Source organism: Callorhinus ursinus, unplaced genomic scaffold, assembly GCF_003265705.2.
Source record: "Callorhinus ursinus isolate GAN/ISIS: 27379988/994484 unplaced genomic scaffold, GSC_fseal_2.0 scaffold49, whole genome shotgun sequence".
In the NCBI taxonomy this organism is placed as follows: Eukaryota; Metazoa; Chordata; class Mammalia; order Carnivora; family Otariidae; genus Callorhinus; species Callorhinus ursinus.
The window spans coordinates 5,440,908-5,703,295 of record NW_027397111.1 but is presented as its reverse complement, the minus strand read 5'-3'; the positions used below and the strand labels follow the sequence as shown (position 1 = coordinate 5,703,295).

At 40.8% G+C, this 262,388-nt stretch overlaps 3 protein-coding genes, 1 long non-coding RNA gene and 1 pseudogene across 6 annotated transcripts; 3 read left to right on the top strand and 2 right to left on the bottom strand.

Moving 5' to 3' along the window:
- Positions 1-9,156: 9,156 nt before the first annotated feature.
- On the top strand, positions 9,157-10,993 carry LOC112806121 (WW domain-binding protein 2 pseudogene; annotated as a pseudogene).
- A 22,603-nt stretch (positions 10,994-33,596) lies between these two features.
- Positions 33,597-34,768, top strand: LOC112806128 (glyceraldehyde-3-phosphate dehydrogenase-like). Its single transcript, XM_025848420.2, has one exon. The coding sequence runs from the start codon at positions 33,612-33,614 to the stop codon at positions 34,611-34,613; it is 1,002 nt and encodes a 333-aa protein (XP_025704205.1). The 5' UTR covers positions 33,597-33,611; the 3' UTR covers positions 34,614-34,768.
- A 9,594-nt stretch (positions 34,769-44,362) lies between these two features.
- On the bottom strand, positions 44,363-65,644 carry LOC141370881 (uncharacterized). The gene is made up of 4 exons (XR_012375356.1): positions 65,450-65,644; positions 62,213-62,250; positions 58,704-58,809; positions 44,363-46,705 (listed from the first exon to the last, which is right to left on the bottom strand). It is a non-coding gene; the product is annotated as an uncharacterized lncRNA (long non-coding RNA).
- Positions 65,645-90,411: 24,767 nt separating this feature from the next.
- On the top strand, positions 90,412-200,309 carry USP47 (ubiquitin specific peptidase 47). Of its 2 annotated transcripts, XM_073882912.1 has the most exons (29): positions 90,412-90,695; positions 127,620-127,679; positions 133,238-133,441; positions 137,650-137,763; positions 139,441-139,579; positions 144,670-144,766; positions 146,331-146,476; positions 147,446-147,525; positions 149,817-149,966; positions 166,692-166,787; positions 166,863-167,015; positions 169,425-169,592; positions 171,502-171,633; positions 172,280-172,356; positions 172,900-172,955; positions 175,046-175,158; positions 176,322-176,426; positions 178,905-179,112; positions 181,013-181,128; positions 183,143-183,262; positions 185,050-185,827; positions 190,316-190,491; positions 190,858-190,938; positions 192,685-192,800; positions 193,163-193,281; positions 195,319-195,449; positions 197,059-197,106; positions 197,200-197,330; positions 198,145-200,309. In XM_073882912.1, exons 1-29 carry the CDS (start codon positions 90,657-90,659, stop codon positions 198,317-198,319), a joined length of 4,128 nt encoding a protein of 1,375 aa, XP_073739013.1. In that variant the 5' UTR covers positions 90,412-90,656; the 3' UTR covers positions 198,320-200,309. The 2 variants fall into 2 exon arrangements, with proteins under 2 accessions (XP_073739013.1, XP_025749861.2); XM_025894076.2 differs by lacking the exon at positions 127,620-127,679 and having other exon boundaries at positions 90,413-90,695.
- A 3,418-nt stretch (positions 200,310-203,727) lies between these two features.
- On the bottom strand, positions 203,728-247,785 carry DKK3 (dickkopf WNT signaling pathway inhibitor 3). 2 transcript variants are annotated; one of them, XM_073882911.1, is made up of 8 exons: positions 247,569-247,785; positions 246,458-246,702; positions 238,530-238,664; positions 235,644-235,727; positions 208,711-208,803; positions 207,356-207,500; positions 206,217-206,373; positions 203,728-205,314 (listed from the first exon to the last, which is right to left on the bottom strand). In XM_073882911.1, exons 1-8 carry the CDS (start codon positions 247,621-247,623, stop codon positions 205,095-205,097), a joined length of 1,134 nt encoding a protein of 377 aa, XP_073739012.1. In that variant the 5' UTR covers positions 247,624-247,785; the 3' UTR covers positions 203,728-205,094. The 2 variants fall into 2 exon arrangements, with proteins under 2 accessions (XP_073739012.1, XP_025750169.1); XM_025894384.2 differs by lacking the exon at positions 247,569-247,785 and adding an exon at positions 247,217-247,346.
- Between the last annotated feature and the right edge of the window lie 14,603 nt (positions 247,786-262,388).

Here is a 262,388-nt window from a genome sequence, read left to right as displayed (position 1 = left end):
AAGGAAGGAAGGAAGGAAGGAAGGAAGGAAGGAAGGAAGGAAGGAAGGAAGGAAGGAAGGAAGGAAGAAAGAAAGAAAGAAAGAAAGAAAGAAAGAAAGAAAGAAAGAAAGAAAGAAAGAAAGAAAGAAAAGAAAGAAAAGAAAGAAAAATATGAAGGGCAGAGGAAGGTCCCAGAGGGTGTATGTGGAAGGTCACTTGAGAAGGACAGAATCCCACAAGACAGTTGTAGTTTACATATCAAGTAGATGGTGTGGAATTAGCTTCACCTTTGTAGAATTTTCCAATGCCAGCACCATAAGAGCGGAGAGACCACTCCATTATCAGCTGGGGTCAACTTAAACATGAGCATCGACAGAAACGTGTCTCTGCTCAGCAGAAGCTGGGATCCCAGCTGCAAGGGTTTGCAGTAAGGACAGGAAGCAGCCCATGCCCACACTGCTTGCTCAGCATCTCCCGGCTACCTCCCCCCCGCAACCTTACCAACGTCCACACCCCAACAGCGACAGCAATCCTGGCCTCTGTCTCTTAACCCCTCCCAGTGCCTTTCTTTCCCCTTGCCTCCATGTCACCTGCTTCCTTTTCTCTACAAGTCCTTATTTCCAAGCCTCTTTCCTCTCCATCTTCATAAATGATCCAGGAGAGGCACTTCTAGCAGCACCTCTTTCATGCGCGTAATTAAAGTAGCCCTCTCTGAGATAAGCCTCCTCCCTAAATCATTTGTCAGATAAGGAAACTGAGGGAAGAGGGGACAGAGCACCCACTGAGGGAAGAGGGGACAGAGCACCCACTCCTTCTCCTGTGGCATTTCCCCTTCAGACACCAAGCAACATGTGTGTTGGGCGTGACTATTGGCTCTGCCCCAGTGACAGGCTCAGCATGCTCCCTGACTTCCTGGGAGACACTGCTCTCCCAAACTTCTTAAGATAGCTTATACAACCTGAGGAATAGGAAGGATGGAATAAAGCCAAATTCTAGTTCAGCTTCCAGCTCACAATACCCTCCAACCAGCATTAAGTTAGGCAGCTTGATACGGTGAAATAGCCCGGGCTTTTAGATATCCAGACTTGAGTCTGTGTTCTGACTCTGCCATTTTTTAGCTGTGTGGCTTTGGACAAGTTACTTAACAAGTTTTTTAGCTGTGTGGCTTTGGACAAGTTACTAAAAACTCTGCCATTTTTTAGCTGTGTGGCTTTGGACAAGTTACTTAACTTTGGACAAGTTACTTAATCCCTTCTCCCAACCCCCAAAAGCTTGATTGCCTCAAGGTTAAAAGATAAAATTTTTTTAAAGAAAGGAGACATTTAAAAAAAAAAAAAATCTGGTTTTCCCAGTTGCACTAACAGTTAAAAGACAGAAGGTGCACAAAAGGACCAGTTCTTCAGCTTTTCTGAAGAAAATCAGACTAACTCTGCAGGCCAATGTAGACACGAGATTACTAGTTTGCAAGACTCTCGGCCCTGCACACAACCCCGTGCTCTGCCCATGGCTCCAAGTCTCACTTGCTTGTTCTGAGAAACACCCAAGCAAGCCAAAGCGATGCCACCTTTTTCCCTGATCTTGCATTCTTCTGTTTATAGGGCCAAAAGAAAGCCAAGAAGTCCAACCCCCACTCTGAGTGTTCAGACAGGGTAGCCTCCTGAGATCTCCTCTATTAACGAGGCCTTGGTTACTCCGGCAGCTCCAGCATTAAAACCCCCAATCAGTCACACACGAGAATGCTCCCCGGGGGCAGTGCCAGGAGAGGGACAGGATGGAGGAAGGTGGGTCTGCAATGATTTTGTGGTTCAGCAAACCCAGACACCCGGTTCTTTTTATACTCCGCACCTAAAATCGTGCCAAGAACATAGGTAGCTCTCAAAAAAAAAAAAAAGTAAGTAGTAAGTAAGTAAATAAATAAATAAATGGCATTCCAGGAAAATAAGACAGGATATTAAAGAGCAGAGAGATGTGACAGGATATAGTATGTTTGAGAGCCTGGGTACAATTTGGTTTTACAGAAATGTGAAGTGTAAGAGAGCTAGTGGGGTCTGGCCAACAAAGTTCAGGCAAGCTCTGTACCTGCCTGAGGTCAGACCCAGACCAAAGTCTGCCACCCCCACCTGAAATCCCCCCACCCTTGCCAAGTTCTACACCCAAATCCCCCAGTTCACCCACGCCCTGCTGTAGCTGGTTTTCCTTTCCCTTCTGCTGTTCATCCTTTACCTTCATGGAATATGTCATCATAAGATTTGTGTAGTTTTACTAATAGTAGCCAAAAGCAGGAAACAACCCAATTCTCCATAAATAGATGTATGTATAAACAAATTGTGGTATATCCATACAATGGGATACTACTCAAAAATTTAAAAGAACAAAAACGTGAATGAGTCTCAAAAACATTATGCTAAGCGATGGAAGCTAGAGAACAATGAAATAATCATCACAGTACTGAGGTAAAATAACTGCCAGCCTAGATTCTATACATAGCAAAATATCTTCCAAAACTACAAGCAGAATTACCATATTTTAAAACTAATAAAAATTGATTAATTTGTCAGCAATCTTAATGAAAAGCATTAATGCTTTGAACTAAGTGATACTGAAAACCTGACAGAGCAAAACCAGAAGGATACAGCTAAAACCATGCTTAGAGAAAAATTATACTCTTAACAAAATCTATTAGAAAGGAAGGAAATTTTATTAATCTTAGCATCCATCTCAAGAGTTAAGAAAAAAACAAAACAAACACCAAGAAAAAAAGGAAGAAAATAAGATGGTAAATAAGGAAATAAACATATAATAGAGATCAACAAAGCCAAAAGTTGGTTCTTTCAAGAATAATAAAATTTATAAATCCCCATCAAACTGATCAAGAAATAAAAACAGAAGAACAAATAACAAAGCATAAATGTAACACCATCACTACAGATCCTATAGCCACTAAAAAGATTACCATAACTCACCCAAAATGAAGTAGATCATTCAGATAGTCCTATAACAATTAAAGAAATTAATTTGTAATTTTAAAATTCTCTGAAAAGAAATCTCCAGGCCCAGATGGCTTCACTGAAAAATTCTACCAAAGATTTGAAAAAAATTTATAATATATAATATATTCTAAATATGTTATATTTAGATATAATATTATATTCTATATAATATTTTCTAAATAATAGAAGAGGAAGGAATACTTTCCAACTCTTTTAAGAAGCCAAGATTGGGGACACCTGGGTGGCTCAGTCGTAAGCATCTGCCTTCGGCCTCAGGTCATGATCCCAGGGTCCTGGGATTGAGCCCCGCATGAGGCTCCCTGCTCCATGGGGAGTCTGCTTCTCCCTCTCCCACTCCCCCTGCTTATGTTCCCTCTCTCGCTGTGTCTCTCTCTGTCAAATAAATAAATAAAATCTTAAAAAAAAAAGAAGTCAAGATTATCCTGATACCAAAACTACACAAAGAGTGCAAAAATAGAAAGAAAAAAAGAGAGAGAGAGAGAGAGAGAAAGAAAGAAAGAAAGAAAGAAAGAAAGAAAGAAAGAAAGAAAGAAAGAAAGAAAGAAAAAGAAAACTCTAAACCGATATCCTTCATAAATACAGATCAAATATTATTATTAAGAGAATGTTAGGAAATAAATTCAGCAATATATAAAAAGAAGTATACACCATGACGAAGTAGAGTTTATTACAGGAATGCAAAACTGGTCAATATGCAAAAATCAGTCAGTGTAATCCACCATATTTAAAGGAGGCCAAAGAAGAAAAATCACATGATCACAATTGAAAACTTGTAACAAAATCTATCACCTATTTATGATACAAGCTCTAAAAAAACAAAAGCAAAAACACACAAACAAAAAACCCTAGGAATAAAGGAGAATTTTCTGAACTTAATAACATCTACAAAAAGCCTACTATACCATTTCTACTAAATGGTAAAATACTGCATGTTTTCTCCTTAAGATTGGGAAGAAGGCAAGGATGTTCACTCTCACCATTTAAAAAACAAAAAACAAAACTTTATTGAGGTATAACTGACATACAAAAAGCTGTACATATTTAATGTGTACAAATTAGTAAGTTTGGAAATAAATGTACACCCATGAAAGCATCACTATAATCTATGCCATAATAAATATGTCCATCACCTTTCAAAGTTTCCTACTGTCCTCTTTATTTCTTGTATAAGAACATTTAACCTAAAATCTACTCTCTCAGCAATTGTTTAAGTATACAATACAGTCTTGTAAACTACTAGGCACCATACTATACATCAGATCCCTAGGTCTTATTCATTTTGTATAACTGCAGCTTTGTGCCCTTTGACCAATACCTTCTTGTTTTCCCCTGCCCACAGTCCATGGCAACTATCATTCTACTCTCTGCTCTTGTGAATTTGACTATTTCGGATTGCTCATATAAATGGTATCACGTAGTCTTTGCCCTGTATCCAGCTTATTTCACTTAGCATAATGTCCTCCAGGTTCATGCATGTTGCTGCACATAGCAAGATTTCCTTCTTTGTAAGGCTGAATAATATTCTATTGTATGCATTTACCACATTTTCTTTATCCATTCATCCATTGATGGACATTTAGGTTGCATCCATGTCTTAGTTAACATGAGTAATTCTGCAATGAACATGGGAGTACAGATATCTCTTTGAGATCCTGATTGCAATTCTTTTGGTGTTGGATAGCTGGATAATGTGACATTCTCTTTTAGGTCCTGATTGCAATTCTTCTGGTGTTGGATAGCTGGATAATATGACATTCTCTTTGAGGTCCTGATTGCAATTCTTTTGGTGTTGGATAGCTGGATAATATGACATTCTCTTTTTAATTTTTTGAGGAACCTCCATATTGTTTTGCATAGTAGCTGCACCAATTTACATTTCTACCATCAATGCACAATGGTTTCTTTTTCTCCACATCCTTGCAACAGTTATTATCTTTTGTTTTTTGATGATAGCCATCCTAAGAGGTATGAGGTGATATCTCATTATGGTTTTGATTTGCATTAAGATGGTTAGTAATTTGAGCACCTTTTCATGTACCTGTTGGCCATTTCTGTCTTGGGGGAAATGTCTATTCCGTTTCTTTCCCCAGCTTTTAATCATGTTATTCATTTTTCTGCTATTGCGTTGCAAAATTTCCTTAAACATTTTGCACATTAACCATTTATCAGATATATGGTTTGCAAATATTTTCTCCCATTCCATAGATTGCATTTCCATTTTATTGACTCTCAGTTCTGCAGGAGCTTTATAGTTTGATGTAATCCAACTTGTCTATTTTTGCTTTTGTTGCCTGTGCTTTTGCTGAACAAGAAATCATTGCTAAGGGAGGGGAAGAATGAAGGGGGGGAAATCGGAGGGGGAGACAAACCATGAGAGACTATGGACTCTGAGAAACAAACTGAGGGTTCTAGAGGGGAGGGGGGTTGGGGGATGGGTTAGCCTGGTGATGGGTATTAAAGAGGGCATGTTCTGCATGGAGCACTGGGTGTTAAGCACAAACAATGAATCATGGAACACTACATCAAAAACTAATGATGTAATGTATGGTGATTAACATAACAATAAAAAATTTTTTTAAAAAAGAAATCATTGCTAAGGCCAATGTCAAGAAGTTTTTCCCTATGTTTCCTTCTGGGAGTTTTATGGCTTCAGAACTTACAAGTAAGTCTTTAATCCATTTTGAATTGATTTTTGTGTATGATGTAAGATAAGGATCCAATTTCATTCTTTTGCATGTAGATATCCGGTTTAACCAAGACCATTTATTAAAGAGACTATACCTTCCCTATTGCGTATTCTTGGCACCCTTGTCAAAGATCAGCTGACTATATATGCATGGGTTTATGTCGTGCTATTTTGTTCCATTGCTCTATATGTCTATGCCAGTACCATACTTTTTAATCACTGTACCTTTGTGATATATTTTTAAATTTTTTCATTTTTTTCAGTTTTATTCTTCTTGCTCAAAAGTACTTTAGCTATTCAGGGTCTTTCATGGTTCCATACTAATTTTAGGACTGTTTTTTCTATTTCTGTAAAAAATGTCATTGGCATTTTGATACGGATTGCATTGAATCCGTAGATCACTTTGGCTAATACAGACATTTTTACAATATTAATTCTTCTGATTCATAAACACAAGATGTCTTTCCATTTATTTGTATCCTCTTTAATTTTTTTCATTAATGCTTTAGAGTTTTCAGTATACAAGTCCTTCACCTTCTTGATTAAGTTTAGTCCTAAGCATTTTATTCTTTTTCATGCTATTGTAAATGGGATTGTTTTCTTAATTTCCTTTTTGGATAGTTCCATGTTAGTGTATTGAAAAACTGATTTTTCCATGTGCTTATTTATTAGGCCTTTATTAGTCTATATAACATGCATTGCACAAATACATGGCACCAGTAATTCAGTCTTTACTGCTGTTAGACAGGTCAGGTTTTCTAAAACCAGAAAGGAGCAAGAATGACAGAATTTATAAGAACTCCTGCAACATAGATCCAGCAGGTTTTAATGTATCAACCTGGCCCAGGGAGATGGGGAGCACATTGATTAAAGCAGATCTGCCCATCCTCCTAGGATGTAGCAGTACAATGTTTTGTGTTTTTCCTTTGTTCCTGCAGCCCATTCCAGTTCACATGAGTCTCCATTTCCCGTCTGTAAAATCCATGTTAAGCAACTACTGTAGCTTTTACCTTTCCTTGAATGCCTAGTTCCCATGCTTGTATATGATACCAGACCTTAAAAATCTTACTCCATGTATCTCCATTCCAGCCCGCAAGTCTGTCTATCCCCTGTGCTTCGGCCTATATCAGCTCAACTTCGTCTACATTCTGTGTGCCTCTACTCCACCTAGAAAACCAGTGTCTTTATTTACTCTTTATTTAGCCTCTGTCTAAAGTTGTGTGTTTCTTCACCCTGTTCCTGCAGCCTCAAGTGGGCCTCAAGTGTCTTTAATTACTGTTGTCTCACTTAGTTGCCATTTACCTATTAAAGGACATCTTGATTCCTTCCAGATTTTGCCTGGAATATTTATTTGGCAAAAAATATGCTTTGTATATGTTCTTAGTGGTTTTTGTGTGGACATATGTTTTCACATCAGTTGGGTAAATACATAGGGGGACAAATGCTGCACCATATGATGACATTATGCTCAGCTTCACAAGAATCTGGCAAGGTGTCTTCTCAAGAGGTTGTACCCATTGTATTCCCATCAACAATGAATGAGATTTCCTGTTGTACCACATCCTAACTGGCAACTAGTATTATCAGTTTTTGGTGTTTAGCTATTTTAACACATGGGAAAGGTATCTCATTGGTGTTTTAATGTACTTTTCCCTAATGTACAATGTATACACTTTTCCAATAATTCCCCAATGTTGAGCAATTTTTCATGCTTATTTCATATACATATAATTGGTAAGTTGTCCGCTCATACTGCCCAATTTATTTTAATTTGGCAAGTTTGTTTTCTTATTCTGGAATTTTATTAGTTCTTTGAATATTTTGCATGCAAATCTTTCTTTAGATATGCTTTGAAAATATATTCTCATAGTAAAGGGCTTGTCTTTACATTCTTTGAACTTTGTCTTTCCCAGAATAGACATTTTAAATTTAATAAAGTCCACATTATCAATTTTTTTCTTTCATGGATCATACTTTTTGTGTTGCACATGAAAACTAACCATCAAACTCTAACTTATGTAGATGTTCTCCTAAGTTTCTCTCTATAATTTTTATAGTTTTGCATTTTATATTTAAGGTGATGAATGATTTTGAGTGAATTTGTGCCTAAGGTGCAAAGTTTGTGTTTTTGTTCACTTATTTCTTTATGATCATCCATTTGTAACTTCATCATTTATTGATGATGACTAAAGACTAAAAGATTATGTTTTCTGTGTTGATGTGCCTTTATTCCTTTGACCAAAGTCAAGTTGACTATATTTGCATAGGTCTATTCATGGACTCTCCATTCTATTCCATTTACCTATGTTTCTATTTGTTTTAAAATATCATGGTCTCTTGAATATTGTAGCTTTATGATAAATCTTGAAATTGGAAAGTTTAAGTTTATCAACTTGTTCTTCATCAGTATTGTCTAGAGTACTCAATGTTTAAACTAAGTTTGTTGATACCTACAAAGTAGCTTGCTGAGATTTTTACTGGGATTGGTGGATATTTAAATTTAAGAAGAACTGACATCTTAATATTGTGCCTTTTAACCATGAACAAGAAATGTATCTCAACTGATTTGGTTTTTTTATTGCTTCCAAGGGTGTTTTATATTCTTTTTTTAAATTTTTTATTCAATTTATTTAAGCTAAAAAAAATAGTGCACCCATTTCTCCCACCCCTTTCCCTGCCTCTTACAACCACCAGTCTGTTTTCTGTATCTATGAGCTTGACATTTTGTTTTGCTTTGTCTTGTTTTTAGATTCTACATATTAGAGAGATCATATGGCATTTATCTTTGTCTGACTTATTGTACTTAGTATAATGCCCTTGAAGTTCATCCATGTTGTTGCAAATGGCAAGGTTTCACTCTTTTTTATGGCCAAATATTATTCCATTGTGTGGATGTGTGTGTGTGTGTGTGTGTGTATGCATATATATGTATCACAATTTTTTATACATTCATCCACTGATGAATGCTTAGGCTGTTTCCATATCTTGGCTATTGTAAATAATGCCACAATGAACATGGGGTGCATATATCCTTTTGAATTAGTGTTTTCATTTTCTTCAGATAAATACCCAGAAGTGGAATTGCTTCTGTTGTTATCAAGGAAATAGAACAATTAGAACTTCCAGATTCTGCTGCAGGAAGTATAAATTCATACAACCACTATAGAAAACTCTTTGGCAGTGTCTATGAAATTTAACTGTATTCATAATCCATGATTTAGCAATTTCATCAAAAGGTAGAAACAATCTAAATGCCCATCAATAATAGAATAGACAAATAAATTGTATATATCCTACAATAGAATACAGCAATGATAATGAGTGAACTCTCGCTATATGCAATGTCATTGCTGAATCTCACAACATAAAACTGAATGAAAGAAGCAAGGCACAAAGAATGTTGGGTAATTCTATTTATACAGTTAGAGTGCAAGAACAGGTTTAAAAATCTATACTATTAAATTCAAAGTCCTGGAGAGACTATGGCGCTCAACAAGAATCACTCGGAGGGCGGCGGAGTGATCGTCAACAACACCGAGAGCATCCTGATGACTTATGATCATGTGGAACTTACATTCAGTGACATGAAGAACGTGCCCGAGGCCTTCAAAGGGACCAAGAAAGGCACCGTCTACCTTACCCCGTACCGGGTCATCTTTCTGTCCAAAGGCAAGGATGCCATGCAGTCCTTCATGATGCCGTTTTATCTGATGAAGGACTGTGAGATCAAGCAGCCCGTGTTTGGAGCAAATTACATCAAAGGAACGGTGCAGGCTGAAGCAGGAGGTGGCTGGGAAGGCTCTGCGTCATACAAGTTGACCTTTACGGCAGGGGGGGCCATCGAGTTTGGACAGCGGATGCTACAGGTGGTATCTCAAGCCTCCCGAGGCGAAGCCCCCAATGGAGCCTATGGGTATTCTCACATGCCCAGCGGGGCCTATGTCTTTCCCCCGCCCGTAGCCAATGGAATGTACCCCTGCCCTCCTGGCTACCCCTATCCACTGCCCCCACCTGAGTTCTATCCAGGACCTCCCATGATGGACGGGGCCATGGGATATGTGCAGCCTCCACCACCACCCTATCCTGGGCCCATGGAACCTCCAGTCAGCGGCCCTGATGTCCCCTCCACTCCTGCAGCTGAAGCCAAGGCTGCAGAAGCAGCGGCCAGCGCCTATTACAACCCGGGCAACCCACACAACGTCTACATGCCCACGAACCAGCTTCCGCCACCTCCTTACTACCCCCCAGAAGATAAGAAGACCCAGTAGACCCCTCCTGCCCCTGCCTCCCATCCCTTGTCACTCTTCCCTTCCTTTCCCTTCCCTTCCCCTTGGGGCTGAGGCTGGGGCTAGGGGGTGACGGAAGGGCCTTGTTCTTCCTCCAGGTCTGATTGTAAAACACTTAGCAGGGACTGGTGTTGAGGGAAGGGGGGCCCCCTTGACTTGGGAGCTGTGCCTCCCCGCTTCTCAAGCTAGCTCGGAGCCCACGGCGCCACTTGGATGCGCTTCCCTCTCACCATGTCTGGGGCTCTGCTCAGGAGCGTGGGCATCCATCTCGCTCCTGTCTTGCTCTAGTAGCTTCATGCCCATGGAAGGATTCTGGCCACCTCCTCTACCGCAGTCCAGCTCCCTCGTTTTGGAATCCAATTTATATTCAGCCTTGTGACCTTCCTCAGACCAGCCTCGCGTCTTCCTGAGGGCCCCCACCGGTCCCCCTCACATTCCCTCCGCTCTGGTCTCTGCCTCCCCATGGAAGGCCACCTTCTCACCGGACGGTCAGCCCACATTCCAATCCCAGCCAGCCTCCAGCCAGGTCACGCTCACCTTCACCTCCCTGTCCTCTCCTTGGTCACCTGTTGCCACCACTTTGACTTTTGGAGCTTTAACTTGAGCTTCCAAGTGGTGGGCGGCACTGGGCTGGGCGGCTGCTTCCCTCCAGGTATTTTTGGCTTTTGTTTCCCTCTACCTTCTCTCTTTTCCCTCTAGAGGAGGCTTCTCAGACTGGAGAATGCATGTTCATTCCATCATACCGTTTGCGGGCTTCGCGGTGGGCTGGAACAGAGGCCCCTGACCTGAGCCTGTGTGCTGACCATGACCTCTCACCAGCCCCTCACCCTGCTCTCTTCCCTTTAAGCTTCATGCCTAATTGGTGATATGCCCCCTGGATGCACTAAAATTTGCTCTCACTTGCCTCTGGACTGGCCGTGAAGTGAGGAGATGGTTATTTAAAGAGAATTCCCTATTTATTTGACAAAACAACAACAACAAAAAACCCAATTAATATATTAATGTGAAATAAACCCTGTTTGCACCTTGATTTGTTTGCTGAAAATGTGAAGTAGTAAAAATGAAGTGACTGGAAAAAAAAAAATTCAAAGTCCTATTTATCTTTAAAAAGGAAAGAGGGCACTGGGTGTTATACACAAACAATGAATCATGGAACACTACATCAAAAACTAATGATGCAATGTATGGTGATTAACGTAACAATAAAAAATTTAAAGGGAAAAAAATAAAAATAAAAAGGAAAGAGGGAATAAGTTGTGGTCCATATATACAATGGAATATTACTCAGCCATCAGAAAGGATGAATACCCAACTTTTGCATCAACACGGATTGGACTGGAGGAGATTATGCCAAGTGAAATAAGTCAAGCAGAGAAAGTCAATTATCATATGGTTTCACTTATTTGTAGAACATAAGGAATAGCATGGAGGACATTAGGAGAAGGAAGGGAAAAATGAAGGGGGGAAATCGGAGGGAGAGATGAACCATGAGAGGCTATGGACTCTGAGGAACTGAGGGTTTTAGAGGGGGTGGGGGGATGGGTTAGCCTGGTCATGGGTATTAAGGAGGGCACGTACTGCATGGAGCACTGGGTGTTATACGCAAACAACAAATCATGGAACACTACATCAAAAACTAATGATGTACTGTATGGTGATTAACATAACATAATAAAATAAAATAAAATAAAATTTAAAAAAAAAGAAGGAAAGAGGGAATAATGACTAGAAGGTGGCTTTGGGTATCTGGGGGTGCTGCTAATGTTCTATTACTTAACTTGGTTAGTGGTTACATGGGTGTGTTCCCTTGGTGAAATTCACTGAACTTACTTAAAATTTACGTGATTTTTTAATGAATGTTACCTTTCAACAAAAATTTTATTAAAAAGTTAAATATGAAGCAGTGACGATCAGCAAATACTAGACACAAAAGGGGCAGAAACTTTTAGATATAGATTGCCCCGGGGAGGATGTCAGGAAATACCAACCATGCAGGGAGCCAGGTGCCCGGAAATGAAGACCTGATCAAGAGTGAGTGCCAGGAACCAAGAGCTGGTCGAGCCAGGAAAGGAAACCAAGATACCAGACCAGGAAGTGAAGTTAGAAGGTCCCTAAAATACAGTGGCTGAAATAATGAGAGCAGAATCTGAAAAGTATTTTAAAATGAAGGAAGTAGTACTCAGGTAAGCATTCAAAACAGACATTACAGAGCAATGAGATGATCTGAAATTGTGACTTGTTTTAACCATCCATCTCAGTCATTATTTTAGTCTGGATTCCCAACTGACACAGGTCACCTTGCAATCTTAAACTATAGAACTTAACTCTATCCGACAATTCCCAAAGGATTTCAGTGGAGGAGGGGGAAGGGACTTGTCACTCTGACATATACTAAATATTCAAAACCATCCTTTCTCTGTCTCTCTTTGGTCTTTGAAAAACCAGGAATGTTTATAATACAATAATGAAATAAAAATAAAGTCATTCATCAAGAACCCTGTATTTATTTTCTTTATGTCTGAAGGTTGTTAAATCCTAATTATCCTGAACTATTTTCATACTGCTGAGCAGCCTCCACTTATGAAGTCAGTAATTAATATTCAATTTGCCTAGAGCTTTCAGATTTGCATGTTAATTATTGATTTCTTAATCACCAGGATGGGTATTCGAAAGCTTTAGAGAACACTGACATTTCAGTAAATGTTACAGAGTGATCATCTCTGTAGACTGGGATTTTTAAGAAAATATTTTGCAATCTTTTATTTTCAGATTTCCTCTCCACCTGCAGCTCTGATTCTTTCCCTGAGGCATCTGCTCAAGCTTTGCACTACTGTTGTTGATAGAATCATGAGTATAAATCAGGAAAGGGATAATGTCATGGTCTCAGCCTGATCATCCCTCTACCAAGTGTCATCTCTCCAGGAGGGGCAGAGTGAGGAACATTAGCAACACAAACAGAGCAGAGGCAGACAAAGCTAGGACTAATCTGGCTGGACATTGGGGAAGTAACCTGGCTATAGTGGTTGGTCTAGTTGACATATCTGGATTATCTAAAGCATAGAACTCAAAGAGACTCTAGTTGGGGAATTGAGAAAATTGATGGGAGGAAATTCTGATGGTAGGTGACACCTGACATGCAGGTAGCAGCAGCATCAAGTTGTGGCCAATCAGTTCTTTCACAGCAGGACCCCAGCCAATCACAGGAGGACAGATCTATCCAATCCCCAGCGGAGAGAAACTGACAGAACTGAAGATGTTTTCATTAATTACTGAAGATGTTTTCATTAATTTTGTTGCCTGGACTGGGGCTCGAATCAGAGCCCTAGATAGAGTTGGAAGCCTCAATGTCTTCTGACTGTCATCTTTCTATGGCTGGAGTCAGAGAAGCAATACACACATAGACATACACAAGGGCTCATCAATATAGGGAAGCTCATGCAGTATTTCATAAGTGAGGGCCCTGGAAAAAAGGCCAATATGCCAAGTCTATCCAGGCCATGCCTGAATCAATCAGAAGGAGACTAGCTGAGAGCCAGGAAAAGACATGCTTGGTCAAATGCTGAAAGAAACGAGGTGGAAGGAAAAGACATTTCAGGGATGTAAGAGGTTGGATTACAAACACGCAAAGATAGAGGAGGTGTGGATACGCGAGTGGGGCTGCTTAGAAATAAGTCTTGAAAATACATCTCTAAATCCCTTTACTTGCTGTGTGACACCCCACTGCCCAGACTGTGAACAGGTCTAAAAATGAAAGGCTCTCACTAGACAATTGTTAAGAGCACTGGGATGGGAAATGCTATTGCTTAGGTGCTTACCAGGAAACAATCTCCCTGGAATAGCAGTTCTGCAACAGGTAACTAATAAACTCCATCCAGAGTGGGGTGGATACAATACAAATTTCATTCTTGCTGTCAGAATTGGCTAATAAATGCAATGGGCCTAAGCCAACAGAAGGATGAAAGGAATGAGGCTTGACAGAAGGCTACTATGGAATTCCAGTCTCCTAACATGCTGACCACTACGTTGATTCTACTTAGTGTGCTGATCAAAGACAATATTTCCCAGCAACAAATTTAACCAATAGAATAGCATATAAATATCAATAGCCTATATATCTTTAAGAACCCAAAAGTACCTTAATGCAGTTTTCAATAGATTGGCTGACCACTCATCAGCCATACAAGAGAAATGGATTTAGAAAACTTAGTGACATCTAGTATCTTAAATTACCTATGGTGGTAAACATGAATCCACTTTTTTTTCAAAGATTTTATTTATGTATTTGACAGAGAGAGAGGGAGAGAGAGAGAGCAGGAACACAAGCAGGGGGAGTGGGAGAGGGAGAAGCAGGCTTCCCGCCGAGCAGGGAGCCCAACGCGGGGCTCGATCCCAGGACCCTGGGATCATGATCCGAGCCAAAGGCAGACGCTTAATGACTAAGCCAACCAGGTGCCCCATGAATCCACTTTTTAAGAAGCTTTATGCAACACTTCAAACTGGGGGCATCATGCCTGCAGTTATCCCAAGGTATTAAGCAATTCAAGAGTAAGCCAAATACTTGGCCATGTGTACATCCATCATCATCTTTTTATTCTATTCCATTCTTTTCCTGAAACATTTCTGCCCCATACTGAGCTCTAAGCCTGGCTCTGAAGTGGTCCAACATAAGTTGATATAGCAGTCACTTAAAAATGGCTCACCAAGTGCTCCATCCCCATCATCTTCTCACTTACCTGCTGTGGTTGATTGTATTAATAGCTCCTATTCTTCATCCTCCCTGGACCCATTCCCTTTTACTGGAAAAAGGCCAATATGCCAAGTCTATCCAGGCTTTTCAATTTCTTCTACTAAAAAGCCAAAGAATATTCCCAGCCCACCTCCACTGGGCCCCCAACTTGGGTTCTGTCATGTGATTTGCTTTACCAAAGTGCATGTGAGTAGGCATGAATGAACAAATGTTTGAAAAGTGCTTTTTCTGGTTCTGACTAAGAGGCACCTTCTGGATCTTCTGGATCTCTGACATGCTCTCAACCTACTCCCACGTCCATCTTAGGAGTATAAGAAAATGGAAATGCTCCCCCATACTTCTTGGGGCAGCAGGAACTCAGCGAGTTGTCTAAGGCCATCCCTGCCTCTAATACCCATATTTTAATTCCCTTTCCCATCCCAAGGCAGCATGGGAATTACTAAAAAACTGTCATCTCCTAGCATTCCATTAACTCTTAGATCCCCCATATTTTCTAGAGATGATAGACCCTTTATAGAACTGAAACTGAGGAGTCTTTCCCAATGACCCTCACCTGCACACACTCTCTTCCTTCACTCCCAACTTTTCTCTCTCTTCAAGTAGAGAGATTTTCCTTTTTCCTATATTAGTAGAAATAGAAAAGGGAACAGGCTAACCAAGTATTATTCCAAACCAATTTTTTTTGAATTTTTAAGTTTTTACTTTAATTCTAGTTAGTTAATATACAGTGTTATATTAGTTTCACGTGTACAATATAGTAATTCAACACTTTCATACAACACCCAGTGCTCATCACAGCAAGTGCACTCCTTAATCCCCCTCGGCTATTTAACACATCCCCCCACCCACCTCCCCTCTGGCAACCATCAGTTTGTTCTCTATAATTAAAGTATCTTTCTTGAATTCTCTCTTTTTTCCTTTGCTCATTTGTTTTGTTTCTTAAATTCCACATATGAGTGAAATCACATGGTATTTGTCTTTCTCTGACTGACTTATCTCGTTTAGCATAATTCCCTCTAGTTCCAACCACATCGTTGCAAATGGCAAGATTTCACTCTCTTTATGGTTGAATAATATTCCATGGTGTGCGGGTATATAAATGTCTTCTTTATCCATTTATCAACCGATAAGCATTTGGGCTGCTTTCATAGCTCGACAACTGTAAATAATGCTACTAGAAACATAAGGGTGCATGTATTCCTTTGAATTAGTCTTTTTGTAGTCTTTAATACTCCGAAATGCAATTACCGGATCATAGGGTAGTTCTATTTTTAACTTTTTGAGGAACTTCCATACTGTTTTCCACAGCATACCCGGTGGGAACGCACCGGTTTTCATTCCCACCAAGAGTGCACAAGAGTTCCCTTTTCTCTATATCCTTGCCAACATAAAAGGATACAATACGATCCCCTTCCCCTTCTAAGGCACCCTCCTATAAGTCGTTGAGGTTCTTCCTCCTTTTTTTTCCTCTCCCCATATTGGTCCTTAAGTGCTTGCCCACTTTTCCTAACTTGGGTCTAATGATTGCACCCCCATTTTCAGGCTGGATCAGATGCCACTTCCCTGTGCTCCATGATGCATCATACATCTTTCTGTCACTGTATGTCCAATTATTTTAAAACTCCCTGTTTATTAGTTTCATAGGACTGTGAACTCCTATAAGGAGGGACTAGGTCTTTTAGTCCCTTTTCTGTCTCATTCATCTCTATATCCCAAGGACCAGCCTAGCACAGGGTCTAGCATCGATTAGACTTCAGGAATATATAGTAATGGTCAAAGAACACTTGAAAGTAATTGCAGTGTTGCATTTCCTAGTCTAAACATCTGGACCCTCTGGGGATCTCCCTACTACAGCTGTCAGAATCTCCTAGTGATTTCCTGCTGTTGGTCTTCACCCATTACCCTGACCATGGACTAAATCTCCCATGTGCTCACATGGTCCTAGTATTGACCTGGACTTGTTTCTGCTCATCCATGAGTCTCAAGGCCCTAGAAGAAATATCTGGAGAGGAGGAAAGGGGAATTGTTTGAGTAAGTACAGCCTCAAATACCAGAGACAAGCTGTGGAAGAGTAAACATCCTCCATCTAAAAATTGATGTGCAAAGCACTCTGAAGCAAGCGTGAGGTGCTGTCTGGGTCAAGGATGATCATTACCTCTGCCATCTGGACCACTGGAGACAGGATCCATGACCCCAGTGCATCTTTTCCATCTTTGACATATATTATTCTATGAATTTTTGATGTTTCAATCTGTGTACTTTGAGGAGAATAGTGGTGATTACAAAAGAGTACCTTCCATTCTCCTGGAGGTGTGATAGATGGCTGGCTCCAGAGCATGTCTGCATCAGGGAGAAGCCGAGGAGGCATTACACTAGCTGTGAGCTGTTCTTCCATATTCCTCTTTTGAAAGGCAGACAAAATCCTTTCAAGATAGAAAACAATGGGTTTGCCTCTTCCCTATTTTGGCAATTATCCTTAGGCTGCTCTGTTTCATACAGTTATGGAGTGGTTATTTCGGATTAAAAGAGCAATTGAATCTGTATCAAAAATAAGTTTGAGATTCCTCGCCTCCCTGACAAACATGTTATTACTGCCTTTGCGAAGGGGCATTTACCTGTCTGTCAGAAATATACTTTGTTTTCATTTCATGTGAAATCTCTTTACTTCTGAAGACGTATCTGTGGAATAAAATGAATGCCTCTGACAGACATTTCCCAAGGGAAAGCATGAGCCTTCACCCGACTCAAGGGGTCCGGGACCTTAAGCAGCACCATTTTGCTGATGAAACGCTGTCATGGCTCTGTGTGCTTTAAAAACGGAACCCCGTGGATTTCATTCATTGCCAAGGTCTCTGCTGCTGCCCTCATTCACAGGCTATTTAAGAGATTCCTTTCTGAACACTCTCCCTAGTTTTTCCTGAAATAAGTACTTTGCATTTAAAGGGAGAAGATGTTGTAGCTCTGTGACTGTGGAGTCCCTACCTAATTAAAATCCTGGGACATGGGCTCTCTCCTCTTTCTTAAATATGCTCAGAGTTAGCAGCACACCATCCTCTGGGGTGAGTCATCCAGTTTCTAGGCTTTCATTTCTTGCACACAATGAAAACCTGAAGAGTGTGTGGTCAAGAGCCAGCTCTAATATTAGTGATAATACCTTTCTAGAGCTTTAGGTTTGCAGACCACTTTCACATCCACTACCTCTCTGGAGACTTTAAACGATCCAGGAAAGTTGATGGTTTCCACTTTCCAGATCTGAAAGTGAAGACCTTGTAAAGAGAAGGGTCTTGCTAAAGTCAAAGAACTCTATGGACGGTCTAATCCAGTTCTCCTGAGTAGATATCCCAGGCTTCTTACATTGCCAAAAAAAAAGCCATTACCAATTGGACTAAAAGGTATGGGACTGGGGCTTGGCTCCAGGTATATGTTGGGCAGCCCACAGTTTCCTGAGGAACTCTAACGAGCAGGCAGGGCTAAGAACAGTTGCATTCCCCCACACAGTCCTTCTCCAGACCCCAGCTCTGCGCTCAGAGATGAGAATGGAGGTAATGACTTTTCACATAGGATGACACTGGGATGTGTGTGTGTGATTTTATTTCAGAGTCTCTCAACCTCTGCTCCATTGACATCTGAGGCCAGATAAGTCTTTTTTTGTGGTGGCTGTCCTATGTATCGTAGAGTATTTGGCAATATCCCTGGCCTCAACCCATTAATGCCAGCAGCAACTCCCTCTCCCCCAGTTATGACAGTCAAAAATGTTTCCGAATATTCCCAACTGTCTCCAAGGGAACAAAATCATCCATTCCCAGTTGGCAACTACTGTTTTGTTTCATTGTATTTAATGCACACTTATTTGTCTCTCCTTAACTGTGGGCTACTTGAAGGCCGGGGCTCTACTGTTCTTACCTCTGTAATCCACAAACCTGGCAGCACGCAGTAGAGATCTTTCAATTCACGGTGACCATTTAAATTGACCTGTTATTCCCAGGAGTGACCCTCCAAGGGTTTGTACTTCACAGCCCTAGTCCTTTGGCCATTGTTTATTAGACAAAAGGTAGATACTAATTCAAACTCAATGAGTCAGATTCTCTCTCCTGTTACAACTGAGACTGATAGACCCAACATCAGCGTGGGCTGCTCTTTTGCACAGATGATTTGGGAGCTATGAGCAGCTTCTTGCACCTATCACATGAACTGAGATGCAAAGAAAGCCAGACTTCGAAGAAATAAGAATGAAACAGATGTTCAAGCAGAGACTAGGGGCCAGATGAGAGCACCTCTGGGTTCATGATGGCTTTTCAGATATTGCCTGATTTTTCCAGTCCCCTCCTGAGGCCTGGTTGCATTCTTATCCTTTGGTTCTATAAAACTTCCCTCCATCTTTATGACAAACACACTCTTTGCATGTAAAATAGCTTGAATTGGATTCTGATACTTGTAATCAAAGAAACCTTATGAATACATGAGATCTGGCACTGGACAGATATGCAACAAATTTCATTTAATTAATTGATCAATTAATGAATGCACCAGCAGCCCAAGACAAGAGGTGGTGAGAGTAGCAAGCTCTCCAAAAGCAGTGGCAGAAGTACCACCAGCCACCTGAGGTCCACTGGAATGGAAAAATGGCTCATGGCTCTAGCCTGTGCCCAGCCCCGCCTGGAAGCAGAGGCTGATGCAGACACTGGGAGAGAAAGAGTTTGGTGCTAGAGTGAGATGTGCAGTAATAAAACCTGATAGGGTGTTGACAAGAATCCAGTCCTCTGGGATTCTAATTCAAACCATTGAGTCTTTCCAAGTTGGGCCCAGCCTGGGATAATAGGGTTCCAACTGGCCTGCAGAGAATCTAATTATTCACTCAGTCACAACAGCTGCTCCTAAAACATTTCAAGGAGATTCCCAATTCCCAGACAACCACATCACAAGGAAATTTTGTTCCCAGCTCCCCAAGAATCAACCAGGATGAGCTGAGATTCCTCCTCAATGTGGGTCTACAGCAGAGTTGGATTCAAGGAAAGCTCTCCTGGCTCTCCTCTGGGTACACCAGGATGGCGTTTTGCTCTAAAAGATAAAAGGTACATAGGAAGAAGGCCAGGCTGAGGTCCTATGTGACACCAAGAGAAAGCAAATGCCCCCCCCCCATGAGGCCAGAAAAGAGAGACAAGAAGGTCCCTGAATTGAAGGACAAGCAGAAGAGTCTGGTGGAAGGACTGGTTCCAAAAGAATTGAAAGCAAATTCTCAAAGAGATATTTACACACTCATATTCATAGCAGCATTACCCACAATAGCCAAAAGGTAGAAAGAAGCCAAATGTCTATCAGCAGATGAAGTAATAAATGCGGCACATGAACACACACACACACACACACACACACACACACACACCACACAGGATGAAACATCACTCCACCTTAACAAGGAATGAGATTCTGGTACATACTACAGTATGAATGAACCTTGAGGACATAATGCTAAGCCAACACCAAAAGACAAATGCTGTATGATTCCTCTTATATAAGGTACCTATAACAGTCAAATTCATAGAAACAAAGTAAATGGTGGTTGTCAGAGGCCGGGAAGAGGTGGTAATCGAGGGCTGTTGTTTAAAGGATAAAGTTTCAGTTTTGCAAGATGAAAAGAGTTCTGGAGATTGGTTGTTTAACAATGTGAATGTAATTGACAGTACTGATTTGTACATTTAAAACAGTGAAGATAGTAAATTTTATGTTACATGTATTTTACTATGTTGCTTTTTAAAAACAACTGTAATAAATTAAATTGAATTTAAATAAAAAATTTAAAAAAACAAAAACAAACAAATAAATAAATAATAAAAAGAATTAAAAAACTGCAATGGCCAAGTGCATCACCAACCTGCCAAGGCTAGGGAAAGTGGACAACCAACATTTGCTCACAGAGCAGATAGCTTTTTGTGACTAGCTCATTCCATAAGGCAAACAACTGCCAGTTCAAAGTTTGAGGCAAGGGACTTTGCCTGGGTAGCTTTCTTGGACAATGTTTTCCTGGAAAACCTCTTGAGGTTTTGTTTCTGTGTCTACTCTTGCTAATCTATTGTACCATCTAGGGCTATCTGGGGAAGCCATGATACAAAGGCAACCTGAAGAGGGTACCTAATCCCTTCCATCAGCCTTGTGGGTGTGGACTATCCCTGCCACCAGAGGATCACAGGAGTTGGGGTTGCAGAGCAGAGAACAGACAGATAAGAGAACTTTGAAACTGTTAGTGTTGGAAACTGCAGGGTATCAAGGTAGATGCTATCACTGCTCTATATCAAAGAGATAAATTTTGGTGGCTTGAAAGAGAAAGCTGTAAGGAAAGTGGATGGTCAGGAAGAAAATGCCTCCTTGGTAAATACTATCATTCAGACTCATGATGGTGGGCAGCCAGTGGAATAAATCATCACCCACAGTCCCACTGAATCTTAGGCAGGAGGACCCCTCTAGGAACTAAATAGGCTAAACCTTCCTTTGCTCAGTCTTCCTGGACACCCCCATAAGAGTGAGCCACTCCTTCCTGGGGACCCCAGTGCTTCCAAATGTTCTAATTCAACTGCATCTGGTCTGGTGAGGCTCTCCCAGATGCAGGGACAATAGACATGAGATCTATACAGGTTTGCTGTGGGAATGAACCAGTGAAGGACATAGGTCCTGGTAGGGAGGGGTTTCAGCCCCCTACCCAGGCACTACGAAGGGGATTATTCCAGCTGACCCCAGAGAAAGTCTGAGGGTCTATAATGTAATTTTGAAATAAGAATTTCTAGTGTGGCAAATGATCTATAAAATGTGGCATCTCCAGGCCCAGCATCAAAGCCTAAGGAAGAAATCATTGAGCCATGCATAGCATAGGAAATCTGCAGCTTCCAAAAGAACTATGTCTTCAGGGGTACCTGGGTGGTTCAGTTGGTTAAAGAACCAACTCTTTGATTTCATCTCAGGTCATGATCTCACGATTGTGAGAACAAGCCCCACATCAGACTCCACACTCAGCATGGAGTCTGCTTGAGATTTTCTCTCTCCCTCTCCCTCCGCCCTACGCCCATTCGCTCACAAACTCTCTCTCTCTCTCTCTCTCAAAATAAGTAAATAAAATCTTTAAAAAAATGAAAAAGAACGATGTCTTTGGCCTTTCTTCCTTCATTCTGCAGTATTACATGTGCTAGATGCTAGGAAACCAAGGGTGAAAAGTAGAGAAGGTCCTCGATGTCATAGTGCTTAGATTCTAAGTGGGAAACATATTTTCTCACTGAAACGGAACTGAATGTAGGACACAGATGCCCAATACCATTACACAGGGGCTCACAGTCCCCTTTAGGTCTTTGACAAATATAACTGAACCTGAGTACTGTGCCCTTTTATAAAAGGGTTTAGTAGAACCGCACTCTGAGAAGCATCAAGCGTTCCTATTAATGAAGACATGAAGATTCTACACTCTTTCCCAAGGGTCTAGCTTTCTAACACAGCATCTAGGAGCCCTTCCTAGGGACAAAAGTTGAGTCTCTCATCCTGATGCACAAAGAAGCTGGTCTTCTCATAAGACCAATCACAATAAGGCCATATGTCACATTCACTCAAAGCAATGACTTTTGGAGTCAGACAGCTTGATTCCACCACTTACAAGTCCACTGTGTGAACTTGACCCTCCCTGTGCCCCAGCTTCCCTGTGTGTAAAATGAAAATAATAATCCCAGTCTCCCAGAGTTTCTAAGTCCATCAAAAGAGGTCCCATATTTAAATCACTTGCACCAAACCTAGCGTATGAGGCTCTTGGCAAATTTCGGTGGCTTCCGCTCCTTCCCTGGGCTGCCTCTCCCTTCTCTCACCCCCTGACCTGGACAGCCTATGGTCCTCAGAATCCTACTCAGGCTTCCTTCCCCTACCAGGGTGGCACCAGTTTTATCCAAACTCCCATTTCCCCAGTTTTTGTTCTCAGGTACCTAGCAGGACCTGAAGTATCCTTAGGATCACTGGTCTGAGTCCCCATCACTTACCCGTAGACCCAACATCTAGGGAGGAATCACCTAGGGGAGGATTCAGGGGTGTGGAACCCTACCTGGTAAGGGAATATTGGGAATAAGAAGACATTCAGAAACCCCCAGGAAGAGGACCACCCATCCCACAGGCACAATAGGACAGCCCTTTAAGTATGAAGCAAACACTAAAAATCTTTCCACTTATAGGCCAAAGAGATCAATTTACCCTGAATGCCCCCTCTTCCATCTTCCTTCTTCTGAGACAGCACTTGAGGGTAGATGAGCTGCCTATTTGCATAGTGCCTCCCAGTTTTATTGCAAATTAAACACGCACACATTATAAACAAACAATAGATGTCTCTAGAGCAAATATACAGCTTTCAGACCCCTCATAAATTCTTCAAGAGGAGCTCTTTGCAGTTTATAGCCTCAATACAATTTTGAATGAGTTACAGCCCTGTGTGGGATGTCAGGAAGGAGACTGCTCACTTAGGGGGGGTTATATGAGACTACCTACTCTCCTGTGTTGCTCCAAACTTCTCCAGCATTGGAGTGTGGTAGAGGTGCAGTCCCGTACTGGCCCATCCTCTCCTTCTCCCCCTGCCTTGTGATTTCTTATAAGATTCTCTTTCTCTAACAAGCTCAGAATTCATCCCTGCTCACCAAATACCAGAACTCTGGGACCAGGGAAATTGTCTCCAGTAACCCCCTCTTACTTCCTTAAAGTCTTATGTGGGAAGACCAAAAAGGTTGAGAAACTTACCGGTAAGCAGCAGAGCCAAGACTAGAACACAGTTCTTCTGACTCCCAGCCCAGTGCTCTTCCTAACACACTGTGGGGTCCAGGAACCTGACATAAATAAAAGGGCTTTTAAGTATGTGTAATACGCAAAACTCCAGATGATCATGTGCTGTAGAGGGCAAGAAATCAGAGAAAGAAGCTAAAAGGTAGTTGTAGGAGATACAGTCATAATGTCAAAACCAAAATCAGGAGCCAAATGGAAGGAGCAGAACGGGACCTCTGTGTGGCCAGCGTCTTATTCCTGAGGGAGACTATAGAAGACACATAGACATGCAGGACCAATCCCAAGCAGGGAGATGGACAGGAAGCATGGGGATTTCTAGTACTGAATCTGGGGAAAAGCTTGCACTTAGAACACTTCTCTTTTCTATGGTATGGGTTTAGTGCCTTTTTAGAATCTCTACCTAACACCAACTCTTTGTTCTGGATCTTAAAGCAAGTCAACAGAGGCACCATTCAAGTAGGTCCTAGACTCAAGTGGGCTCTGGCAGGCCCCAGGAGAATGCCTTGTCCCACACAGCAAATGGTGTCTTGGCGTTTCCAGTAGGCTTCATGTGACCCTGACCGGGGGAGTCTCCAACTGAGATATGTGCTGGAATATTAGCCCTTGCCCTACCATATTCAAATAAGGAAACTGAGGCCCAGAAAGGCCGGCTTACTGAAAATGATATAGCTGGTAACCAGAGCCAGAAAACTCCTTATTCCACCCTAAGCCTCCCCATAAACTACCCCCCCGGCACTATAGGTGACATTGTTTTCTAGTCAATTAAACTTTACTTTTTGAAAACATTGTCCGTGTCATGATGCCACGTGAAATTGTCAAAACTCTAGCAGACCTCTCTCCAACCCTCACGTGCTTGAGCCTGAGGAGTGAGAGAAAGCAGGCAGTGGTAGAGAGCAACAGGTCAAGGTGAGTGAGTGATGTTGCCACAGGCTCGTGGCTTCCCAGCCCTTCCCTGCGCTTCCTGTGGGATTGTCTCTTACGGAAAGTAGGAAGTACCATAAAGATAGCTTCTTTTTCTCTCCTCGTCTTCTCTGTGGGTATTCCCCTTTGACTCTAGACAGCTAAGACTATCTTTCCTAAAGGAAATAATTCATAACACTATAAAACATAAGAAGAAAAGGTTCTAAATGTTCAAAAAGAGGGGAAGAGTCAAGAAAATCATGTTGTATTCATTAGGTCAGTAATACGTAGCCGTTATAAGTGACATTTATGACATCTATAACATGGGGAAATGCAGTCTGCAGAGTCTTCAGTAGAGAATGATCACAACTATGTGAGAACTGGAAATAGAATTCTATATAGGGAAAAGGCTGGATAGAAATATACCTAAATACTAACCATGGGTTATCGGAGTGGTAAGACTATGAGACATTATCAGTGGCTGAATGTTCGTGTCCCTCCACCCAAATTCGTATGTTGAGATCCTAACGCCCCAGGTATTGCTACTAGAAGGTAGGGCCTTTAGTAGGTGTTTAGATCATAAGGGCAGATTCCTCTCATGAATGGGATTAGTGCCCTTTTAAAAGAGAGCCCAGAGAGCTCTCTCACTCCTGCCATGTGAGGACATAGTGAGAGCACAGCTGTCTATGAGCCAGGAAGCAGGCTCTCACCAGACACTAAATCAACCAATGCCTTGATCTTAGACTTTCTGGCTTCCAGAACTGTGAGAAATAAATGTTTCCTGTTTAAGCCACTCGGGCTATGATATTTCTGTTATAGTAGCCCATATTTTTCCCCTACTTTCTGTTTCTCTGGCTTTCAATTTTTTAATAACGAATATAAATTTTGTAACAGAAAAAAGGTAAACTTTTTAAAAATTGCCTTTCCAAATCATGCCAAAATTTCAGAGAAAATAGTGTATAGTGGTTAAGACTCAGGTTCGCTCACACCAGTCAGAATGGCTAAAATTAACAAGTCAGGAAACAACAAATGTTGGTGAGGATGAGGAGAAAGGGAAACCCTTTTACACTGCTGGTGGGAATGCAAGCTGGTACAGACACTCTGGAAAACAGTATGGAGGTTCCTCAAAAAGTGAAAAACAGAGCTATCCTATGACCCACCAATTGCACTACAAGGTATTGACCCAAAGGATACAAACAGTTTATAGCAGCAATGTCTACAATAGCCAAACTATGGAAAGAGCCCAGATGTCCATCAACAGATGAGGATAAGCAAGATGTGGTGTGTATATATAATGGAATATTACTCAGCTATCAAAAAAATGAAGTCTTACCATTTGCAACAATGTGGATGGAACTAGAGGGTATTATTATGCTAAGCGAAGCAAGTCAATCAGAGAAAGACAATTATCATATGATTTCACTGATAGGTGGAAATTAAGAAATAAAACAGAGGATCATAGGGAAAGGGAGGGAAAACTGAATGGGGAGTAATCAGAGAGGAGACAAACCATGACAGACTCTTAACTATAGGAAACAAACTGAGGGTTGCTGGAGGGGAGGTGGGTGAGGGCATGGGGTAACTGGGCGATGGACATTAAGGAAGGCACGTGATGTAATGAGCACTGCGTTTTATGTGCAACTGATGAATCACTGAACTCTACCTATGAAACTAATAATATACTATATGTTAATTAATTGAATTTAAATTTAAAAATTAAAAAAAAGACCAGGTTCAAATAGTTTGAATCCCAAGGTTAATTGTTAATTGTTTCATCCCTCTGTGCCTCCATATCCTCTTTTGTAGAGTTTGGATAAAAGCAATACCTAATTCATATTATCATTGTGAGAATTAAATAAGTTTGAAAAGCACCTCTCCCAATACCTGGCACATAGTAGATGCTTCATAAATGTTAGCAATTACTACTGGGTGTCATTATTGCTATTGTTGCTAAGTCAAGTCCAGCACCTGAGCTGGTGGTCAGGGTGCATACAGGATCCAGAAAGCCTGGGTCCTCCCTCTGGGTGGACTGGACCCCAAGGATGATAAATGAAGATGGCAATGTTAGAGGGAACTTTGAGCTTACAAGTCCTAAAGAGCTACCAGATGGTCTGCAGGGAAAGGAAGTTCCAATGTAAAGGACATTGGTCAGTTAGTCAAGCCACCATTCTGCTTCACTATGAGTTTTTCTGGCTCTAGACCTTCTCCAGACAGAATTGCCCTTTCTAGGGGGCTCACTGTAAATGAATTTTCCCAAGGAAAAAGACTCCCAAGTTGTTTTCCAGATTTATATGTGTTCTTTTTATCGAAACCTAAATTCTTACATTATAAGGAACGTTCCTGCTGCCAAAAGCATTCATCAATAAATGATGAGAGACAGAATAGCCATAGAATTCCAAATAGCAATTGAGTTTCTCTGAGGAACATGACTATTACATGTCCAAGAAGTTCTGCTAGCTACTTGGCATTAAGGATATGTGACTGGAAAAAGTATTAGTAATTCTTCTAAAGTAACATATTTTCTTAGAATAAATGAATGGATTCCCTTTATTCAGGTCCTTAAAATACTATCTGAGCAAGTCCTAGCCCACCACATCTCTGTTTTGAGAACTGTATTGTTCATTTACCGACAGTCTTGGATTATTAGGTGCATACAAGACACTCCATGGAGGAAGACCCTCTTTGCTGCTTACAGACTTTAAGTATGAAACTGGTATCCAGAGTGAAGATGAAATCGGAGAGTTTCTACCAATAAACCTCCTTAGCAATGCCCATGGGGGCCTGTGGAACTGAAAGTCACTGTTTGCAAAGATATGTTGATAAAATACTGTTAGTTTAAAATAAGTATGAGTCCACTGGACCCAGTATTTTCTGCCATTTTTTTTAAGCTTATGATAAGATCAGTCCAAATTAGCATGCCTTCCTTTAGAGGTTTCCAGGATACTTTGTGCATATGTCCATCAGTGGCACTCCCACACGTCATCAGGCTGATCAGTCCCCGTGGGGAAACTGAGGGAGCTCAGCACCAGAGAACAAAGGCTGGACATATGCACTCCTTGTTTTGTTTCCATGTGGCAGCATCTCCTGATACATACCCCTACACTTCTACCCATTTCCAGAGCTGGTGGAGTAAATAGTTATAAACAGTAGAATCCATTGTATGAATGCAGGTTTTAGTGAATACAGAGATGTGTTTTCCCCCAATTTATCCTCTGCCTTTGGCAATAAAATTTGACTGCATCTGAAGGAGATTTTCATAGTTCTATAAAGAAAGGCAGCTTATAGCATGAAAAGCTTATAGCTTTTCAGAGAAAAGAGAAAAATTGAAGCCAGAGGTGGTTAAAAAATATCTCTCATATCCTTTACAAGAAACAAACTATCCTATCCATGCCCAGGGTATTCAAGATTTGTAGCAGGGAATCCTTCTAGTAGCTGATGTTTTCATTTCCACAGTGACTGACACATCTCAGTAGCACAGTGAAGGCCTTTCTTCTGAATTCCTTCCCAGCATTATCATTATTATTACCATCACTGTTAGGTGTGGCACTAGTTTTGCCTAAAGCAACAAACCATCAAAAAGTCAGCTTTCAAGGCTCTCCCTAAGTTATCCGTACACCTGTAATGGATCTTAGATTATCATTGTTGCATTTTTATTTCCATCAGACTAGGACTCTCCAGAGATCTGAAAACTCCCTTTGCCTCTGTGAACAGGAAGGCATTCTAAGGCTCCATAGATTTCTCCCAGGCAAATGAAAATATTATTACCTGGAGAATTCAGACCCCAGTGTTGATTTTGCCTGAACTAACAAAAAGATTTCATTCTTCATTGCCTTTGATCTTCCCTCCAGCTACGAGAAATTCTACCCTACTGGAATGGAAACTTGGATGCAATGCATGGTAGACTCTCAGTAATGTGGGCCAGACAGCTGGCAGAGAAGTACTGCTGGTAATGCTGTGAGCCCCTGGATGTAGGAAATGTGACTTACTAGCACCTAGCAAAGGATCCTTGAGTGCTCACTGAATCTCAGTTCAAATGAAGAGGCCGGTTCTGACAAGAGCTACCAGATGGTCCAAGACTCAGAGGCTAACAGGTTCTGCACTGAGTTAGGCAAGGCCATTGGTGGAATATGATAGTGGAGGAGAGAGGACAGGGGGTGATGGAGTACTGATATGGAAGAAGTTGGCATTGAGGGACATGCATATGTAGGTGATGGCAATTCTAGTGATCCATACATTCTTGGCAGGACTTAAGCAAGTCACTTGGGAAGGGGTGATTCAAGAAGGAGATATCAGTACCTCTCCATCACCATCCCCAACAGGGAGGGGAGAAACTGAACTGGGTGTAAATCCCAACCATAGAGATAGACTTTAAGTCAGGCCCCAGTGATGGAGAGAGATGATAATACAAGGCAGGAGAGCCAGATGACTACAGGGCAGAGGTTGAGGCAAATGCCCAATTCTGGCAAAGTCTAATACTAAGTCAGAAAGTACCAGGACTGGATAGCCCCTCATACAGGCAGAGCTCATCCTTGCCACTCAAACATCAAGTCTGGGAGTGTGACTTAACTCCAGACCCCCCAGTGATGGGTGTCAGGCTACTAATGTAAGCTACGTCTAGTCAGAAATGGCTAAGGGCTTTATGAGGTTCTGGATTGCAGATAAGAGAACCTGAGTGATGCTAATCCACCAAAAGTGAAAAACCTATAGTTCTCCCTGACCAATTTCTACGAAGGCTTCAGAAGCTACCAAGGGTAGTTAAGACTCAAATTAAACCAAAGCAGTACATTTTGGCAGAATACATATTAAAAGATGATCTTGGCCTGATTTTGTTGTTGTTGTTATTGGAAGGTAAAGAACCGGTTGTCCAATACCTTTTTCTAGGCAGCAAATCTAAGTTCTTGACTCCTTAAGAGTCTGGCACAAGATCTGGGGAGTTTGGTGAGTAGGCTGAATGTGTCCTGCTTTGGGGAATCTTGCCTGGCATGAGCTATGCTCCCTCAGGGTAACCAGGCAACTGGAAGATTTTATCAAGACTGCAAAGGCAAGAGAGCTGGCCAAGTTCCATAAATCAGTGCTCTGGGGAAAGGTATGTTGATGGCTTCTGGGAGTTGGCAAGGAGAGAAAGGAGGAAAGGAACCACTCACAAAAACCATAACACAGAAAACAGAAGAAAGAGAGGACAGAGGTCATAATGGGAAAAGGGAAGGAGACTTTTTCATTCAAGATCCAAGGTGTCCAGGGGTAAATGATGGATGTGTGCCTTTTGTGGCCAACTGGAATCTAAAAAAGGACCCAGAGTCTCTACCCTTTTCTCCTTCCACCATTATCCACCTCTGGGTTTTTAAAGATTATATTCTATACCCATTGTATCAGTTAGAGTTCAACCAGGAAAAGAGACTCCTCCAGGTTTTCCAAATAGGGAAGGTTTTAATAGTGATCCATACATTGGATATTGGAGAGTCTATTCCCTAATAGACTCTCATATAACCAACAGAAGGATCTGAGCAGAGATCACGGTAGCAGCTGCCAGAGTTCATGAAATCAAGAAGTGACCAGGAAAATGGCTGCCACCAATCTCCACTGTCCACAGCTCAAATCAAGTGAAATGAGAGATTGCCCAGAGGTGCTACGAAGCTCAAGAATTGGACAGAAACTACAATCTTAGCTCTCTGTAGTAGGTGGTTCACAAGAACTCACTTGGAAGGTTCTGCAAACCTTACCTTTGCCTCCTTCCCATCTGCCTACAATTGTGCCAGAGAATAATGACTTCTACCCAACCACCCTTCAGTTTTCATGCAGGTTTACAGAATCTAACCCAGAGCCATCCTGGTGAGGAATTCTGGGAAATATATTTGCAGACTTCTCTGTAGAAATGATGCAATGATGAAGATCATGCAGAAGGGAAGGGGGCAGGGAGGATTGGTTAGCCTGGTGATGGGTATTGAGGAGGGCATGTACTGCATGGAGCACTGGGTGTTATACGAAAACAATGGATCGTGGATCACCACGTCAAAAACTAATGATGTATTGTATGGTGACTAACATAACATAATAAAATTTAAAAAAAAAAAGATCATGCAGAAGCAGACAGAAAAGATGCGAAGTTAACAGCAGACAATCTGGCATACCCATTGAGAATGGGAGTTTTGCCAGTTCCACCTCTTTATCTTTGACATATGACTTGTAGATCTGAAGTTTGTTATTGATTCTGTTTTAAGCCTATCTCTTTCCACAGGCTCGAACAATGGCATTTGAGTACTTGAAATATGGTGAAGATTGCTAGTTTGTTTATTCACTCATTCCCTGAATATGTGCTGAGCTCTTACTAGGTGCCAGATGCTGATCCAGTTGCTGGGGACGGAGTGGTGAATAAGACAGACAAGGGCCCTGCCCTCAGAGGCTTACACCCTGATCAAAGAATGCCAGACAGTTATAAGGTGAACTAGTTGAACAGGGTATTTTCTTTTTCCCAACAGCTTTATTGAGGTATATTTTACATATCACAAAAATCACCCACTTTAAGTGTGCAATGCAATAAGTTTTAGTAGATTTACTGAGTGATATAACAATCACCATAAATCAGTTTTAGAACATTTTAATCCACACAATAAAATCCTCCATGCCCATTTACAGTTAATCCCAGTTCCCACCCCAGCCTCAGTCCAACACGAATCTATTTTCTATCTGTATAAATTCACCTTTTCTGGACATTTCATATAAATGGAATCATACAGATAATTTCAATTTGGAATAAATATATGATTTAATGAATCATATAATGAATTGAATGAATGAATCACCTAAATATGTTAGAGTAACCAGGCAGTAGAGGGGTTCACCTTTATTTTGGATGGTAGAAGAAGGCCTTCTTGAGAAAGACTAACATTTGAACTGAGATACACCTTTTCAGTAAGTCAGGCATATATTGTCAAGAATATGAGATAGAGACTGTGTTAATTGGCATAAAATACACTAAATACATTAAAATACACCAACAGACTAAGATCATGGTTTGGCAATGATGTGAAGGTCACCTTACCTTCACAGTAATCATCTATGGCAGCAGTCATACCCAAGGAGGGGGTGTTGTAAAGATCGGTGGGCTTCTAGAAGGGCACATTGTGATGGACAGAACTCAGAAAGAGGTTGGAAGACTCCGAAGAAAGGGATAAAGGGCTCTGTTCTCTAGCTAAAGAACAAAGTCCTTAGATTTCATTGACAACCATGCCCCAGCACCTACCAGAATATTCAGACATGAGAAGAGATGGAACCAAACAGAACATCTGCCTCCACCCCAGGACCTAAGTCAGAATACAGCAAACTCAGCCCTCAAAGCAGTATGGGGAATGCAAGAGCTAAAACTCTGGAGTTTGGCAGTCTTTCCAGTACTAGTTCCTATACCTCTTTGCCATGTGATTTCAATTACTATTTCCTCATCTGCAAAATGGTAATTAAAACTCTTATCTTGGTGGACCACCTTGAGGGTTAAACGTGATCACATAGGTTAAGTGATCAACCCAGTGCCTAACCCATCATAAAGCCTCAATAAATATAATGTGTTATTTTGAAGGCAGGAGCAGCAGGCTCAAAATTCAGGTAGACACAAGACAACATGAGGTTAGACACTATTTGGTACATCAATTTTGACTGATTTAACTACTTAGCCACCACATTTACATAGAAAGACAGATACCAGTGCAGCTACCAGGCATAATTAAATAAAATGACTAGTGTCTCAGAAGCAGCCGATTCTGCAAACACAGGATCTTAGAGCACAGGGGGCCATGAAACCGAGAGCCCATACCCCACCCAGGGAATGCCCGAAAATCTTGGGGAGTCTACTGGGTATCTACTGAGATGGAATGGGACTAGAGCCAATCTTATCTTAAGGGTAAGAAACCCAACACACATCAGGGTTAGAGCAGCTGTTGTGTTGCTACTATTATTACTATTTGCTGCCATCCCACCCACCCCCGGCCCCAGCCCAATTTGGCAGATGAGAGAACTATTCGATAAGACCTAGGCAGACAAGGAGATTGAAAGTTCAAGAAGCTGTGGGCCAGGAAAAGCTAAAAAATGAAGGTGGGGTGAGTTTGGAGGGGCAAAAACTTAGAGGTCCCATGACTGGGGATAGTCATCACCACATTCACTACATCTCTTCAAATTCCCTCCCAGGAATTTTTCTGAAAACAGAAATAAAAACCCTAAAAGGGGGCACCTGGATGGCTCAGTCGGTTAAGCATCTGCCTTTGGCTCAGGTCATGGATCCCAGGCTCCTGGAATCAAGTCCCACATTGGGCGCTCTGCTCAGTGTGGAGTCTGCTTCTCCCTCCCCCTTTGCCTCTGTATTCTCCCCCTCCCCTCAAATAAATATTTTTTTAAAAAACCCTATTATATCAAAAAGTAATGATGTACTATGCCTTGGCTAATTAAATTTAAATTTAAAAATTTAAAAATAATCAGGACTTACAAATGACACTACAGATAAAGGGCTGGTATCCAAGATCTATAAAGAACTTCTCAAACAAGGGCTGCCTGGGTGGCCCAGTCATTAAGTGTCTGCCTTCAGCTCAGGTCATGATCCCAGAGTCCTGGGATCGAGCACCACATTGGGCTCCCTGCTCAGCGGGAAGCCTGCTTCTCCATCTCCCACTCCCCCGCTTGTGTTCCCTCTCTCACTCTGTCTCTCTCTGTCAAATAAATAAATAAAATTTAAAAAAAAAAGAACTTCTCAAACTCAACACCCAAAAACAAATAATCAAGTCAAAAAATGGGCAGAAGACATGAACAGACACTTCTCCAAAAAAGACATACAAATGGCTAACAGACACATGAAAAAATGTTCATCATCATTAGCCATCAGGGAAATTCAAATCAAAACCACACTTAGATACCACCTTACACCAGTTAGAATGGCAAAAATTGACAAGGCAAGAAACAACAAATGTTGAGAGGTTGTGGAGAAAGGGGAACCCTCTCACACTGTTGGTGGGAATGCAAGTTGGTATAGCCACTTTGGAAAACAGTGTGGAGGTGCCTCAAAAAATTAAAAATAGAGCTACCCTATGACCCAGCAATTGCACTCCTGGGTATTTACCCCAAAGACACAGATGTAGTGAAAAGAAGAGCCATGTGGGCTCTCTGCTCCTCCCCGTTCGACAGACAGCCGCGAATTCTGGTGCAGTGCCAGCTGCGTCCCTGAGACACGATGGTGAAGGTCGGAGTGAATGGATTTGGCCGTATTGGGCGCCTGGTCACCAGGGCTGCTTTTAACTCTGGCAAAGTGGATATTGTTGCCATCAATGATCCCTTCATTGACCTCAACTACATGGTCTACATGTTCCAGTATGATTCCACCCATGGCAAATTCCACGGTACAGTCAAGGCTGAGAACGGGAAGCTTGTCATCAATGGAAAGTCCATCTCCATCTTCCAGGAGCGAGATCCCGCCAACATCAAGTGGGGTGATGCTGGTGCTGAGTATGTTGTGGAGTCTACTGGGGTCTTCACCACCATGGAGAAGGCTGGGGCCCACTTGAAGGGCGGGGCCAAGAGGGTCATCATCTCTGCTCCCTCTGCCGACGCCCCCATGTTCGTGATGGGTGTGAACCACGAGAAGTATGACAACTCCCTCAAGATTGTCAGCAATGCCTCCTGCACCACCAAGTGCTTGGCTCCTCTGGCCAAGGTCATCCATGACAACTTCGGCATCGTGGAGGGACTCATGACCACCGTCCATGCCATCACTGCCACCCAGAAGACCGTGGACGGTCCCTCTGGGAAGCTGTGGCGCGACGGCCGAGGGGCTGCCCAGAACATCATCCCTGCTTCCACTGGTGCTGCCAAGGCTGTGGGCAAGGTCATCCCTGAGCTGAACGGGAAGCTCACTGGCATGGCCTTCCATGTCCCCACTCCCAACGTGTCTGTCGTGGATCTGACCTGCCGCCTGGAGAAAGCTGCCAAATATGACGACATCAAGAAGGTGGTGAAGCAGGCGTCAGAGGGTCCCCTCAAGGGCATCCTGGGGTACACTGAGGACCAGGTCGTCTCCTGCGACTTCAACAGTGACACCCACTCCTCCACCTTCGATGCCGGGGCTGGCATTGCTCTCAACGACCACTTTGTCAAGCTCATTTCCTGGTATGACAATGAATTCGGCTACAGCAACCGGGTGGTGGACCTTATGGTCCACATGGCCTCCAAGGAGTAAGAGCCCCCTGGACCACCAGCCCCAGCGAGAGCAAGAGGAAGAGAGAGGCCCTCAGCTGCTGGGGAGTCCCTGCCCCAACTTATCCCGCAAAACACTGAGAATCTCCTGACCTCCACCGTTTCCATCCCAGACCCCCTGAAGAAAGGGAGGGGCTTGGGGAGCCCTACCTTTTCATGTACCATCAATAAAGTATACTGTACCCAGCCAAAAAAAAAAAAAAGAAGAGCCATGTGCACCCCAATGTTCATAGCAGCAATGTCCACAATAGCCAAACTGTGGAAGGAGCCGAGATGCCCTTCAACAGATGAATGGATAAAGAAGATGTGGTTCATATATACAGTGGAATAAATAACTCAGCCATCAGAAAGGATGAATACCCAACTTTTGCATCAACATGGTTGGGACTGGAGGAGATTATGCTAAGTGAGATAAGTCAGAGAAAGACAATTATCATATGGTTTCACTTATTTGTGGAACATATGGAATAGCATGGAGGACATGAGGAGAAGGAAGGGAAAAATGAAGGGGGGGTGAAATCGGAGGGAGAGATGAACCATGAGAGACGATGGACTCTGAGAAACAAACTGAGGGTTCTAGAGAGGAGGGGGTGGGGGGATGGGTTAGCCCGGTGATGGGTATTAAAGAGGGCACGTACTGCATGGAGCACTGGGTGTTATGCACAAACAATGAATCATGGAACACTGCATCAAAAACTAATGATGTAATGTATGGTGACTAACATAACATAATAAAATAAAATTTAAAAAAAGAAACAAAACAGAAAACTAAAAAAATAAAAATTAAAAATTAAATAAATAAAAATAATCGGGAAAAAAAAAACACAAAAGGATTATCCTGAGCTAGTAGAACCCACGAACAGGATGAAAACAGAACCTGCAATTTTGCATGGGTCATTGCTTGCATAAAGTCTCATCTCAGAATTCTGCTCAGTGAACAATTCAAATGAAATACAAGGAAATATCTATCACTTAGCCCCAGGCTTGCAAAAGGTGATATTAATTAGCTCTGACTAAAGAAAAACCAGCCACCAACCATCTTTCCTTTTTTTCCCCTTTTTGCTTTTTTTTATTTAAATTCAATTAGCCAACATATAGTGCATCATTAGTTTCAGATGTAGACTTCAATAATTCATCAGTTGCATAAAACACACAGTGCTCATTGCATCACGTGCCCTGCTTAATGCTCATCACCCACCTCCCCTCCAGCAACCCTCAGTTTGTTTGTTTTTTGTTTTTTGTTTTTTTTAAGATTTCATTTATTTATTTGAGACAGAGAGAATGAGAGAGAGAGAGAGTACATGAGACGGGGGAGGGTCAGAGGGAGAAGCAGACTCCCCGCCGAGCAGGGAGCCCGATGCAGGACTCGATCCAGGGACTCCAGGATCATGACCTGAGCCGAAGGCAGTTGCTTAACCAACTGAGGCACCCAGGCGCCCTCAGTTTGTTTTTTATAGTTAAGAGTCTCTCAGGGTTTGTCTCCCTCTCTGATGACTTCCCATTCAGTTTTCCCTCCCTTCCCCTATGATTCTGTGCGCTGTTTCTTATCTTTCTCTTCCATCTTCCAAGTGGACTGTTGTCACTTCTTTCCCAATCTGGAGAAAAGACTTTTGAGGAGTCCTGCTATATAAGATTGTACCCAACTGAGCCCAGCCCTAAAGGAAGATAGCACTGGCCTTCTCTGAGAGGGGAGATCACTGGAAGATGCTCCATGTTTAGAAGACACAAAAGGGTGTTACCCACTTTGAAGAGCAAAGCCTTGGCAGTCATCTGAACCAGGCTTAAACCCTGGCTCTGCCACTTAAGCAAGTGACTTAAATCTCTCTGCGCCTCAGTTTCTTTCTCTGTAAAGTGGGACTATTAACAGTTCTAGCATCATAGAGTTGTGACAAAAATTAAAAGAGACAATTTATGCAAAGCATTTTGTAGAGTACCTGTCACAGGGTAAGTGCAATAAAGACCAGTTATTACCATTCATATATTCCAACATAACTGGTTGGCGTACACTGTGCTGTGAGCCAGAGTATTGGTGCACCTGGTGGGTGGAACAAAAGTTGGTTTGGGAGAATGAGCACCTGGGTTTCAATTCTGGCCCTGTCCTTTATTAGTTGTTCCAACTAAGTTACACCTTTTAAGCTTCTTAAGATTCCTCTTCCTCACTTAGCAAATGGGATTACTATTATATAGTCCCAGTACTGTTATGAGGACTAAGTAGAATACTATCTTTGAAAAGCATGTTGAAGGAGATACAGTTAGCCATCTGTGGATTCCTTGGGCATTTTGCTTCTCTTCCTTCCCTCAGTCAGCCCACTCCTTTTGTGCCTATTTTCTTTTCCACTTTGTTGTTTTTTCTTTCCTATTTGGGTACCAACTAGAAGCAAGGGAAGTGAAGGAAGGCAAACTGACACAAACCTCGGGCCATTTTATCAGCTATTGTTAATCCTATGATATTTCTGATAAGAGAAAAAGTTGAAGATGTGATGAATTCATACATAGATCCTGGAGCATATTTCCACTTTCCAGGGTAAATATGGGTTTGTGTAAAGAGTCAGGTGTTAGAATCAGATCTGTAATCTAAGTCTTAAAAAATCCTTATTCTATTCCCTTTATACCTGTGTGATCATGGGTGAATTACTGAACCTCTCTGAGTCTCAATTTTTTCAACTAATAGGGGTAAATATACCTAACAAGTAGAGTTGTTAGGCTTAAATATAAAATAGGTAAAAATAGTCTGGACAGATGAGGTGTTCAATTAAGTGGCAGTTATTCTAAATTGAAATGTTTATTTCAAGTCTTTCAAGTCCTGACTATGATAATGATTTTTTTAGCACTACCAGTATCTTTTTATGAAATACAATAAAGTCCTAACCAGCGGACAGACTCAAACGCAACTTCTTCATTTTCCTCTCCTTCCCTTCAGACCTGTGCTTCTTGCCTCCTTAGACATCACAATGGAATTCCTCAAATCACCTCTCCCAAGCTTTTTGCTTTCAAACCGGTGGTTTGGTCTTTCACAGCAGCATGCATCTACAGGATTAATCACCCTCCAGAACCAATGTTCTGTCAGGAGAGGTGTACGGAGGGCTACCATGTGCAAGCAAGCACTCTGCAAGGCCCACAGGATAGCTAACTGTGGAATGCACAGTCCCTGACCCTCAAGGGAGACAGACCTGTCCACCGTGACAGTACTCTGATGGCACAGTGCTCAAAGCTCGGTGAGGACCAACACTGGACAGCCAGAGAGGGTGACAAATGGGCTGGGCCTTGGAGGATGGGGAGGAGTTTGAGAGGTGGTCAAGGGAGAGAGAGGAATGATCATGGACAAAGGCATGGAGACAGGAACAGTGTCTCCAGTGTGGGCTGCCTAAAATGTGGTAGCTTGAAAAGGGTCAGAAAAGATTGGAGAAGCTGTATGGGAAAAGATGATAAAGATCCAAACTACAGCAGTGGTGCTGAAGGTAGAGAGGAAGAAGAGTATGAGAGCCATTTCTGAGGGCACATCATCGATTCTCAACCACCAGAAGACATTGGTGAAAGGCTAAGGAGGGGCACCTAAGCGAGCTCTCAAGTTCAGCCTGGAGGACTGAGTAGGTGATGGCTCCACTGACTGAGAAGGAGTCCCAGTAGGAAGAACAGGCAAGGGAGTAAGTTTTCAGCTCAGTGTAGCATGTGTTGAATTTGAGATGCATGTAGGGACATTCCAGGCCAAGGCAGCTTCCCAAAGATGCATCCAAAGTGTAACTCTGTTGGAGCTCTGGGGACCATACTGGCTGGTGTATGTGTTTTTCTAACAAGTGGCCCTGTCCAGTAGGAATCAGACCAGCAGATGTGTCTGAACGGGGCAGAGGATCTGAGCAGTCATCTTCATAAATGCAGTCACTGAAATCATTTTGTGGAAAAGGTACTCCTTGTACCCTATAGCTCCCAGCAGAGGAAAGAGCTCATGGCTAGAGCTTGATGAATCACAGCTACCAGGTTGACTCTCTTGACACAGCTGTCCTCCCTACCCACCTCATCTTTTCTATCGTGTTCACATCTTTCTTCATCTCCTCCCGCTTCTCCTTTGCAGCTCCCAGTGAATGCCTGATGAATCCTGGCTTAGCGAATAGGCTAAACTCACCACTTAGGAAACAAGCCCTAGCTTTTATCTTCCTCTGTGGGTTTGAGTCTGCTAGAATCAAAGTAATATGAGCACGATTTGTTTGGATTAGCATGAAGACTTCTAATCTGCTCCTTTGCAATATTCCATATTTTAATAATTTTAATAATTACTGCTTCCCTTTTCTAATTAAGAGCTTAGAGACAGAGACCTTGGAGAGGGACCAAAACAGTGGTGTTTGGTATTGTGGAGAATGGGAAGAAATATTTGCATAGCAGAATCAATATTCAGAGCCAACTAAGAAGCACTTGGGTTTCAATTCTTCGAGTATTTATTATGCTCCACTGTGGACAAGGTCCCCAGTGCTAGAGATACAGATGTGGCAGATACAGATGTAGCCTCCATCCTGTTTGAGGTCTGACAACAATAGCATAAATTCCATAACAATATCCTTCTGGTAATGTGCCTAGCAGTACTTAGAGCTTAGAAGTCTAGACCACCTTGGCTCTGGCTCATTGTTCTAACTTTAGGGAGGGGCAGCAGTGACTGAGCACAAGTTCCCGTTGGGGTGTTGCTTTCAAACCACAAAAGTGCTTTCGAGTCCTCAGCTCCAGTAGCAGCTGTGCATTTTCAGGTGTGTCCTCTCCACCCAAAGCTAACCTAAAGGGCCAAGTCCAACCCACAGGACCCTCATGCTAATCTTTTCCAATTTCCAGACACTACATGTATGTGGAAGCCATGACAAAGGAAAGTTCTAGCTCTGGGCATGGGGTGAGCCCAGAGGCTTGGCAGAGGAGGACCTCCAGAGTGGCAAAGTGCTGTCCATGCTGCCCAAGTGCCCTCTCCTGAAGAGGCTGAGGTTGAAGGTCTTCTGCTTCAACCCAGCCCAGAACAGTTCCTTTACAGTACATCTTTCAGTTGGAAGCCCAGTTTGGGAATGAGATCTGTTCTGGGGTCCCCCACCTCTTGGACCCAGAATCACCATCCTCTTCCCTCCTGGGCCTTGTCTTCAAGAGCTGAGCAACTTTCATTTTGAACTCTCATCCATGGGATTTTGTTATGCCCCTTTCCTTCAACCATGCGACACCTCCTCTTTTAACAAAATCTATCTTTAGTGATGTCAAGGACCACCCCTCTGGTAGGGATTCCACACCCCAGAGATAAATCTGATGCCACCTCTGCCTCAAAATATTGTGGTCATTTGAAGGAATCAGGCATGGGCCACTACATTCCTATAAGGTAGGATAGAGTGAGTGCTAAACACAGGTTCAAAAAAGCCCTCATTCATTCTGAGTTGGTGAATTGAGCCCAGTTTTGCAGAGGAGGTATTTGATCTGGTTCTTTGAGGATAAGAAGGATTTAATAGATAATAAGGGAAATAGTATTCCAGGATGGGGGTGAAAATGAGCCAGTCAGGGAAGCTTGAAAATGCTTTACTTAGGGAAAAATGAGGGGTCTGGTACTAATAAAGAGCAGGATTCAGACCAGGCTGTAGAGAACACGAAGCTGAAATGTATAATGGCATCCAATCACAATGCCTTGAGTGCTGCTGTAAGGAATTGGGTCTTTATTCTGGAAGGGTTAGAAAAACACCATGGCAGCAGTGAGCAAATTCTTCCTCAGATGAGTAAGGTTTAGAAGGATCACTGCTCACCCACATGAAGGATGAAGAAACTAACAACATGCTACCACTTATAAGCTATCGTTCCTGCCCTAGGGCTGAAAGACAAAACCAGGGCAAGGGTAGTACAAAGCAAAAGGAGAGAAGGCACAGAAAGAATCAGTAGGTTTCTGCAACTGACTAGCTGAAATATCACTGGCTGATATATGTTTGATCCCCCTCACCAGAGTGCAAATCCCTTGAGGGCAGGAACCATGTCTTATTCATCTTTGTGGCCTTAGTGTTAAAGACAAATGGCTCTCATTTTAGTAGAAGTCTTAACCTGGTGGCCCTAGGTGGGTTACAAGGGAGTCTGCAAGTCTCCCCAAAATTATATAAAGAATGTTTTGTCTGTGCACACAGGCACCTTTCTGTTACAGAGGGCCTACAGCTTTTATCACATCCTTAAGGGGACCTGTGATCCAAAAAATGGTTAAGAACTGCTCTAGAAATTTGTCACCTTCATAAATGTTTCTGACTCTTGGTTTCTGTTTTTATTCCTTCTCTAAGTACTAACTTCCTATAAAAAAAAAAAAGACAGGGTCAAAATCATTAAATGGGTCCTGGAACATTATTATATTTTATTTGTAGTAAAAACCCAACATATAAATTCAGCTGAGTCTAATATGCTGAAACTCTGAAAGACATTTTCCCTGCCCGTATCTGACCTCATTCTCTGGTAACACACTCCATTCCAGAACCTATCTCTAATAGCTGATGCATCTATGAGAATGTGAATCAATTTTAATTTGGAGTTTAGCTTCTGCAGCAAGTGCCTTTGAGGAAGCACCTTCCTGAGAATGCCAACTTGCACCTTTCAATTACGGCCAGATAATTAGGATGGAGGCTCGCCTGCTGCCAGTTCCATTTCTGTGTGGGTGTTAGGGGACAGATGTGGCATTTCTGGTCAACAGACGCTTTCACCAAACGTTGAAAGGGATCATATTGTCCAAACCGAGGCTGAAGAAGGAGTTTGTACCACTTTTGCCTGCCAGGACCATCTTGGAGACGTGGCTAGGATGCCAAACTACTGGATGCTCTGTGATATCCCAGTGGTTTATAAGGACTACTTAACAGAATATTTACAAGTGGGACTGGCCTAGAGAATTTGGAACGTATGTTCCCTAGAAGAAGAAAACAGCCTCTCACCTCATGAAAAGATGTAGTCCAGCTGGGGCAGGGGGTGGGGGATAAAATACACACACCGAAAAAAAAAAAGAAAAGAACCTACTTGACAAAGGGACACAGAAGTGTATGCTTCTGTGGCAAGGCAAATTTTTTAGGTAAGGGGAAGGGAGGTTGTAGGAATTCAGAGAAAAAAGCTGCCACTGTGTAATGAGGCTCATACAAGAAGGGCATGAAAGAGGGGGCAAAGGCAAGGAATTAGCATGCTCTGCACCACATATTCTCACATTTAACTTAATTTCTTTTCTTCTGACACTTAGGGAGAGCCTACTCCGTGCCAGCTACAACACCAAGTGATTTTGTATACATGATCTGTTAATCCTCACAACTACATTTGAGGTAGGGATTATTATCCTCATTTCATGAATGAGGACTGAAGCTCAGAAAGAGTAAATAAGTTTCCTAGGACATGGCTATTAAGTGCCTGGACCAGAACTATAACCCAGATCTGTCCGACTGCAAAGACTAAATTCTTTTCACACCACACAGTGTCCCTAAAAAGCTATTAGTACCAAGTGGATGAACCTAAAAAAAAAAAAACAAACATTAAGCTAAGTGAAAGAAGCCAGGCACAAAAGGTCACATATTGTATGACTCCATTTATGTGTAACATCCAGAATAAGTAAAACTATTGACAAAAAACCTAATGCTTTCCAGGGCCTGGGGAGAGAAGGGAATTTCAAGAGGGTTCCCTCAGTATATTTGGGGGACAGTGAGGTGCCTGAGTTAAGTCTAGCAGCATGACGAGCCAAGATTCTCTTCTCAACTCAAGGGAAGACTGTCAATAAAGGTGAATCACTGTTTAGTTGAGAGTGAGAGTTCCCAGGCACATACATCTGTTTCTGAAGCACAACAGAAGGAGCTTCCCCAAGATTGTCCAAAATGCCCCTGCGAGCATTTATGAGGAGTGAAGCCCACCCCTGCTGCGGATCCTCCTAAGTTAAGAAGACACAAAATTCTTTTGGTCATTCTCAAATAACTCTACAGGTGGTCATTTCTTGGTTGCTTAGTAGCAACTTCGAATCTCTGTGAATCTGAAATGTATGGAATAATCTCTTAGCTAATGGAGATGCCTAGCCAGCTACCCAGCATCCCATCTCGACTGGGCTTTATTCTTGGCATTGAGGGTACAGAAACTCTCTTGAAAGATCTGAGGGGTCACAGGACGTATTTACTTTGGTTTGGGGCACCTGGATGGCTCAGTCAGTTAAGCGTCTGCTTTCAGCTCAGGTCATGATCCCAGGGTCCTGGGATCGAGCCCCGCATCGGGCTCCCTGCTCACTGGGAAGCCTGCTTCTCCCTCTCCCACTCCCCCTATCTCACTGTCTCTCTCTCTATTAAATAAATAAATAAAATCTTAAAAAAATATATTTGGTTTTACTGCCTTTTATGTGGGAAATTATAGGTGCCATGAAAATGGGGACTTATGAAGGCAGACAAAGGGCTGCCATCCAAGCAGCAGTGAACTTGGACACGGAACGTCTCTCAGAGCTTCATTCTCCTTCCAGGCTCTTTGGGAAATGTTTGCCTTCAACTTGCACTACTCTCAGAAGTATCTGTATTAGTGATGGGGGCTTCTGTTTGTTTATTTGGAGTTTCACACAGCAAACTGACCCTTTCAAACCCTTGGAGCCTTTCTTGTAGTGAGAAGGAGTTGGCCAGTGGGCTCAACTGTTCCCTTGCCCTTCCCCAGTCTCTGGTCTACCTTCCTTATGGCCACGGTCAGTTCAGGGAGCCCTGGCAGAGGGGACATGGTTGCCCTGGTGAGTCTATAACTCTGTTTCCTCCTAGCACAGCCTCTGTTCTTAGCAAAAATCAAACTCTTCATCTCCTCGTTCATACCCATTGTTGGGGTACCCAGAAAGATGTGTTTCCTGGGGATCAGCTCAGAGTTTTGCATGATGCCCACTATGATGCTGAAAGTTACATTCTGTGTGGAGTCCAGTAAGAGTTCTATGGAGTGTTCAATGGAGTGGCACACACAGAATTCCATCCAGTGCCCAGTGACTGCCTTGAGCCCAGTGGGGTATAACGTGCTACAACCAGGGCAAAGCCAGTGAAATGACCTCAGTCATCCCAAAGGTAGTATCTGTCAAGTTCTAGGCCATGCTCTGCAAAATTCCCCTTGAAGTGCTGAGCTGTGCCCAGCGACACTGTCCAACACGGTGCTAAATATAATGCCTAGTGCCCAACAAGTGCTCATTTGATGGCCTGCATGGTACCCAGTGAATGGCCTTCAGAGAGGAAGTTTCTCTCCTGCCCATAACCTCCCTTGGCAGTGTCCTATGCCTACCCTCTCTGGCCTCCGGGTGACCGCAACCCCACTGCCAGCCTCTCCACAGGCCCCTATGGTCTTTAAAAAGCCACATAATATCATTTTTTTAAAAAAACAACAACTGGGTGATATATGCAACTAATGAATCATTGAACACTACAACAAAAACTTATGATGTACTATATGCTGGCTAACTGAACATAATTAAAAAAAAAAAAAGATGGGGGTGCCTGGGTGGCTCAGCTGGTTAAGCGTCTGCCTTCGGCTCAGATCATGATTCCAGGGCCCTGGAATCGAGCCCCATGTCAGGCTCCCTGCTCAGTGCAGAGCCTGTTTCTCCCTCTCCCTCTGTCATTCCCTCCACTTATGCTCTCTGGCTCTGTCCATCTCTCTGTCAAAAAAAATAAAATCTTTGAAAAAAAAAAAAGAAAGTTTGAGGTCAAATGGAAAAAACAACAACAAGCAATCTGTTCCAGATCTGAAGACAGACAAGAAAATATAAAACCCCAAATACCAAGGTAACAAACTTTAGTTTTATTTTGAGATTCTTTTTTACATTGTTTTAAAAACAGCATGTAATAAATACTTGTAAAACAGAACAATATAAGCAAATAGTACAGAAATCTATTAAGTATAAAGTGAAATACTCTCTTCCCTTTCCTTTTCCTCCCATCTCCATTCAAGCCCTTTTTCTGGAATTAGCCACTATTCATTTGGTTTGTGTCCTTTCAGGTATGTTCCACGCATTTCTCAAACACACGTATTATATACATATAATTCTTTTTTTTACACACACATAGGATATTACTGATTCATTCTTCTGAAGCACACTTTTTCCATATGATATAATGTGGTAACTTTTCCATGTCTGTACATGTTTACTTCATCATCTTTGATTGAAATATATTATTCCATAGTACAGAAGCACTATTACTTATTTAACCAGCCCTCTGTTGATGGCATTTAGATCATTTCCACTTTTTCACTGTTACAAACAACACTGCAATTAACATCCTTTAAATTCTGATAATGTTGCAAAATCACTCTCCAAAAAGATTATAACAATTTACCTTCTTAATGACAAATGCAATAAAATCTTTCTGTTGCTTCTGGAAAGCCCTCAATTGATTCCACTTTAAAAGTTCAGGTAATATTGCAAGTTTCAGGTTCAGAATGGGAGCGCTCATTCTCGCTGGGCTTCAGCATTGTCCCGGTGCCTTGCAACATGGAAGCTGGAATCCAGTCCTTGACACTCTCTCAGCCCGGGTTTCTAGCACCTCCCGGCTGCCAGAAGTAAAGACTTGTCCTCAGTGTTCAGGAATCAGGCTTAGCTCATGTGGCCATCAGGGTCTGCAGTACTTCTGCTGCCCCCAGGCCTTTCTCCAGAGATCCAGTGAGTCAGCAAGAGACAGAGACCATCTCTAATTCCCACAGAACAGTCCTTCTGCCTGTCTGACAGGCTTCTGTTCTCCCTGGCTTTCCCCAGCCTGGAATGGAACTCCTCTCTGCCCCTGCTCCCAGGCCTGCTGCCTCTTGCTTGGCCCAGCCTTAGCCCCAACATCTCCACCACTGATGGCCATGGTAAGGGCCTTGAGATGCCCACTGCCCTCTCACTTCTCCACCCGTTGTCTTGGATCAGAATTCACCTCATCCTCTAGAATTGGACAATTTACTGCTTTTTTATCATAGTTGCCCAGGCAACCCTCTGCCAGCCTGCATTCCCCTCCTTCCCACAGCACCAGGGCCTCACCTCACATTTCATTTATTCATTCAACAAATATTTATTATGTGCTATAAACATTTTCTACTAAATTGCACAATTCTGAAATAACTTGCATATACATCAAGCTCTGTATTTCTATTGGAATATGGATGACAGGTTATTGAAATTTTACGAATTTATTACTATAGACTGGATATAGTTCAGTCTTTTTCCCGGAAGAGATGCTTTCCTAGGTAGTTACCACTAGAGTACTATAGTCCATCCCACTGACATGTTATAACAGCCAACATGTATTAAGTACTCACCAAGTGTTGATCTAAGAAGTGAGCATGTGTTATTATGTTAAAAAAAAAATAGTAGGAAGGGAAAAATGAAGGGGGGAGAAATTGGAGGGGCGGACAAACCATGAGAGACTATGGACTCTGAGAAACAAACAGGGTGTTGGAGGGGAGGAGGGTGGGAGGATGGGTTAGCCTGGTGATGGGTATTAAGGAGGGCACGTATTGAATGGAGCACTGGGTGTTATACGCCAACAATGAATCATGGAACACTACATCAAAAACTAATGATGTAATGTATGGTAACTAACATAACACAATAAAACTAAATTTTAAAAAAAAGTGAGCATGTGTTAATTAGTATTCCTCACCAAAACAACGCTATGAAATAAGTACTACTGTCATCCGCACTTCATAGATGAATATCTGAGGCTAACTAAGTCACATATAGAGCCAGTATCCAAACCCAGGCATCTGACATAGAGCCTGCACCCTTAACCACTATGACATTCTGCCTCTCCATAGTGCTTTTCTGCATCAGATCCTTGGACAGAAGCCCAAAAATTCATCAATGGCAGCTCTGGGAAAGCCTGAAAGATGAAGGGACCAGGACCTAAAATGAGAGCAACAGCTCTGGACTCCAGCCAATGGAACGACTTAGCAAGCTGAGTGATCTGCAGGCAGTGGGCACCATTGTCTAGCATGTTCCAGTGATGTGATGAGAGAGATACATGGAAGCCAGTACTGAGGACACAGAGCTGTCAGTTCTGTCCTGCTAATAAGAAATGGCCATTCATTTCTCTTCTTTCAACTCCAGTCTTCTCCAAGCTCCTCTGCATGGTGGTTAAGATGTCACTGTGAGAATTAAGGGCAAGGATTCTGGGGTTAGAGTGTCTGGGTCCATCCAAATCTACGAGTTCATAGGTATGTGACCTTGAGATAAGTTGCAAAACATATCTGTGCCTCAATTTCCTGGTATATAAAATGGTACCAATGAATGTGAACTATTTTAATACCATCCCAAAGGCCGGCTGACCACTTGGAAACAGCTGAGGCATTGAACATAAAGCCACAACAAGACCTGTTCTTGTATAGGTGCTACACAAGGTGCATTCAGAGTGGGGCAAGGTGACAGTAGAACAGCAATCTGAGCAAAAACAGCTATATTAGTTTGCTAGGACTGTAAGATTAAAGCACCACAGACTAGGTAGGTTAAGCAACAGAAACATATTATCTCTCAGTTCTGGAGGCTGGAAGTCCAAGATCAAGGTGTCAGCAGGGTTGGTTCCTTGGGAGAGCTGTGAGGGAAGGATTTATTCCAGGCCTCTCTCATTGGCCTAGATGGCTATGTTCTCCCTTTATTTATCCACATCATCTTCCCTCTGTGTATGTTTCTGTGTTCAAATCCCCCTTTTTGTAAGGACACCATATTTGATTGGGCCCACCTTAATGACCTCATTTTTTTATATTATATGTTTATGTTTATAACTATAAGTAAAATAAGAAAAATATAAAAAAACAGTAAACAACCATTATCTGAAAACTGCTAGTGCGGTCTTGGGAGTTGACAATTTTCTTTTTAGATTTTATTTACATTCAAGTTAGTTAACATATTAGTTTCAGGGATAGAATTTAGTGATTCATCAGTTGCATATAACACCCAGTGCTCATTACATCAAGTGCCCTCCCCCTACCTATCTCCCCTCCAGCAAACCTCAGTTTGTTCCCTATAGTTAAGATTCTCTTATGGTTTGCCTCCCTGTCTGTTTTTATTTTACCTTATTTTTCCTTCTCTTCCCCTATGCTCATCTGTTTTGTTTCTTAAATTCCACATATGAGTGAAAATCATATGGTATTTGTCTTTCTCTGACTTATCTCGCCTAGCATAATTTCTTCAGTTCCATCCACATCATTGCAAATGGCAAGATGTCATTCTTTTTGATGGCTGAGTAATATTCCTCTCTCTCTCTCTCTCTCTCTCTCTCTCTGTGTGTGTGTGTGTGTGTGTGTGTGTGTGTGTGTGTGTGTGTGTACACACCACATCTTCTTTATCCATTCATCAGTCAATGGACATCTGGTTCTTTCCATATGTTGGCTATTGTAGACATTGCTGCTAAAAACATTGCGATGCATGTGTCCCTTCAAATCAGTATTTCTATGAGGCCAGATTTACCTTGATTCCAAAACCAAAGACCCCATTAAAAAGGAGAATTACAGACCAATATCCCTGATGAACATGGATGCAAAAATTCTCAACAATATACTAGCTAATCAGATCCAACAGTACATCAGAAGGATTATTCACCATGACAAGTGGGATTTATTCCCGGGCTGCAGGGGTGGTTCAACATCTGCAAATCAATCAATGTGATACACATTAATAAAAGAAAGGATAAAAACCATATGATCCTCTCAATAGATGCAAAAAAAGCATTTGACAAAATACAACATCCTTTGATAAAAACCCTCAAAAAAGTAGGGCTAGAAGAAACATATCTCAACATCATAAAGGCCATATATAAAAGACCCACAGCTATTATCATCCTCAATGGGGAAAAACTGAGAGCTTTTCCCCGAAGGTCAGGAACACAACAGGGAGGTCCACTCTCACCACTGTTGTTCAACATAGTACTAGAAGTCCTAGCCCCAGCAATCAGACAACTAAAAGAAATAAAAAGCAACCAATCGGCAAGGAAGAAGTCAAACTTTCAGGATTTACAGATGACATGATATTCTATGTAGAAAACCCGAAAGACTTCACCAAAAAATTGCTAGAACTAATACAAGAATTTGGCAAAGTCACAGGATATATCCTATATCCAAATCAATGCCCAGAAGTCTGCTGCATTTCTATACACCAATAATGAAGCAGCAGAAAGAGAAATCAAGGATGGCTGTGTAATATTCCATTGTATATATATATTTATACTGCATCTTCTTTATCCATTCATCTGTAAATGGATATCTGGGCTCTTTCTTTGTTTGGCTATTGTGGACACTGCTGCTATAAACACTGGGGTGCAGGTGCCATTAAAAAAATGCAATCTTGACATTTGCAACGATGTGGATGGAACTAGAGGGTATTATGCTAAGTGAAATAAGTCAATCAGAGAAAGACAATTATCATATGATCTCACTGATATGCGGAATTCAAGAAACAAGGCAGAGGATCATAGGGGAAGAGAGAAAAAAAATGAAACAACATGAAACCAGAGTGGGTGACAAACCATAAGAGACTCTTAATCTTGGGAAACAAACTGAGGGTTGCTGGAGGAGAGGGAGGTGGGGGATAAGGTGGCTGGGTGATGGACATTGGGGAGGGTATGTGTTCTGGTGAGCACTAGGTGTTATGTAAGACTGAGGAATCACAGACCTGTACCCCTGAAACAAATTGTTTTAAAAGGAGCTATAAAAGAGCAAAATAAACCTTAAAAAAAAAAAGAGAGCAAAATCAAGGAATCAATCCCATTTACAATTGCACCAAAAACCGTAAGATACCTAGGAATAAACCTAACCAAAAAGGTAAATGATTTGTACTCTGAAAACTACAGATCATTTATGAAAGAAATTGAGGAAGACACAAAGAAGTGGAAAAACATTCCACGTTCATGGATCGGAAGAACAGAGATTGTTAAAATGTCTATACTACCCAAAGCAATCTACACATTCAATGCAATCCCTATCAAAATAACACCAGCATTTTTCACAGAGCTAGATCAAAGAATTCTAAAATTTGTATGGAACCAGAAAAGACCCCCAAATAGCCAAAGTAATGTTGAAAAAGAAAACCAAAGCCCCGGAGGCATCACAATTCCTGGACTTCAAGCTGTATTACAAAGCTGTCATCATCAAGACAGTATGGTATTGGCACGAAAACAGACACATAGATCAATGGAGCAGAACAGAGAACCCAGAAGTGGAGCTTCAATTATATGGTCAACTAATCTTTGACAAAGCAGGAAAGAATATCCAATGGAAAAAAGACAATCTCTTAATGACCTCATTTTAATTGATTACCCCTGAAATAAGATTACCTCTTCCAAATAAGATCACGTTCTGAGGTACTAAGAGTTAGGACTTCAACATATGAATTTTCAAGTGACATAATTCAACCCGTACAATCACTAGTGAAAAGAGTTACCATTTACTGGGCAACTATCATGTGTCAAACACAAGATAAACTCTGACTCTTAAAAACCCAGAGCAAATCTTAAGGTATCCACCAAGAAAACTGAGATTCAGGGAGTCATAGTGACTTGCCCAAGATTATACAGCTAATCATCAGTGCAGCCAAGATTTGGATCAGGACTGACTCCAAACCCATGCTCTTTTGGTGCCATATAATTATATCCTTTTTAGTTGGTTCCTAACTTGCCAGTGACTTGGGATCATTTCTGTGAAGATACAAGGGCTTATCTAATCTCTGTGGCCCCCTCCGGAACTCCTCTGCACGGAAGGGGGTTGGTTCTGTTCACATACAGATCCACGGGACTCTAGAAAATCAGAGGCTAGCAGAGCAGGAAGAAACTTCTGGTGTCATCCAGTCCATCCCCTCTTTTACAGATAAAGAATGAGCTACTTACACAAGATCACACAGGCAGAGAATAGTCTTGAATCTGCTCTCTACCCAACACTGGCCTTACTGGAAGAAACTGTGAAATTTGCTGGCTAATCTCATTTATTTAGCAAACTGTCTTAACAGATTTGAGCCATTTATATAAAATCATGAGATTAGTCATTCTTAATCAAATAGAGTCTGACACAGTATGAAATAGCCAAGGATAGGTCTGTCATGCAAACATCCTGCAACTTTAATTACCAAATGGTCAGCCCCTCACATTTATCACAAGAAGCATTAAACTTCTTATATAACTTATTTTCTATGCCAATACTTTGAATAGTAAGAAATCAGGAAAAAGGTAATATGTTCTTGTCACAGGAATTATTATACAAAAAAGGAAAAATGCATCAAATTTCCACATCCATTCTCCAGACTGAAAGCATGGTTTTCCTCTGCAATAGCATCCATCTTCCCTCAATCACCAGCTCTAGGGCACCACCACCTGACCAGTATCTGGGGCGAATGTCCTCTGCCATGCGGGCTTCCTCTGTCCCTAAGTACAGCCCGAGTTTCTCAACAACATTAATCAGGCAGAACGTCAGGAGAACTGAGACAGAAACTCGATTGTAGGCCGCTATGACAGGTATGATTCCAGGAAAACAGTTAAAGATCTAGCAGCTCCAGACCCAACTCTGCCTATCAGAAACAGGACAGCCTCAGGCAGATTCCTTTAGCCTTTGAAAACTCAATTTCCTCATCTTTAAAATAAGAGAAATAGTTGTCTGCATCACAGGTTGTGAAGATTAAACAACACGACTGTTAAAATAAACAGCACAACACTTGTGGTGAATATATCATAACGTGTCAACTCGACAAATCACTGTGTTGTACACCTAAAGCTAACATAACCTCGTGTGGCAAGTATACTCAAAAAAATAAATTTAATAAAAATGAATTTAGAAACAAAATGCACAGCACAGTGGGTGGCACATAGTAGGGGCTTAAATACTTTTTTTAATTGAAAGGGTATGGCAAATAATTTTCTTCCATCTAAAACTGATCTGGAGTAATCTGTTCCTTCCCTAATTCATATATAAATGAGGAAGACATTGGGAGTACCACAGGCCCTAACATGACCAATCTCTGTTCTAATGCTGCCACCTGCTGCTGGAGAGCCAGCATCCCATGCTGCTATTTCCAAGGGATGCACTGAAACATGAGGGACCATATGGGGTGCATCTATACCATCCCTCCCCAGCACACTTATCTCCGTTGCCATCGTTCAGATCTGAAACATGGGCATACCTGACTTATCGGGTCCTGGGGTTACAGCCATATTTCCATGACAGGAAGGACTTTTCAGACAGAGGATGACATTTTCCTAGTAGGTCACACATTTCCAGCATTAGAAACATTAGGACAGCCAAGAGCTGACCTGCACCAGAAGTCAAAAAATAGTATGCAGCCTGCAGACACGTTTCACTGAACCTACATAATGCTGGCCCACACTGTGGTTCATAAAATTCAAATTAACCACCAATGCTTAAATATCAGGTTTCACCTTAAAATGTGGATTTTCAGATTACTTTCTCCCTAAATCCCAATCACAAAGACTTGCACAGAATAAGACGGCTACATAGAGTAAGATTGATTTATACCTTCATGTAATAATAATTAGTAACTACCAAGCAAATCATACTTGTTAAAAATAAGGCCAAAAAGAAAATTCACAATAACATAAGTTATAGTCAGTCCAGCTAGATAGGAAGAAAATGCTAATTATCAAGTCTTTGTCAAAAAATGTTGATGGAAAAAAAATGTTGATGGAAAAAATCCACCTTAATAAAAATTTTTCAGTAAAATAAAAATTTTAATTGGAAAAAATAAGTAAATGTGTTGTATAGGAAATTGCTGAAAAATTATATTGGCTTAACTATCTGCCCTCTCTCCAATACCATAGAAAACCCATGCTGATAGCCTAGTATTCTTCTATATATTTCTATATATTTCTCCATATTATAATCTCACATACTCATATTCACATTGGCAAAGCCTTTTCATTCTTTGTCTTATAAAAACCGAATCATATTATATACATTTCCTGGCATCTTGTTTTTCTCATTTAGCAATATATTTAAGGGTGCCTGGGTGGCTCAGTTGGTTAAGTGACTGCCTTCGGCTCAGGTCATGATCCTGGAGTCCCAGTATCAAGTCCCGCATCAGGCTCCCTGCTCAGCAGGGAGGCTGCTTCTCCCTCTGCCCCTCCCCCTGCTCGTGCTCTCTTTCTCTCATTCTCTCTCAAATAAATAAAAATCTTTAATAAAAAATATATATATATTTAAAAGATCCTTTCAACAATGAATCGTGGATCACTACATCAAAAACTGATGTATGGTGACTAACATAATAAAATTTTAAAAAATAATAATAAATAAATAAAAGATCCTTTCAAATCAGAATGGGTTCATTTGTATAAAAAAAAAATCAATGAGGGGTGCCTGGGTGGCTCAGTTGGTGAGCTTCTGACTCTTGATTTTGGCTCAGGTCATGATCTCAGGGTCCTGGGATCCAGCCCCAATTCAGGCTCCCCACTCATCGGGGAGTCTGCTTGTCTCCCTCTCCTTCTGCCCATCCCCCTGCTCAAGCTTTCTCTCTCTCTTAAATAAATAAATCTTTAGGGGAAAAAAGTCAATGAGAGAAATTGCCAGGTTGAAGGAAAGATATATTTTTATTTTTAAAAGGAGTTGCCAGATTACTTTGCAGAAGGACTGAAATAATTCACCTTTCCTTTAGCAAAGTATGCGAGTACCTCTTTCTCTATAACCCACCAGCAGTCATCATTACTCCTTTCCACCAGTCTGGTAGAGGTAAGGATTAATCTCATTATTACTTTAATTTGCATTTCTCTAACTTCTAATGAATTTGGACACCTTTTCATATGTTTGCTGGCAAAAAGCTTTGCTCTTCCACAAAATGCCTGTTTATATGACTTGGCCATTTTTTACTGGGTAGTTTGTCTTTTGCTTCCATTTGTAAGAGTTCTTGGTATATTTTCACTACAAATTATATACCTATCATCTGCATGACAATCATTTTTTTTCCAAATCAGTCATTTGTCTATTGACTCTGCTGATGAACTCTGCCATATAGAAGTGTGGGTTTTTATATAAACAAATATGATTAAACTTCTGGTTAAAGGGGTATTTCCCCAGCATTCCCAATTCTTAGGAAATCTGGGAATGTAGCCTCCCAGATTATCTTGCAAGACATTATTGTATAATTTTTTATATTTAGTCCTTATACTTAATTTTTTTGAATAAACATAAGACAAGGGTCCAAGTTTTTCTTCCAAATAGATAGCCAGTTTTGCCAAGACCATTCATTATAGAATATATCCTTTCCCACTGAGCTAAACTACCAACTTTCTAATGTAGAAGATGCTTATATAGTCCAGGATCTATCTCCAGAATCTTTATTCTGTTTTACTGATCTAGTTACCTATTCTTATGTCAATGTAATATTTAATTTATAGTATGCTCTGACATCTTATAAACCCTCTCTCACTAGTCTTCATATATTTTTCTGAGGCATCTTTGGGCATTGATGCTTCTGTATTCTCCCCACCCCAAACCCACTGGGATCCTAATAAGAATCACATTAACTTTACATATTAATTTTAGAAGAACTGACCATTTTAACTTGTCTTCCCATCCAAAAACATGGTGTTTTTATTTGCTTATATCTTGTTTTATAACCTTCTATAAGACATATAACTCCTAATGATTTATTTGTTCCATATTAAATTTATTCCTATTTTATAATTTTGTTATTAAGCAGTTGCTAACATTTCCATTTGTAGCTCTTTATTTTTGTAGATAAAAACTGCTGATATTAATATATTTATCTCGCATCTAGAAATCTACCCAAGTTACCTTATTAACTCTAAGAAGTTTTTACTATGGCTTCCTGAATTTTTTTTTAAAGATTTTATTTTTTTGAGAGAGAGAGCAGAGTGAAAGAGAGCGGTGAGGGGCAGGGGAGGCAGAGGAAGGGGAAGAAGCAGACTCTCCACTGAGCAGGGAGCCCAATGTGGGGCTCGATCCCAGATCAGGACCTGAGCTGAAGGCACACGCTTAACTGCCTGAGCCACCCAGGTGCCCTGGCTTCCTGGATTTTCCATGCATATAGTCACATGGTCAGAAAAAGAGCTTATTTTTCTCCTCTTTCTCAGTATTTTTTTACCAATTATTTTACTTATTCATTATATTTGCACAAATCTCCAAGACAATGTTAAATAATAATGTTGAGGATAGGCATTTTGTCTAGTTCTTGCTTTGAATTAAACCCAATGGTTTTACTATTTTACCATTTAGGATAATATTTGCTGTTCATTTTGGTAGATAATCTTTATTTGGGGGGAAGTTTTTCTTAGGAATAGTCCCTAATTTAGTCAGATGTCTTTCAAACTGATATATTGATATATTTTTCCCCCTTAATTTATTGATGAATGGATCATGTTGATAGGTTTCCAGTAGTTGTATTCTTGAAATAAACTATACTTGTTTTACTACTCCTAAATACATTATTAGAATCTATTTGTTAATGTTTTATTTAGAAATGTTGCACCTATATTCAAATGTGATCACTGTCTATGACCTAATTATAAACATTTGAACTGTCCTTTTAAAAATGAGAAAAACAATTGTGACTCTGTCTGGGCCTGTTGTCTTCTTCAATCATAGCCTTTTAATCACCTTTCCAACATGTTGTACAGTAACTAGTACATTCATATTTTCCACATCAGCTTATTCCCTTGGGGGATTATATTTTAGGGGGAAATCAACCCTTTTTTTCTCTGTTTTCAAACATACTGCCATAGAGGTACATGTAGTATTCCTTACAATTAGTTTAATCTCTGTCATTTCAATCTTATATACTTTCTGTTCTCCCTGTTTTTTCTTTAATCATAGAACCAGGGTTTGAACTCTAGTCTTTCTATTTCCAGCCCCAGGGCTCATGACCTTGTTCCATACTATATGCCCTTAAGGTTAATTTAGGCTGAATCCATAAATGTAAATCATTTTGACTGATTCGATCAAAGAGATTAGTCAACTGCAGAAATCAGATTTTTTATGAAGTTTACATTATCCTAATTTTTCCTTAAAATAGCTATCTTGGCACAAATAGAATCAGCAATAATATATTCATGCTTTGCAAAATCTTGGGAGAATGTGAATTGTCTTCAATTAGCAAGCAGACCTCTTGTTTTCCTTCATTCTAAAATTGGTTTTTAACCAGCACCAATAATTTCCATGGAAGAAAGCAAAATCCTCTTTATCTAAGACTATAAATGTTACTTAATTCTTGAAAATGGTACTCAAACTAACATGAGATTTCTTTCAGTTTAATAAAATACTACCTAATTAGGAAGAAGCTTTACTATTATCTCTAGGGATATATTAATATCATTAAAAAGAACATATGGTTGAGAAAGTTGTATGTACATTTACAATTTTGTTCCCTTCTGAATATGAAACACTATTTAATTAAGATTATTACTATCTTTAAAGCTTTTTCTCAAAGGAAATGTTCTTCATTCTAAGCTACATATCTTCTTTTCAAAAAAAAATTTTTTTTAAGAAATCCTGAAATTCTACAGATAGATACACTCTGGTTGTATCCAAAGGAGGACTCCCTTCCTCCCTCCCTCATTATATTTCTATAGTACAATATCAATTAGGGCCGCTTGCATGTGTTCCTTTCTTTCTCTCTTGATGACAATTTCTTAACAACTGTTTTTTTCATGAGAAAACTGGAGAGATAAACCAATTCTCCATATAATTCAGGCAAAAACAAAAGAAAAGAGCATAGGGCCTGGCAGAAGGGTACAGAAAAGACCATCCTCTGGACTTAGATATAGACTCAGACTATTATTCATCCATCCATCTTGCTTTCTCCTCATTTTAAACATCTTCTCTGCCCTCATGGTCAGTATACTTCAATTTGTCCCATGTTCCTCTGTTTTACTTCCATCTTAGAATTCCACTTTCTTATTTTCTTGCTGTCTGTATAATCTGATCTGTGCCTAAACGATTCTTCCATCTACCTTCCCTGTTCTGAGTTTAATTGCATCCCAACAAAATTCATATGTTGAGGTCCTAACCCCAGTACCTCAGTATGTGACATTATTTGGAAATTTGGAAATAGAGTCACTGCAGATAAAATTAGTTAAGATGAAGTCATACTGGAGTAGGGAGGGCCCCCAATCCAATATGACTGGTGTCCTTATTACGAAGAGGAAATTTGGCACAGACATACATACAAGGAGAGTGCCATGTGATTTACAAAGGCAGGGATCGGAACATGCCAAGGAATGCCAAGATGGCCAGCAAACCACCATAAGCTAGGGGAGAGGCATGGAACATATTCATCCTCATACTCTCTGAAGGAACCAACTCTGCTGACACCTTGATCTCGGACTCCTAGCCTCCAGAAGTGTGAGACAATACCTGCCTGTTGTTTAAATCACCCAATCCGTGGTACTTTGTTATGGAAGCCCTAACAAACTAACATATTCCCCAAATGTAATGGTATTTGATCTACACTCATCCACATTAACTTATCACTTTAACTGATAATGGTGGTCACCACAACCTTGTAAAGTTCTCTCCTAACACTGCAAAACCATAGTCTGTTGATCCTCTTCGGTTGATTTTTCTCATCTTCTTCTCTGATTTCTCTTCCTCCAACCCTCCAAAATGTCAGTACCCCCAAGTTTCTGTCCACAGTGATTTCTATTATTACTGGTAATATATTTTTTGAAATAATCCGCTTTTATATTGAGCATATGCCAGGCGCCATCCTAAATATTTTACATATACCATCTTACTGAATCCTCACATCTACTCTGAGAAAAATGCTATTTTCTCTCTCATTTTGTAGATGAGGAAACTGAGGCTTAGAGAGGCTCGGTAACTTGCCCACAGCCACAAACAGTATGGGGCAGAGCTGAAATTCAAACTCAGGCCTGTCTGACTCCTGAACACAGACTCACTCCCATATTGCCCCTCACTCTTTCTCCACAGAGAACAGATCTCTCCCTACCTGTCCTCTGAAACCTTACAGAATTCTGCGGCTTGGTTTTCTTTCCAATGCAAATGAGCCTGTATTCTGTATCTCCAGAGCCATTTCCCCTCCCATACTCCCAAGTCTGAATTTCCACCTTGAACTCCTCTTGTCCAAAACTGAACCCCTCCCATATCCCTCCAAATATGCTTCGCCTTCTGCACCCCCCGTTGATTCCACAATCTCCTCTGCTACCCATGCTTAGAAACATGATAGCATTTTTTATTCTCTCTGCCCCTGGCCCCTTTTTATAATCAGTTTATAGTCCAGTTGTGTTCATTCTACTCCAGAACTAAGTTGCCCACTTGTAGTAATGCTACACTCTTCGAAGCCCCTTTCCTGCCTGAACCAGCCCCCAAATCGCCTCTGAACTCGCTTTATTGTCTATTTCTAGTCATCTTGAATCATTACCACTTCCCACCCTCTGTTCCAGTGATTGGTCTACATGTCTTATATCCCCCACCAAACTATGAGCTCCTACAGGGTAGGAACTGTGATTTGTCTCAGAATTTGCCACAGCGCTTACACACTACATAGCATATGTTAGGTGCTTAGCAGGTAGTGACTGGCTTACTTTGTAAAGTCTCTAAGTAAATTAATGTATTAGCCAAAGTGACTATTAAACCATTTGAAATCCACAGAGCTCAGGGCAGCAAAACCTTGAAAGTAGACTCAAATCACCAAAATCACCAGGAGACCTGATTCACCTGAGTCCCATTCTCATCCTGTCAAAGGTTGTCATTATGCACAGCAATCCTGCTTTTTTGTTCCTGTGGAACACTCCAGGCTACACCATCCACTGGCACCAAAGCCCTTTTCTCATCACTCCCACCACACCCTGAAAGGTCAGAATATGTCATTATCCTTCATGTTTCAGTCTACGAGATGCTGGGTAGGTGCCTAAACCCCTCTGCAGTGATAGTAACTCTTGCCAAAGTACTTTGAACTTGGCAGGTCCCATCCACCCTGTTATTATGAGCATTCCCATGCCCAGAGGCCACCACTAGGAGGCTCCAGCATGTCCCTGAAGCCAGGCCGTTCAGCAAGTCTCTGGGAATGATTGGAGGCAAAGCTTCAAAGTCCTCATTCCAATCTCCAGATAGGGGAATGCAATCAGGGCATCATTGCAGCAGTGCTCCAGATCGGGCAATCCCAATGACCACTCACCTGAGTATATAGCCAGAGGGTGTCCCAGGGCCTGATGAGGAACAGGTGTTTATCTTGTCCTTGCATATTGAAGATTCCTTGTGGCAGTTATGTGGATGGCCCCTGCCTGCAAAACAAAAGAGAAGGATAAGACCTAATCATCTCACAAAGGGAAGAGGGGCTTTGAAGAGTGTAGCATTACTTTTTTTGGGGGGGGCGCTGGTCAACTAACTATGCATAGAGTGTCTTGATGCTACTGTTCACAGTGTTTATGGCACAAACACACATAACCAAGTACCCCCTTCTAAAATGCTCTACACTGATTGCAGCCATTGAATTTTTACATATATCAAAGGGATCAAAGATTCCTTTGTGTATAAGTAGAAATCCAGACATACGAAGTATTTCGATCTTGGAATGACTGTAAAGAAAAAGGCAAGATCTACAAGTTTATTTCTTTCACCAGCTTGATTTCAAATGAGGTATGACAACTAAAGTCATTTGCCAATTATTGTAAATTAATAGTTAGCATAACCAGAGAGTTGCTTCTAAATTGTATGAAGAACCAAAAACATCTGGCAAGTAATATATTCTACAAATTGAAAATACTTAAGTCAGTTTTCAGTAAGCTCAGACAAGGAACATTTGCACACGCCTCTAAATTGTCTCAGCATTTATACATGCAAACTGAGAAAAATATTGTATATTGTGGGAAACATAAAAACAGTATTTTAAAAGTACAAATAACCTTTCAACGGTTGCACCATATACTATGATGTCATATCTATTCTCACACTGGTCAAAAGTATCTATAAAATATTATATAGCGTGACTTTATTACAACACAGGAACAACGTACAAATAATATTTAAGATCCCGAGTTCCCAAATAATAAGCTTTGAACCTTAAAAATAGTATTTGGAGTAATATAAATTTTACTGCTTAAACAATAGCAAAAAAGACTAGGTGATGTAATTGGGAATTTAAGCAGTCACCTATTTGCACAAAAGTACTCATATTTCTATACTGAGTGTTTTCGAATAAGCACAGTTTTAATTTAATAGCTAAGGATCAAACTCTAGGTTTTGTTTAAATAAGTATTTCTCATATGGTAAGGAAACCTAAACACAGGCTGTTTACAAGACATCAAAACTTCTGGGGGAAAAAATTAAAATATGGTCACTTTTACATTTGCCAAAAATCCCTCTTTATAAACCGTCAGTGACCAAATTTTTTACTATTCAGCTGTTTCCTATAAATATAGTTCCACTGAGGATATCTATATTTTTTTTAAACTTTTTTTTCTGGAAAGGTGCACAACTAACACTACTATTTCGTATTCTTACTCAAAATGGAGGTCAAATAACTTGCTTTATGTATTTGTTGGTAACTCGATGTTAACATCCCAAGAAATTACTGTTGCCCCACTTCTCCAGCCTATTTTCTTCAATTTACAGCAATAAAAAAATGCTAAAATTCAAATTCACGTATGTATGTATGTGTGCACGTGTGTGTATCATGCTAAAATTTTTTCTTTTTTTTATTCTTTTTTGAGAGAGAGAGAGAGATAGCAGGCAGGAAGGGGCAGAGGGAAAGGGAGAGAGAATCTTAAGCAGGCATCAGGCTCCACACCCAGCACAGAGCTGACTCACAGCTTGATCTAATGACCCTGAGATTATGATCTGAGCCAAAATCAAGAATCAGAGACTTAACGGACTGAGCCACCCAGCCACCCCTAGATTTTTAATTTTCTTAATAAAAAAAAGAACACCGAAACATAAAAACAAAAAAACTCTGCTTTAAATTTGGATTTGCTCATATTCCTGAACAATTTCTAGGCTTAAACTTTTGTCTTAGTTATTTTCACTAACAGCTTTCTAGGAATGTTTGTATCATGGTCACTTTTAAGAAAAATGATTAATTCCATCTTGCCATTAAGTCATTATACCTGAGTCTTCATGATTACTTTCTATAAGGCCCACGGTCTCCAAAACATTTTTAGGAGTCCTGCATACTCCATCACAAGCATCCAACATGTTACAAAATACACTCAGCCCCTTTTAACCAAGTCCTGCTTCCTCCAGTCCAACTCGAATCCAGAGGCTTTCCTCCAAATCTACTTTCTTTCTGAAGAGCAAGGAAGCAGCTATGGCTGAAGAACGCAAGAAATCTGACTGGACCCCTCTTGGGTGCCCACATGACTTCTGATTCTCTTAGAGGATCTTAAGTTGCTCTGAGTGAGGTGGCTGCACTCTTGAACTTTTCTCCACTTAAAGATCTCTGCTAAACTTCTGCAGAATCACAAAATGGTGACTCCCTTCCCTACTTCTGCCTTCCCTACTTCCGTCCCTAAAACGTTTGGGACTTGCTAAAGACAAATAACTGCAGTGACTACTATGATAACTGGGGAAAAGTCTCAATTAAAAAAAAAAAAAGACTTCTGGGGAGCCCGGGTGGCTCAGTCAATTAAGCGTCTGCCCTCGGCTCAGGTCATGATCCCAGGGTCCTGGGATCGAGCCCTGTGTCGGGCTCCCTGCTCCGTGGGGAGCCTGCTTCCCCCTCTCACTCTCCCCCTGCTTGTGTTCCCTCTCTGGCTGTCTCTGTCAAATAAATAAATAAAATCTTTAAAAAAAAAAAAAAAGTCTTCTGAGTCAGAAATATCTCTTGACTATGATCAAAACTATTGCCTATTTTTCTAGTGCTTGCTGTGGCCGTTTGAGAAACCTGCTTATCTTTCAGACTCTCCACCCAAAATTCATCTTCTGAGTTACATGTTTTCATTCCAGCACAGATGGACTGGATGACAAAGGAAGCTCTATGCTATGAGGACAGCTGTTTATTTCAGGGATGGCAACTCCTAATACAAGGCCAACAATGATTGCCTTTGTGTGCCCTTTTCTGTTTTTCGGAATCTGCTAGGATCCTATCATCAAAATAGTAGGAAGCAGTTTTAAGATCTTCATTGCAATTCTCTCTAGAAGTACTAGCTATCTGGTGTTTGCTGTGTTCATCTTGACAAGCACACATATATACTTACACAACTCTCCTGGTCTCATCTTGATTTACTTTCCTGGGGAGAGAGAAGGTTTCTGTAAAATCTTTTATAAGTTATGTCTGACAATGGGTCTTGCCAAAGACTTTTTAGATGTGTTTTTGTCTTCTTTCCTTTTTGTCAATAATTGACAAGAATGAAGATGAAAGAGAAAAGGCTTGATCCCGATAAGTGTCGTCTTTGGTTGACTTGATATTGCCTACACCCTTTTGTCATGTTTAGAATGTTTGTTTTTAGGAATTTTATTCTTTCTATAAGACAAGGTATGAAAATACATGAGATGTTTTTCAAAATACTCCAAAATGATGTGTTCTGAATTTTCCTTTATAACCATCAGAGTTTTCAAACTGGTGCTCATCTGGTTACAACTGATGATACTTAAGACATACAAGAGTAAGCTCAATTCCTCCACATAATAAACATTTAAGTCATCACTATCTGCACACAAACCAACACTAGGTGTTATCTATGGTCATACCTCAAGAAGGTTCATTGGAGAAGGGAAGATATAGGTCCCTGAAAAGAAAAAAATTAAGCCACTATATGAGCAAGTCCATAATAGGTGGTAAGACCGAAGATGGTTATATCTAAGAGTAACTATGCAATAAATATTCTTTTAGTAATATTACAGGTAGTACATATTACAATGCTTTGATTTCAATACAAGTAGTATTGGATATGTTTAGCAACACTGTAAGATAATTCAGTGACTTGATGTACTTTAGGTAGAAATGATTACTTTCCTGAGCATGTGCTCCCTAAACAAAGTACAGGTTGTGAACTGATTTTTAAGCAGAAAAAAAAAGTTTGTTTCCAACTTGCCAATTTAGTGAAGTTTAAAGAGGAGAATATTTCTGTTTGATAAACTGTATCAAAGAGGTATGTGATGTTTTGAGTAAGAAAGCAGAGGATCAAAGATGAAACTTCAACTGGGGATCACGCATCTAGAAGAAACATCATTTTAAAACCAGACACATCAAATCACCAAAAATTAAAGATGCCAATTTACAATAGCAGCTGTATTCATCTAATAACATGTCATAAAACCAACAGAGCCATGTTCTGCTGGAAGGTACTAGCAAATATCTACATAAAGTCCCCCCTAAGACTAGCATATTATCTAGAATAGTAATTTACACTTGTACGCCGTTTCTGCTTTCAAAATGTTTTCACATCCCATATCAACAATTTAATGAAAAAGGATGTTATGTGATGTGCCGTATACAGCTGTAATGTAAACTAGGAGGGAAAACATCTGGACCACTAGGCAGTGGTTGCAGGCACGATAGCTTTGTCTTTTGTACATTGTATTATGTGAAGATAAACTCCAGACTATGAAGCTGGGCTCCAATCAAAACAAAAACAAGTAAGGCTGACAAAACCACCTAAAAGCCACGGCAAGAGAAGCACACTGGGTATGTGAATCAAACACCTACCTACAGACCTACACAACAACAGGGAAGGAACAAAAATAGAACGCAGGTCTAGATTCCACTGGTTAATTTAAACTGCTCGTCATTTCATCTTTAAATCTGCCACTTTGACTGATCAGGGTTGGCAACAAGGAAATAGAGTATGGTTTACAGAAAGGGCCTAGTAGGAAAGAGAGAAAAAGCTATGCACCAGTATACTCACTAACCACATGGCACTTCTCCAAAGCTAAACATAATGACCCCAGAAAACAAAACTGTGAAGTGGCTAGGGCAGTCTTCCTTTAGGAGTGCCCCCTTTCTTGGGCTATTTCTCACCTTGTCTACTACCTCCCTATTACAATTTATCAGTCCCCCCACCTGACAGTCATACTCCCCAACCCTCCACTCTCCAGCCTTGGAAACAAGAAAAAAGCTTCAGTGTGAGTGGGATGAGGTCAGATATTCTTAACCAAAATTTAACATATAATATCAGATGTCTGGAAGTGACCTTAGAAGTCTCTTTTCCTTAATTTTTCACCCTCTGCATCAATTCTCCTATAATAATCTCCACACATGGAATCCAGTCCGAGTAAACACCTCCCCTGATTGTAAATCAAGGCTTCCTGGGGAGAGCCCATTCCATTTCTGGACTGTTCTAACCATTAAGAGGTTTTCAGTCATACTAAACAAAATTAGCTCCCTACAGTTTCTCCTCACTTGAGAAATATAAAACAAGTCCTTCTCTTCCTGGCAGCCCTTCACTTTATTTGAAGACATCTGTCACCTCCCCCACTGAGTACCATGTCCCTGCAGTTCAAATATGCCCAACTGCTCTTCATATGACATGATTTATAGACTCCTAACCATGTTACCCAACCTCTCTTGGACATGCTGCCGTTCAACAAAGTCCCTCTTCGAAAGTATGGAAGACAATATTGCGGGGAGTCCCTCTTGCCCAGAATGAAAGAAAATATTGTAGGAATGGCCTAAATATGGAATGAAAGCCTTTATCTGCCATTAAAATAACTGCAGGCACCAAGGATAGAATGAACAAGAAAAGGGTTTCTATTATTATCAGACTGGGGGGTGGGTGGCAGGAAGGTGGGAAAGAGAGTTCGCCATGCTTTTCATTCTGTGATTTGGGAATTAGATGTTACCACACCAACGAGAAGCAGCTGTGTGCAGTGCTCTCTGCTAGGGATTTTTGGAAAAACAAATGAAGAAGATACAGCCCTGAAAGAATCCCACAAACCCAGCTTCTGCCCCTTATCCCCTCCTCTTCATGCAAATCACAATCACACAGGTCTTTTTGATGAGGCAGGCTTGAATTACTCATCCATGTCAGAGCACCTGGTTGGGGCTAAAGACCCTTGCAGAAAGATGAGCTTGACTTGACCCCACTGAAAAGGTGTTAACGTCTGTTCCCTTGGACCACAGAAGTATTTAATATGCTTGCATCACTGGTCCCACTGACACTCTCATCACACCAGCCTAGCTCTTGTACACTGTACCCGCTCATCCCGGTCTGAGAGCTCTCCCCTCTTCTCAAAACACAGCCTTCTCCTCCTTCGTCGGCCCAGATCCCCTGATACTACACATGTATTATTCATTCTCCCTGACCCTGAGGTGGACTCCCCCAGTTCCCGCAGACTGGCAGGTCCTGAGCACAGGGCTTGTCTACCTATCAGAGTCCCCAACACCTTGCGTTCTCTTTGCCCTCGTCACTGTTCGCAGCCACCAGTAAGGACCCACATACTGAGGCTGTTCAGCTATACCAGACTTTTATAGAATCCAGAACTGAAAGCCCTGGAGCTCATTCGTTCTACAGCTGACAAAATGAGGGAAGCCCAGAAAGTTAACTGACCCCTTTGAGGTAACAGAGGGACCCTCGTGATAGCGTGTATACTATCTTGATTTTCCGGCTCAGGGCTCCTTCCGAGGGAGGTCGTTTTTAAAATCTAAACACTTCCTGTTAATTTGAAGAATCAGCCTGGAAGTGGATGTGACTCTAGCTCGTCCTCTTAATATTTTAAGAAAGAAGTCTGAAAACTCAACGCCCACCACACTGTACAAAAGATAATGTCGCCTCGGCGCTAACTGCCTATCAAAGAGCTGGTCAGAGCGCTGGTCTCCCAGTTCCTCCGGCAGAGGGCGAGGATTCGAAGCGCAGAACTTGGCTGTCCTGGATTTTCGCTCCTGAAGGCCTTCCCACCGCCCGGGCTCACAAGCCCCAGCACCAGGCCGAAGAGAGGGGTGGGGCAAAGCTGCAGCGACACGGGCGGCCAGGCCCCGCCCCCGCTTACCCGGCCGGGCCTTCCCCGGAAGAGGGGGAGCTCTCGCTCCCGAGTGATCCGCGGGGTTCGGACTCCACCCGCGGCGCGCGCGGGGACCCGCAGGCGGCCTGGGCTCCGTGCCTTCTGCCCCGCGGAGGAAGCGGACCTGGGCAGCAGCCCACGCCGGCGGAGGCTGAGCGGGAGCCGGGAGCCCGAGAGGCCCGCGCCGCGTCCCGCAGCACGCTCCGGGCCACGCCCCCAGGCCCCCGCCTGCGCGCGCGCCCGCCCTGTTCCCTCCTCACTCGGCCATCGGGTTCTTCCACCCTTCCGCGCCTACCCCCTTCCTCCCAGGCCGTGTGCCTCTCCCTCCCCGCACCGCCCCGCACTCCTCAGGGACTGCGCACTTCCGCCCTCCGCTCCCGCTTCCAGGCCCCGCCCAGAGGGGCGCGGAGACCCCACCGTTAGGGCAGTACCCACTGGCAAGTCAGATTCCGTCCTAGATGCTCTCGGTTTGAGCCCCCATGCGGTAAGCATTCGTACCACCCAAGAGTGGACAATTAAATGTAATAATATGAGCTAACAGAGAACGTAGTAAGTGCCAGGATCTGTTCCAAGTAAGTTACCAGTATTGTGCCCATTTTACAAATTGGAAGACTGAGGTACAGGTTGATTAAAAAGTTTAAGACTGATGGATAAATGGGAAAGTGGCATATCCATACAATGGAATATTACTGAGCAGTAAAAAGGAGCCAACTGCTGATATGTTCCAGAACATGGATGAATCCCAAAAACATCGTGCTAAGAGAAAGAACCCAGACACAAAAGAAAACACAATAATTCCATGCACATGAAATTCTAGACAAGGCAAATCAATAGCGACAATAAGCAGACCAGTGGTTGCCTGGGCCAGAGATGGGGCAGGAAGGAACTTTTGGGGATGATGGATATGTTACAAAACTTTATTGTGATGGTGGTTGTACAGCTATGTACACTTACCCAAATGTATCAAGCTGTACGCTTCAAATGGGTGGTCTTTGTGGTATGTAAAATGTACCTCAAAACACTGCAAAAAAAAAAGAGAAAAAGAAGAAAGAGGGACAAAAAAAGAACTCTGGATAACACCAAGGATAGAGAGGAAACAGGAAAGGTGGAGAAAAGTAGGAGAGATGTGAGAAGAAAGAGAGATGGCCCCGAAGCCAAGTGGAGAGACTAGTGCCTGGTGCATTGTGGATGCCAAATAAATTCTTGTTGAATGACTAAATGAGCAGCATCTAGAGGGAGGAAGTGGTCAACATGCCACAGAGAGGTTGTTGACAGTGAGATCTCTAAAGAGGCCCCTGAGGGTTGAGCTAGAACCAGAGAGAGCAGCCTTGGTTTTTTCCTGCATCAGTGTTCTGAAAAGACTCCAGGGAGAGAGATGGAGGAGTATGGAATGCTATCAGCAGACCACCTGTTCTAAATACAGTTCAGTTAATCATAATGCAGTTGTAAACAAAACTAATGAAATATTGGGCTCATTTGTGATTCTCCTCTTTATAAAATCCATTGTTTTAAAATTATTAAAAGTACTTATTTTTAATTGGGTTCAATTATATGAAAACATTTTACAGTATTTTTAATGCTGCTTGGCCAGTGGCTTGAAAAGGTAGTTAATGATGATCTGTCCCATGTTCTGAACGTTGAACTTTTGAAATACAGACTCCAGGCTTTAGAAGAGTGAGAATCATAGAAGATGTGTCCCCTGCAGTGTGAATTTTCTGACAATGGTTTACACATGTATGATTAGCAGTGTGTTGTGGTATTCAGTGAAGCCAGCCCACAAGCGGAGGCTTTCCAAACCTCATGCTCCGACTTGCAGGACCCGTGTCACAGTGACTGATGGAAGAGGGTGTTGCCTGTTAAGTTAAAGGCTTGTGGGCTGATTAATGTCCTCAGCATGAAGCTTTGGGCCTCTAACCCTGACAGATCATTAGCTCCCAGAAAATGTCCAGCCTCCAGAGGTCACGGTTATTATTACAAACTAATAAATACATGAAAACATAAAACAGAGCAAATGGCCTTTTTATGTACTGGAGATATTTAAAAACCAAGCTGCATATTTCCATGAATATAGAGTCCTGTTTGTAACATAAATCCTCCCTTAGCTTTTAGAAAGCAGGAGCAGAGACCATTAAAAGGGCCATACTTCACCGTTAATGTTGCATTAAATTTTAACGACTGAAGTCATGGTTAAGGAGATATTTTCATTATACTCAGGACCTTGCAACTTAACTTAGTTCAACATTCGCTTTTGGCAAATTGATTATATTCATAATGGCTTCCTACTCAAAGGATATGAATGTCTTAAGTTGGATAAAACTTAATCAGTCCTTAAGGTTATTTAAATGTTAGAAGAGAGGAAATCCTCAGACACAGAGTAATACATATTATATGGGGAAAATATTAAGCCCCTGAAGGAAGAAACATTGTTCAGCCACTGTTTCTTTGTTATTAAGTACAATATGTTCCAATGAAAAATACATACACTACCAGTATAAGCTGATAGTATATTAAAAAAAAAAAGGAAACCAAAAGCTCATGACTGCTGGAATCATTGTCTGTTTCTTTAATTTCTACTTTATATCTTCCTGAAAAAAATATGAATTGGCTAACAAAAAGACAAATGCAGTAATGGGAAAATAATCACAGAAAAAAAGGCAGACTACAACTATTCTAATAATAGGTGCCATTGTAGTCACTGGGATAAGGTCAGAGATCTGGGCTCCCTGGTATTGAAGCTCAAAGGGAAACTTGGTAACCTGACATGAGTGTAAAAAGAAAAGAGAAAATGTGTGTGGGGTCCCCCAGGAAAGCTAACCATTAAATTTTAGAAACCTGTTAAGCTTGAATCATGTCCCATTCTCTTTGACCATTAGACTGTGGCTCTTTAGTGACACTTTGCTATGAGCTGAATTGTGTTCCCTCCCCTCAAAAAATATTTTGAAACCCTAACCCCCAATATGACTGTATCTGTGTAGGGTCTTTAGGAAGTAATTAAAGTTAAATGAGGTAATAAAGGTAGGGCCTAATTCCAAAGGACTGTGCCCTTATAAGAAGAGGAAGAGAGATCTCTCTCTCTCTACCATGTGAGGACACAGCAAGAAGGCAAGCGAAGAAGAGAGCTCTCACCAGAGTTTGACCGTGCTGGCACCCTGATCTCAACCTTCCAGCTTCCAGAACTGTGAAAAAATTAATTTCTATTATTTAAGCTACCTAGTCGATGGTATTTTGTTATGGCAGCCCACACTGACTAATACACACTTTGACATAACAAATGCTGTCACCCAGAAGACATGAGAACACAGTATGCAAATTGCAAGTTAGTATCAGGAAAACTGGGTCTGATCCTAGCTCTATATCTCCTTTCATGACTTGTCAGTATAGAAGACAATAAGTTTTCGGGTGCCTGGGTGGCTCAGCTGTTAAGCGTCTGCCTTCGGCTCAGGTCATAATCCCAGGGTCTTGGGATCGATCCAGGGCTCCCTGCTCGGCAAGAGGCCTGCTTCTCCCTCTCCCACTCCCCCTGCTTGTGTTCCCTCTCTTGCTGTGTCTCTCTGTCAAATAAATAAATAAAATATTTTAAAAAAAGAAGACAGTAAGTTCTAATTAAATATTTTTACCTGTCCTATATACTGCAAACAAATAAATAAAGTTGACTCTGCTTCAGTGTCATTCACTAAAGTCATCTGTTTTCTTTAACAAACTATATGGTAAGCCTGCTCATGTCAGTCTGTTTTTAATAAGTTAAAAAGGAAAAGCAAGGTAGCTACATAGATATCCCAAAATATGAGACTGATTAATTAAATTATGGTGCTTTGACTACATAACTATGAACTCCTATTTTAAGAAATTTTGAAAAATATTTGACATAATATTAAGTAAAAAATTAAAATTAAAAAGACATACTCTGATTATAATGACCTAAAAGAAACCAATAAAGATAACGTAAAAATGAAAGTAGCAGTAATAGGTGGTTGAAATATGAGTTACTTTTGCCTAAATTTTATTCTCTGAAATGTTGCTAGATATCCTTTTTTATTATTTACAATTTTGAAAACAAATTCAAAAGCACGTATGGAGAACTGTCTCTTATTACCAAATTGTGCCTTTTGTTAGTTATTGAAGATTCCAATTCTGATTAAAGTTTCATTTGATTGATAGTGCTGTCATTTTAAATACACAGTCAAAAATGACTAAATTGAAACAACCAAATGTTGCCATTTTAATGAGATCTGAAAGCTAATTCAGCTCAATACCTTCAAAAGACAAGGTCAAGATGAATGTTGGGGGGACTGGATACATTCATCTCACTATAAATATCAAGACTGTCCAGTGTGTTACCGTGTCCTCCATGAGAAAAGGGCAAGGGAGCTCCCCGGGTCTCTTTTATAAAGGTGCCAATCCATTCATGAGAGGGATCTGCCCTCATGATCTAATCACTGCCCAAAGTCCCTTACCTCCAAATATCATCACACTGGGGATTAGGTTTCAACTAATTGAATTTGGGGGAGAAGCTATAAATTTCCATCTATAGCATGTGTAACAGATGACAACCAAAATCTCAGTGACTTAAAACACCTTGATTTATTTCTCACTCAAGCTACATTTCCACTCTGAGGGAGAGAGCTGTGCCCCCCATAATCACTCAGATATCCAGGGTGATGGAGACTCTCGCATCGTTTAGCAGTAAATGCCCACGCCAGCTTTTTGAGCACTGGAGGGTCTCATACCAGCAATTAAATGCTTCAGCAGAGAAGTGATCCATAGCACAGAAGTGACACATATCAATTCTACTCATAGCTTATTGACCCTTACTAGCCACAAGACAACCTAACTGCAAGAAGGTAAGAAACTTACCCTCCTGCATGCTTAGAAAGAGAGGGCACCGAGGAGAAGGATGAGCACTAAAAGCCTCTATGACAACTTAGGCAAATTGCTGAACCTCTTTGTGGCTCTATTTCTTTATGTGTAGAAGAAAGATAATAATACTGTATAGCTTATAAAGTTATTGTGAGGATTAAGTTAATATACATAAAGCCCTTTGAACTGTGCTTAACACCTAATACTCAATGAACGCTATTTTTATTATGTATCAGTCATTGTGCTAAGTAGTTGGGACACAATAATGAATTAGACAGTTCTCCCTACGCTAGGAATTCACACATTAGCAGAGAATAGATACATATGAATAATGATTCCACGGGAAATCGGGTTAATGTCACGCGGGAAAAGTATCTTAGTTCTGATTATTCAGTAATACAGAAAAAGAGTAGCATGGGAAAGTGGAACACAAGCTATGGAATCAGTCAATTCTTGATTTGATCCTTGGCTTTGCCACTTTTACTGACTGTGACTTAGACAAGTGACTTAACCTCTCTGAGCCTCAGTAACCTTCTCTATAAAACAGGAACTCAAAAACATTCATCTGAGGTTAGTTATGAGGATTAAATGTGAAGCAGGTAGCATAATGTGCAACACGTAGTTCAGTTAATAGGAGCTATTGTTTTGAATATATGCTTAAACATTCTAGACAGCAACTTTCTGTGATTCATTGATTTCAAGTCAGTGAACATGCAGAGAGCACCTACGTGCCTAACCATACTCATCGGGGAATATAAGTTTAGCTAGCTTGTCTTTTTCAGGTCACATCAGTAAAGCAAAAAATGAAAAATAAAACAGAACAAAAACCTACAAAATTACATAATCCAGAGCAATATATTACTTGATTTAGCCCTCCCCCCTGCTCCCACCCATACTCTCTAAAATTGAGCCCTGCTTAGATCCTTCCTAATCATTTTGCAAGTTGTCAAAAGGCATCTTGTGGTTTCTCCAAGATCTAGTCTTCTTTCCTTCCTCTTTGTTCATCTTCCTGCATTGAACCCGTAGAGAGGGCTCTCCAGCTCCCACCAGCTCCACTGCACCCCTCCCCCCCACACTGAAATGCATAAGGTGGTGCATAGAGGGGAGGATGGGATGCTTTGTGGTAAATCAGCTGTTGTGGATATCCTTTAATTAACTTTTAACTTACAAACAATAAATTCTCACGTTCCTATGAATACCTACTTGTCTTTGGTCAAGAATCTTCTCTGTAACCAATCTTTTATTTTGTGTAGTTGTGCAGATGTTAGCACAATCAGGATGAGTATGCACTGTTAACCCGAAGTCGAGTTACAAATCTACCCAAACAGATGAACCCTCTTCTATCACAAGTTTTAAAAAATGACATCAGGGGTGCCTGGGTGGCTCAGTCGTTAAGCAGCTGCCTTCGGCTCAGGTCATGATCCCGGGGTCCTGGGATCGAGCCCCACATCGGGCTCCTTGCTCGGTGAGAAACCTTCTCCCTCTCCTACTCCCCCTGCTTGTGTTCCCTCTCTCACTGTGTCCCTCTCTGTCAAATAAATAAATAAAAATCTTAAAAAAAAATGACATCAAATACCATAGAAAAGATAGTTGGTATTTTTTAGATGTGAATTCCTAATAAATAATTACCCATATACTTTTCTATCGTATAATTTCCAATATCCTATAGATAATAAATATACATAATAGCTTATAATATAGCTATAAATTTTTGAAATATTTTCAGTGGGATTAGATTAGGTCCTCCCAAGCCACCATCCTGAGTGTAATGGCTATAAGCTCTAGAAAACCAAGAGCATCAGAGGAGCTTGGGGCTAAAGGTTCTACCTCACTAATCCATTGAGCTTCTTGATGAACTACTAGGAGTTGAGGGAAGGGTGTTTCCTGCACTTTGCTTGCTCTGCCCCCGGGCACTGACAACCACCAAAGACACCACAAGTTGCGTTTGCCTGAAGTCCACGGCCACCTCCTCCACAGCACAGTGCTACTCTGAGGCCGAATCCTGGGCCTCTGATTGAGGCTCAGCTGCCGAGATCACTCCTTCCCCACCCATGTACCTAATCTAGAGAGAACCTCAGGCTTCCTTTTACCTGTCTTTAGCCCCAGGACCCTGTGGGCCCCAGGAAGCTTTATCTGCCTCTTTGCCTCTCTGGCATCAGCCAAGTTCACTGAGAAGCAGCATGAAAGACCCTCCAGAGGAGGTGAGCCCCAGTGCGCCTGGCTAGGAAAAGCCTGTGACTCCCTCAGTTGGTGACCAAGCCCTCAACTACCAGTCACCTGATCTGAGACCTCTTGCTTCCTTCCTGCTCTAGCAAGATTTCTCTCATTAGAGCTGCAGATATTTTCCTTTTATCCTTTTTTTGAGAGGTACCGAATATGAGTGTGAGGATGTGTGTCTGTGTGTGGATTTTCATTTAGGTCAGTGTCTCATACTGTTTCTCAATATATATTTACGTTTGCTTAAAAAAGGTGAACTCACTCTCCTGATTGACTTTTCCCTTTTGTAACAAACCCCTTTGGTTTAAGGAATTATTCTTGTTTTCTTTATTCATTCAAGAGAGATTTATTCCTGCCAATGCTGTCACAGTGATGAATAAGCCAGCTCTAATAGAACTTATATTCTATTGGGTTAGAAAAAACGTCGAAGAACTAATACTTTAAATTCTTTAAATTACAATTATGTTAAGTGCTAAAAAAGAGGAAAGTGAATTGCTGAGAGAGGGTATGACAAGGCACCTGCCTTATCCAAAGAGGGAGAAAGGCTTCCTAGAGGGGGTGCTGATTGAGTTGAACTCTGAGGGGTAGGTAGAAAATAACTGGGCAAAGGACGTGTGTGGAGTGGAGGAAAGCACCATACTAGAGAACACTGCAGGAAGTTGAAACAACAGGTACAAAGGCCCTGGGGAAGGGAAACAATGATGACTCTCAGGAACTGAATGAATGTGACTGAAATGCAAAGATTCAGGAGGAGCTTGCCCAAGAGGAAGCTGGTGAACTGGCGGAAGCCAGATCCCGAGGGGCCTTGAACACACCATAAGTCTTTACCTTATGAGCTATGGGAAGAATTGGAAGACTGTAAGCAAAAAAGCAATATGATGCTTTTCTTAAGAGATGATTCTAACTGCTGTGTGGGAAAAGTATTGGAGGGAGGAAATAGAATTAAGCAGTTATTTCATTAGTCTTAACTAGGAGGTGATACTGGGTTGGCCTAACTTGTGGCAGTAGAGATGGAGAAAATTGGGCAGTTCTGAGATGTGTTTAGGAGGTAGAATTCACAAACAACTAGGGCCTGAAACTTCAAACTAGTAGACATGAATTTAAGTTTAAAAAGGGAAAAAGCTTAGTAAGGTTGAGGAATGTTCTTATTTAGAAAGGGTGGCAAAGTTTACTTTGAGATAATAACATTTATGCAAAGACGAGGGGGTGTTATGGCAGTCAGATTTTATGCCTAAAACCTAAAATTCAGGGTTGTTGGATCTATCTATCCTTTATGTCACATAAAGTGTATTAATTTACATATTATACATTTATTTCGTAAATATTCATATATTATATGTATACATATTCATATTGTATTTATAAATATCTGTGTATTCAAAATGTACCCTTACGAACAATGAGGAACTCTGAGATGTTCCGGTCACATTTCTTTTGAACATTGGGCTACAGTGATTGGGATACTCAGCCTGATTAGTGTACTTGAGAAATAATGGAAATAGAGAATGTGTTTATATTACATATTTTAAATTGTATTTGCATATTTATTGCTACTTCATTTCTTCCTCATTCCTTGAAGAAGAAGGACCTGTAACAACTAAAACAATGGGTTCCCAGGGAAGCCAGACACAGATACAGCAGTTGGAGAGAAAAATCTCTAGCATCTCCATTTCTTTCAACCTTCTGGAATCAGATTCATTCCTGGCACTTGAGAAGGTCTGACGAGTGAGAGATGAGTTGTGGCCATCTGGTACTTCTGGCAAGGTGCCATTGGATAGTGAAGAAAATGCTGGGTGAATGAGGAGTTAGGAAATAGGAGCTCTACCTCCCATTCTAGGCCTGGCTTCCTGGATTGCCTTGAGCGGATTACTTGACTCTTTGAGCCTTGGGTTTTCAGAAGGAGAATTTGAACCAGATTGCATCTGGAATCCCCATAGTACTCGTTCTATGATTGAAAGGGAGACTACAAAGTCTCCTACCTAATAGTTCACAGATATGGTTTCTCTGATCATTTTTTAAAGATTTTATTTATTTATTACTTGAGAGAGAGAGAGAAAGAAAGAATGCAAGAGAGCACAAGTGTTGGGGAGGGAGAAGCAGGCTCCTGGCTGAGCAGGGAGCCCGATGTGGGGCTCAATCCCAGGACCCTGGAATCATGACCCGAGCTGAAGGCAGCCACTTAACCAACTGAGCCACCCAGGTGCCCCTGGTTTCTCTAATCATTAATTCACCTGACAAATGAGAACCACTGTGTGCCAAGTATTACTGTAGCCATCAGGCACACAGTTATGAACACAAGCAGACAAATATCCTCATGGGATTTACATACTAGTGTTGGCAGTGGCTCTATTCAAACTCTGGTATCTTTAGTAAGCAGTTAAAGGAAGATGTTTTTTGTTTCTTTTTTTAACACTAGTCAGAGAAAGTTTGTTCTTTCAACACTTATCATCACAGGCAGCATCTCCTTACTTCAGGAGCCCATTCCTCTGAAGACTCAAGTAGCGCAAAGTAGTTCCTTCTTCTGTAAGTTATAGCATTCTGTGCTATGAGATTTATTCATAAATCATATGTATGCTTACAAATTAATAGACAAATAAATAGACATATCAATGAAATTTGATATTGGTGTTAGTCATCTCAGTCAGACTATAAAGTCCTTGCAGAAGTGACCACTTCCTCTCAGACCCATAGCACAGTGCTGGGCGGCGCTCGGTGCCCTGTGCACACTGGCTGAACAGCTCTACGCTGTGGGAATGCACTGGAGCTGTAACCCCACAACCTCACTGACTTGCCCAGGAAGAGCCCTCAGAGCAGGATTCACCTACAGCTAAAATCTGACTCATGGGCTCTAGCCAGGTTTACTTTGCTCTTCCTGCCCTTTTTCGCCCCCGGGGGTTTCTCTTCCATCACACAGCTCAGGCTTGCTCAGGTCCTGCTTCCACAGCTGTCAGTCAGTTCTCCACGGCAGACCGTGGCTCGATTCCCAACAGTGCATTCCAGCACTTGGGCCTCCCAGGTGGGGTGGGCACATCACAGCAAGTATCCTAGAAATCCACTGAGGTATGAGAAGACAATATTAGAATACATACACACACACACTTTTTATTCAAAAAAAAAAAAAAAAAGGAAAAGTTAAACTTTACTTACATTGTATATGTGGCTTGACACCAGCACCCACACCAGGCATGCAGGTCTGATGGCCTCTCAGTGCATATTGTACCCAGGCCACGTTAAGGGAAAGGGGTAAGAGGTGTTTCCGCAGTAAAGACAGGGTCACTGAGGGTTTGGTGAAGTAGATTTACAGATTCCGTTATCTGGTTTTAACTAACTTGCCCTCACAAAATAAAAAGGTGGCTTTAAAAGATTCTTATCCAAAAAAACGACAGTTGGAACATAATGCCAATGATACATGGAATACTTACATGGCGTTTACTACACACCAGTCATTGTGCTAAGTGCGTTGTCTCTATTAATTCATTTAACCTTCACAAAAACCCAATGAGGAAGGGATTATTTTTACTACCCCGCCCCTTTTTTTAAGTAGGCTCCACGCAGTGGAGAACCCAGTGCAGGGCTTGAACTCACAACCCTGAGATCAAAACCTGAGCTGAGATCAAGAGTCCAAGGTTTAACCGATGGAGCCACCCAGGTGCCCCCTTCTATTCCCATTTTAAACATGAGGGACCTGGGCCATAGAGAGTTTAAGTTTCTAGTTCTTAATCCAGCCCAGGCAGCCTGTCTCTGCTCAGGGCTTTTAAGTACAAATGACACTCCTTATAAGGAAAGGAAACAAGAAAATGGCAGAGCAAACACTTCTCTTCCTCTTGGTACAACACCTCAGTCATACATCTCAGGAAGTTAAAGTTTTGACCAGTGTGACAAACAAATTTTAATGAAACTATCAAGAAGGTATTTGAAATATAGATTTGTGTTCATTATCCTTAATGATGAACTTTTCTTTGTTTATTACATCTGGGGATACCAGCCAATAATAGTAGGGCATGTGTTGAATTAATAAATAAATAAATTGATATGTGTCAGTGCTTTCTTAAATAAGCACCAGGTCAGAACAATTTGGAGGCCACTCCCCCAGAGATTAACGGATAGCTAAACAACTTTCTATCAGGGTTCAGAACCTTGCACTCCAAATTGTTGTGGTTACTTTGGGGAACTGAGATTATATCAAGAAATAGTGTTAAAATTTCCACTTATTACCTTTAGATTCAAATAGTGTTGGAATTTGTCAGACTACCATGAAACATTTTATAAGGAAAATTTGAAGAACAAAATTTACTTCTAATGTCTCTGCTATCAACCCTAAATTGCCTGACTGCTTAGCATGGCATTTAGGATCTTCCATGATGTTTGTGACCCTCTTCTCCAGCTCTTAGAATTCCCAGGTTACTTTTGCTTTCCACCAATCTCTTCTCCAAAGTGTCTCTATTGGGCTGTCAGTATTTGGTTGTCTTGGCCATTGCATTAGGCATGTGCCCCAAAAGGGACCCCTTTTCCTCACTATTACACATCTTTCCAGTTATCTGAGGCTCAAATGTCAGATCTTGCCAGAACCCACTTCTCTACATACTCAGGACTTTAGTTATAGATCTTTCATATATTTACAAAAGATCTATAACTTTTTTTTAAAGATTTTATTTATTTATTTGAGAGAGAGAATGAGAGATAGAGAGCATGAAAGGGAAGAGGGTCAGAGGGAGAAGCAGACTCCCTGCCAAGCAGGGAGCCCGATGTGGGACTCGATCCCGGGACTCCAGGATCATGACCTGAGCCGAAGGCAGTTGCTTAACCAACTGAGCCACCCAGGCGCCCTGAAACATTTGTTTCAATTATGGCTGGGGCTTCCACATGTGAGTGTGCATGTTGTGAAATGCACACAGGTGCCCACCGGAGGGTGGATGGAGGCTGGAGTCTAGCCCAAGCACTGTTCACCAGGCTGTGAACCTAGAGGCACCTTCTCCTAATTCACATATTGGATAATGCTGATCTAACTAGATTGTAAATTCCCTAAGAGTAGAGAACATTCCTGTTCATCTATCTGGCACAGTTCCTGGCAATATGCCTTATCAAAAGACTCTCAATAAATACCTGTTGAATTGAATTTCAGGGTACATTTTCAGATATAAAGCTCCTACATGCTCCATCATTTTTAATCTTCTTTATTCAATTATGCAGGAAATCAGCCACCACACTGACTTTATGCTCTTTCAAGCATCTATCACAGTGTCAAACACCTTAGGGATATTTAGTGGAGATTAATTTATTATGATATACGACCCTTGCTCATTTTCTTCTCTTTTCATCACATTTTCTTATCTATTTTATAATCTACTTTCTAAGTTTTATTTCTTATGTTTTATCTTCCAAAGAGACTTGCATGATTATAATGCTCACACACATAATAAATTTTGAAGTTTTTGTAGTTAAATCAAATGAGACATTGAATCTGGCTAAGAATTTATGATTCCTCATAAACGACAGTGACGTATACACAGCAGGAATCCAATACATTTGATTATTGACAAAATGAGATCATAGTTGAAGATCCTGAAAAAACTTTAAATTAAAAAATGGCCTAATTACCTATGCATGTAGAAAATTCTATCAACAACTAACAAAAAGTGTTCATTTCATTGGTTTTCTACTAGAGGTCTCATGTAAACCAATGAGAAACTATTCCTTTACTCACGTATATTGGTCTATCGAAAGGTCTTGATAGACAAATTTAGATGATGTTATGCAAAACAAAAAAACAAACAACAACATCAACAACAACAAAAAAAACCCCTACCTACTCTATAAAAAGAGGGAGGAAGAAGAAGAGGAGGAGAAAAGGAATAACAGCTGCTATTTATCTTTTTAAAGAAAAAGTTTGGGGGGCACCTGGGTGGCTCAGATTGTTGAGCGTCTGCCTTCAGCTCAGGTCATGATCCCAGGGTCCTGGGATCGAGTCCCGCACTGGGCTCCCTGCTAGGGGGGGCAGCCTGCTTCTCCCTCTGCCTCTTCCTCTCTCTCTCTCTCTCTGACTCTCATGAATAAATAAATAAAACATTTAAAAAAATAAAGAAAAAGTTTGGGACGCCTAGGTGGCTCAGTTGGTTGAGCATCCAACTCTTGGTTTTGGCTCACGTCATGATCCCAGGGTTGAGCCCCAAGTCCGGCTCAGCACGGAGTCAGCTTGAGATTCTCTCCCTCTCCCTCTGCACCAGCTGCCACCCACCCGCCTCAAACATGAGCTCTCTCTCTAAAATAAATAAATAAATAAATCTTTAATGCACACTTTCTCTAAAATAAATAAATCTTAAAAAAAAAAGAAAAGATTCACTTTCAGGGTATGTAGAGTTTCATAATCTTCCAGAAAAGAGCAACTATGAGGATTAAATAACTGAAGCGTTTGTTTGTTTTTTTAAAGATTTTATTTATGCATTTGCAAGAGAGACAGAGAGAGAACAAGCAGGGGGAGAGGCAGAGGGAGAGGGAGAAGCAGACTCCCTGCTGAGCAAGGAGCCTGATGTGGGACTCCATCCCAGGACCCTGGGATCATGACCTGAGTCGAAGGCAGACGCTTAACCATCTGAGCCACCCAGGCGCCCCTTGTTTGTTTTTTTTTAATAAGCTCTACACCCAGTGTGGGGCTTGAACTCACAACTCCAAGATCAAGATTTGCATATTTCACCAATTGAGGCAGCCAGGTGCCCAAAGGATTAAATAACGAAATCTTTTTAAAATGATAAAAATGGGATAATTTAGTGAAAACCATCAAACAATTGAAGACAGTTTGAACATTTAAGATGCAAAGGATCAAACTGCAAAGCTTATGTGCTGAAGTTTAAAAGAAAGGTCCAGAGATTTTGAATCACCCAACTTAGTTAAAAATTAAAAGTTATTAATCGTTGCTTTCCTCCACTGAATGTGAATTACATTCATCACTTGATCATTAAGGAAGTTAAAATATATCCTATGAAAATATATTCTATATGTTAAAATATTTTCTATAATATCTATAGTAGCAAACAAGGCTTTCCCTCATGATCGAAGACTATGGAGTCAGACTGCTTGGGTTCCAATCCTGACTATACCATTTATTAGCCTCATAACCTTGGCAAGTTACTTAACTTCTCCATTCTGTAAAATGGGGATAATAAATGTACTCAACTCAGAATGTTGTTGTGGGGGGGCAATGAAATAATATGTGCAAAATATTTAACACAGGACCTGGACCATAGTAAATACTCAACAAAAATTTATGATTGTCATTAGAGATATAGTAAAGAACTTATGAACCAAAGCTGATAATAAAAAACCAAAAGTTTTCAAATACTGAACATCTACAAAGTATCAGTCCCCATGTTAGTCAATTTCCATACCTTATTTTTTTCATAGTTGTTTTTAAATTACATAAGACACACATGCCCCCATGGCAAAAGAATTAAAAGAACACAGCATGATTTAATGTGAAAGTGAAAATTAAAAGATCCCAGCCTACACCGATATTGAAGTTGACAATCTCTATTCCAAGAACTTAGAGATAACTACTGTAAACTTTCTTTTGGGTGGAATAAGATCATGTGCTCCTAGAGATTTCTATGCCTATACTAGTATATACATACATAACCCTCATCTTTTAGTACACAAATTCTTATCCATACCATTCTGCAACTTGCTTTTTCCCATTTATTATATCTTGATTTTCTTTCTATATCACTTTTTAAAAATAAACTTTTCATGCTGGAATAATTTTGGACTTACAGCAAGTTGTAATATGAACTTACAAATAATATGAGACATGAAATATGAACACATTACATAACGAAGGTACATTTGTCATCCATAAGAATTAATACTGGTACATTAGTATTAACTAAACTCTGGACTTTGTTCAGATTTCACTAGCTTCTCTGCTAGTGTCCTTTTTCTGTTCCAGGATGCAAGCCAGCACACTATGCTGCATTTAGTTCACATCAAGTTTTATTTTTCTATCTCACTCTATTTTAATAACTGCATAGTATTATATAGCATAGGTGTACTGTAATTTACATAATCCTATTGACAAATTTTCATATTGTTTCTAGTTTTGGTTATTGCAAACAATACTGTAATGAACATCAATTCGTGTACAAGCATGCCTCATTTTATTGCCCTTTGCTTTATTGCACTTCACAGACCTAAAGTTTTTACCAATTGAAGGGTTGTGACAACCCTGCATCCAGGAAGTCTATTGGCACCATTTTTCCAGCAGCATTTGCTCACTTCGTGTCTTTGCATCAGATTTTGGTAATTCTTGCAATATTTCAAACTCTTTCATTATTATATTAATTATGACAATGATTGATCTGTGATCTTTGATGTTGCTATTGTAGTTGTTTTGGGGCACCATGAACCGCGCCCATATAAGACAGTGAATTTAATTGATAAATGTTGTGTGTTCTGCGTGCTCCACCGACCAGCTACTCCCTGGCCTCCCTATTCCCTGAGACACAACAATATTGATATTAGGCCAATTAATAACTATACAATGGGTTCTAAGTGTTCAAGTGAAAGGAAGTGTCACATGCCTCTCACTTTAAATCAAAAGCTAGAAATAATTAAGCTTAGTAAGGAAGGCATGTCAAAAGTCAAGATAAGCCAAAAATTAGGCCTCTTGTAACAGTTACCCAAGTTGTGAATACAAAGGAAAAGTCCTTGAAGGAAATTCAAAGTGCTACTCCAGAGAACACATGAATGATAAAAAAGCAAAACAGCTTTATTCCTGATATGGAGAAAGTTTTCGTGGTCTGGAGAGGAGACCAAACCAACCACACCATTCCTTTAAGCCTAAGCCTGATCCAGAGCGGGGCCCTAACTCTATTTCTAGGAAGCCCAAGAAAGGTGAGGAAGCTGCAGAAGAAAAGTTTGAAGGTAGCAGAGGTTGGTTCATGAGGTTTAAGGAAAAAGGCTATCTCTATAATATCAACATGAAAGGTGAAGCAGCAAGGGCTGATATAGAAGCTGCAGCAAGTTATCTGGCAGATCTAGCTCCGATTAGTCATGAAGGTGGCTACACTAAACAACAGACTTTCAGTGTATATGAAACAGCCTTCTGTTGGAAGAAGATGTCCTCTAGGACTTTCATAGCTAGAGAGGAGAAGTCAATGCCTGCCTCAAAGCTTCAAAGGGCAGACAGACTCTCTTGTTAGAGGCTAATGCAGCTGATGACTTTGAATTGAAGCCAATGCTCATTGACCATTCCGAAAATCCTGGGGCCCTCAGGAATTGGGCTTAATCTATTCTGCCTGTGCTCTGTAAATGGAACAAGGAAGCCTGGGTGATAGCACGTCTGTTTACCACATGGTCTATTGAATATTTTAAGCCCACTGTTGAGAGCTACTGTTCAGAAAAAAAAAGATTACTTTCAAATCATTACTGCTCATTGACAATGCACCTGGTCACCCCAGAGCTCTGATGGAGATGTACAATGAGACAAATGTTGTTTTCATGCCTGCTAACATCCATTCTGCAGCTTGGATCAAGGAGTAATTTCATCTTTCAAGCCCTGTTGTTTAATAAATGCATTTCATAAGGCTATAGCTGCGACAGATAGTGATTCCTCTGATGGATCTGGGCAAAGGAAATTGAAACCTTTTGGAAAGGATTCACCATTCTAGATGCCATTAAACATTTGTGTGTCATGGGAAGAAGTCAAAACATCAACATTAACAGGAATTTGGGAGAAGATGATTCTACCCTCATGGATGACTTTGAGGGGTTCAAGATTTCAGGGGAGGAGATAACTGCAGAGGTGGTGGAAAAGCAGGAGAACAAGAATGAGAAATGGAACCTGAAGATGGGACTGAACTCCTACAGTCTCATGATAAAACTTTTTTTTTTAAAGATTTTATTTATTTATTTGACAGACAGAGACACAGCAAGAGAGGGAACACAAGCAGGGGGAGTGGGAGAGGGAGAAGCAGACTTCCCGCGGAGCAGGGAGTCTGATGTGGGGCTCGATCCCAGGACCCTGGGATCATGACCTGAGCCGAAGGCAGATGCTTAACGACTGAGCCACCCAGGCGCCCCTCATGATAAAACTTTAATGGATGAAAACTTGCTTCCTGAGAAGAAAAAAAATAGGGGGTTTTCTTGAGATGGAATCTATTCCTGGCACAGAGCCTGTGAAGATTGTTGAAATGGCAACAGAAGATCTAGAATGTTACATAAACTTAGTTGATAAAGCAGAGGTGGGGGCTTGAGAGAATTAACTCCAATTTTGAAAAGTTCACTGTGGGTAAAATGCTATCAAACAACATTATATACTACAGAGAAATCATTCATGAAAGGAAGAGTCAATCAGTGCGGCAAACTTCATTGTTACCTTATTTTAACAAATTGCCACAGCCACCCCAAACTTCAGCAACCACCACCCTGATCAGTCAGTAGCCGTCAACATGGGGGCAAGACCCTGCAGCAGCAAAAAGATTATGGCTCTCTGAAAGCTCAGATGATGGTTAGCATTTTATAGCAATGAATTGTTTTTAATTAAGGCATGCACATTGGTTTTTTGGACATAATGCTGCTACACACTTAATAGACTACAGTACAGTGGAAACATAACTTTTATATGCACTGGGAAACCAAAAAATTCATTTCACTTACTTTATTGAGATGTTCACTTTCTTGTGGTGGTCTGAGGTCTGTAGTATCTCTCAGGTATGCCTGTATATCTTTGTTCACTTGTACAGTAAGATAATCTTAGAAATAGAACTGCTGGGTTGAAAGAGGTGTACATTTTGTGTATAATTTTGATGTACATTTACCATATTGCCTTCAAAGAAGTTTATGCTAATTCATATTCTACAAAATTTAAATGAGTTCTTATTTTCCCATAACTCATGCTGATCTGAGAGTGAAAATGACATTTTTTTTTCATTTGCAGTTCTTTAATAATGAGTAAAGCAGAGCATCTTTTCAGATGTTTATTGGCAATTTGTATTTCATTTTTGTATGAAGTGCCAACTTTTCTCCTTTATGCAGAAGTTGTTCATCTTTTCTTTATTGATTTGTGAGAGCTCTTTTATATTAAGAAAATCAGTCATTTGTTATATTTGTTGCAAATATTCTTCCAGCTGATATTTTGTCTTTTGAATTTATTTATATCAATATTTTGCTATACACAAGTTGAAAAGATTTAATTACCATCTTTCATTTTACACTCTGGGTTTTATTTTTGTTCCATGACAATACTATTATCACCTCTGTATACATTATTTCTAATCCTTATAATTTTATAAAGTAATTATTACAAAGAACACTTGACATGCTCAAGGAATACTGAGATGTCTTTAGCTATCAACTTTATAAGTACTACTCTATTACAAAGATCTTTTGAAATCATTTCTAAAGATTAACACCTTGACTCCAACTTTGTTTTATTGGATTCCTTCTTATTTTGGATCTTGACATTGAAGTGTTTGCAGAAACCCAGAGAAAGCTAGGATGAATCACGGTCAGTTTGTCTTTGGTTGCATTAAACTCTGATATTTGCGTCTCTTCCTTTGATATATTTGCAAGGCATTTTTTTGTTGGTGTGAGACTCTTTTTATGCTGTTGAACATACTGACCCATAAACCTTTTCTTTTATGAACTTCTTCAGCTCAGAAAGAGGTGACATGCACTTCCATGGCAATGATTTGTTGTTGTTGTTGTTGTTGTTGTTGTTGTTTATGTCAATAGAAAATGCTATGTCACGTCCTTGAGCCAATCTTTCTTGAGGCCAAAGTGGGTTGGGAGCTCCACTAATGTCTTCATTATATGCTTCATAGAAATAATATGTTCCTAAGTTTCTCCTAGGTTACATTTTCTTGAGCATCATGCTTCCTATTCTTTACACCAAGAGTTAGTCATCTTTTTAGTGTTTAATAGGTTTTTCTACTCAGCTGATGCCCTTTTTTTTTTTATCCCAGTGGTGGAAGCACTCACTGAATATAGTTTCCCAAATTGTTTTTTCTTGCTTCTTTGCTGATGATGTCATTTCCATCACATAAGCCTTCAACTAATTTTACATTCCACTCTCTGACTCAATCAAACAGACTATCTCATGGCAAAGATCCATCACTTTATTCATTTCTTCAATCTCGTTGCTAATATTGCATTTCGTTTCAGAGCCCTTTACAAAAAAAGAACATTTTAGGCATTTTCATGGAGATACTACATAAGTGGAGAAGAGTAACTAATAAAGAAACTGTGTCAAAGTACAGTTGTTGGGTGATTAACAAGATTTATTCAGTAGCTAAATGACTGGTTTATTTATTCATTTATTCCACAAATATTTAAAAGCACCTAATCTATGCCAGGGATTGTTAGGGCTGCATAATCCCTCATGGAGCTCAGTCAAGTGCTGGGATAATTATAGCCAGTATATATTGATTGTTTAGTATGTGCTGGGCAGTGTATTGCATGCTTCAAAGACTCTATATCAAGTTCCTCACTTGCAAGATGGGGATATTAGTCATAGTTATACATAAAAAGTTAAAAGAATTGAATGAAATAGTATGTGTAAAGCTCCTAGAACAAGGCTGAATATATACATATATACACATATCTTGTTATAGTTTTATGATTATTATTATTTTCTTTGCTATTTAACATACCTTGTAAAGTTGGACTATTATTATTCTCATTTACAGATAAGAAAATTGAAGCTTAGTGAATTTAAGAAATCTATTCAAGGAAGACTACACAGTTAATAATAACAGAGGTAGGTTCAAATTCGGGTAACCAATTCTCAGCTTATTCTTTCAACCACTCAGCTTTCTAGTCTCCTATACTCTGGCTAATGTGTAAAATTTAAACTTCTTCTCTAGCACACTTATGGACGGTTACACATAACATGCGCTTTTCTGGTCAAAACCGCAAATATTAAGTTGATAAATGCTAAGGGTCTACTTTATTACCCCCATTTTCTAGTTGAGAAAAAAAAGAGGTTTAGGGAGGTCTTATATGGAAAAATTGTCTGAGCTTAGATCTCAAAACAGGGGTCCAAATCCATATCACACTGACCGAAGATCTCTTTAACTTTATTAAAACATAGTCATGGTGAAAAATTCTATTCACATTTATGGAATACACTTAACAGTATTACTGATAGTTACAGTTATAGGGGTGAACATCATCACTAGCTCTTAAATTATATCATATGACTGACTATATGGCTTTAAAAATAGTTGAAAATATAGAAATGTTTTATGAAGTTTCTTGAAATGTAAAAAAAGAAAAAGAAAAAAAGAAATGCCTTATCACAATGGACATTTCTAAAGATATTTATTTATTTATTTATTTATTTATTTATTTATTTATTTATTTATTTGAGAGAGCAAGAGAGAGAGCACAAGAGAAACAGGGGGATGGAGAGAGACAAGCAAACTCTGTCCTGAGCTTGGACCCTGATGAGGGGCTTGATCTCAGGACCCTGAGATCATGACCTGAGCTGAAATCAAGAGTTCGATGCTCAACTGACTGAAGCACCCAGGTGCGCCTTGGACAAATACACTTTTTATTTTGGAAAAATTTTAGGTTTGCAGAAAAGTTGCTAAGATAAAACAGAGAGTCTACGTGTATCCCTCCCTGTTCCTCCTTACATTGTCAGTGTACATTATCATCGTACATTTATCAAAACTGAGAAACTGACATTGGAATATTATTGGTAACAAGATGACTGATTTTATTTGTATTTCACCAGTGTTTTCATTAGTGTTCTCTTTCCGTTCCAAGATCCAATCCAGGCTACCACACTGCATTTAGTTGTCATGTCTCTCCAGTCTCTTCCGGTCTGTGAGTTTCTCAATCTTTCATTGTTTTTCTTGAGATTAATTATGTTGAAGAATACTAGCCAGATATCCTATAGAATGTCCCCCCGTCTGGGTTTGCCTGAGGTTTTTTTCATGTTTTGACTGGGGTTATATCATGAACATTTTAACGTGAAGGGATAAAGAAAAATAATCCAAAAAAATGTATAAGGGGGGGCACCTGGGTGGCTCAGTCGTTAAGCGTCTGCCTTCAGCTCAGGTCATGATCCCGGGGTCCTGGGATTGAGCCCTGCATTGGGCTCCCTGCTCAGCGGGAAACCTGCTTCTCCATCTCCCACTCCCCCTGCTTGTGTTCCCTTTCTTGCTGTGTCTCTCTCTGTCAAATAAATAAATACAATCTTAAAAAAAATGTATAAGGGAAAGCAACAAGCTTCTGACCTACACCAGTCCTGGTAATTTTTTAAAATGTGAATCTCACCTTACAAAGGTCATTAATTCAACAAAAATTTACTAAGCACCTACTATGTACTAGACACTATTCCAGGCACAGAGGATACATTAAGGACAACCAGTCTAGATTGAATGGTCATGAAAGGCCTCTTTGAGGAGGAAACATTTGAAAGTCCCAAATGACAAAATGGAGCTAGATAAAAGCGAAGATTTGGGAGAAGAACATTTAGGGAAAGGGGTAACTAGTGCAAAGACTTTGTAACAGAGGGTAAACTTAATGTATTTAAAAAGCTTCAGTAAGGGCAGAGTGGGTCATTGGTATAAGAGGAAGAGTGGTAGATGAGACGAGCAAAGTGGCCAGGGGCTAGTTTACATTGGACTTTGTAGGCCATGGCAAGGAATATGGATGTTATGCTGAGTGGGACAGAAAATCTTTGAAAGGTTTTAACTAAGAAAAGATTTTAACTAAGAATTATATATGATCTCATATACTTTAAAATGATCACTCTGGATGCTTTGTAGAGTATGAAATTTGGGTGATAAGAGTAGAAGCTAGGAGCCCTGTTAGGAGACAATTGCAGTAGTCCAGGCAAGAAAAGATGATGTTTGGAGTAGGATGGGAAGTAGTGGATATAAAGAGAACTGTTCGGATTGGTGTATGTTTCAAAGGATGAAGCAACAGCACTTAGTAATGAATTAAATGTGAGATAAAGATTCTCAAGTTTCAGCCGGATAAACTGAATTGATGATGGTGCAATTTATTGAGATGGAGAGAACTGGCAGAGCATATGTTGCAGAAGGAAGATGGGGGAGGCTCAGAAATCAAAAATGATCTGTTCGGATCAAGTTAAGTCTGAGATTTTTCAAGTCATCAAAAAGGTAGATGTAAGTTTGGCATCCATGGGAGAAGTCAGGGCTGAAGACATAAAATCCATATACAAAATAAATCCATATGCATGTAATATTAGTAACTTAATTTACTAAGAAGAATAACCTTCTATTAATATTTGCTCATTTATAAATCAATTCATTGATTCATATACTTATTCCACAAATTATTTATTGCAGAACAACAAACCTATCTGGCTTTAATACAGCCATGCCAATGGCCTCCAAAGAGAAGAATACAATCAGAGAAGGTGGATCATGGGAAGAAAACATCAGAACCTTAAAAAAATATTTATTTTTATCTAAAAACAGAAAAAGACTAAGTCTTGCAAATATTTAACATATAGATTGACACTGGCGTCTCACTATTAATGAGTGAAAAGTGTGAGTCATGCAATGTGGGGAACAATTCAGGGATGTCTTCATTTTCTTTCACCTTAATATACTGTGATTTATTCCAATTTATATGTGCTGGGTTAGGTAGATTTACCGGTTACATTATTATTTCATTAAACTGACTGCTTACTAAAATGAAGGTAGCTGAAAAAGATTTCTGGAAAGAAATTATCTCCAAAATTTTGGAGATAATAATGCAAACATAAGTAGAAGCGGTGATAGGAGAGATGACATGTCTACTTCTAGCATGAGCCGTGCAGAAACCATCTTATTAAGTAGTGGGGATAACACTTAAATCAGAGATTTGGAAATATTTCTATTACAGGATTTTGATGCAAAAATGATGTTTGTGTGCTACCTAAGGCTGAGACAATGGTAAGGTAAGTGAGGCTTTCACCTTGGGAGCAAAATTTAAAGGGGCAGCCAAAACTCAGTAATCAAGATAAAGAATATCTTTTTTTTTCTAAAGATTTTATTTATTTACTTGAGAGAGAGAGAGAGAGCATGAGAGGAGGGAGGGTCAGAGGGAGAAGCAGACTCCCCGCTGAGCAGGGAGTCCCATGTGGGACTCCATCCCGGGACTCCAGGATCATGACCTGAGCCGAAGGCAGTCGCTTAACCAACTGAGCCACCCAGGCGCCCAAGATAAAGAATATCTTAATACCATATTTTAAAGATTCAAAATTAATTCAAAAATCTATGAACAAAATATCAAAATCTTAAAGACAAGATCAGTGCCCTAAAAAAACTTAAACATGTACACTAAAACTTGAAGGCAGAATTTTTCCAAGCTATTGAAAACTCTTCCAAGCAATGCATTCCAAAGAGTTCTGAACCCATTTGTTAAAAATATAAAAATGCAACATTTTCTGGCTGACATCAGGGAAGATAGAAAGTTAGTAGTTGAATGTCAATAAAAACTTTTCATGATTGGTGGATGGAGGAGATAAAAATGGATACTTGCATTAGTAAGAGCAGCCAAAGATGTACTTCTTCCATTAGGATCTACGTATCTTTGTGAGTTATCTTTTTCAGCTTATGACAGCTATTAAAATGAGGTACAGAAATAACCTGAATGTTGAATCAGACAATTTAATAACTGCTTCGCAAAGTGTTAAGAGATTTTAAAAACCACTGAAACCTACTCAATCATATTTCTTTCACTAAATATTTTTGGTGAGAGTAACAATTCTTTATACCATTAATATAAAAAATAACTCTTACAGACTTTTAAATGTTTATTTTTTATCTTATCCTTTTTACATTTTAAAAATGTTTTATGTCACATATAGCAAGACGTGTATATAACTTAAGTATATAGACTTACAGAGCTTTTTTTTTTTTCCTTTGCTAATAGGGGCTTGCAATCAAAAAAAGTTTGATAGATAGTTGATACTGTAGGTGTTAGGAATATGGAAGGATTATTTTATCTCAGCATGGTGTGAAATCACTGTACCCAAGGAAGTCTTCAGGAGGGACACCCCATCGAGTCTTCCTAAAGGACGGCTTAATGAGTGAGATTTGGAAAAATATTGCGTAATTTGTTTCGTATAAAACAGCACAATGCTTACAGTCATTGGAAATTTAAGTACTCTGTAAACATTCTTAAGGAGGATGGTAAAGTTCAAACTGCAGCCCTACTCTCGGAAGCGATCTCAGTCCCAGACTGGAACCTGTTGGAGAAGGGAGTTCCCATAAAGGGGGCAAGAGATTGCCGCTCTAATGGAGGGTGTGTGCGTGCGGCGGCGGCGGGGGGGGGGCGGTTGGAGATGTGACACCGTTTCTCCGAGGCGAAGGCTGCCGCGTCCCCTCGCAGGAGATGGCCTTGCGGTCCCTGGAGCCGGGACCGTCAGGAGTGGAGGGAGAGGGGAAAAAGAAAACGCAGTTCCCTCTGGCTGGGGCCGTGTCCGAGGGCGGAGGTCGGGAGACCGCCCGTGACGCTTTCTCTTCCAGGAGAGGCCAGGGCTTTGTGAAGAGGGGATGGAGTTAAGACGCTTTTCTAACGGGAAGGGAGGGCAGTGTTGAGTGGGGGTAGGGTCAGAGAAGGAGCTTTCGGCTCCAGTCTTGCCCCGGTGGGCAGAGTCCGAGGAGCCCAAGAAGGCATGGAGGGTTCTGAGGCCTGGTCCTTTCCCTGCCCGGCAGAGGGAGTCCCGAAACGGACGGTCCAGAATCCCTCCCAAGAAAGGCGTTCGCATGGCCGCTCAGCCAATTTTGTACATCCCGGGGCTGAGTAAGAGCTGAGGTAATTAGACGCGAGCGACAGCTGCCTCGGCACCTTGGGCGCTTGGCGCCGAGCTGGGAGCCCGACGGTCCGAATTCTCGCGAGAGCGGCCGCCGCCATTTTTCCATTGATTGCAGCGAGCTGGGGGAGGGGCCGACGACGAAGGCGACGGCGGCGGCGGCGGCGGAGCAGCAGCCGTGGGTCGGTGTCTGCGCGCTGGTGTCTGAGGCCCAGGTTGAGGCCTCCGAGGTTGCCGGAGCGCAGGCGGTAGAGAGGATGACTGCCGCTGCCGTTCTCTCCTGAGATAGAGAGCCGCCACCACCCTGCCCCCTCCCCCGGCAGGGCGGAGAGAAGCGGCGGAGTCTGAGCCATGGTGCCCGGCGAGGAGAACCAACTGGTCCCGAAAGAGGTGAGGGGCCAGCGGAGGAGGCTAGGCCCGAGGCCTGCGTCCGCTCGAGGCAGTGCAGGCCCGGGCGAGGGGTCGGCTGCGGGCCCAGCTCGTGTGCGGGCGCGGCTGTGGGGGAAGGAGGAGGTGTGTGGTAGGGGCTGTACGGTGGGTGCGGCGAGCAACTGGGAGACCCGACTGGATCTAGGGGCCTGAGGGAGCCGAGACCTCCCCTCTCGGGTTTGTCGGGCTGGACGAATAAAGGAGCGGACTGGAAGGAATCAGGTCCAGCTTTGGGGGAGAAGGTGGCCTTTTAAGTACTTATTCAACATGTTGAGCCAAGATAATTTCAAAGAAAAAATTCTGTAACAGTTACTGACGGGCACGACAGGGTGACGGTGCTGCTTCTGGTTTGACAGTGGCAGTGTGTAGCTTTCAGGGCTTGTGAAACCTACACCCAACTTGAGATCTGTGGGAGGGCAGAGTTAACTGTTAAGACTTTTTTGAACTCCTGTTACTTGGTAATACTGTTGGCCAGCCTAGATGGGGCCTGCGGAAGATCGCTGAAAAAGTAAATGTGACTTTCACGTAAAGGTAAGAGATAGCTAAACATTACCATATGGAGAGCTGAACTACTTTTTGTAGTTGGGTTGTGTATGCTAGTTTGGGTGACTTCTTGAATTCTTAAAAGCGAGTGATATGAGAAGCCTTGACTTCTTGGCTTCTCTTGAATAGTAGTAGAAGGTTAATGGTAGAATACAGCGCTGGCCAGTGAATTTCAATATATTAATAGTATCCCTGTTGGCTTTATAAATATCTTCAGCGTATCCAAATGTGTATTTTTAACTGGTTGATCATCAGGCTAATGCTTTGGATTTTTATTTCTCATATACCTTAAATGAGGCAGTGTCCTGTTGAACTGTGTAGAATCTTGATGTTTATAAGTGATATTCATTAAAAATTCTTAATTATTTTTGCTTTTTTAGTTGCTTTGTAGCAGTTTGTTGTTACTTAAGCAAGCTCTCACACTGCAGAAGTGATACTGGAGTTATGTAGCTATGATAAAATATTTTTCCTACATTATCAGATGGTAGTTGTTTTGTAAGGACAGGTTTGTGTTTTGTTTTTTTTTTTTTAGCTTAGTTATCATGTGTCCGTATTTATTCATGGAGCATCACCAACTCTGTGCAAAGCAGATAAACAGATGAAATTAATCAGAGTTCTTGCCTTGGGAGCTTTCAGAGCTACTAAGAAGGAGAGTGCTGGTAATATTCGTTGAGCTTCATTTAAGGGAGAGGTATTTTACTACATAAGTAACTCTTATACAAGGACAGAAGTGATAGGTGCTGTAAGAAAGATAAACATGCATTTTCTTTTAGAGCTACATACCGCTGGTTTTCATTCTTACAAAAAGCAAAGTTAGTCCTTTCTTAATTTTTTGAGCGTTAGAAAAATACAGTATAAGTGGAACTTTCTGCTTTAAGAAAATGCAACATCAGATTTATTTCCCTAATAATTTGATGTCTTAAAAAAACCCCGTGATATGGATAGGCAGCTTTGCAGGGAAATATCATTGTGTAAAAACCAATACTGTAATGCTGCTTTTACCTTTTGGATTTTAAAGATTAATTGCCTCTCTTTTAAGACTAACTCCCTTACCTGAGGCTTCAAGCACATCCCAACTTTTTTTTCTTTTACATTTTTGGGAACATATGCCTTTTTTTTCTATTCTCTAGATTGATCTTCAGGCTGTTCTTTTTCCCTGGCTCTTCTCATGGTTGCTGGAAGCATGCACAGTAGTCTCCAGTCTTGAAGACTTAAGTTTTTGCCTTTTTAGCTTGTTAACTAGTTCTTTCTTTTTTGATGGCCATACTCCTCTTCCTGAATTATTCTTAACTTCTCTTCCTTGGGTTTTCTGTTGCATTTAATACTTAAAAAAAAAAATCCTTGAGTTTAGTAATATTGTACTTTTTTGGTCTTTTTTCTACCTGTTTGTCTTATCTGCTTGCTCATTTAGTCAGTGTCTTTTCTGTGTCCTTAATTATCGCTTTGGTCTTTGTCATTCCCTGTCTTTTTAAGGTAAGTGCTAAAGGGAGAGTATAGTGATCATCTAGTAACTTAACCCTTTCCACTTTACGGATGAGGAAGATAGGGCCAGAGGATTGAAAGTGACTTGTTTAGGGTCACATAATGAGTAAATGACAATGTAAGGACTGGAACTCACATCCCTTCACTATTCCTTGATTATACTGTATTTTTTAGTTATCTCCATATAACCTGGAGGGTTTGTAACTAAGTACATTTACTATGTGAAAATAAATTGCAAAATTGAAACAAAAATTTGCTTCTGTTCTAATAGCTTATTATCAACAATCTAGAGGGTTTTGTTGTTGTTTTTTGTTTGTTTAGGAGCTTTGTATAGGGAACTCCTGACCCCTACTAGATTTAGATCTTAGTTAGGTGTGTGCATTCATGCATGTGTGTAGTTGTTGAATGAATAATATATTATTTTGGTCCCTGAAGCTCAAGGACAGATATATCTTAGAGGACTCCAAAGAAGGCCGCTTAGTGGGTGCTATAGGTATTGGCAAACCCTGTGGGCCAAATCCAGCCTACTTGTAGCCTGTTTTTGTATGGCCCATGAGTTAAGAACGACTTTTACATTTCCGAATTGTAAAAGATAAGTAGAATAATATTCCGTGATACATGAAAATTTTTGAAATTCAAATTTCAGTATTCATAAAAAAGGTTTTTGTTGGAACACAGCCATGCCCATTTATTTACTATTGTCTGTGGCTATAGCAGAGTTGAGTAGTTGCTACAGATGCTGTATACAGGATAAATTTGAAACTACTTAGCTTTGTATTCAAGGCCTAGTACAGTTGATTCTGGCCACAACCTTTTCAGCTTATCTCTTCTCCCATGAAACACGTTTTTAATGCAGCCAAATGGGTTTCTCTCTAACTTGCTTTTTACTTCTTTTTGTACTATCCCCTCTTTTTGCTTCTCTGTTCAGAACCTTCATATACATTTTTCCACAAGTACCCCATATGATGTTTATGCTAAAAATCTTTTTATGATCATTTTAACCTTAGGGATTTCTCCTTTTTTTTTTTTTTTTAAGATTTTATTTATTTATTTGGCAGAGAGAGACACAGCGAGAGAGGGAACACAAACAGGGGGAGTGGGAGAGGGAGAAGCAGGCTTCCCACAGAGCAGGGAGCCGGATGCGGGGCTCAATCCCAGGACCCTGGGATCATGACCTGAGCCGAAGGCAGACGCTTAACGACTGAGCTACCCAGGCGCCCCAGGGATTTCTCCTTCTTAGAAGACCTTTAATATGACTAGAATTCATTTGTTAATTAATAAGTAGTGCTTGGTGACATCTATTATGGTCTCAAACTGTAATACACATTTTATATATTGTTATGAATTCCTTGGCAGCAGAGATCTTTGTTTCTCTTAGTTTTCTGTTTTTGTATACATAGGTCTAGGACAGTATCCTTTTTGGAGCAGATATTCAGTCATATTTATTACTGGGTGTGAAGAAACTTAGAGTTCTAACCAATTATCCCCTACTTGATGTTTTCTGTAGCACAGTTGGTTGGCAAGCTGTTTTCTAACCCTTGCTTGAACACCTTCATGACTAATCTCTGATAACATCTTTGCCTTAGAAGAGATCTGTTAATTTAAGTTTTTGAGTTGAGAGAAGTCTAGACCTCTGTACCCACCATCTTTTGATAATTGCCTAGGACAACAGAGAAATCTTAAATCATTCCCCATAGGACAGCTTTTTTTTTCTTTTTAAAGATTTTATTTATTTATTTGACAGAGAGAGAGAGACAGCAAGAGAGGGAACACAAGCAGGGGGAGAGGGAGAGGGAGAAGCAGGCTTCTAGCTGAGCACGGAGCCCAATACAGTGCTTGATCCCAGGACCCTGGGATCATGAACTGAGCCGAAGGCAGCCGCTTAACGACGGAGCCACCCAGGCGCCTAGGACAGCTTTTTCTTATTGTTGAAAATGGGAGAAGGGAGTAGGAGGGCCAACCCCCTCTGTTCTACAATCTGAGGATCCTTAGTTCTTTACTTGTTTTTCAGTTGCTCTCTTTTAGACACAATCCAGTGTTTTTAGTATTCCTCCTAAATTGTTATACCCAGAGAAGAGCAAAGGAAGTGTGGTCTGTTCATTGTGGTTAACAGCAAGGCTTTTCACCTCACTTTTTCATCCTACTCTGTCTTTGAATTGTATTGATATTGGCTTTCAGATCTCTTGTTTTTACTGTCATCCCAATTTTTATTTATTGCTTTGTTGTTTTTATTCTCTTCATAAAGATTTGTGACACTAATATTTATTGAGTCTTCACTGTACATATTACTGTCCTCCGCCATGTAAGGAACATTTTGAGGAAATAGCAAAAGTTCTTTCTTCCCTCAAGTATCTTAGAGTATAATTAAGGATAAGGTATATATCTTATGGTTTTAAAATAGTACTTAAAGTGATGTCCAAAGGATATATAAATGTAGAGAAGATGGAAAAATGGAAGAAAAGACAAAAGAGTTTCATATCTCATGTTTCTTTCTGCCTCTTTTCCATGCATTAAACAGTTTCCACATGAAACTAATGGTGATGAGAGTAATAACCAATATTTATTAAGCATTTATTATATGTCAGATACTGTTATATGTGCTTCATGTATATTAACTCATTTGAGCTTCACAGTGACCTCACAAGTATATAAAGACCATTGATGTTGAGAACTCCCAGAACATTAAAGTAACTTGTTTTTTATCTCTATTGTCTGTTTTTTAATAAAATCCATTAGTATTTATTATGGTCCATATCAAATGAATGTTCTTTTAATTTTATGTCTCCTAATTAAATTACTTGAGGAAATGTGCTGCAATGGTCTGTCTTGTTTTTGGTCATTCTTTAAAAATTAGCCTTTAAAAAAAAATTGCGGTGTTGATTCTCTTTTACCGGTAAGAGGCAAGTATGGCAGTTATGTCAGTAATACTCATCAGTGGTTTACATAAATTGGAGTGTTTAATAAAAAATCATTAGTATTTAAAATACCATTGGAAATGTTGACTTAATAAAGCAAAAAAGCTGAGTGCAGTTGTATATGATTCTAAATTTGTCAGGGAAAAAATGGACAATTTAGGGTTATATGCATTGAAAGATTAGAAGGAATACTCTAAAATATTAACAATCATTGTTTCTGGATATCTGGATCATTGGGCTATGTTTAAATTTTCTTTACTTATTTCAACAATGGGCATGTACATTACTAAAAAAGGAAACTTAGATGATCTAATTGTAGTTTTTGAGGTAATTATTGGTATCATGTTATAGTGTTTTTTTATGCTCATGATTTTTATCTTTCCCCTCTCTTCTTGCTTCGAGTTTGCCACAGAGTAATCTGATCCACTTGCATGGCTTCAGCCTTTGATTGTAATATACCCATTTCTGTCTCCAGCCCTGACCTCTCTTCTTCTAGATTCAGATTTCCACCTGCATACCTGATGTCTCTATTTGGTTGTATGCTAGGACCCACAGCTTACATGTAGGTAATATCAAGCTCATATCTCTTCTCTTTCCTCATATTCTCTTCTCAACATAATTCTTTCCGTGTTCTGTTCAGTTAGTGTTGTTAGCGTGTTTATTTGCTTAAGTTAGGAGGGTTTTTTTGACTCCTTCGTTTTCCTTTTTCTCATACTCAAATTAGTTCATCACTTGGAAAATATCTCTTGTACCTTCACCTTTCCCTTTGCAGCTCTGCCTCTTTTCTCATTCAAATGTAGCCCTGCTAAAAGGTCTCTGACTTCTAGGCTCTTTACGAAGCCATCCTCTCAACTGTCAGAGTTAACTTTCTAAAACAGGTGAGATTATGATTTACTTACTTTAAAGCTTATAGTTATTACCCTCTGATTCCAAATTGAGTAGTAGGTACTATTTATAAGCACTGCGTGCCAGACACTGTGGTAAACCTTTTACATACATTATCTTACTTAATTCCTGTCATGCCCCTTTAAGGCAGCTATTATTTTTCATTATCTTATAGATGAATAAGGTAAGGCTTAAAGAGGTTGAGGACCTTGCTCAAAGTTGTAAAGCTGTGTGGTTCTAAGTCAGTATGGCCTTAACCAGTGAAAGCACTTCATAATCTAGCTTCAGTTGATTTTTTTTAAGTTTAATGTTTATCAAAGTTATACATGCACACATTTGAAAGAGTTGAATAGTTCTGCAGGACTTTTGACAAAACAGTAGTCCTCTGCAGATTCCCTCTTCTTTTTTATTTCGGGCTCTTCAGAGACAACCACTTTCAACTGACTTCTTTGATATTTATCTCCGTATCTCAAAATGGCATGTTTGTAATGTTCTTTCTTGAGTTTTCAGTTTAAGGCATTATCTACTGACTTACTACAGTAGAAGATAAGGTTTACCACTATCCCCAGCCATACCCAGACACACTTCTCAGTCCTGCTCAGTCTTCCCAGTATTGTCATATTGCAAGTAGTTTGGTTATACCAATACTCAGAGTGTGTATCAATGTGACTATAAGCTATTCATAGTTGAGTCTTGTAGTTTATTGTAATTGTTTTCCTTTCCTATACATTTTGTTTTCCCTGCGTTAATGTTTTTTTAAAAGATCTGCTTTTGTTTAGTTTTCTGTGTACTTAACCATTTTTGCCAGGAGGTTCTCACTAGAGGGCAAACCAGTAGACATTCGGCAATGTTGGGAGGACAGGGAGTATGCTACTAATGCCTAGTGCTGCCAAACGTCATCCTACGCTGCACAGGACAGACTCCCACAACAAAGAATTATGTGGTCCAAGGTGTCAATAGTGGCACTGTGAGAAGCCGTGATTTAGTCCAACTCTCTCTCAAGTATATAAATCTTCTCTTACTAGGTTCAAACCTACTAATCTTTTCTTTTAAGTTTTCTTGAATTGCAGCTGTTGTCTTAGATTTGCCTTTACTATCATCTTAGTAGCCCCCCTCAGATCTCTATTGTATTGGGGCTCTTGGTTCTATATCTGATGTCTTCTTTCTTTGCTTGTTTTCTCGTTTTGGAGGACCACTTTCAATAGCTTTCTGGATGGGATATAATTTTTTCCAGACCTCACATGTCTGAAAATGTTTTTATCCTCTTGTTTTATAGATTATTTGGCTGGGCAGAGAATTCTTGGTCAGAAATAATTTTCTCTCAGAATTTTGCTAACATTGCTCCATTGTTTTCTTTTTTTCAGTGTTGTTGTTGAGATGTCAGATGCCTAGAAGATTCTTTTCCGCTATTTTGCAACTTTTTTTTTCCTTTCTGGAAGCTTAGAGAATCTTTTCCCCCAAAGTTCTGAAATTCCTATATTATGTGCCTTGGTATAGGTCTTTTTTTAAACCCATTTCTGTTGAGTTCAGGGTAGTCTTACTTAGAAATTCATCAGTTCTGGGAAGTTTCCTTAAATATATATATATTTTTTAATTTCTTCCTTTCGTTTCCTCTCTTCTCTCTCTTTGGTTCCTGTGGTTTAGGTGTGGGCCTACTGACTGGTTTCTCTAATTTTCTTATCTGTTTTCATCTATTTTCTATTCCTTTTCCCCTTTCTGGGAAATTTTTCTCAACTTTTATCTTCCAATTCTTCTTCTAGGGTTTTATTTCTGCCATCATATGTATAATTTCCAAGCACTCTTTGTCCTGTTTCTGTCTTGTGGATGCAATCAATATCTTGTCTTATCTGTCTTAGGAAATTAGTAGTAGTTTTCTTCTCTACATACTCCCTCTTTCCTCCAGATTTCCTTTTTGTGTTTATTTGCTTGGGCTTTGTCTTTCATATGAGATGCTTTCCTTGGATGTCTGGTGATCCTTCGAAGAAGTCAAGTCTTACTTTAAAGAGGTGCCTTAAAAAGCTCAGAAGCCGCTCCTACAAGTGGGTGATTATGGTTTTCGCTGTAGAATGATATGGCTGAATAATTTCCTTGCAGACTCCCAGTGACACATCTTTTCTCCTGTGCTGGATTGATTTCCCAGAAAAGATTTCTATCTTATGCCGGGAGAGAGCAAGCTTGGGAGCTGAGTAGGAAAAAGGGATTTGGGTTTCATCATTAAGTATGCAAATACATTTTCATTTGTTCTCCAGTGTTCAGTATGGCATTCCTCACATGCATTTGAGCCTGGCATCCTCTAGTGCAGAGATACCCTGTTTCACGCTCTCAGAGGTCATTTAGCCTTTTGCCAGAAAGGGTCAAGGAGTAGAAGAGAGGTCTGGGAGTTAGAACTGCTTCTTAAACGTCGATCTGTTCTCCTAGTTTGGACTCCACCCTTAATCCCAGAGTGTCTGAAGCTGACAGTTTCTGAGCCTTTTAGGCTCCCCCCCCATTATCCTTTAAAATTTTTTTGTGGAAGAGTTGCAAAAAGAATAGAGAATTGTCGTATACCCTTCACCGAGCTTCTCCTCATGTTAACATCTTATCTAACTGTAAAACACTTATCAAAAGTAAGAAATTAACTATATTTTACCAGTTTCTCCACAAATGGCCCTTTTTGTTCCAAGATCCAAATTCAGGATCCTACAATACTTTAGTTGTCTTGTCTCCTTAGTTTCTTTTTATTTGTGACAGTCCTCACCCTTTCCTTCTCTTTCATGACCTTGACACTTTTGAACAGTTATTTTGTATAATGGCCCTCAATTTGGGTTTGACTGACATTTTCTCATGATTTATGACCTCCCGTGAGGTTGGGAATTAAAGAGAGTGGTATTACAGATGTGATGTGTCCTTCTCAGTACATCATCTGGAAGGTGTGGGGGAATGTGATGTACTGCTAGTGATGCTAACCTTGATCACTTGGGTATGGTGCTGTCTGATAGGTTTCTCCACTATAAAGTTACTGTTTTCCTTGTTAATAATTACTAAATACTTTGAGACTATGCAGATACCTTGTTTAGGCTTAAACTTCTGCCCACTAGTTTTAGCATCCGTCTAGGGATCTTGTCTTATTACTGGTGCATTCTAATAGTGATTTTCTATTTTCCTCATTATTTCTGCATTTATTAATTGGAATTCTTCTGTGAGGAAGAGTTATCCCTTCTTGCCCATTTATTTACATAATTATTTATATCAGTATAGACTTTTGGATATTTATGTTATTCTTTGGATTATAACCCAAAACTATTATTATTTATTTTGTTTTTCAGGTTGTTCCAATCTTGGCCAGGGGAGCTCTTTCTGGTTGGCATCTGTGTGTTCATCCTTGCTTTTTGAGAACTTACTTTCTGGCACCACATTGTGCTTCAGCCCATGGCTTATTTTATCTGCCCCAACCCTGGAAGCAACCACTTCTCCAGGGAGTATAGGGAGTCTTTTGGTGTAATTGTAAATGTTGTATAAACCAGGTGTCTTTGGTTTTCTTCTAAGCTAATACAGAATTCAGCCTCTTCAGATGTAATTGTCATTAACATTTGATCTGCTTTCCAGCTTTTGAAATAATGTTTCTGGTTTCTTATGGGTTTATGCTCTTTAAAAAAAATGTCTTCACTCTTGTTTCAAAGATAATCTTGGGAAGCTTTAGAAAATGCTTGTATTCAGTCTATCCTCTTTAACCAGAAATTCCTAACTTAATGTATATGTCTCCTACCCCAGGCCAGTTTTGTTTCAGTCACATTTGGCTACATTAGTTGCTGTTCCCAGATGTGCTCTGTGCTTTCATGTGTCATTTTATGCCCTTGCCCTGAGTGAATAATATGAACTACTTTTTTATCATCTGGTTTCTAGGGAGCTTTAAATAGGTGAACTTTGATTTTGCATGGAAATTATTATTTAAGTACTTTCTTAAGATTGCCTCTTTTATTTTCCAGTTTTTGATTAGTCACATAAAATTTTTGCATCTTAGTATTGAGGTACTCTTAATTTTTTGCTGAAATTGAAGGGACTGGGTTAGTACATTGCCAGGGTACTAAAGTACCATGGAGCCCAACTTGGAAAGAAAAGATTGTATTGAAAATAGGGGGCAGGGAAAAAATATCATTAAATATATATATTTAAATATTTATTGTCAATTAAGGTTCCAGAAAACATCTACTTTTAAAATTGATTCATTTGTTTTTAAGGATCTTCTTCAGTTCAGGCAACATGTTTAGGTGTCCTGATATGCAGAGGCATATTTTTTATGAGGTTTATTACACAGATTTTAAAGTGTTCTGTCCAGGTACCGTTGGCTGAAAATCTACTTTTGTACAAACGTTCTCCATTGTACAAAGTCTTTGGGGCAAAATGATTATGATTGGCAGTGATGGCAAATGATTGGCAAAACTGGTGTAATTAAGATTCTTAAAGAGCACGCATTTCTCCTGAGCATGATTTGCTATTGGTATAGTGGAAGAAGGGGTGGATGTAAGTATAGTTTAAGTAAACAGAGGTCTCCTCTCTGCCTTATATACTTCCGTTTACTTTGTCTCTAGGCATGGGAGTAATAACAATTTATTCTTTTGTTTAATAGAACTAAACTGACCATGCATGTAGAAAGTAGCCATGGATATGAACATTTTTATTTATATAAAACTGTTGCTACAACCTACTCTTGAGAGATTACTGTTCTTGTGAAAATTACTGAGATACAGGTCTTGAATTTTGATGTTTTTTAAAAACATGCTCTTAAAATATTATCCAACCAGCAAAATCTAGCTCCTCTTACTTCCCACAAGAAACCATTTCTGATTCTCCTGTTTCAACCTGATTACATTTCCCTAACCCTGAAACCCATTGCACTGTATCTTTCAACACTTGAAAAATTATACCCCCTTATTATAAGTTACGTTAATACCTTTATGAGATTAGAAAATCTTCAAAGTCAGGACATGACAGCCAGAGTGCTTGGGTTCAAATAGTAGCTTTGTGACCTTGGGCAAGTTACTTAACTTTTTGGTACCTTAGTTAAATGAGGATACTAGTAACTATGTCCTAGGGTTGTTGGGAACATGAAATGAGTTAATACATATAAGATGTCTTGTACATAATAAGCACTCTATAAATGTTAGCATACCCCTCTGTTATTACTTTCATCCTATATTCTTTCTAGGGACCAACGCAATGTGCTATGCATTGCTGTCTAATAAATATTTATTGATTAAATGAAAGTGAAGGCATATTTAGTTATTAAATATGCTAGTCATTACAGTTGCAGTTCTGGTTATGACCTGTCAGCTAAATATCTATGTGTTTGCATAAATCCTAAATGATTGTTGGATTTGACAGATTTTTTTATATCCTCAAATATTGCTCATAGAAACATACTGTTATTCTTACTGCTTTAATTGAGAACTAGAACATGTAAGAGTACAAATGTTAAAAATACATTTTTGAGTCTAATGAGGTTCTGAGAAAAATTGGTTTATTACGTATAGATATTTGTCAAGATACCTTATGAGATTAACAAATCACTGCTTTGTAAGACTCAGTGTGAAATGCTATTTTAAAGCAGGATCCATGTTAAGAATAATTTGTTTCTGAAAGAACTTTATGTATGTGATAATTCTGATTTTCTATAACTCTGGAGTAGAACCAATTAACATGGGTGGAAGAGACTCTGTCCCTGTCAGTTGTACATTGTGCTCTAGATTTGATGCTGTGTAGTTAGTTGACTAACATAAGACTTGCAGAGTCCTTTAAATATTAGCCTAACAAGCACAACATGCTTATATTCAATAAATATAGTGGCTTTCCAGTAGAGAAAAATTAAGGGCTTGTTAAGTAACATAATTAAGAAAAAGTCTGGAATTTAAACTTTTCTGTATATAATGAATCTAATACCTTTGCTAAGAGTATAGGTTTAGTTTTAGGAAGACCAAGGACCTCATTTATGACTTAAGTGAAAGTTTCTGGTATAACCAAAGCATTGTAGTTTGTCTATACAAATGATATTTTCCTGTTTCAAATCATACTTAGCTATTTTTATTTAATCATAAACATCTTTTAATTTTTCTTAGTGTAGGTTTCTATAGTTCTGATGCAGTAGAATTCATTCATTCAGTTAAACATTGAGTTAGTAGCTGCTAGGAATCCGAGATTCAAAGATAAAGAAGGAATCTGACCTAGTTCTAGTTCTAGTTCTAGATGCTAGTCCAATTAATTTAGTCAGAAGGAATAGCATTTAAAACACAAAAGTTTGTAATGCATTTTAGGAAATAGCAGAAGTTTAGTATAGATGCCTGGGTTGTCTGGGGTTGAGTAGGAGAAGATGGTTCTGGAAGGTTGTGTCTTAAAAGTGCTGAAGGCTTTGTATACCTATAAGGAGTGTAGATTTTTTATTGTGTAGGCATTAGGGGGCTTGAAAAAGTTTTTCCCAGAAAAAGTTAAGTTTGTGTTTAATATTTATAAAGTTTAATTCCTGAAACTTTTTCACTGAAACATTTTTTATTTGCCATGAATGTTTTATGTCCCTGCATTAATATTAAAAATCTACATACAAATGAAAATGGGAAGGAGGAACTTACTAATACCTTATTCTCTCACCTGTTTTTTTTTTTTTTCATTTGCAATCATTAGGTACTTTTTTGTTTTTTAAGAATGGAATGTTTCCCGTCATAATGCATCTTAAGTGCATTTCCCACATACAAGTTGTGCTGAAGGAATCTCTTTTGGCATAATTGTTACATTTTTTAAATGAATGACACACAAGTAGGTGTCTTCAAATATGGTAAGTAGATAGGCCTCATTTGTGTCCAGGAAAGTGCCAGGAGCTGCACTCCTGGGAGTGTAGATCTGTTTTGAAGTCCTGAGCAATTTCTTAGACTTGATGTTAGAAGGGAAATTTGCAAGTGGGAAGTTTAGTACTTCTGATTTTCACTGACAGTACAAGGCTTATAATGGTGTGGTTTCTTCACATAAGGACATTCTTGTGAGTGACTTTTGTAGTTGGTTGCTTCCTAAGTGCTTTACCGCTGATTTGTTTATAGGCAGTAGGTTTGTAAGGGCCCTAGTATAGAGAACTACAGTGTTTACCCCCCCCCCTTTCCTGTTGGCTGAAGCTCAGCAGGCTAGAGGTGGCACTGGTACTGGAGAATGATGACTCTCATGGTGTCTCTCTGGTGGTAGCCGCACAACTGAGAACACCACAAGGAATGTTTTTAATTGGCAGATTAATGAAATCTTCCCGAGGAAGTCTCTAATGTTCCAAATAAAATTAAGGGGACTTAATATTTAGCCACGAGGAGCTCGATTATAGCCCCAGTTCTAGATTGCATTAAAAAGTAGAATTTTTGTGGGACTCATCTCCTAAAAGATAGGTATTGTTTTACTGCATATAAATAAACTATGAGTTTATATACATTTATTCCATTTTATTGATATAAAATGTCTACCATTTTAGACATTTAGACATAAGCATAAGACTGTGCTTAGGTGTTTTAATTTTATTGCCTTTAATTTTAAGTTTATATCAAGTTGTATAATTTATTACATTATGTTTATTTATAGTACTTTGTGGTAGTGGAAGGCAATTGGTGAAAAATTAGATGCCTAACAATGAAGTCTCTTATTAAAAGGCATTTGAGAAATATTGCTTTAATTTTGATGTTTTATACTCACATGCCTTGTGATATTTATTTGCCATTACATTATTTACCATTAACATAGCACACATACAGACACAGTATTAACACGGAAAGAAACAGGCACAAAATGTTTCTACAATTCAGTAATAGAATTTAATACCGGAAGGGATGTAGTAGTTAGGTATTATAGTCCCTTTGTTTTTCCCCCCTTTAGTTTTAGATCAGAAAAACATAAAGGCCATAAAAGCTCAATAACTTACTCAAGGTCTCAGTTCGTGGAAGAGCTTGAATGAAACCTTTTTTTTAAAAGTCAGGTTTACTGAGGTATAATTTATATAGTAAAATTTGCCCTTTTATGGTATACAACTTTGTGAATTTTGACAAACTTAATACAGTTGTATAACCACCAAGATGTGGAATATCTCCATTATGGTAAGAGTGTTCTCAGGCCCCTTGTAGACAACTCCCCACCGCCCTCCCCTCCCGCTATCCCCCACACACTCAGGGCTCTGCAACCACTGATCTGTTTTCTGTCCTCATATTTTGCCTTTCTAGAATGTCATGAAATAGAATTCATATAGTATGTAGCATTTTGAGTCTGACTCCTTTCCTCTAGTATAAAACTATGGGATTCATCCATATTGTTTCATGTATCAGTAGTCTTCCTTAGTGCTGAGTGCAACAATTGTTTCTCCATTCACCAGCTAATGGACATTTGTTTCCAGTTTTTGATGATCCTGAATAAAGCTGCTTACAAGTATTTGCATACTTGTTTTTTGGGCTGTAAGTGCATGTTTAACTTTGTAAGAAACTGCTAAACTTTTCTGAAGTGGTTGTACTGTTTTGCATTCTGATCAGCAGTGTATGAGCATCTTAGTTGCTCTGCATCCTCCTTGTTGGTACTTGGCAATGTCAGTTTTTTTGTAGTCTTTGCTTTTTTTTTTTTTTAGCCATTCTAGTAAGTGTATAGTGATTTTTGTGATTTTAATATGCATTTCTTTAATGACTGTTGATGTAGAGCATCTTCTCATGTGCTTGAGGATTTTTATTAAGCCAGAACCAGAAAACATACTTTATGCAATATTACATTTGCCAGGTACTGATAGGAGAGAGAGAAGGCAAAAGAGTACCTATTCCCAAGGAGTTTATGATTTACATAGGGAAAACTGGTAATTGTGTTAAATGGTGGTGGTATTTAAGAACCCAGTTCACGTATCCCTGGTCTGGTGAAAAGAAATGGTTTGGGAATCAGAAAACTCAGTGGTTTGACTTTGCCGTAGTCGCTTAACCCTTCTGAGTCTTTTTTATCTTCCTTCAAGTGAGGGACTTGGACCAGATAAGGAATAAGATTTGTCTATAAATTATAGGCCTATAGGAACTTTTAAAGTAGTGGGTGTTTTTACTACTTTCACAGTAGTAGGTTTTTAACCTTTGTGAGAAGGCCATGCAATCAGAAAACAAAAGTAGGTTTTTCCTGTCTGATGAAATTCATATTACCCCCCAAAAATAACATTTTGCAATTTTTTAAGAACTTATTTTATTATTTCATTTTTTAAAAGATTTTATTTATTTGACAGAGAGAGACACAGCAAGAGAGGGAACACAAGCAGGGGGGGTGGGAGAGGGAGAAGCAGGCCTCCCACTGAGCAGGGAGCCTGACGTGGGGCTTGATCCCAGGACCTCGGGATCAAGACCTGAGCCGAAGGCAGATGCCCAACGACTGAGCTGCCCAGGCGCCCCCCTTTTGCAATTTTAAATATCATAAATTATAATATAAATTTTATTACAGCAAGGGATTATATTTTTTAAATATATCATAAGGATAGTAACTGGTAGTTCTATAATAATACCTTCTGTGTGATATTATTATAACTTGTAGGGTATTTTCAAGATACTTTCTTTTGGTCTTTGGAAAAACTCTTTGTGTATGTTGAAAACTAAATGACTTGCATAGGATTATACAGCTAAAAGAAAAGTAGCCACCTTGACTGGAGGTTCTAGCCTTGATCTTTTGCCCTGTGCAGTACATTGCTCTTTGCACTACAGGCCACTCCAATAGGAAATAAACGGTCTTCTAATAGTTTTAAAGTAACCTATACATTTTTTTCAGTTGTACAATTTCATGAGAGTATTATAAGAACATAATATTCTTACATTAAAATTATTCATGCTTCTAAATAAGTGCATGGTAACAGATAGATAATATAATAAACAAGCTTCTTTAGTTTAGTAATAATGCAGTAGAACATTCAAGACCTGTAAATAAGTCTGTTGGATCACAAGCTGAGTCACTGCTTGTCAACAACAGCCTACTCACAGAAGAAAACTTAGCTGTAATCAAAAATAAAGATAACAGGAATAGTAAAGGGCTTATTATTTCCTCTCCTGAGAGTAGTTTGTTTAGTTTCTAAGTTTAGACACCCACAGCATATTATTAGTGGGTTACCCATTACCAGTAGTAGAACAACTATTAAAAGGAGTAAGGCAGAAGTGGGAAGAGTATTAGGATAGAAGTAAGGGGAAAAATAATGTCATTATAACTTTTTTGCCACAAATATATTTTATAACATAACATTTTATAACATAAAGTCATCAAAAAGCCTGTATTTCTTAGGAAATCTATATTCATATGTGACCTCAAGGCAAGTCACTTCAGGTCCCAGAATTTCTTTTTATTCATCTGTAAAATAAGGAGCTTGATCGGATGTCTAAAGGTCCATCCAGCTTTAAAGATTAGAGTTCTATGTCGTGTGTGATAAGTTACCTGACTGATGGTTTCTTTTTTTTTTTTTTTTAAAGATTTTATTTATTTATTCATGAGAGACAGAGAGAGAGAGAGAGAGAGGCAGAGGGAGAAGCAGGCTCCCAAGGAGCAGGGAGCCCGATGCGGGACTCGATCCCAGGACCCTGGGATCATGACCTGAGCCGAAGGCAGACGCTTAACCATCTGAGCCACCCAGGCGCCCCTGACTGATGGTTTCTTAACTGTCAAGTAAAATATATTGCTCATAGTTAGATTTTAACTTTTTTTAAAGTTCTGAAACTTTGTTATTAATTTTCTACTAATTGAGTACTTGATGTAATTGTTACAAGTAAAAATAGAATTCAGAGTTTTATGTATTTGGTTGTCTGATTATAATATATGGGGTTCTGGGAGCTTGTTTTATGAGTATTTTAAAAGAAAATAGAATACAGTTATTGGAGGGGCACACTGTAATATTAGAGCACATACTGTAAGTCATACTTATTACTTGAGTGTGCTATATGATTTGGAAAGAAATGTCATAAATTGACAGTTGATGTTATATCTTATTCAATATTAGTTTAAATTCAGAAAATACATATCCTGATACATTGAATAAGCACCTTTTAATCCAGATTAGTTTATCACAGAATTTGTATTTAACTAAAATAGTAATGTAGAATGTAGTTACAATTTTTTATGCTTTGAACTGAGCTTTTATAATAGGCACAAAATTGTCTTTTAGAAAAATTCCTATATGAAGATTTGAATTTAAAAAGCAGGTTAAAGTAGAGAGTGATTATCATCAAACTTCCTTTAGTAAATAGTAAAAGCCCTTGCACTAAAAAATTTTCAAAATTTAAAATCAGTTTGGAAAAGTTTAAAACTTTCAAAATCAATTTTTAGAAATTTATTTTAAAGTTTTAAGGCCATACTTTATGCTTCCAACAGCAGAAGCTATGTATTATGAAATTATTTTCCTGAATTTAATTTCCTGAATATATTTTGTTTAGCAAATTCCCTAAAGACTTAGACTTCCTCTTTTGTGGTTCATTTTCAGTAGTAAAGATTATAAATTGACCATTTCCATTTTTAGCTAAGCAGAATCTTGCCTATGAATCTGCTTGTGTTTGTTCCTATATCCTTGTTGGTCTTTATTCATGTTCATATTGAATCTTTATGATTTTCTGAAGTATTTATATATTCCTGACCAATCTCCTCTAATCTGTGGACATACTTGTTTTCTTTGAGTATATTAACAAGAGGAGCAAAATTCTTTTTTTAAAAAACTGAAACAAATCCTAGATATGAAAGATTTCTTTTGAGAAATTTGAGCCTAGAGTATAATTTCACACTGGTGAAAAGGTGGGGTTAAGAAGATGGAACCATTTGGGGGCAGTTGTAGAGGGATACTGGTGGGGATGGAGTTGAGGATAATTTGATCTATGAAAGTCTTGTATTTTTGTTAGTAAATGGAGTTTGTATCATTTTCTGATTATAATGACTCATAGAGATGTTTTGTTAGAACAGCTTAACTGTTTAGGAATGCTAAATAGCAAGAGGAATGGGAAATGTGATAGATTTGAATGATTAAGTTCAGTTTTCACCCACATTAAAATGGAAACAGGAAATGATTTAATTCTTGAGAAGTTAAAAATTGAAAAAATGGCTAAAAAATTATAACCTGATTCATATCAAATTTGGTAATGTCTTTACCCTTAATTCTCTTCTATTCATTCCTAAATTAAATACTGAAAATACATTGAATAAAAAGCTTATGATTAGGTTTTTTTAAATTATGATTAAAATTTTTATATTTGGGAACTGAGCTTCTTGGTTCAGTTGTTAACTTCTGTAGTTAACATTTTAGTTTTTAAGTGAACAAAGTGAGATTTAGATTTTAAAAATAAATTTTGTTCTAAGGGCTTCTTAAGGAGTACTAGGTTAGTTATAGCCATTCTCAAATGGCTTACTGCCCATCATCAGTATTTTAATATTATTCAGGAAATAGGAAATGTTCACTATTAAATTTTCAGCCTACCTATGTATATATTTTTAGTCATTTGATTACTTCCTATTTGATATAGCAATCTTTTAATGTTAACTTTTAAGTTGAATAAATAATCTGTTTATTTTGACGTTCAAATTACTTCAGGCTTGGCCAGTGAGAACCCTTTTAGCTGGCTCCTGTGTCCTTTTGACACATCTCACCATTCTTGGAGTACTACCTTACTTTCTGGCAGTGCAGGATATTCCAAGCCATTGTACCTTTCCAGCGCTAACACTAAGATCAATCATTTGTACAAAGACCTCTGAGTCCTTTTGGTAGAGAATGGTATTCAGAAATCATGATCTGGGGACTAGATGTGTTTATTGTTACAGGGATATCGTTGCTTCTATGTCTTCTCAGTGAAAGGAGCTAGAAAATATGCACACTCACAAATATAAATGTGAAATTAGCATTTATTTCTATATCATTTCTCTCTATGTGTGCATATATACACTGAAATCATATGAAAGCCCTTACTAGGTAGATTTTTTATTTTTTGAATTACAGGAGAACACAGAAATGTATTCCATGCTTATACATATATTTACATATATCCATAATATGTTCTTAGGTATTATGTGTTTGTAATGTAGCAGCATTGGAAGCCCAGTTTGCAGACAGTTTTGCTACTTCCACAGATTTAGGGTCATAAATTCTGTATTTAATTTAAAAATTTTTTAAATTTTGGTAAAATACACACAAAATTTACTTAACCAGTTTTAAGTGTACAGTTTGTTAGCATTAAGTACATTTACATTGTTGTGCTACTCATCATCATCCACCCACAAAAATCTTTCCATCTTGCAAAACTGTACCCATTAGCAATAACTCCCTATTCTCCTACCCTCCCACCCCTGGCAACCTCTGGCAACTACCATTCTGTCTGAATTTGACTACTCTAGGTACCTCAAATAAGTGGAATCCTACAGTATTTGTTTTTTTTGTGACAGGCTTATTTCATTTAGTATCATTTCCTCAAAGTTCATCCATGTTGTAGTTTGTGTCAGTACTGCCATCCTTTTTAAGGCTGAATAATATGCCATTATATATATGTATATATATAGACACACACACAAACTATACACCCCCACAAACATACATAACACCTTTGTATTTCCTTATATTTAATCATTTAATATATCTATATCTGTGTAAATATTTGCTTCCATCTTTTGGCTGTTGTGAATAATGCTCCTGTGAGCATGGGTGTGCAGCTATCTATGAATCCCTGCTTTCAGTTCTTTTGGTTATATACCTAGAAGAGAAATTGCCAGATCAGTGGACAGTTTCAGCACTCACAACAGGTCATATATTTGGAAAACTTGTAGGCTGAAATGATGTAAGTTAAATTTTAGTTTGCAGCATAGTTGTAGACTTGACTAAAAGTTCATGATGTCTAGCTTTTTGTGGAAATAACCCAAACATCACATTGAGTCAACTCTAAATTATTTTATAGTATAGAGTTTTGCAGTGTGTTAATTGAGCAATGCTATAATTACTTATATAAAATAGCATTTATACATTATTATAGAATATAATATATCATTTTTAATACAAAATGATTTCTTTCCATTATTATCATTTCTGTTTAGAGAACTTTAGCCATTCTTCTAGGGTAGGTTCACCGACAACAAATCTTTTAGTTTTCCTTCATCTGAAGATGTCTTTATTTCCCCTTCATTCCTGAAGTATATTTTCACTGACTGTAGAATTCTAGGCTGACAATTCTTTTCTTTCAGCTCTTGGAAAATATTGTGGAAAACACCTACTTTTGTGATGTTTGATGAGAAATCTGCTACATTTGAATTGTTTTTTGCCCTTATAGATAAGATGTTCTATTTTCAAAAGCTTTCTCTTTGTCTTTAGTTTTCAAGGATTTGTCTTGATGATATGTCTTGGCATGAATTGCTTTGTATTTAATCTGTTTGGGATTCATTCAGCTTCCTGAATATGTAGGCATATGCCTCTTGCCAAATTTGGGGAGTTTTCAGCCATTATTTCTTCAATTAGTTTTTCACATCCACCCCCCTTTCCCCTTTCCCTCCAGGATTTGGTTGACAGGAATGTTAGTTAGGTCTTTTTTTATGGTCCTATGGATGTTGAGAATGAGGTGTTTTTTTTGGTCTTTTTTTTCTTTATTGTTCAGATAAAGATTTCTATTGTTCTTATCTTCAGGGTCACTGATCCTTTGTCTCATCATCTTCATTCTGCTATTGAGCCCACTTAGTGAGTTTTAATTTTAAGTTGTCTGCTATTTCTTTGCTGAGACTTTCTGTGTTTTCATTTGTTTATGTGTATTTATAATTGTTGAACATTTTTATGACAGCTGCCTTAAAATCCTTGTCAGACAATTCCAACATTTGTGTCATCTTCGTGTTGGCATCTATTGATTCTCTTTTCTCATTCTAGTTGAAATTTTCCTGGTTCTTGGTATAACAAGTGACTTCAGTTTATCCTGGACGTTTGGGATAGTGTATTATGAAACTCTGAATCTTACTTACACGTCTGTTTTAACAGATCTTGTCTGACACCATGCCAACAGGAGAAAGGGGGTACTCCTTCATTCCTGGGGGGGCGGGGTGGAAGTTCCTCCTCCCACCTTTCTTTACAACCTGGGGTGGGAGTCATGCCTTGTTACTCCTGGGTGGGGATGAAGTTCAGGTTCCCCTTAAACTTCTGTAGATATCTGCTTGGCTGGGATGGGGAGAGGCACTTTGTTATTCCTGCCATGAGGCCTTCACTGATAGAGAAGTGAGGAGGTACTTCTTACCATTGGGCTGTGATGAAAGTCCCACTGCCCACTGGTCTTCTGTAATGTCGCTCTGGTGGAAGAGTACGGGAGGGAAGGGAGTGCCTTGTTTTAGCTAGATGAGAGTGGAAATCTCTTGAACTTTGATGATGGGCGTGGAGGCAGAGCAAGTTATTTATTTTTTTTCTCCCCCTGTAATGTTTGGCTGTAGTGTGATTGGTGTCTAAAAATTTCCTGTTTTGTGAGACTATCCCTTTTCTGATCGTTTAGCTAGAGAAAGGCAGTCTTGTCTTGGGGCATTTTCAGTCTGTGGCTACTCAGACCAGGATGTATTAGGCAAAAAGAAATCCAGGGAATTAACCACCATGTCCTTCATTCTTTGGGTCCTGAGGTCCCTAGCCAGTCGGCTTCCTCTTCACCTTTCAGTGTTTTCTTATCTCTAAGACATGATGCTTTTAGTAGTATTTAGTAGTATTTAGTATTTAGTAGTATTTAGTAGTATTTAGTAGTATTTAGCAGGTGGAATAAGAAGTGTATCCACTCCCTCTTGTCCCAGAAACGGAAGTATTAGATATTTTAATGTGTAGAATGTTATGTGTGGCTTTAAGACTATAAGTGACATTCATTTTTTTAAACCACTGTCTAAATGAATACTATTTTCTTTTTAATTTCCTTTTAAGAGGCTTCCACCCTTCCTTCTGGCCTCTATTTTTCCAGATATATTACTTGAAGTAGAAGAATCTTAGTAGTAAAGTAGTTTATTATCATAAGTCTTCTGTATTTTAGATACCTTTAGTTCCTTTAACTGTTTTCCTGTGGAGTACCCTCACATCGCGGACAGTCTGCATATTGTCTGTTAATGGTACCTGATCTTGATTGTGCTAGTTTTTATTATTTGTTTGTTTTCTGTACACACATCCTTCTGTTTGTTGTACACACTGAGTGTAGTTCTTGAAATCTCCCTAGATACCTTTTCCATGTGTAATTTTGCCTAGGCAAATTGCTTTTGTTTTCTTATTGTGCATTTTTGATTGAGGGGGTGTTTTGTGTCTTTTGTTTGAGAGGGTAGGAGTAGGCTAACACTTTAAAAATTTTACTTAATATATAAGTTGACTAAATTTGCCAAGCTTATTTCTTATGATTTACATATAAATTGTAAAAACAAGTACATGTGCAGTGCTAACAATTTGGAAACCCCAAAAAACATAAAGGGAAAAAACACCTCTAGCTCTACCCCTCAGAGACAATACTGTTAATAGTTTGATACGATTCTTTTATTCTGAAATTTTTCCTTCATTCTCCTTCCCAATATAGACTCTTAAAAAATGCTATTATATTTCATGTTTTAAGGCTAGCATTGTTTCTTAGCAATATCTATTGGTTATTTTCCCTTTTCTGCATATCTCATATAATGTTATTTTTAAAGACTGCACGGTATCCCATTGCATATATTTATTATAATTTTCTTATATTTTCTTTTTTGGCTAGACAGCTTTTGGTAGGTTCTTCTTATATTTACAGTAATGTTTTGCTGAGTATCCTTTTATATTCACATCTGTACATTCATTGACTCTACCCTTGGATAAATTCTTAAAGGTAGAATTGGTGGATTATCACCTATGTCTAGTTTATTTTTTGAATGAAAATAATGGGTTTTATTTCTATTTAAAATTTTTGTTTTGGCCAAATCTATTGAGATAGGTTTGAAATTGATACTTTTTATTGTATTAACTGTTCCTTAGAGTTTTTTTTAAATTTGATCATTTTTTTTCATGGCTTTGTCTAGGTAATTCTTTAAAATATTGAATACAACAGGACCAAAGATAATCTTTTGGCATAATTTTTTAGTTGTGGTTTCAATTAAGAGTTATAATTGTTAAGGCATATTTTGTCATTTTATGCATATTGGTGTTATGGGTGACTTTGTCAGATGTGCTTTTCTAAGGTCAAGATATTTTGTGCCTTTCATATTTGTTGATTTATCAGTCCTATCCAAAATAAGTAAGATGTGGGGTGCCTGGGTGGATCAGTTGGTTAAGTGTCTGACTCTTGTTTTTGGCTCAGGTCATGATCTTAGGGTCATGAGATCGAGCATGGAGCCTGCTTAAGATTCTCTCTCTCTCTCTTCTCCTATCTCCCTCTGCCCCTCCCCCCCCACTTGTAGGTGTGTGCTCTCTCAAAATAAATAAAATATTTTTTTTATTTAGATTCAGTTAGCCAACATACACAACATCATTAGTTACAGATGTAGAGTTTGGTAATTCATCAATTGCATATAACACCCAGTGCTCATCACATCATGTGCCCTCTCTAATGCCCATCACCCAGTTACCCCATCCCCCCTCTAAATGTTAAAAAAATAAAATAAGATGTTCATTGTTCATAGTAAATTAATTTAAACTTAGTCATCTGTGTTTTGTTCCCGTTTTGATTTCATTTTATTATGAAGAGTAGGATACAAAAAAAATGAATATATTAAGTACAGTGTAAAGAATAATAATAAAATACCCGGGCATCTTTTTCAGGATATAAAACATTACTGGTACCATGGAAATCCTGTATAACTCCCTCCTCGGTTGGGTCCCTACCTCTACCGCCATTCTAAATTTTTGATAACCATGTTTTTCTTTTTGTTTCACCACATGCTATGTCAGTAAGCAATAAAATGGCTACTTTGTATATTTTTGAGCTTAATGTGAATTAGAATGATTTTATGGCTCTTAGTCTGTGGCATATATTTTCCTGTGACTTGGTTCTTTCACTTTGTTTTTGAGATAGATCTATGTTGATATACATAATAGCAGTTCATTCATTTTCACTGTTACATAGTCTTCTGTTCTATGAATATACTACAGTTTATCATTGAAGGACATTTAGGATGTTTACAGTTTTGTGCTATTGTGAGAAATGGTACTATAAACATTTTTCACATATCTCCTGTTACTTGGGGCAAGAGTTTCTTTAGGAGATAGATGATGGCTGACTGGCTGGTGGTGGGCCAGATAGATAGATAGATAGATAGATGCTCCTAGTGATGAGATTGATGGATTGTAGGATAAACATATTTTCAGATTTATAAGTAATGTCAAAACTGTTTTCCCAAAGGGTTATATCAGTTTACATCCCCACTGACAGTGAGTGAGAGTTCTTAGTTTATAGTCTTTTTCACTTACTAATAATATAGTGCATTGAAAAAATTTCTTTGTGAGCCAATTCTTTTCTGAGAATCTCCTGTTTGTGTCTTTGGCCATTTTTCTATTGGATTGTCTTTCCGTATTGATTTGTGGAATTTATTATTATCCTGGGATACCAGTTAACAAGATACCAGTATCTTGTTAAATGTCCTTTCCCAAGTGGTTGTTTATTTTTTCGCCCTTTTAATTTTTTAAAATCGATAAGTCCGTAATTGATCATAATCAGTCCTATTCTTTTTGTGCTTTTTATGTACTTAAAAATTTTCTTTCCTGAGTTTTTAAAAATAATATTACTTTTTAAAGGATGTATCGTGGGGTGCCTGGTTGGCTTAGTTGGTTAAGCTTCCGACTCTTGATTTCAGCTCAGGTCATGATCGCAGGATCGTGAGATTGAGCACCCTGTCAGGCTCCACATTGGGCATGGAGCCTGCTTGGGATTCTTTCTCCCTCATCCTCCTCTCCCCCTGCCACCCCCCAAATAAGTAAATAAAGGATTTATAGTTTTGGCTTTCTTATTTGGGCTTTTAATTCACCTGGAATTATTTTTTTAAATGTATGATATGAGGTATGCATCAAATTTCTGTGGGTTCCTTTTTCTGTGTATACCTGCGTATCCCAAGATCATTGACTGAAAAGTTTATTCTTTCTTTATTCAAGTTTACAAACACACACACACGTGCGCGCGCACACACACACACACACACACACACACACACACACACACGGCTCTGTTTCAGAGATAACATGCTGCACCAGTACCACTATCCTGATTCCTATAGTTTCTTAGTAATTTTTAATTTTTAGTATCTGGTTGGACAAGTACCCCAACCTTGTTGTACAGGAGTGTCTTGGCTATTCTTGTAACTTTGCACATTCATATGGATTTCAGACTTAGTCACCCTTATACACCTCCAGTAAACACACACACAACCGAGTTGGAATTTTGATTGGAATTATATTGAACCTATAGATTGGTTTAGGGAAAGTTGAATTCTTTACAATATTGAGTCTTCCAGTTGATAAACATGATAACATGTTTCATTAATCTTACCATTTATTCAGATCTTACTAATTTCTTACAAAGAGATTTTATAATTTTTCCATAAAAATCTTTAAAAGTTTTGGTTACCTCTATTTCTGAGGACTTTGTATTTTAAGATGCTATTGTAAATGGTATTTTTATTGGATTTTATTATTTATTTATTTATTTATTTGACACAGAGAGAAAGAGCACAAGTAGGCAGAGCAGCAGGCAGAGGGAAAGGGAGAAGCAAGCTCTCCTCTGAGCAGGGAGCCTGATATGGGGCTCGATCCCAGGACCCTGGGATCATGACCTGAGCCGAAGGCAGCTGCTTAACCGACTGAGCCACCCAGGCGCTCCTTTTTATTGGATTTTAAATTTATTGCTGACATATTGTTTTTTTAATGGCAGAAACTTTCATAAGCTATTATTAATAGTAATAATTTATATGTAAATTCTTTGGATTTTCTGGGTGTATAATGACCATATTTTCTTTCTAATCCATTTAGGTAGTTTTTCATTTTCTTGCTTAACTGTACTGTCCCTCCAGTACAGTGTTGATCAGAAGTAGTGACCAGTGTGCAACCTTGTTTTCCTCCTAAAGTGAAAGCTTTCAGCATTTCATTATTAAATATGTTTGCTGTAAAATTTTGTAGATGCACTTTATCAAGAAGTTTCTCCTTCGATCTTGTTATGCATTATCATGAAAAGATGTCCATGAAAGAGGGTTAATTTTTTTCAAATGGCTTTTCTGTATTGTATGTATTTACACAATTTTCTCTCAATCTGTTACTGTGTGGCATTATGTAATTTGATATTTCCAATGTTAAATGACCATAGTTATAAAATATTAAGCTTTAATATGTTGCTGGATTTAATTTCCTAAAACTTTGTTTCAGACTTTTTGCAGTTTTCATAAGTGATATGGTTTATAATTTTTCTTTCTTATATTAGTCTTTTTAAAGTTTACTATCATACTAGCCTCATAGGATTTAGGGAGCGTTCCTCATCTTCTGTAACTATGAACATTTTCTGTAAAAGTTGAATTATCTTTCAGTATTTGGGAAATATCCAGGTCTGGAATTTTTTTGTTGCTATTAGAAGAGTCTTAACTACTGATTCAATGTGTTTAATGGCCTAGGACTGTTGAGGTTTTCTTCATTTCAGGGAATTTATCCATTTTATTATGTTTTCAGATATGTTGATTTGCAGATATTTTCTCCTATTCCATGCATTGACTTTTCGCTCTGTTGTCCTTTGATACACAAAAGTTAAATTTTGTTGAAGTCCAGTTTATCTATTTTTGTTGTCTCTGCTTTTGGTATCATAGCCAACAAGTCATTGCCAACTCCAAAGTTATGAAGCTTTTCTGTTGTTTTCTTGTAAAGAGTTTTATAGTTTTAGCTCTTACATTCAGTTCTTTGATCCATTTTGAGTTAATTTTGGTAGGTATTCATTTCTTTTTATATTTCACTCCTTTGTTAAAGAGAAAACAACTCTGGGACCAAAGTGTAAACATTGAGTAAAAATTGTACTGCCCAGGAGGGAACCAGATCCAGTATAGGAGGTGGGAGTGAGGATAAGACTCAAGGCTTAGGGGGCGCCTGGGTGGCTCAGTTGGTTAAGCAACTGCCTTCGGCTCAGTTCATGATCCTGGAGTCCCCGGATCGAGTCCCACATCGGGCTCCCTGCTCGGCAGGGAGTCTGCTTCTCCCTCTGACCTTCCCCCCCACCATGTGCTCTCTCTCGCTCTCTCTCTCATTCTCTGTCTCAAATAAATAAATAAAATCTTTAAAAAAAAAAAAAAAAAAAAGACTCAAGGCTTAGGAGAGCGAAAATGGCAGGTTTTTTAAAGCTAAAATCCATGAATAGTCTGTATCCCATATTAGATAAGCAAAGTCTCTCCATGCCTCTGATTTGCTGGCAATATATGAGCTAACTGTCTAGCATTGTATATTTATTGAGTTTGTGGTGGTTTTTCCAGAAAATTGTTTTCATGGTGAACATGATTATGGTGCCACATGATTATGGCACCACAGTAGTTGTTTACATTTTTTTTGAGAGGTTACTGTGAAATGTAATTCTCCGTATTATAAATAGAAAGAGAGGAAACATCCTGTCTTTCTTCATGTCTTTCAATAAAGTTCTAAAAGTATATGATGCCTCAAGCTTTTATAGCCTTTTGTGATGATGAGCATCCAGGCGTCTCAGGGGTCTTTGAATTGACCTGCCTCAAGTGAGTGATTCTCACTGGGAGTCTCTATAATGTGGTTGCAGTCAGATGTTCACTGGGATTTTAGCCCTTAGAAAAGATTCTTGGGTGAGAAAAAAACATTGATTACCTTGGCAAAGCAACTGGTGAAGAAGGAAGAGAATACCTTTTTTAAAGTTTCTTTAACAAGGATCTACTGGTCACAAAAATCTGCTTTTGCCTTCCTGACAGAAACTTTTGCTATATATAGCATTCTGGGCTAACAGTTGTTTTGTCTTTGTTTTTCTCCTCCAGAACAGTAAAGGTACGCTTAAGTTCTGGTTTCCATTTCTTCTGTTGAGAAATCAGCTGTCAGTCTAATTATTGTTTATTTTAAGGTAATCTGTCATTTTTCTGGCTGCATTTAAACTATTTTTATTTATTTTGCTTGACATTTGTTGGGTTTCTTCAGTTTAATTCGGTGATCAGTTCTTGTAAGTTCTTAGCCATTATCTAATTAAATATTTCCTCTACTTCTATTCTCTTTTCTCCTGAATGTATATTAGATCTTCTTCTTCTATCCTTCATGTCTCTTAATGCCCTAGTGTTTTACATCTCTATGTCAATAAAAGTTTAGGAAATTTTAGTTCTATTGTAGTGTTCATTAATTCTTTTTTCAAATATTTTATATACACAGACTTTTGTGTTTTTAATTTCTCTTCTAGGAATCTTGTTCAGTATTTTTAAAAGCCTGCTAATTGCTAACATTTACTTACAATTTCAAAGCTCTCTTTTATTTCTTGAAGCATATGAAACATAATCTTATATAATGTGACTAATAGTTTCAATATTGAAACTTTTATGTGTGTCATCTGCTATAGTTTATTCTTGGCTGACTCTCACTCATGGTGCATTTTTCCTCATGTAATTAGTGATTTTAAAAAAATTTTGAGCTGTTCTTTTTTAGAATTATGAAAATAATTTTTATGGAAATTATTTGAGCTTTGGGAACCAGGTTGGTTCTCCAGAAAAAAGAAATGTGATTGTTTCTGTCATGTATTTGGGAATACTACTATTCTAGAACCATTTTCAATGTAATTCTTGGCTAGGGGTTTTTCGTACCACCCAGGCAGTGTGAATTGGAACTGCAAATCAGCATGAAGGCCAACTTGTGGCTACACATTCTCTGGAATACCCACTCCACATTCCACCTCCATTTAGCTTCAAGGTTTAAAATAGGCAATTCTCTCTTAGTCTCTAGAAGAGAGAGGTGAGAAGAGCAGTATAATACTACTAATAAGTAAGACTTAGTATTTTTTAAATTAAACTTTTAATTTTGAGATAATTGTAGACTCAATTATAGGTAATTGAGATAACTGTTCTCTTTACCCCATTTCCCCCACTAGTAGCATCTTATAAAACTGCTAATTGAGAAAAGAATCACAACCAAGACATTGGCATTGATACAGCCAAGATACAGAACATTTTCATCTTCATAAGGATCTCTCATGTTGCCCCTTTATAACCTCACCCACTTCTTTCCCACTAGCCATCTTGTGCAGTCTGTAATTTGTTCTCCATTTTGTACTTGGTCATTTAAAAAATGTATAAATGAAATCTTATTGTGTACAAACCTTTGGACTTGGCTTTTTAGACTTAATATTTTCTCAGGAGTTTCATCCAGATTGTTGCATGTATCGATAGTTTATTCCTTTTAATTGCTTAGTAATATCCATGGTATGGATATACCACAGTTTGTTTAGCCGTTTATTCCTTTTAATTGCTTAGTAATATCCATGGTATGGATATACCACAGTTTGTTTAGCCGTGTAGCTGTTAAAGGACTTCTGGATTGTTTGCAGTTTTTGGCTATTATATGAATAAAGCTGCTGTAAAAACTGATGTATAAGTTTTTGTGTGAATGTAATTCTTCATTTCTCTGTGATAATTGTTGAGGAGGGCAATTGCTGGGTTGCATAGTAGTTCCATCATTAGTTTTTAAGAAATGACCAAACTTTTCTTTTTCTTTTTTTTTTTTTTATATTTTATTTATTTGAGAGAGAGAGAATGAGAGAGAGAGAGCACATGAGAGGGGGGAGGGTCAGAGGGAGAAGCAGACTCCCTGCCGAGCAGGGAGCCCGATGTGGGACTCGATCCCGGGACTCCAGGATCATGACCTGAGCCGAAGGCAGTCGCGTAACCAACTGAGCCACCCAGGTGCCCAAGAAATTACCAAACTTTTCTAGAGTAGCTATACAATTTTATATTCCCACCAGGAAAAGTATGCAAGATCCAGTTTTTCTGCATCCTAGTGACTATTTTTAATTTTAACCATTCTGGTAAGTGTGTGGTAATATCTCATTATTTTAATTTGCATTTCCCTAATGGCTAGTGATATTGACCATCTTTTCACGTGTTTATTTGTCATCTGCTTATGCCCTTTGTTGAAATGTCTCATGATTTTTGCTTAGGTTCTAATTAGATTTTTTTTTGTTGTTGTTAGGTGCTCAGCGTCCTTTATAGTTTAGATACTAGTTCTTTGTCAATTATGTTGTTTGAAATATTTCTTCCAGCCTATAACTTGTCTTTTCATCCTTACAGGGTCTTTGTAAAATAGACTTTTTCAATTTTGATGAAATTTAATTTATCAAATATTCCTTTTATAGATCATGCTTTTGATGTCATCTGAGAACTCTGCCTAGCTTTAGCTCTGGAAGATTTTCTCGTTTGTTTTTTTTTTCCCCCTAAAAGTTTTATATTTTTCTATTTTTCATTTAAGCTTATGATCCATACTCAGTTAATTTTTGATAAGGTAAGAGACAGGTTGAGGATTGTTATTATTTTTTGCATATGGATGTCCAGTTGTTCTAGTACCATTTATTAAAAAGACTATCTTTCCTCCATTGAGTTGTTTTTGTTTCTAGTCAGAAATCAGTTGGGCATATTTGTATCGATCTCTGTTGTGTTCTGTTGATCTATAGTACTCTAGTTATATAATGAGTCTTGAAATTGGGTAGACTGATTTCTCCTACTTTATTCTTTTGGCTATTTTAGTTTCTTTGCCTTTCCACATAAATTTTAGAATAATCTTGTCTGTATCTTCAAAAACTCTTACTGGCATTTTGATAGGACTTGTTTTGAAACTGTGTATCTATTTGGGGAGAATTGAAATTTTTAGTATGTTGAATCTTCTAATTTAAGAAGACATTATATTTATTTATATTCAGATTTTCTGTTAATCCCATTGTGAGCAGATAACACACTCTATAGGATTTCAGTTCTTTTACATTTAAGTTTGTTTTATGGTCCAGAATGTGGTCAGTCTTGGTATGTATCCCATGTACATCTGAAGACAAAGTATATTCTGTCCTTGTTAGTTGGAATATTTTATAAATGTTGATTAGATCTTGTTGATGGTATTATTTTTTTCTATGTTTTTGCTGATTTTCTGTGTAGTTCTAGCAATTGTTAAGAGAAATGTTGAAGTCTCCTAACTATAATTGTAGATTTACTTATTTCTTCTTTCAGTTTTACCGGTTTTGGTTTCACACATTTTGCCGCTCTGTTGTTTAGTTCATAGACATTTAGGATTGCTATGTCTTCTTGGTGCACAGAACCTTTTATCATAATTATGTAATGTTTTTTTCTGTCTCTGATAATTTTCTTTGTTCTGAAGTCTACTTTATATGATATTAACTTTTAAAATTAACTCCTGCTTTCGATTAATGATTGCATGGTATGTGGTTTCTATTCTTTCACTTTCATCTAAAGTATTTTATATGAAATTTATATCATATATAAGTCTTCAAAAATATTTTATAGATCATATATTTGACATAATATGTATTACATATGTGTGTGTAGAGAGTTTTTAGAGATAGTATATTGTTGGGTCATGTTTTTTAATCCACTCTGCCAATATCTATCTTTTAGTTGATGTATTTAGATAATATTTATTTATTTTTAGAGATTTTATTTATTTATTTGACAGAGAGAGATAGGGAGAGCAGGAACACAAGCGGGGGAGTGGGAGGGGTAGAAGCAGGCTTCCTGCGGAGCAGGGAGCCCGATGCAGGGCTTAATCCCAGGACTCTGGGACCACGACCCGAGCCATAGGCAGACGCCCAACAACTGAGCCACCCAGGCACCCCTAGATAATTTATATTTAATGTAATGATTAATGTGTTAGAGCTTAAATCACCCGTTTTATTTTGTGTTTTCTGTTTGTTGTCTGGGTTTCATTTTTCTGTTTTTTTTTTTTTCTGTTGTCTTTTACTTACATTCCTATGCATTGTTTGAACATTTTTTAAAATTCCATTTTGATTTATCTATAGTGATTTTGATTGTATGATTCATGAACTTTTTTAGTGATTCCTCTGGTTATTACTTTATATTTTCCAACTTATCACAGTCTACTCGTATCATTATTTTATCAGTTCAGTTGAAATGCAGAATCCTTACTCCTTTATGTCCCTTTACCTTTCCTTGTTTATAATATAATGGTGTCAGATATTTCTTCTACACATCTGTGAGCATATCAAGCAGTTTTTTCATTTTTATGTCAACTTTCAAACATTTAATAAAAACTCAAGAGGAGAAGGAAAGTGTATTGTAGATAGCCTTATTTTCCATACTGTCTCCTTTCTTCCTGCCTGATGTTCTAAGGTTCTTTGATCATTTCCTTTTTGTTTAGAGAAATTCCTTTATCCATTCCTTTGGAGTAGTTTTACTGGAGATTAGTTCTTTTAGTTTTCCTTTATCTAAGAGTGTCTTGAATTCTGATTCATTACTGAAGCAATTTCTGGGTCATTCCTGAAGGACATTTTTTTCTTTTCATTTTAAGATTCTGCGTTAACCATTATTTTCTGTAAACACCTGAAAAATATTGTGCAACTTCATTCTGGCCTTTATGGTTTCTGTTCCACACTGTGTGTGTGTGTGTGTGTGATTTTTTTCCCCTTTGTGTTTCTCTCTTTTTTGAAATTTAAATATAGTTGACACACAGTGTTACTTTAGTTCCAGGTGTACAACACAGTGATTTTGACAAGTTTATGCATTATGCTGTATCACCAGAAGTGTAGCTACCATCTGTCCCCATGCATTGCTGTTACAATATCATTGACTGTATTCCTTATGCTGTGCTTTGTATTCCTGTGATTTACTCATTCCATAACTGGAAGCCTGTATCTTCCACTCCCCTTTACCCATTTTGCCCACTCCCCCACCCTCTCTCCCCTCTGTCAACCATCAGTTTGTTCTCTGTATTTTGGGGCGCCTGGGTGGCTCAGTCGTTACGTGTCTGCCTTCGGCTCAGGTCATGATTCCAGGGTCCTGGGATCGAGCCCCACATCGGGCTCCCTGCTCTGCAGGAAGCCTGCTTCTCTCTCTCCTACTCCCCCTGCTTGTGTTCTCTCTCTTGCTGTCTCTCTCTCTCTGTCAAATAAATAAATAAAAATCTTAAAAAAAAATCTGTTCTCTATATATTTAGGTCTGATTCTGCTTTTTGCTTGTTTAGTTTTTAAGATTCCACTTTGTCTTAGTTTGACTTATTTCACTTAGCATAATGCTCTCTAGGTTTATGCATGTTGTCTCAAATGATGCAATATCATCTTTATTTACCCAAAGAAAACAAGACACTAATTCGAAAAGATATGTGCATCCCTATGTTTACTGCAGCATTATTTACATTAGCCAAAGGTATGGAAGCAACCTAAGTGCCCATCAATAGATGAATGGTTAAGGAAGATGTGGGGTATGTGTGTGTGCATGTGCATGCATGTGTGTGTGTGTGTGTGTATACAGGAATATTATGAAACCATAAAAAAGGTGAAATCTGTGTCTCATTTTTTATAGTTTCTATTGTTGTCTTCAAGTTTATTAATCTTTTATTCAGTGTACCTAATCTGTTAATCGTATCCATTATATAGTTCATCTCAGATTTTGTACTTTTCAGGAATTTGAGTTGGCTTTTTAATAGCTTCCATCTTTTTTCTTAACATACTCATCTACCTTTTTTTTTTTTTAATTTATTTTAAATAATCTGTACACCCATTGTGGGGCTTGAACTCATGACCCTGAGATCAAGAGTCACTTGCTCTACTGACTGAGCCAGCCAGGCATCCCCCTTATCTGCCATCTTGAAATACAGAATATAGTTATAAACTTTTTATATCCTTGTCTACCAAGTCTATCATCTGTATCATTTCTGGGTTGGTTTTCATTGATTGATTTTTCTTCTTATTATGGGTCATAGTTTCCTGCTTTTTTACATGCCTGTTTATGTTTGACTGGATATCAGACATTGTGAATTAGAACCTTGATGGGTGCTGGGTATTTTTTATTCCCATAAGTGTTCTTGAGCTTTGTTCTTGAATGCAGTTAATTTACTTGTGAACAGTTTGATCTTTTTGAGGCTTGCCTTTCAGCTTTGTAAGACTGGGTCAGAGTAGCCTTTAGACTAAGTCAAATTTGGCCCGACTACTGAGACAATACTCCTTGAGTACTCTTATCTGATGCCTTGTGTATTATAGTTTTTTTCATTCTGGCTGGTTGGCACTGAAACAAGCTGTGAGGGTTCTTTCCTATGGCTCTTTCCCCAGCCTCAGGTAGTTGTTCACATGCACTTGCTGATGAGTGCTCAGCCAAACACTCAAGGAAGGCCCTGCTACAGACTTATGGAGCTTGCTGTTTGCACAGTTTTCCTTCCTTCAGTATTCTGCTCTGTAAATTTTAGCTGAATGGGCCCCCTCATACTCCCACCTCATCTCTTCAACTCAGGAAATTGCTGGACTCTGCCTGGATTCTCCCTCCCTGCACTGTAGTCTGGAAGGTAGCTCATCATGTTTGTTTCACCTTCACAGTAATCACTGTCCTGCGTTGCTTGTTGTTTAATACTGTCGAAAGTTATTTTTTTCATATATTTTGTGTAGTTTTTTAGTTGTTTAAGATGAGGAGGGTAAATCCAGTCTGTTATTTCATCTTGGCTCATAGTAGAAGTTTCTTGGAGGTAGATAATAAACAAGTAAAATATAAACAAATATATCAAGTGGCCAAAAGTACTGTGGGGAAACCTGAAGCAAGGAAGGGAGATGTAAACTATCAAGAGGATTGTAATTTTAAAAGGATGATGAGAAAAAGACCAGATTGAGAAACTGACTGTTCTGATTATCTTTTGCTATATAATAGCCTGCCCCCAAACTTAGTGACTTTTGTTCATGATATGCAATTTAGGAAAGGCTGGGCTGGGACAGCTCATTTCTGCTCAGCTAGGCGTGACCTGGGCAGCTGAAAGGCTGGGGACTGGAATCATCTGAATATTTCCTGACATGTATGATGGTTCATGCTGGTTGCCAGCTGGGATCTCATTAGAGCTGTGGCTAGAACATCTACACATGACCTTTCTGTGTGGCTGCTTGGCTCTCACACAGCATAGTGGCTGTGTTCCAAGGGCAAACATCTGAGAGAGAGCCAGGAAGAAGCTGTATTGTCCTTTCTACCCTGGTCTTGAAAGTCATGTTGTATATCACAGGAAGTCACTAAGGCTGACCCATAATTAAGGGGACTGGAATTAGACTCCTGTTCTTGCTGGAAGGCATGTCAAAGAATCTGTGAACATACTTTGAAGCCACCACAATGACATTTGAGCAAAGGAAGTAAGGACATCCAGGGGAAGAACATTCCAGGTAGAATGGACAGAAATGTAAAGACTCTTGAGGTTGGTGGATACCTGATGGCTTAGATTTGTTTATGGTTGAGTTCCCGCTGTAAAATGGCAGCTCCTTGAGGGCAAGGGCTTTGTTTACTGCTGTTTTCTGAGCACCTAGTAGTTGACAGATAGTTGTAGTTCAGTTCTTATTTGTGGAAGAGATAGCCTTTTGGCACCATGTATTAAAAATCCTAAAAACAAGTATATAACCTTTGATCTAGTAATTCTTTATTTGGAAAATTATCTTTAGGAAAAAAATTGTACAGATAAGCAAAGCTTAGTGAAAATGTGAAGGTGTCTAAATGCCCATTAATAGCCGATTAGTTAAATAAATTATGGTTTCCTTTGTAATGGAAGACTATGTAGAAACTAAAAACTAAACATTTCATTTCCTAAAAACACTTTCGGAGCAGAATTCAAATGATGGTGTACAGAATGGTCTTATTTGGTTAATAATTAACAATCTCCATAATAAATATATGCATAGAATGGAGAGGGATCTGATAGGATTTATGTCAAATTGTTAATAGTTGATATAGGGGTTATTTTTGAGTTGCTTGTTAAAAATTATGTACTGCTATTATAATGTATTTCTATTATAAAAGCAAATACATTTTTTTATTGATGAAGAATAGCGTACAAGTTACTGTGAATAATAAAAACCACCCTTTGAAATAATACATTGGTCTGTCCTTTTATTAATTAAGGTGAGGGAAAACAAGATTTGTACAGAAAAAGTGTGAAATGATGTAAAACCGAGATTTTTCAGGAGATTATCTCTTGATTATAGGTTATCTTTTTTTTTCCTTTTGCATATTTCTATATTTTCTTAATTGGAAAAGTAAGTTTGTCTCATAATAAGGAAAAGATTTACATTGAAAGAAAATAGCTGTAGGTAGTAGTGTAAGCAGCCTTACTTGAAGATTATTTATCATGTGAAAAAATGCAAATTTATAAACCACCTAAATCAGGGATTTCTAGGTTTCCCCACAAAATTCCTTTAATGGACTCTAAATATGTGACTTAGGAAGAGAAAGACAAATACTGTCTGATCTCACTTACATGTGGAATCTAAAAAAAGAGCTTATGGAAACAAATTGGTGGTTGTCATAGGAAAAGGGTAGAGGAAATAGGTGAAGGTGGTCAAAATGCACAGACTCCCAATTGTAAGATAAGTAAGTCCTGGGGATGTTTTGTGTAGCGTGGTGACTATAATAGCATTACTGCCTGTGTATTTGAAAAGTTGCTAAAAGAGTAGATTTTAAAAGTTGTCATCACTAGGAGAAAAACACTTGTCACTGTGTGAAATGATGGATGTGTTAACTAAACTAATTGGGTAATCATTTTGCAGTGTATGCATATATCAGATCCTTATGTTGTACACTTTAAATTATTACAGTGTTAGATGTTAATTATATCTCAGTAAAACTGGAGAAAATATTATGTGGCTTAGAACATTTGATTTACACCTAATTCTAAAGCTACTACTCTTTGTTAAAATGTGGTTGGTATTTTTCCGTGCTAATATTAATCTTTATCACTGTGGCACAGGTTTTCAGTAACCTTACAAGAGTAATTGAGGACTAAGGTAAAAATTACAAATGCAATTTATGAATAAAATCCTAGCTGGTGTACTACTTTAATACATATTTTGTTGCAAAAATGTCTTTAGCTTAATGGTTCTCATTTCATTGTCTTCTTTATTTTAAAGAAACAATTTGTAATTCATTTTGTTCTTATATACCATAGGATGTGTTTTGGAGATGCAGACAAAATATCTTTGATGAAATGAAGAAGAAATTTTTACAGGTAGACTGCTGATGTAATTGCTTTAGTATGATAATCAGCAGAACAAGTAACAGCATGTTAGTATTTTTATTTAATAACAAGGCATGTCTTTAAGTTTTATGCTTATTTGGCTTATTTTATTTCTACCTGATTTTCATAAGAAGAAAGCCACCTTAACTGAATATGTGTCTAGATAATCCCTTGTTTTGACATGTGAGTGAGGGGGAAAACATATAAAAACTATAGAACCCTTTGTTTTGACTTTCTGGTATGGTTGTCTGTTTTTTATACAGATATATTTCATTTTCTGAAGTATTAATAATGCTGGGATGAAATCATTTAATAATTTACAGAGTCAAATCCCAGAAATCTTATTTGAATAATTAAAACTATTACTTTTCCAGCAGCCTGGAATGCACTATAAACTTAAACTTTCTTGTGATGTAGCATCCCATTTTAACTTTTACTTAATACCTCATTTTCCTCTGGTCCTTTGAACTCTATAGTTCTTTCTTCAAGGTGCTTCCTTTAATCTCTTGCCTCCTCTAAGTGATCTGTGGCAAGAGACCACTTAGGAAAACATCATATAACATTGTGGAGTTTGCTGAGTGGGGGCAGGTAGTAGAATGGAGTGGAGGGAGGATCTTAATAATTTTTTTTTAAAATACAAGTTAGGGTCTTCATCACTGCCCCAGTTATTGTCACTTGTTAAAGTAAAAATGCAAATCTGAATGACGTTGATAAATTTAACAAATTTCAATCAGCAAAAATATTCACACTCTTTAGTTCTCTTTTTTAACCTATGCCAGTATTAACTGTGGATGCCCAGAAGGGTAATGTGCTAAGTAAGGCCTTTTTAGCTCATAGCAGCTTCTGTACCAAGAAGCAGACAGACCTTTGTGCGTGCGTGTAAGTTTGCAACCGTAATGTTAATCTTTGTAATAACGTTGAAAAGGAGGTCTTAAAAGAAAATGGGTTGACTATTAAATTTAGAGGTAAAGAGGTCCCTTTGTAATGTTTTAAAAGTCTTTATATTAATTTTTTTTCTTAAAAAATTCTGAATCTTGGTAACTTTGAATTTGGGTTGATATTAAGTTGTTTTCTACATGCTAATACCATTCTGAATATATGCCATCAATTATACACCTTGCCTTTTAAATAAGAAACACCTAGGAAGTGTCTTTTATGAAACAAAAATTATGGTGTTAATTTCGGAGAACGCAGGTTGAATTTAGAACTATTAGGAATGCCAAGAAAAGGAGATGACATGACTTAAGAGGTGAACATGCCTTCAAGCAGGCTCTGCGACCCCTCAGAATATCTCATGTTGACCTCTACAGGATGTCCCTAGCTGCGAACCTATCTTTGGAGGAAAATATGTTTAGAATGTTTTTATCCCACTGTGTTTTAATCTTTTATAAATAAGATTGTGGTGTAATTTTTTTTACTCTTTTTCAAGGATTCTTCAGACTTTGTTCGGAAATCTAGCTTTGTTTCTGCAGTGAGCAGAGATAGGCACAGACAGAACACTCTCTCAGCATGTTACTGTAACTGCTGTTGACCTTCCTCTTATTCTCACAAGTGTAATGCTGCTATGAGTTGTCCATAAAATAAATAGTTTTAATTTTATATTTTATGCCTTTTTTTTAACTGGCTAGATTTTCTGTGTAGGGAACTTTGTGCCCCTGTAATAGCTCACCTAAGATATATTAAATATTTTCCCTTACTCATCATAAAGCTCTTTGAACTCAAAAATTGTGCTCTCTTCCCTAAATTATGACATATCCTCAGATGCCTTACCTTAATGTCGGGTGTAGTATTTAAATGGACACCCTTCCTCCTACTACCAACACCACCATTACATCGTTTCCAGCTAGTGCTCAGGTGTGCTTCAATGTGCCTAAGTGTATTTTTCTTATCTTTTGCTATGGAACAACCTACCTGAAAACTTAGTGGCTTAAGACAACTAGTTTATTTGTTCATAATTCAGAGGGATGGGATTTGGGCAAGGGCTCAGCTGATTAGTTTCTGTGCTCCATGTGGCATCATTGAGGATCATTACTTGGCTGCATTTAGCTGGTGGCTGGCTTTGGATAGAATGTCCAAGAAGGCTTTTCTCCATTATTAGGCACTCCAGTGCTCCACTAAGTGGCCATTTTCTCTCCCTGTGGATTGTTAGGGCTTCCCTGTAGCATGATGGTCCCAGGGTAAGTGGATTTTTTTTTTTTTTTTTAACTCATAAGAGGGAATCTTCGTACAAAACCAGAAGCTGCAGATTTTTTAAGGTCCTGCCTTAAATCACATAGTGTCACTTGTAGTACATTCTGTTGGTCCTAGCTGGTCACTAGGCCCGTCCAGATTCATGGGAAAAGGAAAAAGAAATTGAGTGGCAAGGAATTTGTAGCCATTTATCATTTACCTCAAGGTGATAATGCTTTTTCTTTGGGGCAATAAGTGGGATCAGCCAGGGGCAGAGCTCCAAAGAAAAAAGAAAGGTAGCTATCCTATTTTCCTAATTCTAAGAAACACCTTTTACATTTAAATGTATTGTAAATCTGCATGTTTAATATAATCTTGTAGAGTTGTGTTTTTTTCTTTTCTTGGAAAACTGTTGTAAAGTTATTGTTATACTTATTGATGATATCTGAGAATTGAAAGAAAATTTTTTTTCTTATTAGTTCCCAGATTGGGAGAACATGACGGGGAGGAGAGAGGCTACATATGAGTGTGTGATTAGTGTTGGCAGTAGTGCTATGAAAAATTTAAATGTAGCCTATGGATGATAGCCATATATTAGATTAAATTTGAAATAATGGGCCAGAATGTAGACTATAAAGTAATTAAGATTTATAAGTGGCTAGCTTAGAGCCTTAAAGAAGAACAGAGCTTTTTGTTTGTTTCAGTTATTTTAAAATTAAATTCAAGAATAAAATGTGATAGGCCCAGAAATTCTGCTTATAGGAATTTTAAGGAAACGGAAAAGTGCACAAAGTTTTATGTAGGTGTTCATCACAGTATTATTACCAAAGTGTAATAAAGTTTGCCTGAGCCAATAAAATGGAACTGATAGAACAAATTATTATTATTAATCTATGTAATAAAATACTATTCAGCTGTTAAAAATGCAAAGTTAGAAAAGCTTTGACAGGAAAAGATTACATGATATGTTTATAAGTAAGGAAAGAAATGACAAAACAGCATGTATATTCTAACCCAGTGTGTGTGTTCAAGAGTGTGCATGTATATGTGCGCATGTGTGTGCATGTGGGCAAAATATTTGGAAGGATGTGCTCCAAAATGTTAATTGTATCTGTGTGTTAGGGCATTACAGATGATTTCCACTTTTTCCTTTTACACTTCCTATTAAAAAAATTATTTATATGCAGTATACAGAAAAGAAAGCCATTGTCATTCAAAAGAATAAAAGGCACACATGAGATTAAATTTTGTGTTTACTGTAGTACATTTAGTTTTCAGATGAGATTTCTTTGGGGATAATTTCCCCACATTTTTGAGTGGAAAGAGAGGAGGTATAAGAGTGCCTATACTTTGTGCTGACGTATTTGGGGAAAGAACTAGGAACAGCTGATATCTGGCCATATGATGTTGCTACATCACCATTCTGATGTATTCTGATGTAAATCAACACTTCAGATTTCTGAATTCTTTGGTAAGGTAATCTCCCTTGCACCATCAATTCCAGCCATCCGAGGTTTTAAAATCTGGCCCTATGGTATTTTCTATCTGGAAAACTTGAATCTACTTCTGAAGTATACTGTTGAAACTATGAAAGTGGATCTTTTGTATTTGAAATTTATTTTGAATTGTTCATTCTTTTACTATAAACCACAGTTTAAAAAGGTCGCTTTATGTTTCTCAGTTTGGGATTAAAAGATGTAAAACAATTAATTACACGTGTTGATATAATGCCTTAAGTTTTTAGGTGAAGGCTTTTTTTCTCCTTTCTGAGAAGCATATTAGTAATGCTCTTTTTTGTTATCCTATTTATTTTATAGAAATGTATTTTCCTTCTTTTCATTTTTAAATGGATTATTATTTGTAATTAAACATTTTGATTTATCTGAAATATGGTAGCCAATCTGTTTTAAACATTATACTTCTTTTATAGAAATTTATTTCTGTTCTAAACTACTTGGATTAATCTTAATTTAAATAATCTCTTGCAAACCCAAAATTATATATAGCAGAAACAAATTATAATTGTATTACTCCACCAAACAAACAAAAAAACCTTGTGGCTATCCTGTCTTCAGCACTAGTGAATGATAATTATTATTTAAAAATGGGTTATATAGAAGAAATAAAAGGCTGGAGTTGATATTATTGTAAAAGAGAAGGAAAAATAAATTATTGTATACAGCACCAGTTTGTACAGTTCATATTTCTGTAAAGCCTATTATGGGGATGGTGAGACATACCCCAGTTAAACGACTGCTGCACTTGATTTTTGAGGGAAAGCAAGAGATTTATGTAATCAGATTTGCGTGTTATTCTGGATTGAAGGAAGATAAGATTAGAAAAAGTTAAACTTCTCATGAAGCTATTGCCATAATCCTGTGTAAGATTTTGATTGCTGCAGGCAGGAATAAAGAGGAAGGGGATGGCTCAAGAAATATTCAGAAAAGGTGGAATTGATAGAATTTTGGTGATTGTGTGAGGTGAAGAAGAGGAAGATGCTCAGAACTCTAGTTTCAGCAAAAGTCAGTGGATAATGGTGCCATTCATAGAGTTTGACATTAAGGAGAAAGAGGGAAGGAATTTTTTGCATTCAAGTATCTGATGCAGCCTGCTACCACTGTGGAAAGTTGAAAAGAAAAGCAGTGTCCTTCAACAGCTTGAAAGGGAGGGCAGAGCCTCTCTGAGAAAGTCCCTTTGAAAACTTTTTGTCTTGATAATTACTGAGTTATTGCTAGATGAAAAAGAAGGAAGGAGAATTTGTGACCCTAACTTCCTTCTACATTGGTAATTGAAAAGTTTTTTTTCCCTTGCTTTTCCTTACCTGCCTCTGCTGACTGATCTGTTTAAATAAGCTTGTCAGCACCCAACACATTGATAAATGGGGCCTTTAGACATGTCTATAGGTACAGTAGCATAAAGATCAGGAGGCCTGGTTGCCTGTGTCCCTTAGTTAGGGATTTGCAAGTTGAGATGATCCTCACAGTTCCCTTTCTGTTTCTTCAGGAAATCCAGAGGTGCTTGATTTGACTGTGCTAGTGTGGTAATGATACATTTTTGGGGATCAGATTTTATTATTTTCAGCTGAAAATGACTCAAGTATACTGTCTTCATGGCTTGTTGACCACTGATGTACAGCGAAAGCAAATACCCACAAGAATGTTGATTCTTAAATATGCCGCAGTTTCTCCGAAACAAACACATATGGTACTTTTGTGTTTGACATATCCATTACAGTGTATTTCAGACATAACAAAACAGTAATACTAACTAGGAGAAAATAATATTTTGAGGGATATTTTTATATTTAATCATAGAAAATATGGCTAATTGTAATTGTTTTGTTTTTCTTTAAAGATAAATAATGTTTGTTTTAATTTCAGATAGAAAATGCTGCTGAAGAACCTAGAGTTTTATGTATAATACAGGATACTACTAATTCAAAGACAGTGAATGAACGGATCACTTTAAATTTACCAGCTTCTACTCCACTCAGGAAGCTCTTTGAAGATGTGGCCAACAAAGTAGGCTACATAAATGGAACCTTTGATTTAGTGTGGGGAAATGGAATCAATACTGCTGATATGGTAAAACCTTAGACTTAAAGCATGTTCTCTTAAGCTGCTAATAATACGATAGTCATTATTGTTGTTATTAATGAATATATTAAATCCTGGTACCTTTTTTAATATCATAAGCAAAACTATAATAAATAATTTAAGAGCCTATGTGCAACTCAATAATTGGGTCCTTCTTCATCCCTTTGCCTTCATTCCAGATTCAGTATTTGCTTATCCTAAAGTTTGTATAAGGACATTTTATCAGTTTTTTTGCTCATGTAAGAGGACTAGCATATTGTGTCAACTATGGAAAATTTTCCAACGTTTACTGCATGGAATGTTATTTATCATATATGTGATATATGTAAATGTATAATATATATATATTTTAAGATTTATTTATTTGGGAGAGAGAGTGGGAGAGCACGTGCATGAGTGGGGGGAAAGGCAGACAGAGAGGGAGAGAATCTCAAGCAGACTCAGTGCGGAGCCCTTCATGGGGCTTGATCTCTTGACCCTGAGATCATAACCTGAGCCAAAATCAAGAGTTACACGCTTAACCGATTGAGCTACTCAGGTGCCCTTGTTCATCTTTTTTTTTTTTTTTTAAAGATTTTATTTATTTATTTGAGAGAGAGAATGAGGGTCAGAGGGAGAAGCAGACTCCCCGCTGAGCAGGGAGCCCGATGTGGGACTCGATCCCGGGACTGCAGGATCATGACCTGAGCCGAAGGCAGCCGCTTAACCAACCGAGCCACCCAGGCACCCGCCCTTGTTCATCTTATATTTTTAAGCAGAAAAAGCAGGATATGGAATCATGTGTATTTTATAATTAATTTTTAGAAAAGAAGAGAAAAATTTATATAGAAAGAAAAAGGAAAGGAAGGATATGCAGTCATGTTAATAGAGATTATGTACCAGATACAGTGGTAGGCACCTGATCAAGAAGGTTGGTGGTATCATGACTTTTGTGTCAGAGATCTCACAGTCCTGTTGTAGAAATGATTGTACTGACAAATAATTACATTAATATGTTTGAAATACTATATTGTAAGTTTGAGTGCAAAGAGAAGGCATTGATCACTTTTGCATGGGAGAGTGGCAAAGGACACCGTTGAGTTGGATCTCATCTGCACTATTAGAATAGTACTGGAAAGAGTATTTTTTTATTTCCTGTCTCTTTGTCCAAATTACCCTGCATATTACTGTTAGAATTGTTTCCAGTCATCTTAAATTGTAGCTCTTAGGTCACCTTCCAGTTCAAAAGCCTTCAGTCAGTACTCACTACCCAGAAAATAGAAATCAGATTCCTTAGGTTAGCAAGCTTGTAGACAAACTACAGTGGGTCCTTTAAGACTTTTGTAATCTCAACTTGCAGGTACTGGACTAATTTATTTTCTTAACACAAATTTCCATGCTTTTCTATCTCTGTGTTTTTGCTTATATTACCTTTTTCTGTCCTGTGTCATTGCTACTCAAGTTTTCCAGGAAGATACCTCTGATGGGAAATGAAATTGAATGTGTATTACCTCTGTGATATTTGGAGGGCAGAGTTTTAATTGGGTCTATAGAAGAATCACAGATGTTTGATGTTGCATGATTTGCCCTTAAAATCCATGATATTTTGCTTTCTGTTCCATAATATATGTATATTTTTAAAATGTGGAACTAATGCTTTACATTAACCAACTTTTTCCCCTCTGAAATTGATTAGTAAAATTGGTAGTCCAACAAAATATGCAAAGGGAAGTAATATTTAATCTCAAACTTCGAATACTCCCTGTTACATCACCATGTAACTTCTAATGTTGCCTGTTTTTTTTTTTTTTTTTAAAGATTTTATTTATTTATTTGGCAGAGAGAGACACAGCGAGAAAGGGAACACAAGCTGGGAGAATGGGAGAGGGAGAAGCAGGCTTCCCGGCAAGCAAGGAGCCCGATGCGGGGCTCTATCCCAGGACCCCGGGATCATGACCTGAGCTGAAGGCAGACGCTTAACGACTGAGCCACCCAGGCGCCCCTGCCTCTTTTTTTAAAGGATAGTTCTGTACTGTCATGTATGTCTCCCCAAGTCTTACTTATTTTTTACTTTTAAGAAACCTTATATGATGTGTCTTCATGCCACTTTAAAAGTAATCTCTTTGTCCCCCAGTGGCACTGTTTCTTCTGCTATGCCACTTATCATAGCATTCTTTTATTATAGTTGTTACTCATTTGTGTCTTTTCTATGTGGTGGAATGCATGTATTTTGGTGACTGGGACCTCATAGTATTAATTTTGCGTCGTCCATAGATAGTCTTCCTAGGCACTTCAAAGATGTGTGTTAAATTAACATTTTTGGTAGCTTTAAATAGATCTGTGTTGTGGTGCGCCTGGGTAGCTCAGTCGGTTATCTGCCCTCGGCTCAGGTCATGATTCCAGAGTCCTGGGATCGAGCCCTGCATCGGGCTCCCTGCTCAGCAGGGAGTCTGCTTCTCCCTCTCTCTCTGCCTCTCTCCCCGCTCATGCTCAAATAAATAAATAAAATCTTTAAAAAGAATAGCCCTATATCAGGATTACCTATTTCTCTTTAGCTATGACTGCTCTCAAGTACTTGACTTCTGTATGTTTATTTGCTTATTGTACATTTCTGTAAGTATACTCTTTGACCTGCTTACTGCACAGTGCTGCATGAATGCTTTGTGAAAACCTAACCCATTTAGCTACCCACCACCTCATACACGTACATACATACATTTGTTGAGGTAAAACACCTATGTATTCCTGCTATATTATCTGATTTCTTATCAGAATGTAAAGGACCCAAACATACCTTTCCTCCCATGTGACTTCTCTTCACTTCTGATTTTCTTTTTTCTTTTTTAATTTAAATTCAATTAATTAAAATATAGCATATTATTAGATTTCAGTGATTTATCAGTCCTATATAATACCCAGTGCTCATTATATCACGTGCCCTCCTTAATGTCCATCATCCAGTTGCCCCCTCCCCCACCTCCCAGCTTCTGATTTTCTATGTCCCATTTTTCTCACGAATTTCTGGATGTGAGCCACTTAAGAGAGATCATATGTTTGTTATTTTATTAACACTTATTTTAAACTTACTATGTGCTTAATATTGTTCTGGTATGAGGTTCTGTACAAGTATAACCTCATTTAGTCATTAATAACCACTGTATGAGGTAGGTTCTAGTATAGGCTCATGTCATAGCTGAAGAAACTGAGTCATGGGGAAATGGAGTTAACTTGCCCAAAGTCACACAAATAGCAAGTGGCAACATTTTTTACAGTTAGGGTTTTTGTTTTTGTTTTTTGTCGTTAGTACTTACACTTTTTTTCTTAATATATAATGTTAACTTCCTAAGAAAGGCATTTCCATAAAGTAAGTCCCCTAAGGAGGCATTCCTCATTTCTTGGAAGCATTAAAATCATTCTTTAGTATAACAAAATAGTTTTAAAGCAAAAGAATGGGGTGTTCATTTCATCTGTCATTTTTCTCAACAGTGGACTAGCGTGTGGGTGAGTCCCTACAGTAGACTTGGAGCACACAGAGCTCCATCTCTCATCCACCAACTAGAGTGGATCAGAATGAAATTGCCTTACCAAATCAAAGAGTTAGGTAAAGACTACATATCTTAGATGTTTAATTTTCAAAAGAGTGATGACTTCTGTCTTCCTGGGATCCTCTGGATCCTGGCAGTGGACTTTAAATAGGTTATCATTTACCTAGGACAGGCTGTTCCTTAAGGAGTCTTTCTGAAAGTGACCGTTTTGGTATATTACATAATTAGTTTGGTTGGGCTGCTTAATGTGTTGCTTATCAGAGAATTCTCATTCATATATCAAAACATGTTTTTACAGTTACTTATATGAAATGATCGTTAGCAAATACATTTTAGAGAACATAGAAACATAGATGTTTATAATTATTTTTTTTGCGTAATACTTAACATTACTTCTTTACCTTTTTTCTCTCCAGTTTTTTTTTTTTTTAGATGTTGGGAAATGTGCACATCTGGGATAACTGTCAGTATATGCACTGTCACTGGGCTTAGCCATCCTAATACATGAGTAAATGAGTTAATTCCAAGTCTAGATTAACAGAATTTACCAGAATCTTTATTTAAAAAAGTAGTGTTTGAGCCTGAGAATTGTAGATTCATTTATGTATTACTTGTTTTATTATTATAATTAATGTTTCTCATGATCTGAGATATTTTATTTTATGCCCATAGGCTCCACTGGACCATACCAGTGACAAGTCACTTCTTGATGCTAATTTTGAGCCAGGAAAGAAGAACTTTCTGCATTTGACAGATAAAGATGGTGAACAGCCTCAGATACTGCTGGTAAACTATTTAGAAGCCTCGTATTCATAATTTTTGTGTACTGTCACTGTTGGGAAGCAGTATTCCAAAGGAAGGAGGAGAGATATAATTTGTGATTTATGTATAATAAATTATTTTTCCATTTTATGTTGGCTTTTTATAAGTGTATATGTTAACATGGTAACAGTGGGCATCCATAGCACTGTTGCTTGTGTATATAGTCTGTTGCTGCACTGGAAATGGGGGTTGCCATCTTCAAAACTACCACCATGACAGGGATGGGGTAGATCTGGGATAAGTTAAAACACTACAGAGATCTCCTACTGCGTTTCAGTGGCCTTCCTTTGGTTAAGCATTTGCTTGGTGGTTGTTAAGTCCTTGACAGTTATGCCTAGATTTTTCTGTATTTTAGGGTAGGGACAGACCCCCAGAATTCTCTATTCTGACATTTTTGCTCCCACCGCCCTCTTTCTGGGGGAATAACTAGTTTTTCAAGTTACGTGCTTTATTTCTATTCTTTCAGTATTTGCCTAAGTTCATATTTCAGTAGGCTTTCCTGTCTGGTCCAGTGGCCCTAGAGATCTTCTAATCCAGTAACTCCCAATTTGAGGGTCCTTCCTAAAAAAGATCGAGAAAACCTGGTCTGCTTTACCTTGTTGTTTTACAGGCTGAGGAACCTAAGGTTTACAGAGTTTTGTTTTGTTTTGTTTTGTTTTTAAGATTTTATTTATTTATTTGACAGAGAGAGTAGGGGGAGTGGGAGAGGGAGAAGCAGGCTTCTGCCAAGCATGGAGCCCGATGCGGGGCTCGATCCCAGGACCCTGGGATCATGACCTGAGCCGAAGGCAGCCGCTTAACCGACTGAGCCACACAGGTGCCCCAAGGCTCACAGAGTTTATGGACTTTTTCAGAATCCTTCTTTCAATGAAACTTCACTCACAGAAATCCTGCTATTTGATGCTTTTCATGTAGAAGTCTATTGTGAATTAGAATAGCTGTCTGGACAGTAGACGATAATTAAACACAGAACATCCATACTGAAGCAGTACTAGAAGATGCTCCATCTCATTGTTTTTTTTATGACATCATGAGAAGATCTTGATTAATCTGAACGACATTGAAATATAAATTAGTTATTTAGGGAACTCTAGATCTCTGGTTTGGGAATTCATGTTTTAAAATGCGTAGTAATTACTCTTCAGCTCGGTCTTAATTGCTTAAGCTAATTTTATATCCCTGAATCCTTTTTGACATCTTTGTCATTAGTAGGAAGTTTCTTATTAGAGACGGTAGGAAACAATCCATTTTATCCAATACTTCAGTGTGCCCTACCTGCCAGGTGTACTTGGCAAGGATGGTGTAAAAATGAATGACAGACCCTGTCATCAAAAGTTCACAATGGAACTTTCTCCTTCTGCTATATAAACAAAATTTGAAAGAGAATTAAGGGAAATTGCAAAAGTAAGAACTTTGAAAGGAGACATGAGCACCTCTCCCACGTGTTTTACACTGGGCATCTTTTGAGCCTTCCTATAGGAAATGGTGAGGGTGTACATTCCTTTAAATGTCTTGGTGGTAATAGTAATGCCTTGTTTTTTTCATTGCCTCAGCAATTAGTATGTGTTTTGGTTTTTTTTTTTTTTTCATTGTTTCAGCAACATATGCCATTCAGTAAATATTGGTTATGCTGCATTTTAGGAGGATTCCAGTGCTGGGGATGATAGTGTCCATGACCGATTTATAGGTCCACTTCCAAGAGAAGGTTCTGTGGGCTCTACCAGTGATTATGTCAGCCAGAACTACTCCTATTCATCTATTTTGAATAAATCAGAAACAGGTAAGTTTTATTATTATTACTGTGGTCGTTGTATTTTCATAAAATCACAGGGCGTTAGACCCTGAGTAATCTGAGAGATCTCAAGCCTAATCACTTCATTTTATGGATTAGAAAACTGAGACCCAGAGCAAGATCACTAGTTAACAGAAATAGAACAGTAATGTGGTTTTTCTTTCCCTCAAGTCATTGTTTTCACTATATTGTTACTGCCACTATTTAGTAATAATGTAAAAAATACTGAATATTGTATTTTGAAGGAAGACTTTTCTCTTTGGTAATTTTCTATTTTGAATTTATTCTTAAATTTCTGAAGTTGACTTTGTTTGGAAAGAAATGTTTCCATTATATCTTTTTGGATTAGGATAGACTGTGGGGGATACTTCCATTTTGAAACAGACACCTGCTGTGTCATCTTTTAGTTTAATCTGATCATGTGTTTGAAACTAATCATGTAATTTTAATATTCCCGTTAACTTTTTTCTGAACGTTATTAAACCTAGATGTTTGAATTTTTTCAATTTATTGAGCAGTGAAATTGCTTTATTTATGTAAAGGTTTATTCCTTTACACGTTAAGGTTGGTTAATTGCCTAAATATAATCTGGATACTTGTATATAACATTTGATCTCACAGCAAACCTTTGCAGTCGATAGTGTATTATTCATGTTAAAAGAAGTGGAACCTGGGTTCTGAGAAGCCTTCAGTTGGCACAGCTGGTACTGCTAGGTGCGACTACAGAACCTCTACTTTTAGAACTTCAAAATAGAGATGGTTTTAAATATTATATGCAGGTATTTAATATAAAAAGAAAACTATAGCATCATATTGCAAGTTTTCTCCTAATGTGATCTGTAATATTCTATCTACTATATTTTGTAATTAAAATGTAGATAATTTCCTCATAGTTGAACATTTGTACAGGCTTACCGGTGTGTTTGTTTTGGAAATACCAGTAAAAGCTCGTCATGTTTGGTATTTAGGATCATTTATATTAATAGAACTTTTGTCAGTCAAGTACCAGGAATAAAAGAGAATGCAAGATTATCTTCTTTTTCAGATAATAGGAGATAATAAAGTTGTTCATCATTACACTGTCTACAGTAGTGATTCTCAAATTTTTATTTCTTTAAAAGTCATTTGGCGGGGGCACCTGGGTGGCTCAGTCGTTAAGCATCTGCCTTCAGCTCAGGTCATGATCCCAGGGTCCTGGGATCGAGCCCTGCATCAGGCTCCCTGCTCAGTGGGGAGTCTGCTTCTCCCTCTCACTCTCCCCCTGCTTGTGTTCCCCTTTCTCGCTGTGTCTCTGCCAAATAAATAAATAAAATCTTAAAAAAAAAAAAAGTCATTTGGGGATACTTGTTAAAAATACGGGTTCTGAGGCATTACTTCCCAAAATATTGGTTGGATAAATTGCATTTTGTTTTAAATAAGCATCCTAGATTATTCTGAGATATTTGGAATACTTTGAGAAAGTTCCAGTTTTAACAAATCAGGATTCTTGAACTATTTGCTTTGTATTCTGACAACCAATTCAGTCCTTTATGTAGGAGTATTTATAAAACTCCTATTTTGTACTATGTACTCTGTGGCACTATGATGCCTATAAATTCCTAGAGACTGACTCATACTTTTAAAAAAGTATATAGTACATGCTCATTGTCATACTTTAAAATGAAGAAAGTGAAAATCACTGACAGTACTACTAGCAGAAACTACTTAATGGTGATTTTGCTTATTTCTGTTTTATCTTTCCTCCGTATGTGTGTTTTTAAGAAAATGCGGGTATCACATGTTTTAAGTATTTTTTACTATGTGTTTTTTCCTTAATACTATATGATAAGCATTTTTCAATGCTATTAAATAGTATTTTAATATAAGGTTTTGAATGAGTGAAAAACTATTTCATTGTATAGTTTAGATATTTAAGCAAATAATTACTGATATTATGAACATTCTTGTATATAAGGTTTTATTTTTATCTTTATTTCCTTAGGATAAGTTCTCAAATTGAATTACTAAGTTGAAATTTATTTAAAACAATTTTTATAGGCCTTTGTTCTAAATTGCCATGTAATCTCAGCCTTCATTCCCAATTATTGTTTCTCATACACCTCTACTCCACTCCTTTTTCCTACCTGTACATTTTCCTCCAGTTTTCTAGGGGTACTGCCTTTCTGAATTTAAAATAGTCTATAAGCATCCAAAGGAGTTGTAGTTTAAGCATAAATTTTGTTAGTGACTGTTGAATTTGCATTTTCCTTAAATTATTGTAAATTTTGGCACCATATACAGAATGTTTTTATTGGAAGATGCTATAATGATTTAGACTCAGGGCTCTAGGAACACATTTCTCCATAATGCAGGAGGTTTGGGGATTTCTTTCCTGTCTCCCTTGCGTACCAACTCCCCCCTCACCCCCCCGCCCCGGGGTAGCCAGCCACTGTTCATAGGAGGTGGTGGGGGCAGGTAGGGGTGGGGTATTGTGTATGTGAACATTAAGGGATAAGGAGCAGATTGAAGGCTAATGTGGACTTGTAGGTGGATAGAAACTATGTAACTAGGGTGTTTCCATTATCTGAATCCATGATAACTGTCCTTGGCCAGTTTCTTTAACAATTCTTTTATTTGGGGCACCTGAGTGCCTCAGTCATTAAACATCTGTCTTTGGCTCAGGTCATGACTGGGATCGAGCCCCACATCGGTCTCTCTGCTTGGTGGAAGCCTGCGTCTACCTCTCCCTCTCCCACTCCCCTGTTCCCTCTCTCTCTGTCAAATAAATAAAATCTTTAAAAAAAAAAAAGTTTTATTTATTTATTTATCATGAGCCGAAGTGAGCTGAAGGCAGACACTTAAACGACTGAGCCACTCAGGTGCCCCTAGTAAATAAAGTCTTTAAAAAAAAAAAAAATCTTTTATTTTACCAGCCCCAGGAGTTGGCCTGTTGCATTCTGCAGTCTTCATTTGGCCTATTTGATGCTTACTTCATTACCTGGTGGTTCCGTTCAGGATTTCTTTCCACATGTGCCCCTCACAGAATGACATGTTTTCACCTTCTTCTCCCTTAGGGGCTCACACAGTATTGGTTCACAGCTATTTCAGATATAGGACCCATTTGATAACAGTTGTCATTTGAAGTTTTTTTGATTTAGACAGTGCTTAATGACAAAATATTTCTATTTTTCAGTAGCACTTTTATTAGTGTCACTGAAATCTTCATAGTTTTGGCAAATAGTATCTTTATGTAAGACACTGTTCATTCTGTGCAGAATGGTGCCAAATCAAGTACACATGACCATAGTATTTTCTATGTGATAGAGAGCTAAGTCAGATTTGACCCCTCCCCTCACAGCTGATGGGGAAGACATATAATAGGTCATTACAGAACAGTGAGCTGAAGGCTCCAATATGGATTAAAGACAGGGTGCTATGAGAATAGCTCAGGTGGGGGATGGTTAGGAATTGACATAGTTTATAATTCTATAACAATGTACAGCAGAATATATACAGTATTTTACTTTTTTGAGAGGGAGAGAGAATTTTTTTTTTTTTAAGATTTTATTTATTTGACAGAGAGACACAGTGAGAGAGGGAACACAAGCAGGGGGAGTGGGAGAGGGAGAAGCAGGCTCCCTGCTGAGCAGGGAGCCCCGATGCGGGGCTCAATCCCAGGACCGTGAGATCATGACCTGAGCCGAAGGCAGACACTTAATGACTGAGCCACCCAGGCGCCCCAGGGAGAGAGAATCTTAAGCAGGCTCCACGCCCAGCACGGAACCCAATGCAGGGCTCCATCTCACAACCCTGAGATCATGACCTGCGCCAAAAGCAAAAGTTGGACACTTAACTGACTGAGCCACCCAGGCTCCCCTATAAACACAGTATTCTTAAATATGAAAGGCATTAGAAATTAAAACTTGAACCTTAGTCCAGAGTGAAAAGTGGGTAGCTACTTGATCTCTTCTTAGAACCATATAGATAACGTGGAATCTAGTCCTCTTTTCCACAACTGACCAAGGCTTATCATGCATATTTGTTTGTCCTTTCATCACTTTTGGCAATATTATTATCTGCAGAGCCTAGCATTTCTCAAGACATTTTGATAATTGAGGAATTGAAAAAGTATTTTGAAAAGCTTCAGTGAACACCTTCAGTGTCTGCTGAGAAAAGATTTAAGTGGTTTTTTTTTTTTTTTGGAAACACCCAAGTCATTCAGTATTAAGTGGTAGTAAATAAGTTTAATTATTAAGCAAAGTGTTTACCACATTTTGCTCATGTAATGAGGTATAACTAATATGATGAGACTGATTTTTTTTGGTGGATGTGTATCTCATAAACGGGGCCTGAAGCCTACTTCAAAAGAGAAATTCCAAAAATGTTCTCAACAATGGTAGCCATATTCCAATCAGATATATAAAGCTAAGTAATTTTAATCATTCACTTGAATTTTAAGTTCCTATAAGCTTTTCCTTTTTTCCTTTCTCCCTTCCCCACTCCCTCTCTCTATTCTTTCCTATTTCTGACTTCTCTTCTTACTTTATAGTCTTTGCATAGTGTGCTAATGTATATAAAATCTCATACTTAATGGGCTTGTTAAAATAGAGGAAGTCATTCTGAGTTTTATATAATGAATTTATCTCATATATTAATCTTGGCACAAATTGGTTTATAGAGCCTGATAGCATGGATAGCTGGTTCAGTTCAGTCTTCCTATTTTGGGTCTGTGATAAGTAAATATGTTTATACTTTTCCATTTTAATCAACAACTTACCAATTTGGGGAACAAAGATTATTTTTATATCAAGTAAACATACTATATTGAAATATTCTTCTTTAAATTTTATTAAATGCTACATAACATCCATGCATATCTCTGGACACTTAACAAGATATCCTCTTTCTGAGAAACAAGGTTTACGTAGTGCACATTTTAGAAAAAGGGGTCTTTCTTATTGTTGTTGAAAAAACTAAAATAATTTCCAAGTAACCTTAACCTCTCAATTTTTACTGTGCATTAAATTCTTACTAAGTTTTCTTTTTGTTATTTTTAATGTAGATGCTGATTTATGTATATTTGTGTTTTCTTTTTAAAGGATATGTGGGATTAGTAAACCAAGCAATGACTTGCTATTTGAATAGCCTTTTGCAGACACTTTTTATGACTCCTGAATTTAGGAATGCATTATATAAGTGAGTATTCAAAAAAAAATTTATAAATAAAACTGATTTAAGAATGAAAGTATAGATTTTAACTAATAAAGTCTAATTTACCTTCTTGTATTTATTTACAAAGTTTGGGGGTATTTCTCACTTCATAAGACGTCTTGAATAATATATAAGAAAAAGATCTTATGAGAGATTGACGTATGAAAAATTTGTGGAGAGAGAGAATCAGAAGTGTGTAGACCAGCAAAGGATAAAATTAAAAAGATTTACATTTGGGTTAAATTACTGTATTAAAGCTTTCCCTCACTTACAGCTTTAACATCTTTATAAAGAAATATGTTATCTGCTTTTTGAGATAATCTGAATATGTAAACCATATTCTTTCCTTTTACTTCTCAATTTAAGAAACAAAGTCATCTTTTAAACTTTCAAACTTTGTTTCTAATTAAAATATACTGCAGCTGTCCTTTGGGTGTGTGTGTCTGTGTGTGTATGTGTAAGTGTCTAAGTGTGTAAAAGATGGTATATATACCAGGTACTTTAAAATGCTCTGGAGGAAATCCATATTTAAATAAACCCTAAAAGTCCCAGAAAGTTATTTTTATGACTATCTTATTGTAATACATTAATATACTCTTGTTTTGTATATTTTCTTTAAGGTATGCATAACTTATTTTTTTAAGACATTTTAAAGTACAGATTAACTGATTTTTCCTTTTTTGTGTTACTCTTGAATAACATCTTTGAAATTACCATAAATATGTATTTAAAGTATTTTTGGAGCTTTTAATATTGGTTGTGTTGCTCAAACAACATTATCATTCCATTCATATGGAAGCTCATCATCTGAATTTACTTGTGAACGTAGACATTGTAATGAATCCCTTTGTACCCGTCACCCAGCTTTGAATATTATCAACTCATGATCAGTCTTTTTTATCTAATACCCTCTATTCTGATTATTTGGAAGCACACTCCCATTGTGTCATCTGTAAATATATCACAGGTCAGTGCTAATAAGGTTTCCCTGATTGCTCATAATTTTTTTAAACAATCTGTTCAAATCAGGATCCAAACAAGAGCCATACAGTGCAATTGACTGATAAGATTCTTAATCTTTTTAATCTATTTTTAATTCCCTTCCATCTTTTTTTCCCCTTGCAGTTTATTCCTTGAAACTATATATATTGAAAACTGACGTCCTTTCTCCTGTAGTTTTCCACAGTTTGGATTTTGATAGTTGAATGCCATAGTGTCATTTAATATTGTTCTGTTCCCTGTATTTTTATGAATTAATAATTAGGACAAGAGTCTTGATCAGATTCAAAATCTGTGATTACTTTTAGATGAGCTTTGCCTTTCATTAGTGTTGCCTTCTTATGTCTTTTCTTGTTAAAGTCTAAATTTCTTCTGAATTTATGAATTAGGGAAAGGCTCCTATTTCATTAGATAATAATAGCTTCAGTTAATATCCAAATTCTGTATACCCCAAGAGTTACAGCCTTATATTATTACGATGTTAATATTAATGATGCTTTAAAGAATAAAAATGTTTTGTAAATAATTTTCAAATATTTTATTTCAATAGGTGGGAATTTGAAGAATCTGAAGAAGATCCAGTGACAAGTATCCCATACCAACTTCAAAGGCTTTTTGTTTTGTTACAAACCAGCAAAAAGAGAGCAATTGAAACCACAGATGTTACAAGGAGCTTTGGATGGGATAGTAGTGAGGGTACTATTTCTCTTGTAATGATAAGTGTTTGTAATATTCAAAGGAATTCTGGGAGACAATATTATAAACAAAATATATTAATAGCTTAATTGATTTTATGATAAACCTTCTCGTTGCCTTTTGCTGGGATTTAAAAATAACTTATTTTTGGGGCGCCTGGGTGACTCAGTCGTTAAGCGTCTGCCTTCGGCTCAGGTCATGATCCCAGGGACCTGGGATCAAGTCCCACATCAGGCTCCCTGCCTGGCAGGAAGCCTGCTTCTCCCTCTCCCACTCCCCCTGCTTGTGTTCCCTCTCTCACTGTGTCTCTCTCTGTCAAATAAATAAATAAAATCTTTAAACCCAAAACAAAACTTATTTTTAAAATTTAAGCACTAGGGGTAAATTTTTGATCAATTAAAATTTTTTTGTAAAGTAAGTTTGGTTAAAGTCTGTTTTTATGGACTTAAACTAAAATTTTTAGTTCTAGATTTTTCTTAACATTTCTTAACTCTACAGTGAAACAACAAAAATAGCAAATATCGTAGCACTGTAAAGCATATGTTACTTAAAAACCCTTGATTGTTTTCCTTGTGATTACCTTTTCATGACTAATGTGTAGTTTGTGTTCTTTTTTAAATTTAGAATTATTTTGTGTAGACTTTTCCATACCTTTTTTTTATTTTTAAATTTTTTTTGAAGATTTTATTTATTCATCTGAGACACAGAGATAGAGAGAGAGAGAGAGAGAGCGTGAGCAGGGAGAGAGGCAGAGGGAGAGGGAGAAGCAGGCTCCTCACTGAGCCAGGAGCCCAATGTGGGGCTTGATCCCAGGACCCTGGGATCATGACCTGAGCTGAAGGCAGACGCTTGAGCCACCCAGGCGCCCCGACTTTTCCATACTTTTAACAGTTTGCTTTTAAACAACAAATTAATGTTTCATTATACTAAATTTAATGCTGTTTTTAATTAAATTTTATTTTAAAATAGCTTGGCAGCAGCATGATGTACAAGAACTGTGCAGAGTCATGTTTGATGCGTTGGAACAGAAATGGAAACAAACAGAACAGGTAATTCATCTCAGGTTGAAGGGAATGTTTTATAATAAATCATTCATAAGTGACTTTTATTCTATTGAAATGTTTTAAAACTCTGGCATTAGTTCAGTTGTTAAAGTGTTGAATGGGGAATTGAAAGTACTAGGTTCTCATTTGGCCATTAACTGAGTCATACAGATCCTCATTAAACCATGCTAGACCTCAGTTTCCTCATCTTTAAAATAAGGAAGTTGGTTTCTATGATCTAGATGGTCTCTTTTTAACTGAAAACTATATAATTCATATATAAATATATACCTACATGTGTATGTGTGGTTTTTTGGGGATGATTTTTGAACAGTATTTTCAGATATTTACTAAGTAAATTACATGTATTATAATCTATAGCAGATTGGGCGCCTGGGTGGCTCAGTTGGTTAAGCGACTGCCTTCGGCTCAGGTCATGATCCTGGAGTCCTGGGATCGAGTCCCGCATCGGGCTCCCTGCTGAGCAGGGAGTCTGCTTCTCCCTCTGACCCTCCCCCCTCTCATGCTCTCTCTCTATCTCTCATTCTCTCTCTCAAATAAATAAATAAAATCTTAAAAAAAAATTATAATCTATAGCAGATTAAGTATAGCTGAGTATTACCTTCATTTTGACCAAGGAGGTATGCTTTTGACACTTAGGATTCCTCTTAATCTGACTCTGTTCTTCTTCCAGTAGAAAAAGAACAGGTAAGAGGTGGGAAGAGCATTCGATATATTATTGTGGGATGGTAAGGCTGAACTGGGTGGGGCTCAGAACTCAGGAAAGAGAACTCTAATGATGGGGGCGGGGAGGGGGGTGGTTGGGGAGGCATCACAGGGATGAAAAAGGAGGAAGATTCTGGAAGATAGCCTGGAGAGTCTGCTGTCTGATTGGAATTATGATGATGGCTTGGGCCAGAGTTTTCAGACTGTAGGTTGTGATCCATTTGTGTGTTATAAAATGAGTTTAGTAAATCTACATCCACACTTAAAAAAATGGACTAGTATGGAAAAGTGTAAGAGTAGCACAAAAGTAAGGGTATTATTTTGTGCAAATTTTGTTAGAGTTAGATGTACTGGGTTGAGATATACATTATTTTCTTACTGTGGGTTATTATCAAAACTGTTTGAAAAACACTGGTTTGAACCACTTAGAAATGCCCTCTCAGATGCAGAAAATATAATCAGTTATGACTGAGGCAGATGAATGAAGAAGGCTTCATTAAATAAATGGCGTTAATTTCGACAATGATGACGGGTCCTAGTTTGAAGGCTTATAAGCCCTAGACATTTGAAGAGATACAAATTTATGAAAGAGGTAAATTGTAATACACTTTCCTTCTTTTCCATTCTTCCTTAAGAGATACTGAAAAAAAAATTAAGTTTACATAGTGACCTGGTTTCTCTACCTAGTCCTATTGTATTTTAGTAACTTCATTTATATGGTATTAGGGGCTGTTTCTTCTTCATAGGTCTGAAGTTACTCTTCCCCTTTTTATATCCCTCTTTGGGTCAGCGCTTTCACTAAAAGATCAACTGAGGCATTCCTGCTGCATACCCAAATTTTGGTACGAGAATTTTGAAGCAAGACATTCACTTGGAGGGTTCTTACTAAAGGAATTACCTGCCTTTTTGGGGACAGAAGCCCCAGTTGGCTAAGTTTGGGGACTTAGTGAGAGATCCATTCTTTTAAATGAGGGTATTTTGATGGAGATGGAATTTTTAAAAAATTTCTGTACATTTTTAAAGGAAATTTGCTGTATGTTTTCCCTTAAAATTGCTTTATGTATATTACTGAAAGTTAAAAAGTTTTATTTGCACCTTGAGCTAGAAGATAGGATTTTAGGAATCAGAATATAATATTGTGAGGTGGTATACATGTGTAAAGCTATAAAACTAGCTGGCTATTTAGTTAGGTAATTATCAACATGCCTAAAGTGATAGATTAGGTGTATTCTCAACCTAATGAAAAGATAATATGAAGCTTAATAGTATAATAAATTGGTAACTGATTTCAACAAAACATCTTAGTAGTAGAGTTTTTAGTGATAAGAGAATTGAACTAGTTAAGTTTTGCACATTGGTTCTTAAATTAGTGTTAATCTAATTTTATTGATTTTTAGTTAATTTTTGTCAAGCCTTCATTTTTTTAATAGAATTTTAGATAAATCTTAAAGCTTTCTAAAACTTCAGCAGTAAAGAATGAATATCCTTTGAAACTTATTTTTAAAAGTAGGAATTTTTGTGTATTTTAAAAATAAATTTTAAGGAATACTTTTTAATGTTCTTATTTTCAGGCTGATCTTATAAACGAACTATATCAAGGCAAGCTGAAGGACTACGTGAGGTGTCTGGAATGTGGTTATGAGGGCTGGAGAATCGACACGTATCTTGATATTCCATTGGTCATCCGGCCTTATGGGTCCAGTCAAGCATTTGCTAGTGTGGTGTGTACCTTTCAGCTGACTGCTTGTGTACCATACACAGAATACATAATAGCACAGTGGTATAATCTGTTGTAAGTATCATCCTAGATACACCTTCTTGGGTTGTTAGTAATTCCTGCTCTTAAACTAGCAAGATCTAGAAGATTTTTGACCCTTCAGTGAGTCCTAATAGTGCATGTATAAAAGGGAAAGTGGATTCAGTGTACTGCCTCATGGTTCAGTATTTTATTCTTTCTGATAGATGACTAGATTATTTCACTTTATCCTTTTTTTTTTTTTTACCTCTAAACAGTCTGTTTTATAAATGCTTTTTTGGTGACCATTTTTTGTATCAGAAAGTACTTTTTGTTTTGTGTACATTGTTCCATATATATAATATATATATAATCTTTTTAAGATTTTATTTATTAGAGAGCACATGAGTAGGGGGGTGGAGGGGGAGGAAGGGAGAGGGAGAAGCAGACTCCCCGCTGAGCAAGGAACCCAATGAGGGGCTTGATCCCAGAGCCCTGAGATCATGCTCTGAGCCAAAAGCAGACGCTTAACCGAGTAAGCCACCCAGATGCCCCTGTTCATATATTTTTTAAAATTGGAAACATAACCTCTGGTTTTTATGATAAACAGAGGCCACATTTTTTAAAGGAACATCCTTATTCTAAAATTTAATTTAAAAACCATGTATCGTAGAAGCACAGTAATTTGAAGAATCTGATATAAATGAGTTAACTGATTAATTAAAAGTTAGTTTAATTATTTATATACTGAGAATCCAACTGGGAGATTATCTAAGGTTTTCTCATTTTTCATCTATTTCTAAGGTCTTATCCATTTTTCAATTGCTTTTTGATAATTTTATTATTGCCTTTTATTGTGTTTACTGATACAAAAGGAGAGCCATGGAAAGAGTTAAGTTGATTTTTAAAAATTAGAGTGTTCAGAAATATTTGTTCTGAATCTGTTAAGAGCCAGGGGAAACTTTAAGAGCTATATTGTTTTGGGCCTTATTGCTACCAAGGCAGTGGTGGCTTGTAGCTAAAATCAGTGTTTTTACTTATTTATTTATTTTTAAGATTTTATGTATTTATTTGACAGAAAGAGACACAGGGAGAGAGGGAACACAAGCAGGGGGAGTGGGAGAGAGAGAAGCAGGCCTCCCGCAGAGCAGGGAGCCCAATGCGGGGCTTGATCCCAGGACCCTGGGATCATGACCTGAGCCAAAGGCAGATGCTTAACGACTGAGCCACCCAGGTGCCCCTAAAATCAGTGTTTTTAAAGCTACTCCATACTTTATCCTCTAAAATAGTGCTTCAAATATGGTTTGGTCCTCTGACCTCAGTTGTTTCCCTTTGCTTTTTTTCTCCTACTCTCATATCGCTATCAAGAAATAATCGATAAGAAGTTATGGAATCAGTCGGTGGGAATCCAAGTAGAAGACCTTTTCTGGATAGTATAAGATCGAGTCTTCTTTCCTGTATTATGTTTTATTCAGTTTTCTGAATAGATTTGAAAAATTTTGTTAATAGTACCCTTTGTAAACTGCCATCCTAAGTATATGAGATTGGCCTTCATGTGAGTGGCTCGTTTTGTTTTCCATTTTTGTTTGAACAGTTTTTACTTTCTCTCTCTCTTTTTTTTTTTCCCTTGTAGTTTAAGGTAGGAGTGGCATACTAAAAAATTATGAACATTTGTCTGTTCAATGACTTATTTCCTAACTCATTTTTAAATATTGGCACTTCTTTAGCAAAATACACTAGGGAAATATTTGGTAGTCCCAGGTGATAAAGATGTTTTCTGCTTTGGTTATGAAAGTATTTTTTATGAAAGCTTTTTCACATATATGTTCAGTTTAGTGTTTTTACATATTAATTGAGTGTTGAGGAAGCTAGTGTTACTTGTTTTGTTATGTTGGAATATTGTATTTGAGTAGTCAGCAAGTCCAATTGCTTAGCTAAATCTTTGTGTCCTCGTTTTCTTTCCTGCTGATTACCATCACTCCTCAAGTACGTTATAGATTCAGCAGTAGGGCGCTTTGGAGGATACTTTTGGAGAAGTGAAAAAAAAGGACACATTTCCAAATGGAATTCTCCAAAGGTAGTGTCCTCCATTGATACATGGATTGTGGTGGTAGTAGTGGTGGTGGTGATTCAGTGGGAATTGGAGGCTACAGCTATGAAGCAGTATGTGAGCAAGTTTATATAACACACATGCACTAATAGGGCTTGCAGAAGGGTACTTAAAACTTGCTAGACTTTGCTGGAATTTCTTTAGGGAAATTACAGCAGGTGAACTACCCAAGATAGGGGTTCTAAGGAAGATACTACCTTCAGAGAACTTTGGTTAGAGGTAAGTAAATTCCCACTATTTTCTGAATTCAAAACCTATAACCTACATTTCTTAATCTCTAGAAATCATCACACAGCATCTAAAATTAGTTTTATATCACTGCTTGCCATTATGTATTTTGTTAATTCTATGTGTTTTAAAAAGAATTAGGTATAAATGTGAATTGTAAAAATCTAGTTGAATCTCATTCAGACTTATATAATATTTGGCTTAATTTGAATTGAACTCTTTTTAAATTTATTTTCCTACTTTTATTCACGGACTCTATTTGTCTTACTGGATATACGCACACACATAAACACATGTACGTACATACACAACATTGATAATTCTTTGTTCTGTTTACTGTACTTTCAGTGAGCTACAATATAATAGATACGTGTATACAGTGAGGTTAACATGTGATGCTTAATTTCAGGCAGTTAAGTGCAAGGTTCTATTAAAAATTGAAGTTTTTATTAACCTTCATCTGAAACATCCAATTCCTAGAGTTGTTTTATCTCTGTGTTCAAATAAATTAACTTGAGAGTAATATTTAAGATAAAAATATGAATGGAAATAGCATTTAGCTAATTTGTCATTATGACATAAATGTTTAAGGTCACCTTTCAGCATGATTGATAGCAGACTACTTTTTTAATGAGTGCTAGAATCGCCTACAGTTTTTAAAAAAGCTTTTCATAATTTCACTGAATTATTTTTTAGTCATTATTAGCTATGCTATTTAGTAAATTTCTGGCCTTCATTTTACTTGGCCACATTTAAGGGCTCTTTTGCTGCTCTCTTACCTCTCAGACTGAGTTCTGTTTAACACTCATCTCCAACAGGATTTAATAGAAGGTTAAGAGAAGCCTTCTTTGATTAAATTTGGGAAATGGTGCAACTCTAATCCTCTTTGGGAAGTTCGCTGTGCATATTTTATTTTAAATGCCCCGAGGATTCCTGTAGTAGAGAAATTTGCTTAACTGTGCTTAACCTAACATTTTCTTTCTCTGTGGGATATTTGTGAATATTTTAAGGGATACTAGGATTCTGAGAAGTGTATTTTGGGAAGCTCTGCACTAGAATAAGGTGATTTAAGGATTATCTCTACTTTGTTACATCACTGTTTATGTCCTTGGGATGTTGAGGGGGAGTGAGAATACTGAAATACGTGTTATAATTTACTTTTGTTTTACATATCTCCTTAATCCTGAAAAAATAATATCAACTGAAAAATTCCTTTTACTAACCTTCTAAAAAAATTTGTTCCTAGTGATTTGTGAGGTAACTGGAACCTTTTATTTTCATTGATTAGAGCTGTCTAAACCAGTCTCTCTGAATTTCATGATCAAAGAAACCTTGAATCTGCTTATTGCCAAGCACATTTGAGTGTTTTTTTATATAATGTTTATATTTTTATATTTTATATAATGTTTATATTTTTTAATGAGATAGTCCTAAATACATGCTAGTGATACATAAAAATTGGAAGTATAATTTTTATCAGTTAACTATGAAAGTATTTTCACAAATTAAACAAAAATGATAGGATCTCATGTTTAACATTAACTAGGGAGGAGCATTTCTATTTAACAGTAAATTTTAGACACTATCTTTTTATTGGTATCTTTTGTCATATAACATATTTATTGAGTTGCCTACTCTGTGCAGTGGGCACTGTAATAGGCCATTTTTTCTTTGTATATTTTTAATTCTATTAGGTAAGTACGCTTAAATATCTTTATTATCACAGAATGTGTTCAAAAGTCTGAAATTGAGTTTAGCTGTATCGTTCCATTTAGTGTCTTTGGAAAAACCAGAGTATGTGAAAGATTTCTGTTCCCTAAGTAAACATGGCTTAATGATTATTTTAAAGTTTTGAATGAAAAATTGTTAAATTCATAAGTATTTATAAAATCATAAGCATTTCAAGTGTTTGGTATGCACAGGTTTGTATCATAGGTTCTTCCCTGAATTAACAGATGATTTGGACATTCTTAAATGTCTGGCTTAGCCACATAACTCATTTGGATGGTGGAGTGGTCCCTATTTGTCCAAATATGTAAGCATCACATAAAGAAAAATCTCTTCCACAGACTCTACCCTCATTTTTCCAGGAATTTGTGTGGTTGGACATAGTGGGAACCAGTTTAAAAAGTGGGGACTTCTGCTTTCAGGAAGATGGAGTAGATGTACATTGCCCTATTCCTCCTGCTAAAACAACTGAAAGTCTTGAACATTATATATAAAATAAAACATAAGAAGACTCTGAAAGGTGGAGAAAAGGCATAAAGACTAGGGACCTCAGGACTCAAGGAATGACATGGGGTGAGTTCCCTGGGTTTTCTTTTTGCCTAATATAGCCCAAACTTGGAGCTGAAGAAGCTGGCATCCTGGAAACAGGAACAGGCATAGACTGAAAAGCCTGCTGTCTCTAGCCAAAAGACCAGGAAAGGGACAGCCTAGCAAGGCAGAAAACTTTTAGATGGTACCCATTCTGTTCTAGCCAAAGACCACAGAAAGACTGTGGCCCCTATCTCAACCCTTGCCAGCCAAGGCTGAGTGGGGAGCCTAGACTTCCATTCTCATGAAGTTATAACTAGGCTTTCTAGCCCCCTGCCCGGGTGGTTTCAGAGAAGGCTGAGTAGATAGCCAGGAGTTTCATCCCTGCTGGGCAGTAACAAACCTTCCCACTACTACTCTCCTGTTCTCCTGGTTCACTGTCATTAGAGACACATGGGGCACCTAACCTTCACTCCCACCTCAATACGAATGAAATGCTTCTTTCTGTCCCCACTGATGTCAGAAGAGACCTAGAGAAGAGTCAGGATTTTTGCCATCTTTGAACAGTAAGGAGACTAGCCCCCATCTACCTATGGTGTCAATGGAGGCTATCAGGGGAGCTCTTAGGAGACATTTCTGCCCCTCACAGCCAAGATATCAGCAGAGGCTTACTGAGCAGCCAGAATGTCAGCCCTTACCCAACAGTAATGAAGAGCTCCTCATCCCAGGTGTCAGCAAAGGCTGAGTGGGAGACTTGGACTTTTCCTCCCACTGGCAGTAATGAAGCAGAAACCTTTTCTCTCCCTGGAGCAGTGTCAAAGAAAGCCAGTAAACCAGAAGATTCAAATAGGGTCCAGAATCTCATAATACCCGAAATGTCCAGGTTTCAATAGAAAAAAAGAAAAAAAAAAACCACTCTATATATTAAGAACCAGGAAAGTCTTATTTTGAATGAAAGAAGAGACAATCAACAGATACAAACACCAAAGTGACCGATGTTAGAATTTATGACAAATATTTTAAAGCAATCATCATAGAAATACTTCAGTGGGAGATCCCAAGCCCATTTGAAAAAATGAGAAAATAGAAATTCTCAGGGAAGAAATAACAGATAAAAGGAAAATGAAATGGGAATTTAGAACTGAAAAATGCAATACCAAAGTGAAAAACCTGATGGATAGACTCAGTAGCGGAACCGAGGAGACAGCAGAAAGAATCCGTGAACTTGAAGATAGAATAATAGAAATTGCCCATTGTAAGCAGCAGAGAGAAAATAGACTGGAGAAAGTTTTTAAAAAGTTCTCAGGACCTTTGGAACTATAATAAAAGATCTAAGATTTATGTCATTGGAGTCCTGGAAGGAGAGGAAAAGGAAGGCAGAGCTTGAAAAATACTTGAAGAAATAATGCTGGAAATTTCCCAAATCTGGTAGAAGGTATAAAGCTCTAGATCCAAGAAGCTGAGTACACCTCAAACAGGATAAGCCAGAATCACTCTACATCAAGTCCAGTTATAGTCAAACTTCTGAAAACTGAAGACAAAGATCTTAAAAGCTGCAAGTGAGAAAGATACATTTTCTTTTTTTTTTTTTAAAGATTTTATTTATTTATTTGAGAGAGAGAATGAGAGATAAAGAGAGCATGAGAGGGAAGAGGGTCAGAGGGAGAAGCAGACTCCCTGCTGAGCAGGGAGTCTGATGTGGGACTTGATCCCCGGACTCCAGGATCATGACCTGAGCCGAAGGCAGTCGCTTAACCAACTGAGCCACCTAGGCACCCGAAAGATACATTTTCTTACAGGGTAAAATTACTCTGATTTCTCATAAGCAAATTTGTCATCAAAAACTATGGAGACCAGAAGAAAGTGGCACATTTTTCAAGTGTTGAAAGAAAAAAGCACTGTCAACTAGAGTCTTATACCCAGTGAAAATATTCTTCAGGAATGAAGGGGAAATCAAGACCCACCCTGGGTGAGGGAACACTAAGGGAATTTGCCACCAGTAGACCCACCTTAAAAAATGGCTAAAGAAAATTCTCTGAACAGAAAGGAAATAATAAAAGGAAGGCATCTAGGAATGTTAGGAATGAAGAAAGAACATGGTAAGCTAAAAATCTGGGTAAATACAGTAGGCTTTCCTTCTCTTCCTAAGTTTCCAAAATTATATTTGATGGTTGAGCCAAAACCATAACATTGTTTAATGTGGTTCTAAATGTATGCAGAAGAAATATTTAAGACAATTACTTTATAAACAGGAGATGGTAAAAGGACATAAAGGGAGGTAAAGTCTGTACTTTACTTGAACTGGTAAAAGGATGACACCAGTAGAATGATGAGTTATGTGTATATAATATACCTAGAGCAACCACTGAAACACTTCAAAAAACTAGATAAATCAAAATGGAATTAAAAAAAATATGTTCAGGTAATCCACAGGAAAGCAGGAGAAAACAAAAAACTATAATAGCAGGCTTAGTTACATGTAAATGGTCTAATTGTACCAAATAAAAGGTAGAGTTCGCATATCAGATTTAAAAACATGACCCAATTGTGTATGCTTGCTACAAAAAAACTCCCTTTAAATATACTGGCATAAACAGGCTGAAATGTAAAGGATGAAAAAAATGTTATGTAAACATTAATCGAGGCAAATGACTATATTAATATCAGATAAGGTAGACATTAGAGCAAAGAAAATTACTAGAAATAGGGTCATTATAATAAAAGGGTTATTAGTTCAGGGGCACCTGGGTGGCTCAGTCATTAAGTGTCTGCCTTGCACTTGGGTCATGATCCCAGGGTCCGGGGATCGAGTCCCGCATCGGGCTCCCTGCTCAGTGGGGAGCCTGCTTCTTCCTCTTCCACTCCCCCTGCTTGTGTTCCCTCTCTCGCTGTGTCTCCTCTGTCAAATAAATAAATAAAATCTTTAAAAAATAAAAGTGTTAGTTCATCAAGAAGACAGCAGTGCTAAATGTGTATTTACCAAATAACAGAGCTGAAAATATATGAGGAAAAATTGTCCAAAATGAAAAGAGAAATTGACAAATCTATAATTATAGTTGGAGACTTTAATGCCTGTCAGTAATTAATAGGTAGAACCTCTAGAGAGAAAATTAGCAGATAACAACGCCATCAACAACAGGATCTAATAAACATTTATAAAACGTTCCACTCAACAACAGCAGAGTACACTTTTTAATGGACTGTATGTATATCAAGAAAGATCATACCTCAGACCATGAAACAAGTCTCAACAAATTTAAAATCATTGTGTGTTTTTCAACAATGATAGAATCAAGTTGGAAATCAGTAACAGTAACATAACTGGAAAACCACCAAACACTTGCAAAATACACAGCACACTTAAATAATCCAAGAGTCTAAGAGGAGACTTCAAGGAAAATTAATAAAAACAATAACAAAACACTTTGAAAGGAATGAAAATGAAAATATATAAAAAATTTTGAGACACAGCTAAAACAGTACTGAGAGGGAAATTTAACAGCATTAAATGCTCACCTTTAGTAAAATACTTGTGTTGGTAAAAAAGAGAAGTTTTGAATCAGTAACCTGAGCTTCCAGCTAACCTGGAAAAACAAGAAAAAAGTAACGTAAAGCAAGCAGAAGGAAGGACATAATAAAGAAAAGAGCAGAATCCGTGAAACTGAAAACAGAAAAACGAGAAAATCATGAAACACAGAGCTAATGTTTTGGAAAGATCAATACAGTGGACATACCTGTAGTAAGACCGACAGGAAAAAAAAGACAAATTTACAATATTAGGAATGAAATGAGTACCACTAGAGATCATGGATGTGTCAAGAGGATCATAAGGGACCACAACAAACAGTTATGCACACATAAATCTAAATAACTTAGATGAATCAATAGTTCAAAAAGCACAAGCTATAATTAATCCAGTATGAGTTAGATAATTTAAATAGCCCTGTTAAGGTATTAAACACATAATTAAAAATTTCTCAAAAATGTCTCCCAAGTTGGGGTGGTTTCACTGGAGCCTTGTATCAAACATTTTAGAACAGTGAACACCCAGTCTACCCAATCTCTTTCAATAAATAGAAATGGAGGGAACCCTTCCCAATTTATTTTATGAAGTTAGTCTTACCCTGATACTAAACCAGACAAAGTTAAAACAAAGCAAAACTTCAAGCCAGTATGCTTAATTCATATAGGTAAGAAAATTCTTACCAAAATATTAGTAGGTAGTATTAAGCAATATGTAAAAAGAATTAGATAACCATGACCAAGTAGGGTTCATTTCAGGGATTCAAAACTGGTCAATATTTAAAATTCAGTTAGAGTAATCTACCATATTAATAGTCAGAAGAAGAAAATTCACACCATCACATCATTTGACTCAGGAAAAACACTTGACAAAATTCAGTATCTACTCACAATAAAAAAACTCAGAAAACTGGGAATAGAGGGTAATTTTCTCAACTTAGTAAAGAACATGGTAAAAAAAAAAAACAAAAAACGAACCTTACGGCTAACATAATATTTCATGAAAAACTGAATGCTTTCCCCCTAGAATGTCAAGGTTATTTCTAAGCGAGGATGTCTGTCTGCTCTCACCACTCTTATTCAGTGTAGTACTGGAAGTCCTAGTCAGACAATAAGGCAAGAAGTGGGAATAAAAAGCATTCCAATTAAAAGAAGTAAATTTGCCCCCCCCTTTTAGGTAACATGATTTTTTTAATGTAAAACATCCTAAGGCACCTACCAAAAACCTGTAGAACTAATAAGTGAGTTTTGCAAGATAGCAGGGTATGAGATAAACATACAAAAATCAGTTGTACTTCAGGATACTAGCAAATAACATGTAGAAAGTGGAATTCAAATACAATACCATTTACAAACATGGGGGGGAACGCCTTAGGTGTAAATCCAACAAAGTATGTACAAGACCTATGTACAAGAAACTACTAATTCTGAAAAGAATATTTCAATAAATAGACAATGTGCTCATTAATTAGAAGACTCAACATAGTAAAAATGTCACTTTTCTCCAAGGTTATTATTTAATAAGCCTTTCTTCTCAAAATCTGCAAGATTTTTTGATGATATAGACAAGCTTATTTTAAAATTTATGTAGGAGGTAAAGGAATAAAAGTAGCTAGACTTAAGAGAGTTTAGGGAAAAGAAGAATAAAGTGGGAGAAATCAGTCTACCTGATAAGACTTACTATAGAGTTACAGTAACCAAGACTAGGGTGGTGTTGGTGGAGGGATAGACACATAGATAAATGGGACAGAACAGAAAACCCAGAAATAGATTTGCACTAGTATGCCCCAACTGATTTTTTTTCCCCAACTGATTTTTGAGAAAGGCACAAAAGTGTTTCAGTGGAGGAAGGATGGCCTTTTCAACAAATGGTGATGGAATAATTGGGCATCCATATGCATAAAAATGAACCTCTACTTAAACCTTACACCTTGTACAAAAATTTGCTCAAAATGGATCATAGATTTAAATGTAAAATGTAAAGTTACAAACTTTTATTTAAAAAAATAGGAAAAAATCTTCCAGATCTAGGGGTAAGCAGTGAGTTCTTAGATTTGATACCAAAAATAATCCGCAGAGGGAGTAATTGATAAGTTGCGTCTCATCAAAATTAAAACATTTACTCTCTGAAAGCCCAGGCAAAGAGGGAAAAAAGGAAGCTACAGACTGGGAGAACATACCTGCAAACCACGTATCTGACAAGGGACTGCTATCTAGAATATATAAAGAAGCCCCAAAATACAATAGTGTTAAAAAAACAAAACAAAAAACAAACCACAATCCATTTAGACAACTGGCAAAAGACAACATTTCATCAAAGAGGAGGATATACAGATGTCAAAAAAATACAGAAAAGGTGTTCAGTATCACTAGTCACAAATTCAAGCCACAATGAAGGTAATACTCTACCTACAAAATGGCTAAAATAAAAAATATGACAGCACAGAAAGCTGGTAACAATGTGAAGAAAGTGGATCACTCATAAATTCTTGATGAAAATGTGAAATGTTGGGCACCTGGGTGGCTCAGTCATTAAGCGAATGCCTTCGGCTCAGGTCATGATCCCAGGATCCTGGGATCGAGGCCCGCATCAGGCTCCCTGCTCAGCGGGAGGCCTGCTTCTCCCTCTCCCACTCCCCCTGCTTGTGTTCCCTCTCTCACTTTCTATCTATCTGTCAAATAAATAAATAAAATCTTTAAAAAAAATGTGAAATGTTACAGGGAATTTTTTGTAAAACTATACAATTACTGTAAACCCCAGCAATTGTACTCTTGGTTACTTATGTCAGAGTCATGAAAAGTTATGTAAATTTATGTTCACATAAAAACATGTAAACGAATGCCCATAGCATCTTTATTTTTAATATGCATAAACTGGAATCAGCCTAGATGCCCTTTAGCGAGCAAGTACTTCCACAAACTGTGATACATACAAACCATAGAATACTACTCAGCAACAAAAACAAACAAAATTGATACACACTAAAACTGGAATGAATCTCTAGGGAATTATGCTGAGTGAAAAAAAGCCAGTCCCAAAAGGTTTTATGTGATATGATTCCATTTATATAACATTTTTGAGTGACAAAATTTTAGAATTAGGGGCAGATTAATCAAAGCTTAGAGGTTTGGTGGGGCCAGGGGAAGGATGGGAAGGTGGTTACTATAAAAGGGCAACAATGAGGGCTCCTTGTATAGGATCTGTGTTCAGTCTCTTGACAATGGTGGTAGATAATGAACCTATACGGGTGATAAAATTGTATAGAACTTAATACACACACGTAGACACTAAAACTGGGGAAACCTGAATAAGATATGTAGATTGTATCAGTGTCAGTATCCTCATTGTAATATCATACTATAGTTTTGCAAAATGTTACCGTTGAAGGAAACTGGTGTACAAGGGACTCTGTATTACTTCTTATCATTGTGAATCTACGGTTATCTCAAAAATTGCAAATAGAAAAAGTGGGTGGCTTAGGAGAAAGTTCTTTTCCTAGTCAAAACAAAACAAAAAGTATATATCCTGGGAAAGGTAGTTGAATATATCTGTAAGGAAGACATGTTACTATATATCGATAGCACAGGATTGCTAAGTACATTAAAATCTGTTAGGAAATAGTTACCAAGTGGTAGTTCAGATTTATCTTTTTTTGCTCGATCTGAAAAACAAAGTATCCTATTTTGGCACCCATTTCTTCATTCAAAATAAAATAGACATTGAATGATGAGAAAAGAATTTTATATATAGGGTAAGAGTAAAAACAATGAGAATTCATAGGCAGTGTCATTCCTTGGATATACCTTATAATTGCCTTGTGCCTAGATTTTCTGCATTAACTATAAAATTGTAATAACTCATGATGTAAGAATTCTCTTGTTCTGTTCTGAACTCTGAAAATTACAATCTAAAAAATGTGCAAATTATATTTTGTATAATAGTAAGGATTAAGCTCTAGAAAATAAATCTATTATATTCACTCTGGAGTGATGAAAAACAACCATAGTCAACCCAAAGCTAGTTTAGAAGCATGATACATGAGTAATTTAACATACTTAAGAGGACAGCTGTTGGTAACCAGAGCAAAATTTTTTGTGTATATTAATAATGGTATAGTATTTGTAGTATTTTGTTGCATTTTTATGATCCATAGCTTATTTTTTAATATGTAAAATACAGTTTGGCATGATTTTTCATAATCTACATCACATTAAGGTGAAGATAATTGTATATAGCCACATTAGCCCATCATTTACATAATTTATTTCTTCAATGGACAGATGAAGCTAATTTTTATAACTGTCTTATCTTATTTATGATTAACCTGGAGACAACTTGTTAAAAAGTGAATACGGAAGCTATAGAAAATTACTATAATATAGTTTTAACTGGTTTCTGAGTTTGGAGGATAATGGTGGCCACCAGAATCTGTTTATCTCTACACATTCTCCCCAAAAACCATAGACTAAAAGGAACACAGATAAAACCCAGGTAACCTATAAATTCTGCATTACTAGGAGACAGAACACCCTAAACCTCAAATTACTTGTAAGTAGCAAAATAATCACCAAATTCCAGCAGAGCTTCTACTTGCTGCTACAAGTCTATATGTGTGGAGAGGATGCAGTGGAAAGCCTTCGAGACTATGAAACAGAGAAGAGATTGAAAGATGTAACAAAATAAAGACAAAAGCCACCCTCAAAAGGAGAAAGTACAGCAGTACATGACAAAAGAGAGAGTGCCAAATAGGACTTGGGTCGTTTATAGCACCAGCTACAGGGAAGGAGTTCTAGAGTGAGAAGTGGCATCCTTAGAAGAATTTTGCCTCTGGGAGAGAAATAGAGAAGCATGATGCATCTGACTCATAGTAGTAAAGAGAAGAGAAAACAAGGAGAAAGCGAAAAATTAAGTATCCTGCAGAATGAAAGACGACCTCAAGCTCTGAACTCCCATCACCTGTTTAAGAAACTGCACTTCACTAAGTTGACAAAAGTTTGAGGTACTCTCAAACTAAAGAATGCTGTCCACAGAATGATGGGTTGGGTGGATGGGGGGTGGGAATCAAATTTACACAGCATCACTGTTAGAAGAAAACAGAAAATACGTATTAAAGCATTTCAACTGATGAAAATCCATCTTGCCAAAAAAAAAGCCCTCAGGAAAATAACCACACAGTAGAATGCTGTAACAGTACCCCAGACTAAATTAAATATTCTCAAACAAAACAAAACCTGGTATCCAAGAATTAAAGGAGAGAAATGAATTTAAAAACAAAACAGGAAATGTAATATGAATTGATAAAACTCAGGAAAGAAATTAGAGAAAAAGACCAAACTATGTTCAAAGTGAAGAATAAAATATAAAATGTGCAAGAGAATAGAATGGAATGGAAATCTAAAGAGAGACGTAGAATGAAAATGCAAGAAAGTAAAAAGGATCTCAGAGAAAATGAAAACTGGCAAAGGATGTCCAACATAACTGGGAGTCTGTGAAGAATAAAAACAACACAGTAGAACAAAACTTAGGAACTACAAGCCAAGAAAACTTTCTGGGAGTCAGGGAAATTTAAGTCTACTTTTGAAGGACCTGCCATGTACTTGGAAAAACTGACCTAGAATAATCAATTCAGACATATTTTGGTAAACTGTTAAACTTTAAATTGGGCTGGCATCATACTTATGAAGAGCAGCATGCAAATCATGGCAACGGAATAGCAATTTCCAGAAACTCAGGGAAAGAAAGTACAGGCCAAAGATTTGACATCTAGCCAAGTTTTTCTTCTGTTATGATGGCAGTGAGTAATTCCATTCTTGAACATTGAAGAAATTACTGACTATTATATCCATGAGCCCTTCTTGAGTTTATTAGGGGATAAACTCTATCCAATGAAGAGATCCCCAGCCCAGGGAAGCTTCAGCAAAAGTACTATGAGCACTTAATATATTAAATTATAGAAATAAGGACTAAATGAAACAAGGTGGGGACATAGGTAGAAGAATAGCATATTATATGTTAGATGGAGTAAAAGGAATACCACTCAAAAAAGAGGAAGGGGGAAAATAAGGGAAAGTAGAATGAGATCATAGATCGCTGAATGGGTAGGAGACAAAGGATAACATAAAACTAGCAAACCAGACACTAAAGGCTTAAGTAAGAAAAAGGAAAATTAAGGGCATTAACAAAAGTATAAATGCACTAGAACAAAATTACCTTCCTAAATACCAAAGGAGAATGTAAAAGGTAGCAAAACACGCCACTTAGAAGAACACAGTAAATATTACTCAGCATACATAGTAATTATAATAAACTAATTTAGATGAAACAAAACATCGTCATATCAAATATGAATGGACTTAAGTTGCCTACTAAAAGATTTTTAAGTTGGCTCATAAACATTTTATAATTTGGTTTAAGCAAGAATCCAGTAGTGGATGCTAAATCCAAGGTGGAAAGTTTAATAAGATACAGGCTTTTTGCATGGTCTCCAAGTATCTCCTTACAGATTACATATTAGCTGCAAGGGGATAAAACAGTAACTATGTAGTGGAGAAGCTGGATAACACTTTGACCAGGTGATTAAAGTTCATTTCACCAGTAGGGAGGTTGGCGATATCATGGCCTGTGACCGTGATATCCTTAGGACACTTCATAACTTAAGTGGTAGTCTAGTAAAGAATACATAGAACTTGAACCTAACGATAAGGAACATCAGACAAACCCAAATTGCAGACATTTTATAAAATAACCGGCCTCCTTCAAAAACCATTTATGTCCTGAAAGGAAGAAAGGCTTTGGAACTGTTCCAGACAAAATGAATCTGAAGAGACAGCCAAATGTAATCTGTGATCTGGATTCAGTTCTGTACTGGATGGGGAGAAAGGCATTTTTAGGATTGGGACAATTGACAAAATTGGAATATGGCAAAAGTACTTTATCAGTCTTAAATTTTCCTGAGTTTGAGAACTCTGTTGTTTATGTAAGAATATCCTTACTCTTAAAAAAAGTCACATAGAACTCTTAAGAGGGAAAGCATGATATGTAAACTTACTCCCAAATGCTTCAGAAAAATACATAATGTGTGTGAGGGTGGGAGAATGATAAAGCAGGGGTAGCAAAATACTAAAAGTTGGTGAGTCTGAATAAATTATGGGAGTTTTCTGTGCTTTAAACTTTTCTCTGAGTTTTAACTTAAAAAAATAGAAAAAGATAGCGTTAGCTATGAACTCTAGCCAGAGACTGATACACATGGTTTAGTAAAGTAGAATTTGAGTTACATAATTTTCTCTACATACCTTCCCTTTTTTTGTTAAAGTATTGAGTGTTTTACAGTTCAGTTTCTATTTGGAAAGTTTGACTAATTTGATATCAGCCTATGCTAAGCTATATATATGGCTTTTTCTATGTTATGCTTTTACAGGATTTGCCTTTTTCGTGCTTAAAATATACTTTAAAGAAAAAAAATCATTCTGAATGTTCCCCTTTCTGTGACCTCCAATAAAATGCTTGGTCATGTGGAAAAAAACCCACTATTTGGTTCTCCACTCCACCCCCCCACCCTCAGCTCCCTTGCTTTCTTGGGTTTCTGAGAACAAAATAGGAGATGGGTGAGGTTAGAAGCATTTTAAATCTTTTTATTTTTTATTCTTATCCCAAAATGAGCTATACGAAACAATATGTGCATAGTAGTTTGTTGTCAGCTATTTTACATTTTGCCAGATCAAGCTCCTTTATTTATCTTTTGAGCAACATGTTCTGAATCAAAAGAAAATATGATCAGTAGTTCTGATTAGACCATGTGTGAAGAGATCACAACAAAAGAAACTTGAGATTATGCCGTCCAGTCTTATATGTTGTATTAACTACAATTTTTTATTGTGAAAAATCAGTGATTAAAAATTTTATGTCCCCTGATTCTTAAACAATATTCATACTAAGTTTCTTGCTTCTGTCTTAAGGCTGTATGGAGAAAAGAGAACCACATGGTTCCACTAGGTGAACACTCTAAGAGCTCTCATACATTTTCAGATGGAGCAGTATCTGACATGCAGGGAGAAAGTAGCCCAGTGCTTTCCAATCTTTAGTGCAGTGGCGAATTAAGGATTGACGCTAAATATAGTGGTAAATGATGGTTACTAGATTCTTTAGTATATGCATAGTGTGAATTCTTCAGAGTTCTATTATTTACTGTACAGTTTATGAATGTCTCCTTTTACAAGAAGATTGAAGTGATGCATGTACTTTTCTAAGTATGGAATTTTTAATCTAAAGACAGGATTTTTTTTAGATTATTTAGCCGAATTCCACAATGTAAAGTCAGTGTAAAAATTAGGTAGAAGTGATTAACTGTGATGTGCAATACTAGGAAAGACAGATTTCATGCAGAATTAAAGCAATTATTTTGTCCCTCAGTTTTTATAATGACATTATATTGCTGTTGATATTTTTTTTTTCTTTTTGCATTTTGAGTTCCTCATTTTCTAGCCATTCTACTTCTGAGTATTTTGGTAATTGCAAAGTTTTTATATTCAGGGCTTTGTCATTAACATTATAATATTTTTAAGTAATTATAAAACAATTATTTTTTTTCTTACTAGGAAGAAGCATTGCATGCATTTATTCAGCCAGAGATCCTGGATGGCCCAAATCAATATTTTTGTGAACGTTGTAAGAAGAAATGTGATGCACGAAAGGTAGATGCCATGTAGAAATTAATACTAAATTACCTGAGATTATATTCCATATTCAATAGGTCCCTTTCTTTTTAGGGTCTTCGGTTTTTGCATTTCCCTTATCTGCTGACCTTACAGTTGAAAAGGTTTGATTTTGATTATACAACAATGCATAGGATTAAATTGAATGACCGGATGACATTTCCTGAAGAGCTAGATATGAGTACATTTATTGATGTTGAAGATGAGGTAAAATATTTATTCATATATTTTTTTTAAAAGATACTAGTCAATTCATTTTAGTTGGTCATGTGTTTAAGAGAGCTATTTGGGGTAACAACACTGGTGGTGTTTAGACTGTCTTTGTGATAGAAGGTATTGCTTTCTTCCCATATTTTGTAATGTCAAGTTCTATTAAAAGATCTAGATTTGTATAAGCTTTTTTTGTCCACTGTAAATTATATCTCAGATATTCTTTTTTGATCAGAATAACTTATGATATTCTTTGAAAAAAACAAAAAGAATCTCAAACTCTGGAATTATTTCTTTGAGCAATAATCTTATGTTTCATAACTTTCTTAGCAAAACAAACCAATCTAGAGGTGGGCTGCATTGTGTTTCTGGTACATAGTAAACACAGAACAAATATGTTAAGTGAAAAAATGAGCAAATCGGGTAGTATGGCCTTAATTTTTTGTATTTGTCTTAGTCTCTTTTTCAAGGATTAAGGTTTCTGGATTATTCTCCGTTAAAATTTAGCACCTCTAAAATAGACTAGGCTAGAAAGCTAGAAAATAAAGGCATTTTATCTGTTTTCCCTTTTTAAATTAGTTTTTTAGTTAAAACTTTATTTAAATAGTTTGAGAATGGGACTTTGAAGGACACCAGTAATGCTTATCATTTTTTTCCACTCATTGACCCCCCTCCAAGTTCTCTGGTTCTCCTAACCTTGATTCAGTAGGAAATTCTTAATGTCCCACTCTTTTCTTTTGGAAACTTCTGATTTCATTATAGGGGTTATTTATAATCACTGGACATAGTTATTAGAGAGTGATCTTTATTTTTTTCAAAACTACCATGAATCACTTTTTTCTGATTGGAACTCATCACTGTAGTTATAAAAATGCCTTTTCTCAAAAGCTCAAAAATGATTTTAAACATTAGGTTTTAGTTAGTGCTCTTAAGTATTAAGAGAGAATGTGGTATAGAAGAGCAGCTTTTCTGAGCCTTACTTTCTCTGTTCAGTAAGGACAATAATTGCTTTTTATGGCTTTTATAAAAAGCGTTTTGATAAAGTAGATGTTCATGGAATGGTACCTATGACCAGGTTACATTTTAAAAGGTTTAATTTAAAATAGTATTTCCGGGGGTGCCTGGGTGGCTTAGTCAGTTAAGCATCTGTCTTCGGCTCAGGTCGTGATCCCAGGGTCCTGGGATTGAATGCCACATTGGGTCGCTGCTCAGTGAGGAGTCTGTCTCTCCCGCTCCATCTGCCTCTCCCCCAGCTCATGCTCTCTCTCGCTCTCAAATAAATAAAATCTTTAAAAAAAACAAAACAAAACAAAGTAGACATAGTCTTTACAAGGGTCCTACACAAACAGAGATCAGTCAGTATTGGATTGGTTTTCTGTATATACCTAATATATTTCTTGTAAAAGGAGATCTTTTACAAATAAAGAAAACCTAGATATAATTTGACAGGAACTTTTAGGAAGTTCTAGGTCCATTTGTTGGGAGAAGAGATGTTCCAGCCTAAAGGAATGTCAGGAATGACCTCTTTGGACTTAGTGTAGAGTTCTAGAGTTGGTTTTCACTTTGAACTGAACTTTCTTGAGAGATGAAGACTGTATGTTTAGATGCAGTCCCTACAACAAAGTTCTTGTCAAATGTTGGTGCTTATTATTATATATTGCTTATTAGTTAATTTAGGAACTTCTGTACAACTTAAAAGAGCCTACATCTTAGAGAAGAATTCTCAAACTATTTAAATAAAAACATTTTTAGGTATGTATATTAAATATTAAAGGAAAAGGGGCCAAGAAGTTGGGGATTTCTAAGAAGTAGATTCCTTCAAATAAAATTTGCATGAGAGGGATTTAAAAATCTTAAAAGCATGAAAGAGTATGATTTTTTTGTTGTTATAATTCCACCTCTTGTGCACTAGAATATAAAATTCTTGAGGATAGGTACAACGTTGTTTTTCTTTCTAATTGTGTATAATACCTAGCACAATGATAAATTGAACTTTTTTGTTCAAGAAAAGAAATGATACTCTTTTGGGATTTGAGAACAAAAGCTCATTTTGGCACTTAGGTTCTCTGCTTTTATAGATTTTGGTGAAAGAAATGGTAATTTATATTGTTACTTTGCAACTACAAACATAATTGGGGTTTAATTAGAATTCTGAATCACTAATTCATTGTATTTGAATTTTAAGGAAATGAATAGAGATACTTTTAAATACACTGGTTTAATTTTATTTAAGGACTCACTAAAAGAAGATAAATTTATTTAAAATAAATACTTTTATTAGTAATATCTGAACTTATGTGAAAGAGTTAACACTTTTATCGGAACACCACTAGATAAAAAATTTTACTGAGTGTATGTTTTCCCTTTATTTAGCTTGTAATTGTAAGATAATTATGTTTTATTAAGAAATCCCCTCAGACTGAAAGTTGCACTGACAGCGGGGCAGAAAATGAAGGCAGTTGTCACAGTGATCAGATGAGCAATGATTTCTCGAATGATGATGGTGTTGATGAAGGGATCTGCCTTGAAAGTAATAGTGGAACTGAAAAGATTTCAAAACCTGGACTTGAGAAGGTACCTTTTATAGTTTGTGGGGTTTAGTTGAAAGAATAAAATAATCTCCGAGCTGCTGTATAATTCTATAGCTATTGTGACCAGTACATTCTCTTTAGGGGAAGTAATTTTTGAAAAGTAAAAACTTTTTTAAAGCTGTTTTTATGCATATATGTGATCATAATTAAACTTTAGGAAAAGGTACTTTTAGGCAGGAACGTGAATTTCTGGGAGGCTGAACTGCTGTAGCTATGTAACCAAGCTGGGTGGTGGTGTGGAAAGGGTACCTAGTGGTCAGGAAACCACTTCTGCCTTTAAAGTTACACCAGGCCTCTAAATCTTATGTCATAGTTTTCTCATATAGCAAAATGAAAGTTTTCAGCTAGATCTGTTGATTTAAAAAATTTTGGCTGTGAACTCCTTTATGAAGTAGTTATAGAATCAATCTTTTAGAAATAGGGGAAAGCCAGAGCCCTCAGCCTCCCCCTCCCCTTCCCATGAAGCCCTTAAGGCACTTAAAAAAATGATATAGTTCCAAGGATTATAATTTGACAACTACTGGATTTGATAATTTTTGTCATAAAAACTTTTATGTCACTGTGTCAGTAGTTTTTAAGATTTTATCAAACTGTTTCTTCCACATTCATATAATCTGCTTTATTGAGGGGACAGTTGTAGATCAAATGGCTTCAGCATGTGTGAATTATGAGTCACTAGCCTGAAGACTAATCAGTAATTCAAGTCTTGCAGAGAGTCATATTAAATATAGAGTTTTTTTAGACAGTATTTAAGAATGGAGTTTCTCTTGCATAAATCAATTTTTAGACCAAGACCATTATTCTAATCACTATCATCATTATCCTTTACCTTTTAAAATTACCTGTTTCAGGGCAGATAGATGATTATGAATTGCTATGTAATGAACAATGTAATTATTCATTACAATGTACATCAATGTATATTCAATAATGTACATTATTATATACATTATTATAACTTAGTCTAAAGAACACTGGATTCATACATTATAACTTAGTCTAAAGAACACTGGATTCAAGCATGGGTTGGCAAACGGTTCCCTGCCTGTTTTCCTACATAAACTATTTTTTTTTTTTTTTTTTTTGTCTTACTACACTAAGTAGGACTTCTTACACAAGGTTGAGTAAGAGTGGTAAGAAAGGACATTCTTGCCTTGCTCCCAGTCTCAGGAGGAAAGTATTCTATTTCTCACCATTAAGTATGATGTTGGTTCTAGGGTTTTTTTGTAGGTGTTCTTTATCAAGTTGAAGAGGTCTCCCTCTTCCTAGTTTGTTGAGAGTTTTTATCATGAATGAGTATTGGATTTCATGACATGCTTTTTCTGAATCAGTTGATAGGATCATGTAATTTTTCTTCTTTAGCCTGTATGACATAGATTGATTTTCTAATGTTGAACCATCTTTGCATACTTGAGAGATGTCAAATCAGGAGATCACTGTATCATAGATAGTACATAAATACATTAGAAGATGCTCCAAATCATTATATCCCTCAGCTCTTTTGTAAAGGAAATAGAATAATTGTACTTGAATAAAAACAACTATGTTTTTTGGGACTTCTTGCCTCTGCATATCAGAACAGTCTTCTGTTTAGCACCTGCTTCTAAAATTTCAGACTGTTATTTTCTTACATAAATAACATTGTATTTCAGATATGCATAGTTCCAGAGGTTATAACATAATTAAAATGTGAAGGAATGTACTGAACAAAACTGTGATATATAAAACTATGTAGTGACTTGCCATTTTAATTATCTTGGAGGAAAGTGTACCTACAATAACTATCTAGGACAACTAACATTTTATTCTGTATTAATAGAGAATAGGAAATATACAAAAAGGGACTTTTTTATTTTTCCTCTTCTCTGAGTTACTTTTATTTTTCCCCTTAGAATTCCTTGATCTATGAGCTCTTCTCCGTTATGGTTCATTCAGGGAGTGCTGCTGGTGGCCATTACTATGCTTGTATAAAGTCATTCAGTGATGAACAGTGGTACAGCTTCAATGATCAACATGTCAGCAGGGTAAGAAGGGGTTGTTTAAGATTATTCTCAAAGACAGGAGTAGAGATGTTTCTAATCAACAGCAGAGTTTATTAAAAATGGGAGACTTAGTTTGTCCAGTGAAGCATTTTAAGACACATGCTAAGTCTTTTGTTTTTGCTTTCAGTAAACTTCCTAGTTTGTTTTCCTTGTTACTTGTTTTGTTTTGTTTAAGGCTTGCTGAGTGTTTCCAGAGATAGATTCCCAATTTTTTTGTTTTTTTCTTTCCCTGAGCCATCATGCAGGCTGCCTGTTGAGGAGCACTAGAACTGATTGGCCAGTAGCAGCCACTGACTCTGATTAAATTTTGTGAATTGGTAATTGTATGGCCCATTTAACTATGAGGTTAAAAACAGGCTAGCTTGGGACACGTGGGTGGCTCAGTCGGTTAAGCGTCTGCCTTCGGCTCAGGTCATGATCCCAGGGTCCTGGGATCGAGTCCTGCATTGGGCTCCCTGCTCAGCGGGGAGCCTGCTTCTCCCTCTGCCTCTGCCTCTCTCTCTCTCTGTCTCTCATGAATAAATAAAATAAAATCTTAAAAAAAAAACAAAAAACAGCTGGCTTGTTGACATAGAGGTAATGGTATTATAGATTTTACAAAAAGGTAAATAATGTAACAACTTTTTAGATAACCCAAGAGGACATTAAGAAAACACATGGTGGATCTTCAGGAAGCAGAGGATATTACTCAAGTGCTTTTGCAAGGTAAATAACTTCCTAATTTGTACTGTTTATAAATTAGAATCAATTATAGCTTCTCAACATTTTTTACCATTAAAGAGATTTAACCCAGGGGTCAGCAAGCTATAACCCATGGATCAAACCCTGCCCGCCTCCAGTTTTTGGAAATAAAGCTTTATCAGAACACCACTGTACTCATTTGTTTAAGTATTGTGTGTTGATCTTTTCCCTTAACAACAGGTAAGTAACCGCAACAGACATATGGCCCAGAAAAAATGTGCTGACTCCTGACTTTAGTAATTGTTCTAGGACACAGGTTTTTTGAAGACTTAACTGTGTTACCAAGAGGAAATGTGGAATCTTCTCAGAAATCCATTGGGAAGAGCAAAGTAGATTCTCCTTTTATTTTCTAGAATACTTTAAGTTTGAACCTAAGAACAGTTATGTGGTCTTCTAGTTGTTTGAAACAACAAAAAACTACGATTTAAAAAAAATATTTGGTGCTAGGAAATGGAACCTTTACAATTTCCTTTTTGTTGACATTAATCTTTTTTATATTTCTGCTAGCTCCACAAATGCATATATGCTGATATATAGACTGAAGGATCCAGGACGAAATGCAAGTATGTTAGCATGTAGCTATTTGATTTTAATCTGTACTAATATCTTTTGCAAGTTTTGCAAACCCAGATAACTACTTTTAAATGATAGTATGCTTAAGTTTTTTTATTCCTAGAAAAATTAATTATAAAGACTGTTATGAGATAATACCAAGTGGTAAAAACACTTGGAAAAAAGTTGAAATGTTTTTTAATACACTAAGAGACAAAATTTACTCTACATAAAAAAATTGGATATTTATTTGCAGGGAGATTGTATTCAATGATAACCCCCAGACCTGTGTAACGGTCCTCACTTGCCATCTAGATGGCCTAGAGCAAGTGATTTAACTTTTCTAAATCTTACTTTCCACATCTGTAAAATGGGGATGATTACAGTATTTTATAGGATTGTAATGAAAAGTTAAATAAGATAACATATTTTTAGCATTTACCGTCATGTCTAGCACATAGTAAAAATTCAAATTTAGCTATTATTTCTTTTTTTATTATAAGTTTTTGGAGTATTTTTAGTATCTAAATGCTATGACTAGGGGCCCTAAATGAAGTAAACTTCTGACTTACCACTCCAGAAATTTTTCTAAGAACTAGAATTATCTTTGCTTATTTGCTTAAAAAGCAAATAACGTTTTATGATTCTAGTTTTGTATCCTTTATTATATCCTCATTATATTGAGAACCCCCGAAATAATCCTGTATACAAAGCATGCGAGTTTGTCTTTTTTTCTCTTTTTTATTATTAATTTAAAAAATTGCAGTTCCCCTTTTTTCTTAATGCTGACTCTGACTGAAGCAGTATTGCAAATAACTAGGGGTGTGTGAGTGTACCTATAGATATATACACAACTGATATGTTGCTCACATTCTTTTCGTAATTGTTATAATTGTCCTTGATTTCAACATACTTCCTTTGTTTAGCAACTACCATACTGTAAAATCTGTTTTGGATAGTGTAATATGTTTTTGTTTACATTTTTGGAAACCCTCATATTGTGAATTCAGTTGGTACAAGGCTTAAAACTTTACCTTTGATAATCCAGAGTCCAGAGTCTGTCATATAGTGGCTGTTCAATAATTTACTATAGAATTAATGGGAGTGAAAGGAAGTTGTAACAAGAAGTCATTTCAGAACAGAGATTTCAGAGTAGTCATTCTGACTTTACAGATAAAGGAACGATACCCCAAAGATTAACTTGTCCAAGGTCATAGCTTCCTGGAGGCAGAGCCAGGTTTGTAGTTCACGTATCTTCTGTGGCACCCAGCATTCCAGATGTTTCCATTAGGGCAATAACTCAGTTTTCCTTTATCTAGTCCCTAAACTGTAGTTTTGTGATGAAGCACCAGAGGGCGCTCTGTGTATGATACGGAATATTTTTGCAATTAGAGCTCATTTCTAGAAATAGTGGATTTTGACCTTCCACAGGGATGTGATTTTTATGTATATATAAGTTGTTCTCCCTATTTAATGCCTGCTAATCATTGGTTTACTAAATAGTGTCATAATTTCATACTGTCACTTTTAATACTTTGAGTTACATATAAAATTCTGTAAATAGAAGGTAGCTAAAAGATTGCTTTGAGAACAAAGATGAGTGTATTAGTGAGTAATAATAAGTAGTAGCACCAACAGCATTTATTACATTTTATTATATCCCGGGTAATTACTCTGTAGGGGAGCGCTGCTAATAAGCTGAAGAAATTGAGGCCTGGACAAGTAAACTTGCCCTGGGTCACATGGTTTGATGGTGATAACACAGTTTGAAATCAGAAATGATTTTATTTCCAAGTTTCAGAGAGGCTTTTTAATTCTAGAAGTCCTAATCTACATACTAGAGTTTTCCTGGAGCCAAGAGATATTATGGATTAAATATATGGCTTTTTAAAATATGGCCTAACCATATGCCATTATCAACTGCCTCTTCACCCTTGTCTGGAAGAAGTTGATGTTCCAAGTTGAGAGAGTGATGTAATTGAGATATGTTTTGACGAGAGCTGTTGTAGAAGTATATACTATGGGCACATAATGGAACAAAATTAAGTAAAGGAAGATCAATTTCCAATGACTCTGTCTTACCCTGTTTTTATTACAATAGAATTTCTAGAAGTAGATGAATATCCAGAACATATTAAAAACTTGGTACAGAGAGAAAGAGAATTGGAAGAACAAGAAAAAAGGCAACGAGAAATTGAGCGCAACACATGCAAGGTTAGATTTCATAATTGTACTTTTTATTAAAAAATGCTATTGAAGTTTGCTTGACTGCAGTTCTCATAACATACTCATTGGGTTGATTCTGTCGACAGTTATGCTATCATGATCATTAAGCAATGTAGCCAACTGTATTACTGAGGGAAGATAGAGTTTTTATTTTATGCATTAAAAAACACTAACATATAGTGATAATACTCAGTGCTGGTAAGGTTACAGTGATAAGAACATTGTCACATTCTGCTACAAGAATAATAAACTGGTAAGACCTTATTGCATAGAAATTGAGTAGAATTTATCAAGAGCCTTAAGCAAATTTATGTATTTTTATATAATTCTCTTAAGGAAATCCCTAATGAGATAAACCACACATGCTGTTAAAATTTTGATCACAAGGACATTCATGGTATTTTCCAAACTAGAAAAAAATTTGAAACAACCTGAATGTATATCAGAAGGAGAATGATTATTTAAATTGTGATACGTGCTTATCAAGAAATGTACAGTTGTTAAAATTAATATTTTTGAATTCTTTTTTATGAGACATAGTCACTATCAATTACTGAGAAAAATAGACACGGGAGAGAATGATCTCAGTTATGTTTTTTTAAAAAATTACAATATTTGGGGCACCTGGGTGGCTCAATCAGTTAAGCGTCTGCCTTTGGCTTAGGTCATGATCCCAGAGTTCCAGGATCGAGCCCCATATCAGGCTCCCTGCTCAGTGGGGTGTCTGCTTCTCCCTCTCCCTCTGCCCCTCCTCCTGCTCCTTCTCTCTCTCTGCTTCTCTCTCGCTCCCTCTCAAATAAATAAATAAAATCTTTAAAAAAAATTTACAATATTTTGTGGTGCCTGGGTGGCTCAGTCTGTTGAGCCGACTCTTGATTTCGGCTCAGGTTCTGATTCAGGGTCGTGGGATCGAGCTCCATGTCGGGGTCTGAACTGGGAGTCTGCTGGAGATGCTCTCTGTCCCTCTGCCCCTCCCCTGCTCGCTCTCTCTTTCTCCTGCTTATGTTCTCACTCTCTCGCTCTCTGACTCTCTCTAAAATAAATCTTATAAAAATTGCAATATTTTGACTCTTAGGAAAAAAATGCTGTCTACAAAAGAATTATGTTTTGATTCATGACCTGAGGTGATGATGATATTTTACATTTTCTAGATAAAATTATTCTGTTTGCATCCTGTGAAACAAGTAATGATGGAAAATAAATTGGAGGTTCATAAGGATAAGACATTAAAGGAAGCAGTAGAAATGGCTTATAAGGTACGTTTAATTGCACTGTTGGACAGTATCAATATCTCAGGTAACAGTATTAACATCTCTTTCAAAATTATGATTAGAGTCAGTAGTAATACAAGCACCTGCAGTCATATTGATAGCCCATTTACAGCATCTGTCTCTCTCAAGGGTGTAGTTTACACCTCTCCTATGGAACACACTCAGTTGCGTTTGAGAAATTGCTCATTCTGAAAGCCAGTTCGGTTTTGTAGAACAAGAATTAGAATTAGAAACAAAAGGGGCGCCTGGGTGGCTCAGTCATTAAGCGTCTGCCTTCGGCTCAGGTCATGATCCCAGGATCCTGGGATCGAGCCCTGCATCGGGCACCCTGCTCCGAGGGAAGCCTGCTTTTAAACCCTTTCCCACTCCCCCTGCTTGTGTTCCCTCTCTCGCTGTCTCTGTCTGTCAAAATGAATAAATAAAATCTTTAAAAAAAAAAAGAATTAGAAACAAAAATATTTATTTGTTCTTTTCGTTCATTTAGCAGATAATGTATTGAGAGCCTTCCACAATTTGCAAATATGTTATTGTTTAGATGCTATAAAGTAAATCAGTAATATGTTGAGATTATTTCTCCTGAGATGTTAACCATGAGAAGGAGACAGCTATGCAGAAAGTTGGGGGAGAATATTTTAGTAGAGATGACAACATATATAAAAACTGAGATGAAGACATGGCTGGCATGATCAGAAAACTGAAAAAAGGGACATTGTGTTCAGATTGTCTTGAATGAGAATAGAGTAGTATAGGGGCACCTGGGTGGCTCAGTCATTAAGTGTCTGCCTTCGGCTCAGGTCATGATCCCAGGGTCCTGGGATCGAGCCCCACATCAGGCTCCCTGCTCCGAGGGAAGCCTGCTTTTAAACCCTCTCCCACTCCCCCTGCTTGTGTTCCCTCTCTCGCTGTCTCTCTGTCAAATAAATAAAATCTTAAAAAAGAGAGACTAGAGTAGCATAAAATAAGAGACTTTATGAGTAGAAGTTTGCAATTCTGAGAATAATGGAAAGTTATTAGTGGGCTTTGAAAGGCAAATTGAAAGGGAAGCATTCTTTAATCAGATTGTTCTAAATGTCATCTGTAACACTTGACAAAAATATTTTTTGCCCTTTCCATGTAAATATTAATATCATTGAACTGAAATTAAAGTCATTAGAGAAAAAATTGCATACTACGTCATTTCATTTATAATTTTTATATAGACCCACTGAGAGAACTAAAAATGGCTGACATTGTTTCTCAAAGTGTGATCCATATTTGATTGTGTGACTATTCTAATTAATGCCACTGGTCCTCACTACACCGTAAGTACTTACAAAGGCAAAGAGTGTTTTGGTGTGGCTCATAATCGCATTTCCTGTACTTTTACCTGGTATGCAAGAGAATCAAATTTGGATGGGTATGTGGATGAGTAAATGAATGACCAAACAGTAAAATGGATGGATGATTCTGGATTTACCTCACTAAAAGTAAAAATCCTTTAAACACAGTGGTGGACTCCAAGCATCATCTTTGCAAACAATAGTGAAACCAAATGAGACTAAAATGGAGAAAACATCTTACCTAAATAGTTTTACAATTAGTGATAGCAGTAATGGTAGTTTATATTCCATCAGTTTTTAATGCAGGAAGGAAAAAAAAGTCTTAAAAATAGAAAGTAAAAGTTCATAAATATAAAGAATCAGACAAGGAGAAGAGAGAAATAAATCAGTCTTATGTACCAGAAAGAAAGCTCTGTCTTTGGGGAGAGCTGGGGGGTGAGTAGAGGTCAGGTTTACTGTTTTTCTTGAAAGTCATAATCACAAACTTTAAATAAGTATGAAATACTTTGAAGTAATCCTGTGTGTCTCCAGGCAGTTCATTTTTCACTTAAGAGATGTTGCATCCAGAGTATGCCATCTACCAGTGACATGAGCTAGAGGGAAATTTATGACAGAAATTCCTGTGCCCTGAGCTATAGGTACTCTGGAGGCTCATCTGGGAAGGGAGCTAGCTGCAGGGTGGCGCATGGGGGACACAGAAGCTGTGGTCTCTGTGGTGACTCTGCGAGGCATGCTGTCCTCTGCACTTGTGAGTCACCAGTTCTTCTCCAGACTGAATTCATAAACAGAAGCCACATCTTCTCATTGGTCGTTCTCCCTGGTGTTCCAACTTAGTGATTATAGAGCACAGCTTATAATACATTGACTTTGAGTCCATCTAAAGTTTAGAGTGTTAACTTTTTTTAAAAGCAGAATTGTCTTTAAAATTTGTTGGTGCATAAGTTGTATGATTTGGGGATAATGAAATAATGGTTATTTAAAAGTAGCATTGAAGTTGTGCCTTTAACTTTGATGTCTTTGAGCTCTGATGTAAATCATAAATATATGGATTTTATTGTTAGGACATATTGGTAGTGCAATTACACATCAGACTAAAATACCACATATATTTTTTTCTTTTTTCTTGGGCGTCATTTTTGTTTAGATGATGGATTTAGAAGAAGTCATACCCATGGATTGCTGTCGCCTTGTTAAATACGACGAGTTTCATGATTATCTTGAACGATCGTATGAAGGAGAAGAAGATACACCAATGGGACTTCTACTAGGAGGAGTCAAGTCAACATATATGTTTGATCTGCTGTTGGAGACGAGAAAGCCTGATCAAGTTTTCCAGTCTTATAAACCTGGAGGTAAAGAATTTTATGGTATTTTGAGTTGTACTGAACTTAAAATTTCCATGAGAAGGTTTTTTGTTAATAGAAATTAATTTAATTTTAAATTTTTATTCTCAAGATGCAGCATAGTTTTGATAGGTTAAGAAGTAGTCAGCAACAAGCTTGTGATTAAATTCTAGATTCCTTTCAAAGAGCTATACACAAAATTTAAAAAAAAATAGGTTTTTTTAGCTTGTAGTTTTCAGTGGGATTTTTCTCTTTCAGTACTGAATCATCCTCCTTTCTCTCCTCCTGTTCCCTACTCCCTCTACTTAGAGAGGAGACCCTGGTCCAAAAAAAATATATTCCCATAAAGTCTCAGAAGTAGAGTGTATTTTTCAGAGTCTCCTTGAAGAGGTGGTTTCATAAGCTGTCACTGCCAACACTTTATTTTTCTTCATCCTCTCCATTTTTACAGATCCCAGGGACTTTAGCTTTTTCTGTTTTCAATAAATCCATCACATTTCTCAGTATCTTGGGAGTTTCTTTCTTTCTTTGAGACTGATCTGGAAAGCAAAATACCATGCCCCACCTGTACCCAGGGTGGTCCCTAAAGACAGTTAATGTCCAAAGTCTTCTAGTAATCACTATATGTAAACTGTAACAAATAGGGGACAGTCAAAATGTTTAAATAATCTTGGAGAATTCTTACTGTTGTTGTGACCCTAAATCCCTTGCATCGATTGTTAATCGGAATTCAGACTTATGTTTTCTACTTTTATTCCTAGAAATTTAACTTATAAAATCTTCTTCTACTCTTCCAAATTCTTTTCCTCTGTGGATCCTATATGCCTCTCTTTTTATTTATTTATTTTTAATCAAGGCTCCTCTTTTCAAAGTAGATTAAGTATGGCATTCTTTAAAGGGCTCCATCAGTCAGACTCTGCTCTGTTTGTAAAGAGTTCCTTTGGAGCATTTCCTTGCAGATTATTTTTGGGCTAGATAGCAAAAATTATGATTAAAGTATAACATGAGTCAAGAATAAAACCACTTTTTAACAAGAGAACTCTAAATGTGAGTGTGGATTGTAAAACTTACAGATAAAGTACTCTTTGTTCATTAATAATGAAGATTTTAGCAGAATATTTTGTCAGATTTAGATTAGCAACTTAGGGCAAAAACTGAGGATTTATGTATGCTTCATAAAAGAAATTAAAACAGGGCAGAGAATAACTAACAGTAGTGTTCTAATTTGCTTTTCTAGTGACTAAAAGTTTAGTTATATATAATCTGAAAACAGAAGAGGAGGACATAGGGTTAAATTGTAATATGAAGAATTTAAGTGGAAAAAAAAAAACCATGTAAACCAAAGCAGTAGAATTTTCTGTAGGATGTAGAGAATATTTTGAAGAGAGGAAGCGTTTGGTTATGAACAAGGTCTTGAGTGATAAAGTGAAGTAGGGCTGCTATGTCCCCTTTAGAATTTGCTTTGCATTCTCTAGTTATTTATATTTATTTAGTGTTGTGGTTTGGGTCTGTATTTTGGAACTTTGGATATTTTTAACATGCTTGATAAATTTGACAGTGTGTTATGTTTTCTAAGGAAACAAAGCATGTATTTTTAAAAAATCATAGTTTGACTTGTCATTGTTTTAAAGAGATGTACAAGAACTTTTTCCATTTCCATTTCCATTTCCATTCTTCCACTCCAAAGAATTTCCATTTCTTTGTAGCTGTTTGTAATGTGATAAATTGTGAAAGAGAAGTTATAACTTGTATCATATACATGTATAACATTGTATGTTTACCATCTTAATAGTTAGAAAAATGTTATCTTTGCCACCTATTGGAAACACATGAGAAGTGCAGTGCTCGTGTGAAATATATTCTTAAAAATAACCTCCAGTTATGTATTTATGTTTTTCAAATGGGACAGAAGTGATGGTGAAAGTTCACGTTGTTGATCTTAAGGCAGAATCTGTAGCTGCTCCTGTCACAGTTCGTGCTTACTTAAATCAAACAGTCACAGAGTTCAAACAACTTATTTCAAAGGTAAGTTTTAAAATTGGTCAGTGAGTATTTTTGAGTGTCTGCTCTGTATAAAGCATTATGTGATAGTTACGAGTAAGGTATAGGAGTGAATATTTCCTGGCGGGAGGCAAGTATATTCAGAAGAGGAGGACACCTTGAGTGGAAGACACCAATTGACCAAAGTGTGGAGGTCAGGAAGGGTGAGGCGAGTGCACACAGCAACGGCACATGTGTCTGGCTGGATCTCTGGCAAGTACCTGCCCAGAAATAGAAGGTAGTTCATTTCGTGGAGGGTCTTTAAGTAGTAAACACAAAAGGATGAGCTCTACTTGATGTAGGCAATAGGAAGTAGGATATTTGTTTGTTTTCCTAAGAACAGCCATGGCATGTTGAGAGCTGTGCTGTAGCTCTGGTGACACTAGACTAGTGTTCCACACGGATGGAGGGGGAGACAGGAACGTAGATGAGGAGGCTGTTGAAATAACACAGGTGAAGGCAATGGACCAGAAATGAGAGAAGGTGTAGATTGTTAGAATGATTCTATAAATAGAATCTGCTAGACTTGTGACTGGTTGGAGTAAGGCAGGAAGGAGCCCAGATGACCTGAGGAGTTGCAAACTTGGGTAACCACAAAGGTGTAGTGATCTAGTGATAGAAATAGAAGAGTAGGGTGGGGGAGCAGATTTGACAAGGAAGGTGATGAATTAAATGTTGACCACATTCGGTGAGTTAGTGATAAAGAACAAACTCATTCAGAATTTTCGAGCTGGAAAAGTATGATGAAAACATTCAAATTTCCTTGGACAAAAAGCTAGTCCACTCCAAATAAAACTGTTATACTGTACTCTGTAGAACATTGAGCACACAAACATAGGTAAAATTGTTCAGGGTTCTTAAGCCCTAGGTTCAGATGCCTTGGTGTAGTGGAAATTGTTCAGTAATAGCAAAGCAAGAAGTTGATCTACTTTTCAATCATTCATCTTATGGCAGTATTGCCTTTTATCTCATCTGGGGTCTTTTAATGCCTACTTTAACAGGGTTGTTGTGAATGTTAATGGAACAAATAAATGCTTTGTTTGGGGGGGAAAAATTGTTATTACATAAAAGTTGGGTTTTAATTCTTCCTACATTAACAAAGCAACAACTTCTAACACTTCTGCCTGAGTAATAATTGGAGGAGACAAATCACGTTTTGGAGTTACATTTTACAATTAAATTGCTCATAAAAGGACTACATTAGTGTACTTGCTCTGTATTACAGTTTAATCTAGAGTATGAGCCCTGAGGTAGAATACAAAAGAAACACGTGATGTTCCTTTCCCTGAAAAAGCTAGTAATTTTGTTGGGGAAAAATACGTGTGTAGAGAATAAAGGCAGTTACAAAATATTTTGCTAAGAAATGCGGTGGTTGAAGTATAACTAGACTGCCTAAGAATTAGTTATCATTAGTTGTATTGAAAACAAATCATGTTTTTTAAAACGCAGATTTCTTTGTTCATTTCTTGTGAAATTCCTATAATGACACCTCAAATTAAGGATGTGTAATTTTAGAATAACTTTAAATTTTACTTATAATTAATATCATTTTACACAGAAGAATGATTTAGAAAAGTATTAACAACTATTCACAGAATACAAAATAACCCATCAAAAGTTCAGAAGTTAAACAGGTATTGGTTTGACACCCACTCTCAAAGAGTCAGTTATTCTGTTTCATTGAAACCAGATCACCTCATTTACTTTGCAAGTATGAGAGGAATAGAAGTTTTAGTAAAAAATCGTTACCTTAAAAGTAGTTTCAGAGCATACATTTGTTAAGTGATACTTTGTTCACCTAATTTAGAACATAATTAATGGATAAGACTAAAATTTTTCCACAGATCCTAAAAATTTTGTAAACCTCTACAAAAATTATTTTCTCTGAATTTTCTTTCTGCTCTTTTTAAGAACTCAGCAGTGTCTCATTGTCCACATTTCCAAGTCAAGAAGAATTATCCTTGCGAGTCCTTTTTTTATCAAATCATTTCCGTTACAGGCCATCCACTTACCTGCTGAAACAATGCGGATAGTGCTGGAACGCTGCTACAATGACCTCCGCCTTCTCACTGTGCCCAGTAAGACCCTGAAAGCTGAAGGGTTTTTTAGAAGTAACAAGGTACGTCTTTTAGTTGTTCATTACTATTTTCTATGCTGGTTATAGTAAATAAAGTTTTATATTTTAAGGCTGGCCTCTAGAGCTCTCCACCATTTGTCTTTAATTTCCCTTGTGAATTCTCCCATCCTCTCAGTAATTACCATCCTTTGTAATTGGTCATATCAGGCTTCTTTCAGCAGGACCAGTCCTGCTGGTCCTCCTCTATGTCTTGTTCACCTGCAGTGTTCTTCCCCCTCTCCCTATATTTATTTTTCAAGCCCCAGATTAGTCCTGACTCTTTGGTGAAGCCTTATGACTGTTTCTATCCACAACAGTCATGTCCTCTGAATTCTTGAATTATAATTCTGTGAATTATGTTACATTCATTATTGAGCTTCTCCCATAAAGCAGGACTTCATGGTGAAAGTCAGAGACATGCCTACTCTAGAGAAGGTTGTCATTTTGGGTTCACCCAACATTATTCCCTTTCTCTACTTATTTATCTCTGATAGAAAAGAGAAAGTTCACATTGATCTGTTTGTGTCACCTCTTGATACCATTATGTGTTCTATCATTTATCATTTTTCCTGTGTGTTTATTCCTAATGCCATCAGTTTACTCTAGATAAATTGTATCCAAAATTTTTGTTTGCCATGTTTTATTTATTGCCTTTTCCAATCTCATTCATCTTAATGCGGTCTCGAGTCTTTTATCTCATTTAACCTTTTTTGGTGTTGTCATATTAATCCCAATGTGTAATTTTTATTCACCTCTGTTTTTTTTTCTATATGCAACTTTTTTTCTTTTCTTTTTTTTTAAGTTTTTATTGTTATGTTAATCACCATACATTACATCATTATCACCTTTGTTTTCTTTGGATACTTTTGCACAGTGCTTCTGTGTGTGTCATTAAAATCTCTAATGCATCCTAATGCCATTGTAGGGTGAAAAGTGGGAGGGATCACACTTTATTTTTTTCTTTAAATGGTCAGCTAATAGTCCTGATTGTAACATTTATTGAACAGTTATCAACTCTCGTTTGATTTATATTTAACCACCTACTTCCCCCAGATTATTTGAAAAACATCCCTAGATGAAATATTATTTCATCTATAAATAATCTGAATATATATCTCTAAAAGGTGAGAACTTTAAAAAAAAACCATAATTATATTATTACATCTAGAAAATTAACAGAAATGCTTTAATATCAACTGATATCTAGTCAATATTCAAATTTCCGTGATTATCTTGTAAAATTTTTTTCTGATAAGATTTGTTTGTTCAAATAGGATCCAAATAAAGTCCATGATATACCTCTCAAGTTTATTTTAATCTAAAGCTTCCCCATGTGTGTTTATTCCCTTGCCATTTATTTGCTCTAGAATCAAGTCATTTGTCCATTGGATTTTTTTTTTCTATAATCTGGATTTTGGTATTGCATTCCCAACATGTCTTTATACATGTTCCTCTATCTGTATTCGTGCTAAACTCGTTTTCCTAATGGGCAAGATAATGGAGTACAAAAACATTCTGAAATGGGCAACCCAATAAGATAACCTGTGGCGTGTGTGCATATGTGTGTGTGTCCCATCTGTCTTAGCAGTTTTATGGCTAATTACAAAGACGTATGAACATAATATTAATTTTATTTAGTCTCCAAAACCAGTACACATTCCCTTTAGAAATATTATTATCCCAAATTTTACAACTTACTATGCACTGTCTTATATCGAGGTGATATGATGAACGAGAATGAATGTCACTAAAATTAATGATGTAATGTAACTCTTTGGCTTACTATGTAGGTGTTTGTTGAAAGTTCTGAGACTTTGGATTACCAGATGGCCTTTACAGACTCTCATTTGTGGAAACTCCTGGATCGTCATGCAAATACGATCAGATTATTTGTTTTGTTACCTGAACAATCCCCAGGATCTTATTCCAAAAGGACAGCAGGCCAGAAAGCTGGGGGTGATTCTGGTAATGTGGATGATGACTGTGAAAGAGTTAAAGGACCTGTGGGGAGCCTGAAGTCTGTGGAAGCTATTCTAGAAGAAAGCACTGAAAAACTCAAAAGCTTGTCACTACAGCAGCAGCAAGATGGAGATAATGGGGACAGCAGCAAAAGTACTGAGACAAGTGACTTTGAAAACATAGAATCGCCTCTCAATGAGAGGGACTCTTCAGCATCAGTGGACAATAGAGAACTTGAACAGCACATTCAGACTTCTGATCCTGAAAATTTTCAGTCTGAAGAACGGTCAGACTCAGATGTGAATAATGACAGGAGTACAAGTTCAGTGGACAGTGACATTCTTAGCTCCAGTCATAGCAGTGACACTTTGTGCAATGCAGATAATGCTCAGATTCCTTTGGCTAATGGACTTGACTCTCATAGCATCACGAGTAGTAGAAGAACTAAAGCAAATGAAGGGAAAAAAGAGACATGGGATACAGCAGAAGAAGACTCTGGAACTGATAGTGAATACGATGAGAGTGGCAAGAGCAGGGGAGAAATACAGTACATGTATTTCAAAGCAGAACCCTATGCTGCAGACGAAGGTTCTGGGGAAGGACATAAATGTATGTACTTAGAAAGAAAAAGGCTCCTTGAAACAGCACCAATTGTTTTCTCAGTTTATTTCAATTCTTAGTTAAGAAAAGAATCAGCTAAGAGTTAGGTACTTTGTTCTAAGACCACCCGTAACTTCCTGGATTGTAAGAATGTCCTCTGTTGCCTTTGCTTTCATTTTCGGTGCAGTTGTAGTAGCAAGTGTTCTTGGACCTCTGCAACACATCAGACCTGTGACAGCAGTGACGTCACAGCTTTGGGGAAGATAAGTGAAAAAGAGAAAAGAATTAAGAATTTTGTAAAGGAAAGAATTATGATAAAAGTACTAAGTAAAAAAATTAAGGAATAGCTTAAAAAGTAAATAATATACCAAAAAGAAAGGGCCAGACACTAGAAAATTTGATATTCACTGCCCAGGACAATTGTTTATTTGTGCATCCCCTCTCTTTTCTTTATCCCACAATGCAGATAACTCCCTCCCCACACCCGTTAAATAGTCCATAATTAACTGGGAAAGTCAGAAAAGGGAAACGGGCTTTTTTTTTAAGTTGATATTTGAAAAAAAAATTGATACTATGAAGTAAGCTCCAGGCAAAGTATAAACTAGAAATTCTTAATTGCATAATCACAAAAAGATTGAAGAGATCTGTCAGTTCGGGCCTTTGGGATAAGCAACAACAACAAAAACACACCAACATTAGAATAAAACAACTTTTTATAAAACATCAGACTAAAAACAGCCAGAGAATTAGGACAACCAGGTTCAATATACAGAATTTTTCTTCAGGTTTATAAGGGATAGCTCAAAAACCTAAATACTTTGCATTAGTCTTTAACAATGCAAATATTAATATTACCCCTTATATTTTTATATTTTAGTTTTCAAAACACTTGTTCTCACTTGAAGCTTGTCTGAGATTAATAAAGCAAATACTGATATTCTCATTTGATAAAACTGAAGCTCATAGAGGATGAATGACTTGCCCAAAAGTACATGTATAGCTAGTAAGTAGTGGAACCATTACTAGAATTAAGTCTGAATTGAGTGCCTTCGCTCCGTTACCTTTGTACTAGTGGGGAGGGGGTCCCACTCTTTATTCATCCGTCGATCCACCCACCCAGTCAATATTCCTGGGTCCATTCAAGATGTCAGGCCCTGCGTAGATTTTAGAAGTACTTATGTTTCATCTGGTGGGAGAAGACACAAACAACCAGTATAAAAGTGAAGTGCTATGATGCTTATAGTCTCAAATTAGTCTTTTAAAAGTGGTAGAAATTATGGAATCAGTTGTAAAAATACATAAATTTGTGTTTTTAACTAGTTCCAAATAACACTGAAACCATGTGACATCCATATACATATCTTGCAGAAACCTCAAGTGGGAAAATACAGATTGGTGAGCCACATTGGAGACAGAAACTCTATACTAATGCTTTAACTTCCTATGGAGTCTTTACTTCATAAGGCTCAGTAACTTTATTTCATTTAGTTCTCAACAACTGTGTGAAATTGATGTTGTTAGACACTTTTCACTGATGATGAAACTGGTTCAAAATGGCTAAAATAATTTGCCAGAGGTCTCACAGCTAGTGGGTCCCATTGCTGGGATCAAACTCATATATTCTGATTGTAAGCCTGGTATGTATTTCTCTATTTCATAACTGCTACCACTGTCCCTTACTTTCCTCACATCATAGTAAAGGAAAAATAGCTAGTAGCTACGGTTACTTGCTTTCTTACCATCCTCAACCCTTCTAGGGCACTGGAAAAATTAGAAGTAGCTCCTCTTAGGAAGAGGTTAGAAATTCCTTTTAAGTGGTTTGTTTTATAATGATGTGCTGGATATTTGACCGCATGAGAGTCTCAACCTTAAGAATTTAATGGGACTACTCAGAATTATAGTCTGAGGAGTCTCATTCCACCTTTTTGGAAATTCATAGTGGACTAATTTACTAGCGTTTATTGAAATAGTAAACATGATCAAGAGGACCCATTTAAATACTACAGTTTGTTTCAGCTTTCAGAAGCCACACAGAAAGCTTGTCTGTGTTTGAAAAGAAAAAGTGAAAACCATGGAAACTGGCTTAGAGGGAGAGGAGTGGGGATGATAGCCAGCAGTCAGGTGTTTCAGGAGTCTGTACTAAGTAAGGCTGGTTCGTCACAGTTCCTCAGAGATCTGAACGTAGGTGCCTGGGCAACATAGATAATATAATACAGATTCTGCAGAGGGATGAAATGGCAAGGTATAATAGACAAAGAACTTGATACCTGAAGAATGACATTCTGTGTACAGTATAGGCAATTAACTTAGGTAATAACTGAAATACACTTAAAGAGATGATCTTTAAGCTATTTGTTAAAATCCAGGAATTGTTTCAGGGAGTAATTATAGACCTTTCTCTGAAAATACTGTTCCACTGTGACCGAGTTGCAGTCTGCAGGCATTCAGGTATAGACAGGGAGGTCAAGGTAATAAAAATGGCAGTGTGTTTGCACTGAAAATTTCTTTGTACAATTTTGGTTACCACCTCATTCAAGAAATACATAAGAGAAAGGAAAGAAAAAGAAAAACCTTAAAGATATTTTGAGGTTGTACTGTGAAGAGACTGAACTCTTACGTTTGAAGAGGTAAATAGGAAAAATGGTGTGATGGTAATCTCTAAGTTATAATTATAGCCAGTCAATTAAGGCATCCATTTTGGCCTGGGCTATATTAAGCATTTTACATATACTGACCTCAAAACACATGAGATTGTAAATACTCGTCTCCATTTTATAATAGAGGTAATTGAAGTACAGAGAAGTTAAGTCAGAGTCACAAATCTAATGTATAAGGAGGGGGCAGGAATTCATTTAGGCCAGGCTGTTTCACTGCAGAACCACTTGGGCCTAATCACCATATTGGACTACATCAGTAACCAACGAACACTTGTGTCTTCCTGTGATACATTACTACAGGTTATCACAGAAACCAAAATGGCAGTAATAGCTTATTATTTGAGTAATGATTTAGAATTTGCTACATTTGTCATAACAGCAATCACTGAGACTGGTGTAATGATCCCATGAGAAAACAGGCTCAGAGACATGGATGACTTACCAATAGTCATTTATTAGGCAACAGTAACAAAGCTGAAATCTAGTTATTGGCGTCTGATTTCTAATCAAGTAATTTTTTCATTATATCCTTCTCAAGAAATGTTGTACCTCCTGGATAGTATAAATAGAGGCTTATTTGCCAAAAGCTTCATTATTAACATTTAGGGACATTCCTTAAAGTTTAGAAATGGCCATTTTAAAGAAATTAAATGCCGCCTGAAAAGGTATATGTAACAAAAAAGTTCATTACCATGTTTCTATTCTAATTCTTGTCACCTTTTCTGTAATCTGTCTGAATCTTATAACCAGGAAAACAGTAAATGAACATTAATTTATTTGAAGAAGTCCACTCAAAAATTCATCAACCCAAAAGTTGGGATGACCTGAGAACATAAACCAGACCTGAGAACATAAACCAGGCGTGTTTTAGGGTCTCATCCTTGCCTAGTGATGTAAATTTCACAGAAAACCAAAGCCTACCCTAGAGAGAGGCTTAGGGCTTACGGCTCCAGAGGCCTCATGCGCCTACAGCAGCATGCAGCTCATGTATTCTGTAGTATTGTAAGAGAAAGAGAAAAATGAGTGAAGTTGTTGCCCTTTTAATATGAAGACTAGAGTAAATAGAAATATTCCAGAAGTATGCTCATGAGTGGCTTATTAAGGACAAAAGAGTAATAAGTATTAAAAAAAAAAAAGCTTGCCAAAAATAATCCTATTACAATGCCAAGAGAGCTTTTATGGAAGTTTGGAGGAGGGTGGGAGTTTCTGATCCATTTGGATACTCTTCCGGTCCAACCACATGATGAACAGACATCTTCATAGGCTAGTCTTGACATTTTTATTCTAGTAGAAATCCCAGAATTAGATTTACTAACACTTTCTGAAGTAATTACTAGATACTTGGCACTGTGCTAAGAGCGTGATAAACCTATTACCCCATTGAATTCCCCCTGCAATACCATGAGGTAGGTGCTATTCTCTCCATTGTTTAAATGAAGAAGTGGATATACAGAGGCTGGGGGCTTGCTCCATGTCACATGGCTAGTCGGGAAGCAGAAGAGACAGGGGTGGAGCCCAGCCAGAGCCACATTATTACTGTGTAGAACTAGAAATGTATGTAATGGAAAAGAATTCCTGGAAGCTTGGTGTGGAATTCAGCAGCGTGAAGCACTTAAATATCTCTGAACACTCGAAGCTGTTGGAGTCTATCTATCATATGCTCAGTGTCCATGTTTTTTGTCCATTCAATGTTGTGTATGAGCTAAAAGTCAAATAACTGAAAGGGGGTACTTTTTCCTGCTTACAGTATAAGAAAAAGCATATGATCTGTTTTATTTATATTCTAAGAGGTTTCTTTTACATTTTTGTTTCTGTTTTGTTTTGGTTTTTTTGTACTTAGGGTTGATGGTGCATGTTGATAAAAGAATTACTCTGGCCGCTTTCAAACAACATTTAGAGCCCTTTGTTGGAGTTTTGTCCTCTCACTTCAAGGTCTTTCGAGTGTATGCCAGCAATCAAGAGTTTGAGAGCGTCCGACTGAATGAGACACTTTCATCATTTTCAGATGACAATAAGGTTGATTAAAATAATTTTGAATAATTAGAGTCTGTTTTAAATGATAGATTTGAGAACATCTTGCTCTGTTTCCAAGTAAGGTGAAATAGATAACCCTAAAAGGGTAATTTTATTTTTATGTTTAGTGGTTGTTTTTGTTGTTGTTGTTGTTGTTGTTTTTCTTCATTCATCTAACAGACCTTTGTTAAATGTTCACTATGTGTCAGTTACTATTCTAGGTGCTGGGAATCAGAGGTAAAAGATATACCTGTTCTCAAAGAGTCCATAATCTAGAGAATTTTTGAAGACCAAACTAAACAATGTGGGGAGAATGGGTTGTTTATTCTGCTGAGATAATACATCTAAAAAAAATGTTTTAATTTATAGATTACAATTAGACTGGGGAGAGCACTTAAAAAAGGAGAATACAGAGTTAAAGTGTACCAGCTTCTGGTCAATGAACAAGAGGTAAGTAATACCCTTCAGAGCAATGTAAGGTCACTTTTGGCAGTTAATGAAAACATAGAGTGCAGAGATTTTATGACTAGTCATTTCTTTTTATCTCTTTAAAGCAAGAGGCCAGCATACTGTTTCCAGAAAATATTTTAGTTGTGGAGACCATACTGCCTCTATTGCAGCTGGTCATTTTTGCCACTGTAGCACAAAAGCAGACATAGATGATACATAAACCAGTGGGATTAGCTATGTCCCAGTAAAATTTTATTTACAAAAACAGGCAGCAAATGAAGTGGCTCTCAAGCCTTTTTTTTTTTTTTTTTTTTTGCCATCCCTCTGCTTTAAAGTATTGATACAAATGCTGGAGTGAGGCAGAAATTTCCTGCTTTTAAAAGGGGCATTGTTTGTGCTTGTTTTCTAGAAATGATCATATAGTGCAGGATCATGAAGTACAGGACAGCAGTTGATCTGTAGAGTCCTTATATCGGACTTTTTGTGTTCAGAGAGGCATTTTAGTTTTTAGCAAGCATTGACCTAGTAGCATTTACCATATGCTCGCAGATATTAACTCCTTTAATCCTCATCAATTAGCTATGATATGAGTATTTATTATTCCCATTTTATAGATAAACTGAGGCAAAAAGAAATTATGCAGTTTGCCCAAGGTCATACAACAGATGCCAAGCAATGGAAAATACCCAGAAGAAAAAGGCAGAAGTCCCTGTTTTCAGGGTGTTTATAACATCTTATTGAAGACCTAGACAAGTGTGAAAACCAAACAGCAAATGTAATAGTGCTCCCCCCCCTTATCCACAGGGGATATGTTCCCAGATCCCACCCCCCCGCCATGGATGCCTGAAACTGCGGATAGTACCACACCTACATAAACTGTGCTTTTATCTTGCATACCTTGATAAAGCTTAATTTACCAAATTAGGCAGAGTAAAAGATTAACAATTAACAAATAGTACAGTTTGAGCAGTATACTATAATAAAAGGTATGTGAATGTGGTCTCTCATAATACCTTATTGTGCTATATTTCCTATCACCTTCTTGTGAAATGTTGAAATGCTTGTGTGATGAGGCGTAGTGAAGGTACGTGGCATAGGCACTGATTATTACAGTGTACCATTGGGCTATTATGGGCCTTCTGGCGAGTTGTCAGAAGGAGGGTTATTTGCTTCCAGACCGCAAGTGGCTACAAGTAACTAAAGATGCAGAAAGGGAAACCATGGATAAAGAGGGACTACTGGAAGGGGATAAATTTTTCCTAAAATGCCTTCATTTGTTCAACAGATATTTTATTGAGCACCTGTCATATCTCTTGTATGTGAATGTTTCTTCCAAGGTTGGGGTTGGCAGAGACAGTGTCCCTTCTGAGCCAATGAATAAATGTATTTGGAGAATTAGTATGCATATCCCTCATCTTAGTCCATAAAAGGGATTCTTTTTACTTTCAAAATTGAGATCATTTTGTTATAAGAAGAGAAATATAAATGTTATTTAATCTCCACAGTGACTCTGTGAGGAAGACACTGTCCCCAGTTTTCAGATGAAAAAAAGGAGGCACAGAAGTGTTAAGTAAACTTGCTCAAGATAGCAGAGTTAATAAGCAGTGGAGCCAAGACTTGAACCTAGGAAGATAGATTCCTAAACTCAGGCCTGTAATTGTCACACTATATAAGTGCAAATACAATGTCTCGTATATCCCTATTTGAATGTGTAATTAAATTCTCTGATGATGTTTATATTCCTAGCCATGCAAGTTTCTGCTAGATGCTGTGTTTGCTAAAGGAATGACTGTACGGCAATCAAAAGAGGAATTAATTCCTCAACTCAGGGAGCAGTGTGGTTTAGAGCTCAGTATTGACAGGTAAAGTAAAATTACAGTGTCATCAGCAATGGGAAGGAAGAAAGACTGTGTGGTCAGTTGATATGGATTGGTATAATTTTCTCAAACTAGAATTAAAAATTCCTGTACTATTCAGAATTTTAGTACTACAGATTAATTTTTAGTAGAATTAAGCAAAACTATTAGAATTTGTTTGAACTTCCTCTGTAGGATCCTAAATTTGAAGTTTGAGGAGCATCTCATTATATTTTTCCAGAATTTTAATGAATAACCACTTGACATTTGTATTTAAACATAGTTCATTTTTCCTTGATGTCAGATTCATGTCATTTTTTTAAGAATCTCAAAATACAGTAGTTTAAAATGTCTTATCACATTTGTAGATTTCGTCTAAGGAAAAAAACATGGAAGAATCCTGGCACTGTCTTTTTGGATTATCATATTTATGAAGAAGATATTAATATCTCCAGCAACTGGGAGGTTTTCCTTGAAGTTCTTGATGGTATTATCCATATTTTTGTGGGGAAATATCAGTTAGAAATGCTCTGGAACTAATAGAAGCCTATAGTTGTTTTTTGTTTGTTTGTTTGTTTGTTTTTTATCACATACCAAGTTTTCTTCTGTCTTTAGTCTGGGTTCCAGTTGCCTTTTAAATATTTCTCTTCTCTAATTTTGAGAATATTAATTTCTCCTTACAGGGAAGTTGCAGTTTCAAAGTTGCATTTTTAAAGTACTTTTTACAGAAAATTCTGCTAACATTTTCTTACCTGGGTTTGTTATTTAGTTTCTTTCTTCATTGGCTTATTTTTGTTAGAGGGTGTAGTATTGATAATTGATCAGAGATTTTGAGAACAATAACTATTAGTTTCCTAGGCTGCCATAACAAAGTACCACAAACTGGATGGTTTAAACAACAGAAATTGATTGTTTCACAGTTTTGGAGGCTGGAAGTCTGAGATCAAGGTGTCAGCAGGGTTGGTTTCTTCTGAGAGCTGTGAGGGAAAATTTGTTGCATGTCCCTCTCCTGGCTTTTCGTGGTTGGTTGGCAGTCTTTGGTATTTGTTGGCTTGGAAATGCATCTCCTGATCTCTGCTTTCATCTGCACATGATGTCCTCCCTGTGGGCTTGTGTGTCTGTTTCCAAATTTCCCCATATTTCCCCATGACCCCACTGGTCATGCTGGATTAGGGCCCACCCTAATGACCTCATTTTAACCTGATTACCACTATAACAACCCTATTTCCAAAGTAGGTCATAATCTGAGGTACTAGGGTATAGGACTTTTTAAGTGTCTCTTAGAGGAGACGCGGTTCGACCTGTAACAGTAACCTAGAAGAGGACTTGTGTTTGTCACACCTCCTGGTTTTTTGGAGGAGGTAATGGGAGAAAAGTTGACTTTGGGGGAGATCATATCAAGGAAACAACTAGTTCTGTGTTCTTTGGTGACTGCTGTTGCCTAGAAGATTTCGATTTTCCTTTATCCCCCCCCATAGAAATTAAAATATCCTAAGATTGTGATTGTTTTCAGAGGGTTCAATAATACAAACACCTCACCTATTTCAGGATATTTTGGGTCCAGTTTGTTTTAAATTTCAGTTGTTAAAGCTCTGATTAATTGACAGGTAAACGGGAGAGACAAGGAACAACTAGGGCACTGTCTACCATTCTGTGTAGGCAGGCACTCCAGATTTTGATTCCTTCTCTGAGTGTCTGGGGCCTTAGAGAATAATCACTTTGTCTGGGTAGGCCAGGGGGAGGTGATGAAGGACATAGATGTTCCCCTTGTTAGGAAAAATGGAGATGGATTAGCTGCGAGATGTTACTGGATGGTGGGTGCCTGCACCAGTATCATTGCAGTATAAATTTTAGCATCAAAATAGTTGAGTAAGAAATAAATCATGTGATTACATCTCAGAAACATTTATTAACCTGTTATTTGCCAGACACTGCTAATCTCTGTTGCTACAGAAATGAGTAAGAACCAGTGATTGCCCTTATAGATACATAGTCTGTAAGAGAACCAGAACTGCAAACCTGTAATTCCCAAATCCTAGGTAAAAAAGACCAAATCAGTCGTTTCCTCTTGTAATACGTCAGAGAAAAAGACAATTGAGCTGGGTTTTGAAGAATCAGTAAGCTTTGAGTAAATGAAAAGAGGGATTAATGATAGCCTGAGTGAAGAAAGAAGATGAAGTGAAGATGATTTGTGGGGGTAGCAACCAACACAGAGGCAAAGATTGGCAATCCGGAGAAGAGAGTAGTTGGTAGAGCAGTGTCCAGCAGGACTCGGGAGGGAGAATTTGGAGTCCTGGTGAAAGGAGAGCTTGCAAAAGAGTAAGGAATTCTCTTCAGAGACTGGAGGGAAGAAAGGAAGTATTGTATTCTCAAAAACTCCTTGGGATAACTGGGTTATTTTATGTCCACTATCTAAGCATAACGCTTGAAGTAAATCTTTTTGGGTAGTCAGGCAATACAGAAAAAGTCAAAGTATGAACCTCTAGAGAAAAGAGAAAGGTGATGTAATCTTGTATCTTCATAGGGGTGGAGAAGATGAAATCCATGTCCCAGCTTGCAGTTCTGTCAAGAAGGTGGAGACCTTCAGAGATGAAGCTGGATGCCTTCCAGGAGGTTGTGTTGGAAAGCAGTAGTGTTGATGAGCTGCGAGAGAAGGTAAGTTCATTTTAAAGCAAATTGAACTAACGTGTTTTTCTCTGTGTTACTTAAGAGAGGGCCTAGGAAATGCAACCGTTCTTTGTCTCTTTCGTACCTTGTGACACCTTGTCACACACTCCTTGTTTCTTCAGGTTCCTGGTGCTTTGAAAAATTACACTGGCTTTTGGCCATCCAGAAGTGGACCCTCACTTTTAGTTACTTGGATCAAGTTTTTCCTAAGTAATTAGGATTAGTTAGAAGTTACTAGAGTAAGTTGCTGTATATATTTTAAAAAGCCAAATAATGTGGAATTGAATGAAGAATCCAGATGAAGTTCTCTTTTGCATTATTCATTTTAAAGGTCGGAATTCTTTATGGGCTCTATGGGGACTGGGTGAGTTATTCCTAAGCAGTACTAGGACAATCAGCATCTTGAGAAAAAAAATTTATTTCCATAATTCACACCAAACACAAAAATAAATTCTAAATATATTAAATTTACATAAAAATAAAATAAAATGACAAATGTACTCAATGAAAATATTGAAAATATTTTTTATATCCTGGAAAGGGAAAGATATTTCTAAGCAGAATACCAGAAACTAAAAAAGAAGAGATCGTTTAAAAGCATAAACCTTTCACACACAGCCTCCTCCCCAATTTTTTTTAAACAACCCATAAACGAAGATTAAAAAACAAAGGGGAAAAATATTTAAAACAGATATGAAACACGATGGTCCATATTTATAAGGAGCTACCACATTAATAAAAAAAAGATAATCTAATTTTAAAATAGGCAAAGAACTTTATTAGGCAGTTTGTTGAAGAAGAAATACAAATTAAAACAGTAATAGCATTCTTTACCTCTTAAAGTGGTGAAAATTTAGAACATCAAAAATACCTAGAATCATCAAGGTTTGGGGAAAACAGGCAATATCATACAATGTTGATAAGTAGTTAAATTGTTACAGTTTTTTCAGGCTTTAGTTTGGCATTAGCAACATTTCAGATGTGCAGTTCCACATCTTAAGAATTCAACCCAAAAGAAATGCTTGCAGAAATATGAAAGGATATTCATGAAGGTACATAGTATAGTGTTGTAACTGGGAAAAATTAAAAACAGATTTGATGTCCATCAGGAGGGAATAAAATCGTATATTAAGCTATTGAAGAGAATGAGGTTACTCTGTATCCTGTTCTTATAAATAGGCTGTATAAAATTATTCTATAGAGATGTTTCATAAATGTAATTTTATGTATTTTAGAAATATGTGATGTAGTTTCTATATGCATAGGAAAGGGTCTGGAAGGAATATACTAAATTGGTATTTCTGGGACATGGCATTTGCAGGGGAGAAGGGAGACAATTCATCTTTCTGCTTTTTTTCCCCTAATATTTTATAGCAAACATTACATCTTTGAAAAAAAATCAAGCTATTTCTTTGTGGGTTAAAAGGTTGATGGTTGAGCACTGGGTATTATATGCAAACAATGAATCATGGAACACTACATCAAAAACTAATGATGTCATGTATGGTGATTAACATAACAATAAAATAAAAAAAGGTTGATGACTTAATAAATTTAGTTTTTTAAATGAACTCATATAAAATGTTTCCTTTTACAGCTTTCTGAAATCAGTGGAATTGCTTTGGAAGATATTGAATTTGCCAAGGTAAAGCCCTGAGAATGTTTGCATTTGCATACTAGTGCTTAGTAAACATGGCTAACAGCATGATTTATTCATTCATTCATTTTTTTCCCCTAGGGTAGAGGAACTTTTCCCTGTGATATTTCTGTCCTTGATATTCATCAGGATTTGGACTGGAATCCTAAAGTGTCTACGCTGAATGTCTGGCCTCTCTATATCTGTGATGATGGTGCAGTCATATTTTATAGGTACATTTACAATGTAGTTGTTATTCCCAGTGATGTCACATTTTTTGTGTGTGCATAGTATCTTGTTTTCTGTAAATACCTTTACTATGTTTATGATATAGAGCAGCCCTGATCAGTAGTAGTTAATACAAGAGCCACACATTACATTTTGAATTTTTCTAGTAGCCACACTTTAAAAAGTAAAAAGAAACTGGTGAAATTAATTTTAATAAAATATTTTAACCCACTATGTCCACAATGTTATCATTACATGTAATCAATATAAAAAGTCATTCATGAGTTGTTTTACATCTTTTTTCTTACAGTAAGTCCTAGAAATAGTGTGTGTTAACACTTCCAGTAGGTTTCAAGTGTTCGGTAGGCACATGTAGGAGGTGCTTACTATATGAGCCAACACAGATCCAGAGGAAAAGAATAGTCACTGGAGCCTGTGACAAATATGAGTTCAAATTAGGCTTTATTTACCTAGCTCCTCATCTGTAAAATGGTGACAACGATGTCAACCTTGCAGGATTTTATGAGAACTAGAGCTATTTAAAAAAACTGGCATAGTACCTGTTAAATATAAATGTTCAATAAGTGATAGCTATTATTATACCATTAATAGCATGGAAGTTATTCTGTGCCATTTTTAGAAGTGAGTGCTGTGTTAAACATATTAGAAATCCAGGACATCTTAAGGTGTGAGATTAGTTAACTTCACCAGTGACAATCGGATTTCATTTTCTCATCAAGGAGCATTATAACATTCAAGCATAAGTCAATAAAGGCAGATGGCTGTACTGATCTAATATGTAATTAATATTTTAAACAGGGATAAGACAGAAGAATTAATGGAGTTAACAGATGAGCAAAGAAATGAACTGATGAAAAAAGAAAGCAGTCGACTCCAGAAAACAGGACATCGTGTAACGTACTCACCTCGGAAAGAGAAAGCACTAAAAATATATCTGGATGGAGCACCAAATAAAGATCTGACTCAAGACTGACTCTGCTAGTGTAGCATTTTCCCTGGGGGATTTTTGGTTTTAATTAGATGGTTCACTGCTACTGTGTAGTGCCATTATGGCCGGACATGGTTAGGGGTAACCCAGTGACACCAGCACTGATTGGACAGCCCTTCACCAATCAGAAGCTCAGGGCCCGATGGGCCACTGTTTTGACTTGGAATCATGTTGTGCACTATAGTCAAATGTACTGTAAAGTGAAAAGGGATGTGCAAAAAAATAAAAACAAAACAAAAAAAGCAAAACCTGCTACTAGGAAAGGGGGAAGGGGAATGAGTACTTCTTTTATCGCGGACAAATGTGCACATAGCCGCTAGTAAAACTAGCCTCGGACAGGATGCTCATAGCTTCATAATAAAAGCTGTGCAAAGGCCATGAATGAATGAATTTTCTGTTTATTTCACTGATACACACATTACCTCATTGACAATTCGGAAGTAAATGCAACATATGTTGACCTTTGGAAAGCAGCAAAAATAGGAGCTGAAGAAAGAAATTCTTAGAACCAGCCATAACCCAGTAAAGAATTGTGAAGTTGTGTTTTTATTTTGTTTCATTTTTTGCAAAGTATTAGGAACATTATTCTGGAACATCAAACATTTCCCTTAGACCTCTCCCAGCAGGTAGCAGCTCAAATTGCTGCAATATTGTAATTATAACTGATTGTACTTAAGTTATGGATGTAGAGAATACGTTTCACTCGTTCATTCAGCATGTAAATAAAATTGATCCTATTGAGTTACCATAATTGCAGTTCAACTATTTCCCATCGTTATTCTTTTCACATATCATTCATGATGTACATTTGTGTACATTGAGGAGTATAGCAGTCTGTAAATGTAATCCTCAGTGAGGTTCCTCAGTGCTGGGTCCCATATGATTGTATTTGCCCTTGTTAATGAGGTTTTTCTGTTCAGCAGCTTCGGTTTTTTTCTTTGTACATTTATTTTTGAAGATTTACTTCAAATTTGAATCTTCTAGAACCATTGTAAGTCCCACTTTAATTTTTGGACTTGATTTGTAGTTACATGTAGTTTAACTTTGCGGAAGCGTCTTAACATCGTGTTGAAAAAACTTGCTAGTAAGTCAGGTCACGGCACAGGCTGATGCTGTCAACATGATTTCATTGCAAAGTCTATTAGAACTGGCAAGTTTTTGCTTTGCTAAATAGGACTTCGATGAATACAATCCTACATAAATTTTGAAAATGCCATCTAATTTATAAAAATCAATAAAAAAGTTTTGGTAAAATTTTTTCATGCCAGATGCTGTTTACAACAATGAACATGCCAATAAAACATTTGTTCATTCTGTTGTGTTATTTTAGTCATTAAACTTTTGTGGATGAAGAATCTGGATTAAGAATAGATTTGTTTTAACATTTTGTGACGTGTACTGAATAATTATTTCTGTAAGGTACGTTTACAGTACAGTTCTCATAAGAGATGAAAAGATGTTAATACTTTGGAGGATCCTATCAATATTTCAAAATCAGGTTTTTACCTTCTTTTAAGAAAGAATTAGAAAAAAGTATTAGCAGATGTTGGCTCTGTACTTTGAACATAATAATTGAGAATTCCATAATATCTTTAAAGTTTCTTGAAATCCACAGGGGGGGAAATATTTTCTGAGGTATTTTTCTGGCTGATTTTTATTCCATGTAAACTGTAGCATTCTGCTAAATTTCACTGAAGTATGTTCCAAGTTTGCATTAGTGGAGTTGGTGTTCTCAAGAGGAAAAACTTGGAAGCATTTTTGGTGCATTGTCTTTCGGATCACTTGGATTTTCTGATGTAACACAACAGCTCTTTGGTCCTAATACAGGCCTACTTAATTGGAATGTAGGGGTTAATTGAGTTTCTGCTCTATGAGGACCCACTCTCTGTGGAGCAGAAGAGGCTGATTGTAACCAAAATGGGCTTTGGGTTTGGTTTGGTTTGGTTTGGTGTTCCTTTAAGAGTGAATGGTAAAATTCTTCTCACACCTCCTCATTTTGTGCCTTCTGCCGTGCTTTTTGTTTTTGTGTTCGCTTGCAGGCATACTACAAATATCAAGAGTAAAGAAAATATAGAAAAGAAAAATTTAAAGCTTCCTGCTTTTCAGTGCCTGATAGAGCGAGAACACAATGTTGCCCTTTAACAATTTCAGCAAAGGGGTGGCGAACTTTTCAAACTCAATTTGTGGTGATGGGAGTGGTAATTTATGTGAGGGAAGTTAACGTGTGTCCGCCTCCCTCAGATTAAGAGAATCCTGTGAGGACCCATCAGCCAAGAGTTAGAGCATGGACTGTGTGGGGCAGGTGACACAAGGCACATGCAATAAATTGTGACCCTGTTCCTCACAGGTCACGCCAAGGTTTTGAAGAGCTTCTACCGTGGGAAAGATGGGTTTGCGTCAGCCAGCCATGCCAGGTGAGAACCAAGTACCTACATATCTGAGGCAGGTTCTGAAGGTGAGGGGTATGTTCTGGTCAAAGAAAAGCTTGAGGTTTCATGACCATGCTGTGTCTAGCTGGTCTGTGCAGAGGCTTGCTAGCTGGAAGTCCAGTTGCCAAACCAAGGAAGTGTAAGTAGGGGCTAATAATCATGATGAGATAAAAATAGTGAAGGAGCCCTACACTAGAGTATTAGACAGTCTCTTTCATAATGGATGGAAAGTACTTAGAGAAGATGAGGGCAGGGGGAGGGAGGCTGTGAACCTATGCCACAGCTAGAAAATTGTTGCCAGGCTGCATTGTTAGGGTGTTGTGTCCACTCTAAGCCAGGAGAGAGAACTTACAGCATGGTCTAAGCTAAATGAGTGCACGGAATCAGCATTGCTAATCAGTGTCGTTGCTAAATCTGGAAGTGACCTGTGAATGTATGGAATACAATAAAATCATTTATTCTGGTTCATTTGCTAGTATTTGCTTTCCGATTGGAAAAGATCTCCCTCTGAATTTTGTCCTGTTGTTTAGCATCAAGACCCTATCCAGCTCTTTTGCACTTGTGACTTACAAATTGTAGTCTAAAGTATATGGAATAGAGGATAAGCTGAAGTAGCAAGGTTTTCTTATTTGCTAAATAAAACTATTCCATCTAAATTGTTTAATTTTTGAAAAATCAATATTTTGGTCACTAGTAGTCAGAAGCCTTGTAAGGCAATTCAAGTCTTTTAAAAAAGCAAGAATGTGCGTAACATAGTTTTCTGGGGGGCTAGTAAAATATTTTTATCAGGTTTGCAAAGGAGTTCAGGGCCCAAATAAAGGTTGTGGCCAATCAAGACTAGGTGTACACGAAACCAGAAGACGCTCCTTCAGTGTTGTTCCTGTGGGGAGGAAGGGTGCTGTATGACCACTTGGTTAGATACAGTGTTTTCAAAACTTGACTTTTAGAAACAATCATGGATACATGACTAAATCAAGAGTGTGTGAAAGCATGTGTGACCATTTAGAAAAGAATGCAGCGATCATAGTGGCGAAGCTAGAAGGGCAAAAAAGCATCGGGGAGGAATGCTCTGCCCCTTCCCCGTGACAGCACCGACTCTTCCTCCGCTTACCAGCTACTCTACTGGAGAAGCAGGTCTTCTGACTGGTCAGAGCCTGAGAATTCACCAGCCCAGGAATTAATAGTAGACCCTATAGCCTTGCCTGAGAAGTGGGGACCATGCTCCGTCTCTGCTTTCTTTGCTCCCAGTCTGCCTCTTTCCCCAGTACAGAGGGCACACTTAGTGTTCAGCATCTTTTATGATGCTTGAGTAACCCATTTAATTCAGGAGTACCAACTTGTTGAGATACAAATATGCAGGGGTTCTGTTTTTCCAGTAACTGTGCCAACTGTGTTCTGTCAATTGCAGTTTCCCCCTGGAAGTGGGCTCTGATGACAAAGTGGCGGAGGATAGAATTCCATGAGGGAGGGACCTAGTTTTATCTCATGTTCCACCTTCTCCTGGCACTTTTAATATAGGTAGGGCCAGACATACAGTAGGAACTCAGTAACATTTTCATTGACTGAAACCATTTCAAGCCTCTTCAAACACTCGTTCAGATTTACCTTGCCTGCCAGCCACTGTGAATCATTTTGTTTCCTCTATATCCCATCCCTTTTTCTGCCCCTGGCTCAGAGTGCCCCTGCCTACTCCTTCAGACCACCTGATAAACTCCTCTGATCTTTTGAGCTCCAGTCCCCGTGCCAGTTCTCCCAAACCAAGTGCTCCTTTGAGGCTCCCATAACACTGTTCTTACACCGGGTTGACTGCTTTTGCTTTGTGGGTGCTGGGTTTAATGTGTATGCCTTGGGAGGCTGTGATGCGTTCAGGGTAGGGGCCCTCTCTGGATCCAGTTGGCACCCCCAGAGCCTATCGCAGCACCTGGTTCTGAGCAGCTCTCAGTAAATGTTGAGTGATAAGGATGTAGAGTGGTCGTGATGACTTTGACATTGAATAGAGAGCAGCTCTATATTTGATCTTAAAATTAATCAGTATATCCTGAGCAGACTATACTAGACACTGTTTTTGTTTGACTTTTAGCTCTATCACCCAATACTTTTGAGCCTCCATTTTTTTCATCTGTTAAATGAAAATACTCCTACATTCAATGAAGATTAAATGAGGTAATATAGGTAGCCTGCCTAATCTGGCGCCTGCCACCCAGCTGACCTTAATATAGTTTTATGATTATAGTCCCTAAAGATCTGTGTTATGATCAGAACTGCATTTGAAGAGAAAAGAGCCAGGGGCGCCTGGGTGGCTCAGTCAGTTAAGCATCTGCCTTGGTCAGATCATGATCTGACCAAGCTCAGGTCATGATCCCAGGGGCTTGGAATCGAGCCCGGCATCGGGCTCCCTGCTCAGTGGGGGAGTCTTCTTCTCTTTCTCCCTCTGGCCCTTCCCCTACTCCTGCTCTCTCTCTCTCAAATCTTTTTTTTTTTTTTTAGAGTCATATACATTCCATTTACTTTTTTTAAAGATTTTATTTGACAGAGACACAGCGAGAGAGGGAATACAAGCAGTGGGAGTGGGAGAGGGTTCAGAAGCAGGCTTCCTGCCGAGCAGGGAGCCTGATGCGCGGCTCGATCCCAGGACCTGGAATCATGACCTGAGCTGAAGGCAGACGCTTAACAACTGAGCCACCCAGGCGCCCCTACATTCCATTTACTCTTTCAGAAGACAGTGAAGTATTCCCACTCTTAAGACTAATCCCTGACAAAAATAGTTAGCATTTCTAAAATATTTTGGTGCTAAAACAGGTGTGCTTCCACTTGTCTGGAAAATTCACTTATGTGAAATCTTTCTTTTCTTTTTTTTTTTTTTTAACAATGCAGTTCATTTCCATTTTATTTTTTCTGGCTCAAAGTGTTTTTTTTATTTATTCAAAGTCAAAAGGAAAAAAGACATCCAAGAACTACAAAGGAGTAGTTTTAAGTGATTTATGCTTGATTTTTAAATGCAACATAGGTGTTTATACATAATTTAAAACTCAAAGCATGCTTATACAATCATGTGCAATTTTAAAATTTAATAACTCTGGATGAATACATGATGGAAACAGTCCATGGCACCTGCAAATATCGCTTACAGAATAGCATGCAGCTCAGTTTGGATAGTACAGCCGTATTTCATAAAGCCTTGCTTTGTCTGATTTTCTCCATGTGGTTGATAATGGTCTGCAGTTGCTGGTAAGTGATTTTGTAAATTTCATTTATAATCCTGGCCCTACAATTACTTAAGTACTGTTTCAGGCAAGTGGAAGTATACTGCACCAACCAAGCACCTTCCAAGTCGCTAACATAACCAACTGCCATAGGGGTAGAGTGTCGATACCATCTGCTTCTGCACTGGGATGATGGCCCACCCCCACACCAGGGAGAATGCTACGTCTAACAGTAGAAGTTTAATCTTAAAGTGAACTAGACTGACCTCAATTCCAGATATGCCTCAAAAGAAAAATTCCCATCCAGCCTCCTTTTAGAGGGTACTTTAGGTGGCACTGGGCTGGCGGGGAGGGGTAGGGAAAGCATGGCTTGGAATCACACCTGGGAGCAATCCTGTTCTGGTCTTCACTCGCTGTGTGACCCGGGCAAGCAACTTGGTGTCTCTGAGACTCCAAGATGCTGACAGATGGGGAGACCGCCACTGTCCTCGCCAGACTGTGGCGCAGGCTATGAAACTGCTGCCCCTGGACAGACATAGGAGCCAAGGAACACTGCTGACAGGACAGGGATGCATGTGACACAGAGCGAGCGGAACATGTCACCCACAGCAGCGGAAGGCACAGCTTGCCTGTGCCCATGGGAAGAAGTACATGGAAAATCCATTTGTTACATTTTGCCAGCCTCATGTTTGCAAAGCAGGGCACTCTTCTCTATATGTATGAGTCCACATTTCCCCAAAACCCGTCATGGGGACATCTGCATCCTTTTCTGGCTCCTCCCCTCCTCCAATTCTCAAGGTGATGTAGAAAAAAGGAAACGTGCCAGGTGCCAGCCACCAGAGGCCAAGTGGCCAGGAATCAACCAGCGCAGCAGCCCTGCACCCTCCCACACACTCCCCGCCACCCCCCCCGCCCCCGCCTGACCCAGGCACCCGGACTGTGATGGATGGTGTACAGTCAGCGGGAGCTGGACAAATGCACAGCACCTCGTTTTGTTTTAAGCCAGAGGGAAAATGTACTGGGAAGAGGCCATGGAAAAAAGTCCGGTAAGCCCACACCTAGAGGACACAGCTGGGGAAATAAATTAGCTATTTCTATCGCATGTCTACCCGTAGAACAGGCCTCCGTCTAAATCTCTTCTCCTTCCAGCAGCTCAGAGGCAGCACCGGGCTCCCCGAGTGCCATTTCCACAGACAGGCTCCTCTCCAGGTTCTCCAGCTCCTGGCGCACCTCTTCAATGAAGCTGCCATCCTCGTACTCGTCGGGGGCCTCCCTGGGCCCCAGGCTCTCTCCATCTTCAGCTCGGCTCCCCGGGAAGGCCGGCTTGCACACATACACCAGGCTGTGGCTGGGGAGAGACCGGGGCTGAGCTCAGCCGAGGGCCTGGCTCCACATCGTGGGGGAGGGGTGACGCGGGGCCCTCAACACCGGGGAGGCCTGCGCCCCAAACAAGGCCCCTCGCTTTGAGCTCACCCTCACACCTCCTCTAACACCTCAACGGAGTCTTCAGTTCCCGTCCACACTGTACCTTAAAAAAGATGGCTGAGGGAGGGTCACTTTTCCAGGGGAGGCCTGTCTTCCGGTGAGACTCTCTGGGGCAGGCCTTGAGCACTGCGGGGCCTGAGAGTTTACGGCAGTGTGTGGTCCCTCTCTGCTGCCTGCCCATCTGGGCCTCCACGCGGCAGCAGCCCCTGACTGTCACATCTACTGCACCTGTGGGCAGCCCCTGGCCTCGTGAGACAGGGCCGGGGAGTCCTCTGTGTCTGCCCTGGATTCTGCTGGGCGGTGGGGGGAAGGTGAGTAGTGACTACAGGGAGGCCACACCTCAGATGCTTCATGGCCTCTCAGCAGCTTAGGACACTATTAGCAGTGCCCAATTTGGGGGCCCTCTCTCCCAGTTTCCCTTCTACCTCTGTGCCTTCTCAGTCTGTCCTTCACTGTGAAGGGCCTGGGTTCCCACCTCAGCTCCCAGCTCTTCTGCCTCCACACCCTCTCCCTGGGTCACCTCCTCATGAGGCTTCAACCACCACGCAGATGAGCTCCAAATCCGTACCCCCAGCCACACCTTCTCCTGAGCCCCAGACCGACAGTCACTGACTGATGTGAGACTCGGCCTCTGGATGACCCAAGGACACCTCCACTTAAACCTACCCTAAACTAAATCCACACCACCCCTCTGCTCCTGAGATCCCACTGGGTGGCACCTCATCTGCTCTCGACCTCTGATAGGGAGGGCAGGCGGGGCCTCACCTGTGGGGCTGGCAGAGAAGGCCACCGGCACACGGGCATCGGTCCAAAGCTCCGTCAGGCTCTAACTCCCAGGTGATGAGGTCCAGAAGCCGGCTGGCGGGGTCATGGCACAGCTCACCCTCCACAGGCAGGGGTGTGCACACAGGAAACAGCAGACCTGGGGCCAAGCGGACAGTCATCCCTGCGTGCCCAGCATCGAGCAGGGGGGGGGGCACCACGGAAGGGAGCAGAGAAATGGGGGACAGCCCGACCTTCCCCCCTCAACCGCAAAGTGGAGATTAGAACTGGAGAGGTGGGATGAGAAGAAACAAGGGCAGGAAGGGCCCAGGAGGGCTGGAGCACTTAGGGAGGACTGCGCGGAGACGAGGGCCTATACTGGGTTTTGAAGCCAAAAGTCGGGAGGAATCAAGAGCCTAAGAAAGGCACTCAAGGCTGGGACAGAGCGCCAATGAAGGCCTGGGGTTGGGCGTGGTGGGAAAGGCTGGGAGCCCTGGAGACAGAAGGCGGACAGAGAAGCTGCAGCTGGCCGAGGCCTTGAAGGGCAGACTGAGGAGCCAGAACAGAGCAACAGCGCTGCGAGAGCTGACCTGGGGAAAACGGCTTGGGACAGCAGGGAGCAGGTGGACTGAGGGCTGCAGAGGCTGAGCTGGGGAGGCAGCAGCTAAGGGAGAGATTTCCAGAAACCCGGCAGGAGGGGGAAGTGCCTGAGCAACCTCACCCGGGAGGGGCAGTGAGAATGGAATGGGAACAGAAGGGGGCCGTCCTCAGGACAGAGCACGGAGCCAGGTGCTACCTTCGGGGCCTGGGGAATGAGCTGGAGGGTAGAGAGGGGTTGTTCAAATCCCACCCATCTGGGGGTGTTCCTCCTGCCCTGAGCTCATGCACCCTGAAGGAATTTAACTTTTCTAGGTGTCAACAGGGGACAGAGAGCGAGAGAGAGATGGTGGTCCACTCCAGGTGGGGGCCTGCCTCAGGCAGAGGTTGTGGGGCTGGGACACACCCTGAGCGAGCATCTGGGGGCCCGCCGAGGCGGTGGGACCCTGAAAAGGTGTGTCTGGCATGGATGGGGCCCCAGGAAGCCTCATGTGGTGGAGCGTGGGACAGGGCTTGCCCCGTATTCAAGCGCAGGGCCCACCCACCTCTCTGGAAGGCGCAGCACAGCCCAGGCTGACAGTCCCTCTGCTTGTCACAGATGGTCCCGTTGCCGCCTTTGGAGGCTGTTTTGGTGCAGTGACCCCAGACGCACAGCTGGTCTCCACAGCACTCACTGTCCCGGGTACAGAGCTGCAGAGAGGTGGGCAAACGCGAGCATGCCGGCTCACGCACTTGAGAGGACCCAGCCTACCCCGCTCCTAGCCCTGAAAGCCTGAAGATGCCACAGGTGTGTTAAGCACGCGCTCTCATCACCCTGGGCGAGGGGGGCGACGGGGGGCATGGGGGGCAACTGCCGAGGTCTTGGTTTGTGGGGCTTTCAGGGGAAGGCAGAGGGCAGAGATGGGAGATGTGAGGGGTTGGAACACTGGGAAAGTGGCACCTGAGGGGAGTCCTGTATCTGGGTCTTCCTAGGCAACTTGAGATTTTGCAAAGGACGCAGTGTGTCCTGTAGTTTCCCCCACAGGCTTGGGCCTTGGCTCCTTTCTATTAGCTCCCTAGGTCAGGACGGAAGGTGGCTTCTGGCCCACAGAGGCAGGAAGCAGCTGGATTCTGAGAGCTAATCCAAGGTCCAACCCGGAAGCCTTATGGATGGCGAGGGCCCGTGGGTGCCGCCGCCGGGAGTGGGCACAACAGCCTGGGACCCTGCAGTCGGGCTCAGACACGGCAGGCGCGAGGGACACCTGCAGTTGCATGACCACAGACGGCACTGACAGGGGAGTGAGAAGCCCTCCATTTCCCACACTTGTCATCGTGCTGTGTTACTGTCTTAATCATGAAAAAGGACAAGAGAAGCCAATGAGCCCATATGGCTTTGTCCAAAACAGCTGTTGGGTGGAGGGGGTTTCCGCTTCCCGGGCTTCGTGCTTCTCTATGAAATGTCTATCGGGGCCACACTCTGGCTCCCTCCTGGCCTCCTTCTGCCTTCTCTGGGCGGATCGGGAGAAAGATCTGGAGGGTGGGGGTGGGGCTGCAGCAGTGTCACTGGCTGTATGCCCGGGGACGGGTCTGCCCCAGAGGAAGGGGCAGGTGTGGGGCTCTGTCTTCCCTCTCTCCCCGTCACCCACGAGGCAGGCAGTGGAGCCAGGGACCACGCGGCGGGTCTGCACATGGCTTCCTAGTCCCTCCAGGAGTCAGCCCAACCGCCCCCCCCCCGCCACCGCCGGGCATCATGGAGAGGCTCTTCCCAGCATGGCCATGGTTAAGCCCACTGAAGGCTTCCAGAAGCCCAACTGAGAACCATGGGGCTGCCGGCCTTCTCCCCCAGGTCCTCCTCTCTGGGACACAGCCCAGCCCCCACGGCCCCCGCGCTGCAGCCGCAGAGGCCTCTGGGCACACTCACGGTCTGCTGGTCCCGGCAAGGCTGGCAGGTGTACTCGAAGCTGGCAAACTGGCAATACCTGGTGGGCCCGCAGTCCTCGTCGATGATGCACTCCTGCGGAGAGGGAGGGAGTGGCTTCATCAGTGGAAGGCCAGGCAGCGAGCCCGCAGTGCCCTGCAAGGGCAAAGCCCCCCTGCATCCCAGGCCCCGCAGGCTCTGGGGGCTGCAGAAGGGGCTCCAGACCCCCCTCCCTCCAGAGCCCAGTTAGCTCCTGCGGCTCAGTGTCTGCACCCTCCAGGCTGGGCAGGGCCGTCGCCCCCACAGTGCGCCTGGGCGTCTGCCCTCCAGGATGCCGCCCCAGTTCACACAATGGCATCTGTGTGCAGCCCCCTGCCACATATCCAGGGCGGGGAGCGCGGAGACGCAGGGCCGGCTCCAAGCAGAGCAGATGGATTTAATAAAAGAGTAATGAGTTCCAGCCCCAGGGCGGTGGCACAGGAGGAGGCGGAGCCCAGGCTGTTGACCAGGAGGGCAAGGGCCGCAGAGGGCTCCGTGGGGCCCCCTCCTCAGAGTCCTGGGTTCGGGTCCGAGTCCGGCAGGCCAAGGCAGCTGCTAGCTTCCCAAGGGCGGAGGGGTGCGGCTGCCACGGGCGCTGCGGCCCAGGTGCCTCCTCGGGGCTGCCAGCCCATGGGGCTGGAGAAATGGGGGAGAGAGGGAGACCACGGAGAGGGCTGGTGTTGGGAAGAGTCCCCGTACCCCAAACTAGCCATACCATGTTGGGGGGGCCCTTAGCCTCTCTGGGCCTCCATTTCTAGGTCAGCAACAGGGGAAAGTAATCTCTCCCTGCTGCCTGTCGGGTGGAGTCATGAGGCAGATCGGAGGTGTCGAGCCCGCCCCCCGGGGGCTGCACCACGCCGGGTCGTCGGCGGTGCGTCTTGCCAGGGCCTCAGCATGGCAAGGCGGGGCAGCTCAGCGAGAGGGGCCCTTCCTCGCAGAAGGAGGGGTCAATGCTTGTCCTGTTCCCACGCCGGCAACCCGAAAATGCCAGCATGCCTGCCGGAAGGGCTGGGCCAGCGGCGGAGGGCTGCGCCCTCAGGCTGTTTGACCCCAGAGCCCATCATGGCTTGAGAGGTCCACGGTGCAGTAAGTAAGCCACCAGACCATCACGCCCTCTAGACACACTCAACTCGGCCAGTTCGGCTGGAAGCGTCCAGGTCCAGACACTTCTTCCAAAGCAGAAGAGCAAGAGAATGGGTGGGAGCGATGGAGGGAGGGCCAACGGGCTCTGCGGAGCTTCTCTGAATTGGGCCATATCTGCAGGCACTGAGGTGTAAACATGAATACGAAAAAGTCCTTGCCCTCAAGAATTTATAACTCAATTGAAACCAACAACAACAAAAAGGCAATTCAATAGAAGAGACAAAAGACACGAACAGACCACTTACGGTAATAGAAACCATTCCGCCTCCTCACACAGAAAAAGATGTTTAACCTCACAAATAATTGACAAAATGCAACTGAGAAGGGCAGGATACCGTGTTTTCACTTAGAATGGACACCGCTATAATATCTGCAGTAGGCAGAGAAATGTCCCGCTCCCAAAAAGTCCACATTCGACTCCCTGGAACCTGTGGACGCGTCAGGCTACAAGGTAAGGGGAAATTCAGGTCACAGGTGGAATTCAGGATACTAGTCAGCTGACCTGGTAAGAAGAGAATCCTGATTATCCAGGTGAGCCCAATGTAATTGTAAGGGGCTCTGAAAATGGGAGGGGGGCAGAAGAGTGTCAGAGTAACACCAGGTGAGAGAGACTCCAGACTGCACTGAGTTTTTGTTTTTGTTTAAGATTGGAGACAGCGAGAGAGCATGAGCATGAGTGGGGGGAGGGGGAGAGAGAGAGAGAATCTCAAGCAGACTCCCAGCAGCGCAGAGCCTGACATGGGGCTCGATCTCACGACCCTGAAATCATGACCGGAGCAGAAACCAAGAGTCAGAGGCTCAACTGACTGAGCCACCCAGGTGCCCCCAGACTTGGCCGGTTTTAAAGATGGGAGGGGGCCACGGGCTAAGAACAATCTCTCCTAGGGCCTCTAGGATGATCACAGTCCTGCTGACACTGTGATTTCAGATTTCAGCCTGGTGAGACTCGTGTCGGACTTCTGACCTCCAGAACTGTAAGATGACAAATTTGTGTTGTTTTAAAACCACTAAATTTATGGTAGGTTGTTACAGCAGCAATATGAAACGAATACGATATCCAATATTGGTAGGGATTTGAGGAAATAGGCATTGCCAGATGCTTTGGGGGTAATTAAAATTGAATGAGATGTGTTTTGCAGGCAATTCATCAGTATTTACAAAAAAAACTTAAATGTGTATCTTCTCTGACCCTGTAATTTCCCTTCCAGGTGACTATCCTCTGAAACACTTGTCCAGATGGGCAAATATCGTTTAAGGCTATACTGTTGCTATATTGTAATCCAGAAATAGTGCAAAGGCCCAACATGAGGGAATGGATGAAATATATGTATGTGGTCACTTCCCAGGGAAATGCCACTGGGCAGACATGAAAAAGAATGAGGTGGTTCTTTACACTGTACTGTTCACAATACCTCAGTAAGTAAACTGAGCAAGTAAAAGACCCACTGACTCCCACTTGTGTAAAGCAGAGTAACTAACTATGTGTGATCCGCATCTGTGCCCAGCACGGTGCCTGACATCAAGGGGGCGCACGAGAGTTAAGTGTGGGATGGATGAAACCACTTGTATGTCACTGTGGCAATCAGGCCAACAAAATGCTGATCATTAGCAAGGATTTGGGAACCAAAGCAAAAATCCACACCTTCCATTAATTTGGCTTCTCATTTCCCAAGAATCCTACAGATTTGGCATTTTCACTGTATGCTTCCTTTTCCAGATCTTAAATTTTAAAAAATAGGCCCTAAGACCCCACAAGCACCAATTCCTGCGAGGCACTGCTATTTACCATTCTCCATAACGAGGAGTGAACATACATCCTTCGGAATATCTTCCTTCCCCTCATGACAAAGCATTCCCTGCAAAGCTCCAGCGAAGCAATTCAGTTTCTTCTAGGTACGAGAACATTTTTGGCATGGAACCTTGCCAAACACCTTTGAAAAGTTTCGATACGCTAAAAGCCTAGGTTTCCTCCACTGACATGTTTTTGCTAACTACTAGAGCTCTGGAACGTAGCTCAGCATGACTTCCCCTGGAGAAAGCCCAGGGCTCTTGTCCTAATCATTGGCCAGACTGTTTGTTGTAGATATGACCGCTCGGGAGCCCCTAGAAATGTTCTTTAAGAACTGTCATCACTGGAAAACCTGGAACTCCAAGGTGTGAAGAAACCACAGAGGCCGAAAGAGCATAAACTTTGAATCCTGGTTTTGTCACGTAATAGCTGTGTGACCTTCGGATAAACTGATTCAACCTCTTTTGAAAATGAGGGTGGGGGGTGCCTGGGTGGCTCCGTCGGTTAAGCATCCAACTCTGATTTTGGCTCAGGTCATGATCTCAGGGACGGGAGATGGAGCCCTGGGTCGAGCCTAGCATGGAGCCTGCTTAAGATTCTCTCCTTCGCTCTCTGCCCATCCCCCTCCCATCCCGGCTCACTCTTTCTCTCTCTCTTAAAAAAAAAAGAAATGAGGTTGATAATGGGACCGACTGCACAGGGCTGTTGAGTTAGTGCCCTGTGAATGGTGGCCACAGCACCAGAAAGCCTTACCCCACGAAGCACCCCTGCCAGGGGACCAGCTTGTCAGCAGAAGGGCAGTCTAAACAGTGGCTGATGTCTCCACCAGCGGCTCTCTGTCTCTATCCCGGGCAACACTTGGGGATTTCACATCTAGTCCTGACTTATCTCAATCCAGAGGGTGTCAGATCAGTGGGCCGTGGCCTGTACACACAATAGGAGTAAAGTTCCTGGAGCAGAGTGGCCTCTCCTTGTCCGACGACCAGGCTTTCCGTATGATAAGCTTGTTAGTTTGGGGTCTCCTCTGAACACTCTCTAATTGCAGGAGACAAGGTCCCACCCTTCCTGGTGTTAGAGACCTGGGGGGCAGGGCAGGTCCTCCCACCGTAAACAGATCAGAGGAGGTGGGGGCCGGGGGGGACATGGGTTGGTGCCTCCCGCGCAGAGCCAGGCCTGGCACTGAGAAATCCAGAATTTTATTCTATTCGGTAGTTCCAGCTTTTCTTACCTGCTCCCATTTAGGCTGATGTTTGAAAGGGGCCTCAGCACCCCGCTGGGCACAGGATGGCTGCTTCCCTATCTAAAGGGCCATGGAGGCTCTGTGCTTGGGGTACTTCTGAGGCCATGAGGACTGGAGGAGGACCCCATGCTACACCAAGGCAAAATTAAAGACACAGCCCAGTGCAGACTGTAGGGGTCGCCTGGGATGAGATGCCAGGCTGAGCACCCGTCCTGCAGAGCCACACACCCCATGGCGTCTTGATGCAGCCTTGGCATGGCCGCCACTGGGCACACGTTCTCACTGATCCCCTCAACAGGGTCTTTCGCTCCCACCTCCCAGACGAGGAACCGAGGTGTACCGTGAAGGATCTGCCCTCACCTGGCTTAGAGGGGGAGTCGGGAGCTCAACCCTAAAGGCAGGCTCTCTCTCCTGAGAAGACCATCGTTTCTCTCTTCCTTCAGCACTGCCTAGTCTCCTGTCCCCCGGTCACAGCTTAGCAGAGCCTGCCTGGGACAGGGCCCCAGACCCCACACATCCCCAGGGACAGAAGGCAGGAACACAGGGCCAAGGCCATGGCCCCTGGGCATCAGGGCCTCAGTGTCCCTTACGACCCGGCTTCGGGCCTCCTCGCCAGTCCTGGCCACCCCCTGTCCGTGCTGCTCCTCCCTCCATCCTGCTGGGGAGGTCTGCCCAACAGCCTAGAGCCTAGCCATCAGGACGGAAGCCTTGCAGAGGATCTGGTCTTTGCTGTCTGGAGGAGGAAGGAGCTATATTTAGAAAGCTCTGGCCAGAGGCCCCACAGGGCTCCATGCGGAGGCTGTGTGAGGTGGGGCTGGCGATTTGGCAGGATGCTGGGCCTGGAGACAGCCCTGGTGCTTCAACGCTATCATGAAATAGTGGAAAATGGCAATGGTGCCGTTCTGCATCTTTGATTTTCCAGTTCAGAGTTTATCAGAGGAGGCAGGAGCCCAGGGTAGTGGGGGAGAAAACAGCACATGAGCCCTGTCAGGCTTTCCTTAGCATCCATGTGGGGCGAGCAGCTCACGGCTTCTCCGTGGCCCTTGTAATGCCACCCTGGGCTTTCTTGAGCCAGCCAGGGGCATTGCCCACGCTCCCTGGGGACGCCGGGCTGTCTCGTTCTCATGAGGCCCCAAGGAGGAGGCCATTTGGGTGGACCCCTCCTGGGCCAGGGCCATCCACGGTGTCCACTCAAGCCCAAGGCTCTGGACAGAACACATGGAATGGAGGCCCAGGGGGCCTCCACCAACCGCAACCCACTCAGAGGGCCCTCAGAGCTTTGCCCACTGCAGCTGGAGGGGAGAGGGCAGCAGTGGATGCCCAGAGAGCACCTACTGTGTGTCTGCACTTGCTTGAGCTCTCGTGGGTTCCCTGGTCCTCACAGCACCCTGTGAGGTTAGCGCCCACTACGTTATCCCCCAGCGTGTGCTTGGTGCACAGCTGCCATTCACTAGAAGGATAAAGGAAGAATGAACAGATGAACCGCTTCTCAATCTCCACTCTGCAGAGAAGGAAACAGAGGCTCAGAGCCCAAGGCCACTGAGGGAGTTTGAGAAGCTAAGATGTAAACCCAAGTCCCTCAGACCACTGTCCCCCCAAGTCAACACTCACTCTCCCCACACCTGCTGCCTCCAAATGCCCAGGGTGGGGTGAATTGTACGCCTCAAAACTCATAGGTTGAAGTCCTAACCTCCAGTACCTCAGTGACCCTACTGGATACAGGATTCTTGCAGATGAATTATTTAAGATGAGGTTATTAGGGTGGACATGGTGTCCTTATAAAAGGGAAATTTGGACACAGGCACACGTGGAGGAAGGACGACGTGAACACAGAGCGAAGACAGCCATCTATAAGCCGAGGAGAGAGGCCTGGACATGTCCTTCCCTCACAGCTCTCAGAAGCAACCAACCCTGCCAACACCTTGATTTTGGACTCCCAGCCTCCAGAACCGTTAAGAGAATACACATGAGTCGTCCAGCCTGAGGGGCTCTGTTACCTCAGGAATCGAGGACAGGCCCTGCCCCCAGCAAGTGACGGCCCACATCTTCTCTGTTTTGGATCTTCCACCACATTCAGCCCCTGTTCCCGAGCATCAGCCTCTCCCTGAGGTGACAGACTGGAGGCCAGTGGGGATGCACTGGCACACTGGGAAGGATGTTGAACCTCAGGGACCAGAACATAGTTTCCTGGCTGAGCCCGCCATCAACCAGAAACTTCTAGGCTCCGGTACCCCAGGTGCATTCTCTTGTTATTGAGGTTTGGGTGGACGGTCATTTCTTGGCCCTGAGGATGGGGTGGATCTGCCCCCGAACGCTCCCAGGATGACAGACGGTACAGTCTGTGAGATAAAAAACGTCCCTCCTGCACGTGCGGCTACTTTCTGACCCCCTGCTCCTCCTGAGCAGAGAGAGATGTTCCCACAGAGAAGAGCGCACCCTGGGGAACAGTTGTCCTGATTTGCGCAGGGCTGAGGTCTGCCAACCCCAGAAGGTCCTGGGCACCCAGGAGAGCCGTCCCCAGTGAGGTGTCTGCCCCCACACCACTCTGCAGCCGTGCCCCCGCGCTCCCCACACCGCTGGCTTACTCGTTTCCTCCAGCCCCTCACGGGCCCCTGGCACCAAGCGAACCTGGAGAAGCATGAGGGGCAGATGCAGGTTTGGGGCACATGCCTGGGCTCGAATATGGGTTCACTTACAAGCTGGGTGATCTTGGGCAAATGACTGAGCCGCTCTCTGCCTCAGTTTCCTTACCTGTAAAATGAGAACCTCCTGTGGCTGTTGCACAGATTAGACGGGACAACAGGTACCTGTGCTTAGAACAGTGCCCAGCCCCCAGGACTTAACCCCCAGGGCGCACCTCAATCTGGTGCTCACCTCACGGCAGGAGCTTAAAGGTGCCCATGGAAAGGCTTGAACAACCTTCTGAGCTTAAGCTTGTGCCAGTGGATTTCGTCCTATGTTTCTTCAAAGATTTTATTTATTTGTCTGTCAGAGAGAGAGCACGCGTGCGCGCACAAACAAGGGGAGGGGCAGGCAGAGGGAGAAGCAGGCTCCCCGCGGAGCAGGGAGCCACGATGTGGGGCTCGATCCCAGGACCCCGGGATCATGACCTGAGCCGAAGGCAGACGCTGAACGACTGATTTTGTCCTATTAACGGAATACCTTTTCTACTGAAAAGGCCCAGAATATCAGGTCAAGCCAGGGGGTTCCTCACCCATCCCCCCAAGACCGCCTCCTGATTCACCCTGGAGCCCTCTGCTCTGGGGGAAGGAGAGAGCAGGACAATCATGCAGGACTACAAGGAAGCCCAGGCCTTGCCATCTGACCGAGGAGGATGGCAGGAGTGTAAGGAAAAACAACAGAATCGCCCGCGGGCGCTGGGCACCTTGGCATTCATGATCCATCCTCACTGTCTTCCGAACTGAACGAGAGGAGCCCCATTTTCTAGACAAGGAAACCAAGGCAATGAGATAAAATTACTCATCAAGGTCATGGGGAGGAAGTGGCAAGGCCGGGGCTCAGCCCAACCTAGTGCTCTCCTGAGACAGGTCAGACCCTGGGGCGCAGGCCTGCTGGGGGCCCAGGTGCTGCTTCTGCAGGAGGGCAGGTCCCTGAGGCTGGAGAGAGGTGCCGAGAGAAAGCAGCGGGAAGCCTCCCTTTCCTTCCAAGGGATTTCCAAGTCAGCTTTTCCCCTTCCTCAGCCTTTGTTTGACCTTAAAGCCAGGCCAGTCGCAGGAATGTGTAAAATGCACATTTGTCTCGAACACAGCAGGGCACTGCCCCCCACCTCTCCTGGATCCTGCACTGGAAACTTGCAGCCAGCTCAGGACAGGTGGGGGCCCCAAACCTCACCGGGAGTTCTGGCCTGACCCACGAAGCAGAGCTTGCCCTGTGGGAAAACCCAAGCAGGAGCCAGGAGCTGATGCCAGCTATTCTTACCCTCAAGTTCTGCTGCCTGCAGCGGCTTGGGTCCCCTGGGCCCCTTCCCGCCAATTCTTCCTTCCCCAGGTCAGCCAGGCCAGAGAAGAGGAGCGCGCCTCCCCAGCTGGGCTGGCACACCAGGTATGGAGAACACCCACTCCTGACCCTTCGGTGCCATGGACCTTTGGGAAGTAGTCCTGGAGTTCTGGCTCTCCTCCTCCCCTCCCCCCGTCCCACCCCCCCCCCCCCCCCCCCCGGCCCCCCCGGCCGCCCCCCCCCTGCACCAGCCTTCACACCACCGAATGTCTTCAGGGCTGGAGATGGGGCGTTCCAGACAAAAGCCTGTTTCCTCCTCCAGGGATCCTGTCCCGCTGCCAGCCTATAGAGCCAGCCAGCCCCATGCTCAGAACTTTCCAACACATTCTTTAGGCCTGAGTGAGGTTTCCCCTGTCAAAGTCATGCCTGTATTTAATTCCAAAGGAAATTTCCCCATGTGCCTGAGTCCTCCCTAACCGAATGAGAACTGTTGCCGCACCTCTGTTAGAAACAGTGGAGGGAGCCCTTTCCAGCCCCCACCGTTTCTGGGGTCTTGGGGTCTACACAGCCTGCGCCCACCATTTCCCCCCGCAGACAATGGAGTGGAACCACTGGGCCTCTCGCCTGGGTCTGACCTTTGCCAAACACACCTAGGACACAGCACTCCACCTGCACAAGACATCTGCTGCTCAAGTCATCAGGAGCCTGCCAGGAACGTGGGTCCCAAAGCACCAACAATGTCACAACACCCAGTATCAGAGCACCTCCAGGCTCCCAGGATGAAGAAAGGACCCAGTCCTGACCCCTGCCCTCCACACTGACTCCTTGTTCGGACTTGCCTGAGACCCCTTAGTTTTGGGGCCTCACAGTAGGACTGCTGGAGTTAGCAAATAAAAATACGGGATGCCCAGTGAAATTTGAATTTCAGATAAATGAGTGATATTTTAGTAGAGTATGGCCCAAATAGTGCATGGGACCGACTTATATTAAAAATCAGTTTAGTGTGATACAAGGCATCTTGTGTTTTATCTGCCAAACCTATCAGCAAGATTCAACAGGAGTGTTTCTTGGAAGACAGAGAGTGAGAGCGGCCTTGAGCAGGAGGAGGCTGAAGAGGAAGGACCAGTGACCACAGAGAGACCCATGAAGACAAGCCAACAAGGACCTCAGGGAGCCCACTCTGGACTCTGGGTCCTCGGCTGGAAGCAGAAGAACACCCGGAGGGGCCCCATGTGCAGGCACAGCTTCTGTACTGGGAGGAAAGGCCTCTGGATTCCCCAGGATGGCAGTGATTATAATAACCAAACAGTCCGAACAGTCAAAGCTCTGTCCCGTTCCCTGCCTGCCAGAGCTGTCCTACAACGTAAGCACTAATTTCTGTAAGCTTCACAACAGTCCATCGAGAGAGGCATTATTATTATTCCTTTCTATTTTATAGATGAGGAAACAGAAGAACAGAAAACTCAAGTAACTTGCCCCAAGTCACACAGCTCGTGAGCAACAGAGCTAGGCTATGAACCCAGACCTGCTGGCTCCTTGCAAGGTCAGACGGCCAGTGGGAGCCACGATCCAGAAACCTGCCCCGGGCCCTCCTGTGGGGCCTTGGCCTTCCCAGCCGGCCCTGCCCTCCGCCCACGAGCATTTCCCAGAGGGGTAAGAAGAGCAGCAACGGAAGAGGGACAGAATCCCCAGTACCAGGAAAGGCACAAATCATGCACATGAACCTCAGCTTCCCTGGCTGCTCAGTCTTCTCCCATCCACGGGGGAGTACGGCCCACCTCTCCTTGTGCGTTTCACCCCGAGGGGGCCCCATGGTCCCCAGGTCCGGGAAGTGGAGGCCGGGCTGAGCGGGGCCTCTCGGGAGCCACCTCTCTTAGGACTGCTATTTCTGTTCAGGCCCGTGGTGGCTGCAGCCCCGGCACGCGGCCCCCTCGGGCCAGGCCGAGGTCCCACAGGGGATTCTAGTGCTGCCAGTAACAGGCAGAGAGCCAGGGGCTTGCCAGGTTCCCAGGAACTGAATCCGGACTGGATCCCAGGAGGAGAGGCTGAATGCCAGGGAGAAACAAAGCCAGCTTCGCTCCTTCCGGCTCCTGCCCCAAGAGGTCTCTATGCTTGCCCTGCTCCTGCGAGCGCCTGGACACTGGGAGAGAGGGGCTCCCTCTCAGACTCCCAGCACCTTAGCACCAGCAGAGCTAGCATTTCTAGGCCACCCCCCAATCCTAGTCTTGACCCCCCGGTGCTGGAAGAGAGGTCCACCGTGAGGGTCTTTATGCTTTCTGTCTTTTAAAACAAATGTTCTGGGCAATGAATGGCGGGTGTCAGAAGGAACGTCTGGGCGGTGATGGTGGGTCCTCACAGAGAACCAGCCGCACCCCCGCCCCACTGAGGTCACACCTCTCTCTTGGCACCACTGGGGTAGCAAAGAGCCTGGTCGCCAGCCTCTCTGCTGGGCTCCTGTGGCAGCCTACATTGTCTTCCTAAGACACAGACCTGATGACGCACGTCCCTAATCATAGTTGTTCTGAAAGCTGCTCCAGCCGCGGGGCCCTCGAGAAAGCTGAGGTCAGACTAATCCAATCAACACCTAAGGGAGAAGACAGGAGGCCCTCCAGGCCCGGGAACGGTCAGACGGCATCCGTGACACAAGCATAATAAAATAATGTGACAAGTGGGGAGTGAGTCAGAAAACAGGTGTGTCCCCCAGTGACCTGGACTTCAGGCAGTGGGGAGCTCCCTACTCCGGCTGCAGCAGGCAAAGCCTAGAACGGCCCTACACAATATCCACCTCCTGTGGTTTGAATTCTTCCCCAGCAACCTTCAGACCACCAACATGGCTCCCGAGGACCTTAGCACCAGGTAGGGGGTGTCCTGGATAAGGTCTCAGCATTTCTGCCACTGGAAAGAGGTGCTCCTCACTCTTGCAAACTAATAACCTCGATTTTTGGTTTATGCATCAGTGAGGTCTGGATATAGTTGGCAAGAGGGCCAAGAATGCCCAGTCTCTGGATCTACAGGGCTCAGGTGAACTGGATTCTAGTGAATTCATGAATGATTTGAGTCCCCCTCAGTCACCCCGAGGACACTCTACCTTGCAACTCACTCTCTTTCCACCTTCCCTGCCAGCCAGGATCTAGGTCCAAACTCTACATGGCATCAGACCCTGTAAGTTCAGGTCAGCCTATGAGGTCAGTTCCCAACCTGCTTTCCTGTTGGGGTTCCTCACCACCCCCCTAAGATCCAATCTTAGTCCCTACTTCTAGAATGCCCTGATTCATCTTAAGGAGCCGCACGAATGTCTCCTCCTCAGTGACTCCTGACTCTCCCCCTGGCAGCTAGCACTTGCGTCCTTGGTGCCCCAGCCCTCCGTATCCACCCCAGTAAAAGTCAGGTCAAGAGAGGAAGGCATTTGGCTTCAAAGGACCAATGGAGATTTATAAGACTTGTCAAGACCCACCGTGCAAAAGCCAAGATTCAGGTTGTAGGGGGGGAGCTTTTCTCTCTGATGGGTAGGCCAAGGTGACCTCTGGCCGCTTGGTTGTGGGTGTCACCAGGCAACTCAAGCTGGGAAATGCCTCAGTCCCCAAAGCCCCCTGAGACCTGCATTTCAGGCCCTGGCATTTTCTCACCCAGAGCACTTATAACATCTTTGGACCCAGGGACTCTTTCTAGAAATAAGTAGGAGAAACTGGAAGGGCAGCGTCCCCAACACCTCGTCATCCCCCCCCCCCCCCAACCCCGGAGTGCACACAGGCTCTAGTGATTTGCTTGAATCAACTGAGGGTGGAGAGAGTGACACTGTGTGACTTTCAAGGCCGGGTCCTAGGAGGCAGTGCAGCTTCTGCCAGGCTCTTTCCGTCTTGAGAGGTGCTCTGAACCAAGCCTCCATGTCGGGAGGAAGTCCGGGCTGCATGGAGAGGCCAGCAGCCTCAGCTAGGGTCCCAGGCAATAGCTGGACGCTGAGTGCAAAGAGACCCTAGATGGTTCTGGGCTTAGCCCCACTGAGTCAGCCCTGGCTTCAAGTCTGAGCTCACAGATTGCGGAGCAGAGATGAAGCAACCCCACTCTACCTTTTCCAAATTCCTGACCCTTCATCCATGGGCATAACAAATGGATGCTCTGCACCACTGAGTGTGGGGGAAGACTTAACTGGAGCAGTGTTTCCCAGAGTTGCTGGTGCCTCTGCCGGGCCCGTTCCCCTGCGGGTAGACCACAAAGAAGCACGGCTGGTTCTGGGCCCTCAGCGATCTCAAGTCGCCATTCAGAGCGAGGCGGCCAAATCCACATCCCTCTACTTCCTCGCCGTACAGCGTGGTGGCTGATGGTATGGCTCTTTCATCTCCACTTTGGCCCTCTCTGGCCTCGGCCACTCTACAATCTCTGTGGCCCTTGGCTGCCCTCCAGGCCAAGCGGGTTTGATGCCATTTTCCTTGGCCGGATGACTCCACTCACCGTTTAAAAGTCCAGCAGAGCTAGCATTTCTAGGAATTCAAGTGATTTTTCATAAAATACCAATCCGTGTTGATGTTGAGTCTTTGGGGTTGGCTGCTAGGGGTGCCCCTGTGGTCCTGATCAGTCTCTGACGAAGAGGCCACCCCCCAATCCTAGTCTTGACCCCCTGGTGCTGGAAGAGAGGTCCATGGTGAGGGTCTTCATGCTTTTTGTCTTTTAAAACAAATGTTCTGGACGATGAAGGGTGGGTGTCAGAGGGAACGTCTGGGCAGTGATGGTGGGTCCTCCAGAGCCGTGCTGTGTCTGAGGAGCCAAGAGCGCTCCTTGAACTATGGTGTGTCAGGGCCCTGGAAGGAGATACCGAATTGTGCCAGCCCTCCTGCGGGGAGATGGATCGGGGATATCCCAGGTAGGTCTCCTGGGAGACGGCTCCAGGAAGCCATGACAGGAATGCCTATGGGAAGGCAGGTCATGGTTCCTGTTTCTCACAAGCTTTTTGCCACTTAGTCTGGAGGGCTGCGGCTGGTTTACCCCTCCTGGCCTCTCTTGAACACACTCAGCTCCCTCAGGCAAATCTCCAGCACCTTCCTCTTCCTCCTTTTCTAGTTCTGAACTGATGCAGCTGTCTGTTCTGTTCAGGCCCGTGGTGGCTGCAGCCCCGGCATGCGGCCCCCTCGGGCCAGGCCGAGGTCCCACAGGGGATTCTACTGCTGCCAGTAACGGGCAGAGAGCCAGGGGCTTGCCAGGTTCCCAGGAACTGAATCCGGACTGGATCCCGGGCGGCCTCCCTGTGCCTCCAGTGCTCCCTGTGCTTCCAGGCCTCGGCCACTTTCTGTGACACACGCAACCAGAATTGGATCTCCCCTTGGTGCTGGCATCTGCCTCCGACAAAGAGCGTTCAGCCTGGGAGGACAGCAGAGCTGTTGCCTGGGCCTTTACACCTGTGCGACGAGAGGGGACCACAGCCAGTGCCGCGGGTTGCAGAGCAGGATGATGCTCCACACGCCCAGGGCGGGATCCAGTCGGGGCCCCGTGGGGGTAGCTGTCACTGTGTGTTCTCACCCTCAGAAATCTTACACAGCCCCTAATGAAATCACCTTGCTTCCCACAAAGCAATTAATAGGTTTAAACTTAGCCACATTCCCATCATGTACCTGCGCTCTCTAAGCCTGGTATTGTGCATGTGATCGGTTGTGTGACCCGTTCACTCGTTCGAGGGGAAGAACGACGCAGAAAATGAAGAGGAGGACTAGGGCAGATTTCAGGGCAGGGTGCAGGGGTCTGCTATGCTTTTCAGTCATTACAGCTGCCTCGGTTCTGAGAGTGTTCCTACTGCTCAGGGACATCTCGGTTACGTGCACAACTCTTCCTCCAACATCGGGGATGGATAGAGTTTCACAGTATTTACTCAGTTGGTATCTCGTTTACTCTTTTCATATGAGTCAGTGAGCTGACTCAGCCCAACCCAATCTCTTCATAATGATTTTCCTTTGCCTTGGGAAGAAAATAATAAATGTATCATGTCCCTTTTTACTCTCAGCCCTTGGAGATGGTGCCTATACAAGACCTAGTTTCTCAGAGTCTGGTGTTCTGAGACCCATCCCAAAGGTGTGGGGCTGGAGTCTTCAGTGGAGCAGGTGAGGTCTTCTCTGAGAAACTACAGTACGGTGATCTTGCTGACATACTGAAGTTCCCCAACTGGACCTCTTTTCTATATCCTCAAGCTGAGCCATCAATGAAACAGGCCTCAGAGGGAGACGGAGGTCAGGAGATACTTCAGGAAGCAGTTCACCTGCCGAGCGGCACCCGAGGCCTCCAGCCTTCCCAGAGGGAGGCTGACCTCTGCCGGAGTCCTGAGCAGCAGGAGTCTGAGGCTTCCTTCCCATCTGGGCCACACAGGTGACAATAGCGATCTGGGAGCACCTGTACACCCCTCCATCTGAGATGGACCCCAATCCCAGCATTTTCAAGAGCCCCCACAATGCTGGCGACCAGGATTTGTTCAAACTTCAGGGTCCTGCAAATTGTCTTCATGGTCTTTAGGATTCAAGCCACTTGAATGGAGGCTGGCATTACTCTGCCGGGGGGGGTGGGGGGGGAGTGTCAGGTCCCAGCTACAATGGTGGGGATTCCACTCAGGAAGTGCAACAGATGGATCCCCTTCAACAACCCCTCTTCCTGTGAGGCCATATCTAAATCCAAATGACTCAGAGGCCCCAGTGTGGGCACCGGCCTTTTTTAAAACAGGGGTGGGGGGGCACCTGGGTGGCTCAGTCAGTTGGGCGTCTGCCTTCAGCTCAGGTCATGATCTTGGGGTCCTGGGATTGAGCCCCGCATCGGGCTGCCTGCTCAGCAGGGAGTCTGCTTCTCCCTCTCCCCTGCCAGTCCCCCTGCTCACGCTCTTTGTCTAAAAAAAACCCCAAACAAAAAACAGGGGGTCTTCACCTTTTTTGTGCCATGGACTCCTACGGCAGCTAAATGAAGCCTATGAAACCCAGCTCAGAATAATGCATTTAGATGAATAGAGGAAAACACACAAGGTTACAAAGAAAAAAGACTGAAATACAATCACCAAAGTATTTTTGAGACGCAGTGGTATGAGCTTCTTTACTAACACACTCCTTAGCGAGACCTACCAGCAGGCCTGACGACGACCTTAATTTCTAAGCAGTGATGAGTGCAGATGCTATTTCAAGACACCTGCAGTGGTAGGAGAATGGGAGGTTGGTATTGGGAACAAAGGCGCCGCTTAGAACACTGTGCTTTGGTGCCTACACTCAAGATTGGAGAAAGCGCCACTTGAATTTCAAAGTTAGTGAAGACAAATACGGATTTCTTTTCCACGAGTTCTAAACAGGTTAAGGAGGTGATTCTCCAAGGTTAAAAACCACTGCTTTGGTGCCTCCAATCTTGTGCCCTCTTTTAAAAATACATCTCAAAGAATTCCTTCAACTTAAAAAAAAGGGGGGGGGAAGAAAATTTAAAGCAACATGAAACAAACACAAAGTTGTTTTCCCCATGCAGAAATAAAGTCACTTCCCCAGCCCTCTGCCAGGCCGCTGGACGGGGGAGCCAGCCTGGCATTCACCCTGGGCCTTGAACACGCTTCCAAACCCCGCAGTCCTGGCCTCTTTCCTGCCTCTCTCCTCCCGACACTACCCACAAAGCTCTACCACCACGAGGGCTGCAAAAGGGGCTTGTGGGATTGTTCAACCTTCCAAGTTGAACCATTTATGTTAATGAGCCTGGAAAAGGCCTTAATATGTTTCCGGTGTGGAAAAACACATGCTTTGGTCTCCTCTTGCCAACAAGTTGCCACGTCTTCTGGTGCTTCCCTTGGGTGGGATGGTGGGGGGAGAGGGAAAGCCGTAGCTGTGTGCCGTGGCCTGTGGACGGTGGTCCCGGCACACCCACGTTTCCTGTCCCAGACAACCCGCAGCCACCCATCCTCAATGAGGCACCAGCCCCGAGGAGTCCAGCCAAGCTGAGAGCCAGGCCCCCGGTTCTGGAAGGACCCACTGCCCCCAGGCTAAGCTCCCCAGGTCTGCTTCCTTCCTCACTTCTCCTTGCTGGGAAAGCCACTGACCATCACCAGGCCACAGGAAGATGAAGGGTGCTAAGTGTGGCCACCTATCACGGCATGTACCTGGCACCTGATCACTATGAGTGGCTGCCCATCTAACCCTTCTGTAGCGTAGTGTTGTACAGGAGGCTAGGCTTTGGAGAAAAACAGACTTATTTCCAAATCTCAGCTCTGCCACTTACATGCAGGTCACTCTGTGCTTCTTTATTTTTATTTAATTTATTTATAAGATTTTATTTATTTGAGAGAGTGCGCACATGCACGAGCCGGGGGAGGGGGGCACAGGGAAAAGCAGGCTTCCCGCTGAGCAGGGAGCCCGATGCGGGGCTTGATCCTAGGACCTTTTTGGGATCGTGACCTGAGCCAAAGGCAGACACTTAACTGACTGAGCCACCTGGGTGCCCCTGTGCTTCCTTGTCTTAGAACAGGACGAGTGACCCCTGTTTTAGGCAGGTTTGGTAAGCATTAAGGAAAAGAGCTTATATGAAATGGTCACACAATACCGGGCACATAGTAGGTGCTCAGTGAATATTCTTTTTCTCTTCACCTTCCAAATCTTAGCAAAGCTCTTGGGGGGGAGGGGAGGGGAGCAGCTCTGCCAGGCAGGCACTGAGTAGGACTACTGGCCTTTCTGCTGTAGGGTGTGTGTTCTTTCCGGGGAAGGAGGTCCCCAAAGACGTTGTCGGGGGGAAATGGGGCCCGGGAGCAGTGGAAAAAGCAAAAGGGTGCTGGGTAGGGAAATTTGTGCATGTGGGGTTGAACCTCCATCCCGTGGCTTCCAGGGCTTGAGAAGGATGGAGGCTGCTGGCCTCCATGCACCTCAAGCCTCCCGGGGCCCCAGGGGCCTGGCATGCAGGCCCTCCTCTGTCCTCCAGCCCCGACATTTTCCACCGCGACCACTATTCACGAGGCGGAGGCAGTGGGCTCTCCCTGCCCTCTGTGCCTGCTCCCTCTTCAAGGAGGCCCTGAGTCACGAGACCATGGAAAATTCGGGCTGTCTCCCTGTGGCTGTATTTTCCACATCACATCGTTTGAGATGTGCCAGCGGCCAACTTCTTCAGATACAGGCGCATGCCACCCACTTAAAATGCTTTTCTCTGGTGCTTCAGAATGTTCCCCTCCAGGGGCTGCGGGTCTCACACCCGAGGGGTGGCAAGAACTAAAGAAAGTGGGTGAGAGATTCCACGGCTTCATGAACAGCCCTCCTCTGCCCTCCTCTTCCCGTGACCCCAGGGGGCTCTGCCCTCCTCTTCCCGTGACCCCAGGGGGCTCTGCCCTCCCCGGAAGGGAGATTCCAGCGTTCACTGCCACGGAGTTGTCCTTTGGTGATTTTGGCTTTTCATTCTGGGGGGGGACAGGGGGTGTTTAATGACTCGATATGGAGGACAGGAAGGTAACGAGAGGTGGACGGGTTGTGATAACCTCTTCCAAAGCACCTGGTATCACGGCTGCAAACGTTCATGACTTTATCAGAAATACATCTTTTGATTCAAAAGACCAACATTTATGGAGGTGAAAGATGAAGCTGACAGCAGCGCTAGACGGAGCCAGCGTGTGCAAACATTTCCGCGGCCCCATCCCCAGTCATTTTCCCTATAGCCGGCCGGCCGGGGCACGGCGAGCAGGCGCTCCTGCCCGACAGGGAGACCGGAGGAGCTCGTCAGACGTGGGGCGTGACGGTGAGTCCCTGTCCTCACCCAGGTCCCTTCCACTGGCCCGACCTGTGAGCCAGAGGAGGACAGGGCATGACCAAGGCCTCCTTCCAGGAAGCCCTCCCTACACCAGTGGGAATTACAACAATGCCACAACCTCCACCAGACCTTCTTCCTGGAAGTCAGAGCCCCCACCTGAGGCCCCGACAGGAAAGTGGGAGGCCTCTGAATGCCTCCATGATTCTTTCAGAAGACCATGGTGGGGGGGGGGGTCTTATAAAGGACAGTGTGGAGAGGTCACAGATTGCAAATGGTCAAGAAAAGCACATCTTTGGATCCTAGAGCTGAATCTCCAAGATGTAGCCTGAGCCTGCATACAACCCGCCTGGGGTGAGGGGCTGGGGGCAAGGGTGAGGACCTCTGGGGAGTGGTGGCAGGTACACCTCAAAGACACCCCTTGAAGCTGTGGCTGCCATATGGCAGAGGCAGCCGCTGGGGCAGCTGGGAAGGCAGTGTCTTGACCAAGGGCAGCAGAGCCCGGGGATTTTTGTCTAGCCTTTCAGCTTACATCGTGCCTCCAGTCACGGAAACCAAGAGGCAAAAAAAGTGTCCCCCCTCATGCTCCACCGGTGGGGATGTACCTAGGGCAGCTGCTGTGGGAAACAGTATGAAAGTTCCTCAAAAAATCAAAAACAGAATTACAATATGATCCAGCAATTCCATTTCTGGGTTTATACCCCAAAGAACTGAAATCGGGGACTCTAAGATATACGTGCACATCCACGTTCATAGCAGCATTATTTACAATAGCTAAGAGGTAGACACAACCCAAGTGTCCACTAAGGAATGGCAACAGAACGTGGCACATACATAGGATGCAATATTATTCAACATGAAAGAGCAAAGAAATTCAGACACATGCTACAACATGGATGAGCCCTGAGGACATTACACTAAGTGAAATAAGCCAGTCACAGAAAAAAAAATACTGTATGATTCCACTCATATGAGGTCCCTGGAGTAGACAAATTCATGAGACAGAAAGTGGAAGGGTGGCTCAGGGGCTGGGGGAAGGGAGGCCGTAGGGAGTTTGAGTTCAATGGGTATAGTGTTTCAATTCTGCCAGATGAGAAGATTTCTGGAAATTGGTCTCACAACAGTGTGAATGCACTTACTACTGAACCGTATACACAAAAATGGTTGGGATGATAAATTTTAAGTTGTATATATTTTACCATAATTAAAAAAATATTCCATTAAGAACATGGGTTTTAGGAGTTTAGGAATCAACAAGACCTAAGTGATTTGTTTTGTTTTGTTTTAGTACTGGCTCTGCCACGTAGCTCTGTTGTACAACTGCTCTGAGCCTCAGTTACATCATCTGTAAAATGGGGTCAACAGGGTATTTGCCTTGTATGGTTGTCACGTGGATCATGGGAGGGGAAGTTGGTCAGATCCCAAGCACAGTGCCTGCCGCACAGCCAGGACTCTACAAAAGGCAGCTTTTAACCTTCATCATCATCTCTTACTATTAATGTCATTATGGTCATTAATTACTATCGAGCATTCAATACATCACAGCGCTGATGGGCTGGTCTGAACTGTTACCAGGATTTACCCTAAAAATGAGAAAGAGGTGGATCTGGAGACTGGGTAGTTAATCTGGTCACTTTCTGAGCCGTACGGACTACACGAGGGAATATGGTGGGATGTTGTGGCCTTTGATACTATTTTTTTCCCCCTTGATGGTATTTTTAAAACAAAACAAAATGGACTCATGAGCTTTGTGGGTTTTGCAGAATCATGCCTAGGGGCCAGGAAGGGCAGAGCCACGCATCTTACAGCCAGGATGCCAAGGCCCAGTGGTGAATGTGGTCCAGGCTGCTCTCGGGCGGTCCGTAGGTCCCAGCAGCAGTGGACAGCCACACACCCGCATGGGGAGCTCTTCGGCTCCCGACATGCTCCAGTACTCAGAAGCCACAGAAATCGGCTTGTTCTGCAGCAGACGCCATCAGCCTAATGAAATTTCAAATTAAACCACTGTCACTTAGCTAGTGGCCCCAAGCAAAAGCAGACTGTTCCACTTCTAAGTAAAGTAAAAATTTCCAGATTCTAATCTCTGAGGCCAGGCATTTTGTAGGGCACGAGGGACTCAGACTTTGAACTTCAGCAGGATTAAGCAAAACTTTGTCCCCACCAACGTGTCCACCATCTAAAGCCTGTCTTCGTGGTTCTTTCCTGTGGCGACTGTGTGGAACCTCAACACACTGTACATACAGTGCAGGGCATGTGATAATGTTTCAGACACAGGATGTTACTAACTCAACACATATTTCTAATTCCCCGGCTGGGCTCCAGAGGCCCTTGCTGATCTAATTTCTGCCCCGCCCCAGCCTCCTCTGCTGTGTCCCCAAGCATACATCCAGCTCTGGCGCTCTAAACTATGTAGTGTTCCTCAAACATGGTCTTCTTTCCATACGCCTCCTTGACTTTGAACAGAGAACACTTCTGCAAGGAATGCCCTTCTTTCCCACAACTGAGAATTCCTAGACATCACTCAAAATACAGGTCAACTGTCACCTCTTCTGGGAAGCCTGCCGAGAAATGTGAAGGGTCTAAGACCTTAGTCTACTTGCAAGATGACAAGTGAGCCCTCACAGTGTCATGGATGGCAGCAGAAGACATGAGACTCCTGGGTCAGAGACAAAGGACCTGATTGCTGACAGCGCAGAAACAGCACAATTGCAATGGTTCCAAGCCCCTTGGGGCAACACGGCGGGGGGGAGGGGGGCCCGGGGATGCTGTGCATTCAGTGGGTATGCATCGGGGCTAAGGAATGTCAAGCTTAGAGAACCCAAATCTTCTATAATGGACTGCAGTCAAACCTGCTCTCCTCTGCCCAAGACAAGGAGCTATCTGTTCTTCCAAGGCTGCTTGCTGTACAAACATTCTTGACAAGACAGTCTGACAAAAGGGCAATGAGTGTCATAAAATGAGCAGAAATGCCAGAGACTATGAAACACTGTCTCCCAACAAAATCCTCCCTGCTCCCTGATCTGGCACCTGCACAGAGCTCCCACCATGCCCCGGATGACCTCTGCGTTAGGAAATATGAATTCACCTCGTAATGACCTGTGTATTTTTTTGGCCCGCTACCAGCCTGGGTGCTCTCTGATGTTAGGGACTGTCTTTCGCATTTATCGGTCGGACACACAGAAAGTGCTCAATGAATGTGCAAATAAATGAATGAGTCGAATAAGTAATATTGGGAATTTTGATAGCTATGGTTTTGGGGCAATTAAATAATAACAACAGATGGCTGGCATTTACTGCTGGTTTACTCTTGCATTCCAGGCAATGTATGGCGTGTTTTTTACCTGGGTTGTTTTATCCGCAGGACAACGCTATATGGAAGGTACTTTATGAACCCGCCTGTACCTATGGGGAAACTAAGGGTTAGTGCAGTTAAGGAATTTCATCAAAATCACACGGCTCCTAAGCAATAGAGCTGCACTTTGAACTGGATCTGCCTGTACCCAAGTACTTAGCTACCCTGCTGACGTGCTCTCATACGGGGGTGTCTAAGCATCTGTCGGTGTTTGTGGAGGGGTGAGGGGAGAAGGAAGGAGGGAGGGCCTTTTTGCGTTTACAGAGATGGAGGCAATAGCCTGCATGTCACCGTCACCCACTCCCCCGAGTGACTCATGGCCCATCAGCCTCTTCACATGGATACTGAATGCTCGGAGAGTTCTCCCCGGAACTTCACACCTTCCTAATCTGCCCCACAGTGGGGCAGATGGTGTCTGGTCTTGGGAACAGCCTGGAATGCAAAACTGACCTTTCTCCCTGCGCAAGGGAGTAAGGATGAGCTCTGTCTGTGAGGCCTCTATATCTGCTATGACTTACAACTCGAAAACAGCCGTTCCTCTTAACCTAAATGACCAAAGAAATATAAACAAAAAGAAGATCTAGATGATGGCCCACTGTAACAGCCACCGGTGGCTGAGGGTAAAATTAGCACAACCTTTCTGGAGGAAAACTTGGCAGTATCTCTCAAAATGTTAGATATGCACCCCCTTTTACTTACCCATTTAATTTCTAGGACTTACAGACTGAAACTACTTGCAAAATCATTTAGAAGTATAGATAGACATTTATGGCAAAATTATAAATAATTCAGAAGCTCCTTTTTAAAACATTAAAAATATGTAAAAATTGATAAAGGAAAAAAATCTCTGCACATTTCAATTCCTCCAGGGATATCTACTATTGATGATGTAGCATATATTTTTGCTCAGCTTTTTATGCATACTTTTTCTTTCAGAAAATGAGATTCTTTTATATGCAGAGGATGTAGAGTATATTTTTTATACTTTATATAGTACATATACTGCTCTGCGATTGCTTTTTTTTCACTTAACATTTTACTGAAGGCATCCCTTCATATCAGCCTACATGAAACCTATATGAAACTCATTTGTTAACTTCATACTATTTTGATTTGGGAAGTAGAATCATGTATATTTAATGAATTCCCTTTTGAAGGATATTTAGATTGAGGAGAGTATAATGTAATATAGTCTGCTTCTAGCTCAAAAAGAAATGCCTACTCCTTCTTAAAGTCTGCCCACCCACATCAACTTTTACTTGGGGATCGTTTATCCATTTCTCAGAACGATCCAGAGCTCCTCAATTTTTCCTATAATTTTTTCCTACTGGATTAAGGCACAAGGGCCTTATACTTGGCCAGAAATCACAAAGTCAACTCAAACTATAAATTTAGACATGCAAACGTACCCAGATGTCTGGTTATAGGACTAGAGACCTGCAGGCTCGCACAAGACTATTTTATCACTCTTACAACCCTAAGTCTGTTTTCTGTAGAAACCCGTATACATTCTGCCAACTTCCTGCAACTTGTCAGCACCTGACCATCCCCTATCCTGTCACTCACTGTGGCCCCTCCTTCCCTCAGTGTATATCCCCAACGCCCAAACCAGACACAAATGACTCGAAAGGACAAGAAAAGCAGGGTGAGTCAACCTGAGGAAAGAGCTCTGGTGAAACCCGTGACTCAGAGGGTGAGGCGGGCCCCTGGAGAGCTTAGCCCCAGGCTACAAACATCAAAGGGGAGAAGCCCTGTGGAGGCCTTACACAGACCCTCAGCTGCCGGCCAGATTCCATTCTTTTTGTAGTAGGTTGCTGGGAACCAGGGGAGAAGCCGGTGAGAACCCAGTTTTAATTACTTTTCAATAATAACGAGCCTTACACAAAGAGCTTTTATAAGTCTTGCCTTCCTAGATTCTCACCCAATTTTGCCAACCACGGATTATTAGCCCCATTTGGTAAATGAAGAAACTGAATCACAGAGTTCAGAGTTCATAAGGGTCAGGGCAGGGTCTGAACCCAGGTGGGCCTCACACCTTTTTCTGCCTGGGACTCCACACTAGCCTCCCTGCCCAACGGGACTCTCCAGGAGGCAGGGCCGCTGGGAGTGGACTGAGTTTCTCTAACAGACTCATGCTTTCCCCTATGCATTTCTGTTAAAATATACCTCCTATGACTTGTTATCATGGTGCCCTCAGCAATTCCACTGAACTGATAAGGGTGACTCCAGCATCAAATGTCAGGCTACTAGGAGCAAACAAAGCTGGTACCCAACCTGTGCACTGATCATTCTCTGGGCCAAGGTAGTCCTGGTGACTTGAATTGCTACGATTTGGCTGTCTGGAGCAGTGAAATGTACCTGCGGCCTCAGACATCTTGAGCAATCTCTTGGAATTGGTTCGACGTGATTGAACCTGTAGGTTCCAACTGGGTATGTTCAGCTGGAAAAACAAACAAACCCACTCTTCTAGATCGCGTTCTAACGTGAAAACTGAAAAGACAGCAAAAGCATGATGTGCTAAGCTTTGTCATTGTGAGCCGTAGCTTAATGAGAGGACATGTCCCTTCAAAATGGGGCCTTGGCTAATTGGGCAAGATTCTTCATGTTTGGGGACACAGTTCTATAAATAAAAGCGTCTCGCTTCTGCATCATGGTTTGTCCCCTCTCTGGCTTCCGGCACGCCACTTTCTTTCTGACCCCTCTGCTCACAAGTAGCCCAACATCAATCAGTCCACCCACTGGCCCGTGAAGGGAGCGAGGCTGAGGGCTCAGAACAAAAGCCTCATAGAAAGACGTCAGACCTCATCACCATCGCAGGGGCCCTCAGGTGGAATAATGAGGCATGCCGGCCTGTTCCCCGTTCACAGCTGAATGTAAAAACAGACCAATGCCTTGCGCACACTGTGCTAAATTTCCTCGACAGGCATACAGGATTACTGCCTGTCACTTTCCAGGGGCCTCCTCGGGTTACCATACATATTAATACACACACCCGCATTTGAAGAAAGAAAAATAGGGCGTGCTTGGCGGTGATTTGTAATTGAATTCATATGGGAATTTTAAATCCTGAAAATTTAGCCCAGGTTTACAGTATTTTAAAGTTTGAACAGCAGAGGATTTTGTCCTTTTGAATGGCAAATCTCTTCTCTTTTCCATTTCAGAGAAAGTTTCTTCAGCTCAGCAGGCATTTCCAAACCAACTGCAAAAATCATTATATTCAGAAATTAGGGAAAGGGACAGTGATGACAACGTCTGTCCCTTTACATCCCTTGGAAGGCAATCTAGTCTTTACGGTTTCCTACTCACTTAAAAGGAGCTCCTTGTCTCTGTCAAGATGATGCTCAAGCCCTAGCCCAATTGTGTTGGGACAATCGTGACCCAGGAAGCAAAGAGGAGTTGAATGGGAGACTTCTGTGCACACGCGAAACCAGATCTCGCTTCTCTGACTCTTGGCAAAGCCACACTGACGAGAGGGGCTCTGCTGGGAGGGTACACACACCACCATTTCTGCCACACGATATCCCTTCCAGAGGTGGCTTGAAATGTCTCCAGCCTGTTCTCTAAAGACCCACGGGATTTGCCAGACACTGGCCAGTCATCAGGTGCCCCACAACTCCTTTCTAGCCAAGCAAATCGGGATTTATTCCCACAGAGAAACTCAATGAGTTCCTATCCCAAGGGCCCTCAGCAGAAATCAAGAAAAACTGGGTTTCTGGGCTCTATCTCTTCCCGTCAACCTCCTGCATTCTCAAGGCCATCATGTATGGGAGTTTGGATTGCACACTGCACAAAGGCACTGCATGTCCTCCATCACAGGGTGGACTCTTCAAGAGACTGTTCGCAGGTGTGGAGATGCTGGGCCTCCCAGCTGGGCCCGAAGCACAGACGCCTAGGGCACACAAGAGCACGTACACCTGGGCAAGCTGGTGAGCAAATTCACTGGCGGCAGCACGCACCATGTGGTAGCTGCTCCCTGACTCGAGCACATTATTGGCATCTTCAAGATCTTATCTCTCCCCTGCCCACCACTCTCGGAGCCTCAGTTCCCTTACCACAGGGCTCAAAACCTGACCTGCTCCCCTCCCTTGGGGCCGGCAGAGGGGGCACGGGGTGTGGGTGTGGCAGGCCACCCGTGCACCTGGGCCCCGGGCAGGTGCTGGCTAGTCATTGTCAGGCCTGCTGCCCTCTGGGCTCTGAGAAGCTCCTCAGAGCAAACATGGACCATTGTGCAATAAGATGCTTTTTTTTTTTTTCCACTTGACAACAAAGACTATTTTTCTTTTCTAATTCACAGCCCTGAGGGTTCTGTTTCCCTGCTCTTTCTATTCCACGGCTTCTGCCGAGGCTTTCTCATGGGGCCCCAACCAGACCTAAATCTGTAATACTCTGAAGCTCTTCCCTCTTGGTACCATGACCGTATCTATGGCTGTTTGTTTCGTTTTGTTTTTCCTTCCCTCTCTCTCTTCCCACCTTTGAAAGCTAGCTTCTCTTCCCTCCTGACCTTAGTCAATCCTGTCTCCACTTCAAAGGCTTCTGTGACCGGGGTGACCCAGCCCGCAAGTGGCAAACTCATGCTTCTAGCCTCAGCTGCTAGAGCTCTTTCCATTTCAGCACAGATCTTGCCCCCCAGGTCCCTCAAATGGTGGGTCACCATCATCACACACAACCCTCCGGACCCCCCGGCCTGAAGTAAATGTCTGAGCTCTGTTTCAGAAACAAGCAAAAGAACCCACCAACTACCAACCACATCAACACCACCTCCCTAGCTCCGATGGGTACACTTCTCTTCCTGTGATGACGCCAAAAGAGCTGAGGAAAAAAATCCCTGACCCCTCGGAGGGCCAGGGAAGCGCTCCGCACCTTGGAGGGTAAGAACTTGTAGCTGAGGTTTGTGTCAGGCACCTGGGCACAGAAAGACTAGTTCCTGGGGTCCCCACAGAGGACACACACGTTTACGGCTGGCCACGTCACGTGGCAGTCATCTTGTCCGCTCCTCACCAGCCATCCGCATCCGAAGCCAGCCACCTCTTTGAGAAGGTAGAGTGCACCTGAGTCACCTGGGGCCTGGGAGTCTGGAGACCAGTGACTCCAACGGGGTCATCTCCCGACCCGTGCCCAGGCTCTCCTTCTGTGAAATGTTGCCCCGTCCACCACTAGGACTCTGTCATTTTTTAAGAACCATCCCACCACTGGACAAGGCAGCACACCACTGTGGAGTAGGAACCATCACAAGGGGGCCAGAGCCTGAAGCCTGGAGCAGGGCGACACCCCTTTTCCCTTAGGCCATGGGGTTCCACTAATTAAGCTGTTGTTGCTCTCAACCTGCCTGGTCAGGGCCGAGACTATAAAAGGCCTGGCCACACCAGAGGCTTTGGGGATTCCAGGCTGGACGGGCCAGGTCTCGCTGCCAGGGCCCTCAGTCCGTGTACCTGGTACTTCCTTGTTCCCTTTCAGGACTGAGAGGGAGCCACGCAAGTGACAACGGAATTTCATTTCTCTGTTGTTTCTGATGCAAAGAGCGTTGCGCTAGAGCCTGTTACCAGACCGCATCGCTCTGGTCAGAAATGTGGGACCTGGGGAATCTTGCTAGAAAGGAGGCAGGAGAGGTGAATGAGAGCTCCCTTCTGCCCACGGCCTGAAGTCTGGGGCACCCTTCGCAAGCTAAGGGGGTGAGCCCAGGAGAGAAGACAACTCACGTGACTCCTTTTGCCTTCTTCATCTCCCACAGACGTGATGACCGTCTCGGAGAAGACCGTTTGTCCGGTCTGGTTGTTGGTGACCTACGGCAGAGCAAGGACAGTGAACATGAAACAGAAGGAATTCTGGGCAAATCTCACGAGCTCGTTTCTTTTTTTTTTTTTTCCATCCTCTGAAGCAGGAGCGCCTGCCAAAGTCGACAGAATGCCCACTCCCCCCGTCTTCTTTCTGATTCCAGCAGCAGGCATCGGGCGGACGGGCCCCTGTCAGTGCAGCCATCAGAAACACAACGGAGTCTACCTCACGGGGCTGCTCTGCAGCGCGATGAGGGGGCTCGGGGCAGAGTGCTCAGCGCAGAGCCTGGCACGCGGCAAATACTCAGCAGGAGCTGTTCTTGGGGCTCACCACCTGACACTCAACGTCAACGTCCTTTTCAACAACGACAGGTCTGGGTGTCTCATCAAACGTCTCATGAGAAGCAAGCAGGTTTTAGCTACAGGTGCCCCCCTCCAGATTCTGGTGAAATATTTCATCTCAGAAGTGCTTAAGTACAAAGGGAGGCTCCCCTATCTGACTGTGTTCGCTAGCAGCAAACACCTCCAAGCTGAGCCTCCGCGTCCTGCCTGTGCCCCGACTCCTGCCCCATCCGCGGTCCTAAGGAACACCTCAGCTGGGGATGAAGAACAGAAGGGATGCCGGCCCAAGGAGGTAGGAGATCTGGGTTCTTTGAGTCTCGGCTCAGCTACCAACAACCATCTAGTGTGTCACCTGGAATAAGTCACTTCTCTGATTCACGATGTCCTCATTTCTAGGTCATCTGTAAAGTTCCTGCCAGCTCTAATATCACAAAGAGGCTGCATCCAGAACAGAGTAGAAACACAGCCTACTTTGTCATAGTGGACCAAGTTCGAGTTCTGAGGAGATAAGTATCATGTCTTCACCAACATACTTTAATACTTTTAGCTAAATAAATCCTCAGATTTTTGCCGAATTAACTGATGGCATAGTTTTTAAAAATTCTACGGTCTTTTACTGCAGGTACAGGTTGCAGAACTTCTAAGAGCCTTTATTATACTAATGTGCATTTCCTTATCTCTAGGAGAAATGATTAAGATGTTTTCCGAATATGTTTCACCACCAGCCAGCCCCTCATGAGGCACTGCACAGGATAGACGCTCCATAGAACCCACTGGAAAGCCGCTCCATGGTGCTGATGACCTAACTTTACTGAAAGAAACAGGAATAGAAGAACAACTTGCTATTGCAAGCACTTTGTAGTTTACAATGAGCTCTCACGTACCTTAAGTCATCTGACCGCCAGGCTACTGTCATGTATGTATTGACCTCCCTATTTCATAACTATGGTTAGTGAGGGAAGTAAAATTCAAATGATTTTTCAAAATCATACTAAGACAAACCATGAGAGACTATGGACTCTGAGAAACAAACTGAGGGTTCCAGAGGGGAGGGGGTGGGGGGATGGGTTAGCCTGGTGATGGGTACTAAAGAGGGCACGTTCTGCGTGGAGCACTGGGTGTTATGCACAAACAATGAATCATGGAACACTACATCAAAAACTAATGATGTAATGTATGGTGATTAACATAACATAATAAAATTAAATTTAAAAAAATCATACTAGTTACTGGTAGGACTCACACTTGGATTTTCCAACATCTACAAGAAGCAACCTTAAGCAGAGCCAAACCTGTTAGCTAATTATTGTCAAAGAGAATGACTTAATATTGGTTTTGACAAAAGTAAAACAATGACTTTTGGAAACATTCTCCAGTCCTCCGATGAGCAATGCTAAAGGATTCTGGTCAGCAGGTGACTTGTTCATTTATCCAGGAGTGGGGTGGGGGGTACACGCTGAAGCTGGGCACAGCAGGAGGAAAGCCACACAAAGGCTACTTTATAATCGAGGCAATGGCCCGTAAAAATTGACCCCTTTATGCTCCATGACACAGAAACACTCTTGTTTCAACCAAGTCATTACCTGAGCCCTTGAACAAAAGTGAGAGTCTCTCATGAGAGCCATTGGGCCTTGCATATATGAGTTGAGATGAGTTTTGAGGTCAAGTTCCTTGATGCTCACAACAGAACATCAACTCAACAGCCTCTACCAATGACCCTGAATATCTAGGCGCCAGACTCTCTTCAAGAGAAACCAGGCTCACAAGGTCTGCCCTCCCCATCCTGCCTAAGTCACACCGGACACATCTCATGCCAGGGCGGGTTAATGCTACGTGCCTCTGGATTTGCAACGTTTTCTTCCTCAAGTCAGGCGGGGAATGAACCTGCTTGCTCCTCATGCCAGATATTAAACCAGAAGACACTTAGCCATGTGGTGGGCTAGAAACAACTCTGCTATAGAAATTTGAGTGGATAACCAGCAAACGAATATTCAGTCATGTGGCAATAGAGGCTTCCCTTTCCGAAGACGGAGAATATCACATTTGAGGTCCTCCTAAGGAATCAGTGAAAATCTATTCACCAAACATGGCCTCTATTTCAACTCTCTACTAAAACACACATTAAAACCTCTGAGATAAATTCCTCAAATTCAATACTAGAGAAGTATCTCTCTAGACACTTGTTTGCACCCTTTTATCAGATGATAAAAACCCCCGACCATTCCTTTGCAATCAGACTGGCAGGCAGCTTAGAGTTAAATTTATTACTTAAATGCAAAAGCAATTTAGGGTTCTGATACACAGCTCTCCCTCTTAAATAACTCCCTCACTTTCTCTGGTTTTTAATCTGTATTTTACCAACTTCATTTGCATTTTTGGCTTGTGGATCAAATTTGTAAACAAGACCTTAGTTCTCTGATGGGATGGGGAGCTACGGAAAGGAGGTGTGCTGGCCACGGCCACCCTTACCTTGTGAATTTCTCGGTGCACATGGATGGTATTATTTCCCACCTTGGTTTCCGTGTTGGTCTCATTGTGATAGCTGGAAGGTAAGCTTGCCACATTCACTTCTGATGTTTTAGCAGCAGCTTCTTCTGCTTCCATCTATTAAATCAATGAACTTAATGAGCAAAATTGTTTTCTCTTGATATAAATCAGTCCAAGAGAAAATAAAGAACCACTTCTCTTTTCCTCTTCTGCCATTACAAATAATGGTAGCAGTAATAGGTACCATTAATGACCCACCAGGATTAGACATTGTACAAAATGTTTTACAAATCTCACAGCCTCCCTAGGAGGTAGGTGTAAATATACCCATTTTACAAATGGGGAGAGTAAAGCTCAGGGAGACTGGATAACTTCTCAAGATTATCAGTGAAGGACATCACTCATGATCAGGGAAACACAAATCAAAACCACAATCAGATATCACTGCACAGCTGTCAGAATGACTAAAATCAAAAACACAAGAAACAACAAGTGTTGGTGAGGATGTGGAGAAAAAGGAACCCCCGTGCACTGTTGGTGGGAACGAAAACTGGTGCAGCCGCTGTGGGAAACAGTACGGAGGGTCCTCAAAAAGGTAAAAATAGAATTACCCTATAATCCAGTAATTCCACTACTGGGTATTTACCCGAAGAATACAAAAACACTAACTTGAAGATACATGCACCCCTATGTTTACTGCAGGATTATTTACAATAGCGAAACTATGGAAGCAGTCCAATTCATAAATGAACGGATAAGGAGGATGTGGTATATATATATATATATATATATATGTATACATATATATATATATACAATGGTATTATTCAGCCATAAAAGGAATGAAATCTTGCCATTTACAAACACATGGGTGGATCTAGAGGGTATAATGCTAAGTGAAATAAGTAAGTCAGAGAAAAAACAAATACCAGAGGATTTCACTCATATGTAGAATCTAAGAAACAAATGAACAGGAAAAAAAGAGACAAACAAGAAAACAGATTCTTTTTTTTTTTTTAAGATTTTATTTATTTATTTGACAGAGAAATGAGAGAGGGAACACAAGCAGGGGGAGTAGCAGAGGGAGAAGCAGGCTTCCCGTGGAGCAGGGAGCCCGATGCGGGGCTCGACCCCAGGACCCTGGGATCATGACCTGAGCCGAAGGCAGACGCCCAACGACTGAGCCACCCAGGCACCCCAAGAAAACAGATTCTTAACTATAGAAAACAAACGGATGGTCCCCAGAGGGGAGAGGGGTGGGGGGGCTGGGTGAAACAGGTGATGGGGATTAAGAGTACCCTTATCCTGGTGAGCACTGAGTAATGCACGGAATTGTTGAATCACTGTGTTGTACACCTGAAACTAATATAATTTATTGGAATTACAATTTAAAAAAATTCACTGTCGTCTATCCACAAGACACATAAAAAAGAAAAAAAAGGACTGTCAGGAAAGGGCCGAGCTGGGATCTGAGCGTGCTTCCGCTGAACAATGCTGGCCCCTGACGGGGCTGCTGGGGCCCCGTCCATCTCCTCGTGACCTGACGCGGAGGTCACGTGCATTCAACTGCCTTACATGCCAACAACCAGTCCTCTCTCTCAGAGCACTCTCTGGCCGCTCAGTGTGCTCAATCTGCACAGATGCTAGGGAGTTAACACCCCAGGAACCGTCCTCAATCAGTGGGGGACAGGCTATGGGGGAAAGTACCCCAGCTCCCTCTCCCTTCAAAGCGGCAGTCTCTCTCTGAGGAACCCCAGTGGACGGAACCCCAGTGGACGGAACCCCAGCGGCGCCTAGCAGGAACCTGCTCATTAGCGCAGCCTTTATTCCCTCTCTTGTCGTCCATCTTACTTTCCCATTTCCTCCTAGTGTTTCTGGGACCATTTCCCAAATAAATTATTTGCTCCCAGACCTTTGCTTGTAGGGCCTGGTGGTGGGCAGACCCAAGCAGCCCCCAGGACAGCCCCTTCCCTGAGTTAGGGCCACAGCTATGTCTCCTTCCCCACCCCACCTCTTGGGTACAAGAGGGACCCTTGTAGAAGGTCAGCTGACTAGTTCCCAGGGTCTACCCTCCTTCTTGCTCTTCTTCCACAGGTGTTCCTCTCTGGTGTCAGGTTTCTGAGGCTGTTCTCAGATCCTCCACATTCATGAGCCTCCATGACATCTACACCAGATATATCAGTCAACCTGAATCTGTACCCAATTTCCCCTTATGGATTTACCGCTGCGCCCCACCCCGAGTGGGCAGTTGATAATGGGAGCAGCTCACAGCTGGTTGGACTCAAAAAGAGGCCACATCATGGACTGGCTGAGCCAGATACTCTCTCTCTAGGAATTTAAAACAAGAGACACAAAGAGAAGTTCTAGTTGGTGGCTGGCAGTTTTCCAACACTATCTTTGATTCTGAGCTATTTTTACTTCTTAAAACTAATCCTCAAAAAGATCCTCCTATTTTTTTAAAAAATCACTGTCTTCTATTCCCTTATGTACCAAATGAGGCACCTCTTTTCCTGTCTCTCCCCACCAAGTTTGCTGAGCTGGGGTGGACATGGGGAAAGAATTGCCATGTCTCAGCGCAGCACAAGAACACTGAACTCCAAGCAGGGAGTCTGGAAGACACAAAAGCGCAAACGATCAAATAAGGACTTTGTCAGAAACTGCTGTGTTTGACCCTGAGAGGATTGCCAAGATGTCTGAAACTCGGTCACTGGCTTCACCATCACCATCATCATCACCATCATCATCATCACCACCATCATCACCATCATCATCATCACCACCACAATGATGGCCTCCATGTTTGGGCATCAGCTATGCCTGAGCGATTGCACCCTACCTTCCATGGCTCCCTGGATACTCACAGCACCTCCACGAGGAAGGTGTTGCTGCCCTCATTCTGCAGATGAAAAGAATGAGGTGAAGAGAAGTGAAGGGATCCGCCTATCGTCATCACATTGTTAGTAGGTGGCAAAACTCAGACAGAACTCAGGTCGGTCTGACTCCAAATTTTGGGCCTTGTGCAGTATGTGCGTCTGCCCTGCCTGAGTAGCTTATGCATTTACTGGGGAGATAGCAGAGCCCCACAGCTAAACCAGTTTGAGGATGATGACTTGCTTCTAGAAGCAAGCCAGGAGTTCAAAAAAAAAGAAAAGAAAGGCCTCCAGGAGGAGGAGGAGGAGGCACGATTGAGCTGGTCTCCAAGGATGGGTAGGATCTGAACAGAAAGCACAGAGGAGGCAAAACTGTGGCTGCCTGGACAAGAACGGCGAGTGTTGTAGGCTGGGGGACAGGGTCCATGCTGGGCACAGAATAAAATGGTGGATGATGGGGCGCCTGGGTGGCTCAGTTGGTTAAGCGACTGCCTTCGGCTCAGGTCATGATCCTGGAGTCCCGGGATCGAGTCCCACATCGGGCTTCCTGCTCAGCAGGGAGTCTGCTTCTCCCTCTGACCCTCTTCCCTCTCGTGCTTTCTATCTCTCATTCTCTCTCTCTCTCAAATAAATAAATAAAATCTTTTTAAAAAAATTAAAAAAAAATGGTGGATGATGAAGGAGAAAGGGACTGACAGGCAGATCCAGGGGCAGTTCTAAAGCGGAGGGTGTTGGCCTGGTTCTCAACTGGGAGAGTGCATCAGAGTCATACCTGAAACTTTAAAAAGGTATCTATCATAGATATATAACCAGGAGAGTTAGGCCTGTATATTTACACACACACACCCAGATCCCTTCCCAGACCTGCTGAATTAGAACTTCTGCAGGTGCAATCCCAGGTATCAAAGAGCTTCTCAAATGATTCAGAGGTATTTCCTCCCCTCCACTTGCCCCCAGGAAAAAAACCTCTGCTCCAGGCGATGGGGAGTGGTAACAAGTTCTAAAGACTAGTTGGTAAATAATAAAGAATCTGGAGAAGATAAAGAGGGGAGTGAGGGAACTGGCCAAAATGAGGTGTGGGAGTAGGAGTTATACCTGGAGGAGGAACCTCTGCTAGGTAGCAGAGGTTACAAGTAAGTCCAGGTGGGCCAAGCCCCGGGGAGCTAGCCATGAGGTCAGGCAAAATGTTGCCCGCAGCATGTCAGAAGGAAGAGCCAGGGTTCTGGAGTTAGGGAAGGTGGGGCCAAGTCTCAGCTGAGCCCAGAAGCAGCTGCGTGACCTTGGCAAGACACCAAGTGCCTCTCAACCTCAGCTTTCTCATTTGTATAGTGGAGATGGTCCTACTTTGCTGAGTGGATGCAATAATTAAGGATCATAAAATCCAAGTGCCTGCCTCAGTACCTGGCACCCAGCACAGACGTAATACATAGCTACTTTCATAATATTGTCCTGTAAGAAAGCAGTTTTAGAAGAGGTTAGTTTGCTAGGGTATGTTCGGGTGGAAGTGGAAAGAACAGACAGTAGATACCACGTGTTTGAAGAATTCACTAACAGAATGAGGTGGAACGGAGCTAAAACAGGAGACAGTATGAACATGAAAAGGACTTAAAAAAAAATTTTTTTTAAGTGAGAGATCTTGGGGCGCCTGGGTGGCTCAGTCGTTAAGCGTCTGCCTTCAGCTCAGGTCATGATCCTGGGGTCCTGGGATTGAGCCCCACTTTGGGCTCCCTGCTGGGCGGGAAGCCTGCTTCTCCCTCTCCCACTCCCCCTGCTTGTGTTCCCTCTCTCGCTGTGTCTGTCTCTGTCAAATAAATAAATAAAATCTTAAAAAAATAAATAAATAATAAAAAATAAGAAAAAAATAAAGTGAGAGATCTTGGCGTGTTTTGTGATAGAAAAGATACAGCTGGAAAAGAGTAAGAGACTAAGATGCTAGAGAGGCTAAATCCAGAAGCAGAAGGGAATGTCTTCATGTTTTTAAAATTCCCATTGGAATCAGAATCCTCCAGTCTGGCTTTCAAATGATTGACAAGTTACCAAATCTGGAGTTTGCTTTGGGCTGAGCAGATAGACCTTTTATAAAACCGTCTTCCCTCTCAACCAGTGGTTATTTCAACTGAATGAGCTAATAGTTCTCTAATGGCACCACGAACCCAAAAGTACAGTTTACAATGGAAATTTCAACCACAACTATTACTGCCACTAGCAAGAGAAACTTAAGCCCAAAGCAAGAGAAGTTGTTTCATAGAGGAGGAATGTGCATCTTATAAAATATGGCATTCATAGTTGGTTGACTGTGTGTGTCTGTTAAAGGGGTAGAGTAGGAAAAATTGGAGATAAATCGTATTGGGGTTCTTCCTAGGACTGGGTGAGGTGACTAAGAATATTCCAGAATATGTCAGTTACAGATATCACAATGAGCAGGGGGGAAGGAGGGGAAGACAGTGGTTTTACCACTGTCATTACCACTGTTACATTTATCAGTAACATATAGAATATTAAGACGGGAAAGTAGGAACAGCCTAGATTGAACCATTTGAACATTTGCTTCCCCAAATAATGATCCTACAAGTAGAGTTAACTTCATCTTTTCCTGAAGAGCAATCAACAGCTTGAGTCAGCTGGAATATTTAAAATGTCAGGAAGTTACTTGAAAGAAGATTCATGGCGCAACCATGTAAACAATGAATGCATCTGGCCTGGTCCTTTCACTGGACGACAAGTAAATAGCAACTCTCCCGTGTTGATGAGATGTAAGAGGCTTTCTGGCAGTCTCTTTTTAAAAAAATTCATACTAATAGCCACAATCTCTTGAGACTCTTTATATATCAGATACCGCTGGTTCTTTGTTGGCATCATGCAGGTACTATTGATAGGATAATGGCAGCCATTATTTATCGAGAACCAACAATCTCCCATACCCCTGACAACAGCCTGGGGGGGGGGGAGGGACTTACATCACACAACCTTACTTAACCCCATTTTAGATGGTCAGAAAACTTGCTTTACTTGCATCATCTCATTTAAATCCCCCCTTATCCTAAAGAGGGTAGGGGGAGGGGGGAGACATTTCCTGGATCCCACCACCAGTAAGCGGCAGAGCCAGGATCTGATGAAGGAAGATTTGATCCCCAGAGCCTGTTCCGCCAAGCAAGGGTTCAGCCTCTCTCAACCCGTCCCCACCGCCATCGAGAACACTCTGTGGGGCAGGGGTCCCACTGAGCGGGACAGAGGTAGCAGCCAGCAACCCTCCTGGTGGCAAACTTCAACCAGCCGGTCTTCACAACCCAACCAGAGTAGCATCTGGAAGGAGGAAGCTGGGCCCTGGCAGAGCCAAAAGGGATAACTTCCACGGAGGAGCTATGCCACTCAGGTTCCGCTGGTCTCAAACTGCTCCGATCAATGAAGAGTCCAGGGAAGCCCCTGCTGCTCCCCCCTGCCCCCAGCAACAGCTCCCAGAAGACCGTGCTGCACAAACAAGTTCGCACAGAACAGAAACATGGAGTTGACCTCATCGGTCTCACTGGGAATCCATGAGCAGGAGGGAAAATCCTGGAACCCAGATGAGGAAAGCAGATGACCCGCCCTGGCACCAAAAGGATCACGAGCTCCAGTTAACAGGAAGGGGCAGAGTTAAGAGATATGGGGGCCCACCCGACTCCCCTCTCCTTTTAATTATTCCACGTCATGATTCTTTTGCTTTCGCAGGAAACAGAGTGTCTGTCCATGGGTTTTGGAATCTGGCCTGTCCAGTGGATGTTCAGGACAGCTTCCCACACACCTGCCTCCCAATCCAGTCCCCTCCACTGCATGCTCCACCAGGCTGACTGCTCTGGGAGGCAGGGTTGTGGGGAGAATGTAGACCAGAGCTAGCATTTAAGGCTCTGTCCCAGTGGAATGTGGAGAAGCAGGGGTGGGAAGACGCCTTACCCACCAGCATGGACTTCTGGTCTCTTGCTGACTCCTTCACTGGGATGGCTGGCTTCTCTCCAAAAACAGGCTGCAGCCAGAGCCAGGCCCAACAGTGACCATGCCCACTGACCCCAGGCACCAGGGACAGCTCCTGACACCTGGGCTGGGCGAGCTGGGCCAGCTGTACCTCCTGCCCAGACAGCCCTGCCAACACCCAGGTGCTCACTCTAGGGGATGCCATCCATAGTGTCTGGTCCTGGGAGGTGACTGAAGGAAGAAGCCAGGCCAAGCTTTGCTAAGGTATCTGGTGTCTGACAGTAACAGCTGTTGTATATTGCCCACCTATTCTATGACAGGTGCCCACACATACCATGGCATTTAATTCTAACAGGAAACTGAGGAGAGGATGTTAAGGGAGTGCCCAATGTTGCCCTGCTAGCGAATGGCAGAGGAGGACCTTGAGCCTAGGACTGACTCCAAAGCACTACTGGGGTGGAGGTGGGTGGCCTTTCAGTGTCCCTCCCCCATCCCCATCTGAACATTTACACTGCTGGGGTTTAGGATTCTGATTTTCCTTCTCTGCCTCGTGGCCTTTGGGGAAGCCCAAACAGACAAGCGGCAAAGCTATCAGGGCTTTTTGTCCTCACACGGCATCCTAACTATGTCTTGGGAAGATGGCACAAGCTCAAAGCCCAACGTACAAGCTAGAACTTGGGATCCCTGGAGCTTCCTCAGCCTCTCTGCGAAACCACAGCGCTGGAATACCAGGGGCCATGCAAGCGCCCGCTTACACAGGGGGGCGGGGGACAATTGCACACTTGAAGACAATTGCGGGGTAGCGGCCAGCAGCCCGTAAACAGGTGGTGACCCCGGCTGCCCCTGGGTGCGTCCAGCCGGAGACTCCCGGTGAACAGGCTCAGATCCAGAGCTTTTTGGCAGGAAGTCAGAATGAGGTGGGAGTTGAGCTCCCCCGGCGGCCGCCCGATCACTCCGAATCTGCCGCCGGCTCTTCCCGGCCCCTTCGCGGAACGGAACATCCCGGCCAGCGCTCGCAGCGCTGCTTCCCCCGGCCCCCACCGCCCCCAGCCAGGCGCTCCCCCCGAACCCCAGCCCGCCAGACGCACCCACCTCCTCCACCGCGCTGCGCAGTTTGTGCTGCGTGTCCTCCATCAGCTCCTCAACCTCGCGGAACATCTCGTTGAGGGTGGCCTCCTCCTGCGGGTAGCTGAGAGCCGGGCCGGGCTTGACGGGAGCCGCGGTCGCTGTGGGGGCCGGCGCGGGGGCCGTGGGGACCGCCGCCGCCAGCAGCAGGCACAGCAGGGTGCCCCCGAGCCGCCGCATCTCCGCTCTGCGCCCGCCGCAGCCGCCGCCGCCTGCGTCCCAGAACCCGGTCAGAGGCGCGCCGATCACCCCTCGGCGGCCCCGCCCCCGCGCCCCGGCCCGCCCCCGGCGCCCCTCTTCCCCGCACCCACCCTGGAGGGGACAAACCCGAGGGCCCTCCGGACGCGCGCCCCCTCCCCTCCGTTCCCCCCCCCCTTCCTCGGGCCCGGGCTGAGCTCCCCCCCCCCCCCACGCTCCCAGGGATTTCCCCACCCCGGAGCAGCAACGGAGCCAAGTCCCCAACGCCCGCGGCGCCCCCGCTCACCCCCGCGCCATCCCGGGTTCGAGCCCGGCCCCTCCACGACCAGGTCCGAGCGCAGCTCCGGAGCCGCGACCCCACATCCACCCCAGCCCCGTGCGGCCCACTCCGGGGCGATCCGAGCGCCCGTCGGCACTCTCCCCGCGGGGTCGCAATCCAGTCGAGTGCCTGGCCCCTCACCCTCCCAGGAGAGACCGAGCAGAGCAGCCTCCCCCCCGCCCAATTCCCCGCCGCCGTCCCTCACCCACCCGACTGGACCGAGCTGTGCGCGGGCTGGACCTGCCAGACCTCGCCGGGACGCCGCCGCGGGCTGCGGGAACCGGAGCCGGAGCGGCGCGGGGGTGGGGAGCGCGCGGGGATGCGCCAGCGCTGGTACCCGGCGAGCCCGCAGCGCGCCCCGCCCGCCCGGCCCCCGCCCGGCCCCCGCCCCGCGGGAGGGGCTGACGCCCGGCCCCACGCCATTGGCCGGCTGCCGCCCGCGACCTGGCGCCGCAAGGCTGCCTCCTCCGCCTCGCCGAGCCGCCCCTTCCCTGCATCCCTCGGCCGCCGCCGCGTCCCGGTCCATTGTCATCTCTGGCCTGGATTCTCGCTACAGCTTACCGGAGGCGCCGGGAGGGTCCCCCTTGCCCTTCCCAAGCCATCCTCTAGCCGGCATGCAGGGTCAAGGCCCAGCCCCTCAGCCTGGCTGCCAAGGCCCGTCACTGGCTGGCCTTCATCCGCCTACCATGCTTGACGCCTTACTCCAGCCAAGCTAACCCGCTTGTAGCTCCCGGAGTAGGTCGTGAGAATGTCAGCAAGCTCCTCCAGGGCGACAGAGCAGAGTGGCTGAGAGCAGGCAGCGGCGGCCAGACTGCCTGGTGTGAATCCCAGCTCTGCTCCTTACGACTTTACCAATCTGCCAAGTCCCCAGATGGGTCTGCGCTCCGGTTAGCCCGAATGGAAAATGGAGGTTAGGGTAGTGAGTGTACCTAGTAGTTAAGGAGCATAATACATGCAGGCGAGTGCGGGGGGTGAGTGGGCTCTGTTAGCTAATCACCGTGGGAACGCAACTTTGTCTTATTCACAGCAGTCTGCCCAGCACCTAGAACGAGGGGCACTCACTGTTTTCGAACAATTTTTTAAATATGTGAGTATCCAGAACAGGAAGCACTCACATATTTTTTTAATAAACGAGTTTTTTTTCCCCTCAAAGATTGTATTTATTTATTTGAGAGAGTGAGTGAGAGAGAGAAGGAGCAGGGGGAAGAGGGAGGGAGAAGCAGACTCCCCGCTGAGCAGGGAGCCTGCCATGGGGCTCAATCCCAGAACTCCAGGATCAGGCAGACGCTTAACCTTAACCGACTGAGCCATTCAGGTGTCCCTAAATGAGTGTTTTCTTAAACCTCCTCCGATTTCTCCCTATTACTCTTTATGTCTGGCCACCCCTCCCTTCTCCCATTGGTCTAGCTAACTCCTCCACATCTTTCAAGAACTAGGAGTCTCTCCGGAGCTTTCCCTACTCCTCCCCATTTCTCCTCTGGCCCCCCCAGCACCGCGTGCTGCCCCATTGCTCCAGACTTGCCAGGGTCTTTCTGGTCCCTGGCCCGTTTCCCCCCAGTGACCAGGAGGAGCCCCTGGGTGGCAGAAAATGACTTGTTCACGTTTGTGTCACCACGGCCACAGCCGTAATACACACTCAGCTTCTGAGAAATGGATGGACTAATCAGTATAACAATAGCTATTTTTTTAAAAAAGATCTTATTTATTTGAGAGAGAGTGACAGACAGCATGAGAGAGAGAGAGAGCAAGAGAGAGTGAACATGAGCGGGAGGGTGGAAAGGCGGAGGGAGAGGGAGAAGCAGGCTCCCTGCTGAGTGGGGAGCCTGGCATGGGGCTTGATCCCAGGACCCTGGGATCATGACCTGAGTGGAAAGCAGATGCTTAACTTACTGAGCCACTCCGGCACCCCAGTGATACTTATTGATATTTTGAAATAGCAATACCATTCCTGAGTGCCATGTGCCAGGAACAGGTGTTAACTCATTTAATTTTCAGACAAACTCTGAGGTTGGTACTACCACTTTTATTCCCATTTTACAAATAAGGAAACTTTCCTAAGGCCACGTAGCCATTAAGTGATTGAACTGGGATTTGAACCCAGGAATCTGGTTCCAGAGTCTTCATCCTTCACTGCCAAACTCCCCTGCTCTAAACTGGCTGGGAGGGGCGCCTGGGTGGCTCAGTCGTTAAGCGTCTGCCTTCGGCTCCGGTCATGATCCCGGGGTCCTGGGATCGAGTCCCACATCGGGCTCCCTGCTCGGCGGGAAGCCTGCTTCTCCCTCTCCCACTCCCCCTGCTTGTGTTCCTGCTCTCACTGTCTCTCTCTGTCAAATAAATAAATAAAATCTTAAAAAATAAAAAATAAAAAAAAATAAACTGGCTGGGAGGTGTTGGAGCTGACTTGAGAGTATTAAATGAACAATTTCTTCAGGTGACCGCTTGGAAAACATGCATTTGAAGATGAAGGAATTCAGGACATGCCACTGCAAATACTGATTATTCTGAGCTGAAGGCCCTTGAGAAATAGCAGATGCAGGAAAGGTTCTCAGACCTCCCCTTTCTACCTAAAAACAGGCCATGAATTGCCCTGTGAGGAAGGTGCCTTCCCTGTACCAGCAAGAGAAGAATGTCCTTATCATTAAGTAGGTTCTGGGAACTGATGTCAAAATCGATCTGTACAAGCAAATTCACTAAAATGACGCTATCTTCAACTAGTCCCGCCACCCCCAATCCAGTCACTTCTCCACAACTTACCATCCAGAGCCTAGAGCCCTTTGCCTTGTCATTTCTTCACAAATTTATTGTTTCTTTCTTTTTTTTTTAAGATTTTTATTTATTTATTTGACAGAGAGAGAGAGAGAGACAGCGAGAGAGGAAACACAAGCAGGGGGAGTGGTAGAGGGAGAGCAGGCTTCCCACGGAGCAGGGAGCCCGATGTGGGGCTCCATCCCAGGACCCTGGGATCATGACCTGAGCCTAAGGCAGACGCTTAACGACTGAGCCACCCAGGTGCCCACAAATTTATTGTTTCTTTGTCAAAAAGTCGGTAAGCTTTCTGCTCTGGTCCCTTCCTTGGGTCCTCATTTTCTTGTGAAGTCTCCCATGTACGTGTGAAATTTTAGTAAAATGTGTATACTTTCTGTGACTTATGTCAGTTCAATTCTTGGGCCCAGCTGGAGACCCTACAAGGGTAGAGGAGAAATTTTTCCTCCCCTACAGGACGCATGGCCTCTTTGTCCTGTTCATACACTTGAGTCCACAGCAGAGTGTCGAGTGGGGAGAAAGCATATTTGAGGCCTTCTTGGCGCTGGACACTGTGCACACCCCAACTCCATAGTGAGGGCGTGGAGACTCAGAGAAGTTAGGCCATCCTCTCAAAGCCAGACAGCAAGCGAGGTGTCGTCTGGAAGGAGACTCAGGTGTGGCTGACACTGAAGCTAGTGTTTCTTTGTGGAACTCCCCCGTCACTGTTTATCACAGAAAAATGAGGCTTCTAGCTATGTCCTCTTCAGCTTCTGAACCTCTGGGCTGGGCTTTCCTGAAAATTCACAGAAAAGCCCCTTCCCCCAGCATCCTCTGCTCTGTCCTCTGGATATTTGGCAACTCACCTATCCATTAGCTTTCTGGAGGTGATTGAGCCCATGCAAAGGACCTGGAGCCAACTCTCCAGGCACACACCTTGCCCCTTGAGGCGCACACTCTAGGAAGAAACTGAAGCAGGTCTGCAGGCTGTGGCCAGGGAGCACCCTGGGGCTAAGCCACTAGCTGCCAGGGTGCGGATTTATAGAGCAAACCGCCTCTTTCAGCCCTCCATGACGCTGGCTGTGACAACTGGGAATTGTCCCGAATAAGACTTGTCTTCTGCCTTACTTGTTTTGCCATGAGATCTGGAGCTCTTGACTTTCAGACTGAACCTTAAAAAACAACAACAACAACAACAACAACAAAAAACATGTTGAGCTACGCCAAGTGTCAGGTGAAGGGCTATGTACTTTTTCATATGGGGTCTATATTTTGTATTCCAAAATGTGGGGATGTATTGATAGTTCCCATTATTAAGTGAAACTACAAAAAAAAAGAAAAGTAAGAACATCTACGGGCCTCAATATGAGAAAATATAAGTGTCCTCCTTGCCCAGCTTCTTGCCAATCTGATCACCAGCCTGAGGCATTCACAGGCAAAGAGGAAAGACACTAGGGTCAGTGAAGAGATGATCCCAACTAGATCCACACAGTCTGGGCTCCAAGAAGCTTGGGGGCAGGGGTAGGGGAAGCCCTGTGGGTTTGAGACCTGAGTTGAGAAAGGGTCACAATCTAAATGACCATTGTAAGGTGAGGGGTCCAGGGGTACCGGATCATCTTTAGGGCGAGGAACATTCTAAAATTCCACAATTTCTATTATATCACTGGTCTAAGTTCTGTAACAATTAGGGACATTCGGTTTTTTCTTTTAAGGTATTGGAAGCACTCTAAAATTATTATTTTAAAATACTAAGTTTTCACATTTCTCTATGAAGGACCTACAGTGTCTTAAACCAGGGTCCCATTTCATTACTGAGGAAGTGACAGCAGAGTGGGTGTCACCTGCTAAAAATTACCTAGAAAACTAGCACCCACACAGCAATTTCATGGCTGGCTGTCTGCCCTCCAGAAACTCGTGACCAGGTGCTTACAAAGACATGTATAAAGATATTTACTGAAGCCACAATTTACAATAGCAAAAAATGTGAAAACCACTCAGTGGTTTTTTTCAGAAGGAGAATGGTTAAACGGGGATTTCTACAAACAATAGAATACAGCCATTAACATAATGAATAATATTTCTAGGCAACAACATGGGTAAATCTCAAAAGAAATAATGTGGAGCAGGAAAGGCAATTTGCAAAATGATATGTACACAAAACTGTGCATATTTTAAAAACACAAAATGGCCATTTATATTGTTTATGGATGCTACAAATATAGTAAAAAAAAAAAAAAAATACAGAAACGTGTAGGCTGCTCCTGAGGTGGAAGGCAGAGGAAGAGATGGGGGCCGTCCTCGGTGGGATTTATAACACTTTATTTCTTTAAGAAAGAGAGTGTACCAGCAGGGAGACGTTCTGAATTAGAAGTGTCCAAATACTGATATCTATTTAATCATCACGGTTGATTAACTACATGTGGGTGTATGGGAGTGTCCATTGTATTATTTTCAGTATGTTTGAAATAGTTTGTGAATAAATTGAAACCAAAAGAAAAAAAAAAGCAATAGGCAAGTCCCCCCACCCCCATCCCACCCCCCAGAATAAAACAAAATGGAAAACCTCTTAGTGCCAAATAGACTTTTCTTAGATCTGCTCTTAACAGAAATGCTCACCTCCCCGAGGCCCAGCGGTGGCCTCCATTACTGTGAGGTGAGAAGCTGGAGTGGGAGGGTCCCCACAGGGAGGGGCATGTCTTTTCATAAAAGGCCCTTCTGTCTGCTTGAAGGGTTACAACTTTCCTCCTGGGGTGGGTGAAAGGGCCAGAGAGCTGGAGCCAGATAATGGCCCCAGGCAGCGGATGGGGCTTATCTGTCCCCCCATGCAAACAAGGAAACCTCAGATATCCAGGACTCATAGGCACTCAGTCTGCATAGATGACTATTATGCATTGATTTTTAAAACTTTAACAATTCAGGGGCTCAGTGGGTTGGGCGTCTGCCTTTGGCTCAGGTCATGATCTCAGGGTCTTGGGATGGAGCCTCTCATTGGGCTTCCAGCTCGGCGGGGAGCCTGCTTCTCCTCCTCCCCCCAACTTGTGCTCTCTCTCTCTCTCAAAGAAATAAAATCTTTTTTTAAAAATTTTTTTTAAAAAGCAAAAGAAACTTTTAACAATTCCGAATAATGAATTCCATCTGGGGAGGGTATATTACACATCTCTCTCTTTTTTTTTTTCTTTCCCTTGCATCTTAAATAGACTATTCTGAACATAAATTTGGAAAACAAAGGTGAAGAGCTGCTCAGAGATAAGGTATCTGCGTGCCTACTTAGCATCTGTTTTCCTGCTAGAATGCAAGTCACATGGGATTGCCCAGCATGCCTGCCTCTCCACCATATCCCGTAGGGCCAGGGAGCCTGCTAGGGGCTGGGGTCCAGCCCTCAAGGACTCTGCAGTGTCTGCAGAGACAGAGAAATCAGCAGAGCATGCCAGGACAGGACAGTAAGGTGGCCCAGCGAACTCTGGGGGGACCCAGGAACCCTCAGGGATGACCCTCTTCTCCGACCCCTTTGTCTGGGCCCGAGACAAACTCTGGTCTAAAGCTTGACCCCTCATGTTCTGTCTTGGATTTGAGGCTGGAGACACCATTCAGCTACTTGAGGACACAAGCCAGCTTGGAGAGAGAAATTCAGAGACAGAGTGATGGAGAGAGATATTCCGAAAAAGAGATTTGGGAGCCTGAGAGAGGGGATGACGGGAAGGAAGGGAGTTGCAGCTTCTTAACTATGTCATTCTGGTTCCTGGTTCTAATCTTTCAGGAGTCTTTCTGAGACCCAGCTGCCCTGGGTCTTGAGATGTTTTTGGATTCTTCTCATATGCTTCCTTCTTTTGGGTTGGAGCTAGGTTAGGTTGGAGCTAGGTTAGGAGCTAGGTTAGGTTTGGAGCTAACCTTTGGTTAGGGACTTTCTGGTATTGACTACCAAACTGCCTTAAATATCTGGAGTGGGGCTGCCTATATCTTAACAAAGCAATCCTTTTCAAAGAAGGTTTGAATTAGAAGAGGTGACTACCCCTCTCTGAGACCCATGAGTTAGAGACCACCGGCCACCAGGTGCTGCAGGACAGGGAAATGTTAGCCAGGGGCATCTTCCCCTTTGCTAGTAGACCCCTGATCTGCCATGCCAACCACCAGTTTCATCAAGGCCTCCCAGATCCTGCCTGTAACTTGTGATTGTTCTGAAGAAATTGGTGCCAAGATTTCTCTGAATGGAAACTCTATCTGGTTTTGGAAAGAGTGTTCACGTGGATTCAGGATTTCCATGAGTAACAGCTACTGAATATCCAAAACATACATGTAATTTGCCAAGTTTCCGTGGGTGGGTGAACCAAAGAGACCCTGGGGACCATAGCCCGGCCATCACCCGTGGAACACAGACCAGGAGGATGAGCCTCGAGCCTAGCTGTCTTGCTTTTTTAATTTAGCAGGTGGATTCATATGCTCCGTCTATGCTTTGCATGTGTGTCTGAAGCAGAGGGTGACTAAGGACTTTTGGTGGGGCCAGTACCAAAAGAGGAAAAGCAAATAATTGATGTCATTAGGCAACTAATGGAGGAAGAATATCTAGAAAGGTGATTCTCCACTGCTTGGGGACAGAATGATGTGTTTATTTCTTCCCTGGAGCACTTTTCAATGCAGGTGGCATAACAATGTCCTGTGAAGCTTGCTAAACAATACAGGGGCCCGGGTGCCCTTTGGGGATGCAGAGCCAGTAGGCATGAGACAGGACCCTTCAGGCTACATTCTGGAATGGTCCTCACTAAGGATTCTGTTATCATCAGGCCTCACCAAAAAGCTCTCCTCCCATGCCATCAGTTTCTCCTCCCACCTGAAGAACAGCATGGTCAGGCCCCGGGGATGTGGTTGGAAGCTGCTGGACTTAGAGCTAGATAGTCCTGGGTTTGGGTTCTGGCTCTGACCGTAACTGCTGTGACCTGAATATCCAAGGATTCTCTAGCTTATGGACACGTTAATGCCCAAACCACAGCGCTCTTAGCCCAAATCTGCTGTCACTAAGAAGATAATCTGAGAAGTCTCCAAGGGGTGTGTTTGTGTAGCTGAGAGTCCAGTTGCCTTCACTACCATTATCTCCAAGACAGCCATGCCATCTTGAAGATAATGAGCAAAGACTTGGTAGGTGGTGTTCTTAACAACCTGGGACATGTCTCCAGTTGCCGCTATTGGTTTCTGCTACATTAAGATCCTTGCTGGTCAGCAGTAAAAAAAGGAATAAACTGTACACATGACAACACGGATGCATCTCGAATGCATTATGCCTAGTAAAAGAAGCTAGACTCAAAAGGCTAAATACTGATTCCATTTATATGATTTTCTAGAAAGGGCAAAATGATAGAGACTGCAGACAGATCATTGGTTGCCAGAGGGACTGACTACAAAGGGCACAAGGACATGTGGGGGATTTTATACCTCGAATGTGGTGATAGGCAAGGAGCGTTGATATACATTTGTTGAAACTCATAGTTCTGTAGGCTGAAAAGACTAAATTTAATGTACATAAATTATACCAAAACTAGAAGACAAGAGGAAAAAAGAGGCAAAGTAGCTTGCCCAAGGTCAAGCCAGGAGTTGAAGCAGGTCATGCTTGAACTCTTGGGTCCAGACATGGAACTCCCTTGCAATATGGCCATTCACCAACCTTAGGCAGCTCTGCAGGTGGGTGGAGAGGCTTCTCAGGAGAGAGGGCTCTGACTGTGGTCAGGAATGTCAGGCAGAGAAGACAGCAGTGGACATCGTGGTGTGGGGGAAAGAACTCTGTTCTAGCCATGGTTTTGCTACCTTCTAGATTTATCCTCCTGGATAAGCTAATGTATCTCCCTAAAGTCCAATTTTTCTTACTTTTAAATAATTTCTCTTCTGTTAAAAGAGAGCAATAAAAGCCAACCTTAAGGAACAAGCCCTTGTTGGGAGACACTACAGGGTCAATGCCAAGGGCAACCCCGGGCCCGTGTTACTCTCCAGCCAGGTGATGGGACGAGTCTCCCCACTTCTCAGAACCCTGTTTCCCCCATCTATGTCAGGAGGACAGGAACTGCATCTACTTCGTGGGACTGTTGTGGGTCTTACAAGAAGTCGTTTTTTAAGTCACTCAGCAAAGTGCCCGGCATGTAGTAAGCATCAATGAGTGCTAGCTATTGCTTTATTGTCATCCTCAACATCATTACCAAGCCCAGCCAACAAAACTCTTGCAAGCAAGCAGGGAACAGAGTTCCATTTGTGTAGGCTCAGCTGGGGCTTCAGGCGAGGCAGGGTGAAGGGAGTGTCCACAGCAATTTTGCTTAGACAACAAAGGGTTATGGAGGGTCTCGGGGCAGACAGCTCTTTTCTGTTTACACAGGCAAACCTTTGATCTGCCTCAGCGCACAGTGCCGCTGGGATGGCAGGGTCAGAAGAAGTTCACACAATAAACACGTTCCCATCCTCGTTTGGGTCCTATTGCTGAAGCTCTCACATTTTAGACGCCTTTTCTTTCCTCGCTCAGGGTCTGCACATCCCTTCCTGCAATATGATTTCCATCCAGTCCTCTGCTGAAACGTGAGCAGGATTCAAATGAGGGACTAGGTCCAAGTCCCCCAGTTACCAGGGAAAAGACTTCCTGCCATTGGAGCAATGTGGATAGCCACCGCTGAAATCGGGTCTCTCACTGTTATTCCTCTCTCACTGTCTTGCTCTGTCTGTTCCGTCTCGATCTGAAGCGGACACTTGGACTGGGTCTATTTGCCTAATATCTCTGCAAGACGATGGCCCCTTGCTAGCGACTCTGAACTGGGAAATTCACACCACTGGCCCTGCGCTGCCCAGCTCCGCCAGGGAGCACAGCCCGGTACCCATCATCTTTTGACCCGGTGGCTCTCACACACTAGCAAGTATCAGAATCGCCTGGGGGCAGGGGGACCGGATGTTAAGTCCAAGTTCCTGGATGGGGCCCTGGACTGCGCATCGTCAGCAAATTCCTAGGTGATCCTAATCCTATCCAGAGACCCAACTTTTAGAACTTCTGTCTTGATTGCTGGGGAGATAGCAAGCGTCACCTGTGATCCAAAGATGGTGGGAGAGTTGCTGATGGCCGCGCCTCAGCCCAACTGAAAGAGAGGTGGAAACCGTTTTCCACCTGCTTTCTGCCAACAGCTACCACCAAACATGCTTAACTGGGTTCAAATCACAGGACCAAGAGAGGAGGAACTGGCAAAAGATCTGCTAAAAAAAAATGGACCCAGAATATGGTCCAGAAACCGGGTGGACAAAGAAAGATATTTACAGAACACAGTGGATAATTCAAGGGGCAGAGCTGGTAAAACCGTGCTGAGTGTCACATCCAACATAAGGCGAGGTCAGAAAGAGGGAGAAAACAACAAGTGAGCAGCTTAGAAACAGGTTTGGGTGTGGCATCTGACACGGGGAAGGGCAGGCAGTGCAGACCCCTCGTCTGTGAAGGGTGAATGGTGCTGGAGGGCAGCCTGCTTTTCTGACCTGATGGCTAGATAAAGCCTAGAGGGGCAGCCGCTGGTTTCAGGGACCAGACAGGCCTGAGCAATTCTCTTAAAGCTTAAGGGTTAGGTAACACTGTAGTCTAAGAATCACGTTTTATCAAACTACAAGTAGTTGATAAAACTATTTTCACCTATCAAAAGAATGAGGTAGCTCTGTCTATTCCCATTCATTCATTTGTCTATCGTTTGTTCTACTAATACTTATTGGGTGCTAAGGCTCTGTTCCAGGAGCTGGGAATAGAGATGAACAAAAGAGCAAAGCCTCTGTTTTTATAGAGTTTGCATTCCACAGGATAGAGACTTCCCAACCTACACCACACACACACACACACACACACACACACACAGAAATTACATTTTATATTTATATTTTAGGTGGCGGTCAATGCTGTGGAGAAGATAAACCAGGAAGGGGACTGAGAAGAATGAGGGAGAGTTGCTAGAGTATATGCCCTTTGGGGAGACATCTCCAATAATGTGGCATTTGAGCAGACATGAAGAAAGTGAGGAGTGATCTCTGATAAAGCCTAGTATCCAGAATAGGGGAAGAATGCTTATAATTCAACAACAAGAAGACAAACAACGCGAGTTTTAAAATGGGCAGAGAACGTGAACATTTTTCCAAAGAAGATATACACATGGCCAACCAGCACAAGAAAAATGCTCAACAGCTTACACCTTACCTCCGATATCATCAGTTAGAGAAACACATATCAAAACCACTTCACACCCATTAGGACAGCTGTAAAAAATAAAAGGGAAAATAAGTAATGGTGACGATGTGGAGAGATGGGGACCCTTGTGCTTTGCCAGTGGGAATGAAAAATGGCTTAGTCAATGCAAAAAACAGTTTGGCAGTCTCTCAAAAAGTTAAATATACAATTGCAATATGACCCAGGAATTCTAATCCTAAAATTGAAAACAGGTACTCAAACAAGTACTCACTTATACGTCCGTGCATATTCCTAGCAGGACTCTTCACTGCAGCCAGAAGGTAGAAGCGGCCCAATGTCCTCCAATGGATGAACGGATAAACAAAGTGGTACGCCATACAATGGAATATTATTCAGCCTTAAAAAAGGAATAAAGTACTGGTAGATGCTACAACATGGATAAACCTCCAAAACATTATGCTGAGTGAAAGAAGCCAGATGCCAAAGGTGACAGATTGTATGAATCCATGTATATGAAATATCCAGGACGGATAAATCCATGGAGACAGAATGCAGATGGTGGTGACCAGGGGCTGGAGGCTTTACTTTGGAGTGATGGCAATGCTTTGGAACCAGATGGAGGTTGTGGTGGTACAACACTGTGAATATACTAAGTGCCACAGAATTGTTCACTTTCAAATGGTTGGCTTATGTGATGGGAATTTCAGCTCAATTAATTATCAGAAGAAAAAAAAAAACCCAGAAAGTGAAGCATAGGATGATCTGCAAGATAAACAGCTAAGGAAAAACAGGAAAGGGGAAAACAGTGGTGCATGTTGCTGTGTATCTATCAACACAGAATATCCCCTATTTGCCTTTCTGTGCCTGATGACATTTGTATAATGTGCATGTATTACTTATGCAAGAAATTCAAAGTAAATCAATGAATTATTTTTAAACACAGCGCTGACTTCAGAGTCAGAGCTGGGTTGGAATCCCAAGGCTGATAGGCATCGAGTGATGATCATGGCCCTCTCTGCTTCCCTTCCACGTCTGTAATGTGGTGCACAATTGTGCCCAATTGTCAAGTACACAAATGAGACTGTGCGGGCAAAGGGCACAGTGCTTGGGATGCTGTGAGTGCTGAATAAATGGTGTGAGTCATTTGTACCCACAAACTTCCGGCAACAAATATGTGGGTTTCTTCCACACCAATGACCTTTCTGCCACACGGGCACCCATTAGGTGTGCTACAGTTCAGCTCATTTCTGACATGATTTACCCAGGGGTAATGCAGACCCCACAGATGAAGGGCTCAGTCCCACATTTAAATAAGAAGAAACAGGTACAGTATATTTGAATAATATATTTTATGTAACCCAACGCATCCAAAATACTATCACTGCAATAGAACTTATCAATGAGATATTTTGCATTTTTTTTCACACGAAGTCTTTAAAATCTGATATGTGTTTTACACTTCAAGCATCTCTTAGTAGGGACTGACTACATTGCAAGTGCTCGAAAGCCACACGTGGCTGGCAGCTGTCCTCTTGGACAACAGAGGGGTAATCGGACACAAAAATGATCTTTCAACGATGCAAAACAGACCTTCCCATTCTCTCTCTCTCTTTTTTAAAGATTTTATTTTTATTTTTTTTAAAGAGTCTTTTATTTATTTATTCATGAGAGGCAGAGACAGAGAGAGAGAGAGAGAGAGGCAGAGGGAGAAGCAGGCTTCCCGCTGAGCAGGGAGCCCGATGCGGGACTCGATCCCAGGACCCCGGGATCATGACCTGAGCCGAAGGCAGACGCTTAACCATCTGAGCCACCCAGGTGCCCTAAAGATTTTATTTATTTGACAGAGAGATACACAGCGAGAGAGGGAACACAAGCAGGGGGAGTGAGAGAGGGAGAAGCAGGCTTCCCTCCGGCAGGGAGCCCGATGCGGGGCTCGATCCCAGGACCCTGGGATCATGACCTGAGCTGAAGGTGGACGCTTAACGACTGAGCCACCCAGGGGTCCCTCCATTTTCTCTTTTGAAAGTCCCATCTATGGGGCATTTAGGAAATATCTGTATACACTATGAAACACTAATTCTAATTTCCAAGAATCCATTTTTCAGAAACGCTCACATCAGTGTGAAAAGGCACATGAACAGCTTTGTTCATTGTAGCTTCGTTCCTACTGGTGGAAGAGTCTGGGTTCTGGATTCAAAAAGCCTGGGTTTGAATCTGGTTCTGCCACTTAGTAGTTACATGATCTTGAGTAAATCATTAAACCCTTATCTTCCATTTCCTCATGTATAATGGAAACCATAGCAGTGGGCTGTTTACAAAGATTAAATGAAATAATCTACATAAGATGCTTCTGATAGTTCCTGGCCCATAGTAGGTGCTCAGTAGCTTCTTAGCTATCATTATCATTCCAGACAAAGAAAAAGTGTGACAATGGAAATGTCCAGCAACAAGGAAATGATTTAGTGAATTATGGTACATCCACATGGTTTAAGCTACCTGTTTACTCCCTATTATGCAACACCAAGCATGGTACCTGGTGCCTGGTAGACACTCAGGAAGTATTTGAAAGATGAATGGCATGCAAAGTCTGTAGAATGAACGAAGCTGCTCACAGTGTGTTAATATGGAAAGTGCAGAAAGATATGTACCATACGATTCCATTTTTTTAGGGAAAAAATGGGAGAAATGTATATATAAAAAGAATGTGTTAATTATATAACCACAAGTAAAAGAAGGGAAATGTAGCAAACCATTAATGGTCTAAATTTTTTTTTTCTTAAGGATTTTATTTATTTATTTTTGTGAGAGAGTGAGAGAGAGAGGGAGAGCCAGCACAAGCGGGGTGGGTGGGCAGAGGGAGAAGCGGGCTCCCCACTGAGCAGGGAGCCCGATGTGGGACTTGGTCCCAGGACTCTTGGAACACGACCTGAGCTGAAGGCAGACGCTTAACCGACTGAGCCACCCAGGGGCCCCCAAAACACTAATGGTTTTGAATGGGAGGCTTACGATATTTATTCTTTTGGGAGACCACCTCATATTGTAGTTATTTAGGTGGTTGTCTTGTCGCGTCTTATCTGGTGAGCTCCACTGGCTTGTCTTACTCGCCCCTGTTCCCTCACTTACTTAGCACTTATGTTCTGACATACTGGAGTTCAGTGAATTGTTGCTGGATTGAATTACTAATTATTGCTTTCCCAGTCCCCACCTACATTATGAGTCAGCACTTGTTCAAGATCGCACAGTTCCTTTTAAATATTCTCATCTTAAATCTAAGTTCTGAAATATTATATTAAATACTCTAGCTGATTTGTCTAGTCTCTACCCCTCAGGACCTAATGCTTAGTAGGTGGGGAGAAAATTTGAGCTAAGTGAATGGTTTGCATGGGACAAATGTTGCAGGAGGCCGCCTTTTCCCAGAAGTGTGCTCTTCAGAGTGACGGGAAAGAAAGACCAACAGAACCCAGTGTGCTGTAAGCCTTCCTCCTTTCAAGGCCTCTCTCCAGGGGTTCTGCCTAGTGCATTATGGAGATGGTATTAACATGTGCAGAATCTTAATTTCTGGTCTCGGGACCCAAATGTATCTATTTACGTGTCTGTGTCACATTGATTTATTCATCCAATGAACATCTAGAGGCCACAATGTGCTGGCTGCTTTATGTCTGGCCCTGAAGATAGGAAAATGAAGAAGGCAGGCTCCCATTCCTAAGGAGCAGAGTCTCTTGTTCTCTCACTTTCCTTTTTCATTGAGCACCACCTCCTTTTTTAAAAAATGTTGCCCACCAGACCTAGAATAAATGTAACTCTAGACCCGTATGTAGAATTGTTGCTGGAGTCCTGTGGGCTAGTCTTTTCCTTTTTGTTGTACTGACATGCGCTCACTGTGTGCTCAAGGGCAAGTCAAGTTGCCTCCGGGCCTTGGTTTCCCCTCTTGGATATCTGTGGGGTATCTACTTGCCCTTCCTAAGCCTCTGGGACTTGGGGAGGGTCGTGCAGGACAATGGATGCTGAGAGCAGTGGGGAGGGTCCCCATTCAATCCTGGGTTGTCACCACAATTTGAAGAGAATCTGGACATGAGTCAGAGAAAATAGACACTGTTGTTTCCCCCCATCAATGGAAATACCTGCTTTTTGGGGAGTAGGTTTAAAAAGTAGCTGTGTGATATTGAACAAGTCATTTCTCTTTCCTGAGTGCCAGTTTACGTTCCTACGAGATAAGGCAATGGGACTGGATTGATGGCTTTTAAATTATGTTCCAGAAAACAATTCACTGGGAAGAGATTCTTCTATTCCCATGTCTGCAACTAGAGCAGCCAGAATATTTTAAAAATCTCCCCTCATTTTACATATTTGACCTCAGTGTAAGCTTTTCTTTTCTTTCCTCCCTCCCTGCTTTCTTCCTTCTTCCCTCTCTCTTCCTTCCTTCCTTCCTTCCTTCCTTCCTTCCTTCCTTCCTTCCTTCC

What these genes read in the sequence shown, in the direction of transcription:
- USP47 (XM_073882912.1), top strand. Translation starts at nt 90,657, where the DNA reads ATGGTGCCCGGCGAGGAGAACCAACTGGTCCCGAAAGAG. An exon ending in TTATTGATGTTGAAGATGAG is followed by an intron (nt 167,016 to 169,424) that starts GTAAAATATTTA and finishes TGTTTTATTAAG; the next exon opens with AAATCCCCTCAGACTGAAAG. An exon ending in CCAGTCTTATAAACCTGGAG is followed by an intron (nt 179,113 to 181,012) that starts GTAAAGAATTTT and finishes CAAATGGGACAG; the next exon opens with AAGTGATGGTGAAAGTTCAC.
- LOC112806128 (XM_025848420.2), top strand. Translation starts at nt 33,612, where the DNA reads ATGGTGAAGGTCGGAGTGAATGGATTTGGCCGTATTGGGCGCCTGGTC.
- DKK3 (XM_073882911.1), bottom strand. Translation starts at nt 247,623, where the DNA reads ATGCCGGCTAGAGGATGGCTTGGGAAGGGCAAGGGGGACCCTCCCGGC. An exon ending in AAGAAGGCAAAAGGAGTCAC is followed by an intron (nt 208,804 to 235,643) that starts GTGAGTTGTCTT and finishes CCCTCTCCGCAG; the next exon opens with GAGTGCATCATCGACGAGGA. An exon ending in CTTGCCGGGACCAGCAGACC is followed by an intron (nt 207,501 to 208,710) that starts GTGAGTGTGCCC and finishes ACCTCTCTGCAG; the next exon opens with CTCTGTACCCGGGACAGTGA.